Here is a 288,358-nt window from a genome sequence, read left to right on the forward strand (position 1 = left end):
TCTCAGGACACAACACTGGGTAGATCGGTGGTGGCTCCTCAAACTGACGCACATCGGAATCCGCCGAAGCGACTTTTCAACATCCATCAGCCCTCTCCCCCCACTTCCTGATGCAGGTCTGGGGTGTGGCCATGGCATCTCTGCTTTGAAAAAGCTCCTCAGTTGGTTTTCTGAAACGTAGACATCTGAGAATCAATCACCTTAAGAAGCTAAAGATAGCTGTTAAAGAGTTTCTTCCTCCGGGGTCTTTTCAGCCTATTTCTGGCCGGCCTCCAGTTAAAAAAAAAAAGCGCCCCGTTTCGCGGCTCCCCTGAGACACGATCACCCAAAGGAACGCAGCTGGTTAAGGCACCGAGCCCGAGGAGGACCGCATCTCAGAGCCAGCAGACCCTGGTGTGCGACATGTACGGCAAGTGAGGTTTGCGCCGAGACGCGCCCGCCTCTGGGGACGGCGCCGCCCGGGAGACGCTAGCTGCGAAGGGACTGGTGCCGGCCTCCTAGCCACCCTTTCCCGCTTTTCTCCCCGCACCAGCGCCGCGTCCGAGCTCATAACCCGCGCCGGCCAAAGGCGGTTCTGCGTCCACCGCCACTGGCTTTAAACGCTCGCAGCTAGCCGAGCTGCCGCGGCGCAGACATACACGCTGCGGCCGGAGGTCAGGCGGAGGGGCGGGGACGACTCCCCGCCCGCGGCCCAAGTTCCCGCCTCCCTCAGGAGGACGTCCGTGCGTACGTGCGCGCGCCGCGCCCGCCCTCCTTCAGCCGCGCGACGCGAGGGCGGGGGCGCCGCGTGCGCGCGCGCTCTCGTTCGTTCGCTTGCCTGCTCGCTCTCGGCGGCCGCTCTCGCTGCGGCTGCGGCTGGGGCTGGGGGCGGCGGCGGCGGCGGCGGCGGCGCGGGCGGCGGGCGGCGCGGGGCGGTCCGGCGGGTTCAAAGAGGAAAACATGGCGGAAAACAAAGGCGGCGGCGAGGCTGAGAGCGGCGGCGGGGGCAGCGGTAGCGCGCCGGTAACTGCCGGGGCCGCCGGGCCCGCGGCGCAGGAGGCGGAGCCGCCTCTCGCCGCGGTGCTGGTGGAGGAGGAGGAGGAGGAAGGCGGCAGGGCGGGCGCGGAGAGCGGCGCGGCCGGGCCCGACGACGGGGGGGTGTCCGCGGCCTCCTCGGGCTCGGCCCCGGCTGCCTCAGCCCCTGCGGCCTCAGTGGGCCCTGGAGTTCCCGGGGGGGCGGCATCGACGCCGGCCCCAGCTCCAGCCTCGGCTCCCGCTCCGGGTCCGTCGGCGGGGCCGCCTCCTGGACCGCCAGCCTCGCTCCTGGACACCTGCGCCGTGTGTCAGCAGAGCTTGCAGAGCCGGCGTGAGGCGGAGCCCAAGCTGCTGCCCTGCCTTCACTCCTTCTGCCTGCGTTGCCTGCCGGAGCCGGAGCGCCAGCTCAGCGTGCCCATCCCGGGGGGCAGCAACGGCGACATCCAGCAAGGTGAGCGGGAGGCCCTGCCCGAGGTCTGGGCCGAAGGGGATTTGCGGGCCCGAGGAGGATCTGGGGACGGAGGTGCCCGGGCCCGGGGTTGCTCGGACCGGCGCGATCCTGAGGGGTCTGAGAGGTGGAAGACACGGCCCCGGGACAGTTTTCCAGAGAAGGTGGGCCGCCGGAGATAAGGGAGGGTGCAGGGAGGGGTGCCGGCAGCGAGAGGCTGGGGGAGGGGATACCGGCTGCAAGGGAGGTTTGGGGTGTGAGGATACGGGCCGGGAAGGCGTGGACTCCGGCCGAGCGCAGGTTCGGGGAGCTGGTGGACTCGGATAGAGAAAGGGGACCGGGTCCGGGAAGCCTCCTGCGAGGAGTGTTTTGGGAGGGAAGGCCTGTAGCGGGAGAGGTGTTGAGTAGGTAAGCGGTAAGGGCTGTGAGAACGAATTACCTTGGAGGGAAGGACTTGCCCTGTTCGAGGCTAGGGGAAAGCTGGACTAGGGACTAAAATAGAGGACGATAAAGGGTATTGGAGAGTTTAGAGCTGAGAGAAGCTGTCTGGTGGAGAGTAATTTTAGGATGACATTGGGAAGGAGGAACTCTGCAAAAGAAAATAGCCGCGAAGGGCCTGCATGTTTAGGGGAATATCCTAAGGTTTAGGGGTGAAGGAGAAATGAACTTGGAAGGGAATTGGGAGTTAGAGACAGCTGGGTTTCATTGTACGTTAATGAGCCCCTAGTGTTCCAGACAGTGTGCTAGGATTAAATAAAATACTCAGTGAGGAGCCCATTGATAGTCATATAGGGAAAACAAATATACTGCCTATAGCAGTGGAGGTGGGTGCTTGATACAGTAGTTGTGGCACATCAAGAGAAGGTCAGGGGAACTTCACTGAAAAGGAAACCCTGGAACAGGTTTCTTGAAGGGTGAGTGGTTCACTGGATTGGGGAGTTTTCACAGCACAAGGTACTTTACACATCTCTGGAGCTAAGAGTTAACTAGTCATTATCAAACACATTAATGCTTCTGCAGTGAAACATACAAATGTTTCACCAATGGGATAGAAATAACCACCGTTCAGGGTGGGTTTTGTTGCACGGTTTGGAAAACTTTGAAATTTCAAAGCTCTTGAAATTCAGGACTGTGGGAAAGGTATTGCTGACCTGTACAAAAGGGTTTGGGATTCATACTGAAAAGCCTGTCTTGTGCAGTGTAGACTAAAAGTCCCTGAAGGGCTTTTCTGTCAAGTGGATAAAAGGAATCATGTTTGTGATCCAGAAAGATCACTTGGGGGCACATTGGAGAGTAAGGGGAGGCAAGGTTGGCCAAAGATAATTTTGACAGTAATCTGAGAAATGAGCATTTGGAATTAATAAATGACTGATAACAGGTATTAAAGAAGGAAGCATTTTGGAATGGGGGACAGGTATGGATTTCGTGACACATTTGAGTACGGAGGTCTACTTTGTTACTTCCTCCTTGTGACTTGGACGGATAAATTTTTCTTAGCCTTAGCTTTTTCAGTTATGAAACAAGGACAAAATTGCCAACCTCATAGAATTATTGATAGAATGAATGAAGTATGTAAAGTGAGTAGTATGTGATAGTAACTAATGAAATGGCAGCTATTTAATTATTATTTAGTTCTTTTTTTTCTTAAGTTTATTTATTTATTTTGAAAGAGACAGAGAGAGGGAGAATCCCAAGCAGGTGGGCAGTGCAGAAAGCCTGACATGGAGTTTGAACCCATGAAACCTTGAGATCATGACCTGAACCAAAATCAGGAGCCTGAAGCTTAACTGATTGAGCCACCCAGGTGCCCTAGTAGTAACTAATTCTAAGTGGCCTTGGGAATGGAGGTTGGGCAGAGGGAATTGACATTGGTATAGGGGAGGCAAATGTGTCTAGGCTGAGTTCCAGGTTTCTTGTTTGGTGGGTGGCAGTGCTATTAATGCGAATAAAAGAATTCAGGAACAGAAGCAGAGGGGTGTGTGTGTGTGTATGTGTATGTGGTGGAAGGGGGATATGATGATTTCACTTATGATTCGGGTTTGATTACTGAGACCTACAGCTAAAAATGTTAAGAATAAGGATTTGATTGACGTTGAAGATACTAAGCGATAATGGGTGTATAACTAACACCCATGTACATGGCCTCATGAGTATAAGTAAGACATGTGGGGTTCAGTGCTCTTGTGGGAGCCTGGATTAGGTGAGAGATTTACAGGGAACATAAGATGAAAATTGTGTTTGAGTGATGTGGCTGAGAGACTGAGGTTATGGAATTGGCACTCTGATATTTATGCGGGAGAGATAGGGTAATAGTGTGAATTCTCTCTTCATTCTCTATCCTTTGTTTTTGAACTTGGAGCAATAAGTAGATGGAACTAAATATTGTCATTTTTAAGGCACTGTTGCTTTCTAACCAGTATCTAAAACAAATTAAGTCTGGGAGCCACCATCTTTTTAGACAAGGAGTCTAGAAAATAGTTTTTCAGTATTAACTCCTGTATGTATCCTTTGCTTTGCTCTTTAAAAAAACAAGCATGTTGTTCTAGAAGGCATACTGGGTTTGGGGTCAGGGTACATAGTTATGCCACTTAATTCTTTTCTGCAAAGAAGGTTTATCATGTTTCTGCCCCTTAGTTTCTTTATCTCTAAAATGTAGTTAATAGTCCTTTACTTACATCTCACTAAGTTAAGTGAAATAATAAATGTGAAAATGCTTTTATAAACAGTGAAATGCTGGGGCGCCTGGGTGGCTCAGTTGCTTAAGCATCCGACTTCAACTCAGGTCACGATCTCGCGGTCTGTGAGTTCGAGCCCCGTGTCGGGCTCTGGGCTGATGGCTCAGAGCCTGGAGCCTGCTTCGGATTCTGTCTCTCCCTCTCTCTCTGCCCCTCCCCCGTTCATGCTCTGTCTCTCTCTGTCTCAAAAATAAATAAACGTTAAAAAAAAATTAAAAAAAAAAACAACCACAGTGAAATGCTTTACAAATGTAAGTATTCTCCAACAACGATTCCTTTTCTGGTCTAGGGAGCCATAACTGGTAGCTTAAGTCAACATGTTAAGTGGTTTTGAAACAGTGACAAGTGCATTACCCTTCCTAATAACTGGCCTTTTTTCTGTTCCTCTAACATACCAAAGTTCTTCACACTTTTTAACTGTTCCTTCTAGATCAGTGATTCTCCAAATGCGGTTTCTGGACCAGCAGCATCAACATCATCTTCAGTCTTGTTAGGAATGCAAATTCTTGGGCCCCACTCCAGACCTCTGACCAGCCAGCCATCTGTTTTAACAAGTCCTTTAGGTGATTTTGATGCACACTAAGTTTAAGTACCACTTGTTTTTAGTGAAGGGTTCCTCACTTCAGATGTTGCCTCATTAGAAAGGCCTTCTCTGCTCTTTTTTTAATTTAAGGCTTTATTTTTTATTATTCTTAAAGCTTATTTATATTGAGAGAGAGAGAGCACATGAGCAGGGGAGGGGCAGAGAGAGAGGGAGAGAGAGAATTCAAGCAGGCTCCACACTCAGTGCAGAGCCCCATGTGGGGCTACAACTCACCAACTGTGAGACCATGACCTGAACTGAGATCAAGAGTGGGACGTTTAACCGACTGAGCCACCCAGGCACCCCTAAGGCTTTATTTTTTAGAATAGTTTTAGGTTTATAGCAAAATTAAGAGGAAGATACGGAGATGTCCCATATATCCCAGCTCCCATGCATGCATAGCTTCCCCGTTTGCAATATCCCCCACCAGACTAGTACATTTGTCACAGTTGATGGACCTACACTGGTAGATCATAATCATCCAAAGTCCATAGTTTACATTAGTGCTCACTTTTAGTGTTTGTACATTCTGTAGGTTTGAACAAATATATAATGATCTATACCCATCATTATAATACCATGCAGAGTATTTTCATCACCCTAAAGATCCTGTGTCTGATGACTCTTTTTAAAGTGGTCCTCTAGGTCACCCTCTTACATGTTACCTTTTTTCTTTCATAGCACAGCTAAAATCTAAAATGTTTTCTTGTTTTTGTTTACTCCTTTATCTTTGCCCACTAGAATATTGTAGAGTGAATGTTCATTAAATATCTTTTGAATGAGTAAGAATCATCTGGAGAACTTTTTAAAAATTAAAAAAAATGTTTATTTGAGAGAGAAAAAGACAGAACATGCATGAGGGAGGGGCCCAGAGAGAGGGCCCAAGCAGAATCCCAAGCAGAATCCTGTCAACTCAGAGCCTGACTTAGGGCTCGATCCCACGAACCATGAGATCATGACTTGAGCTGAAATCAAGAGTTGGACATTTAACTGACTGAGCCACCCAGGTGCCTCACCTGGCGAACTTTTTAAAATGCCACTTTGGGAGTTTTAGAAACTCTATTGATTTGGGGAATGATATGGGTACCTCATGTGATTCTGATTCTGGTACCGCCCACACTCTGAGAAACATGGATTTAGATATTTTTAAGAGAAAGGTTGATCTATTTACTCTTGAAATATTTGGAAAATCAAAACAGATAAATTAGTTAATATTTGTTGAATCTCAATTAAAAGTGCTTTGTGGGGGTGCCTGGGTGGCTCAGTTGGTTAACCATCCCAAGATCCGCTCAGGTCATGACCTCACATGAGTTTGAGCCCCACATTTGGTTCTGTGCTGACAGTGTGGAGCCTGCTTGGGAGTCTCTCTCTACCTCTCTCTCTCTGCCCCTCATACTTTCTCTCTCAAAAATAAATAAAAGTGCCTTGTGATTTTTTTTTTTTAATTATTTCAGGTTGAGTTGGAATAACTGTCAGTAGTGGGTGTGTATAGATCTGTAATGTATCAATAAAAATACAGATTTGTATTGATTCATCTGAACAAACTCTTGAATGAACTCTTGAAGGAGATGAGACTTGTGTAGTAGGCACTTCTGAGACAGCATGGTGATATGGATGAAGAACTGGACTGAGAGTAACTTGCATTGTGTTCTGCTGTTAGTTAGCTGTGTAGCTTTGGGTAAGGCACCAGACAGCTTCTTCAGGTCTTTTGCAGTATGAACAGGTTGCATTCCTATCCTGGGAAATCCCATGATTGTATTGTTTTTTTCTGCCAACTTTTTATATCTACATAATTTTAATATTCTTACCATTTGTGGGGAATGATGGAAAAATCAACATGGAAAAATGTTTCAGAATCTTCAACTTACTGTGAAAAGTCTGAGATGGCAATATTCATGTGGTAAGTGGGAGGGAATACCTGGGTCTGGTATGAAGAGCACCTTCTTGCTGTGTTTCTGGCTGTTTTCTCACTGGGTATGGTAAGCCACTCTGAGGAGTCTTCTATTTAAGCCCCAGGAAATTCTTGCGTCAGGAGTGTATATATTGTTTGGCAGTTTGCTAGTTCTGTGGCTTAATCTATTTGGGATTTTTTTAGGTCCTACTTTCTCTAATGCCCTATTTATATAAACAAGCTTGAGTTTTTGAATGATAATATAGTCAGCAGCAAGCATTCAAAGCTGTGTCAAAGAAAACTGAAATACTTCTGTGGTTGGTTAAGTGCACACAATTCAAGACTTGAGTACCTGAATTCATTTTTGAACTCCACCATTTACTACCTGAATGTCTGTGGATAAGTTACTTAACATCCGTAAATTGAGAGTAGTAATTACATCTACTTCATAGTGTTATTGTGAGGATTCAATGAGTTAATACATTGTAAAGTGCTTCATATAGCGCCTCACACATGGTAAGACCCCCAAAACTATTATTTCTGTTGTCTTCCAGTTGTCCTTCATTGTCTTTATGACTACCTCTATACGGTGAGCAGAAAAAAGAGGAAGGAAGGTAAATTGTTGATGTTCTTCTAGGCTTTTCTGACATACAGTGATGTACAGCATCACTGTAAAGATGTAAAGATGTAAAGATCTTTGCATTCCAGATCTCTCCAGCTACTTAAAATTGATAATGTGAAAACTTGTAAACCAATGGTCTAAGACCTAATTATTCACAAGGTCTACTATCTGTACATCAAAAATTTTAGAAGAATCTTGACTGCTTTTTATTTCCTTATCAATATTCTTAGCAGACCCTAAATGAGAATGCCTTAAAGTAGTGATTCTCAAAGATGGTCCTTAAAACCTTGGGGAGATGTCTCTGATGCACTTTCAGACATTGGCAGTTAAAACTGTTTTCATAGTAACATTTATTCATTATTTGCCTCATTCCTGTTCTGATGTTTATATTAGTGATGCAAAAGCAGTGATGTGTAAAACTGCTGGCACCTTAGCAGGAACAAACCACACTAAAAGTCCTTTTGTCTTTACCACCACACACTTAGAGTAAAAGCAAAAACAACAATAGCAAAAAACATACTAGTTTCATTTTGTCTTTAATGAAGCATTAGGACGTTATTTTATTAAATCTTGGTTTTTAATGTTTTTTAAGTTTATTTATTTTGACAGAGTGAGCAGGTGAGGGGCAGAGAGAGGGAGAGAGAATCCTAAGCAGGCTTAGTTCAAACTCAAAGTGTGTGATCATGACCTGAGCTGAAACCAAGAGTTGGACGCTTACCCGACTGAGCCACCCAGGCAGGCCCCCCCAAATCTTGGTTTTTAATAAATGTGATGAAACAGGAACTGTGCATAAAATGCTTCTGCTGCAGACTCAAGTGTAAGAAGGAAAGTACTTGTGCAGTTGTTTGAATTCAAAGCTGAATTAGCTTCTTTATTTTCATGGAAAATAATTTTTACTTGAAAGAATGATTGACAAACTATGGTTTTCATACAGGGTGTTGGCAGCCATTTTCTCAAAAATGAATGAATTGAGCCTGTCAATTGAAGGAAAACAAGTGACATTATATGATGCCAATGATAAAGATTGAGATTTTAAATGAAAATTAGAATTTTGGAAAAAACTTGTATCTTCCATCATGAACTTGATAACTTCTCAATATTTAAAAGCTTTTCTGATGAGATTGGTAGTGTATTAAAGTGTCAAAAATTTTTTGATAGTATGCAATGAAATGTCAATGTTTGGAATATCTACATGGTGAACCAGTATTCTCCAAATGACCAGTGCATCATGTTACAAAATCTTGTAGAGGAAAGAGATTTAAAGTGTAAAATAGGCCAGTAGATTTTAATGTAAGGGAGTAGTAAAAATTCATCAGTATGGTTTGAAATTCCACATTGCTACTGACGTTTAAGAAATACACTTGGGGGAGCCTGGGTGTCTCAGTCGGTTGAGAATCTGACTCTTGATTTCAGCTCAGGTCATGATCCTAGGGTTGTAGGATTGAGCCTGGTGTCAGGTTCGGGGCTGAACATGGAGCCTGCTTAAGATTCTGTCTCTCTCCCTCTGCCCCTCCCCTCCACTCATGCTAGCACTGGCTCGCGTGTGCTCTCTCTCTCTCTCTCTCTCTCTCTCTCTCTCTCAAAGTACATAAATAGCTGAGCATGGAGCCTGCTTAAGATTCTGATTCTCCCTTTGCCCCTCTCCTCCACTCATGCTTGCGTGCTCGCTCTCTTTCTCTCTCAAAATAAATAAATAAACAGTGTGGATATGATATACTACAGAAATATAAAAAAATGGGGGGTGCCTGGCTGGCTCAGTTGGTAGAGTATGCAACTGGATGTCAGGTTCATGAGTTTGAGCCCTGTGCTGGGTGTGGAGACTACTTAAAAAAAAATATATATATATATATACACACACACACACACACACACACACACACATACACATATATGTATGTATATATAGTGTATTTTTTATTTTAAGATTTTTTTCTTTTTTAAAGTAGACTTCATGCTTCATGCCCAGGGCAGAGCCCAATGCGGGGCTAGAACTCATGACCCCTGAGGTCATGACCTGAGCTGAGATCAAGAGTCAGATGCTTAACTGACTAAGCCACCCAGATGCACCAAATGTATTTCTTTTTCTTCTTAAGCCTTTTTTTTTTTTTAAATTGGAGACAGAGTGAGCAGGCAGGGGAGAGGGGGAGAGAGAGAGAGAGAGAGAGATTGAATCTCAATCCCACAACCCTGGAATCATGACTGAGCCAGAATCTACAGTCGGACACTCAACCGATTGAACCATCCAGGTGCCCCCTCCCGCCGCCCCCACTGTTGTTTGAGAGGCCATTAAAATAGTCTTCCCTTTTTTTAAATCCATAGCTGTATAAGACCAGGTTTCTTCATATTCTTTAACAAAACAATCTGTCACAACAGATTAAATGCAAAAGCATGTATTCAGCCATCTAATATTAAACCAGACATTAAAGAGATTTAAAAAATGTTAAAACAATGCCACCCTTCACTAAAGCCTTTTTGTTTTGGAAAATGCAGTTCTTTCTTTTCGTTTTTGAAGTAGGCTCCACACCCAACATGGGGCTTGAATTAACAATGCTGAGATCAAGAGTTGGGTGCTCTACCAAAGCCAAAGTCGGACGCTTAACTGACTGAGCCACACAGGTGCCCCTATTTTAATTTTTTTAGATGAAGAATATAATTTAAAAATTTTTTTTAATTAAAAAAATTGTTTTTTTAAATACTTTTTTAAAATGTTTGTTTATTTTTGAGAGAGGCAGAGACAGAATGCGAGTAGGTTAGGGGCAGAGAGAGAGGGAAACACAGAATCTCAAGCAGGCTCCAGGCTCCGAGCTGTCAGCAGAGAGCCCAACCTGGAGCTCGAACTCATGAGCCATGAGATCATGACCTGAGCTGAAGTCAGACGCTCAACCGACTGAGCCACCCAGGCGCCCCTGTTCTTTTTTTTTTTTTTAGAGAGAGAGTGCGAGAGCAGTAGAGGGAGAGAGAGAATCTTAAGCAGACTCCATGCCTGGCCACCGAGCCCAACACGGGACTCGATCTCAAAACCCTGAGATTATGACTTGAGCCTAAATCAGGAGTCAGAAGCTTAACTGAGCCACCCACACACTAAAATGGGTTTATTGTTTTAAAAAAAATGTTTTTTTTAAAAGTTTATTTATTTTTGAGAGAGAGACAGAGACAGAGAGACAGACAGTGTGAGCAGGGGAGGAACAGAGAGAGAGGGAGACAGAATCCAAAGTAGGCTCGAGGCTCTGAGCTTTCGGCACAGAGCCTGATGCAGAGCTCGAACTCATGAACTGCGGGATCATGACCTAAGCTGAAGTTGGACACTTAACCAACTGAGCCACTGAGGCGCCCTCACAATAGGTTTATTTTTAAAATGAACTAATAGAATATTTAATTTTAATGAAAGAAAGAGAAGTGTTTAATTTATTACAATATTAATAAAAATTTTTGAAAATTCTGTTTTTATTTTTAATATTGTACATATTGATGCATAAAACCTGTCTAAACAAAACTCTCTGAGGTCCTCATTAATTAAGAGTGTAAGAGGGATTCTGAGACTAAAAAGGGACAAATATAATGTAGAGTCTGGGCAGAATGTCAGATTATAGAATAGTAGAAGGTGGCAAATTCATGCATTTAAACTGAGTAACCAAAGTTGACATTTGACATTTTGTAAATAGCTCACTGTAGGTCTACTCTTTTTTTTTTTTTTTTTTATGACTGGTTGAGTTCTGTCACTTTCCTGAGGTCAAGTTCAGAGTTTGAGCTCATGGTGTTGGATACATTAACCTATGTCTCTTTTATGGCCACAAACTGAACCTCTGTCCCTAGCCAGCTGCTAGAATGGATATTGTTCCCAAGGGGAAGTGGGGGAAAAAATAAGGATTGAATGAACATAAATATATCATTTTTAGAAAAATATTTAAAGCCTATGCCTTAATGGTAGGTAAACAGCATGAAGTATGTGGTGCTAATGAATAATACTTTTTGAATGCTTCTTATATGTAATTTATGTTGCTGCTTTTGTGAATTATTTGTCTATATGGCTTCTAGTTTTCTTTAGCTGAACGCTCACATTTAAAAATTTTTTGATTTATAAGAATCTTGATAAGTTCCACATACTGGTCCTTTGTTGGTTATGTAAGTTGAAGATTTATTCTGAGCTTACTATGGCTTGGTGTGGTAGCCAGCCTCCAAGATGGCCCCAGTGTTCCTTTCTCCTGGTATTCACATTCTTCTGTAGTCTCAGCCTACAGTGACTCAGAACTCGTCTGGGTTACCAAGAAAATACAGGAGAATTAAACAGTGAGTTCTGAAGCTAGGTCATTAAAAACATACAGCTTTTTCCTTACTCTTTGGATCTCTTGTTCCAGATGAAAACAACTGCCATTGTAGCAGTCCTGTAAAGAGGCCCATGTAGAGAAGAACTGAGGCCTTCTGCCAACATCCAGCACCAACTTGCCAGTCATGTGAATGAGCCACTTTGGAGGTGGATTCTCTAGCATGGTCAGGTTTTCAGATGACTGCAGTTTTGGCTGACATATTACTGCAGCCTTTTTAGAGGCACTGAGCCAAAACTACTTGCCAAGTCATTCCCAAATTCCTGACTCAAAGAAACTGAGCGATAATGTATTGTTATTGTTGTTTTAAGCTATTAAGTTTGAGGGTAATTTGTTATGCAGCAATAGATAACTACTACACTTGACTTTTCCCCCCTAGTATTTCTCTTTTGCTTTAGCTTTATAATAACCAATAAACTTTGTTATTCATTTAGGTAATTTCACTCTCCTCCACATATACCTTGTTTATCTTCAAGATGAGATCTTCATTGATGTTGACTTTTTGCTCTTACACATTTAGAGTCATGTAAAAGTTCATTTAAAAAACTTGTCAGGGGTGCCTATGTGGTTCTGTTGGTTGAGCATCTGACCCTTCTTGATTTTGGCTCAGATTGTGATCTCACGGTTCATGGGATCAAGCCCTGTGAGGGGCTCCATGCTGACTGCACGAAGCCTGCTTGGGGTTTATTCTACTTCTCTCTGCACCCTCCCCCACATGTCCCACATGTGTACATGTGCTCTCTCTCAAAAATAAATAAATATACACACAAAAAACTTCAGCATTCTGGTTGGAAGTGCTCTCAATATACAGATCTTTCTTGATCTATGATGGGATTATGTCCCAGTAAACCTGTTGTAAATTGAAAACATCCTAAGTTGAAAATGCATTCATAACACCTAACTTACATTACAACTTAGCCTAGCTTATCTTAATTAAACATGCTCTGAACTCTTACCGTAGTCTTGAGTTGGGCAAAATTGTCTAACACAAAACCTAATTTATAATAAAATATTGAATGTATCATGTAATTTATTGAAAACTGTGCTGAAAGTGAAAAATCAGAATAGTTATATGGGTACAGAATGATTTTAAGTGTATTGTTGTTTTCCCTCATAATCATGTGGCTCATAGGGGGTTGTGGCTCGCTGCTGTTCCCATCATCATGAATTAGTGTGTACTGCATATCACCTGCCTGGGAAAAGATCAAAAGTCAGAATTTGAAGTATGGTTTTTTTCCTGAATGCATATCACTTTCACACCATCGTAAAGCCGTAAAATTGGAAGTCGAACTGTTGTAAGTCAGAGACCATCTGTATAAATTAATTAGGGAAAAAATTGCTATCTTTATAATATGGTATCTGCCCATTCATAAACCCTGTATGCCTTTCCATTAGCTATAATCTTCAGTGTTTTTGAAAATTATATAGGTTTTTAGGGCATCTGGGTGGCTCAGTCGGTTAAGCATCCGACTTTTGATTTCGGCACAGGTCATGATTGTATGTTTCATGAGATTGAGCCCCATGTTGGGCTCTGTGCTGACAGTGTAGAGCCTGCTTGGGATCCTCTTTTCCTCCCCCCAGCCCCAAACATTAAAAAAAAAAAATTATATAGGTTTTTTTCCCCCCGAAGATATTTTACACATCTTATTCCTATGTACTTTATAAACTTTATTCCTATATGCTTTATAACCTTTATTCTTATATACTTTATACATATATTTAGTTTATCTTAAATTACATTTAGGTGTTGGCTTTGTTTTGTTTTTATTTTACCATTTATTTATTTATTTATTTATTACCTTTTATTTTTAAAATACCAAAAATATTCTGATTTCATATTTGATAATTCCATTCTGTGAAGTTCTTGAGGTATTATTTTTACTATTCTTCCTACTCTTTTTTTAAGAAATTTATTTATTTATTTATTAAAAAAAAATTTTTTTTTCAAAGTTTATTTATTTTTGGGACAGAGAGAGACGGAGCATGAACGGGGGAGGAGCAGAGAGAGGGAGACACAGAATCGGAAACAGGCTCCAGGCTCTGAGCCATCAGCCCAGAGCCTGACGCGGGGCTCGAACTCACGGACCGCGAGATCGTGACCTGGCTGAAGTCGGACGCTTAACCGACTGTGCCACCCAGGCGCCCCAAGAAATTTATTTATTTTTTAAAGTTTATTTTGAGAGAGAGCAAGGGCGAGTGGGGGAGGGACAGAGAGAGAGAGAGAGAGAGAGAGAGAGAATCTCAAGCAGAGAGAGAGAGAGAGAGAGAGAGAGAGAGAGAGAGAGAGAATCTCAAGCAGGCTCCACGCTGTGAATGCAAGGCCGATGTGGGGCTCAGTCCCACAAACCATGAGATCATGACCTGAGCTGAAACCAAGAGTTCCATACTCAACTGACTGTACCACCCAGGTACCCCACTTCTTCCTACTCTTTTTTTTTTTTTTTCAACTTGTCTTATTTTTTTAAATTTACATCCAAATTAGCACATAGTGCAACAGTGATTTCAGGAGTAGATTCCTTAGTGCCCCTTACCCATTTAGCCCATCCCCCCTCCACATCCCCTCCAGTAACCCTCAGTTTGTTCTCCATATTTATGAGTCTCTTCTGTTTTGTCCCCTTCCCCGTTTTTGTATTATTTTTGTTTCCCTTCCCTTATGTTCATCTGTTTTGTCTCTTAAAGTCCTCATATGAGTGGAGTCATATGATTTTTGCCTTTCTCTGACTAATTTCACTTAGCATAATACTCTCCAGTTCCATCCGTGTAGTTGCAAATGGCAAGATTTCACTCTTTGATTGCCAAGTGATACTCCATTGTATATATATATATACCACATCTTCTTTATCCATTCATCCATCGATGGACATCTGGGCTCTTTCCATACTTTGGCTATTGTTGATAGCGCTGCTATAAACATGGGGATGCATGTGTCCCTTCAAAACAGCACACCCGTATCCCTTGGATAAATACTTAGTAGTGCAATTGCTGGGTTGTAGGGTAGTTCTATTTTTTAGTTTTTTGAAGAACCTCTGTACTGTTTTCCAGAGTGGCTGCACCAGCTTGCATTCCCATTCCTACTCTTGATCATAGTAGGTAGTGTCTTCCAGTGTTTTATAGTTTGGGATTGTGAGCATGTTCATCAGGGCTTTGTTTATGAAAGTTTCCAGACCTGGTTTGTCGGAACAAACCTCCAAAGAGTATTTTGCCTTTGTTTCTGTGAGGTGCCACCAATGCAAAATCACTGAAGTTAATTATTTTTTATATTAAAAAATTTTTTTTTGTAATATTTACTTTTGAGAGAGAGCATGAATGGAGGAGGGGCAGAGAGAGAAATGGAGACAGAATCTGAGGCAGGCTGCAGGCTCTGAGCTGTTGGCACAGAGTCCAACGTAGGGCTCGAACCACGAACCGTGAGATCGTGACCTGAGCTGGAGTCAGATGCTTAACTGACTGAGCCACCCGGGTGCCCCTCAAAGTGTTTGAAGTAATCTCTATACCCAACATAGGGCTTGAACTTAGGACCCCAAGATCAAGAGTTGCATGCTCCACTGACTGAGCCACCCTCTGAAACCTCTTATTTCTTTTTAAATTAAATTAAATTAAAATTTTTAAAAAGTTTGTTTAGTTTTTGAGAGAGAGAGGGGGAGAGTGTGAGCAGGGGAGGGGCAGAGAGAGATCGGGGGAGAGAGAATCTCAAGCAGGCTCCGTACTGGCAGTGCAGAGCCTGACACCAGGCTCCAACTCACAGACCATGATTTGTGTGACCTGAGCAGAAAGCAGTAGTCAGACTCTTAGTCAGCTGAGCAACCCAGGCACCCCTGGAACCTTTACTATCCCTTTGTCCATGTTCTTAAATACAGTCATGTGCCTCTCGATTTTTTTTCATTTTCGTTGTTTTTAAAAGCTTACTGTACTTTTTCTATTATTTTTGTAATCTTTATAGTAACAATTTTCCTTTTCATCTCTCCCTATTTTTGTAATGGTTACTGTTTGGATGTAAATACTCGTGGGGTCACACTCTCTCCTATGTTTTTCCTTAGGTTTTCCCTTTGCTTATTCAACTGAAGTTCTGAAAGACCTCCTTAACTTTATTTTCTAACTTTTTTCCTTTATATCTTGATCTTTTTCTCTTGGAGACTTCTTCAAGCAGTGGCTAATCCTTGATTCTCTTCCTCTTTGAGTGAGACAATACAATTTTTTTTTTTTTCCAACGTTTATTTATTTTTTGGGACAGAGAGAGACAGAGCATGAACGGGGGAGGGACAGAGAGAGAGGGAGACACAGAATCGGAAACAGGCTCCAGGCTCTGAGCCATCAGCCCAGAGCCTGACGCGGGGCTCGAACTCACGGACCGCGAGAACGTGACCTGGCTGAAGTCGGACGCTTAACCGACTGCGCCACCCAAGCGGCCCTACAATTTTTTTTTTTTAAGATTTTAATTTTAAGTAATCTGTATACCCAGCATGGGGCTTGAACTGAACGATTTGAGGTCAAGAGTCACATTCTCTACTGACGGAGCCAGTCAGGCAATACAATTCCTTTTTTTTTTTTTTAATGTTTTATTTACTTTTGAGAGAGAGAGTATGAGTGAGGGAGGGGCAGAGAGAGGGGGGACAGAGGGTCTGCAGTGGGCTCTGCACTGACTGATAGCAGTGAGCCCGAGGTAGGGCTCGAATTCATGAACTGTGAGATCATGACCTGAGCCAAAGTTAGATGCTCAATTGACTGACCCACCCAGGCACCCCCCAGTCAATACAATTCTGATTGAGGGTTCTGTGCACGTTAATTGTTGGACTTCACTTTAGACAAACTAAAGTTTGACGTAGTTGGCAAACTGTGGGCCATGGGCCAAATCTAGCCTGCTGCCTAGTTTTATATGACTCATGAGCAAAGAATGATTTTTACATTATCAAATGGTTGGAAAAAATCAAAAGATTATTTTGTGACATGTGAAAACTTTCACATAAGAAATTCAAATTTGTGTTTATAAATAAAATTTTTGGAACATAGCAGTGCCCATTTGTTTATGTATTGTCTGTGACTGCTTTCATGCTACAGTGGCAGATGACTAGTATGACAAAGACTATGTGGACTTATTGCTTTGTGCTTCTTTTTGGTGTACTACAAATTGTGGTTATGCAGCTACAGCTTGCTAGGCATATGTGTGGCTATCGCACGACATTTATAAAAATATTTTAATTACCAGTGTGTACCTATCATTTCAAAGAAGAGAAAAGTAGATTTCAATTGTCACACTTTTAAGATAGTAGAGTGTGGGTTAATTCAAGTTGGATGGTGAAGTCTTTATTGTGTATTTTTACTCTGGCTCAGCTAAAGGAGTACATATGTGGACAATAGCAGACCAAGCACTGGTCATGATATCCCTAACTCGCAGGGAAAGCAAAGGATGGAGAAATCAGAGAATTTAAAATGGAATATCTCATCATAGAATTTCTTTAAAATAAAAAAAAATGAAACCAACGTAAGTTTGTGAATGGTTTATTCATTAACCAGGCAAGGAAACCTCTTTACTGATGGCAAGTTAATTAGGTCCTCCCAGTTAGGCAGAATGTTAACGCCCAAAAAGTTTTATAATTCTTTAGACCTATATTACAAAAAACTTTACTGAGTTTACCTTACGAAAGTAATACTAAGTTTACTAAATTTCTTTATTATTATATTTTGAATTTCTTGAATAAAAATTGTGGAAATTTGTTTTCTTTTGTTACCATAGTATTTATATAGTATGTCTGATGTTGTGTCTTTGCAAAGCTTTACTATGCCTTCTGATGTCACGTCCCATGTTTAGATTTGGTGAGAAGTATTAGGCATTGCTTATGAATCGGGTTTGAAGGAGTGTGGCATGTACATCTTGACCTGTTGCCCACAATGGGTTTGGAAGAATGAGAATTCCAGGGGCACCTGGGTGGCTCAGTCGGTTGAGCGTCTGACTTTGGCTTAGGTCATGATCTCGCGGTCTGTCTGGGCTGACAGCTCAGAGCCTGGAGCCTGCTTCATTCTGGGTCTCCCTCTCTCTCTATCTGCCCTCTCCTGCTCATACTGTCTCTCTCTGTCTCTCAAAAATAAATAAACACTAAAAAAAATAAAAAAAGAATGAGAATTAATTCCATATTTCTTTTTCTAACATCACAAATAACTGCCAGAATAAGAATTTTGGAACAGTTTGACCTGTTATCCGACTAGGGTTTATTGATAGAATGCTAATATCCAAATTATACGCTGATTTCTTTTCCAGTCACTGGGGAATAACTTCAAAACTAATCTTCACATAGCAAATACTTTTGCAAAAAACTAATGTCACTCAAAAGATCTATACCAGTTTTTCATCAGGAATAGAGCAGACATGAGAGTAGGGCACTTAGAATCACGTAACTGTATTAGTTTGTTGATGAACCTGAAGTGAGTCTGAAGAATTGACAGTAATGATTAGGAGAGCGTTTCAGCTATCCTCTTAAAATATGAAATACTGCTTTCTGGTGAGAATCACCTTGTGTTGTGAGGTATATAATAAAATAGATATGTGAAATGAACCTTGGTAGCAGGGAGAATTAGATGTGAACAAGTTTATTTGAATCTGACTAGACTTCATGTTCCTTATCTATAAAAGAATGTCAGCCTCAAGTTAAAACTTCTCATGTTATCTTATTTATTCATAAAAATTCTCTCAGGTAATACCCTCAATTTTTTGAAAAAAAAAAAAAACAACAAAAAACAAATGAGGTCACTGAGGCAGAAATATAAGATTTACGTAAATGCATACTTTCCCATGTGGAGAAAAATAGCATAGGCTTAGACAGATGATTTTAGGGGCCAGGTAGATAATTAGTATAAGACATGTAATATCAAAGCTTGCTAGCCTAAAAACAGTAAAATTTGAATTTAAAACATACTCCATCCTGGCCAAATACTACCAGATAGGCAGTCTTCTGCCTTTGTCCTAACTTAGAATCTGATTGGTCATTTCTATTTGAGGTGGATATAATTAATATACAATTAGTTTGACTTTATAATTTTAAAAGCTAAAGTCTTAGGTGAAAGTTTTGCCTTTAGGGTATTTCAGTAAGCTATGTTGTAATATTTTAATAAGAATCAAGTATCATTAGAATGATCAATATTGTTTTTACCATCTTCTTAGATAAGAAATGCGAGAGAATTTTCAAATTATGAATTGTGTGGTCACGTTTGCTAAGTTTATTGAAATGCTGAATAAATGGTGGCTTGCAACTTCACAAATGCCTGTTTAATTTGTGACATAGGTACCTTCAGCATTTTAATAATTCTGTACCAAACTTACATAATATACTTCTGAAATTTACCTACCTCTTCTTTCCACAAACACCAAAGGTTTCCAAACACACAAACCTTCCCAAACACTCAAGGTTTTACATGTTAAAGATGGAGTTGGATGACTGGAGCTCATAGCACGTTATACATGAGCTCTTCACAGGTCTGCTGCCAAATTTTTTTTTTTAATGTTTTATTTTATTTTTGAGATAGAGACAGAGTGTGAGCAGGGGACGGGCAGAGAGAGAGGGAGACACAGAATCCGAAGCAGGCTCCAGACTGTCAACACAGAGCTCATCGTGGGGCTCGAACTCACAGACCGTGAGATCATTACTTGAGCTGAAGTTTGGCCCCCAACTGACTGAGCCACCCAGACGCCCCTCTACTGCCAGATTTTGAACTGTGTGAAGTTTATTTTTGTTACATTTGCACATTTGATGCCTGTTAGATGTATTGTTGATTCCAGCGGGTCATTTAATGTAGTGTGAAACTTGGCGCAACATGCTTAGACTGCTTATCCTTGCAGGAGCTTGGGATAAAGTCAGTTTGATGCCAGAGAAAATTCTCCAAAGATCTGGTCTTTTCAGTAGAGAGCATGGCCAAGGTAGTAAACAGATTTACTCATACAGAGTAGTTCTGTGATAGGAGACCAATGTAATTTTAACGATATATGTAATTTTAATTTTATTATTTTTTAAAGTTTATTTTTTGAGAGAGACAGCACAAGTTGGGGAGGGGCAGAGTGAGGGAGAGAGAGAATCCCAAGCAGGCTCCACACTATCCGTGCAGAGCCCAACATGGGGCTTGAACCCACAAACCGTGAGATCATGACCGGAACTGAAGTGGATGCTTAACCGACTGAGCCACCAGTCGCCCCCTGATGTATGTATCTTTTAAAGTAACTATTTTATTGAAATATACATAAACTAAAGGTATAAAACTCTATATAGTTTAGGTAATACACATAAAGTAAACCCACTTGTATAAATCCAGCAGCCAGAATGAGAAATAGTACATTGCTAGCACCCTATAAGCCCTCTGTGTCCCCTTCCAGTCACTACCTATGGTCCTGCCTTTTTTTTCTTTTTTTAAAGATTTTATTTTTAATCTCCACACCCAACATGGGGCTCGAACTCACAACCCTGAGATCAAGAGTCCCATGGTCTGTCGACTGAACCAGCCGTGCGCCCCCGATGCTACCTTTTAACACCAGATTAATTTTGCCTGTTTTAAAACTTTAAGTGGTACTAGCAGTATGTACCAGTTTTTAACTGTTTTTGCTCAACATTATGAGATTATTCATGTTGCTTGTGAATGTACTTTATTCAGTTATCTTCACAGCATTTGTTGTATGAATATGCTAAAAATTTTCTTACCCACTCAAGTGTTGATGGACATTTGAGTTGTTTATGTATTTTTTTAAATTAAAGCATAGTTGATACAATATGTTATAGATTCTTACTATGAACGTGTTCATGAAGCTCTGCCTCTGTCTCTTGGTGAATATATGGACACATTTCTCTTGGTTATATATCTTACAGTGGACAACATAGGTTGCACATAAGTGTAGCTTTACTAGATAATTGCCAAACGGTTTTCTGAAGTGATTTTATCAGTTTATACTTTTACTAGCACTGTTCTGAGATTTTTAATTGCTATATATCCTTACTGATGCCTGGTATTATCTGTTTTTGACATTTTAGCCATTCTGATGGTATAACGTTGTAGTTTAATTTGCATTTCCCTGTTGATTAGTAAAATTGAGCATCTTTTTGTATGTTTATTGTCCTTGGGATATCTTTTATTGTGATTTGTCTGTTGAAGTTGTTACCTGTGTTTTGTCCTGTGGGTTGTCTTTTTCCCAATGCTTTTGTAGAATTCTTTTTTTTTTTTTTAATTTTTTAAATGTTTATTTAGTTTTGAGAGAGAGAGAGACAGACAAAGACAGACAGACAGACAGTGTATGAGCGGGCAAGGGGTAGAGATAGAGGGAGACACAGAATCCGAAGCAGGCTCCAGGCTCCGAGCTGTCAGCACAGTGCCTGACTTGGGTCTCAAACTCACGAACCACAGGATCATGCCCTGAGCTGAAGTCGGACACTTAACCAACTGAACCACCCAGGCGTCCCCGTAGAATTCACTATATATTCTAAGCATGAGTCCTTTGTCAGATATACATCCTATTCTGTGGCTTGCCAAATAATTGTATTTTTAAAACCTGAATTTATTTTGGTGTTTGATTAAGTAGTACTTTCACATGGCTCACAAGTTAAAGTGTACAAAATTTAATAGTGAGAAGTCTCCCTCCCACTCCTTGTCCTCATTCAGTGCCTATCTCCTTCAACATATAACATATGTTAATAGTTTATTTCTTTTTCCAGTATATCCAAATGATTTTTGACAAAGGTGCCAAATCCATTCAGTGGGGGAAGGAAGAATATTTCAACAAACGATGTTGGGACAATGGGATTTCCACATGCAAAAGAGCAAAGGTGGATCCCTACCACACAACAAATAAAAACATTAATTGCAAATTGATTAAAAACCTAAATATAAAAGCTAAACGCACAAAACTCTTAAAAGAAAACATGAGTAAATTTTCATGATTTTGGATTTGGCAGATTTTTAGATCTGATACTTAAAGTATGAGCAACAAAAGAAAAAATTGGTAAACTGTACTGCATCCAGAATTAAAATTTTGTACATCAAAGGACATTTTCAGGAAGGTGAAGAAACAACTTATAAATGGCATAAAGTATTTGTTGGTCATATATCAGATAAGAGTTTAGTACCTAGAATCTAAAAAGAATGCTTACGGGGGCGCCTGGGTGGCTTAGTCTGTTGGGTGGCTCAGGTCATGATCTTGTGGTGAGTTGGAGCCTGGAGCCTGCTTCGAATTTTGTGTCTCCCTCTCTCTCTGCCCCTCCTGACTAGCACTCTGTCTCTCTCTGTCTTTCAAAAATGAATAGATGTTAAAATTTTTGGGGGCGCCTGGGTGGCTCAGTCGGTTAAGCGGCCGACTTCGGCTCGGGTCATGATCTCACTTCCCGTGAGTTCGAGCCCCGCGTCGGGCTCTGTGCTGACAGCTCAGAGCCTGGAGCCTGTTTCAGATTCTGTGTCTCCCTCTCTCTGACCCTCCCCCGTTCATGCTATGTCTCTCTCTGTCTTAAAAATAAATAAACGTTAAAAAAAAATTTTTTTTTAAAAGAATGCTTACAACCTAATAATAAAGACAAAGTCCAGTAGTGACCCAAAGATCTGAATAGTTTCTCCAGAGAAGCTGTACATGTGGCTAATAAGCAGATGAAAAGATGTTCAAGGTCATTTGTTGTTAGAGATGTGAATCAAAACTACAAAATACGACTTCACATCTACCGAGATGTAGGCTCTAATAAAAAAACCAGAAAGTGTTGGCAAGGATTTGGAGAAATTAGAACCCTTGTATATTGTTGGTATGAATGTAAAATGTCACTCACTGTGAAAAACATTTTGGTGGTGATGGTTGCACAACATTGTGAATGTAATTAGTGCTACAGAACTGGATACATGAACATGGTTAAAATGGCGAATTCTGTATTTATATATTTTACCACAGCTGAGGGTAGAACAAGGTGATGCTCTGTCCTTTCGGCTTTCATAATGGAAACTAATATCCTTCTGGTGTTCTGTTTTATGCTGTTTTTCTCATTTTAGTGCTTTTTTGTTGGTGATTTCACTTAAAAAAATTTTTTTTAGTATTTTTGAGAGAGAGAGTGAGCAAAAGCGGGGGAGGGACAGAGAGAGAGGGAGATACAGAATCCGAAGCAGGCTCCAGGCTCCGAGCTGTCAGCACAGAGCCTGATGGGGGCTTGAACTCACAAACCACGTGATCATGACCTGAGCCGAAGTCAGATGCTCAACCAACTGTATCACCTGGGTGCCCCTGGTGGTTTCACTGTTTAAAATGACCCCCAAGCATAAAGCTGAAGTGCTCTAGTTTTCCTAAATACAAGAGGCTATGTGTGCTTTATGGAGAAAATACATCTTAGATAAGCCTCACTTAGGCATTTATAGTGTGATTGGAGTTACACTGCTGTTAGCTTGAATTCAGTGTTAATGAACCAAGAATATATATTAAAGTGTGTTTAAACAGAAATACACATAAGACAAGCTTATATGTTAATTGGCTGATGAAAATCTTGTGACCAGAGGCTTGTAGGAACCTAACCCTGTATGTCCCCCAGTGATAATTCAGTATCTGGTAATTCATTTTTTGTAGCGACTTGATAGAACATAACTACTGTGAATAATGAGACCTGATCCTATGCAAATATGAATAAAAATGTTGTGTAAGTGGCAAGATTTAATTTTTCATTTTAAAGTGTATCTTGGAGATACTGTTTTGTTTTTTGTTCTGAAATCTGTTTGATCTGATATTAATATAACCTCTCTTTAAAAAATATATAAGGGCTTTATTGAGATAAAATTCACACATTTGAAATGTAGAGTTTAGCTCTTTTCAGTATATTCACAGAGCTTTGCAACCACAGTCAATTTTAGAGAACATTTTTATTGCCCCCCAAAGAAATGTACCCATTAGTGGTCATTTTGTATTTACCCACAGTATCATCTCCCAGACAGCCACTGATCTACTTTCTGTCTCTACAGATTTGCTTAGTCTGGGCATTTTATATACGCGGGATCATAGAAGGAATATATGGTCTCTTGTGGCTGGCTTCTTTCATTTAGCAAAAAGTTTGTGAAATTCATACATGGCTGTAATGTATGTCAGTACATTTCTTCTTAGGCTTGAATAGTATTCCATTATTTATGACTGTAACACATTTTGTTTACCTGTTCATCAGTTGATGGATATTTGAATTGTTTTTTTTTTTGATTCTTATGAATAATGCTGTTACATTTTTTTTTACGACTTTTTACATGAACATGTTTTCATCTGTGTGTGTGTGTGTGTGTGTGTGTGTGTGTACACATACATACATACACATATCTAAGAGTAGAATTTCTGGGTTGTATTCTAGCTATATTTAATATTTTGAGGAAGTGTCATACTGTTTCCAACATGGCTATACATTTTACATTCCCATCAGCAATGTGTATGAGGGTTCCAGTTTATCCATAGCCTTGACAACAGTTATTATGTCTTATTTTTTAATTTGAGTATAGTTGACACACAGTGTTACATTAGTTTGAGGTGTATTACCTAGTGATTCAACAAGTTTATAGGTTATGCTGTGCTCATCAAAAGTGTAGCTGCCATCTGTCATCATACAATGCTATTACAATGCCATTGACTATTCCCTGTTCTGTGCCTTTTATTCTCAAGGTTTATTCATTCTATAATGTGATTTATTCCTGTGATTTACTGATTCCATAATGGGAAAGCTGTATCTTTTGCTTCCCTTCACACATTTTGCCCATCTCTCCATCCTCCTCCCTTTTGGCAGCCATCACTTTGTTCTCTGTAGGTTTGATTCTGCTTTTTTGTTTGTTCATTTTTTAGATTTCACATAGAAGTGTAATCATGAAATTGGTTTTTCTCTGCCTGACTTACTTCAATTAGCATAATGCCCTCTAGGTCCATTCATGTTGTAAATGGCAAGACCTTATCCTTTCTTATGGATGAGTAATATTTCATTGTATGTATGTATGTATGTATGTGCCTGTATATACACATATGTATGTATATACATATGTATATATGTGCCATACACACATATACACACACACACATATGTGCCATGTCTTCTTTATCCATTCATCTATCAATGGATGGACACTTGGGTTGCTTCCATATTTTGACTGTTATAAATAACACTGCAGGAAACGTAGCGGCACATGTATCTTTTCAAATTAGTGTTTTTATTTTCTTTGGGTAAATACCTAATAGTGGAATTACTGGATCATATGATATGTCAATTTTTTAATTTTTTGAGGAACCTTACACTGTTTTCCATAGTGGCTGTACTAGTAGTATGTCCTTTTTAATTAGAGTCATCCTGGTGTTTTGTATTTTCCTGATAGCTAGTGATTTTGAACATTTTTTCATGTGTGTACTGTATTTGTATATTGTCTTTGAAGAAATGTTTGAAGAAAGGACTTTTATTATTTATTTGGCTTACTTGACATTATTGTCAGTTTTTGTATGCTCTGGATAGTAGACCCTTACTTCTGATTTGCATGTATCTTCTACTTGTAGGTTATTTTTCAGGCTTTTGGTGGTATCATTTGCTACAGAAACTTTTTTTTTTAATTTTATATTTTTAAAATGTGCATGTATGTTGAGAGTATGCACGCATGAGTGGGAGAGGGGCAGAGAAAGAGAAAAATTCCCATGCGGGCCCCATGCTGCCAGCAGAGAGCCCAGCGCCAGGCTTGATCCCATGAACTACGAGATCATGACATGAGCCAAAAGCAAGAGTTGGAGGCTTAACCGACTGAGCCACCCAGGGACCCCACACTTAACTTTTATTGTTGAAAAAATATATAACATTCTGCTGTTTTACCCATTATTATTATTTTTTTTAATTTAAAAAAATTATTTTTTTTAACGTTTATTTATTTTTGAGACAGAGACAGAGCATGAACAGGGGAGGGGCAGAGAGAGAGGGAGACACAGAATCAGAAGCAGGCTCCAGGCTCTGAGCCATCAGCCCAGAGCCCGACGCGGGGCTCGAACTCACGGACTGAGATCGTGACCTGAGCTGAAGTCGGACGCTTAACCGACTGAGCCACCCAGGCGCCCCTGTTTTACCTATTATTAAGTGCACTACTCATTGGCATTAATTACATTCATAGTGTTGGCAGCACTAAAGTTTTTGTGCTGAAGCTCAATTTTGATGAAGTCCAGTGTATTTATTCTTTTGTGCTCTTGTGTTTGATGCCATATCTAGAAACAACACTGCCTAACCCTGGATCATGAAGATGTACTCTTAGGCTTTCTTTTAAGAGCTTTACAGTTTGAGCGTTTAGATTTGGAGCCACAATATAGTTGATTTGTGTTTGTAAAATTTGTGTAGGAAGGAAGGATCCAGCTTTTTTCTTTTTTTCTTTTTTGCACATAGATATCCATTGTCCCAGCACCATTTATTGAAGATTGTTCTTTATCCATTCAATTGTCTTAGCAACCTAAGTGCTAAAATAAGTTGACTGTAAAAGTGAGTTTTTATTTCTGGACTCTCAATTCTATTCCATTGATTTCTCTCTATATATCCTTCTGCCTATAGCATTGTTTATTGTAGCTTTGGAGTAAGGGTTTTGTGTGTGTGTGTGTGTGTGTTTTGTTTTTTGGTTTTTTTTTGTTGTTTTTTTGGTAGTATTTTGAAATTAATAAGTCCCCCATCTTTGTTCTTTTTAAGATTGTTTTAGCTCTTCTAGGTCCCTTGAGTTTTCATATAAATTTTAGCATCAATTTGGCAATTTCTATAAAAAAGCCAGCCAGGAGTTTGATAGAGATTATATTGAATTTGTAGGCCAATTTTGGGGAGTAAAGCCATGTTAACAATATTAAAGTCTTCTAATCCATGAATATAGGGTATTTTTACATTTATTTAGGTTGCCTTTTAAACATTTTTTAAGTTCATTTATTCTGAGTGATAGCTAGCATGAACTGGGGAGAGGCAGAGAGAGAGAGAGAGGGAGAGAGAGAGAGAGAGGGAGAGAGAGCATCCTAAGTGGGTTCCACGTTCACAGCTTGGAGCCCAGTGCAGGGCTTGAACCCATGAACCTTGAGATCATGACCTGCGCTGAAGTCAGGAGTCAGTCACTTAACTGAATGAGCCACCCAGGAGCCCCTTTAGGTTGTCTTTAATGTCTTTTTTTTTTTTTTTTAATGTTCACTTATTTTTGAGAGAGAGAGAAAGAGAGCGCCATCAGGCGAAGGGCAGAGAGAGAGGGGCATACAGAATCAGAAGCAGGCTTCAGGCTCTGAGCTGTCAGCATAGAGCCCGACATGGAGCCTGAACTCATGAAGATCATGACCTGAGCTAAAATCTGATGCTTAAGCCTGAGCCACCCAGGTGATCCTGGGTCATCGTCTTTTAATAGTGTTTCAAAAATGTTTTGTGGTCTTTTTTCAAAATTTATTATTTAATTTTTTTAAAGAGTTTATTTTTATTTATTTTTTTTTAATTTTTTTTTTCAACGTTTATTTATTTTTGGGACAGAGAGAGACAGAGCATGAACGGGGGAGGGGCAGAGAGAGAGGGAGACACAGAATCGGAAACAGGCTCCAGGCTCTGAGCCATCAGCCCAGAGCCCGACGCGGGGCTCGAACTCACGGACCGCGAGATCGTGACCTGGCTGAAGTCGGACGCTTAACCGACTGCGCCACCCAGGCGCCCCTTTAAAGAGTTTATTTTAATTCCAGTTAGTATGTAGTGTTACAGTAGTTTCAGGTCTTCAGTGTAGTGATTCAAAAGTCCGTATATGGGGGTGCCTGGGTGGCTTAGTCGGTTAAGTGTCTGACTTGCTTAGTCGGTTAAGTGTGCTGATAGCTCAGAGCTTGGAGCCTGCTTCAGATTTTGTGTCTCCTGCTCTGTCCTTCTCTCTCTCTCAGAAATAGACATTAAACAAACAAACAAAAAAGTCCATATATCACCCAGTGCCCATCATGACAAGTGGATTCCTTAATCCCTATCACCTATTTAACCCATCCCTCCCCCCCCCCCGCCCCCCTTCTCTGATAACCATAAGTTTGTTCTCTCAAGTTAAGAGTCTTCTGGGGCTCCTAGCTGGCTCAGTCAGTAGAACATGTGACTCTTGATCTCAGGGTTATGAGTTTGAGCCCCATGTTGTGTGTGAAGCCTACCTAAAATAAACAGTTAAAAAAAAAGCTTGCTTCTTGGTTTGTCTCTGGTTTTTAGAATATGGGTTTTGACACTTAAAAATTTATTTCTAAATACAGTATTCTGTTTGTTTTCTAATGCTGTTGTCAGTTACATTGTTTTCTTTCACTTTTTTTGATTTTCCTTTACTTCAAATCCAGTATTCATTCAACGCACAAAAATATAATTGAGTTTTGTACATTGATCTTTCATTCTCCCAACAGATTCTGGGGATTAGGAGATAAATCTTGTTGGAGGGCCTTTATTCTGCCTAGTATAATTAGTATAGCTTTCTTATGTTTGCTGTTTGCATAATATGTCTTTTCCTGTCCTTCTGCTTTGAACTTATTTATATATTTGATTTTTTTTTTTCCATGTAGGCTTCATGCCCAGGATGGTGCTTGAACTCATGACCCTGAGATCGAGTTGCCATCCTCTACTGACTGAGCCAGGTGCTCTGATTTTTTTTTTCTTCTCTTTTTTTAGTAATCTCTACAGCCATAGGGACCCCTCTATATTTAAATTTAAAATGTGTCTTTTGTAGACCCTTGTAGTTGGGTTGTACTATGTTGTCCTTTTGCTTTTTTTTTTTTTTTAATTTATTTTTGAGACAGAGAGAGACAGAGCATGAGCAGTGGAGGGGTAGAGAGAGAGAGAGAGGGAGACACAGAATCCTAAACAGACTCCTGGCTCTGAGCTGGCAGCACAGAGCCCGATGTGGGGCTCAAATTCACGAGCTGTGAGAACATGACCTGAGCCGAAGTCGGACGCTGAAACCGACTGAGCCACCCAGGTGCCCCACTTTTGTGGTTTTTTAAATTGAGCCTTGTAATCTCTGTGTCTTAGTTGGGTTATTTAATCCATTCACATTTAATGTTACTGTTGGTATAGTTGGGATTTGTACCTGACATTTTGCGTCTTTTTCTATATGTCTTATATCCTTTGTTTTTCCATTTCTGTGTTCTTTTGTGAAACTGATCTTCCCCACCCCCAGGGCTAACAATTGTTGTGTTATTGTATGTATAGTGACTTGACTGGATCAATTTAGTAAAATAAAGTCTTTTCTACTGCAGTGTGATGCCTCTGATGTTTCTTGTCAGAGGGCATAATCTTGGGCATATCTATCTATCTATTTATCAGTCAGTCAATCATGATTTTAGGAGAGCTCTTTATAACAATTTCCTTGATCTCTGTTAAACTGTCTGCCTCTGTTAGTGTATCAAACTGTTAGGCTCTACTAATTGGGATCTGGTTCCTCTGTTTTTGACAGTGGCTTGGGATATAACTTTTTTCACAGTTCATTGTAATTAAATTCAGACTGCTTTCTGAGGTAGTTTTTGAGGTTAGTCTTTGAGATTTTGTTATGACCCCAGGAGCACTTCGTTTTAGGTTCCTTGGGTCTCTCATAAACTAGCTGGCCTGTGGTTTAGGTTGTTCTCATAGGGGCACCTGGGTGGCTCAGTCGGTTAAGGTCCAACTTTGGCTCAGGTCATGATCTCACGGTTGATGAATTCAAGCCCTCCATCGGGCTCCATGCTGACAGCTCAGAGCCTGGAGCCTGCTTCAGATTCTGTGTCTCCTTCTCTGTCTGCCCCTCCCCTGCTTGCACTCTGTCTCTCTGTCTCCCTCAAAGATAAACATTAAAAAAATTTTTTTAGATTGTTGTTCTCATAGAGATATTACCTTCCTCTTAATTGCCACCAAAATTTTCTGTTTTTAAGAGTGCCTTTAGGTTTGAACTTTTGTATACTCTTCTCGAATAAAGTCATTCCTGTTGGGAAGAACATGAGGGCTGTCTTATTATAGCCTGTCTTTCCTGTTGGGCAAATTCTCTGAGCCCCGTTGCTCTGGAACTGTAGGTAGGCCAGTGGCTCACTTCTAGGGGTGAAATCCCTACTATATGAACAGGGTGCTGGTGGTTCTATTCTTTTGCTTTCAGTGTACTTAACGTGTTTTTATTTGAAGTGAGTTTCTTTTAAGCAGTATGTTGTTGGATCATGTTTTTATTTTATCCATTCTGCCAGTCTTTGTCTTTAATTCATGTATTTAAACTGTTCAAGGGATGCCTGGGTGACTCAGTCGGTTAAACACCCAACTTCAGCTCAGGTCATGATCTCATGGTTCATGGGTTTGAGCCCCGCATCGGGCTCTGTGCTGATAGCTCGGAGTCTGGAGCCTGCTTAGGATTCTGTGTCTCCCTCTCACTCTGTCCCTCCCCTGCTCATGCTCTGTCTCTCCTTTGTCTCTCTCTCTCTCTCTCTCTGTCTCTCTCTCTCTCTCTCAAAAATGAATACACATTAAAAAAATAAATAAACTGTTCACATTTAAGTTAATTACTGATACATCAGGGCCTAAATCTGCCCTTATTTTATTTTTCTTTCTTGTTTGAGTCCTGTTTTTCTTTTCTTGCCTTCATTATTTTATTTTTCTTTCTTGTTTGAGTCCTGTTTTTCTTTTCTTGCCTTCATAGGATTACTTAAATATTTTTTGAAGATTTTATTTTTAATTATGATGCTTTTGTATAGTTTTTTTTTTTAATAGTTCTGTAAAGTGCTTGAATAGTTTCTTAGTGGTGGTTTTAGATAGTATAATACTCACTTGTAATTTATATGCTATGTATATTGACAAATTACCATTTGGAGTTAAATTTATTTAGATCCTTTTACCCTTTTTAGTTTTGTAATATGTTTGTCTTTTTTTTTTAATGTTTTTATTTATTTTTGAAGGAGAGAGAGACAGAGTGTGAGCAGTGGAGGGACAGAGAGAAAGGGAGACACAGAATTGAAGCAGGCTCCAGGTTCTGAACTGTCAGCACAGAGCCTGATGCAGGGCTCAAACCCATGAACCACAAGATCATGACCTGAACTGAAGTCAGACACTTAACCGACTGAGCCACCTAGGTACCCCAAATATGATTATCTTTTAAATATTTCCTCTATAGCACTATCAGATAGTGTTAATACTTTTTATATCAGCCATCACATAAGATTTATGACACCCGTGAAACCAAGTATTATGTTTACCCTCATTCTTAGCCATAATAATGTTCTTTCTTTTATGAAGATCAGAGTTTTTTCTGTTAACATTTCTTTTTCTGTTTAGCAAACTTCCTTTAGCTGTATATTAGGCATAGGTTTGCTAGTGACAAATTTTTGTAGTTTTCCTTCATTGAGAATGTTTTTCATTTGCCTTCATTCCTGAAGGATATCTTTTAATGCATGTAGGGTTTGTGGTTAAGAGTTCTTTTCTTTCAGCTCTTGAAAAATATTGTGCCATTTCCTTCTGGCCTCCATGGTTTTCTTGGGATATCCTCTGTCATGAATCCGTGTTCCCCTGTTATGCAGTCATTAGCTGCTTTTCAACATTTTTGTTTGTTTTTGGCTTTCAGAACTTAACCATGAGTCCTAGTGTGGATTTCTCTGGGTTTATCTTGCTTGGGATTTTTAAGGTTTTTGAATCTGTAGGTTTGTTTATGTCTTTTTGGCAAATCTGAGACATTTTGAGCCATTACTGTTGAAATGCTTTTTAAGTTCCACTCACCAAGATGAGAATATGAATGTTCACTGTTTTCTTATAGTTTCATAAGTCCTTGAGACTTGATTTTTCCTATCTGTTTTGAGTAAATTCTGTTGATATGGTCTGAAGTTCAGTGGTTCCATTCTCTGTTGTGTTCACTTTAGTATTCAGGCCATGTATCAAGTTCTTAATTTTTGTTATTTTTTATTTCTGTACTTCTATTTGGATTACTTATTTATTAATTTGTAGGCTTCATGCCCAACATGGGGCTTGAACTCACAACCCTGATGATCAAGAGTCACATGCTCTACTAAGACACCTAGGTGTCCTTCCATTGGCTTTTTAAAATAAGTTCTATTCTTTGATCTGTTTATTTGTTTCAGGAGAATTTGTAATTGCTTTGTGAAGCATTTTTATATTGATTTCTTGAAATTCTTTGTCAGTTCTAGCATCTGATTCTTCTTTTTTTTAAAAAAAATTTTTTTTTTAACATTTATTTATTTTTGAGACAGAGACAGAGCATGAACGGGGGAGGGTCAGAGAGAGAGAGAGGGAGACATAGAATCCGAAACAGGCTCCAGCCTCTGAGCCGTCAGCACAGAGCCTGACGCGGGGCTCGAACTCATGAACCCTGAGATCATGACCTGAGCTGAAGTCGGACGCTTAGCCGACTGAGCCACCTAGGCGCCCCCATCTGATTCTTCTTAATGTGAGCATATATCAATTGTCTTTGTCTTTTAAGTTATAATTTTTCTGGTTTTTGACTTGATAGTGATTTTAGGGTGTGTTATAGATATGTTGGACATTGTATTTTGATTCTCAAGACCCTATAGTATCTGTTTTAGCAACCAGTCTTGTTGGAGCCATGATGGCTGAAGGTGTGTATATGTTCAGCTTCTCGCTGGGCCCTGCTGAAATCATCCCAGGCACAAATGTAGTGCTGACTCTTACTGCCTTGTTGTACATGGCTGAGATGGAATTTCAGTTCCCTCTTGGTTCTTCCCAATGAAAGTGAGATACCAACTCATAAAACTTTTTGCCTTGTAAGCTCAATTCCATCGATCCCCTCTGATACCAGGGAAGGAGGAAGCATAAGAATGACTAAGACCACCTTTTTTGCAGGGTAGGGTTGGAATCTCAGTTCCCCCCTGGGACCTTAGTTAGCATACCGAGAACTGGAGTAATGGCTTGCCGTACCTCCCTCAAGCCTATTTCATCTAGTTATTGCCTGATAGGGGTAGATGTTCAGCTTTCTATTACTATCCATTGACACAGAGGGGCAGATTTTTTTTTTTAATAGTTTAAGAAATAATGTCAATTTCTTTTTTTTGTAAAGATTTTATTTTTTTATTTTTAAATGTTTTTATTTATTTTTTTTTTAATTTTTTTTTCAACATTTATTTATTTTTGGGACAGAGAGAGACAGAGCATGAACGGGGGAGGGGCAGAGAGAGAGGGAGACACAGAATCAGAAACAGGCTCCAGGCTCCGAGCCATCAGCCCAGAGCCCGACGTGGGGCTCGAACTCACGGACCGCGAGATCGTGACCTGGCTGAAGTCGGACGCTTAACCGACTGCGCCACCCAGGCGCCCCTATTTATTTTTGAGAGAGAGAGCGCAAGCAAGGGAGGGGCAGAGAGAGATGGAGACACACAATCTAAAACAGGCTCCAGCACAGGCCTGTCAGCACAGAGCCTGATGTGAGGCTTGAACCCATGAGTTGTGAGATTGTGACCTGAACTGATGTCAGACGCTTAACCAACTGAACTACGCAGGCACCCCTTTTAAAGATTTTATTTTAAGTAATCTCTTCACCCAACGTGGGACTGGAATTCACAACTCTGAGATCAAGAGTACTATGTTTTACTGACTGAGCTAGCCAGATGCCCCAAGAAATACTGTCAGTTTCAGTTAGAGTCTTCTCTATTTAAGATCAGGGGAGGGGAGGGGAGGGGTGCCTGGGTAGCTCGGTTGGGCGTCAGTCTTCGGCTGAGGTCATGATCTCGTGGTTCACGGGTTTGAGCCCCGCGTCAGGCTCTGTACTGACAGCTCAGAGCCTGGGGTCTGCTTTGTGGATTCTGTCTCTCTCTCTCTGCCCCTGCCCAGGTCATACTCTGTCTCTCTCTCAAAAATAAATAAAAAACATTTAAAAAAATTAAAAAAAAAAAAAGATCAAGGGAGTGGAGATGTTAAGAATTTTTTCCCTTTTTTTCAGCTTTATTGAAGTATAGTTGGCAAAATTGTAAGATATTTGAAGTGTACATCATGATTATTTGATAGACATATACATTGTGAAAGGATTCCTTCAACCTATTAAATTACCACATTTATCACCTCACGTATGTGTTTTTTTAAAATTTTTTTTTTCAACGTTTATTTATTTTTGGGACAGAGAGAGACAGAGCATGAACGGGGGAGGGGCAGAGAGAGAGGGAGACACAGAATCGGAAACAGGCTCCAGGCTCCGAGCCATCAGCCCAGAGCCCGACGCGGGGCTCGAACTCACGGACCGCGAGATCGTGACCTGGCTGAAGTCGGACGCTTAACCGACTGCGCCACCCAGGCGCCCCTCATACGTGTTTTTTAAAGTAGGCTTCACATCCTACATGGGGCTTGAACTCTTTTTAGTCCACTTCTTTTTTTACTTCAAGTTTTACTTAAGTTCCAGTTATTTAACATATAGTGTAATATTAGTTTCCAGAGTAGAATTTAGTGATTCATCGCTTACATACAGCACCCAGTACTCAACACAGCAAGTGCCCTCCTTAATACCCATCACCCATTTAACCAATCCCCCTGTCCTCCTCCCCTCCAGGAACCCCCAATTTATCTCTATAGTTACGAATCTGTTTTATGGTTTGCCCCTCTCTTTTGTTCTCTATGTTTATCAGTTTTGTTTCTTAAATTCCACCACCTATGAGTGAAATCAAATGGTATTTGTCTCTGACTTATTTTGCTTAGCATAATACACTCTAGCTCTAGCCACGTCCTTGCAAATGACAAGATTTCATTCTTTTTTATGGCTGAGTAATATTCCAGTGTGTGTGTGTGTGTGTGTGTGTGTGTGTGTGTGTGTGTGTACACACACACACACACACACACACCACAACTTCATTATCCATTTGTCAGTCGATGAACATTTGGGTTCTTTCCATTGTTGATAATGCTGCTATAACATTGGGGTTCACGTGTCCCTTTGAATCAGCATTTTTGTATACTTTGGGTAAATACCTAGTAGTGTGATTGCTGGATTGTAAGGTAGTTCTATTTTTAACTTCTTGAGGAATCTTCATACTGTTTTCTAGAGTGTCTTCACCAGTTTGCATTCCCAGGGGCTTGGACTCTTGACCCTGAGATTGAGTCATGAGATCTACCCACTGAATCAACTAGATGCCTCTCATATATTTAAGTTCAACTCTCTTAGCAAATCTCAAATATAATAACGTTGTAATTTCTGAATCACCATGTTGTACACTAGATTGTCAGACATTTATCAACATTCATCGAAGTAGAGATATTGAGGATTTCTTTAGGTCCTAACATTTTACAGTTTATAGGTGAGAAATTATGGAATCATGAGTCATTGAACTCATGCTTTCAACTGCTGTTCTGTGCAAGAAAGTATTAAATGATTTTTAGTCTAAGGAAAATGAGGTTGGAGTTTGGGAGACTTTAAACCACACTTAAAGATGGAAGGGACGATCTGTATAATTTAGTTTTGCAAATGAAAACATTTATGGGTCATAAAGTCTTTGGGACAAGGTTATTTATGATGTTCTTGACCAGTTCAGCTTTTAGAATTATTTTGAAAAAGTAGAACATGGACATGGTTAGAATTTCAAACAGTATAAATGGTTATATAAAGACCACTCATTTAAACCTTCAAATCTCTAAAGTATGAAATGCTATATATATATAATTTTTCTTAAAATTAAAACAACATATTGACTGGCAAGCTTTTAAGAGTACATGAACTTTTGTCAAGCCATTGGTTTATTTATTTAATGTTTATTTTTGGGAATATGCATGCATGTGTGCGGGCGGAGGAACGCCAGAGAGAGAGGGGGACAAAGGATCCCAAGCAGGTTCCATGCTGACAGCAGAGAGCTTGATGTGGGGCTCAAGCTCACAAACTGAAATCTTGACCTGAGCCAAAGTTAGATGCTTAGCCAACGGAGCCACCGAGGTGCCCCAGGCCATTAGTTTAGAATAAGCAATTATCCTTATGCAGTCTCACTCAACTAGTTATGTTTAACAGAACTGCTTCTTTAACATGTTTTCTTAAGTGATCCAGTTGCATTTTGAATTCACCATGTCTAAAATAGAACTCCTCTCAAGAGATTGCAAATCTCATAAGTACTATATGCTTGAGTAATTACCCTAATTTCCTAAACCAGAAATTTGGGAATGATCCTTGTCTCCTCTTCTAATATATCTATACTCTCCATTCTGTTATTTTCTGGTGATATTTTGTCTCTGATACCTTTGTCTCTTACGTCTTTGTAGCAGGTAATACTGGCTTTTTTTTTTTTTTTGGTAACGTTTATAATTTTCAGAGAGAGACAGAGTGCAAGTGGGGGAGGGGCAGAGCGAGAGGGAGACACAGAATCCAAGGCAGGCTCCAGGCTCTGAGCAGTCAGCACAGAGCCTGACACGGGGCTCGAACCCACGAACTGTGAGATCATGACCTGAGCTGAAGTCAGGCGCTTACCTGACTGAGCCACCCAGGCGCCCCAATACTAGCTTCTTTAAATGAGTTGCAAAGTGTTCTGTTTTCTAAAGGCTTTTTTTTTTTTTTTGCTGTAGTTTGTATTTCTTCTTGAGAAAATTCACCGTTGAAACCAACTGGGCCTGAACTTTATTTTGCAAAAGATTGATAGTTACTAATCTAATTTCTTTACTTGGTATTAGTATATTTAGTTTCTCTGTTTCTTCTTAAGTCAGTTTTGGTAATTTCTATTTGTGTAGCTCATTTAAGCAGTGCATCTTGTTAGCATAAGCACATTTATAATATTCCCTTATTTTTGATTTCTGTAGACTGCCTTGTTAAGTCCTCTGTTTCGCTCTTGCACTCTTGATTTTAGTAATCTTAGTTCTTTTTTTCTCTCTAAATCAATCTCTCTGTTTCATTCTTCTTTCCTCATCCACTTTCCCTTCCTTACCTGCACCTTCTCCTCCATCCACCTAATTGTTTATCAGTTTTGTTGGTCTTTCCAAAGAACCGTTTTTGTGTTTCATCCTCCCTCCCTCCATTGATATCTACTCTGATCTTTATTTCATGCTGCTTTGTTTCGTTTCGGTTTGCTCTTCGTTTTCTAGCTTATTAAAGGGATTTTCAGATTATTGGTTTTAGATGTGTGTCTATGTATGTGTGTGTGTTTTCTTTCTAGTGTAAGTCTTCAAAGGTATACATTTCTAAGCCTGTGCTATTATTAACTGTTGTAGCTAAGACCCATATGTAGTTTTATTAATATTAAAGTTAAATAAAATTGAAATTTTGAGTTCCTCAGTCACTGTAGTCACATTTCAAGTGTTTAGTAATCTCATATGTCCAGCGGCTACCATATTGGACAGTGCAGGTATGGAACATTTTTATCATGGCAGAAAGTTCTGTTGGACTCAGCCCTGCTTTAGCTGCATCCTATGAATTTACATATATTAGTTTTAACTTCTAATTCAGTTCAAATCTTTCTTTTTCTTTCTTTCTTTCTTTCTGTCTGTCTGTCTGTCTGTCTGTCTTCCTGTCTTTAGGTATCTTAATAGTTTAAACATTCTCTATACCCAATGTAAGGCTCAAACTCATCGCCATGAGATCAAGAGTCTCATGATATTTTCTAACTGAACCAGCCAGGCACCCCCTCACTTCAGTATTTTCTAATTGCTTTTGTGATTTCTCCTTTTACTCATGGGTTATTTAGAAATTTGTTTTTAAATTTCCACATATTTGGGGGCTTTCCAGATTTTTTTCTGTTTTTACTTCCTAATTAAATTTAATGATGGTAGGAGAACATACTGTGTATGATTTGAAGCCTTTTCAGGTTACTGAGATTTGTTGGTAAACTATTTCTTTAAAAAGCCAAATAATACATATTTTAAGCTTTGCAGACTATATAAAGTCTCTTTTGTGGCTCCCACCTTCCTTCCCCCATACAGTTTGAAATATGTATTTGGTCTTTGTCTTTGGTTCCTGACACAGAGTGATTGAGGTGATGGTATCTTGTTTTTCATAACAAGCCATTTTCAACCACACCTGACGTTATGCTAGGGGGATGACTCTTAGTAGGCCTCTAGATGGCTTCAGGATAGGGGCTTGGTAAGAGAAACTGGCCTTGTGATTAGAGGGTGGGCTGAAAGTTCCTGGACCTCTGGGCAGTGGAGAGGGGCTAGAGATTGAGTTATGTCACTAATGGCCAGTGTGTGCCTGTTCAATGGAACCTCTGTAAAAACCCCTAAACAATGGTGTTTGGAGTGCTTTGGGTTGGTGAAGACATGTTGAAAGCATGTTGAAGCAGGTGTTGGAACTAGGGTTCCTGGAAAAGATACGGAAACTCTGTGCTTCCCCATACCTTGCCCTGTGTAACTCTTCCATTTGAGTGTTCCTGAGTTCTATCCTTTATTTTTTATTTTTTTTTAAGATTTTATTTATTTTTTTTAAGTAATCTCTATACCAAATATGGGACTTGAACTTAAAACCCTGAAATCAGGGGCACCTGGGTGGCTCAGTTGGTCGAGCATCCGACTTCAGCTTGGGTCATGATCTCGCGGTTTGTGAGTTCGGGCCCTGCGTCGGGCTCTGTGCTGAGTGCTCAGAGCCTGCAGCCTGCTTCGAATTCTGTGTCTCCCTCTCTCTCTGCCCCTCCCCTGCTCATACTCTGCCTCTCTCTCTCAAAAATAAATAAATGTTAAAAAAAAACAAACAAACCTGAAATCAAGAGTCATATGCTGTACTGACTGAACCAAACAGGTGCCCCCCCTGAGTTCTATCCTTTATAATAAATTGGTAATAGTAAGTAAAAACTTTTCCTGAGTTCTGGGAGTCATTCTCATGAGTAATTCAACCTGAAAGAGGGAGTTTGGAAACCTGAATTTATCAGCAGTTGGCCATAAGTACCGATGATAACCTAGGACTTGTGATGGCATCTGGGGGCAGTCTTGTGACACTGAGTCCTTAATTTTTGGAGTCTAATGCTAACTCTGCAAGGTTGAATTGTAGGACATCCAGTCGGTATTAGAAAAGTAGTATTGGAAATGATACCAGATATTTGGTGTCAGGAGGAAAAAAACATCTCACAACTCTTTAAAAATGCAAACCAATTCTTACCTTGAAGACCATACAGAAACAGATTGGGCTTGATCTATCCCATGGGTCTTGGTGTGCCCATCTCTGGACTAATAAATGTTCTGTCCTTGAGGATGTTCCATTCGTGTGTGAATAGAATGTATATTGTACCGTTTTTTATGGAGTGCTCTGTATATGCCAGTTACATCATGTTGGTTAGTTACTAATATTATCAATTCTTGAGCAATGAGTACTGATGAGAATATTGATGACAGAGATGAGTATTGAAATCTCCAACTGAAGTTGTTGAATTGTCCATTCATTCATTCTATTACCTGTTGCTTTGTGCATTTGTTAGGTGCATATGCATTCATAATTGTTACATATTCCTGATATACTGATACTTTAGCATATAAAAATTTTACCGTTGTGTCTAATGATATTACTCATCTGAGTCTTTTTTCCTGATGTTAACATAGCCATTTTATCTCTCTTAAGATTACTATTTTCCAGGTCTTTTTCCCTCCTTTCACTTTAACCTATTTATTATGTCTTTGAATCTAAGAATGTTGGATTTAAATAGCAAATAGTTGGATTTTTTATTTTATCCAGTCTGGCACTCTCTGCTTGGAGTGCTTAGCTCATTTATATTTAATGTAAGTAATGATATGATTGGATTTAAGTTGGCCATTTTGCTGTTTGTTTTCTTATATCAAATTTTTTTACTTTACTAAATACTTTGTGTTCAGTAAATTTTTAAAAATGTTTATTTATTTTGAGAGAGAGAGTGGGGGTAGGGGCAGAGAGAAAGAGGGCAGAGAGAATCCCAAGCAGGCTTTGCACTGTCTGCCTGTAGCCTGACCATGACCTGAGCCAAGATCAGGAGTTGCACACTTGGGCGCCTGGGTGGCTCAGTTGGTTAAAGCATCGGACTTCAATTCAAGTCATGATCTCATGGTTTGTGAGTTCAAGTCCCGCTTCGGGTGAACATGAGCCTCGCTTCGGGTGAGCCCCACTTCTCTCTCTCTCTCTCTCTGTCCCTCTTTGGATTCTCTTTCTCTCTGTCCCTCGCTCACTTGCACCCCCCTTCTCTCTCTCTCTGTCTCTCTCTCTCTCTCTCAAAAAAAAAAAAAAAAAAAAAGGTTGCATGTTCGACTAACCAAGCCACTCAGATGCCCCTGGTCACCAATATATATGTATATTTTAAGTTTTATTTATTTTGAGAGAGGGGGATAGAGAGCAAGTCGGGAAGGGGCACAGAGAACAGAGATAGGATCCCAAGCAGGCTCTGTGTGATGAAGGGATTGAACTCATGAGCCTGGAGATATGACCTGAACCGAAGTCAAGAGTTGGTTGCTCAACCAGCTGAGTCACCCAGGTGCCCTGTTTACCATTATTTTTAATGCACTTTAAAATTTTCTCTGGGGCGCCTGGGTGGCTCAGTTGGTTAAGTGTCCTGCTTTAGCTCAGGTCATGATCTCATGGTTGGTGAGTTCCAGCCCTGCGTTGGTCTTTGAGCTGACAGCTTGGAGCCTAGCGCCTGCTTCAGATTCTGTGTCTACGTCTCTCTCTCTCTCTCTCTGACCTTCCCCTGCTTGTTTTTTCTCTCTTGAAGTAAATAAACGTAAAAAATTTTTTTTCTTTGATTTTGTTTTTGTTTTAGTTGTTGCTCTAGCAATTACAATATATGTCTTTATTGTAACCCTCTTCAGAATACTACTTTATTAATTTTGTTAAAATATAAAAACTTTGATTTACTATAGATCCATTCCTTTCCTTTGTACTGTTGCGGTTATACTATTCTATGTAAATGTTTAAAAAACCATCAGCGCACAGTTATGATTATTGTTTTAAACAGTCTTACATTTCTATTAAAGAAATTAAGCGGAAAAAAAAACTTTTATGTCTTTCACCATGTTTACTATTATTAGTGCTTTTTATTTCCTTCCTCTGGATTTGAATTATGGTCTCATTTCAATTCTTTTCAGCCTGACATACTTCCTTTATTATTTTTTGTGGTGGCTATGCTAATGACATTCTCTTAATTTTTATTTGTCTGAGGATGGCTTTATTTTGCTTTCATTTTGAAGAGTAATTTTGCTTGCTATTCAATTCTGGTTTTAGTCTTTCAATACTTTAAATATGTCAACTCATTGCTTTCTGGCCTCCCATTGTTTTTCATGAAAAGTCAGATGATAATGGAATACCAATATATGTTCCCTTATATGTGATGAATTGTTTTTCTCTTGCTCCTTTCAATATTTTATTTGAAAATGTTTGTCTTTCAGCAGGTTGGGTTTGAGATAATCTAGGGGTGATTCACTTTCTGTTTATCCTAATTGGAGTTCTTCCATCTTTTTGAATCTGCAGATAAATGTATTTCATCAAGTTTGGAATATTTTCAGCCATTATTTCTACAAATGTTTTTCCTACTTTTTATTTTTACTCCCATCTCCTTGGACTCCCATTATAAATTTTATGTTGGGATCTTGGCATTGTCTTGTTGATCTGTGAGGATCTGTTCCATTTTCTTTGGTCTTTTTTCCTTTTTTGGACTGAATATGTTTATCTGTCTACAGGTTCACTCAAGTTTGCTATTGAGCTCAGATATGTAATGATATTTTTATCTTGGGTATTATATTTTTCATCTTCGTGGGTTGTTATTATAGTTTCTAGTTTCTCTTGCAACTTCCTACATGTTGAGGCACTGTCATCTTATTTTTATTTATTCTTTGAAAGGTTCCTTTCATTCTTGGGAATATTTATAATAGCTGTTTCAGAATCTTTGTCTACTAACTCCACTGTCTGGGCTCACTTGATCAGTTGACTGATTTTCTTTCTTTTCCCCTGAGGTTAGGTTACCCTTTGCTTTTTCTTTGACTGTTTTCTCAATTTGACATCACAGATAATATATATGTACATATCTATATTGTAGTCACTCAGATTCTGCTTTATCTTTCTGTGAGTTGTTGATATTTTTTAGTAACTTTCCTAGATGTAAAGTGTGGAATCCGTCTTCTGTATAGTGTATAGCTGCTGATGCCTCTTTTCATTTTTTTAATTTTTATTATTTAGTCTGGCTTTCTAGGGGTTGCTCCTGTATTTGTATAGCTTGGTGGTCAGCCTGTGCTTTGGGCATTGGTTTTGGGCCTTAGTTATCAAATACCTTGAGCCTATTAGATGTACACCCACTAATGATTGATCTCTTTGGTTTGGGAAACATTTTCAAAACTGTGGCCAGTTTTTAGTTTCACAAGGCCTTTGGTTTTTGCTGGGATTTCTTGGGTCTCCCTTTTAGTTAGCCAGTTATGTATGGAGAGTTTTAGTCCATCTGTGACTCATTTTAAGTATACAGTAGACCCTAGAACAACATGGGGGATAGGGGTGCTGACTCTGGAGAACTTGAAGATAAATCCTTATATGACTTTTGACTCTCCCCTCCCGCCCAACTTTACTACTAATAGCTTGCTGTTGACAGGAAACCTTACCAATAACATAGTTGATTAACACATATTTTGTATATCATATACTGTAACTTACAATAAAGTAAGCTAGAGAAAAGAAAATGTTAAAATCATAAGAGAAAATACATGTACAGTAATATAGAAAATCTATAAGTGGACCTGCACAGTTCAAACCTGTATTGTTTAAGGATTAATTTTATGTTTGGACTGGTGTTTGCTCTGTGACTCTAACCTTGATATGTATATATATAGCAAAGCTGTTATTTCCTAACAGATTTTTAATTTTAGCTGGCAAATCTTCTGTTTTCACATTTGCTCTCCTCCCTTAATTGATTCTGCCTCATATTGCACTGAAGCCGCTGTTTTTATGGTCAGCCCCACTCAAATAAATCTGTTGATCTTGCAGGCTAGACTGTTGGGGTGGGAGTAGGGATCATGGGATCATTCTCAGGCAAGAAGGGCAGCGTCTCCCACAGTTTTACCTGAAATTCTAGCAGTTTTTGTAGAATAAGCACTTCTTGTTTGGTCTGATAATGGTTGTTTCCCAGTGCTCTGAAATAGATGGGTTTTTGTATGTGTGTCTGTCCATTTTGTTCACCATTATACTTGGGCTTTGAGGAGAGGATTTGCTTTTAATTTTACCATTAGTGAAAGTTGGTTAGCCGTTAATTTTTTCTTTGTACATTCATTTTGTTGTTAAATTATCATTTTAATTTTACTATTTAAAAAAATAGGTAACATCTAAGATACTTTACATTTTCTAGATCTGCATGTACTGTACCATTGCCACTAGTCAGTTGTGGCTATTTAAATTTTATGTTTTATTTTTATTACTATATTTTTGTTTACTTTGAGAGAGTTCATGGTGGGGGGGGGGGAGGGAAGGGCAGAGAGAGAGAAGGAGAGAGAATCCCAAACAGACTCAGAGCCTGATGTGGGGCTCCATCTCACGAACTGTGAGATCATGACCTGAGCCCAAATCAAGAGTTGGACACTTAACCAACTGAGCCACCCAGGCACCTCTGTAGTGGCTATTTAGATTTTGGTTAACTAAAAGTAACCTAAACGATTCATTTTGTTGGTTGCAATAAGCCCCTTTTCAGGTGCTCAGTTTCTACCTGTTGTATTGGCTATTACATTGGACAGCAGATACAGCACATTTCCATTTTTGCAGAGAATTCCATTACACAGTGGTACTCCAAAATCTTTGAGACAAATTGTAACTAATAATAATAGCTGACATTTTCTGAGTACTTACTGTGTGTCAGATTTTACATTTGTTAACATGCACAATCTATCAACACCCCTTTAGATATAGGTACTATTATTATCCCTATTTTACAAATGGGAAACTAAGAAGACTCTTAAGGTTAAGGAACTAACTCAAAGTCAGACAACTGAGAAAGGGATGGGCTTGGAATTTACACCTAATTAATCTAGTTCCAGAGTCTGTGCCATCAATTATTTTGTTGTATTGTGTCTTTGGTAAATGATGTGTGGTTTCTGACTTGAACAGTTTTAACGTTTTGCTACTGTTTTTGAATGCTGTTTGGTTGTCTGGCTAATGATCCTTTTGATATTTAAGTTGTTTCTATTTCTTAGAGTTTTTATTAATACCTGAATTTTATCGTGTGCCATTTTACCATCTGTTTATGTATCTGTATGGTTCTCTCCTTTAGTTGTTTTTTTGTTAGTATTTCTGCTGTTGAATAATCCTTGAATTTCCAATGTAAACGTTAGTTAATATCATTTTGACAGATCGCACTAATGATTACTTACATTTCATTTAGAAATATCATTTTTTTAAGTTTATTTATTTTGAGAGAGACAGTTGGGAGAGGGCCAGAGGTGGGGAGGGGGGACAGGGAGAGAAGAGAGAGAGAGGCACCCTTATTCTATTTAGAAATAGAATCAATGTTAGAATGGTTTGCAGTTTTCTTTTGCCTTGTCTTTATCATGTTTTAGTATTAAAGTAATGTTAGCCTTTATAAAATAGAGATTGTCCTTTTTTTCACTATACTTTTGGATTAGCTTAAATAATAATGGAATGCTGGTCTGTTATTTAAACATTATTCCTTTGGAAAACTATCTTTATTTGGAATTTTTAAAAATCACAGCTTTGGGTGCCTGGGTGGCTCAGTTTTGGCTCAGGTCATGATACCAGGGTTGTGGGATCAAGTACTGCATCAGGCTCCGCACTGAGCATGTAGCCTGCTTGGGATATTAATTAATTAATTAATTAATTAATTAATTAATTAATATTCTCCCTCTCTTTCCCTCTCCCTCCCTCTTCCTCCCTCTCCCTCCCTCTCCCTCCCTCCTCTCTCTCTCTCTCTCTCTCTCTCTCTCTCTCTCTCTCTCTCCACCCCCCCCTTCCCCTGCCCCGTACCCTGCCTGTCTTCCCTGCTCACTCCCATGCACTCTCTCTCAAAAAATATATAAATAAAAATCGCAGCTTTTTCCAATCTCTAAATGCTAATATGTCTCCTCAAGTTTTTTACTTCTTAGTTTGCTTTTGATAAATCATATTGTACTAGGAAATTATCCATTTAGTCTAGGTTTCAGAATTACTTGCCTTAGAGTTATATGTAGCATTTGCTGACATAGAGTTAGTAATGTTATTTATAATTCTTTTGTGGGGCGCCTGGGTGGCGCAGTCGGTTGAGCGTCCGACTTCAGCCAGGTCACGATCTCGCGGTCCGTGAGTTCGAGCCCCGCGTCGGGCTCTGGGCTGATGGCTCAGAGCCTGGAGCCTGTTTCCGATTCTGTGTCTCCCTCTCTCTCTGCCCCTCCCCCGTTCATGCTCTGTCTCTCTCTGTCCCAAAAATAAATAAACATTCAAAAAAAAAAAATAATTCTTTTGTATTTGTTTTCTTCTGTATATATCTTCTCCATTAGATTTTTGAAAGTTTATATTTTCCTCAAAGAAAAATCATTTCAATTCAATTTTTAAATTTTGTTTTCAGTAATATTTATTTCATCTTATATGCTTAATTCTGTTTTCATACATATTTTGGTTAGTTTTATTCTTTTTAAATTTTTTAGGGAAGGAGCTGAATTCTGTCATTTCTAGCCTGAAAGATAGATGTAATATCTTTGAGTATGAGCTGTTTTTGTGCACTCTTTTCTAGATAGCTTGTAATTATAGTTTGGATTTCCAGCTGGAGTCCGTTTTTCTTTTAGGTTGTATGTATGTGACCTTTTGATTTATTTTTACTTTGTAAAAAATTTTATTAGATCATAATTCAGATACAGACTGTAAAGACCAGTATCTTTTGAATTGGAAGTTTTTTTCTTGTTTGCTTTTGGTAACTAAATACAAGGTTAAATTTTCTTTATATTCTGTGGATTTAGCAAAAAATGTATGTTTTCTATTTCAGTTTTGTTTTACTTTTTATTTATTTTATTTTAATTTTTTAAAATGTTTATTTTTGAGACAGAGACAAAGCATGAACGGGAGAAGGTCAGAGAGAGAGGGAGACACAGAATCTGAAACAGGCTCCAGGCTCTGAGCTGTCACCACAGCCCAATGTGGGGTTCAAACTCACGGACCGCGAGATCATGACCTGAGCCGAAGTCGGACGCTTAACTGACTGAGCCACCCAGGCGCCCCTGTTTATTTTATTTTAGAGAGAGAGAATGCAAGTGGGGGAAGGGGCAAAGGGGGGGCCGGAGAGAATCCCAATCAAGCTCCACGCTCAGTGCACACCCTGACATGGGGCTTGATCTCATGATCATGAGATCTTGATCTGAGCCGAAATCACGAGTCAGACACTTAACTGAGCCACCCAGGTGCCCCCAACTTTTATAGTTTATATAGTTTTTGATGAGGGGGTCTCCTGTCATTATTATCTTCCTTTGTAATGTATCCCCCCCCCCCCCCGCCAAGATTCATTCTTTATTAGTGATTTTTAGCACTTCGATCTTACGAGGTGCTTGGCATGGTTTTATTATATAGAAGTTTTTTTTTCTCAGGGATTATTGAGATTCTTACATCTTTGTATAATGTTTTTGTTAAAGTTGGAAAAAATTGGCCATTTTATTTCTTAAAATATTTTTCCGATCCTTTTTTATCTTCTTTCCCCTCGGACTCCAATGTTTTAAGCCTCTTGATACTGCCTCACAGGTAGTGAACCTCTGTTTTTCCCCCCAGTTTTTGTTCATCGTTGTGATTTTTGTGTCTCCCTTCAGTTTTGCCAGGTTTTTCTTCATGTATTTTGAAGCTGTCATCTTAGGTTCACATATAGTTATAACATCTTGAGAACTGACATTTTTATCATTATGAAATAATCACTTTTGTCTCTAGTAACTTTTTTCTCTGAAACTATTTTATCTCATATTGGTATTGCTACTCTAGATCTTGTAATTACTATTTCCATGATTTGTGTTTGATCTTTTTCCTTTCATTGTATTTGTTTCTTTGACCTGCAAAATGTCTGTTACAAATAGCACATATTTGATCTTGTTTTTATCATATCTAGTCTGACAGTCTGCTTTGTTTTGGGGTGTTTACTTATCATTCACAATCATTGTTGATATGATCAGATTTGTGTTGTTTTGCCATTTTCTTTCAAACTTGTATTTTTGTTGTTGTTGTTGTTCCTTGGTTCTTATTTGCTGCCTTTCATATTAGATTTTTTTCCTACCATTCTCTTTTAATTATTTTTTTTTACAACTTGAGAGATAATTTCTTAGTGATTACTCTTGGGGTTCTAATATATGTCTTAATTTATCACTGTCTAGATTGCCACCAACTTGATTTCAGTAAAATATAGTCTTTCTCCAATATGACTCCTTTCCCTTCTCCTTCCTTTGTGTTACTGTTATATGTGTTACATCTATATGTTATAAATCCAGCAATACGTTTATGGTTACTGTTGGTACACTGTTAAAATTTTCAAAGAAGTTAGAATAAAAGAAAAATAATAGTGTTTTATATTAATCTGCATATATTTACTGTTTCTGGTACTTTAATTTCTGTGGTTTTGGGTTATGGTTTGGTGTCATGTTCTTGCTTCAGGATGACTCCCGTTTCCTCTCTCTTCCTTTATGCTGTTGTTTCGTGCAGTTTTCTTTTAAATTAGTTAAGGAAAGAGAAAAAGTAGGTTTATACTGTGTTATGCATTTACTTGTGTAATTAGCCTTATTTGTGTCTTTATTTCTTTTTTTAACTTTTTTAACTTTTTTAATTTTTTATTTTTTTTTGGTCTTTATTTCTTTATATATATTTGAGTTACTGTCTGATGTCCCTTTTAGCCTGAGGAACTTTCTTTAGTTCTTTTGTAAGGTACGTGGATTTACAGTGAATTTCTTCAATCCATGTTTATATGTGGTTTTCTTATTTCATTCCCACTTTTGCCAGTTAATTTTGATGAATGTAGAATTTTTAGATGATAAGTTTTTTCTTTCACTGCTTTGAATTATGTCATCCCACTGCTTCCTGGCATCTATTGTTTCTGCTAAGTTATCTGTTAATCTTACTGTTTCCTTGTACATCATTAGTCATTTTTTCTTAATGCTTTCAAGATTTTGTCTTTGATTTTCAGTAGTTTAACTGTATTACCTGTTTGTTGGTATATATTTGTTTATTGTTTTTCTCTTTCAACCTTCCTTTTGTTTTAGGTATGTTTCTTCCTTTTTTTTTTTTTTTTTTAAGTTTATTTATTTATTTTGAGAGAGAGAGCACCAGTTGGGGAGGGGCAGAGAGAGAGGGAGAGACAGACAATCCCAAGCAGACTTCGGGCTGTCAGCACGGACCCCGTTGTAGGGTTTGATCCCATGAACCTTGAAATTATGACCTAAGCTGAAACCAAGAGTTGGGCGCTTAATCAACTGAGCCACCCAGGTGCCCTCTTTTTAGGTATGTTTCTTAATGTGATCTTTCAAACTATCAATTTGCTTCTTAGGAGTTTCCATTCTTTTTTTCAGGTCTTCTATTTTTTTTTTTTTTAACTTTGAAATCATACTTATTTAAATTTATTTATTTATTTACTTGCTTTTTTATTTTTATTTTTTTAATATATGAAATTTATTGTCAAACTGGTTTCCATACAACACCCAGGGCTCATCCCAACAGGTGCCCCCCTCAATGCGGATCACCCACTTTCCCCTCCCCCCCACCCCCCCATCAACCCTCAGTTTATTCTCAGTATTTAAGAGTCTCTTATGGTTTGCTTCCTTCCCTCTCTAACTTTTTTTCCCCCCCCTTCTCCTCCCCTCTGGTCTTCTGTTGAGTTTCTTAGGATCCACATATGAGTGAAAACATGGTATCTGTCTTTCTCTGCCTGGCTTATTTCACTTAGCATAACACTCTCCAGTTCCATCCACGTTGCTACAGATGGCCAGATTTCATTCTTTCTCACTGCCAAGTAGTATTCCATTGTATATATAAACCACATCTTTATCCATTCGTCAGTTGATGGAGGCTCTTTCCATAATTTGGCTATTGTTGAAAGTTCTTTAAATTAAAAAAAATTTTTTTAACGTTTATTTACATTTGAGAGAAAGAGATAGAGCATGAGTGGGAGAGGGGCAGAGAGAGAGCGAGACACAGAATTGGAAGCAGGCTCCAGGCTCTAGGCTGTCAGCACGGAGCCTGACGCGGGGCTTGAACTCACTAGCTGTGAGATCATGGCCTTAGCCAAAGTCAGATGCTTAATCAACTGAGCCACCCAGGTGCCCCTGAAATCATACTTACTTAATTTAATTTAATTAATTTTACTTTTGTTATGTGTATTCTAATTCCATTTTTGTGAAAGTTCTCAGTACCTTTTTTTTTTTTTTTTTTAACTCAAGTTCTCTCTTGTTCCTTCCATTAGTTCTGCCTCAGTAGGAGCCAGCCAGCTGTTTCTGATTGTTCACTTTGGTCTCTGTCAAGTTACTGAACCTCCTCGAATGGGATATACTTGTTCTTTGCCTATTCATGAGGATGGCTTCATTTACAGGGTCATACTTGGCGGTGGTGTGGTTATTGGTGAGTGTGAAGCAGTAGACCATGGAAGACATGATAAACTTTGTTTCAGCTGCCCTTTACTGAATGCATTTTCAAACTAAATACCTTATTCCAAAAATATCATAGCCTTACTCTTTACCTGCTTATTAGCTTGTACAGCTGGTATAGGAGTTGTCCCTTTCATGATCCAGTGATTGATTGAGCCTCTCTGCAAAATTCAGGTGGTCTACTAAAGGAAGCAGTGAATAAACAGATACAGTGTACCCAGGCAGCCATCAAATCCTGGGTCTTCATGGTCATGGCTTGAGGCTTTGTTAGGTCTTTTTGGTTTCCTGCCTCCTTCCCCCAATACAAAGAGGGCAATAAATAGCTAGTTGCATGCAGGTTTATTCACACAAACATATGTGTGCATAGACTGAAACTTTTTCTTCTGTGAAGTATACCCACTAAGGAGACTCAATTTCTGTAGATTTGAATTTGAGTACTTGAACTGAAGACCTATCTTGAATTTTCTGTTATATGGCATTGTTTCTACCTGGCTTAGTGAAAATTCAGTCACTTAAGCTAGATATTCAGTACTTTTTGTATAATGAACTAGATAGTAAACACTTTAGGTTTTGTGTCCAAATACTATCTCTGTAGTTTTTACTTTCTTTCATTCTTCTTATTTAAAAGTATAAAATTCTCGAGGTGCCTGGGTGGCTCAGTTGATTAAGCCCTGGACTTCGCCCGGGTCATGATCTCACGGTTTGTGGGTGTGAGCCCTGCGTCAGGCTCTGTGGTGACAGCTCAGAGCCTGGAGCCTGTTTCAGATTCTGTGTCTCCCTCTCTCTCTGCCCCTTTTTGGCTCATGCTCTTTCTCTCCCTCTGAAAAATAAATAGACGTTAAAAAAAGTTTTTAAGTATAAAATTCATTTTTTTTAAAGTTTATTTATTTTGAGAGAGACAGAGTGCGCACACAAACAGGGTAGTGGCAGAGAGAAGGAGAGATAGAATCCCAAGCTGGATCTGCGCTATCAGCACAAAACCTGACATTGGGGTTGAACTCACAAACTGTGAGATCATGACCTGAACCAAGATCAAAAGTTGGATGCTTAACCAACTGTGCCACCTAGGCACCCCTAAAATTCATTCTTAAGTTACTGGCTAAACTGTCTTGTTATTTCATATTGCCTTTTTCTGATAGCTAGCAGACTATAACTTGCCCATTCACCAGTTAAAAAATGTTATTTTTACATAAGTTTCTGTTAATTTTGAAAATACTTAAAAAATAAAATAAAAACTTTGGTATTTTATTTCAGATAATGCTGAGTATTGTAATTACATTGATATATTTGTTAATGAAATTACTCAATTTTCTGATTATACAAGGTTTTTGGATTTAAAAAATATATATATTTTATTTTACTTTACTTTCAAGTAGGTTCCACATGCAATGTGGAGCTCAAATTCATGACCCCAAGATCAAGAGTTGCATACTGTACTGACTGAACCAACCAGGCGCCCCTACAAGGTTTTTAAGACAGTTTTAAAAATTATTTATTTATTTGTTTTGAGAGTGAAAGAGCAAGTGTGAGTGAAGGTGGGGCAGAAAGAGAAGGAGGAAAAGAGAATCCCAAGCAGGCTCTGCACTGACAGCGCGGATCGCTCCCACATGGGGCTCGATCCCGTAAACCCTGAGAAAATGACCTGAACTGAAATCAAGAGTCAGACGCTTAACCGACTTGCCACACAGGTGCCCCTACAAGGTTTTTGAATTTTAAAGACTCATATACTTAAGAATTAAGCTTAAATAATACCAAGAAGCTTTATAACATATATGCCTAATGCATTTCTTAAATGTATTATTATTTTTTTAAGTTTTGTTTATTTTGAGAGAGAGAGTGCACCTGTGCGAATGGGAGAGGGACAGAGAGAGAGGGAGAGTGAGAATCCCAAGCAGGCTTCATACTATCAGTGAGGAGCCTGACATGGGTCTCCAACTCATGAACTGTCATGATCTGAGCCAAAATCAAGAGTCAGACACTTAACGGACTGAGCCACCCAGATGCCCTATATTCCATTATGTTTGATAATCAGTGTCCAGTCTTATATGATCGAATGTGTACATACTAGCCATATATCCCCATGATTTCAGCTTAAGCCAGTCTTACATTTGGTTGTAAAATTGACTTGTGGAAATTGCCTGGATATTTACCAGCAAAATTTAAATACATATTACTGTATGGTATTATTTTGTATATGTTAAACCAATTTGTTTATAAATGAATTATTTCTGTTATTTTCTATATAATATCTCCAATTTCACCCTTTATTAAGCAGTTTTCTTCTGCCTTTTTTAGCAGCAAATCCTTGTCTTCTCTTCATTGCCAACTTTCTGTAAGAATGGGCAACAAAGTCAACATTCCACATCTCCAACTCCGTTATACTCATAATGAAATCTTTCTGCTATCTCCATTGTGCTAAAATTTTGTAGAAATTTTGTAGAAAAGATCAGTGATCTGTTTCTTCAGAATCTAGTCATTATTTTTTGCCTTCCTTTCAGCAAATATGTAGTATTTCCTAGGCTCCAATTATTGTGTACAGGGAAGGAATGGAGCTGAACAGGAGATAGGTTTAAGATGGAAAGAGGAATTAGCCTTAGGAATGGTTATACCTTTCAAACTTGGAGCTCTTGATGTTACCTGATAATATTCTTTCTAGCCTGTTTTTCCTGTTCCCTGGATTATTCTTTCAGCACTCAGCTCACAACACTCTCGCTCTCATCACTTGATCTGGCCTCCCACTTATGTAATTAGAGGCCGTAGGTGCAAATTCTCTTCTCCCTTCTTCACCTGAAAATATATCTGTGTTTTTTATTCATAATTATTTTCTAAGGGAAAGGAGAGGGGAGTTGATGATTAAAGGTTTGGACTAACCACTCTTGGGTATGGGAAGGAGAAGCTAGGGGTGAATAAAAAGAGTATTGGCTTGGGTGCCTGACTGGCTTAGCAGGTAGAGCATACAACTCTTGATCTCGAGGTAGTGAGTTTAAGCCCCACATTAGGTGTGGGACTTACATTAAAAAAAAAAAAAAAGTGGTCATTTTAGGAGTTAACTGACATTCAGAGATAGAATATAATTTCAAAAGTAAATTAGTACAGTGATGATAAGTTAATCATGAGTGGTTAATAGAAAAAGTAATTGACCCACCCCCCCCAAAAAAAAAGAAAAAAGAAAAAGTAGTTGACTCATGTTTGATTCTCATTTATTTCAGTTATACTTGTTTGATTTGTACTGGCTTCCTTTTTTTAGGATTTTATTAAAAATTTTTAAAAATGTTTATTTCTTTTGAGAGGGAGAAAGTGAGCAAGGGAAGGGCAGAGAGAGAATCCCAAGGAGGCTTTCTGCTAACACGGAGCTCGAACCCACAAACTGTGAGATCATGACTTGAACCTAAACCAAGAGTCTGATGCTTAACTGAGTCACCCGGTGCCCCCAAATTTTATTTTTAAGTAATCTCTACACTCAACGTGGGCCTTGAACTCACAACCCTGAAATCAAGAGTCTTCTGCTCTGCTGACTAAGCCAGCCAGGTGCCCCTTACTAGCCTTTAATGTAAAATGTGCTTCTTGGGATTTGCAGTTGTAAATGTTGAAATCTGTGTCCTAAATCTGTGAACTCCTTTTCTCGTACTTGACCATAAATATTGGTGTATTGAAGGCTACTGTACTCTTTTGATCCTGTTCTCCCTTGGTAATCATAACTGTGCTTCAGATTTTACCTAGTTGTATGCTGATAGTTCTTTCTACATGCTTCAACTACAGAACTGTGCTAGTTAACACAGTCTATCCTAAACTTATTCATTGCATTCTGGCTAAAATTACTTTTCCCTCATTTTGAGTAATTGTGTAATTATCCATGAATTACCCATGCTAGAAGCTTGTGAATCATCTAGAATTTCTAATTTTTCCTTTGCTGTGACTACTACCTCTTCATCATGCAGACATTCGTTAGGCAATTGATACTGCCTCTAATTTATCCTCTATAGTTCTATTATGACTGCCTTAGTTTAGCCTTAATTATTTTGTTACTAATGATCAGCCTTTTAGTTAGAGAGCTTCTTTAACATAGGTTTTAAGGGCATGGCTTATAGATTCATATGTTGGGGCTTCAGATCTTACCTTCCTCTGCCATTTACATTGTCCTGTGACCTTGAGAGCATTACCTGATTTCTCTGAAGCTCAATTTCCTCACCTTTGAAGTGGGGATAATAATTGATCCTATTTTACAGAAGTGTTATGAGCATTCACCGAACTAATATATAAGAATTTCACACTAAATACCAACTGGTCTTACAGTAAAACTTTGTATTAATGCAAATTTAGATATAATTTGATTATGCTTGTTTTCTGTCCTCAGCACAACCTTCATTCTCAAACGGTCAGATTAAAATTCTTGCTGGGGTGAGGGCAGAAGTACAGGGTAGAGCAAAGTTGGTCTGGGAAACGTAAGACAGGGGATATGTGGTAGCAAAGAGTCCCTATTTCCCCAGTAGTCTTTTTTTTGTGAATCAGTCAGTTTTTGTGAATCGAACAAAAAATGGGGGCAGCCAACAGAGGTACTTAGAATTCCTGCTGATATTTTAGAACAGTTGTTTTAAACAAAATGTCTTTAAACATTTAAACCTTTAAAAAGGTCTTTAGAACACACTTGAACATGGTATCAAACTGCAGTCTTCACTTCAGACACTTGTTATTGGCTAGCTAAGAAAGTGTACACAGTCATATCTGTTTTCAGCAACTGGACTGTATTTTATACATTTGAATTTTGATGCCCTCATTTATTTTTGTTAAGGCAAGATTTTACTTTATTTTTTAATTGACATTTTATCACTCAGTTTTCTCTTCATAGTGTATTTAGAATGATTTGTCAAACTGTCGTTTGATTATAATAGAATTTATTATTGTAGCTCAGTGTTTTAATTTTATGTTTTTTATCTCCCTAAATTAATATTTACAATTTTAACTCATGCATATTTAGATATCAAAATGTGTATTAATGATTTTGCTAATTATTTTTTGCATCTCACTTCTAAATAGTTTTCCATGGTCTTTTTTTTTTTTTTTCTTCCCTCTTCAAAGTAAGCTCTATGTCCAATGTGGGCCTCAAACCCCAAGATCAGGAGTTGCATGCTCTAGTGACTGAGCCAGCCAGGCACCCCTAAGTATTTTTCCATGTTCTTAAAGCCGGTAGTAGGTTAAACTGTATAAAATTACCATATTTGCAGGTCATAAGTGGTCTAAAATTGGCGGTTTTATATAGTTGAATTTAATGCTTTATTCTTGTAGCTGAGCAGTATTGTTATATGTCTGAAAATGTAATTTGCTTTTACTCTTGAATAGTTATCAGCATAGATTGTTGATTTATTTTCTCTAAAAGCTTTTAAGATACTATTCCTGTTATCTTTTTGTATTGTTTTTTACTAATTAAGTCTGCTGTTGGTCTGATTGTCTTGTAATATTAGCAATTATTAAGAGTTTTTCCTCCATCTTTGCAATGTTTAGGTGTGGATTTATTTTTATTTATCCTGTTCAGGACTTGTATTGTGGTATGAGGGCTCATTTCTTCAGTTCTGAAATTCTCAGTCATTATCTTCTTTAAATAGCATCTGTACCTCATTTCCTTCATGAACTTCTGGAACTTCAACACATACTGGAGTTTCTCATTCAGTTCTTTAGTTTTCTCAATTTACTCTCTTCTGTAGTTCCTTCTCTCTTTAGCTCTGTGCTGAATTCTGTGTGATTTTTTTTCATATCTGTCTTCTACTTGATTTTCTTTTCCATTCTCTCTTGCTTACTATTTAACTTGTGTTTTGAGTTTATTCGAGTGTATTTTATTTCTCTTTGATTCTTTTTTAGCTCTATTTTCATAGATTCTGTTTGACCCTTTATCGAGGTATTTTACACATATTTTTGAAGTCTTTTTCAGATTGTTTTATTTTCTGTGAGTTAGGTTGTTATTTATTGCTTTATTGTGTTGGTTGACTCACTCTAATAGTATTGGGTTTCTTCATGCATTGTAATTTTATGTATGAGGCTATCTTCACTTGGTGTCCTGTTCCACTTGTGCCTTGGGTTGGGAGGTGTTCTAATGAGATAGTTTTGTGTGTTTGTAAGGTTTCAGAGAAGCTTCATTTTGTTGTTGTTGTTCAGTGAATATGTGAATTCACCTAACTAGGAATCCCAGGGAGAGAAGTAGATACAAGGCAAAGATAATAACTTCTGTTTTATGTACATTTTGTTTAGAGTTGATTAAAGAAGAGGTTCTTTTTTTTTTTTAATTTTTTTAATGTTTATTTTTGAGAGAGTGCAAGCAGGGAAGGGGCAGAGAGAGAGGGGGGACACAGAATCTGAAGCAGGCTCCAGGCTCTGAACTGTCAGCACAGAGCCTGATGCGGGGCTCAAACTCAGGAACTGCAAGATCATGACCTGAGCTGAAGTTGGACGCTTAACCGACGCACCCAGGCACCACAAGAAGAGGTTCTAAATAAGAACTTGAACTTAGGGTAGAGAACAGAAGAGAAATGTTGACTTCAGCCCTGAGGAGAATGACCAGTATGTTGGACTGAATTCCTTGGGCTCCTTACTCATGGTGGATTTACCATTCAGTGTTTGTTTCCTTTCCTTTCCTTTCCTTTCCTTTCCTTTCCTTTCCTTTCCTTTCCTTTCCTTTCCTTTCCTTTCCTTTCCTTTCCTTTCTTTCCTTTCCTTTCCTTTCCTTTCCTTTCCTTTCCTTTCCTTTCCTTTCCTTTCCTCTCCTCTCCTCTCCTCTCCTCTCCTCTCCTCTCCTCTCCTCTCCTCTCCTCTCCTCCCCTCCCCTCCCCTCCCCTCCCCTCCCCTCCCCTCCCCTCCCCTCCCCTCCCCTCCCCTCCCCCTTTTTTCTCTTTTCCCTTTTCCCTTTTTTCTCTTTTCCCTTTTCCCTTTTCCCTTTTTTCTCTTTTCCCTTTTCCCTTTTTTCTCTTTTCCCTTTTCCCTTTTCCCTTTTTTCTCTTTTCCCTTTTCCCTTTTCCCTTTTTTCTCTTTTCCCTTTTCCCTTTTCCCTTTTTTCTCTTTTCCCTTTTCCCTTTTCCCTTCTCTTTCTTGGTTCATTTATTTATTTTGAGAGAGAGAGAGAGAGACAGGCAGAGAGGGAGAGACAGAATCCGAGGCCCAAACTCAGGAACTGCAAGATCATGACCTGCGTGAGATTAAGAGTCAGACGCTTAACCAACTGAGCCACCCAGTTGCCCCTTCCACTCAATGTTTCTGAAGTCCCAGGAAAACTGGGCCCAAGACATGAAGCAGGGCTGGAGGTTACATCATGAACTTCCCCATAGTCATCCAGCACTAGATAGATTTCCAGTTTAGGATAAAATGTTATAACACAGGAATGGCCAGAAGGAAGAGATGTGTAGGACCACGTATGTGGGAAGGGGTGCCGTGCTTCCCTCTGAGGAAGCTCTGTGCCTTTCCTTTAATCTCGATGAGTTTACTAGTTTCTTGACTTGGCCTTTCTGTGTACTGTGCAGATAGCACAAACTTTGCTTATGTATCTATGTATAAAGCTTATTTGGTATTCTGACTTCTTGTGGGTGACTTCAGAGCTGCGAAAGATTTTAGGGTGAGGGCACTCAAAGCCTGCCCCATGGCTTTTTTGAAGGAGTTCAGGTTCACCCCTTAATCATTGTCTTACCTCCTGTTCAAAGTAGTGGTACTTGTAACCCCTGTGTCCCACTTGCATCTGTTGATGCCTGACCACTTGAGCTTTGAGTTCCCTTTTGTTTCTGGCACTACAAAGTTTTGCCCTTTAGGTTGTGGACTCAGTCATACATTTTTCAAAGTACGTTTTAGTTTGTTATATTTTAGCTATTTCTGTGTTTAACCATTTCAGGTGGTGTTTCCATATCTGCCTAGTCATCCATCTTGGATGGAAGTCCACAACAATCAACTTATTAAAACTAAATTCCACCTAATACTGTGGAGATAAGTAATCCTCCTCTGTCTTCCCCATAATTATACATTTTAATAAATTGGCATTTAAAAATAATCTAATAGGCCTGAATGGGCCTCTCAGAACTTGAACTTTGGAGTCATGAAATCAGTTCTAGGGATACTGTGCAGAAAAGTGGTCAGCAACTTTGGCTTTGGATTTTGGGTTTTAGTTTTGTATAATGACCTAAACTCAGCATGACAGTTAGCACTCAGTGATTGAGTTAGGAGCAAGCACACTCATCTGATCTATACTAATTACAAGGGCATACTTATAAACTCAAATGGAAAATGGCTCTCATGTTCAAAGTAAACATTCATATACTTTTTAAGTTTATTGAATAAATAAAAAAACAGATAGCAGAAAGATTCCTGGAGAACCTTCAACTCTTGTGTTGGTGGTAAGACAGACACCTTGGCTGCTGGGTAATCGGTCAGGTGTAAGTAGTCAGCCTAGGAATGGGGTTTGCTGATGTCTGCAGACTTGAATTTACTCCCTTCTCTCTCATTGGAACTTCTTTCATGCCTCAAATTTCTTAATTCCAAGCTTGTCTGAAAATCTTTATGGCAAATGAGAGTCTTTCTGAGATTTATCTCTCTCCACTCCTTGTGTACTCTCGGTTGGGTTTCCTCTGCAGTGTTCATATCCTTTGGCTTCTACATTTCTTGAAATTGCATGTGTATTGATTTGTGTGCTTTGCTACTTCTATCCCCTTAATCTTTTTGGATATATATATTTTTTTTATTAAAATTTTTTTTAGGGGCGCCTGGGTGGCGCAGTCGGTTAAGCGTCCGACTTCAGCCAGGTCACGATCTCGCGGTCCGTGAGTTCGAGCCCCGCGTCAGGCTCTGGGCTGATGGCTCAGAGCCTGGAGCCTGTTTCTGATTCTGTGTCTCCCTCTCTCTCTGCCCCTCCCCCGTTCATGCTCTGTCTCTCTCTGTTCCAAAAATAAATAAAAACGTTGAAAAAAAAAATTAAAAAAAAATTTTTTTAATGTTTATTTCTTTTTATTTTTTGAGAGAGAGAAAGACGGAGCATGAGCAGGGGAGGGGCAGAGAGAGAGGGACACAGAGTCCCAAGTAGCTCCAGACTCTGAGCTGTCAGCACAGACCCTGATCTGGGGCTTGAACCCACGAACTGTGGAGATCATGAGCTGAAGTTGGACACTTAACCTACTGAGCCACCCAGGCGCCCCTATATTTTTTATTTTAGGGAGAGAGAGAATGAGTGGGGGAGAGGGGCAGAGGGAAGGAGGGAGAGAGAGAATCTTCAGCAGACTCCACAGTCAGCATGCAGCCCAAAGCGGGGCCCTGTCCCACAACCCTGGGTTCATGACTTAAGCCAAAAATCAAGAGTCAGATGCTTAACTGACTGAGCCACCCAAATGCCCCTGTATATTGTTTTTATCTTCCACATTCTTTCATATTATTTTAATGGAGGCTTGGGATGAGAAATAGATGAATTTTTGTTGTCATAAACTGTGATGTTAGCTTGCCAGATTAAAGTAAAACTTTTAAGAATCTGATAATTATTTTAGTGAGTTCAAAAAAACAGACTTCGGACAAAGTATTCATATACACAGGTATAAGAGATACTTTAATAATGAGTTTTTCTTGCTCAGAACAGAATGTCTCTTCATCATTTGTATCCTTCAACTATATGTATATGTGGACATTTTTCTTTTAAAGTCTCCCCCACCACCGCCATTTGTGAACTTTGCTCTTGCTGTTCTTAGTTTGCATACTGTTTCTTCCTTTCCTAGTTGAGTTTGAGGTCACCCTCAGACCTCACGGTTTACTGGAAGGACTCACAGGATTCAGAAAAACTGTTATTTTCATGGTTGCATTTTATTACAAGGAAAGAGGAAATAGATTAAATTTAGTAAAGGTGCATGGTGTGAAGTTCAGGAGAAAATAGGTACAGGCTTACACATCTCTCCTTTCAGTGGAGTTGTGTGGGAGAAGCTTAGTTTTAGAGTAACTGTGTGTGACAATATGCAGGAATATTGCCAATCTGGAAAGCTTACCTGAGCCCCCATGTCTAGAGTTTTTATTGGGGCATTGTCACAAAGGGGTGGATCCTCCATGGAACCCACATTACCTACTGAGACTCTTGTCACCCTCTGAGGTCATACTGAATATGGCCTCAGGCATACAAAAACAGTCTTATCAGGCACAATATTCCAAGAGTTAGAGGTCATCTCACAGGAGCCATTTGAGGGCCAGTATTAGAGATAGGCTTTCCTTAGGAATGTATAGGATTCGAGGAACCAGGGTCAGCAAAGTAAACTGTCCTGCACACTAGTAACAGAATGAATTTTTCAAGACCATGTATAAGTGTAACCTCTAAAGTGAAAACTTAATTTATTGTAAGTTAGTTGCTCACATATTTTTGCCCCTACAGTTACTTGTACTGTAGTACAAGATAAGTTATATACTCTGTTTGTTATATACTCTGTTTCTTGAAAGGTTTGTAATTTATGCTGTCTTAAATGTGGAAATATGTATATCCTTTCTCCCCCTTTCTTTTCACCATGCTGTTTCTTTCTTGGGTTTGAAAAATTGTTTTTATGTAGTTCCTCTGAGCAGGACCTTTGTATGCACTGTGTGTTACGAGAACTATGTTTTGGTTTCAAATCTATAACTTTGAATTTGTTTAAACAGTGTATATGTCTACTGGGAGACTGATACTCCTACTTTTAGAATGACACTATATTTGTTTCTGTTTTCCATTAGAACTACAATATAAGGTTCTGTAATTTGTGTCCTCCCAACTCTTGGGGACTCTTGTTTACATCCTAGTCTGTGTGTGGTGCTTCCTATAGTTGTGTGTGCTATAAGCTATAAAAATTACCTACTAGTCTTGCACCCTTTCTTGAAAGTGAGGATTGTGTTGTTGATGCTGTATCCTCAGTTTTATGGCTGACACATAATTAGTTTGTTGTGTTGACTGTGTTGCTATTTTTTAGTTTTTAACTTTAATTTCCATGTGTTAACCGAGCAGGTTTATTTTTTCTGATAGATGCTGGAACACTGGCACAGGCACATGTGATCTTTCTTCCCACATGAAAGTGAATGAATTCAAGTAGTTCTGAACCAAGCAGAATTTATAAGATGATGGATCGTGTATTTCTGTTGCTGCTGTAACAAAATTGCCATAAACTTGGTGACTTAAAATAACACACGTTTTAATTTCTTACTATTTTGGAGGCTAAAGTTTAAAATCAGCTTTACTGGGCTACAGTCAAAATATCTGCTGGAGTCAAAGTATCATCAGGTCTGGTTCCTTGCAGAGTCTCTGAGGAGGAGAAAATTCATTTCTTTGCCTTTTCCACTTACAGTGGCCACTTGTATTTCTTGACTTATTGCTTCATCCCTAAAGCACGTTACTCCGTTCTCTGCTTCTATTACTAGCTACCTTCCACTTGTCTGTACTCTAATCTTATTATTTTTTTTAACGTTTATTCATTTGTGTGTGTGTGTGTGTGTGTGTGTGTGTGAGAGAGAGAGAGAGAGAGAGAGAGAGAAGAGCGCGTGCAAGGAGAAGGAAAAAAAAAGAGAGAGAGGGAGACACAAAATCCATAGCAGGTTCCAGACTCTGAGCTGTTAGCACAGAGCCTGATGCAAGATTCGAACTCATGAACTGTGAGATCATGACCTGAGCCGAAGTCAGACACTCAACTGACTGAGCCACCCAGGTGCCCCTGTCTCCTTTTTATAAGATCACATTTAGAGTCCATCAAATACTCTGGGACAGCATATTCCCATCTCAAGAGTCTTAATTTAATCATATCTACAAAGTCGCCTTTGCTGTATAAAGTGATAGGACACATTCCAAGGATTAAGATCTGGATATCTTTGGGAGCCATTATTCGGCCAACACATATTATAATAAAGCACTTTAGATTTTTTTTTTTTGTATATTAATGTTTGTTTTCTCATCCTAAATAGTATGTCATTTTCCCCCAATGGAATAACTCAGTAGATTATTTTACTCAGCTCTTAATATTCATTTCTTTGGTCTTGTCTGTGACATACGTGAATGCTTTTCATATGGGCATCATGCACAATTTCTTTATTTTTTCCTGAAGAATATTTTCTAATGTTGTTGTCTTGTGTCGTAGTTGGTGTAATACGGTGCCCAGTATGCCGCCAAGAATGCAGACAGATAGACCTTGTGGATAATTATTTTGTGAAAGATACATCTGAAGCTCCTAGCAGTTCTGATGAGAAATCAGAACAGGTATGCTTCTTAATATTTCTTTATATTCTTACCTTGATACTGAAATGTAAATTGTGAGAAACATATGTTCGGATAGTTATGTGATTTAGGGTACTTCAGCTATAGTTAAATAAATGATCCTTATTCTGTTCTGTACCCTTCTACCTAATTAAATGAGATGAAAAGTCTTTACTTATATATATTTTTTGTGTTCTGAGACTTAAATTTACTCACATGAATGTTTGATATGGAAGGAAAAGGATTTTATTGGAGATAAATGGATAACAAAATATTTAGTGTATTTGAGAGCAAGTCACAGTTTTTATTTTGTGGATTTATATCTTGTAAATTTGATGTAGATTAGTATTTATTTCCACTTTTAGGTATGTACTAGTTGTGAAGACAATGCAAGTGCAGTTGGCTTTTGTGTAGAATGTGGAGAGTGGCTGTGTAAGACATGTATTGAAGCACATCAGAGAGTAAAATTCACTAAAGATCACTTGATCAGGAAGAAAGAAGATGTCTCAGGTAAGAATAGAAGCAGTTTTAATGATTGATCTACCATTAATCTTCCTCTTTTACCTCAGCATTTCTACTTATTCTTTATATGCTTTGGACATAAATATTAATAAGAATTTAGAACGTGATATACAATTTTTGTTTAGTTTAAAAATATATGTTTTATTTTACTACAGAGTCTGTTGGAGCATCTGGTCAGCGCCCTGTTTTCTGCCCTGTACATAAACAAGAACAGTTGAAACTTTTCTGTGAAACATGTGATAGATTGACATGTAGAGACTGTCAGCTTTTGGAACACAAAGAACATAGGTACAGAAGTCATCATTGTTTAACAAGAAATACTATAAAAATGTTTTATGAAATTATTACTCTTAAATATTTATTTTATAATTTTGTCAGCATTGTATTCTCAATTTCACACAATTTCTTAAAGCAGATATGTGTTTAATTATTTAATGGTTTCCACATTCATATCTAATTACCTTATGAATATCTGTTAAAAATGTATCATGACATTTGGGTTTGCAAGAAAGGAATTGCATTATTTCTTTTATTTGCTTTGCCTCTGGTTCAGATCAGCTTTCTTCAAGTAGACTGTGGTTTTTAGGCTCTGGGCTGTAATCTTAAAAGGTAATCTTCCTGTGGGTATGGCCAGCTGATACACATTTTAACATCAAAGGATAATTATACTGATTTCATGTTAGATATAAATCCCTTAGTTTTCTGCAAATTGCTTAAGTATCTAAGTAAGCATAGTTACTAATTCTTTAATACATAATTTTCTATTTCAACCCTGTTATACCCTCAGAATTCAATAGTATTCACTTACAACCAGTCTATTAGATTTGAACTATTCTAGAAATGTACTGAAATTCTAGCCAGGAGTATAACAGTCCTCCAGCAAATTTCCCAGTTTCTATTAAATTGTATTATCATTTAAAAGATGGTCTTGGGGCGCCTGGGTGGCGCAGTCGGTTAAGCGTCCGACTTCAACCAGGTCACGATCTCGTGGTCCGTGAGTTCGAGCGCCGCATCAGGCTCTGGGCTGATGGCGCAGAGCCTGGAGCCTGTTTCCGATTCTGTGTCTCCCTCTCTCTCTGCCCCTCCCCCGTTCATGCTCTCTCTCTCTCTCTGTCCCAAAAATAAATAAACGTTGAAAAAAAAAATTAAAAAAAAAAAAAAAAAAAAGATGGTCTTGATTACCATAGTCCAGCATTTTCTTTCTTTCTTCCCTTCCCCCCCCTTTTTTTTTAACTTTACTGATTTTGAGAGAGAGAGAGAGAGAGAGTATGAGTTGAGGAGGAACAGAGAGAGAGGGAGAGAGAGAAACCCAAGCAGACCCTACACTGTCAGCGCAAGCCCAATGTGGGGCTCTAACTCACAGACCATGAGATCATGACCTGAGCTAAAGTCAGACATTTAACCAACTGAGCTACCCAGGTGCCCTAGTCCAGCCTTTTCTAAAGTGTTCTTCTTATAACACTTCTGCTAATTTGATAGAAATAGGTTTTATGAATCTCCTGCCAAAAAAGGATAGCTTAAGTTGGATTAACCACATTGAAATGTGTTTCTTAACTGTAGGATATCTTAGTGCTTTTAATTCCTTGGGTTCATTGGAATTCATTAGAATCCTCTTACAGAGGGAATATATTAATCTTAATAGCTAACAATTACTGCATCTGTAGTTTGTGTGAGGCACTTTTCAAAATGCTGCATGTTTGTTTGTGTACCCATACCAACTACCCATGAAGTGTTGGTACTGGCATGGCAACTGTTTTAAAGGTGAGGGAGCCCGCTTACAGAAAGCTTCAGTAATCTGTACAGGGTGTCGCCATAGGGGATAGAGCCTGGGTTTGAACACAGGCAGTTGGATCTGTTTTCAGTCCATATGCTCATTTTCTTCCATATGGTATATAGAATATAGTCACAGTATATGGAATCTCTCACACTTGACCACAGGTAAAAAATAATGATCTTTCTTCTTTTTTAAGGCATCATTCATTGTTATACAGGACATTTGTGTAGAATTGCTTCTTTAAATCTTTGTATCCTTAATTTGTCCCCAAATTTCATCTTACCTGTAGGTTGGGTAATGCTTCACTTGGAGTGGCTAATCTTGTGGATGCCTTCACCTCAGGGCCAAATTTTACCATTGTTTGTTTTGTAATAATCTCAGTAAGACATTAGATTACCATTCTCACAGCTGCAGTCAGATCTTTGAGCTCTTGGGTTACTTAGGGCTTTTCAAATTGTTGGTGAGAAGAAAAAAGAGAAGGAAGATGGCATCCATTTTCACAAGAAAGAATAGCTTCAATGGTCTCTTCTTCAGAGTTTAACCCTGGCTGGTCCTTCTTTTTCCCTCATCATTTTCCTTTGCCACTTATTTTCAAGTGCTAATTATCTCTTGAATGTTTGCTCCCTTTTCTTTAGTTCACACTCTGTATGTTTTCCAGGATAGGCTATTACAGAACTCTTGTCATTGGACTTAAGACCCTAGGTTCCTGTTACTGCAACACACGTAGAGTTGGTCTCTCAGCTCTGAGTTTTACCTTGTCAAATTCACTGTGTCCACATTGCTGCCAGGATTATTTTGCAAAATAGAGTCCCTCCCTACCCTTCAACCCATTTTATTTTTTAATTTTTTTTAAAAGATTTTATTTTTATGTAATCTCTATACCCAACGTGGGGCTCGAACTCACAACCCCAAGATCAAGAGTCATTACCAACTGAGCCATTCACCCCACCTTTTTTTTTTTAAATGTTTGATGTTTATTTATTTTTGAAGGAGATAGAGGCACAGCATGAGTGGGGAAAGCAGAGAGAGAGAGAGAGAGAGAGACAGAGACAGAGAGAGAGAGAGAGAGACAGAGACAGAATCCGAGGCAGGCTTTAGGCCCCGAGCTGTCAGCCATGAACTGTGAGATCATGACCTGAGCTGAAGTCGGATGCTCAACTGACTGAGTCACCCAGGCACCCAACCCCCCCCCCCCCCCCACGCTCAGGCACTCTCTACTCTCTTATAGCACTCTCACCCCCTTTTTAAAAACACCCTTTAGTGGCCCCTCATAACTAAAGTTTCAAGTGTTCAATATAGCTTACAGTATTGAGTCATTCTAGAGTCTTTTCATCATCTGTACAAAGTTAGGAGACCTGCCTGTACAAAGTTAGGTAGCCCGCAAGACTACCTTTACTTTTGACATCAACTGCAGATTGCAGTAAGAACTCTAAAGGGAAAAGAGCGTGCAGTTCAGCTCATTGATAGGATTTGTCATTACCATCTTCAATTAGAGTTGTAGCCTTCTTTTTAAAAAAAAATTTCTTTTAAATGTTTTATTTATTTTTGAGACAGAGAGAGACAGAGCATGAGCAGGGGAGGGGCAGAGAGAGAGGGAGACACAGAATCTGAAGCAGGCTCCAGGCTCCAGGCTCCAGGCTCTGAGCTGTCAGCACAGAGCCTGATGCGGGGCTCGAACTCACAAACCGCGAGATCATGACCTGAACTGAAGTCGGAAGCCCAACTGACTGAGCCACCCAGATGCCCCTAGAGTGATAGCCTTCTAAACAAGATGCTGTCTGCTTACCTTGGAACTGCTATCCAGAAACCAAACAGTTTGCATGCTCTCTCCCTCTCTTTTAAATTTAAATTTATTATTTAGTTTTGAAGTGTAGTTGACAACTGAGCAGCTCTTTTTTGGTTATTAGAGAGCTGTTATAGGGGACCACCCATGTGATTCTGGGATTTAGCAACTCCTTGCATGGTTTCAAAGTCATACTTAGGGGAAAAGAGGCTTGCTCATAATCAATAAATACCTCTTTGCATCCTGCTGGTCGCATGTTTCTGTACAAACCATTTCTATTTTATACAAAACTCTTCTGGGCACTGCCTTCCTTAACTGGAGTGTTCTTCTGTCACCCAAGACATTATGGGTAGTTCAGGTTGCAGGGTTATTTTATGTCCTTCAATCATAGAGTCAGTCTCTGTTAATGTCCAACAGTAAGCTAGTAATTTTCTGTCAAATGGCATACATTTTACCATGGTATCCAGAAATTTTCTGGTCCAAAATCCCAATGGTTGCTGCTGAGTGGCACTCCCAGGCCTTTGCCATAAGCTCTAGTCTACATAAGTATGTGTTGCTGACAGTCCCCAAATCATGTCTAACTGGATCATAGGGACCCAAGAACATTGGGAGAGAGACTGTTTTTTGTAGTTCAGACATGGCCTGCCTTTGTTCAGGATCCCATTCAAATACAGCCGTTTCTGGTTAGTTGTATTTACTGGTGCTACTAACCATTACAGGGTGTGGAATATGTGTCCTTCAGAATTCAAATAGGGCAACCAAATGTTAGGTTTCTTGTTTAGTTCTAGGGCTAGGTGGCAAAAACTACTTTTCTTCTTCTATGGAATGTAAATGGTGGCACCTGCTTAGGTTATTCTTAAGAATTTCACCAGTTTGGGCAGGTCCTTGGACCTGTTGGATTTATCAACAGCTTCTTTTGGTCATGTGTGTCCTTATTGCATTAGGTCAGCCCTACCTTTATCTTTAGTTTGTTATATTGTCATGGTATCATCAAGATAGTGTATCCCTTCTAACTCCATCATACCAGTAAGCTGGTGAATTGAAATCACCTTGTGGCAATATAGTAAATGTAAATCGGGGTGCTTTCATGTGAAGGAAAATTGCTCTTGGCGCTTTTTTTTTTTTTTCTTAGATTAAAGCAGAGAAAAAAACATTTGCAGGATCAGTCACTGAGTAGCACTCTCTTACAGTCTGCTATATGTTTCTTTTTCTAGTATTTAAGTCATACCAGGGACTGCTGATGTTATGGGGGCACTACCTTATTCAAGCTTTAATAGTCTGCTGTTAGTCTTGATGAGCCATCCACTTTTGTCACAGGCTACCTACACATTGTTGTTCAGGGAATTCATTGGTACCAGCGTTCTAGCTTATAATTTGTCATTAGAGTGGTAATCTCTTTGTCCACCAGGTATCATATACTGTCTCAAATTTCTGTGGCCTCAGACAGTTTCAGTGGTTCCCATTTTAGCATGCCTAGTCAAGCCTGGTCTTAAGGTGATAAATTTATATGCCTTCTCTTTTATAATACCAGTCAGACACATTATCCATCCCAATAATACATTCATGTAAAGGAGATGTAACCACTTCACAGTCTGTTCAGATATTCCAATTTTCATCCAGTTTTTTTTTTACCTTAATTCTGTTAACTATTGCCACTCGACCCAGTCTAACTGTAGGTCCCCATTAGAACTTTGACAGGTTTTAGAACTAGAGCACATTGGGCTCTCATATTAAGGAGTCCCAGAAATGTCTCTTATCCATCCCCTGCCTCTGTCCACACAAGTGCAAATTGTTGTGGTTCTCTAGTTAGGGGCTGAGCCAGAAGAGCCTGGCCTCTCCTTAGGTCTTCAATTTGATTAGTTAATAGGACATTTGCTTGCCCTTGGCAATTCCAGGTCAGGGTTTTCATTGTCCTCTTTGTCCTCTGGCTTTTAAATTTTCTCAAAACTGGGGTAAATACAGCAGAGTTCTGTAGGGCTTTTTAATATTGAGGAGCAACAGCTCTCATTGGTCTATCCAACCTCTAGTCATGCTAAATTAAGATCTTTGTTTCAGCTCTATCAATGTCTGCTTTATTCATCCCATTTTTAAATAGCCATCTGAAGATTTCCATCCTACTGTGTTAAATCCCTTGACTCTCCCCTTTGTCTTTCTCTGTTTTTTTTTTTTTTTTTTTTTTTTTTTTTGTTTAATGAATCTCTAATTTTCTTACCATCTGTAAGATGCATAATGGGAATCTGAGACCATAAATCCATTAAGGCTTTTCAGATCATTGCTAGATTTTGCAGCAGTAAAGTTACACAGGGTGCCCATGTAAGAGTCCCCCTTAATCACAGTATTTACTATGACCTCAGTGAGAGGCATGCCCAATAGGTGAATATCCTGGTTTCATAATGCCAACCCAGCATGGCTTGCATAAGCAGCATATCGGCCACTTCTTCTGGGGAATTCCACTTGACATTTATAGTAGAAGGACAGTCCTCCATTTCAGGGTCAGCAAACATTATGGGGTCATTTATCTAGTCCACTGGGCTAGCCATGTCCTTGGGAATGACCTCCTGTGTGTCTGAATTATGTATAGCCATCTGTGGTTGTTCACTGTGATTGTGGTAGGGAGTTGCCGGTCCTGCATCAATTCAGACGTTGCTCTTCTATTCTGCACCATTCAAAACCAATGATGCTTCCTCTAGGTGATCACTCTCACAATATTTTAGTAGCTTCAGGAAGCATCAGTCTACAAAATGAGGCATTCCTTTGTATTATAATCTCTAGTTTCATTAGTTTCTTGGTTTTCTCTTTTTCTCAACCTGGACTACAGTCTTTTTTTTTTTTTTAATTTTTTTTTTTACATTTTATTTATTTTTGAGAGAGAGAGAGAGAGAGAGACAGAGCACAAGTGGGGGAGGGGCTGAGAGAGAGGGAGACACAGAATCTGAAGCAGGCTCCAGGCTCTGAGCTGTCAGCACAGAGCCCGATGTGGGGCTCGAACCCACAAACCGTGAGATCATGACCTGAGCTGAAGTCAGTTGCTTAACTGACTGAGCCACCCAGGCGCCCCTGGACTACATTCTTTGATCAGAAGTCATATTCTCTTCTCTGTTTTCCCAGCATACTTTTTCCCTTTGAAGTGGCCCTGAGGCTACTAGTGACCATAGTTCAGACTTGACTGAAACCTAAGCTTTGCCCAGTATCAGGATCTGTCCTAATACACTTTCATTTTAGTTACTACAAAATCAGTAACCAAGGGATTGTATAATTAGCTTGCTTATTAGTTTGCATTTTCTTATTTATCCAGTGAGTCAACTCCTAGGGAGTTGGGTCTGCCTTTCTAAATTCCATCGGTAACTTACCTCTAGTAACTTCAGCTGCAATTCCATACCATGAGTTACTAGGTAGTCATCTAGGAATCAAAGGCTCATAAACCCCTGTCCTCTCATCCTTCCTTTTCCCAAACCACATGTTTCAGTGAGTCAGGATCATTTTAGTGAATCCCATTTCTGATACCAACTGTGAAGTTAGAGAACAATCCATAAGTGCTCCCTCACTTTTGACATCAAATGCAGAATTTGAGGAGCCCCCCAGCCACCCTTCTGACACCCATTGCAAGTTCAGGATTTCCTGAGTCTACCATCAAATTCAGTAATTTACTGGAATTGTTAGGTAATTTGCTAGAACTCACTGAAAGTTGTTATACTGATGGTTACATTTATTGTAATGAAAGGCTACAGATTAAAATCATTCAAGGGAAAGACGTATGGTGCAGAGTCAGAGTCTAGGAGTGTTCCAAATGTGGAGCTTCCAGTTTTCTCCGAGTGGAATCTTGGACATAACTAACTCTTCTCAGCAATGATGTATGACAGTATGCATGGAATATTGCCCAATAAGGAGGCTTATCTGACCCTGGGTGCCTAGAATTTTTATTGGAGCTCTGTCATGTAGAATATGGTTCACTGTCAATGTGACTGACCTGTCTCTAGCCCCTCCTGAGGTTGAGCTGACACCATGTGACCTGAAGCCCCCTGTAAATCATATCTTTAGCGTATAGCCTAAGGCACCAGGTAAAGTTTTATCAGGTAGTACATTTCAGTACTCCTGGTAGTTGAAACAAAAGCCAGACCCCTTTTTGATAAGGGTGAACTCATTTTTACAGTTTGTTAATTCCCATTTGTGCTCTTAGACTAGTGTATCCCCTGTTTTAAACTAAATCTGCCTTTACAAATGCTATTTCTTAAATTGGAATGCATCTTCCTTATCTGTCAGAAATATTTAACCTTAAAACCAGTTCACTTTTGGTGTGTTTTCTTCACCAACACTTTTTGTTTCATCTTTCTCACTCCTTTTCCCTGCCTGGACATAAGGCCTTTTAGGACTAGTTCTTCAAGGGGCTCACTTTCCTGTATGCTCAGTAGGTTTTTAAAATATGATCAAGTCACTTGGTTACCCACCTCTTCTTGAGTCAGTTATGCATGCGATTGTGATAATTTATATTTTCTTAGAAAATCATCTGCTTAGTAGAAATTTTAAAAACATATTCACTTAGAATTAAACAGCATTAAGATTTTACAAAAATAAGGTTATATCTCTTGTTAATAATGTCGTATAGCTGAATTTATTTCCTTTTTCCTTATAAGCCTGGCCATAGGTTTGATTGTTAAAAAAAATTTTTTTTTAATGTTTATTTATTTTTGAGACAGAGAGAGACAGAGCATGAACAGGGGAAGGTCAGAGAGAGAGGAGACACAGATTCCGAAGCAGGCTCCAGGCTCTGAGCTGTCAGCACAGAGCCCGATGCGGGGCTCGAACTCATAGACTGTGAGATCATGACCTGAGCCGAAGTTGGAAGCTCAACCGACTGAGCCACCCAGGAGCCCCTAGGTTTGATTGTTTTATTGGTCATTTGAGTGACCAGTTCTTGAAGTCACTTATTCTGCTCTTTAAAAGCATTCTAGGGGCGTGCCTGGGTGGCTCAGTCGGTTGAGCAGACTCTTGATTTCAGCTCAGGTCATGATCTCTTCGGTTCATGAGATCGAGCCCCATGCCCTGCTGACAGCATAGAGGCTTCTTGGGGGTGTCTCTCTCTCTCTCTCTCTCTCCCTCCCTCCCTCCCTCCCCCCCCATCCCCGTGTCTCTGTCTCTCTCTCTCTCTCTCTCTCTCTCTCTCTCTCTCACACACACACACACACACACACACACACACACACAAAATAAATAAACTTTTAAAAAAGTGCTCTGATTCTCACAGTTCTCTTATATCTTCATTCTTTCCTTAGCTTAATTTTGTTTTACTTTTCTTAGATTCTTATGTTGAATCTTTAGTTTATCAAAAAAATTAGTCTCATTCCATAATCATTGACTTACACGTGTATAGTTTTGGGGCTCCCCCACCTCCTTTTAAAGATAATTGCTACATATTATAGGGATAAAGAGGATGAACTCTGATGTGTCTGTGTATCTTTTAAATGGAGATAATATAGTACCAACTGTATAAGCTGGCTTATAAGGATTGAGTGAGAATTGTACCTATAAAGTGCTTAGCACAATAAGTACTCAGTATCAGTTTAGCTATTATTACTAATATTGTGATGTGTACATTTTCTTTTTTCTCTCTTTTTAAAAACATTTTATAGAGGTCTTTGGTTTTCTTTATGCTTTATGGCCTTGGAAGTTGTTCTCAAAAAGGAAAATGGGCGCCTGGGTGGCTCAGATGGTTAAGTGTCTGACTCTTGATCTCAGCTCAGAGACTCTTGATCTCAGATAAAGCTATAGAACTTTATGAAATTTTGTACCTCAGAACATTACATGGTTTCTAGCTATATCATGTTGTTATCCCATCTCCTTCTTATAATTCTGCTCATGATACATGAATAAAATAAGTATACACTTAAAAAAATCAAGAATGAGAGAAGAGACACCAGTGGATATTTCAGTGAATTTTTCGAAAGCTGGGAAATGGATTGAATATTTGGTGGATCTGATAATTGACTTAGTAGAGTTGAATGAACTACAACCCAAGGGTATGCAAAGGAGATATACAAAGAAAGCCATGTGATTTAATTCCCAGAAATCTGTTAAGGGATCAGGATTTAGAGGCAGTAGGTATCACAAAAGTTGGGCTTATTGTCTTGGGGATATTAGGTCTAGATGACAAGTGGGGATGAGGTTTATGACTGACATCAGGGAAGGTAAGTGTAAATCTGCATTATACTGTGGGACCTTCACTTCCCCAGACTTGATTCCAGATTGCCAGAAGTGACATTTTTTTGTTCAACTTTCCCCCTTTATATCTTTTTCTGCCCGCCCCCCCCCCCCCCCGGAATTAGAGGCCTTTTCACTCTCTGGAGAAAATGATCAAAAGGGGTCTTCAAATGTTGACATTTGGGGTTCATTTCTAATTAAAAAGATGAAGCCCACCAGTTCATAAGTTCTGCTCTCACACAGACTCTAAGTAGTTTTTAAGTACAGTAAAACTTTGGATTGTGAGTAATTTTGTTCCACAAATGTTCTGCAAGACGAGCAAACATTTCTAATAAATTTTGACTTGATAAACGAGCGATGTCTTGCAATACAAGCAGTAGGTGATGCCGAGTACATGATCACAACTGACCCAGTGGTTCTTGAAATTTGCTTTGATATACAAGTGCTTTGGATTACAAGCATGTTGCCTGAACGAATTATGCTCACAAACTAAAAGGTTTTACTGTATATTTGAATGTGAACAGATGAAAGGATCATCCAGCATTTGAGGAGAGCCACCCTCATGTGCCATATGCCGTACATTGTGGGCTGTGGTGATAACTCTTCCCTCTTTTGTCTGGCTTCAAATATAGAGACTGGAAAAGCTAAATATTTCCTTTCTCAGCTTTCCTGGCATTTGGTTAGCTCTGGTCCACACTTTATGCCCATAAAATACAAATGGAATTCTGCTTAGTTTGTAATTTTTAAAAGGGACAAATGTTGCTGGTATCAGCCCTTTTCCAGCTTTTTCCTTCCTTGAATTAGGATGTGATGCCTGGAACTGTGGCACCATTATATGCTCATGAAGGTAAAGCCAAGATCATCTGAGAGATTCTAGCTTTGATGTTATTTAAGTAACATCATCAGCTACATTTGGTCTTGTTACACGAGTCTTTATTAGTCACTACAGGTGTACCCATTTCTGATTGACACAGCTACCTACATGAAAGAGACCAAGACACTGAAAAAAAGGTCATGAAAAGCATAAGATAATATAGGAATAAAAGGAAATATAAAATCAAAGTTATGACATCCTGAGAGATATGACAAGCTATTGGTCACAAAACAAGGATAGAATCTTTGTAAAAGAATTCATTAAAAGAAGAAATAGCTCCTGGAAGTATGATAGCCGAAACAAAAATTAATAGGTTTGGTAGATAAATTCTAGTTTGTCTCCTAGAAAATAGAGCAAAAAGAGAAAATAGAAAACAGGTAAGAAAATGACAAGGGGCACCTGGGTGGCTCAGTCGGTTAAGCCTCTGACTCTTGATTTCTGCTGAGGTCATGATCTGATCGTTTGTGAGTTCTAGCCCCACGTCAGGCTCTGCACTGTCAGTGCTTGGGATTCTCTGTCTCCCACCCTCTCTCTGTCCTTCCCCCACTTGCTCTCTGTCTCTCTCTCAAAAATAAACATTTTTAAAAAAAGAAAGAAAATGACAAGATACCCAACAGCCAACCAGTATGAATTACAGAAAAAGAAGTGATCAAATGAGTAATTCAAGAAGTTCTCCTAAGAACCTAGCATTGCCAGTCTGAAATGACCCATTTAGTGCCCAGTATGTTGATTAAAAAAAAGACCCACGAAAAAGTATATATCATTATAAAATGACAGTATGTTATGGATTAAAGTGGAGATCAGCAAAGTTTCCAAAGTAGGCAACATGTAATGAAATGGAAATCTAAATAGGATCTTTATTTAAAAAAAAAAAAAAAAATTTTTTTTTAACGTTTATTTATTTTTGAGACAGAGAGAGACAGAGCATGAACAGGGGAGGGTCAGAGAGAAGGAGACACAGAATCTGAAACAGGCTCCGGGCTCTGAGCTGTCAGCACACAGCCCGACGCGGGGCTCGAACTCACGGACCGTGAGATCATGACCTGAGCCGAAGTCGGACGCTTAACCAACCGAGCCACCCAGGCGCCCCTAAATAGGATCTTTAAATACAGTAATACCCGGAGATAGAAGATGCTGGAACAGTGATTTTAAAAGTTGGGAGTAGAGAGGGAAAGATTTTCAACTTTGATTTCTATAGCTAAATTTTTTTTTTTTTTTTTTTTTTAAGATTTTTTTAGGGGTGCCTGGGTGGCTTAGTCGGTTAAGTGCCCAACCTTGGCTCAAGTCATGATCTTATGGATTGTGAGTTTGAGCCCCACGTTGGGCTCTGTGCTGACAGTTCAGAGCCTGGAGCCTGCTTCAGCTTCCATGTCTCCCTCTCTCTCTCTGTCCCTCCCCCACTCATGCCCTGTCTCTCTCTGCCTCTCTCTCAAGAATAAATAAACATTAAAAAAAAGAAAATATTTTTTTATTTTTAAATAATCTGTATACCCAACATGGGGCTCAAACTCAAACCCCAAGATCAAGAGTTGCATGCTCCACTGACTGAGCCAGTCAGGTGCCCTTTCTATAGCTAAAATTATTAAGGTGGGTCAGCATGCAAGGATTCAGAAACTGCTTCCCATGCACCTTTTCCTGGAGAACTATTAGAGAATGTGATCCATAAAAATGTTAGTAAACCAAGAAAGTTAATGTTGAATTGTGGGTGCCAGAATGACAACTGTATAGTAGCTAGATTAACTGAAGCATAAAGACTGAGGATATCTCCAGGAAAAAAATGGAACCACTGTAATATACTTGATATTGTTAGGTCATTTGAAAAATAATATTGACAAATTTTTGACATATCTGGTGGAACATGAGATTTATTAGGGATTAGTAAATTGAAAGTTAAGCAAAGCAGAACAGAGGGCATTCTTTAATTTCCCCCTCTCCCAGAAATTCTATAAAAAACGAAATTATTCTGATTACATTCCTTGGCTTATCATTGGACACTATTTATATAGTCATTCATTAATTCAGTAAATGCATGCCTGCTGAGTGCTAGGCATGGTATATTTCAGTGACAAAACTATGTAGTCACTGTCAACGAGGACCTAATTTTTCATAGGGTCAAACAGTAAATATATCAGATGCTGATCGTTATAGAGTATTTTTCTCTATAAAGCTGGGAAATTGGGACAGTGTACGTGAACATGTGGATGTGTAGGTTTTTATTTTAAATAGGGTGGTTTCAAAAGACTTCCATGTTGAGGTGGGCTTTGAGTGGAGACTGAAGTAGGAATGGGAGCATCCCTGCTTAAACTTGACAAGTCAGGGGAGTGTGTTTCAGCTTCATTATTTTCCATAATTTTATCTTCTGTTTTATCTGTTCCCTCCCCTGCTTCTTCCATCCCCACTGTCACTGTGTCTAGTTTACTTTGTAGCTGTTACAGCATTTTAAAATTCATTGTGAGTTCTTAGGTCTTTGATCTTGTCGGCAAGAGTTTCTCTGGTGTCTTCTGTGCTTTTTTTCAAGCCCAGCTATTAGTCTTATGACCGTCATTCTAAATTCTTGTTCAGATATATTGTTTATATCTGTTTTGAGATATCTTGGCTGTGATTTCGTCTTCAACTTCCTTTTGGAAAGAATTCCTCCTGGTTTGTCATTTAGGCTGTTTCTGCCTTTTTTTGTGTTGTAAAAGCTTGCTATGTGTCCTGCACCTGTGAGAACTGTATTTAAAAGGGGTCATACACTGTCCAGGGCCTGGCACTTCAGGAGGTGTTTTTGGTGTATGTTGCATGCACTGTTGTTGTGTCTTGGCTGCTCTGTCCCACTGGTCAGACCTATACAGAGCTCCTCCTTGCTTGTAGTAGTGGAGGTGTGCTTTGATGTGTTAGCTGAAGTTATAACCCTGGGGGGGGGGGGGGAGGAGAAGGGGCGGCGAGAGCCTGATCCCATAAAAAGAGACAAATGAAAGGGGAGAAAAGAAGACCAAACAGAGAATCAAAAAACTATAAGGCTAAATCCAGAGAAAGGGAAGGGAAATTAAAGCAGACAGAGAAAAGGTGGAGAAAAAACAGAATAAAAATGCCAGATCAAACAAACAAAAAAGATGAATAAGAATTGACCAAAAATAAATGAGATCTATGAGCCTGATTCCAAAAGAAAAAAAGAAGAGGGTAGAAAGAAAAAGGAAAATAATGAAAGAAGAAAAACAAAACAAAACAGTTGTCTGTTGATGCCTGGGACCAGTGGCCATGCTGGTCTGGAGGAGAGGGCATCTGGTTTGCTCAGTGTCAGTCTCCCTCCAGTAGGTTGCTAGGCACGGAGGGTGGGGTTTGGTTACCGCCACTGGGGGTAATTCACATCCAACTGTGGAGATCCTTCTGCCACTTCACAGATCGATTTCCTGGGTGTTCCAAGTGATCTGACCTCAATACAGCTGTGTTTGAGGGACGAGGAAAATCCCGGTCTCCTTACTTCTCTGCCATCTTAACTTCCTCCTTGAGGGGAGCATGTTTCAGATAGAGGGAAAGCAACTGCCAGAGGCCAGAGATAGCAGCATACTTGACTTCTTTGAGGAGCTGCATGGTCTGAATGGAATGAACAAGGGGGAGATTGATATCACGTGAGGTCAGAGGGGCAGAAAGGGCCAACTTATTGAGTGTTTGTAGGCCATTGGAAGAATGCTGGCTTTTAGTCTGAGTAAGACACTCAAGTTTTGAGCAGTGGAGTGATTTGACTGATTATTGTTTTAAAATGATCTCACTGTAGTGAGGAGAGATTGAACTGGGGCAAAGATAGAATGATTTCAGGAGTAGATTCCTTAGTGTCCCTTACCCATTTAGCCCATCTCCCCTCCCACAATCCCTCCAGTAACCCTCAGTTCTCCATATTTATAAATCTCTTGTGTTTTGTCCCCCTCCCTGTTTTTATATTATTTTTGTTTCCCTTTCCTTAGGTTCATCTGTTTTGTCTCTTAAAGTCCTCATATGAGTGAAGTCATATGATTTTTGTCTTCCTCTGACTAATTTCACTTAGCAGAAAACCCTCCAGTTCCATCCACGTAGTTGCAAATGGCAAGATTCCATTCTTTTTGATTGCCAAGTAATACTCCAAGTAATACTTCTTCTTTATCCATTCATCCGTTGATGGACATCTGGGCTCTTTCCATACTTTGGCTATTGTTGATAGTGCTGCTATAAACATGGGGGTGCATGTGTCCCTTCGAAACAGCACACCCGTATCCCGTGGATAAATGCCTAGTAGTGCAATTACTGGGTTGTAGGGTAGTTCTATTTTTAGTTTTTTGAGGAACCTCCATACTGTTTTCCAGAGTGGCTGCACCAGCTTGCATTCCCATATAGATACTACTCTTGTCTTAATTCTTAGCAGTTTTAATATACAAAGATTTGATCATTCAGACACTCTAGTCTTTGTTCTTTGAACTCCTTTCTAAAGTTTGTGTCCTTTACATTACCACTCACATCCGTGATTGTACACTAGACCTTGGCATTTCCAATAATTGTATTCAAGTTGAAGCATTCCTCTCTCTGACTACATCTTCTGTCATTCCCAGCTCATTCTGCTTAGTATCAGACTTCCACAGTTATTTGCCACTCAGTAACTTATTTTAGTCCATTGATGCCACTACTCTACTCTTTCACTTTACCTCATTCCATTATGTTCTCAACCCTCTTCCAGTTTAATTTCAGGCTAATCATTCTTACTCTCTTGCATTTAGCCTTGACTCCTATATCCCACTTGGTATAACTCTCTTGGCAAAACCACAATCTCGATTAAACCCAGCTTCCCTTCTGTCATGCTTTGCTTATGCAGCTGACCATCATGAGAGAAAATACACATGATACCACCGGTCCTATTCTCAATTCATGACCATTTATCTCAAGTAGACTCTTAATGTTACCTGGCAGTCATACTGTGCATTAGCAGTGTTTCCTGTCTTAAATGTCCGACATTTCATCCTCCATCCTCACTCACAGACACTGGCACTGCTTCTTACTTCATTGAGAAAACTGAAGCACTACAAAGAACTTATGCAGTCTTTTTCTATCATATCTACTTGTCACCAAGCACTTGCACCCACATTTCTACATCTGTCTGTTATCTTAGTTGAAGTCTCTACTTCTATGAAGCCAGTTTCTCTCCTTATGCCTTAGATTCCATCTCATCTCAAGCAGTTGAGGAAATTGTCTCAGCGGTTTGACTTTCTCTGCCAGTGTCAGTTTTTCACTTTAGCAGTTTTCCCACCAGTATTTTAATATTCTGCTATTTTTTTTCTTCCATCCTTAAAAATGAAAGAAAATGTTAAAACCTTCTCATCAACCCATTTTCCCTGCTGGCAGCTATCCCTGTTCCTCATTGCAGCAAAATATTTTGAAAGGATTGCTTATCATCATGGTCTCCTAATGTCTCCTGTCCTATTCTCTCTGTCAGCATTTTATCAACATTGTTCTTTTCAAGGTCTCCAATAACCATTGAATTACTAAATCTAGAGGTCACCACTTGGTTATCATCTTAATACTTGACAGATCAGCAACATTTGACATGGTTGATCATTCCCTCAATACATATTACTTACTTGGCCACCAAGAGACCACATTCTTTTAGTTTTCCTCCTACCACACTGATTGCTTCTCAGTTTCATTTGCTCATTTTTCTTCATCTCTTAATGTTGGTTGTGCCAGGCATTACTTCATTATCTACAGCTACAGATTTATGGCTTTAAATACCATCCATATGCTGGCGATGTCCATATTTCTATTTCTAGCTCAGTACTCTCTCCTGAACTTTCAGATTTATCTATTCTATAAACTGTAACATGTCTTCTTGAGTGTCGGCTTTCTCAAATATAATATATCCAAAATAGAACTGATCACTTACTCCAGTTCTTTTTCACTGGCAGCCTTGCCCTATCTCAGTTTGTGGCGGTTGCAGTTTTTCCATTGCATAAGCCAGAAATCTTGGCACGATCTTTGATTCCGCTATTTTCTCCTACCCAAACTCAAACTTACCAGAACATCTTTTTGGCTCCCCCTTCAAAATACATCCCTGAATCTCACAATTTCTTATTACCTCATTGCTATTAGTTCCATTGCTACTAGGCTGGTCTCAGCCATCATCATTTCTTGCCTGGATTACTGCAGCAGTCTCCTCAGTCATCTCCATACTTCTAACACTGCTCTCCTTCAGTTTATTCTTAACTACTAGAACAGTCTCATGTCTGATTCGCTCCCTGCTCAAAACCTGCAGTGGCTCTCCACTTCAGAGTAAAAGTCAGATTCCTTACAGTGGTCTGTACGTTAATATTTCATCCACTACTACGTTTCCCCCTCACTCTGTACTTTCTTGTTTCTAAAACATGACAGAGATGCCGCTTCCTGCCTGTTTTCTCTGTCTGGGGCTCTGGGTCCACTTGTTTCCATGGCTCACTTCCATACATCCATGAAGTCTGTTGCAAGGTAGTTTTGCCAACGAGATCTACTCTGAGAAATGTATTTAAAATTGCAGTTTTCCCCTTTACTCCTAATCCTTCTTATCCTGTTTTGGTTTTCTTTCTTTCTTTCTTTCTTTCTTTCTTTCTTTCTTTCTTTCTTTCTTTCTTTCTTTCTCCCTCCTTCCTTCCTTCCTTCCTTCCTTCCTTCCTTCCTTCCTTCCTTCCTTCCTTCCTTCCTATGTTGTACTTATCACCTTCTAAACTTGTTCTGTAATTTACAACTTATTTTTTGTGTACTTCCCATTAGAATGTAAGCTCCTGAGGATAGGTGTCTTTGTTTTATTTATTGCATCCCAAGAGCCTAGAACAGTATTTGACACACATTTAGACATTTCATCTATCAGCAAATACTTATTAATTTAGATATAGGAAAAAAAAAAGGTATAATAGGCCTGCCTGAATATAGGATGTCAGTTCTATTTATTTTCATAGAAATCAATTTTTAATTAAATAATTGAAGGGTACTTGTTCTGTATCTTAATTGGGAGGCCCTCGCTCTTTTTAAAAAGTATGTATGTATGTATGTATGTATGTAATTTCTGCACCCAACGTGGGGCTCGAACTCATGACCCTGAGTTCAAGAGTTGCTTGTTTTTCCAACTGAGCCAGCCAGGTGCCCTGTAGAGGCCCCTATTCCTTTATTTGGCGTGTTTAATCCCATGACATTTAATGTAATTATTGATAGGGTTAAGTTTACCATTTAATTTTGTTTTTCATTTTTCTTTTCTGTGTGTGTGTGTGTGTGTTTTTTTTTTTTTTTTCCCTGCTGTGTTTCAACTTAATAAACTGTTTTTGGTATTTCATTTTATATCCACCTTCAGGTTTTTGTTTTTTTTTTTAAGTTTATTTTGAGAGAGAGCACTTGTGTGAGTGGGGGAGGGTCAGAGAGAGAGAGAGAATCCCAAGAGGCTCCACACTGTCAGCACAGAGCCTGACATGAGGTTCAAACTCACAAACTGTGAGATCATGACTAGAGCCAAAGTCAGGTGCTTAACTGAGCCACCCAGGAGCCCCACTTTCAGCTTTTTAAGCTCTAACTCTATTATTTTTAATGATTGCTCTAGGGCTCATGATACACAACTTTAACTTACAGCCTCCTTATCATCATTTCCTACTTTACGAATACAGTAACCTTACAAAAGGATAATTCAGTTTATCAGACCCTCTTCCTTTGTACTAATGCCATATCATTTAATCATACATACTTTATAAATCTTACCTTACGATGCCTTTTTAAAAGAATAGCTGTCTTTTAAGGAAATTATGAGAAGGGAAAATAAAATTATAGGTTTTATATTTTTCCATTTATTACCATTTCTATTTTTCTTTATATCTTCCTGTTTATATGAGTTACCATCTTTTATCATTTTCCCTTTCCTGATGAATATCCTTCAGGATATTTATTGTTTTGTAGGTCTGCTGCAGTGAATATTCTCAGCTTATGTTCATTAGAAAATCTTCAGTTTAGGTGGATGTTTATACTAGTTACAGAATTCTGGATTGACACTTTTTTTTCTTTAAAGATTCTAAAGCAGTCATTATTTGTATTCTGGCCTCCTTTGTTTTTAATGATACTATTCATATTCTTCCCTGAACACCCTGTTGTCTGGTGCATCTCTGGCTACTTTCAAGATTTTCTCTTTTTCTTTGGTTTTCCCCCATTTGACCATTATGTTCTAAGATACATATTTCATTCTGTTTATTCTTCGTGCGGTTCACTGACATTCTTTGTCTATAAGTTTATGGTTTTCATCAAATTTGGGATGTTGGCCATTATTTCCTTAAGCCCCCGCCCCACCCCCTCCCCATTATTGAAATCTTCTAGAACTCTCAATCTATAACTCTCGTATGTTAGGGTATTTGTTTTTCTCACATGGGTCCCTGAGGCTTTGATCATTTTCCTTTAATCTATTCTTTTTTAGACTTATAATTTTTCATTTGTATTCATTTTCACTAGTCCTTTAGCCATCTCTGTTTGCTGCTAAGCCCATGCAGTGAATTGTTTCAGTTACTGCACTTTTCTAGAATTTCCATTTCTCTTTTTATAGTTTATTTTCTCCACTCAGATTTTCTGTTAGTTCACTCACTAAAAGATGTTTTCATATAAATTGTGTTTTGTTTTGTTTTTTTAAGTTTATTTGTTTATTTTGAGAGGGCGAGAGAGAGAGAATCCCAATCAGGCTCTGTGCTGTCAGTGCAGAGCCCAACGCAGGGCTTGATTTCATGAGCTATAAAATCATGACCTGAACCAAAATCAAGAGTCGGACGCTTAACTGACTGAACCACCCAGGCACCCCTAAATTTTGAATAAATATAACTCACTTAAAGTCTTTGCTAAATATAACATCTACACCATTTTGGTGTCAGTTTCTATTGAGTACATTTTTCTTTATTTTGAGTTATATTTTACTGTTTCTTTGAATGCCTAGTGATTTTTTTAAATTGAAGTTTGGAAGTTGTGGATGTTCTATTATAGAAACTTTGGGTTCTTTTATTTTCCTTTGTAGACTGTTGATTATTGTTCTATCAGGGAGTTAAATTACTGGTTCATCACCTTGATATCTTGTATAAGCTTGGTTTTCTGTTTTTTAAGGGATGATCTAAGGAAAGCCCAAGGTATTTCCCAAGCCTCTCTAACTTGGTTGGACTCAACTTCTAAATTCTATTTCTTGGAAGATCTTGTGAGGGTTTTAGGCTTTGTGGGGGCAGGATAGGCCTAGGATAGAATTTATTCCAAACGCAGTTTTTTCTTTTAAGATATGGCCTTTCTGGTTTCTCAGGTAGATTGCCTGGGGAGGTAGACAAAGTCTTTTCCCCCACTAGCTTAGGTGGAATTCTGTCTCTTAGAACTGCTTGGCTCTAGTTTCTCTGTTCCACAGTCAGTTTCTTAGCAACTGCTTTCTTAATCACCAGCGCTTGGACTGGGGTGAAGCAAGGAAGGTGCTTAGAGCCAATGCATAAGGAGGGGCTCCTTTTCATGGCTCACCCTACACTTGCACTTGCTCCATCTGAAAGTCAGAGCCCCCTTATGTTCTGCACTCTGGGTCTCCTTTGTCAAACCCTAGACCCACCCCGGTACATCACCAACTACAGTGCATCACTTCCGGTGTGATGGAAAGAGCATTAGTCCCAGGGTGAGGGAAGCGGGAGGTGTAGGTTAATTACAGAGAAGATAACCCAGGACCTAACTAGGGGAAGTGAAGGAAGTCATTGCAGAAAAATGAGAGAACAAGATTTTGGTCTGGAGACAGGAAAAGAAGTGAAGGGTCAGATGCAGGTTGGGAAAAGCCCTGTGATCAGGATGAAGCTAAATGGCTTAGGGGCGCCTGGGTAGCTCAGCTGGTTAAGCATCTGACTCTTGATTTTGGCTTGGGTCATGATCTCACGAAGGGCTCTGCACTGACAGCACAGAGCCTGCCTGGGATTCCCTCTTTTTGCCCCTCCCCTACCGATTCCCCCTCCCCCCTTTTTTCACTCTGTCTCTCAAAATAAATAAACATAAAAAATAAATAAATGGCTTAGCATATGGAGAGTGAACAAAATTGGGTTGCCAGGAGCTTGCTTTTACTGGGAGCTAGTAAGGTCTCCTGTTAAGCCTTGCATAATCTCGTGTTGTGCATGTACAGCCCAGATATTGACCAGGGACTTGTGAGGAATTCATTTATTTTGTGTCTTTTTTCCCCCCTACTCCCCAACCTCACCCTGTATGGCTTCCTCCATTCCAGTGTCCTGTTCACGAATTCCAGCTGCTCAGTAGTCCCAAATTCTGACTTCTGCCTCTTGCCTCCTCAGCTCAGACTTCTGGGCTCTGTTTGGTCTCCAGTTCTCTGTGCCAAGTATCCTGAAATTTTCAATGCACAGGATGGTGGTGGGGCTCTCTAAAGGATTGCCTGTAGTCCTGTGACTGAATATAGTTGCCGCACATATTTCTTTCTTATTTATATGTATATATAACTATAGTTATAGTTTCACATATTACTTTTCTACCATTATCGTTTATAGGCCCTGGTGGCAGGCCAATCTGGTATCAGTTATTCTGTCATGGCTGAGAGTGGATGTCATGTATGTTCCACCTTAATATTTTTTATCCTCAATTGAAGTTTTGTGTATAGTTGGGTATTTGTAGATTGTTTTTTAGGATCATTATGGTTTAAGTGAATGTGTTGAAAATATGAGGCATTTTTGTTAAAGAACAGGATAGTTTATAATAGAAGTCACTTGAATAGAACTATATAAGTGAAATTTTTGTAAAAGATTTTCCTAAGAAAGAACTTTTCTTGTAATTAGGCTTTTATATTGAAAAATAGATAAATGGGTGGGTAGATAAGATGGATGAATCAGCTTTAGAGCAGATATCTTTCAGTCCTTGATGTAGACCTACGTGGAGAGCTTTAAAAAAATACTGATGCCATAGTCCTACTGCACACTGGTTAAATAAGAATCTTAAGTTACATTTTGGGTATAAAAAATTTTTATAGTATTTTAAAAATACTGGCAAATCACACCAGGTGATTTTTGTTATTCAGTGAAGGTCAATAACCTCTACCTTAAAGAACCTTTGCCAAACTCAGTTTTAAGTTTTTCTGTAAATTTTTGCAAAGTTCAAAAAGATTTCAGATAACATCCAAATTGATGGTAAAAATGACACCTAAATTCATATATATCCTCAATTTTCTCAGGGAGCTAGATTCAGAGCTGTGATGATAAATCAAGATTTCCTATCCAGATATATTGTTTTCATATAGTATATTGTTGGACAAAAGTAGCTTGTTTATTGAACTTCATTCCGTATCCATTCAGCTCTTTTGTGTAGTAAATATTTGAATCTTCACCATATACCAGGTATCATGCTAGGTGATGACTGTGTATAGTAATAAAAAATACTGAGATGGTCTTTGCTATCTTGGAGTCTTACAGTCTATGTGAGACTTGAGATTGAAAATATGGCTCAGTAGTAGTTCACTTTAGCAGTTAACTCCAAAATAAAATTCATTCCTTTTTGGTTTTGCAGAAAAAAAGTTAATTTTAGGAGCGTCTGGGTGGCTCGGTTGGCTAAGCATCTGATTTTGGCTCAGGTCATGATCTCACAGTTCATGAGATTGAGCCTGCATGGGATTCTCTCTCTCCCTATCTCTGTCCCACCCTTGCATGCACGTGTGTGTGTTCTCTCTCTCTCTCTCTCTCTCTCTCTCTCTCTCTCTGTCTCTGTCTCTGTCTCTCTCTGTCTCTCTTTGCATGTGCAGGGTAAAAAGGGTACTTTTAGTATTATAGTTTGTGTGCCTATCAAACAGCTAGGCCTCAGATTCACTTACCCAGCAGAATGAATGTTTATGACTAGAAAAGAAGAATTGAGTATGGCTAAGAGTTAGCTTAAGTGAGAGGAATATCAGGAGAGAAGATTTGAGAAATAAACCTATTCAGAGTAATTAGTTACCCATTTAGCAAAGTAATTAGTTACCCACACAAAGATGTGTGTTGGTAAAAATGTTAATTGGTAAATCATTACAAAAGTAAAAACTCCATTGCTTGGTCATTTTCCTTTGCAGTGGTGCACACATGATTCTGATCATTGATGGTTTTATCTATGATTTCTGCATGGCTGGTTCCTATCTTTTAAAAATTTATTTTATTTTAATTAATTAATTAAATTTTAATTTGAGAGAGAGAGAGAGCTGGGGAGAGGGGCAGAGGGGAAGAGAGAGAGAATTTTAAGCAGGCTCCGCATTCAGTGAGGAGCCTGATGTGGGGCTTGATCCAACCACCCTGGGATCATGACCTGAGCTAAAGTCAAGAGTCGGATGCTCAATCAGTTGAGTCACCCAGGTGCCCTTGGTTGCTATCTTTGAGATCTCAGTATAGACTCTTCAAGAACCCTTTTCTGTGTTCCTGTTCTAGAGTTTTTTGTCACTCATGTCATCTCTATCACAACTGTATTTAAATTTTTGTTTTCTCCTTACTCAGGATGTAAGGGAAGGAAGAAGAATACCATATGTTATCTTGTTTACTGCGGTATCCCTACCCTTTGAATGCTTTCTGGCAAATAGAAGAATTCAGTGCATATCACTAACGACTGCATACTTTTAAAAAGTTTTAAAGTCACAACATGATATCATATATACAGAGAAGTACTTAAAAATACAGTGTAAGGAGTGACTAAAATATCTTTACAAATCTGGATTTTTGGTGTATTTTTATATCTAACTACTTGATAAATGAAACTTTTATTTCTTTAAAAGAATTTTTTTAATGCTTACTTACAATTGAGAGAGAGAGAGCATGAGAGGCGGAAGGGCAGAGAGAGGGAGACAGAATCCAAAGCAGGTTCCAGGCTCTGAGATGTCAGCACAGAGCCTGATGCGGGGCTTGAACCCATGAACCCATGAGATCATTCCCTGAGCAGAAGTTGGATGCTTAAGTGACTCAGCCACCCAGGTGCCCCTTCTTTCTTTTTAAATTTTTTTTTTTCAACGTTTATTTATTTTTGGGATAGAGACAGACAGAGCATGAACGGGCGAGGGGCAGAGAGAGAGGGAAACACAGAATTGGAAACAGGCTCCAGGCTCTGAGCCATCAGCCCAGAGCCCGACGCGGGGCTCGAACTCGCGGACCGCGAGATCGTGACCTGGCTGAAGTCGGACGCCCAACCGGCTGCGCCACCCAGGCGCCCCCCCTTCTTTCTTTTTAAAATGTTTGTTTATTTATTTTTGAGAGAGCATAAATAGGGGAGGGGCAGAGAAAGAGACAGAAAATACAAGGCAGGCTCTGTGCTGTAGATTAGACATTGTAGAAGAAAAGATCCATGAATTTGAAGACAGCATTAGAAAGTAATAGCCTGTTGTCTTACTGAAGTCTTCCGTAACTGCAGTATCAGCTGATGTCACTGTGTGCCCTTTGAGATTTAATTAAAGTTGGCTTTCATTCCCTGTTCTCTTTATGTGAGAATCCTAATGTCTTCAAGTTTTCTTGAAATTTCTACCCTTTTAGGTTCCCATAGTTGCTCAGAGTTCCTACTCTCTGCAATTCTTCCTGAACTCTTAGGGCTTATCATCATTTCCCCTTCATATAGAGCCTTAAGTAAGGAACATAGTCTCATTTTAAAATTTTCTTAAAAACATGAAGTCTCGGGGCGCCTGGGTGGCTCAGTCGGTTAAGCGTCCGACTTCAGCTCAGGTCATGATCTCGCGGTTTGTGGGTTCGAGCCCCGCGTCAGGCTCTGTGCTGACGGCTCAGAGCCTGGACCCTGCTTTGGATTCTGTGTCTCCCTCTCTCTGCCCCTCCCCTGCTCACACACTGACTCTCTCTGTCTTTCAATAATAAACGTTAAATTTTTTTTAATAAAAAAAAAATGAGGTCTTTATGTGCATAGTAGACTTTTTGTTGTTGTTGAAGGATTGAGGTTTTACATTGTTACAATGCAAATCATTTAAAATTACTGGTAAAAATAGCAGTGATAACTAATTTTAAGCCCTTACGGTGCTTCAGTAAGCAAAGCACCATGCTTATTAAGAGCTTTGTGTATTTTGACCAATTTAATTCTTGAAATAGTCCTGTAAACTAAATATTAATTATAAATTTGTTTAAAGAAGAACCAACACACAGAGCGTTATCCAAATTATTCAACTGTTACTGTGAAGATGGAACATACATCGTTAAATTTTCTAAAGATTAAATGAGAGAATCCATGTAGGATACTTAGCACAAGACACCTGAAAACATAAGTAAGTTCTCAAAAGAGCTATTGCTATCTATACATTGATAAGTGCTTAGATAATATGATGTTTGGGACTTATTTCAAAGTAATCTTGAAGATAGAGTGGTGGGGGGTATCAACAAAATTATCTATAAATAGATACTCCAAAAATACTTATGTATTTATTTATTTATTTAGAGAGACAGCGTGAGTGGGGGAGGGGCAGGGTGGGGGAGAGAGAGAGAATCCCAAGCAGGCTTCACACTGTCAGTGCAGAGCCTGATGCGGGGCTCGAACCCATGAAACCACAAGATCATGACCTGATCTGAAACTGAGAGACGCTTACCCAACTGAGCCACCCAGGCACCCCACTTTTAAAAATATTTTTTTTAATGTTTGTTTATTTTTGAGAGAGAGACAGAGAGCCCAAGTGGGGAAGGGGCAGAGAGAGAGGGGAACAGAGGATTTCCAAAATGGGCTCAGAGCCCAATATGGGGGTGGAACTCATGAACTGTGAGATCATGACCTGAGCTGAAGTTGCACGCCTAACTGACTGAGCCACCCAGGCGCCCCTAAATAGATACTTTTGAAAATGGGTGGTAGGTTCAGTGGAATTGAACTGCTAATATATGTTTAAAATTTTATGTTATTTTTAAAATGGAGTACTGGGGGCGCCTGGGTGGCGCAGTCGGTTGGGCGTCCGACTTCAGCCAGGTCACGATCTCGCGGTCCGGGAGTTCGAGCCCCGCGTCGGGCTCTGGGCTGATGGCTCAGAGCCTGGAGCCTGTTTCCGATTCTGTGTCTCCCTCTCTCTCTGATCCTCCCCCGTTCATGCTCTGTCTCTCTCTGTCCCAAAAATAAATAAACGTTGAAAAAAAAAATTTTTAATAAAAAAAAAAAATAAATACAATGGAGTACTGAATTACAAAAGAAACTGAGTCAGAATTACTATGTGACAGGTTTAAAAAGTTTCCCTAGAGGGGCGCCTGGGTGGTGCAGTCGGTTAAACGTCCGACTTCAGCCAGGTCACGATCTCACGGTCCGGGAGTTCGAGCCCCGCGTCAGGCTCTGGGCTGATGGCTCAGAGCCTGGAGCCTGTTTCCGATTCTGTGTCTCCCTCTCTCTCTGCCCCTCCCCCGTTCATGCTCTGTCTCTCTCTGTCCCAAAAATAAATAAACGTTGAAAAAAAAAATTAAAAAAAAAAAAGTTTCCCTAGATACTAGTTTGGTTATAAACTAAGATGATACATTTTTCTAGAAGTGCCAGAGTAAAATCTTATCAATTGTTACATGCTGACAGTTATTAAATAATACTGTGATTACTTGGTGAGTAGCATCCCTGTACAGCTCAGGACCTAGTAAGACTAAATGTTATAGTTTGGGGGTGTCTGGGTGGCTTAGTTGGTTAAGTGTCTGACTCTTGATTTCAGCTCAGGTCATAATACCAGTGTTGTGGGATTGAGCTCTGAGTCAGTCTCCGTGCTGAGAGTGGAGCCTGCTTAGTATTCTCTCTCTCCTTCCTTCTCTCTCTCTCTGTCTCTGTCTCTCTCTCTCTTTGCCGCTTCCCTGCTTGCACTCTATTTCTCAAATAAATAAACATTTTGAAAAAAGTTATGGTTTGAAGTTAGTAGATAATTGACTTTCAGTCTTTTTACCTTTTTTAAAACATAGTTTTTACTTTTATTTTAGAGAGAGAGCATGAGTGACGTAGAGGGGGAGAGGGAGGAAGACAGGAAGAGAGAGAGAATCTCAAGCAGGCTCCACACCCAGTGCAGAGCCTGACGTGGGTCCCTGTCCCATGACCTTGGGATCAGGACCCGAGCCAAAATCAAGAGTTGGTTTCTCAACGCACTGAGCCACCCAGGAGCCCCCTCAGTCTTTTTAAAAAAAACTGTTCTTATTCATCTCCCAGTCTTTACTTATGAGAACCATGTTTTCAAGAACTTCTGAGCAAACTGCATTAAACAGTAATTTATTTCTCAATAATAAAAAACACATATAATCCATGATGATGATTTCTGTAGGTAACCAGTGGTATATTTAGTATACTCAGTTTCTATAATTCTAACCAAAACCACTGAAAGTCTTACCTAGCCTGTTCTAACTAAATCATGGGCACCTGTAATTTTTACCTACACATTTTGAAATGCTGAATATAGCTCATTGTGAGTAGAAGCCCAGGTTAAGAATCACTACTTCTGCTTCATATGCAAGATTAGCACCTAAGAAATGGCTTTCGTGTATTTACATGTTAATCAGAATTATACTTAATCTATTTATATGTTATTTTTTTTCCTCCCCATTTCTATAATTTTGATTGAAAATGCAGTGTTACTCTGGCTAAGAGAATCAGAAGTAACTTGTAGCCACAATTACTTCCATATTGCTTTTTTGTTGTTCAAGCTCCATTTTTTTCTTCTGAGTATATAATTGAAATTAAACAAGTGAACAGAGACAAATCTGATTATCACTATTCATTCAAGCTCTTAATTGTTCACTATTATTTATTATCTGAAGGCAGTTTAAGCAAAATGTGCAAGTCTTTTTTTTAGCATCTGGCATTTCTCTACTTTTCTAGTTTTGCTTTCTTTTCCTTAATCTTCAAAATGACAGCTTCAGAACTGTGTAGTTTTATACATTCTGATTTTTTTTTTCCCAGCGAGAGAGAGCTTACCTTCCTCCTAAAGTTTATCTCAAGCACTCTTAATTATCCTTAAAACATCCAGCTCAGATGTTAACTCCTGTATAAGTGGAGGAAAGGACACATACTTAAATGTAGGTATATCATAGTGTGTTTGCTTACTACTTGCTCACATGAATCAACAAGATACTTCTGTGCCTTTTTTTTTTTTTTTTTTAACATTTATTTATTTTGAAAGAGAGAATGTGAGCAGGGGAGGGGCAAAGAGACAGGGAGAGAGCTATTCCCAAACAGGCTCTGGGCTGTCAGTGTGGAGCCTGACACAGGGCTTGATCACATGAACTGTGAGATCATGACCTGAGCCGAAATTAAGAGTTGAACACTTAACCTTCTGAGCCACCCAGGTGCCCCAAGAAGATATTTCTAGAAGCAAGATTCTAAAACATTTATTTTTAGGTGAAAAGAGAAATACATTTGTACAGGGTTAAATTTTACAAATTAAAATTTTGTGAATTATGATACCAGTTGACCTTTCTACCAAACGCCTTTCTATTTATGACATAATCTAACTCAAAATCAAATTAGACAGAGTCACAAAGATCTTTCTTCCTCCCAATCTAAAGCTCACGGAGTTTAAAAGGTTAGCATGGTAATCTCATATTCCCACTTCATTTGTACAGGTTTAACAAAGTAAAATTTTATTTTGGATACGGAGAAATTATTATGGAATAAATCAAATGTTCTTCAATGAAAGAATGAAATGAAACAGGAATCTTTAGGTTACCTGTCTTATAGTAGATAGTTTTATTTTGAAATTAAAATACCCTTGTCCTTTTGTGCTACTTAATACCTTCAAAGGTATAAGACAAGGTATACAAGTGCTAGACTTTACATTATACATGGGTGGGGTTATTTTTGCTTTAAAGAAATTCTTAAAAATCATAAAGTGGTCAATTTTGTTATATATATTTTACTACAATAAAAAATTCTTCGAATCATTGCACAAAATAAAAACCTCACTTGCTCTGTAACACCAGTCCTTATATTGCTCTACATTTTGCTTTCTGCTGCCCTCCATTTTTCCTTTTCCTCTTGAACCTAGCACTGTGAAACTTTCCTTCATCTTACCAAACTTTCCTTAGTGGTCACAACTTCCATGGCCTTTTCTCCCTTAATTGAGATCTTCACTGAAGACACAAACATCTAGATGCTCATAGTCTTCCTATTAATACCAGTTCCTGCCTTTACTTAAGTGATTTTAGTAGCTACATAGACAGTTGTAACTTTGTCAGTATGTTGAACTCATTTCCAGTGGCATTTTGCATGTGCCTTAGGTAGGTATTTAATTTTAGGTAATCCTATGGACCTTACTTTAACTAGAGCCATGTAAACTCCCAAATCATCGTAGATGCTGGTATCTCCATTGTCTAAGCTGTTTGTGCAACTATGCTAGCTTGTATTATGTTTTGATACCTTATCTGAGTTATTGTCAAAGAGTTCTAGCTGATCATCCTGTTTTCCCTTTTCAGATTTACCTTTTCTATGTCTGATGAATTTCCTAGAACATAAATCTGATTATTACATCTTGGTTAGAATTTTTCAAGGGTTTCCCATTACTGGGAAGATAAAATCCAAATATTAGCATGGTATACCCAGCACTTCACAGTCTGATTCTGGATTTTATTAATTATTATCTCCTATTCTGACCTTTACATGGCTTTCATTGGTTAAATTGAAGTCTTTGTAGTTCCCCAAATATGCCTCTGCATTTAGCATAGGATATTATTTTGACTTCCCTGTGAAGCTTTCCTTGGTATCAAGGCTGACTTTAGCATTATGTTCTTTTTTCAGTCTGTATATATTTCCATTATAGCTCTTATCACCGTATGGTGTCATTTCATATGTGTGCCTATTTATTACAAGAATATGAAGAATAATGGATTTTTTTTTTTTTACTCATGTATCCCTAGCATACAGAAGAATCCCAAAAATATTTGTTGACTTAATGAGCAATTTACACAAAGGAAATAAAACCAGCAAAGAAAACCATTCTACCTTCCTAGTAATCAAAGAACTGTAGTCTTTACTATGGAGTCCAAATTTTCACTGTAATAATATTAGGAAATACTAACATACACCACTCATGTTAACAAAGTTATAAAACTGGTGTTGGTGATTTTTAATTGATACAACTCTTTTGGAAAATTTTGACTAATATAGTATGGGGAGCTGAAAAATTAAGTAATGAATGTAAAGACGATAAAAATTAGATGTAAAATTGTGTATACATTATGATTACACTTGTATTTTATTTTTTATTTATAAAATTTTTTAATGTTTTACTTATTTTTGAGAGAGATACAGAGCATGAAGTGGGGGTGAAGCAGAGTTAGAGAGCGACACAGAATCTGAAGCAGGCTCCAAGCTCTGAGCTGTCAGCACAGAGCCTGCCACGGGGCTCGAACTCATGAGCGATGAGATCATGACGTGAGCCGAAGGCAAAGCCCGGAGCCCGCTTTAGATTCTGTGTCTCCCTCTATCTCTGCTCCTCCCTTGCTTACACTCAGTGTCTGTCCCTCTCTCTCTCCCTCTCTCTCCCTCTGTGTCTCAAAAATAAATATTAAAAAATTAAAAATAAAATGCATAATAAAAAGACTAAGGAATATAACCGTGGTAGTTAGTAGTGGTTTTATGATGTTAAAACTATGGGTAGTTTTCCCACCTTTGAAAGTATTTTCTGTAATGTTACAGATTTTATGATATAAAATGTATACAAGCTTCTCCAGTATTTGAATTTGAAAAAAAAAATGTAATTCTGAATCAAAATTCTAATGTAAGAGCACTTGAACAGTTTTTAAGTAAATTTTTCTGGTCTTACAATAAATAGCTTCTTAGGCGTGGGTCAGAAGGGAAGGGATTGGTAGTTAAAAGTTGCTCATGGTAGGGTGTGTGAGGCCAGCATAGAATGCAGATAATTTAAGTTATGGTCTCAAGATTGAATCATGTAGCAATTCTTTATTTTAAGAATTTCAATAGTAAATATTCTGCTTTAAATGTGGTTTTGTTTTTGTTTTAAGGTATCAGTTTCTTGAAGAAGCTTTTCAAAACCAGAAAGGTGCAATTGAGAATCTACTGGCTAAGCTTCTTGAGAAGAAGAATTATGTTCATTTTGCAGCTACTCAGGTGCAGAACAGGTAAGTGTGTTGCCTTAAAACCATAATTTCACTTTAAAAATTATTATACACACTAGATCCAGTTTAAATTTGTTTCCCTTCTGTGTTAAGCATATATAGAAAACATTTTTAGAAGGGTAAATATATGTAGGAGTTTGGATTATAATATGTGTTAATTAAGATTTAATTCACCAAAATTTTGAATACTCTTAAAATACATCTTTAACTCTTTTCTAATCAGTAAAACTCTATTCTTTGTAAAGCCTTAGTTAACGATGGAAAAAGCAGTTACTATGTAGAGTTGAATTATAAAACTTTTAACTGTGTGGTTGACATAGTATAGAGGAGAGAATATGAAGAATGTCTCCTTAAAAGAAGCATTTTTAAAGACACTACTTCTCGCAGAATTATTATTATAACTCGTATGTAATAGCACACTTTATGGCACATAGTAAACTCAAATTTTGACCATTGCTATTATTTTCATCAGTAATCCCATCAGCATTTAAAAATTCTATTCAGGTTAATTTCTTAAAAAACTAAATTTATTGATAAGGCAAGTTGGAATAAGTTCCATAAGTGAGTACATTAACAAGATGAGGATTCTTGGGGTAGAAAGATGAACACTTGGAGCTGGCATAATTAAAATCAGTATATTCCTGGAGGTATGAATAGGATTAGTAAGTATTTTTCAGTTTCACAAATATTGAGACTTGGTATTTCTAGAATATTAAAATTAATTACTTTATTTAAAATGGCAATACTTAAAAATATTAAATGGATGAATCAATAGCGCATTATACATTAGACTATAAGGTGGCAGAACTTTCATCTTAAGAAGTGATACCAAAAGAAAATAAAGTGTACTCCAAGGTTGTAGGTAATATGTAACAATGCAGTTGACTCTTGAACAACATGGGTTTGAACTGTGTGGGTCTATTTATATGCAGATTTTTTCCCCCTGATAAATATAACATTTTTCCTTTCTCTAGCTGGCTTTATTTATTGTAAGGATACAGTGTATAATGCATGTAGCATACACAATATGTGTTGATCAGCTGTTTATGTTATTGGTAAGACTTCTGGTCAACAGTAGGTTATTAGCTAAGCTTTTGGGGTGTCAAAAGTTATACATGGATTTTTGACTATCTGGGGATAGGTGCTCCTAACCTCCACTTTGCTCAGGGTGAACTGTATGTACTTTACATGCACTAATTATGGATGGTTAATTCTTACGAAAATATCAGGATGTTTTAGTAATACTGCTGATATGTTGTGGGTGATATTGGAGAGGATAGCTAGCTGTCTTATAAATTACAGATGGATGTCCTTTTCAAAGAAAAGATACTTGATTCATATGGCAGTCCCATATTTTTGTACATATGTTTTGTACATATTTTGTATATATGTTCCTGAATCTATGTATAGAGAAGTAGAACAAGAAGTTTATGTGTTATAAAATTGCAAAGGGTTGGAGAAATTCATGATTTCATCTCCAGAAAGATTTTTTTTAAAGTACTGAAATCTCCAATGTTTCTTTCCCTTTAGACACATAATGACCTATATCTCCATTTTTTAATGTACATTGATTTCTTTCTTCACAATTGAACACGTAGACATGCTTAAACCAAAGGGAGTCTGACAGTGGCTAACTGTTCACTACTTTTAGCATGCTTAATGATTTCACTATTTGGCGGAGTCATTTTAAGTTAGAATCCTACATTATCATTAGCAATCAGCGCTCTTATTTTTAAAAAGACATTTTCCAATCACATTAATAAGGACAAAATTGAATAAAATTTTCAAATAAGTGCCCAAACAAGCACTGAGGTATAGACAAAGGAGGGAAAATTATATTATTATTACTCAAATTTGAAAAGACAATTTAGAAGTTGGAAGTGTGGGTAATAGTTTGTAAAGAAGTTAGAATGTATAAAAGTTGAAGGCTACGTTCTTTGGTTGTTTAACATTTTATACATTTATATCAGTAGGATTCTCCCCCACCCATGAAATAGGTATCAGCAGTTTCATTTTTGCAGCTGAAACCTTCCTATTCTAAAACATTGAACTCTTTTAAAACTGGATTGAAAATGTTTTATGCCCTTAATTCTATATAGTAGGAAAATTATTTTGAGAAGAACCTATGGAAGGAGGGGGCACATTTTAAGTGGTTAAGTTGTAAGTGAAAATAAATGCTTCTAAGCTTAATTCTTATTGTTTCAACAGATAATTACTGTTTGCAACATTGTTCTTTTGCACATTGTTTTTGAAAAGCATTAAGTAGATCCAGTGCGCCAGATTTGACACTAAATAGCAGTTGTTGATGTCAGATGTTTATATATCACATTCATGTCACAGGAGCTAAAGGAGATTGCCATCTAGATTAATAAACTACCTTTATGAATTTAATTTAAAATTACTAAATATTTAATCCATTCTTTGTCTGTATAAATAACTTGTTTAGACCAAACTGAGTGCTCAGGTCTACCGAAACATAAGTTGTACATTTTGACAAGGGTTTCATTTTAATTACTTGCTTAAGTGCCCAGTTGGATGAATTTCTGTAACAGTTGATGATTCAGAGACATAGGATAAGTTGATAACCTAATGATGCATTTCTCTTATTCAGGATAAAAGAAGTAAATGAGACTAACAAACGAGTAGAACAGGAAATTAAAGTGGCCATTTTCACCCTTATCAATGAAATTAATAAGAAAGGAAAATCTCTCTTACAGCAGCTAGAGGTATGGTTCAAAACCAAAATAAAACAACAACTGCTTCTCTTGCTCTTTAGCTGTTTTTAATGTTTATTGAAAGGTCTTTTAGATTGGTTGGGGGGTATGGAAATAAAGACAAATTAAAAACATTTTTCATTTCATTTTCTATTGGAAAATAGAGCTTTACTAAGTTAGTTAATTTGCAGCCCAATTCAGTAATACTGATTTTAGCTGTATAAATGAGGAGATAGTGTTGTCCTTTTAAGAATTAAAGAATTATTACTAAAATGTGATATAAACAAAGACAAAGCCAACCTACTACTCCCCCCTCCCCCACCCCCATCCCTGAATATAGGGCCTCAATTTAACTTTTACATGTGAATGTATACTGGGGTCTGCTTGAGTCATTTGTGTTTTACTTTATTTTAAAAATATTCCATAGTTTTGCTAAAAATGCTGCTCATTTTGAAATTTATAAACTTTAAACTTATTGCATTTTTTAAGATTAATATGCAGATATAAATTTCCAGATAAGAATCCAGTCAGTTTGAAATCCAAATTAAGTTTTAAACAGAGTTGTCTCTACTGACCACAGTTCATTGGTACTATTTAGTAGGTTCAGGTGATAAGGGGTTGTGTTTTCTGCATCATCAGTAGCAATTTAAGCTATGTATTTGATTTTTTAAATTTCTATTACTTGTAACCTCAACATTTCCACAGATTGTTTTCTGTTCTGTTCCCTCATAGATCATTGTAGAAATACTAGACACATAGTTACATACAAATGAAAGAAATTATGTTGGCAGTATTATTTCTGCATTTCTGTCTTTTGAAATACATCTTTTTATTGAGACACAATTGTGAGATTAAAAGTACTCTCACACATACCATTAAAGTTGGAGGTCTCTTTCCTCTTGTACATTCAGCTGATGCATTTAACTCTAATAGATTTTTGTTTTCGAAGACTGTACGTGGAGAACACTGAGCAGCAACTATTTCCGATAACCTTTTGATAACCTTTTACTGCAAATACACTGTAACTGTAGGTTGAAAATAATCGTAAACCATTTCAAGAACTTTTGAATGAAAAGATGCCTTTTAATGCTAAAATATACAAAAATACTGAATCATAAATCTGCCACACATGCCTAACATGCTGAATTTAAGGAATAGATGTTTTCTAGTGTAATATGTTCTTAAACTTTGTAAAATAAAGGTTTTCCTATGCTTGGTAGAAGGGATGATTTCCAGGGAACTTGTGAATCAAACTTCTATCAGTTGAATACTTTTATCCATCGTTTTGCATTATAAAATGGGCAGCTTGTTTTCTTAGGAAAAAATTGCCCAGTGAGTCAAGTTGAGGTGTTCAGAAAATGGTCAAGTGCGAAGCAGATAGGTTGTTTGGCATACCAAATGTCAGAGCATATAAAATATCACCTGTCCCTTCCGGGAGTTTTAGTTCCTAGGTAGTTTATTTTTCCTTTGCAGCATTTGCCCTCAAATTGGTCCTTCAATTCTTATTTATGCTCTTGTTCTTTGAGAACTTTTGTTATTTCAAAAGGTTCCTTAACTCTACTCTTAGAGTTTTAGAATTTACCTTTCTCATTTTGTCTTTTAAACGTATTTGAAGGAAGAGATTTTAACTTTAGCCTTCTGCTATACCAGTAGGTGGCACTGGTAACACAAAATTTTCTTTGGACCTAAAAGTGTGGAGTTGATTATATCAAACTTCTAAAGGTCAGCTCATTATGCCACAGATTCTGTATATTGGATTAGCCTAATAGATACTATTTTTATTTATTGGTTTTTAATTTATTATTTTTTAAAATTTATTTGTTTTAAAAGACAGAGAGGGAGGGAGAGAATCCCAGGCAGGCCCTGGGCTGTCAGCATGGAGCCGGATGGGGGGCTCAGACTCACAAACTTTGAGATCATGACCTGAGGCAAAACCAAGAGTCAGACGCTTAGCTGACTGAGCCACCCAGGAGCCCCTAGATACTATTTTTAACAAAGACATTTTATCTTCTGAAGGAAAAGGGAGACATCAACTAACAATTTTTATATGTGGAATGCCCCTTTGTTAGCTTTGAGAACTGAGTTTTAGTTCTGCCTTTGTTTGCCTAAGTTTAGTTTCCAACTTTTGTTTTGACCAGAGGCTCATTACATAATGAGATGACCGTTAACTTACCCCAATTTTAAAAAGCAACGTAGGTATTGTGTTCGTTTGCAACAGAAACGATGAGTTGGATTTTTCATACAGAATTCTTCATTGAACTCTTGTTCTGTTTCAGAATGTTACAAAAGAAAGACAGATGAAGTTATTACAGCAGCAGAATGACATCACAGGCCTTTCCCGGCAGGTGAAGCATGTGATGAACTTCACAAACTGGGCAATTGCGAGTGGCAGCAGCACAGCTCTACTGTACAGCAAGCGACTGGTGAGACACATAGTGTGTTTATCCACAGGTCTTTACATTGATTTTATTAAGACTTACATTCAGTGAACTGTAGCTGTTTCAAGTCTAGATTTTGTATTTTTGCCAGTGTAACCGCCACTGCATTAAGATACAGAAAATTTCCATCACCCACAAAAGTTTCTTTGTTCCCCTCTACTCCTGACCCTAGGCAACCATTAATCTCATTTCTGTTATTTTCTAGAATTTCATGTAAATGGATTCATACAGTATTTACTGTCCTGAAGATACATGATAAATCATTTCTGCCAGAAATGTGCACTTGATTGCTAATATAGGTAGTCTTTTAAACACAACTGTCTCATCTCAGATCGTGGGGCTACATGAGCTTTTTATGTCTTTACCATGTTTGTTTCCTCAGGTAATACTTAATTTTTAAGACTAATGTGAATTTTTTCCCTTCAAGATTACTTTTCAGTTGCGCCATATTTTGAAAGCACGGTGTGATCCTGTGCCTGCTGCTAATGGAGCAATCCGTTTCCATTGTGATCCCACTTTCTGGGCAAAGAATGTAGTCAATTTAGGTGAGAATTAATTAGTTTTTTCAGTGTGACTGGGAACACTAAATTAGGAGGAGAAAGAATCTAAAACAGATTTTAGATCCTTAAAGCTTTACTGTAACACATAAACTTCTTGGAAAATATGTTCCTCATTGGAAACTCACTTGTGCTCTGTTCGTGACATTTTGAAGAATGTTGAGCGTCTCCTATGTGTAGATTTTAAAAATGTGTATTATTGTTGACTTTTCCCCCACATATTTGAAAATTGGTAATGACTGTTTTATGTAAAAAACCTAGCATATGGGGCTTCATTCTCTGGAAGAATTTATTAGATGCCCTAATAGTTTGTATATTAATTGTACCGAATTGTCCACTAGAGGAGGCCCTCCAGGATGCTGATGTGTGTGAAAGTCACATTGAGGAATGTTTGAAAGATAAGAGTAGCGCTTTTCCACACAGAAGAGAAATGGGCTTCACTCTTGTCCACAGTGTGGACCTACAGACCATAGGTGAACGTTACAGAGAGACAGACAAACAGCTCAATTTAAAACAAAGACCCAAAACTTCCCAACAGTTAGAACTGTCTACAGATTGAGGAAACTCACTTTGAAAGTAGTTAAGTTCTCACCACTGGAAGTGGTAAAAGCAGAGGTGAATGAATTTCTGTAAAAAAGTGATCTTTGTGTATATTAAAATTTGGCTATAGCCTTAGAGAAGGCATTGGCAAACTGTATTTTGTGTGGCATGGTAGCTAAGTTTGTTTTTTACATTTTAAAGGCTTGTAAAAATAAATGAAAGTAGAAGAATATATGGCAGATCTTATGTGGTCTGCAAAGCCTAAACTATCCGACCCATTAAAGGAAAGGTTTGCCAACTCTGCCTTACATCCAACCTTCCTAAAATTTGCCTTCTATTCCTAGAAAATAAAGGGCTGTGTGAGAACCAAGGAAAATTGTCATTTCTAGGGACGTAAGTGGCTAAAACATTCCATGTTTCCATGGAAGACAGTTTTGTAGCAGTGTAGTACTCTGCCCTGAATAGTATGGCAATTCAAAGGAAAATGGAATCAGCATTAGCAGTCTTAGATATCCTTGAATCTTGTCCAGGAGAATTGATTTTGACTGACTAGATGCGCCTCCTCCAATAACATCTGTTTCAGATCTTTAATTTTCTGTACATTTGTGTAAATATAGAATAACACACAATACATTATTCTGAATAATCAAAAGTCAGTTATTTGGCTTTGGACTATGTTTCTGATCTTCATCATCTTTAAACCTATCTCCCACCTCTGCTGTCCTGTCAGAAGCTTTGAGTGCTGATAGTTGTGAAAGGAAAGAGGAAAAAATAGTGGCAATCAAAAGTGGATGATTTAATCCGTTTATATGCAAATTATTCTCATTTTTTAAATCCTTCAGGTAATCTAGTAATTGAGAGTAAACCAGCTCCTGGTTATACTCCTAATGTTGTAGTTGGGCAAGTTCCTCCAGGGACAAACCACATTAGTAAAACCCCTGGACAGATTAACTTAGCGCAGCTTCGACTCCAGCACATGCAACAGCAAGTATATGCACAGAAACATCAGCAGTTACAACAGATGAGGATGCAGCAGCCTCCTGCACCCGTATCCACAGCAACGACGACGACACAGCAGCACCCTCGACAAGCAGCCCCACAGATGTTACAGCAGCAGGTGAGTATTAGAGCATGGCACGATTGATAAAAATGATGAAAGCCTCAAGACTGCACTCCGTCCTATTGGGATGAATTGCACATTTCAAAGTGAATAGCAGAGACAAAGCTCAAAGGTCAGAGTTTAAATATTTGCTCTGGGTTTGGCAGGGGCCTGGGGGAGATGTGACAAAGGGCATTAAAGAACTATTTAACATGGGATATGAAACTAACTCATGGTACTATGGAAGAGCAAAAGTTTTTATCCCTCCATTCTAGGTATTTTTTGTTTTCCATGTGTGATTTGGGACCAGAAAGCCAGATATTTTTTACCTAAGATCAGATACATTCCTTAGGCATTTATTCAAACTATTCCCATCCGTGTATCTCTTTTGATCTCCCCTCCCCCATCCAAATCAAAACCACTGGTCCAGGTTTGGATAAGTTAATGTTGATAGGCTTTACACACACACACACACACACACACACACACACACACACACAGAGCAGAAGGGATTGGGGCTAGAGTTGGGGAGAATGACTTACGCTTTATACTTTATGCCATTCTGTCCTGTCGATTTTTACCATAACATTTTATCATTGAAAGATAAATTTATTAAAAATATTATTAAGCAAATGCAATTTCTACCTTTTGTAGCCTCCAAGATTGATCAGTGTGCAAACAATGCAAAGAAGCAACATGAACTGTGGAGCTTTCCAAGCCCATCAGATGAGATTGGCCCAGAACGCCGCCCGGATACCAGGGATACCCAGGCACAGCGGCCCTCAGTATTCCATGATGCAGCCACACCTCCAAAGACAAGTATGCCTAGAGTTACATTTGTAAGAATCATACAATTTTAAAATTAAAAGACATAGTTTTTCTTAAGCAGGTGGGGGCTCGGGGTTGGCCATTGATACCTTTGAAAATTTTATTAATGCTGTGTATCTTCTTGTTCCCCCAAATTACACATACACATGAATTCAATTTTAACAGCTTCTTTAATGGCATTAAACCCATTATATACTATGGGTTAAGAACCTCTGGTCTCGTCCAGCCAATTCATTTTACAGAAGTAAAAAACAAAGGTGCTTTTTATTTATCCACAATCACAAGAGGTAACGGTAAAGTCAAGATTAGAACCTTAGTTTCCTGAAATTGTTTCTCTGTTCTTTTCATGTGGTGGTGTGAACTTGATCTGTAAAAAGGACATTGAAAACAGTAGAGCTGTGCTATATGTAATTTATTTATTTGGGTATAGCTTCTCTCTGCTTGTTTTTCTTTTTAGGATATAGATAATGCCTGCTATGAAAAATAAGTGTATTTTAAAACATGTTTTCTGATTTTTGCCTGAATAGTAGGTTATAGTTGAATAGGAGTTAGGACTATAAAATCAGGCTACTTTTACATATGATCTCTAGTTATAAAATAATAAAGTTCATTGTGGAACTGTTATAGTGATATTTTTCAAAGAATGCTTTAATAACCCTCAGAATGAGTATGAGGTCCTTGTCAAAAATAGATTCTGAACCATAGCCATTGAGTCCAAATTTCTAGGAGGAGAGTACTCAGAAATAGTAAACTTTTACTAACTCTCAGATCAGTTTGCATACTAAACTTGGATAAATAGTCCCAGTGCAGTGGTTCTTCAACTTTTATACGCAAGTACATTTGGAAAGACTTTTGAAAAATAGGCACTCCCTCACATTTAAGACTGACATTTAAAAGTTCTATTATAGGGGCACCTATGTGTCTCAGTTGATTAAGTGTCCGACTTTAGCTCAGGTCATGATCTCATGGTTCGTGAGTTCGAGCCCCACTTAAGGCTCTGTGCTGACAGCTCACAGCCTGGAGCCTGCTGTGGATTCTGTGTCTCCCTCTCTCTCTGCCCCTTCCCTGCTTGTGCTCTGTCTCTCAAAAATAAATAAAACATTAAAAATTAAAAAAACAATAAAGGTTCTATTATCAATTTAAGTTTCATTGATTGCCAAGGACATATTTTCTGGCATATTGTAATTACTGACATTATAAAATCAAACCGTTTCATCATTCTTATAAACTAATCCAGTGGAATCCCAAATACTATAGCAAGCTCTTTTTTGGAAGTCCAAACTTTATTGTCTCTTTTATGCTTGGACCTGAATTTCTCTTCTACTTCATCTATAGAATTTTATCTTTATATACTTATGTTTGATAGGTATATAGATCAGTCAGTTGCAGTTTTCTGTGGGAAAAATGTCTATCTTAATTTAAAAATTCTTGTATTTCCAGTGACAGTAAGACTATTATTAAGCTTAGAAATATTATTTTGGACCAAATTTTCATTATAGTAATTTCTGTACAATTATACATAAATATACTTATATGGTTTAAGAATATTAGGAAACATAAAAAATAAAATTCTTCTGGGTACACATTTCTTTATGAGACAGATGGAGCCTTTTCCTTTTTCCTGTTCATTTGTGTGTGTGTGTATTTATTTATTTTAATGTTCATTTAATTTTTGAGAGAGAGAGAGAGAGACAGTGCCAGCAGGGGAGGGGCAGAGAGAGAGGGAGAGAGAGAATCCCAAGCAGGCTCCATGCTGTCAGCACAGAGCCCAGTGTGGGGCTCAATCCCATGAGCTGCGAGATCATGACCTGAGCCGAACCAAAATCAAGAGTTAGGTGCTTAACTGACTGAGCCACCCAGGCGCCTTATATATATATTTGTGTATGTTACTTGTTAGAGTTAGAATTCAACATCAGTTTTTATTACTGTTTTTTCTTGTTTCTGTTTTCTTATGATGCTTGGGAACCTGTTTACAAAAACATGTATCTGGGAATTAAAGTAATTTTTTCATTTTCCTGAATTGTTTGAACTTTTGCAGATTATAAACTAAAACTTATAATGAGCTATGAATACTACTTTATGTATCTTTTTATCAGTTGACAGTTTCTTCATGTCTTTTGTTTTTGTTGATCATCTTATATCAGAACCCACTCAGATTTATTAACTCAGGTTTTTGAGGTGGGCACTTTGTCATCAGCTGAACACTTGTATCTTTGCTTGTCTCAGAGTATTTTCTGCCCCAGGGTAGTGTGTTAGATAGGATTTGAAATGGGTCAGAGGTGTGCTGTTTTAGGGGAGAGGGAGAAGTGCAATTATAGAAGGAGAAGAGAACCTGTAGACTGGCACATTCCTAGGGAAATTGGGTTTTTTTTAGAAAAAAAGTACATATGAAGGTTGAAAATCTGGACATTAGTTTCCATAAAAGTGCTCACATGGCCATGTACCCAAAAGCCCACAAATATTACCAGGGAGCAACTACACCCTTTGGAAGAGTGCAGAAGCTGCAGAATCATCAGACTTTAAGGCCCTACAGAAATAAGTGAATGTTAGAATTTTCAGTGTTTAAAATTTCTAATTATTTATTTGTATATGTATAATTTGTTTCCCAAGGATTTTCATCTATATTTATCTTAAATGATCCTAACAGTCGCTTACAATGAGACAGGTGAGGTGTTACTCACATTTCTAAATTACTGAGATTATGTGATTTGCCTAGAGTCACAGATTATTACAATCAGGAATTGATGTCATATTTCCTTTTGTACATTCATTTTTTTCTACCGTATCAGTTATATAATAGACAACTATCCAATTGTTTTTATTTTTAAAAAGACGGAAGAGTCAAAGAGGAATATAAATAGAACAGTGACTTTCCCGGCCTGATGTTTAAAAACTTTGGGGGCTTCTAGATCATCTATTTATGTACATCTTTGTTTGTAATAATGCCATGTCACCAGGCTGGCAGGTTGAAAATAATGGCAAATCTGCTTTTCCTAAAAAGTAGACAAAAATGAGTAGGAAAACAAAAAGGCTAAGTTTGAGTTACTGTTACTTTTTTTGTATAAGTTGGAGAAGTCTTTTTCCCCCAGTTTTATTAATAATTGATGTACATCACGATAAATTTTAGGCTTACAGCATAATGGTTGATTTACATAGATTGTGAAATGATTACAATAGGTTCTGCTGATATCCATGATGTTATATAGATACAATAAAAAGAAAAGAAAGGAAGAAAATTCTTTTCCTCCTTGTAATAAGAACTCTTAGGATTTACTTTTTTTTTTTTAATGTTTATTTTTGAGAGAGAGAGACACACACACAGTCGAGCAGGGGAGGGGCAGAGAGATGGAGATACAGAATTAGGATTTACTTCTGTTCTATATATTTAAAACTATGGTCATACTGTATGTTACATCCCTGTTACTTCTTATCTTATTACTGGAAGTTTGTACCTTTTGCCTTTTGACCACCTGCCATTCCCTCTTCTTCCACCCTCCACCTCTAGAAACCACAAGTCTGAACTCATTTTATATGAATTTGTTTTTGTTTTAAGATTCCACATATAAATGCGATCATACAGTGTTTGTTTTTCTCTGTCTTATTTCACTTAGTATCTTCAAGGTCCATCCATGCTATGGCAAATGACAGAATTGTCTCATTTTTTATGGCTGAATAATACTGCATTCTAGACACCCACATACACATTTTAGATACACACATACATACAACTTCTTTGTTCATTCATCAATGCATGGACACTTAGGTTGCTTCTGTGGCTTGGCTATTGTAAGATAAGTCTTCCTTCTTTGTTCTTAGTCACAGGTATCAAACACTTGTATATCCTTCCTAAACTAAAACTTCTTGTAAAGGTGTAGTTCACATTAGGGTATCCTGGCAGATCAAGTAATGATAACATCTTTTTTCCTAACAGCACTCAAACCCAGGGCATGCTGGACCCTTTCCTGTTGTGTCGGTGCACAACACTACAATCAATCCAACCAGCCCTACTACAGCTACGATGGCAAATGCAAATCGAGGTCCCACCAGCCCGTCTGTTACAGCAATAGAGCTAATCCCCTCAGTTACCAATCCTGAAAACCTTCCATCGCTGCCAGATATTCCACCCATACAGGTTTGTATTTAAGTTGAATGACAGATTTAAAAGCTGTTAATTAGGAAGCATTCTTTCTTTTAAACTTAGGAACAACATTTTTTGAAATTTCCAAAGAGTAGAGTATTAAGTATTTGATTTTGAAGTTATGTGTGGTAAAAAAAGATAATAAAAATTATGTGTGCTGAAACTAGCATGCCTCAATATTTTAAAGTTCTAAGATATCAGTTTTGTTAATCTTTCTGCCACCTGCCAACAGACAAACCTTATGTTAGACAAAGCACTCCTGCTGTGAGCTTGGATCCAGAGAGGACACCAGGACCCCAAATGTGGTCACATCTTTGCCATTCTTCTGTTTGGTCCAAAAGGGATGAAGTACCCCTTGTGCAAACAGGGTGGACTGAGAAAGAAAGTGGTTGCAAGGCCTAGGTATCAAGCACTTGTGGAGAGGAGCAGGAGGCATCCTGAGAGAGGCAGTGATGGTGAAGAGTAGAAGGTAGAAGAGTAGAAGGGCCTCTGAGGCATCTGTCCCTTTCACCTCTAATATTTTCCTGAAGAAACATATCTTTCAGTGCCTTATGAAATTTCATTAATTCATTTGAATTAAAAGCCTTTTATTAAACTTTCTTAGTGCAACGTACAAGCTTTATTTAACATAGGCAACAAAGGCAAACAGCCACTTATATTAAAGGGAAAACAGACTAGAAGAGATTTTATCTTAAACACCTTAGAGAGGCGCCTGCGCCTGGCTGGCTCAGTCAGTGGGGCATGCAACTCTTTTTTTTCTTTTAAATAATATTTATTTATTTGTTTGTTTATTTATTTATTTATTGAGAGAGAGAGAGAGCACGTGCGCGCGCGAGCGAGCAGGGGAGGTGCAGGGAGAATCCCAAGCAGGCTCCGCACGGTCAGCACAGAGCCTGACTTGGGGCTCATACTCATGAGCCGTGAGATCATGGCCTGAACCGAAACCAAGAGTCGGATGCTTAACCGACTACTGAGCCACCCAGGTGCCCCAAGCGTGCAACTCTTTGATCTTGGAGTTGTTAGTTTAAGCCCCACATTGGTTGTAGAGATTACTTAAAAAAAAAAAAAAAAAACCATCATATAATAACTTATTTACAGTTGCACTTAACTGAGCTCTGTTGTAGTGAAGAATACAGCTCATGCACCATTATGGATGAATGATTTGTACGTTTTCAAGTACTCACTGAATACTACCTCACATATGTATACATTAAATTTGAAAAAGGTGTAATTAATGATCCCCAGATATACTTCATTTTCATTGATATTTTGGAAGAGGTTATTTAAGAGAAGAATATGTGATTCTGGCTCATGAATCATGTGATGAACCCAGCCTGGACTCTGTTGGACACCAGGTCTCCTCCGCTGGTCTTCAGACATCAGATGGGTTTTAGATACTGGTTAGGAAAGTTCTCTGGGTAACATGATACGCTGGTACTCGTAGTGCTTGTTGAAATACTTGTTCAAGTTGATAGATCTGCTTGTGGGCTTCCTGAGGGTGGGTGGGAGCAATGAGGCACCAAGAGTGGGCTCAGCAGACTGCATGTCCTCATTAAGCCAAGGCAACGACTTGACAAAAACATTTTATTTATACATTCTGTGTAGCCTTTGAAGGTTATATATACTGAGTCGTCCTCTCCTGCATTGTGCAAGTTACTCAGAGTCAGGTGTTACCATGGGAGCAAGGAACAGTGTAATTACTAAGATACTAAGACCCTTGATTGCATTTTAATATTTTTATGGGTTTTATGGATTTTATAAGAGTTTTAAAGGATGTTTCTTTAACTTCAAATTGTTTCACAATCACTAACACATTGTGAATTCTCTTAATCTTATTGCTTCCCAAATATTAGGAGAGGTCTTTTTTGGCTGAGTGAATGTTAGTTGTATTGGTGCTGAGAGGACTGGACGATACAGAATGGGAAATTTGGGAATGTGTCTGCAAAAAAGTAAAATTTCTGAGTCATAAACTTAGAGTTTACAAAGCACTTTCACAAGCAGTATTGTCAGTTTAATATGTGAAGTCCTCTTGTCATAATGGCACTCCTATTTTATGGATGACAGTAAGAGGGATTAGTGACTACTACATGGAAAAGTTTTAATTCAAAGCTCACGCTCCTAATTATAAGGCTGGTTCTCTCCCTGCTCTCCATAGAGAGATAGTAGGGAGATAGTTTGTGATTGTAGGCCTGGAAAGGTATAGTACTGAGAGGCTTTGGGCAACCAGAGAGAGGTATGTGCAGTGTTAAAAGAATCATTAAGCTAAACACTTAGCGTATGCTAAAGTCCTTGGGGATTCAGAATAAAAAGATTAATAAGACTTGGTTCCAGGTCTTAAACTTTGAAGAGGAAGAGGAAGTTTGCCAATGTCTTACTTACCATAGTTTGCTAGGGCTATTCTGATCTTGGTTTGGTGCTTTCTGACAGAGACCAGATGGAGGAAGTGTAGATGTTCCACAGCTTTGAAAAGCTTGGCATCATATTAGACTTTCCTTTTCATCACCTACTTTTTATTTTTATTTATTCATTTATTTTTAATTTTTTTTTTTTTTTAGTGTTTATTTTAATTTTTTTATTCTTTATTTTTGAGAGTGAGACAGAGTGTGAGTGGGGGAGGAACAGAGAGAAAGGGAGATACAGAATCTGAAGTGGGATCCACTGTCAGCACAGGGCCTGATGCGGGGCTTGAACTCACGAACTGCAGGATCATGACCTGAGCCGAAGTCGGACACTTAACCGACTGAGCCACCCAGGCACCCCTATGTTTGTTTATTTTTGAGAGCGAGAGAACAGAGCATGAGTGGGGTAGGGTAGGAGCAGAGAGAAAGGGCACACAGAGTCCTAAGCAGGCTTCAGGCTCGGAGCTGTCAGCACAGAGTCCGTTGTGGGGCTCGAACCCATGAACTGCAAGATCATGATCTGAGGCAAAGTCAGACGCTTAACTGACTGAGCCACCCAGGCGTCTCTCATCACCTACTTTTTAAAATTGAGATACAATTCACATACAAGAAAATCCAGTTTTTAAAAATGTACAGGACAGTAATTTTTAGTATATGCACAAGATTGTGAACCATCACCACTACTTGCAGGACATTTTTATCACACCAAAAGATACTATCCGTTGGCAATCACTCTCCATTTCCCTCTTATCCAGTCCCTGGAAACCACTAATTTGCTTTCTGTTTCTATGGGTTTGCCTATTCTAGACATTTTGTATGAGTGCAATTCTACAATATATGGCCTTTTGTGTTGGGCTGCTTTCATTTAGCATGTTTTCCAGGTCCATCCATGTTGTAGCATTTATCAGTACTTAATTCCTATTTATGGCTGAGTATTCCATTGTATGGATAGTCCACATTTGTTCATGGGTTCTTCAGTTGATGGACATTAGGTTGTCCACTTTGTGGTAGTAGAAATAATATAGCTATAGAAATATTTGTACAAGTTTTTGTGTGAATATGGGTGATTGGTTCTCTATCGTAAATTTCTAGTAGTGGAATTGCAGTGTCACATATTCTGTGTGTAAGTTATTGAGGAACTGCCCAACTGTTTTCTACAATGGATGCATCATTTTACGTTCCCATCCAACAGTGCGTGAGGACTTCAGGTTTTACACATTCTTGCCAACACTTGTTACTGTCACATTTTTTTTTTTAACTTAAAAAAAAATGTTTATTTTTGAGAAAGAGAGAGCATGTGTGCACATGTGGGAACAGGGTCAGAGAGAGAAGAGAGAGAGAATCCCAAGGAGGCTGTGCACTGTCAGCACAAAGCCTGATGCGGGGCCCATCTCACAAACCATGAGATCATGACCTGACCCAAAATCAAGAGTCAGACGCTTAACTGAGCTACCCAGGTGTCCTTGTCACCTACTTTTAAAAGTAATTACGGGTGGTTACCACAAAAACACAAATAAGAAGTAGGTAACCGTATGAACCAAGTGTAGAAAGAAAAAGGAAACCTGTCATCTCTTGAAGGGAGCTTATTATCCCTTACTTTCTCTCCTATCCTGTAGTTTCCATGGTATAGTAAGAAGAAACCTAGGGGAGACTACACGGGAAGTAGATAACTATGCAGTGTAAATCAGCAGTGAATTCAAAGTAATTTGTGGATATATGTTAATAGTAGTCATGATAGCCATTCAGTATGGAGTAGAAGTTGATCTAAATAGAATTCTTTCAACCTGAATTATATTTTATTTTGCTCTGCTGTCCATCTCCAGCATATTGATAGTGCATATTTGTAATTTAGACTTTGAGGTGATAATACATGATGAACCTGAATACTTTTTGAGTACATAAATGAATATTAGATTCTGTTTAGCATATAATTAATGGTATAATCTCATGATTTATTAAATTCTTTATAATTTTTCATATTTGGTGTACTTAGTAACTATCTGGGAACTATATTGGATATTATGAAGTCTTGGGAAAACTGTATTTCTGATATTCATATGTAAACTTAAATGTTACTGACTATCCATTTCTGTACTGTGCTGCTAGCACTGACTAAATGAATCCATCTTTTCTTCCCATTTTTACCAATCTGATAGGTAAAAAGGCACTGTTGATTTCATTTATGTTTCTTTTATTTGTGTGCTTAGTTGTGGTTCACTGATAATTTGTATTTCTTCTTTGGATTGCCTTTTTCCTTTTTTTTTTTTAATTTCTTTTGTTAAAAATTTCTTTTTAATATTTATTTTTGTGTGAGAGAGGGAGAGACAGAGCTTGAGCGGGGGAGGGGCAGAGAGAGAGGGAGACACAGAATCCGAAGCAGGCTCCAGGCTCTGAGCTGTCAGCACACAGCCCGACTTGGGGCTCGAACTCACGAACTGTGAGATCATGACCTGAGCCGAAGTCAGTCGCCTAACCAACTGAGCCACCCAGGCGCATCCTGTGTTTTCCCTTTTAATTCATGGAAGTTATTTATATAGCACATGTTCCATGCAGTTATTCAAGGATACTCAAAAACCATTGATTTAATGAATAAATGAATTAATGTTTTTCCATACTTACAACTTTATTAATGTATGTCACCTGAAACCTGGGGGTGAATGCTTCAACTAGCATTTCCCTGTTGGGGGCTGTAGTGACGTCATAGACGCCATTTTATGTACTTCCAGTTTGCCTCTTCCTAATCTGTCCCCTCTTCTAGCCTTAGGCCTGTCTTGCCAGAAGTATAAATTACAGGTGGGTGAGTACAGAAGGAGTGGGAGTAAAGGTTATAGGTAACCTGAGACTTTCATATCTGTTTTGAATCATCCCCCACCCCCTCCATTATGTTCAGGTGTGACATTGTTCACTTTTCATCTGTGGCCCATATTAGGAGCTCCCCCCCTCGTCCAAAATACTCCACTTAACTAGTTGCAGCTAAATATTCTCCTGCAGGTATGGCTTACAAGTGAATCCTTGGCCAGCAGCCGTGACCACTGGGCAGTTACAACTCCTAATACCCCTAGTGGCCCCCCCAGTGAGCCCTCTGCTTGCGATCACCCTTCATGTTTCTCGCCTTTAGCGAGAAAGGCGTGTACTTTTTAGGAATCCTCCCTTGCCTGTGATATGTTGGGAAATGCTTATTTGGTTTTTCTGTCAATCCAGTTCTACTTTGTTTTATTTCTATAATTTTCTTCAAAGTTTCTATGTCGTTGACATCCTTTCCTGTCACCGTGAAAATCAGTACAATTTTGAGAAGAAAGGAGAGCAAGAAGTAAATGTATGTGTTCAGTTTTCTGAACATTTGCATAAAAGGTATCTTGCCTCCAGTGGGAGAGATTAAAAGGGGCAAGTGTGGGCACAAGTAGACCAAAAAAGCAAGAAGATTGGCAGTTATTTAAGAATAGTTTGACCACCTCTTATGGCATAGTATACAGTTTTTCTTAAGGTAGTTTTCATAGTTAAATAGTATTTACTGTTTCTTACGTAAATAATTTCTATTTTGTCATCACAGTTCTTCAGTATAGTTGGGAGGTTTTAAAGAGAGGAAATTGATGTGTAAGTTGTCCAGTCATCTGGCTTTAACCTGCTGTCTTGTCTGAGTGAGAAAAGGGCTCAGTTCTCCTGTGGACTGCCCCCTTTTTTGGTGTAATAAGGGGCTTTATGCCCCAGGCTAAGGGTTTTCTTTTGAGTCTAAAATATTTTTAAAACTTTAAAATTAGGTATTGACTTGATTAAATTTCTATTCAGGTGAGTGATTCCAGCAGGACTATGAATGTTGAACTAAAGAGAGGAAGACGGGACAAGAATACTGATAGAGTTCTTTGTCAACTTTGAGAAAAAGCAGAAGAGTCAGATGATCAGAGCTATTTTCATAGTAGAACATAAGGATTTAATAGATTATTGTGTTCTCTCTTGAGCTGCCGGGTACTTGTTGAATAATACTAATTATAGCTTTGTTCACACAAACTTTAAACCATTGTGGGTCCTCAGGAGAAGCAACAAGGAAACAACAATTACACCAAGTTTGATACAGTAATCTGTTAGTAAATTGTGAACATAAAGGATTATACTAATGAAATTAATAGTTTCTCCTCTGCTTTAATCAAAGCAAATTTCTCATTTCATTCTTTTTCTTTAGTTGGAAGATGCTGGTTCAAGTAGTTTAGATAATCTACTAAGTAGATACATCTCAGGCAGTCACCTACCCCCGCAGCCTACAAGCACCATGAATCCCTCCCCAGGACCTTCTGCCCTGTCTCCAGGATCATCAGGTAAGCCATCAGAGGCCCTGCCTCATTTCTTTAACACTGTAAAAAGCTATCTGTCATTATAGTTGACCTTTGAAAACAAGTTTGAACTGCACGGGTCCACTTAATAATGTGGAGTTTTTTCAGTGAATGCGGTACTATAAATGTATTTTCTCTTCCTTATGATTTTTTTTCTTTAATCTTTATTTATTTTTGAGAGAGTGAGAGCAGGGGAGGAACAGAGAGAGAGGGAGACACAGAATCCGAAGCAGGCTCCAGGCTCTGAGCTGTCAGCACAGAGCCCAACATGGGTCTCGAACCCATGAACCATGAGATCATGACCTGAGTCGGACACTTAACCGACTGAGCCACCCAGGCGCTCCCCCTTATGATTTTCTTGATAACATCTTTTCTCTAGCTTACTTTATTGTAAGAAAACAGAATATAATATATGTAACATGCAAAATACGTGTTGACTGTTTATGTTATTGGTAAGGCTTCTGGTCAACAGTAGGGTGTTAGTAGTTAAGTTTTTAGGGAGTCAAAAGTTATATGCAATTTTTAACTGCACTGGGTGGGGGGGCGGTGTCAATGCCTATAACTCTCACATTGTTTTAAGCGTCAGCTGTGTATGTATTAGGATTTTCCAGGAAAACAGAACCAATAAGAGAGGTGTGTGTGTGTGTATGTGTATGTAGAGGGAGATTTTAAGGAATTGGCTCACATGACTGTAAGGACTGGCAAGCCATTGGACAGGTTGGCAGGCTGGAGACCCAAGGGAAAGTTGATGTTACAGTCTAGAGTTTGGAGGCAAAATTCCTTCTTCTCTGGGTACCCTAGTCTTTTCTCTTAGTTCTTCCAGTGATAGTATGAGACCCATCCAAATTGTGGAGGTTGATTTGCTGAGACAGAATCTACTGATTAAAATGTTAATCACATCTAAAAACACCTTTACAGCAACATCTAGACTGGTGTTTGGTCAAACAACTGGGTAGTTATATTCTAGCCAAGTTGACATAAAACTAACCATCATAGTATCATATCATATTTTTTCCCCTGATTGCTGTACTTATTTTTCTTCAAATTCTGTTGGTAGTTTTCAACTAAAGCAGTATATACCTGTAACATACACTGTTCAGAACTGTATTCACGTCCTCTGCTGGATTTGTAGATGCAGTTACTTGCCATGTCTTATATTTTATGATACAGATGGTCAGTTGGAGAGTTCTTTGGTTTCATCCTCAATTTAAAACTTGTAAGATAATGAATAATGGAAATTAAAAAACAAAACAAGGATTGAGGAAAGGCAAATGAATTTTCAAATTGCAATTTTAAAATAAAAACTTAAATTTATTGGAAACTGTTCACGTTGTGACTAATCAAGTCTATGAGGGTACAGATCTCTTCCAAAATCCCAGTTGTTTTATTAACCCTGTTTGTCATGAAGGAATGAATAATTAAAGCAAATCTAAATGGATTGACAGTGCGGAAGTGGTTACAGAGTATATTTTCTTGGTTTAAATTAAACATTACTTATTTCTTACTGAAATAGAAACAGACCACCTCATTATTTCTGGAGTAAAGATAGTTCAGGTTTAAATGTGAGTTTTTCATAAGATGCACCATTAATACAATTTCTGAGTGGTAGAATTTTTAAGGTGTAATATAATTATGCCAGGACTTATAAAGAAGGAGTAACTATTAGGAATCTAAGAAAGATATTTACCAGATGACTTGGAGTTGGATGGTAAATAGCTTTCTCTTGATGTGGTAGTTTTCATTGATTGGATAGACTTGCTCTGAGGGGAATTCTGAGAATCATGTCGGGGCTCAGCTGACAGAAATTGGTTGAAACACGTCAAGGGTTACACATGCCATCCCTGATTTTGAGGTTAAGGCTAGGCCTGATTTCTAAGAATTGCTAAATTGCATCATAGTAATCTTTAATTCTGTAACTAGTAGGTAGAATTCTGAGTATTCTTCCCTGCATTGATAATCATTTTATATATTATTTTCCAGGTTTATCCAATTCTCACACACCTGTGAGACCCCCTAGTACCTCTAGTACTGGCAGTCGAGGCAGGTGAGTTTTAACATTGTTAGTGGTGTTTTTTTCTCTTTTTTATTAAGAAAAATTTTAAACATGTATTTTAATAAGAAGAATATTACGTCGAAATCCTATGCTTATCACTCAGCTTCACCAGTTACCAAGTTATTTTTATTTCTTCTGTACTCCCATACATTTCCCCCTACTCTGAATTATTTTGAAACAAACCTCAGACATCTTATCATTTTACTTGGACTGTTTCAATGTATATCATTTGAAGAATTTAAAAAATTTATAACCACAGAACAATTGTTGCACCTAAGAAAAATTTATTAGCTAATTCTTTAACATCAGTAGAGATCGAGTTACAGATTTCCCAATTTTTCTCATCCCTTTTTAATAAATGGTTTCTTTAAATTGCATTAAAATAAGCTGTATGTACATTGCCATCTGCAGATACGTTGAGGTCAAAATCAGATTGTATGTTGAAGAAACATTGTTTCTCAAAACAGTTTTCCCCACCTTGTCATTTAAATATGCTACTTGCTGTTTTTTCCCCTCTGTATTAATAATTTCGATGAGATTTGATCAGATTTAGGTTTGATTTGGGGGAAGGTTGGGTAGGAAGAATACTTCATTGGTGGTGTCGAGTACTTCTGTCAGGGCACGTAATGTTTGGTTGATTCTGTGACAGCAACCATTAATGATCATTGCCTAGCTTTTTTTTTTTTTTTTTTTTTTACTGGTTGAAAATAATGATATTTTAATGTGTTCTTTCTTTTTGTTTACTGGTGTAATCTATTTCTGTAAAGGAAATTTTTGTGTCATAATAATGAGTTGGTTCCCAGCACCTTCCAACAGTGACCCAATGAGATTTTTTATCGTTACCTTTATGAGCTCATAAATTTAAACATTTTATATGTTCTAAACTATTATAGATGTTATTTTTATTGGGTTAAATTATTCCCTGTTTGGCTGTTTGGCTCCTTAGCTCCTTAGTCCTTTGGTATAACCCCAGTAGTCTTTGAAAACTTCCTTACTCCTGTTACGAGATGATGTTCCAGGTTTGTCTTATAGATTTCCTGCCTCAGGCCTACTGATCACCATATCTTTAAGAAATCTTGGTTGTGTTAATAAGGAAATAGTGCTTGGAGACAGTCTTCTGGGCATTAGGGGCACTCATTGCTACTTAAATTGTTTCTTATGCCTTTTTGGTGGACAGGTTTAAGAAATGGGGCTGGTGTGTGGAGTGTGTTAACATAAAATAGAATAAATGTTGGCTGATTTTTAGTTTGAATAATTTAGTGCAATGTAAGAAAGACTTAAGATACATGAATTACTTTCTTAAATAAACTTTTTAAAACATTTTTTTATTTTGAGAGAGACAGAGATAGCACAAGTGGGGGAGGGGCAGACAGGGAGGGAGGGCCTCCATGGGGCTCTAACTCAGGAATCTGTGAGATCATGACCTGAGCCTAAACCAAGAGTTGGCCGCTTAACCAACAGAGCCACCCAGGTACCCCTGAAGGTTTATCGTATTTGGATGTGCGTGTGTGTGTGTGTGTGTGTGTGCGCGCGTGCACGCATTCTGAAGACGGGTGCTATTAAAATACTTGCTTGACTTTTTAATTACGCTTTAAATAATCAGTACTTTTAGAGGAAAGTACAGATTGAAAAAGGTGTTCATTCTCAGTAGCAGTACGGTCTTACCAGTTTCTTCTCACTTCTCTTGCCAGTGGTTTTACTTTGTGGTTTAGATAGAACTGATTAGTCATATACCTGTCCTCTTAGCCTATCATTTTGTTGATTCAAAAAAGGGTATTCTGGGTTGTTGACTACTTGTTAAACCCTTCTCCCAATTTCCTGCCCTCAAAAGCTAAAATAGAGTTTCCTTTGAGGAGGCTTTATGAACCACTGTTATTAATGCTGTTTTCTACAGATGTTTGGGGGCAGAGAAGAATTGAAAATGCTTTTATTATTATTTTTTAATGTTTTATTTATTTTTGAGAGAGAGTGTGAGCAGGGGAGGGGCAGAGAGAGAGGAGGACGGAGGATCCGAAGTGGGCTCTGCACTGACAGACAGCCTGATATAGGGCTTGAACTTACAAACTGTGACCTGAGCTGAAGTCAGATGCTCAACCGACTCAGCCAACCAGGTGCCCCAAAACTGCTTTTATAAAGAAAAGCAATCACTGATATTCCATATTAACTAGCCTGGGAAAATTGTTATTTACTAGACTTCTTAAATGATTTAGCATAAGTGTCTCACACCATAAAATACATTTTTAGGGTCTTTTCATAGTTTGATCTATGTTTTTAAAGAATTTGAGGCTAACCTTGTATCATACTTCTCTTACTTGCATTATGAGTATCCTTCTAGAAATACATTGTCTATCATTTTCACTTTAATGAGCATTACTTTTCATAGAATTGGTTTTATATACATTATACAATCAAACATAGGTGACATTTTTTGTTTTTTATTAGCTGTGGGTCATCAGGAAGAACTGCAGAGAAGACAAGTCTTAGCTTCAAGTCTGATCAAGTAAAGGTCAAGCAGGAACCTGGGACTGAAGATGAAATATGTAGCTTTTCAGGAGCTGTGAAACAGGAAAAGACAGAGGATGGCAGGAGGAGTGCATGCATGGTAAGCTCCCATTGGGGTCCGTCAGGGATCTAAGGAGGCCACTGCACGGGTTCTTCCGTCTCTGCATTTTAGACTCTGCATGTTGTTTAGTTTTGAATATTTATGCTTGTAACCCAAGTTTTTAATCGCAGTGTCTGCTATAATGTGTCACAAAAGATTTAATTGTATTAAGGACTCATTTGAAATGATCTTTTAGTATGTAATTGGTTAGTATTTTTGCCATGATTCTAAATCGGGTTCTGTATTGTTCTGACTTTATTAATAATCATCTCAGTAGTCACACTGAGTCTCAGGCCACAAAAGATCCCTGACTGTTTTCCTGGATCTGTCAGCTCAGGATTAAGACTGCTGATGTGAAAGAAGTTTAATGATCAAAGAGTTTTGTGATGGGAAGATTGCTTTTGGTTTATGAATTTATTAGCTAGTGTAGAGTTTTTCAGATAGAACATTTTATTAAATGTATAATATAGAATGAAGGAAGGCCACCTCACAAACATACACGCGCCCAAATATTGGTCTTGGCTTTTTCTTCCTGCCCAGGCTTAAGTGTCATTTTCTACACAGTTGGCACATAGAAATTTCAAGTAGGAGGATTAGCATATTTATTTAACACAGTATTTGTATATTTAGAGAGCAAAGGGATTTAAAGTTGGCCTTCATCCAATACCTGGCTGGGAAAATGCCCCCAGAAAACCGGGTGCAAAAGGGTGGTGAAAGATTTCTTTTACAATTATCAGAATCTTCCAACTTTAGTAAAATGATAAGTAGGCAGAGTAACATTTCTTGGAAGATATGCAACAGAGTCTTATGTGAAAATAGGGTATCAAAGTCAGCTCTTTGTAGGAAAAGTATAATCCTATGCTCTCTTTCCAGTCAATGTGCTTAGCAGCTTAATTAATTTTCTTATTATCCACGTGAACCAATATTAGAAAGTATTCTATAAAATCATAAATTAACATGCCTAAATAATTTGGGGTTATTTTCATTCTTTTATGTCATAATGCCATTTCCAAATTCATTTTAAATTATGTCAGTGTATATGTATGTGTATTGCCATGACTTTTAAGTTACATGCACATACTGCATACAATAAGGATTAAATGATTCTTCAAGAGGGGCGCCTGGGTGGCTTATTCAGTTGAGCCTCCGGTCTTGGTCTCACGGTCATGAGTTCAAGCCCCATGTTGGACTCCACGCTGGACATGAAGCCAAGTTAAAAAAAAAAGAAAAAAAGATTCTTCAAGAATTTGTCCTTGTTTTGTTGTAGTTGAGCAGTCCCGAGAGTAGCTTGACACCACCTCTCTCAACCAACCTGCATCTAGAGAGTGAGTTGGATGCATTAGCAAGCCTGGAAAACCATGTGAAAACTGAACCTGCAGATACAAATGAAAGCTGCAAACAGTCAGGGCTCAGCAGCCTTGTTAATGGAAAGTCCCCGATTCGAAGCCTCGTACACAGGTCGGCAAGGATTGGAGGAGATGGCAACAGCAAAGACGATGACCCAAATGAAGACTGGTGTGCTGTCTGCCAAAATGGAGGGGATCTCTTGTGCTGTGAAAAATGTCCAAAGGTCTTTCATCTAACTTGTCATGTTCCAACACTTCTTAGCTTCCCAAGGTACCAGTGAAATACTTGACTTTTTTTGTTCTTGTTTATATAAGCTGAAAGCTAAAAACCAGAAAGTTCTTCATGCAGATGGGCTTCCTAAGCAATGCACAGTATTTCTGTAAAACAGGGGGCCTGTTACTCCTTTGGTATTACCTTCTAGAGAAACTAACAGCTGAATGGTAAAATGTCCAAGATGTAAATAGTGTGATAAAAAATAGACTGTTTCCTGGCCTTCAGTTTGTACTTGGCATAAGCGAAGTAGATAAAACTCTAAATTATGAGAGGTAGGGGTCTGGGATGTTGGAGAAGTTAGTTGATTTCCTGTTGAAGCTGAATTTTTTTATCTATTGGAATCAGTCTTAACAGGGTCTACAATAATTTCATTTAAGAATACTATTTAGTTAGAGGCAGCTCTATTGGATCTTTACCCAGAACTTCCTTTTCTAATGTTTGGAAGCTCTCAAAAGGCATTTGAAAGAAAAAACAAGTACTTTGTAAAAACACCTTCAAACCTTGAGTTTTTTAGTTCTGTCTTCCTCTTGACCACAGAAGCCGGTAGTTGGTAGTGCCAGCCCAAAGCATTATGTGCAGATTTCTCAGACTTTTCCTTCTGTCATTTAGCTGGAATGTCTTCCAGTCATGAACTTTGGAATGGAGAGTTACTGAATTCCTTATTTAGAAGAGAAGAACTTGGGATGAAGATAAATAAAGATTGGGGGAAATATGAGCATTGTCCTCATACTCTTTGACCCCCTGGCAGCTCTATATCTGGTTTCAAGCATTAAAACATTCATTGGTGAGCATTCAAGGCAGGCTGGTGTTACTAGCTAACACAGTGGGACAAACGTGCTGGGTTGGGTTACAAAATTTGTGGACTGGTCTTAATTCTGTAGTGAACTAATTTAGCTTGCAAGGTTCACACATTTTCATGGATTAGTTTCATTTCTTAAGTGGTAGAGTGGGGATTCGAAGAGCTCTTTTTCATCCCTTCCAGTTAACAAGTTGTGCTCAAGCCATTTTTGTCTCCAGCTGATTTCAGAGACCGCTTTCTCCCTTCCCAAACCTTTACCCCCAGATTTCCTTTTAAGTGACAATAATGTTCTTGAGAAAGCTCAGCTTTTTTTCTGCCTGTAGATACAACATTCACATTTCCTCTCAGATTCCTTAGAAGCAATGATTTTAGTTGAATAAATACTACCTGTTTTGAAAATTTCAACCTTTGGATTAGAAAAGTGGTGGATATGTATAAACAGTGCCGGAATATTTTTCTGAAGAATCTTAATTCTTACCTAAGTCTTAGGAGGTATAGTCATTTGCCAGAGATGTAATAAGGGCCTTCTTTCACTTTGCTCTTTTATAAAAGGAAAGCATTGGCATTTTGGTGTTATAATTAAGTCATTTTATATTTTTCTTCCCTTTGAGTAGTAACATCTACCGGAATGTTAGAATTTTGCCACTGGATGCTTTCTCTCAAAGGCTGATGCTTTGGAAAGAATTGGAACTGTTGGCACAGACCAGTACAATCTCTAGACTTAAAATTTATTTATGGTGGGGGAGAGAAGGGGAGAATTATTGGGAGTGAATCCTTTTGGAATTTATGGTTTGATGGAAATCCTGATGTAAACAAACTATAGACTGAGCAGGTTTTAAAAGGTAAGGGGTACATATACCTATGTGTGCTTGCACTTAGAGAGTTGTATGTGTATTCGTGGCTTTTGACTGGCCATGAAGAAGAAGAATTTTATTTTTGGCATATTTATTACATGCCAAAACAGTATTGGATACCCCAGGAATTCCGTAAACTGTATTCTTTCCTTATTCATGAGTTGGGGTCGTTGTGAGGTAATACTGGGGTTGACAGTCTTATGCTACAGGTACTGATCATCAGCTTTGTGCTAGGAAGAGGTCCCGTTTGAAATGCAGGGATACCAGTTTTATAAAGCTTTCTAGAAAGTAATTAGTTAAAGACTGGGGAACGTTTTGGGAAGCTTTTATCATACAACTTCCCTTTTTGAGGTCTGATAAGAATAGAGAGCCTCTCTTCCCCTCAAAAACCAGAAAGGAAAGAAAACAAGCTGGAGACTTAACTCTGGAGAACTGGTTTCTCTCTAGAGTGGGTTTTGTTAAAATTACATGAACTAATTGCCTGTTTCCCTCTTTAGTGGGGACTGGATATGCACATTTTGCAGAGATATTGGGAAACCAGAAGTTGAATATGATTGTGATAATTTGCAACATAGTAAGAAGGGGAAAACTGCACAAGGGTTAAGTCCCGTGGACCAAAGGGTAAGTGTCAAATAAGTTGGATATATTATTAGGGATTCTGTAGTTAATGTGGTTGTGCACCTCCAGATTACCTAGGTAATCTATAAAATTTTGTACAAAATATTGTATGTTGCTTTTATGACTCCTTTGCATTTGTATAGTCAGTAGTAAATAAATTACCTTAGTCTTCATCTAAGAATAAAACCACTGTATCTTCAATAAATTCATTTAAAGTAAAACAGATGAAGACAGCTTCAAAACTAAATTGGAAACAAGACAGTTTGCTTCAGTTATGTGTATTTAGTTAGATAAGTCAATAGGTAGGAGGCATATATGTGTTCAGCTTATTGTAATAATACTTTGTAGTGATAAAGTTCTTTTACTCAAGAATATCTATCTTATTAGGGGAAAAACTATTTCATGAGTTTTCCTTTCTTTTTTGGGACCAGAAATGTGAACGTCTTCTGCTTTACCTCTATTGCCATGAATTAAGTATTGAATTCCAGGAGCCAGTTCCTGCTTCGGTGAGTTGTTTACTTTAGGAAATCCTTGGTGAAGAAGCCCAGTGTAAGACTTAAGAATGAGGGCTCTGGCCCTAAAACTTCTTGTCTCAGGCTTCTTGAATAATTTCCTCAACACTTCCAAGGTTCAGGTTTTCTAATATTATTTCTTACCCCATTTGGATGTTCCAAGGACATGTATGATACCTTTATAGAATGATTTTAGCAAGTACCTGATAACGTTGTAAGTACTAACCTGAAATTTTGAGAGAGCGAGAGAGCACAAGTGGGAGAGAGGTGCAGAGGGAGAGAGAGCGAATCTTAAGCAGGCTCCATGCTCAGTGCAGAGCCTGACATGGAGTTCAGTCCCACGACCCTTCAATCACAGACCGAGCTAAAATCTAGAGTCGTTCGCTCAACTGACCGAGCCACCCAGGCACCCCCCAGTATGAAAATTTATTAGCACTAAATGGATATGAGACTTGTTAAAATTGCACTTTATTTATTAAAATTTCTGTGTGCTGTCGTGAAAACTTAATGAATTTAATTTCTGTGTCCTCTTTTACTTTTAAGATGGACGTAAAGGGATATAGGTATGATGGAAAGAATCTTAGATCAAGCGTCAGAAGACTTCTCCCAGTTCTGTCATCAAACTTGGGGGGAAATTACATAATTTTCTGCCTCAACCTTTTTAATTTTTTAGAGAGCAAGCACAAGCAGGGGGAAGGACAGAGAGAGGGAGAGGGAGACACAGAATCTGAAGCAGGCTCCAGGCTCTGAGCGGTCAGTGCAGAGCCTGATGTGGGACTTGAACCCAAGAACCGTGAGATCATGACCTCAGCCAGAGTCAGATGCTTAACTGACTGAACCGCCCTTGCCTCTACTTTTTTAAACATACAGTGGGAATATTGGACTAAATTTCTAAAACTCCAGTTCTGTGATTCTAGGCTCTGTACCTTGGGGAGAAAATAACCTCTGTATATTAGTTTGAATAAAACTATAAAATGGAATCTTTCACAGTGGCTCTTATCTTTTGAAGATAAGCCCTCTTTTATGAACAGTCAAGATTAGGAAGACTGGAAATTTTGCAAGTCAGTGCTCTTTATCTTAAAGGAGACTGTAAGGAATAAAAGCTCTAAAGGAATATCTGGGGTGGTCAGTGCTTCACAAATGGAATGAGAATATGCTACACACATTTTATTTGCTTACCATCTGTTGAATTAAGATACTATTGAATACCAGGTCTGTTATAGAATATTAAATACTAGACTTGTTAACTGGGTAGGCTCAGAAATGAATTTATTATTTAAAAAAATTTTTTTTAGGGTTTTTAAATTTATTTTTGAGAGAGGGAGAGACGGGGAGGGGCAGAGGGAGACACAGAATCCAAAGCAGGCTCCAGGCTCTGAGCTGTCAGCACAGAGCCGCACACGGGGCTCCAATTCAGGAACTGTGAGATCGTGACCTGAGCCAAAGTGGGACACGTAACCAACTGAGCCAGTCAGGTGCCCCTCAGAAATGAATTTTAAGGCACCAAAGTCCTAGACACAAGGAAGATATTTTGTGCAAATTGTATTCATCTGATACTAGGACGTTTGTCTTCAAGTTCAGGAACGTTACTGTAGAAAATAACTTTCAAACACTTATTTTCATGAACTGTTTAAATAGCTTCTCCAAATTCACTTGTTTCCCAAGGATACAAAGTTTTGGCCAAAAGTTGGGGCCAGAACTCTCCCTGGCATGATCACTAAAGGGTTAATAAAATTTTTATTGTGTTATTTACAGTTTTTCTCCTCTTGTTTTATGTTCAGAGTTCTTTGTGATAAAGTTATATCAAAGATGTTTAATAATAATAATATATTTTGTAATCTTTTTAATTTTCTTTCCTATTTAAAAAAAAAGCAAAAAACAAAAAAAACCTCTTCAGGTGTCCTAAAATTCTGATGAGCCAGATGTGTCCTTAATAGGAGTTGTTGGCTACCCTTACTGATTGCTTTCTTTCCAAATCTCCTTACTAAAGATAGAGCTTTGGGGCCTTCACTAACCATTAAGACTGCCACATATTCTGAATATGATTTGATTTTTATGATATATGATTGGGGCAAAAGATGTAAAAATACATTCACTGTACCCAAAATTTGCAAGCAGCTGGCTCAATAGTTAACATATTTTTCCCCTAAAATCAATAGGCTATGCATTTTTAAATAAAACTGTTTGGCGAATCCTCATCTATCCTTATTTATTTGTTTGTTTAGATACCAAACTACTATAAAATTATAAAGAAACCAATGGATTTATCCACCGTGAAAAAGAAGCTTCAGAAAAAACATTCCCAACACTACCAAAACCCAGATGACTTTGTGGCTGATGTCCGTTTGATCTTCAAGAACTGTGAAAGGTTTAATGAAGTATGTTAGCTTCCAAACTATAAAGTCTTGGATTATTAGGTTTTTTTTGGGGGGGGGGCAGGGGGTTGTTTTATTTTATTTTTCCTGGGAAGAGATTTTTCTAATTTGATTCAAAAATTTTTTTTCTGCTGCAATCAGAAGTAAAATTTGGTTGCATGCACAGCTCCAAAGAAGAAAGTTTACTGTGTATAATTAGATAAGTTAAGAATATTAGTGGATATTCCTTTTTGAACAAGTTGAGAATTGAGATATACAAGTATAGAAAGGAATATATACTTATAGTTAAGTGTATTTTATGGGAAATGATTATAAACAGCCTATATTTGGGGTACATTTAGGATGGGCATTTGTACTGGTTCCTCTGATTTTATTATTAATGTAGGTTAATAATGTTAATCTATTAGATGTAGAACCTTAAAATCATAAACTCATCTCTGGTGGCTCATCTTGAATAGTAGCCCAGAGTATATAATGTTGAGTTTTCTGATCTCAGCAATATGACTTTCATTAACTTTGGTCATACATTTTTTTGAAGAAACAGATGAACTGTCCTTGAGAAAAACTGTGATATGTGACTCTTTCAAAGAAACTGTTTTGTTTTCTTTGGGAAAAATCAGGTCTCTTATTGTTAAGGAAGATTTTCATTATTCTAGGAGAAAAAAATGGAATTGGATAAGAATCTACAAAATCTTTCAAAAGATTATAGAGTATCTTCTTTATTGCTGATGAAATTTGGGTGCCATATGACTATTACTAAAAGTACTTGAATCATTTAAAGTATACTCATAGCTGCCTCTGGAAATATCTAGGTGACCTTTTTAAAATTTGTAAAAAAAAAAAAAAATCCCTATAGGTCAAAAGTATAGTATAGCAATATACCACAGAGAGTATAGTAACACCTTACTCGAAGTTTAATTAATACAGTCCTAAGTTTTGTGTCTTACTTTCTAATCAGCTAGATTATTTTCAAGTAAATTGCTTTTGGGAATTGTAGGCAACCCTTTCGAGGAAGAAGATACATTTTATCTGCTTTAGTAATAGTTAAATAATTTATGATTAACAAATTGCCATACAGATAGAATTCTGATAGGTGGTTTGTTGATGGTTTGACAGTTTTTAAAAAGCAACATTTCTTATGTTACTTGTTTTTTGGTTTTAATTACATTGATGTATTTGGTCCAGGTCCATTTCAGATTGACTTTATTAATTCTGAATTTGAGACAGTTTTTACGGTTTCACAGTAGCTTTAGCACCAGAACTTTGTAAAGAAAGTGGTTCCATGTTCTGTAGTATTTTAGAAAGCACTTAATCTGGTTATAGCAATTTGTTCCCCCTAGTATGGCTGACTTTCGTCGCCAATCCTATGCAGTTTTATAACTTTAGAAAGGATTATAATTTCCCTTTTTTTTTTTGACTCTGGTATCCTTTTTAGATGATGAAAGTTGTTCAAGTTTATGCAGAAACACAAGAGATTAATTTGAAGGTAAGCTTTTCAGACCATGCAAACTTGGTGAAGGAATATGCATTACCAATAGGTGAATATTCCTATCTTTTGCTTGCAGGCTGATTCAGAAGTAGCTCAGGCAGGGAAAGCAGTTGCATTGTACTTTGAAGATAAACTCACAGAGATCTACTCAGACAGGACCTTCGCACCTTTGCCAGAGTTTGAGCAGGAAGAGGATGATGGTGAGGTAACTGAGGACTCTGATGAAGACTTTATACAGCCCCGCAGAAAACGCCTAAAGTCAGATGAGAGACCAGTACATATAAAGTAAAATGACATGAACTTAACTAATTGTTTTAAGGAAAAAAAAAAAAGAAAAAACCCTTTTATTTAAGTGTTGCTGGAATATCCTGCCTACAGTGGGCACCTCCTTGAAGAAGCTGATAGCTCTTACACAGTATTAGATTGAAGTAATGGACAGAAATCACTTCTTGTCAAGAAAGGGGGGAGACAACTCTATTTGCAATTTCAAAAGCAAAACAAAAAGGAAAAGCAAAATGATCTGAAGATTTCTGTTACTAAAGAGGGTGGTTCTTTAGAATGGTAGATACTGGTCATCATGTGCTATTGATTGGTGCAGGATACTGGGTGTACAAGTAAATACTTGATGGTCCTGTTGCTCGTGTCTGTTTGGACAAGAGCACACAGTTATTAAAAACAACTTTCATGCTCCCCTTCCACACACGTACATACTGGTTTGTTTTCTAATTAAAATCAAAGTTACTCAGATTCCACTTTGATGTCAGTGCAGATGTGCATTGAATCATGCCATTATATTTGTTCTCACTTTGATGCTGTTGGGCCTTAGTTTTTATATTGGTTTAAAGAACTCAACAGCAGTTTTATTTTCTATTTATACTTAGAGTCTAGGAAACATCATCGATCATCATTTAATCAGTTTTAATGGTCTGCTGAAATAAATATGGTAACTTTTCAGTGGCTGATCACGTGGTAGTCATTTCCAGAAAAACCCTTCCACAGAATTGCACTTCCTAGTCGGATCATCCGATCGTACAGTTACTCCCATCAAAGGTGGAATGTTTGTTTCAAAATTAATGTAGTTTTCATTTAAATTTGTTTGAGAAGGTGACAACTGGCTCTTACCCAGTCTTCCTTTGTATCAGTTTTCTGATAGACCACTATTGGCAAACAGTAATCTGTCAACTACCAAATGTGTAAAATTTTCTGTATTTCACTTTGTCTTATTTGTAAATAGTGAACTAAAACTTCTGGCAGATCAGCAACATTTGCTGAGCCTGTTTTTTAAGCTAATGTGTATTCTTACTAATGTTCCTATCAAGAATGGATTTGTAATATATGCTGTCTATTTCTAATGTTCACATTCATATTTTGAGGTTCTATCTTATTTTAATAGAGAACAGACTTCTCAGAAAATCTTCAGAAGCAGCTTATTATTAAATATCAAACTATTGAAATAAACCCGGTGGGGTTAGATTACTCATCTGTCCACCAAGTGGGACATTTGCATGGACTGGGGGCTTAACGGACTTAGAAGAGGCCTGTAAGTAAATCCTGAAAATGAGCCAATCCCCACTTGAATGGTTACTGGAGTAAACCCACCTTTACTACCCTGCGTTCAGCACCCGAGGCAGATAAACCACCTTGGCTCGGTTTTGTTTTTCTTCTCTTCATTTGTGATGCTCAGATCCAAGATGTGTGTTCTAGACTGTGTATGGGCTTCTCTTTTGTTGGATTAAAGAAGTTAGTCCTACTTTTGTATGGACACCTTAGAATATAAAGTGACCAAAATAGAAGACTTGCCATTAGATATTTTTCAGACGTCAGCAGATTTGTGGCAAATCATTTGCCTTTTTAAAAATTCAGCTTATGCAGTTCAGACAGTAGACTACTCAGTAAAAATTATTTGACATAACTGTCTAAGAGGTAAATATTTTTTAGTGCATATTGAATCAAATAAAGTGCTCTAAAGAAATTATTATACAAATTCCTTTGGGTTGTTTTTCTTTTCTTAACAAATGTTGGGGGTAAACATGGATATTATTCAGGCCTTCTGATGGTGTATTTAAGCAGTATTGATTTAATACTGCTGTTGATTTACTTCATTCTGTGGCTTCCTTTCAGCTTCTCTTTCAGTTTTGTTAGAAGTTAGGCTTTAGAACCTACACCGAACTGTTTTATCATTTTACTCAAATTTCAGGTTCTTAAGAATTGTCTTATAAGGGAGAATTGTTTAAAAATGCTTTATTTATGTGCATTTCCCTCTTTCCCACAGCATTTATGATTTCAGTTTATCAGGAGATGTATCTAAGGGCACAGTTTTGGAAAGTGATGAGTAGCAGTATAACTTCCTTTTGTCCATCCATTGATTTCTAGTATTTTATACTTGCTCTTCAGATGAATCCTTTTCATGATTCTTAGATAAGTCTTTTATATAGGTTCTACCAATGGAGGAGAAACTAAAGTTTAAATATTTATTTCTTGATATTTGGGGCCTTAAAAGATAACGTGTTCCCTTTGAAGTTTTTTCATGTTATGTGGAATTTTTGTTTTTTGTTTTTTTTAAGATTGGTTTTTAAAAAGCCACTTTATTGTCAGCATTTAATAGGCTCCATTTCTGTTAATGGAAGGCAATTCATACTACTGAGGATTTACTATTAAGTAAATAACTATCAGCAAACCACCGTTTAAATGAAGGTGTTCAGTTTAGATTTCACTGAAATTTTTTTCTTGTATGTTGATCTCTGTGTTCCTAACTGATTTGTTCAGCCACTAATATAACTGATAAAAAGTATAAAAACTTACATTGACATTCAGATATCTTACATGTTTTTCTATTAATTTATGTCTCAAAAAAGTAAACATTGACTATCAGTTCCTGAAGGCAGTTTGTTTTGATACTCTTTGCATTTGTTATCCTTTGTTAAAAAACAGTACTTTAGATTTGGAGATGTTAAATGTTTCCTTAAAAAAGATTGCAAAGTTTTGCAATACCTGAGTTCCCGTCTCCCATCAGAACACTAAGAATAAAGTGTTCCTCAGTCTGTTCTGCTGGCCTAAATTTGCATTATTTTTTATTTATTTTATTTTATTTTATTTTTTTTTTAGCATTTGGCTCAGTTGATTCACTGAGTAAAGGAATTGTTTTGCAAGGTGAAACATGTACGTGTTCCAAAGTATGGTTAAGTTGTAGGTCATGCTCTATATTACCACAGATCATTACCACAGAGATGATAAGGTATTGGATCCCCTGTTGAAATTATTCTTTTTGGAATCAACAAGGTACTTTCTGATTTCTATGTCTTATATAAGAGAATTTTAAATAATATTAAAGTCAGTTAATTCTTTTTGTTGTAACAGTTTTTGAGGTTTTTAGTTAATCCAAAGAAATAATGCTTTTAAATAGAAGCAAAAGGTTTATAGTGTGCAAATTGTAGATTTATCAATTACCTCAGCAGGTATCCTGCCATGTAATTATTAGTGATTAGTGTTAATAAGCCAGTAGATTTAGGTCTTCTGACTGTGCCCTTGGATTTTGGCCTACTATCTTTATTCAATAATCTCTTAGTATCCACAATGGGAGTAGATGCTGTGGCCCTCTCTCCCTTGGCCTTTTAAGTCCCTTACCCATTCCCCCTCATATAAAACACAGGAAGTATAAAAATCTCATTTCTTGTTGAAGTCAGCACTGCTTATTTGCATACTCCGCATTGGATCGGTGAGTAGTTTTATAAAATCCACCCACCCCAACTCTCCTAATCAAAACAATCAAATTCTTAATTCATACCGTCTGTATTAATAATCTGCTGAAGATGATCCAAGGTTTTCAAAGTGTATCAGTTTAATCTTGAACTGAACCTTGATGCTTTCTTTTTCTTTTTCTCTCAGTTCTCTCCTCCTCGATAAAGCAATAACACTGCTTTAAGTCTGTTGCCTGATAGGCATGTCATAGTCCTCTCCCGGATGGTGATTTTATAGGAAAGTTTGTATGCATATCACCCAGTCTATCTTTTAAAAAGTAAGAAATTTAAATGTATGCTGGAGCTTACGACAATATATTGTGGCATTTTATTTTAAAAATTGGGGAAAGTTGCATATTTTTTTAAAAGTAGGTATTTGAGTAAAAAAAAAAATTGAAGGTACTTTTTTAAGAAAAAAAAATTTATATGCCACAGTTTACATAGACATTTCAGATTTCAACATGTACTCTTGGATATAATGGTTTCTTTTACTTGGGCCAAAATGCATGTAAAGCATATCTTTCATCTTAGTTCCTTGTGTTTGCCTCCGTGGTCTTTTATATATTTTTTATTGTAGCTGAGAAAGTTATCTTCAAAAACAGTCAATTTGGATATATTTGTCACGATCATACTACAAAATGTACGAAATTAAGTTTGGCCCTTTTCTAGCAAGTAATCTTTAAAGTTAAAAATGCTGTTCTTTTAAGTTCACCAAATTCGTATGTGGGAAGGCACTGAGATGATTTTGTAAGTGCCACTGCAATATGCCCTTTCAGGTGTGGCCTAATTTCCAGTCTTAAGAAGGAAGTGCTTGTCTGCTCCTGGTCTGAAAAATGTAGGCATTTACTATGTTTTAAATCACAGTGAAACATGTATATAAGCCTATAAAAACGGTATGTGCAATCTGAAAGCCTGTTAATTTTCTATGTAGACATACACACGAAAGGGTTAAAATCACAGCCTTACTAGTTCCTTGCTTCCAGTATTTCAACTGGTCTCCTCCCCTCATTATTATTATTATTATTACTACTACTATAACTACTATTATTTTTGCACATAACTAACTACCCTTCAATATGATTCTTAAAGAAAAAGTGCTGTTTCTGTGGTATTGTATTCTCTAAATAATCATATTTAATTTTTTAAAACAAGGTTGCAGTTTCTAATTGTTCCGTTCCTGTGTTTTTTGCTGGTGTGTATTAAAAGCAAGATTTTCTTTTTCATGGTTATTTAATACATTAGCTGCCTGTAAATATTTCTTGTTATAATGCTCTGGAATGTGTTGTAGAAGTTGTATTAGATTAGTTTAAAGCCTTGTTTGAAAGCCACATTGTTTTGGTTATTTCTATTAAATTAGAAAATTGAAAAAGTTTGCAAATGAATTCCTTTTTTTCTTCCTCTTTGAGTTGAGATTTAGTCATTTAAATGTATTTGAAAAATGTATACTGTGTGCCAGGCACTGGAGTTATAGAAGTGAAAAAATCAAACACAGTCCCTGCCTTCACAAGCGCTTAGACTCTATATGAGACTGATGAGTGCTCTGATCGGGATCAACACAGAAAAGAGTAGGAACACATGGGACAGGATCTAACACCTAAGTTCATTGGTTGGTGTAGCGATCTCTTTCACTCATAAAAATGTGATGACAGTGGACCAGGCAAAGAGAGCGTGAAAAGAGAATAAAATATAGAGAAGTCTGAAAATGAAAGAGAATATGTATAGAAGTTCATTTGGAGCAGAGCGTAGGTTGGAGTAGTAAAATACTAAGCTGGAGAAATGAGCCAGAGTCTTTTTTCTTTTTTTGATGTTTGTTTATTTATTTTGAGAGAGGGCGTGTGTGCATGTGCAAGCAGGGGAGGGGTAGAGAGAATGGGAGAGAGAGGGAATCCCAACAGGTTCCACGTTGTCAGCACAGAGCCCAACATGGGGCTTACACTCACGAACCATGAGATCATGACCTGAGCCGAGATCAAGAGTCGGACACATAGCAGACTGAGCCACCCAGGTGCCCTGAGCCAGGGTCCTATTTAAGCAGTGCCTGGGAAGTCTTGTTAAAGGGTTTAAGTGCTTTCACTGAGGGCAACTAGGAGCCCCTGAAGAATTTTAAGCAGGATAGGGCTTGTGGAGTTGATATAATCAGACTTGCCTTCTTGAAAGTAAGTTTGTTTTCAACTATAAAGAATGGATTATGGAGAATGTTAGAAGTGGAGAGTGGTAGGCTGTGAATAATCCAGGTGAGCCCTAAACCAGCTATTAAACCAGCTATTTGGCAGTGGTGATGGAAAATCATCAAATTTTAGATTTAGAAAGTAAAACAGACCAATAATGGAGGCCAGGTGGTTACCTTAGGCATATTTTATATAACACCTATTAAAATAATAAGGAATGGAAGAAAGGATATGGGGATATGTTGAGTTTAAGGTACCTATAGAACATTAAGGTGCAGATGTCCATTGTTCTGGTGTTCATGAGAAATAACTAGGCTGCAGACCAAGCCTGTAAGATCATCCATCAGGAATCCTGTTTTATTTATCACTGAGTATGGCTAGCACATGATAGGCATTCAGCAAACAACTGTCAAAAGTTGAGCCATTAGCATAGTAATTGTTATATAAATGTAAGAATAAATAAATGTAAATATGTAAGAATAAATAAATGTAAGAATATGATATTGCCTAGGAAATTTATAGAATGAAAAGAGTAGAATACTTATGATAGCAGAGGAAACATTGAAGGGGAGCTATATAAAAAAAGATTTCACAAGAAAACTGGAATAGTCATGGAAGAAAGGCAGAGGAGCCATGATGGAAAATGAGAGAGAGGTTTCATAAGGGGTTTCAAAAGGAGCATCATTGATACCAAGTTTTAGAGCAAGAGATGAGGTAAAGGTAAGGTGGCCACTGAATTGAGCAATATAGAAGCCATTGATGACCTTGAGCTATTCCACTTTGAGCAGCAGTAAGAATATAGTGGGTTAGATGAATGATTGAGTGTAGATTGTTTTTCAAGAAATTTGACTTTGGCTTTTCTTTAGGTTATGCAGAACTACGGCCATGAATAAACAAGTGGAATATCAGAGTTGAACTTCCAAATTGTTACCTTTCTGAATGCAATTTGTGTACTGGAAAAATGATGAGTTTTGGCCAATGGGTCACTTGAACCCTTTGGTTTGAACTGGCAAACTAAAGCTTACCTGTATGAACTCTGAGTTTCACTTTATTTATTTGTGAAATGAGGATAGTTATATGTAGCTCATGGAATTAATACAGACAAGAGGTCATTTATAGCGCAAGGTTGGCACTGGTAAGTTATCAACCCTTAGTTCCTTTTTCCTATTTCTTCTTCCTGCTTTTGCCATGAAAAAGGGGCAGGTTAGAAATACAATTTCTCCTTTTTTACTAATGGGATGAGAAAAAAATATAGATGCAGGACCCCAAAATTTTTAGATCTGTCCTCAGCTCTTAAATATTTAGGTTGTCTTTCACTAATTTAAATGAGGCTTAGACTTGTAGACTCCAACAGACACTCAAGTTGGGCTCTAGATTTCTAATAAATGCAAAAATGAATTGGTAGGATACACATCTAATCCAAGGCTTTGTCTCAGGTTTCTCCCTTTTGTGGCCTCAGGTGGTGGTAAATATGTCACTATTCTTTCATTTATAAAACTTACTGTTGATGATCTATAAAGGCAGTATATAGGGACATCTGTTTCTGACAATATGGCAGACTACATCCCCTGAGGAACCCTTCTAATGGTAATAAAACATCTGAAATGTTGGATAAGATTCATTCAAAACAAAACAAAAACTTTAAATGTATTGCTGAGCCAGCAAAGAAGGAAGATACTCAAAGCTGTAGCTTAAGCCCAATTTTTCTCCTTCCTTCCCTTCCTTCCCTTCCTTCCCTTCCTTCCCTTCCTTCCCTTCCTTCCCTTCCTTTCCTTTCCTTTCCTTTCCTTTCCTTTCCTTTCCTTTCCTTTCCTTTCCTTTCCTTTCCTTTCCTTCCTTCCTTTTCTTTCCTTCCTTTTCTTTCTTTCAAAAAGCAAGTGCCAGTCTTAAGCTTTGATTGCCAAGGCATCCACTTCAAAGACAACTCTGACCAAACACATTGCCAACCACACAACTAGATAAAGAGCCAGGCTACCTTTTCCCACTGCGGCTCCTTTGATTTAGAAATCTTGGTTGATTTCTGTAAGGGACCATTTGACCCATTTGTCTTTTCTCCACACACTAAGTTCCTGCACCCATGTTTTAAATTCACCCGTAAAGAGTAAGCCCACAAAAGCCTAGACCCCCCCCACCCCCAACCCCAGTAAATGCAGAACCCCTGGTCTTGTTTGTACCCCCATCTCTCTCTGTCCCTAGCTTTTTGCAACCTTGATATGTGGGCCAAGGTATACTGTGTAATTTCCAGCTCTTGTAAGTAAATAAACATTTATTTCTTCAGTTTCCTGATGGTTGTTGCTGAAGTGTCTTGCAACCATAATAAGAACCACAAGGGCCAGTCCAGTCACAACATTAGTTATTGGTAGGTTGAGACCAGTACAAAACAAAGCTTCATTTTATCATCTGTAGCATTTTTACCAAAAATATTTGACAGTCTAATCATGTAAAATAATTAGACAAACGTGCAATGTAGTACATTTACAAAGATGCCTGGTGTGAATTTTTAAAGTAACTGTTGTATGAAACAGGTGGGGAGACTGTTAATCAAAAAATAGCATGTAATACAATAACTTAGATTTGATCTTGAATTAAATAACCCTTATAATTAAAGCCATTTTAGAGACATCTGTGGAAATTTGTAGATGAATTCTTAATGATATGGAATGTTTAATTTTCTTAGGTGACAATGATTTTGTGCTTATACAGGAGTAAGTCCTTTTTCTTAGGAAATGCATGCTGAAATATTGAGGAAGGAAGTGTCATTATACTACTTTCAAATGGTTAGGCAAAATGTGTGTGTATAAAATATATATGGAAGATAGTGTTGATGTGGTAGAATAACAACTGATGAATCTTCGTGAAAAGTAGATGGGGTGTTTATTGTATTGTTATTCCAAATTTGGGGAGACTTGAAAGTTGTCCAAATAAGGTTCAGTGGGTGTGGAACCAAAAGCATGAATCTCAAGAAGTGTTGAAGAGGACAGTTGCCCCACAGGCTCTGCCAGTCCTTGTGTCCTAAAGACTTTGGAATGGGCTAAGTAAGCTTTAAAGGAGACAAAGCATAGGGCTAACATAAGTTTGAACTGAGGCAGATACTCTTCCCAAACCTGGTACTTCAAAATATGACACACTTAGTGAAAGAATGAGCCAGGATACCCTATCTCAGGAGAGAAAGAAAACTGGGTGGAGGGAAGAAAAACAATCTCCCTTGAGATTTGGCGTCTACAAGCTGACATCTAAAATAGGTTTGGAACCAGACTTATACTGCCTATGTCAGAAAAATGCAAGAATTTAAAGTGATTTGTATTTGCTAATAATAGCATAAGGGAGGGCCGCCTGGGTGAAGCAGTTAAGCATCCAACTTCTGCTCGGGTCATCATCTCACGGTTTGTGGGTTTGAGGCCTGCTTCAGGCTCTGTGGGGACGACAGCTCAGAGCCTGGAGCCTGCTTCAGATTCTGTGTTTCTGTCTGCCTGTCTCTCTCCCTCTCTCTCTCTTTCTCTCAAAAATAAGTAAATGTTATTTTAAAAAGTAATAGCATAAAGGAGGTGGGTAGGAGTGAAGTTGCATAACAATATTGCAAAAAGGAGGTAACAAATAGAGCTACCTAAGAGTAGTGCTCCTATGTGGAGTTAGCCTAGTATAAATCTGTATCATTCTGATAAGATGTATGTGGTAAACAGAACAATTTTTAAAAATTAAGCAGTGAAAATTCATTAGAGAAAATAATTTGGAAAATACGTGAAGTAAAAGCATTAAAGTAGGAACAGAACAAAAAAAGGCATAGAAAGCAAAAAGTAAAAACGTAGACATCAATCCAACAGTATAATTATTACATATGAATGGATTAAACAACTCAATCAAATTATGGAGATTATCAGACTGGGTAAAAAGACTTGATTCAACTATATATACTGTTTTCAGGAGACACACTTTAGATTAAAAGATACAAATAGAGCAATCCCTATCAAAATAACACCAGCATTCTTCACAGAGCTACAACAAACAATCCTAAAATTTGTATGGAACCAGAAAAGACCCCAAATAGCCAAAGCAATCTTGAAACCAAGGCTGGAGGCATCACAATTTCAGACTTTAAGATGTATTACAAAGCTGTAATAATCATCAAGACAGTGTGGTCCTGGCACAAAAACAGTCACACGAATCAATGGAACAGAATAGAGAACCCAGAAATAGACCCACAAATGTATGGCCAACTAATCTTTGACAAAGCAGGAAAGAATATCCAGTGGAAAAAAGGGAGTCCCTTTAGCATACGGTGTTGGGAAAACTGGACAGTGACATGCAGAAGAATGAACCTGGACCACTGTCTTACACCATACACAAAAATAAACTCAAAATGGATGAAAGACCTAAATATAAGACAGGAAGCTGTTAAAATCCTAGAGGCGAAAACAGGCAAATGCTCTGACCTCGGCTGCAGCAGCTTCTTAACGTGTCTTTGGTGGCAAGGGAAACGAAAGCAAAAATGAACTATTGGGACCTCGTCAAGATAAAAACCTTCTGCAAAGTGAAGGAAACAATCAGCAAAACTAAAAGGCAACCGACAGAATGGGAGAAGATACTTACAAATGACATATCAGATAAAGGGTCAGTATCCAAAATCTATAAAGAACTTACCAAGCTCAACATCCAAAAAACAATCCAGTGAAGAAATGGGCAAAAGACATGAATAGATTTGCCAAAGAAGACATCTAGATGGCTAACAGACACATGAAAAGATGCTCAACATCAGTTCTCATCAGGGGAAAAAAATCAAAACCATAATGAGATACCACCTCGTATCTGTCAGAATGGTTAAAATTAACTCAGGCAATAACAGATGTTGGCGAGGATGTGGACAAAGAGGAACCCTTTTGCACTATTGATGGTAATGCAAGCTGGTGCAACCACTCTGGAAAACAGTACGGATGTTCCTCAAAAAGTTAAAAATAGAACTACCCTATGACCCAGCAACTGCACTACTAGGTATTTATCCAAAAGATACAGGTGTGCTATTTCAGAAGAGCACATGCACCCCAATGTTTATAGCAGTGCTATCGACAAAACCAAAGTATGGAAAGAGCCCAAATGTCCATCGACAAATGAATGGATAAAGAAGATGTGTACACACACACACACACACACACACACACACACACACAATGGAGTATTACTTGGCAATCAAAAAGAATGAAATCTTGCCATTTGCAACAACATGGATGGAAGTAGATAGGGTGTATTATGCTGAGTCAAATTAGAGAAAGACAAATATGGTTTCACTCATGGAATTTAAGATACAAAACAGATGAACATAAGGGAATGGAAGCACAAATATAAAAGTGGAGAGGGCCAAAACATAAGAGTCTCTTAAATATAGAGAACAAATGGAGGGTTACTGGAGGGGTTATGGGAAGGGGGATGAGTTAAATGGATAAGGGGCACTAAGGAAGACACTTGATGCAATGAGCACTGGGTGTTAAATGTAGGGGATGAATCACTGGAATCTACTCCTGAAATCTTTATTGCACTATATGCTAACTAACTTGGGTGTGAATTTAAAAAACAAAAACAAAAATTTTATATGCAATAAAAACTTGCACATTAAAAAAAATAAAAGATACAAATAGATTGAAAGTAATAGCAGGAAATAAGTCATATCCTGCAAACAGCAATCACAACAAAATCTTATGGGCATTTTATAATGATGTAAGTGTTAATTGACATCAGGGCGATTTTATAGTTCTAAACATATATACGCCTAATAACAAAGGACCAGAATACATGAAAACAAATACAGAGATGAAGGGAGAGTTAACTACAACCATAATGGTTGGAGACTTCAATATCCTACTTTTCAATAAGGGATAGAAAACTAGAACAACAAAACAAGATAACACTACAAACCAACTGATCTAATAATAGACATCTGTAGAACACTCCTCTCAACAGACAACAGATATACATTCTTCTCAAGTGTACATGGAACATTCTCCAGGATAGGTCATTTGCTAAGCCATAAACCTCAATAAATTTAAGAGAATAGAAATAGTACAAAGTATGTTCTCCAACAGTGGAATGAAATTAGGAAAAGCAGGAAAAAGGTTGAGAAAATCACAAATAGGTGGAATTATTAAACACAATACTCCTGCTAAATAACCAATGGGTCAATAAATCAAGAGAAATCAGAAGACATTTTGAGAAGAATGAAAATGGCACAATGTTAACAGAAGTTATTAAATTCAGGTAAAGCAGTGCATAGAGGGAATTTTATAATTGTAGATGTCACCTAACCTTAGAAATTATTCATTAGAAATAAAAGAATTAGAATACAATGAACAGTTGTATGACAACAAATGAGATAACCTAGATGAAACATAAATTCCTAGAAGGACACAAGCTAAAACAGACTAAAGGAAAAACAATCTCAATAGACCTGTAACAAGTGAAGAGTTTGAAGTAGTAAAAAAACAAACAAAAAAACAACTACCTACAAAGAAAAGCACAGGCACAGCTGGCTTTACAGCTTAATTCTATTAAACATTTAAAGAAGAATTAATACCAATTATCCACAAACTCTTCCTAAAAAGAGAAAAGAGAGGGGTGCTTGGGTAGCTCTGTTGATGAACCGTCCAACTTCAGCTCAGGTAATGATATCACGGCTCATGGCTTCCAGCCCCACATCAGGCTCTGCACTGATGGTGTGGAGTCTGCTTGAGATTCTCTCTCTCTCTCTCTCTCTCTCTCTCTCTCTCTCTCTCTCCCTCCCTCCCTCCCTCCCTCCCTCTTCCCCGTTTGCACTTTCTCTCTCAAAGATAAATAAAACTTAAAAAAAAAAGGAGAACATTTCCCAACTCATTTTATATGGCCTTTATTACCCTGATACCAAAACCAGACAAGATATCACAGGAAAAGACTACAGACCAGTATCTGTCATGAATATGGAGGCTCAGATCATCAACAAAACACTAGCAAACTGAATAAAGCAACATAAAAGAATTATACATGATGACTGGGATTTACTCCAGGGATGTACACAGTTCAACTTCTGAAAATTAATATAATATGTCCTATCAGTACAATAAAAACAAATTACATGATCATCTCAGTAGATTCAAGAAAAGCATTTGGCAGAATCCAATGCCCTTTTGATAAAAACACTCAACAAACTAGGAATAAAAGGGAGCTTCCTCCACATGATTAAAGTCCTTTATCAAAAATACACAGCTAACATCATACTTAATGGTTAAAAGATAGAGTGCTTTCTCCCAAACGTTAGGAAAAAGGCGAGGACATCTGTTCTTACTTCAACATTGTACTGGAGGACATTGTACTAGCTAGGACAATAAGGCAAGAAAAGAAATGAAAGCCATCCAAATCAGAAAGAAGCAAAATGATCTCTATTTACAGATGACTTGAACTTAGAAAAAATCAAAGGAACACACTAAAAATCTATTAGACTGATAATCATGTTAAGCAAGATTGCAGGATAAAAGATGATATACAAAAAAAATCTGTTGTGTTTCTACACACATGCAATGAATAATCTGAAAATGAAATTAGGAAAATAATTCCACTTATTATAGCATGAAAAACTTAGGAGTTAAAATAAGTGCAAAATTCATACTCTGAAAACTGAAACATTGACAGAAATTAAAGAACACATAACTACTTGGAAAAACATCTCATGTGCATGGATCAGAGAATTTGAAATTGCACTCTTCAAACTGATACATGGATTCATTATAATCCCTATCAAAATCCCAGTTGATTTATTTGTAGAAAATGACAAGCTTATTCTAAACTTAATTCAGAATTTCAGGGGACCCAGAATAGCTAAAGCAATATTAAAAAAGAATAAAGCAAGAGGTCTCAAATTCCCCCATTTCTAACCTATGTACAAAGCAATAATCAAGACACACTGGTACTAGCACAAGGACAAAAACAGTGGAATAGAATTGAAAGTCCAGAAATAAGCCCATATGTGTATGGTTATCTGATTTGTAAACAAATAGGTAGAAAAGGGGCACTCAGAACATTTTAAGGACCTTGAGTTATTTGACAGTAAGTAGAGTCAAGATTGGTCACTGTTGGACCTTGAATTAAACATGCACGCTGAAACTTCAAAGGCAAACTTTTAAAAAGAGTAAGAACAGAGTCTGTAATATACATGCAAGGAAACGGGAGAGAGGGAAAATCTAAACAAAGGCAGGGAAGGAAGAGGGGAAATAAAGAACAGAATGAATAGAAAACACAATAATGTGGAAATAAATCCAAATATTATTAATCAGTACATATCAACAAACCAAAATCCCTAGTAAAAAGAAACTTTGTCAAGTCCCTTTAAAAATCCATACTTAAATTCTTTACGAGAAATATCCCTAAAACAAGGCTCTCAGATAGGTTCAAAGAAAAGTTGGAAAGAAATACACCAGGTGAAAACTAACATTCACCACATAATGACAAACAATAAATACAAGTAGTAAACTTGTGAGCACCTGATAAATTCAAAACATATAGGAAGGATTGGCAGAACCACAAGAAGAAATGGAAAATTCCACCATTTTAGTGGTTGGTAACTGATAGGTCAAACAGACAAAATATTATCAAGTTCAGTGAGGATTTATAGAACACAGTACCTCGTAATAGGAAAGTATATGTTTCTTGTGTGTAGGCTAAACTAATGTAAGGTAATGGAAATTAGATTAGTGGTTGCTTCTGGTGGTGAAGGTAGATATACTGAAAAAGGTTGTAAGAGCATTTTCGGGTCATGAAAGTGTTTTCTATTTTGATTGGGGCAGTGGTTACAAAAATGTATAAATTTGCCAAAACTCATCTATGTGTTTTAAATGGATGCGTTAAAAATAAATCACATCTCCAGTTTATTTTAAAAGAATATTGTTTTAGGTTTTTTCCTCCCTTAATTAACTATTCCTCTAGAGATGTCATTATATACAAGCTGCTACTAATTCCTAGCTCATGATGTGGTCTTGAAATACTGTTCCCATCAAAATTAATCAGGTTTTCAGAGAAATGAATGATTCCAATTTTGGTGTGGGAAATGTGTAAGAGGATCCTGGGGGATCTTGTCACACAAGTGAGTAAGGGAAGCTAACCACTACTATTGTTGTGTCCTAAGTACTTAGAGGCCACTATGAAGAGGTTTTCTTTTCCAAAAATGATACAATTTGAATTTCAACAAGAATAATAATTGAAACTGATTGAAGCCCATATATATATGTATATATATATGTATATATATATATATATGTATGTATATATATACTTATATAATGGTATAAAAATTGATCACCCTTAGAAGATGATGGGAACCAATTCATTATCTTAAAAATGGTAAATATATGGAGAGAAACAAATACTTTATCCTGTCTCTCCCTATATGAACTGTATCACTGAGTAAATAAGTAGTAGATGAGGGAAGCATTCCTTTATAAAATTAGTGTAGTTAATGAATGAAAATGAAATTATAGAATTAAAGAATTATTTTACAACCCTCAGGGAATTAATGGATCTATGCAATGAGCTATCCATGGTTGCGGGGGGCAGGGGGAGCCTTCTATGCTTTCTGATGAAAGAACACAACCCGACCTATAGGCCAAGGGAAAAGAACCTGCATCTGATGGAAGTTTCTGAATCCAACTGCTAATGTGTAGAAATTACAGAGCTGAGAAGAACATGTTGAACTATACCATGAGTGTGCTGTCAACAAAATCCAGATTGTGTGAAACACTATAGGTTTAATGCCCTGTGTTCAATCAGCAGGTGTATTGTGAGGGAAAGAGGGATGGAAGCGGAGACCTGTGCATTAAAAAGAGCTTAAAAGACATGCCAGTTAAAAAAAAGAGGGGGGCAAGGTTTTGGGTGCCTGGGTGGCTCAGTTTAAGCATCCAACTCTTGATTTCAGCTCTGGGCATGATCTCGCAGACATGAGATCCAGCCCCACCTAGGGCTCTGCACTGGGTGTGGAGCCTGATTGAGATTCTCTTTGTCTTCGCTCCCTGCCCCTCCCCCGTGCTCGAGGTCTCTCTCTCTCTCTCTCTCTCTCTCAAAAAAGTGGGCAAAGCTAAATCATATTGTTTCAGGATATACTCTTGGGTTATAAAAACTTAAAGAAACTTGAAGAAATGAATCTCATAGCTTGGGATAAGAGCTGCCTTTGGAGGGTGGAAGTGGGCTGTGATAGGAACAAGGCCCAGGCATGGGGAGGGTATTCTGTGGTGGCTGCCAGAGTTCTACTTATTGTTCTGATTGGTTAGTTACAAGGGTGTTAACCTTATCAAAATCCACTATTCACTACACTATATACTTGTGTGATTTTTCTGTATCTGCATTTTATTTGACAATTAAAAAATTAAAGGGAGTTTTAAAAATGGATATTATGGGCAACTTTGTGCCAATAAGGTAGGAAATTTAGACGAAATTAACAAATCTCTAGAAAAATAAAAGCTGATGCAAATTCTTGCAACTTTTAAAGAAGTTGGGTCTATCATAAAAAACATTAAAAGAAACTCCAAGGACAAATGGTTTTATAAACTAATTTTAATCATATGAGGAAGAAATTATACTTAATTTAGTTAATTTCTTCTAAGAAATAGGGATTACTCACCAACTCATTTTCATTTTTTAAAAATGTTTATTTATTTATTTTGAGAGAGAAAGAGACAGCATGGGAGGGGCAGAGAGAGAGAGGGAGAGTGAAGGAATCCCAAGCAGGCCGTGTGCTTGAGAGCACAGAGTCCAATGTGGGACTCAATCTCACAAACCATGAGATCATGACCTGAGCCAAAATCAAGAGTCAGACACTTAACCAACTGAGACCCCTGGGTGCCCTGCCAACTCATTTTCTGTTCACTTTTTATTCCAAGACAGGAAAACCCAACTGAAGGGAATATATTACAGTTTTTCTTTCTTCTAAAGTTCTTATTTTAATTCCATTATAGTTAACAACTGTGTTATATTCGTTTCAGGTGTACAAAATAGTGATTCAACTATGTCATACATCACCCTGTGCCCATCACAAGTGCACTCCTCCTCTATCCCCATCACATATTTAACCCATCTCTCCATCCCCTCCCATCTGGTAACGATCAGATTGTTCTCTTATAGTTAAGAGTGTTTCTTGGTTTGTCTCCTTTTTTCCTTTGTTTTCTTAGTTCCGCATATGAGTGAAATCATATGGTACTTGTCTTTTCTGACTTATTTCACTTAGCATTATACCCTCTAGGCCCATCCATGCCACTGCAAATGACAAAATTTCATTCTTTTTTATTGCTGAATAATATTCCATTGTCTATATATACCACCTTCTTTATCCATCAATCGATGGACACTTGGGCTGCTTCCGTATCTTGGCTATTGTAAATAATGCTGCTATAAACACAGGGATGCATGTATCCCTTTTAATTAGTGTTTTTGTTTCTTTGGGTAAATACCCAGTAGTGCAATTGCTGGATCATACGGTAGTTTTATTTTTAACTTTTTGAGGAAACTCTGCACTGTTTTCCAAGGTGGCTACAGCAGTTTGCATTCTCTCCAACAGTGCACAACGTTTCCTTTTTCTCCACATCCTCATCAACACCCTTGTTTCCTGTGTTTTTGATTTTAGTCGTTCTGACAGGTGTGAGGTGATATCTCTTTGTAGTTTTGATTTGTATTTCCCTGATGGTAAGTGATGAGGAGCATCTTTTCGTGTGTCTATTGGCCATCTGGATGTCTTCTTTGGAGAAAGACTTGTTCATGTCTTCTGCCTATGTTTTAATTGGGTTATTTGTCTTTTGGGTGTTGAGTTTTGTAAGTTCTTTATACATTTTGGATACTAGGCCTTTATCAGATATGTCATTTACAAATATATCCTCTGATTCCATAGGTTGCATTTTAGTTTGTTGATTATTTTCTTGGATGTGCAGAAGCTTTTTATTCTGATGTAGTCCCAATAGTTTATTTTTTATTTTATTTCCCTTGCCTCAGGAGACATATCTAGAAAAATGTTGCTATGGCTGGTCTCACAGTTATGTTTTTAATCTCCGTTTTGAATTTATTTTTGTGTATGGTATAAGAAAGTCCAGGTTCATTCTTTTTCATGTAGCTATCCAGTTTTCCCAACACCATTTGTTGAAGAGACTGTCTTTTTCCCACTGGATATTCTTTCCTGCTTTGTCAAAGATAAATTGACCATATAATTGTGGGTTTATTTCTGGATTTTCTATCAACATGTTTCTTTCAAAAGACGTTTTCTTTCTAGTCATGACTATTCACGTGCTAATCTGTACAAGATGTCAGCTGATTGCTGAGCCCCAGTCCTACATGATACCCATTTTGGGTGGGGATGGACAGAGCGAAATTCCAGACTTACCTATTACGCCTGAAAGACTGAATCCCTTTTGTTCCACCCAATAAACTGCTACCAACATTTAAATAAACAGCAGCATCTGGTCTCTGAAGATGAATTTCTGCCTCTTGACATCTTCCTTTCTCCTGGGCATCAGTGGTCTCTATGGCTTGGGTGATCCTTAATCTCTTTAGCTTGTCCACTATACTCCTGTTCAACTGGCTCCTATCAGGAGGACTTCATGAAGGGCTTAAGCCAGCCATTTCCTGGAGGAATGTTTCATCCCATCAGGAGTCCAGAAAACTGTCAGAGAGATGTGTGCGAGGGTTAAAAAGCAAAGGATAAGAGCCTGTAAGTGAGAGAGTAGATTTAGTGGGGTGGAAGTAACAGCCAGGGCGTTGGGGGGGGGTGTGCAAAAGGAGAGGGTTCTCCACGACCAGTCTGTGATATACTTTATGAGAGCTGCCTCATTCTTGTAGGAGTCTGGCCATGCTTATGATGCCATTGAAGGTTACAGTAGAATCTGGTTGATTGGTGGATGGATTCACCAATGCTGAATTTTTCCTACCTGGCAGGAAGATTCACTGTGATGCTTAAAGAACTGCTGTCATCTCTTCTCCTGGATTTATAAAGGGAACACTAGCTCCTGAGTGATTTCAGAGAGATACAATATCCTGTAGGTAGTGAAGGGGAAATTCAGTTTCTGGATGACAGATCCAGAACAGAGCCAAGGCTTTTGCTGGAAGGCCCCACCAACCCACCCATCCATCCATCTATCCATCCATCCACCCATGCATCCATCCATCCATCCATGCATCCATTCGAGATATATATATATATATATATATATATATATATATATATATGGCAGTCTCCCAGGTATAAGCCTTCTTAGCACTGTCATTTCAACATACTGGCACATGGGGAGAATAACCTTCATAAGCCAACACCTTCACTGCCAGCACTGGTTCTACTGAAGACCAGACCCAGAATTACATGAAGGAACTCAAGAGAAAGGGAGAAAAGGCATGGTAAGGTGAGATGGCCAGGAAAGTAGAACCCAATGACAGCCAAAGGGGGATGCCCCAAAGACACCCTCGACACCCTCAGCTCAGGAAGGGCACTAGTCCTGCCACCTGGAACTGTGCCAGGCAGCTTGCAGGTGATAGTCTTGGGTTTCTAGGTGTGTTTTTCCCTGCATCTAGTCGGGAGCAGACCAAAGGTGAGCGCATGCCTGTGAGGCCTGTGGCCCTGCAAAGAGAACCACAGCCTCTAGGGAGTGGGGGAGAGACAGACAGAGGAGGGGAGAGAAGGAGCCCTCCGCCACTGTGCAGATGTCCGGGCTGTTCTCCGGAGTGGAGCATAAGCAGACAGCAACAAGGCCCCTCTTGGATTTTGTCTGGATGTTCGCTGGGGAAGCCCCTGTGTACCTAAGACCGCCCTTGTGTGTGGACTCGCCCCTCTTGACTTTCTCCCCTCCCCCCCTACAATTGTCCTGCTTAGCAAGTTTCTCTGGGCATTATTTAGCTCTTAACTCATATTGTGACTCTCAGATGTTTTCCTTTTTTTGACAGGTCTTCGGAAGTATAGCCTGGTAGTTAGCATGGGCTCAGAGCCAGATTGCTGGGGCTGAATCCTAGCTCTGTGGCCTTGGGCAAGTCTGCCTTAGTTTTTCTCTGCCTTGATCTCCTCATCTGTAAAGTGGGAATAATAGTTATAATACCTGCCTCACAGGGTCCTTGTGAGGATTTCATGAGTTAAAAACAGTGGATGGCACATGGGGAATGTTTAGTCCCATTCTTACATAAAGTGTACTCATTTTGTATCTTCTTTGTAGAGAGGTCCCTAAAAACGCAATTTCTTTTTATTATTGAGGTAGAGTTGACCCACAACATTATGTTAGCTCTAGGTGTACAACATAATGATTCGGCATTTTTATGTATTTCGAAGTGATCACCACAATAAGTCTAGATGGCATTTGTCACTATACATAGTTACAGACTTTTTTTTCCCTTTGATGAGAACTTTCAAGCTCTTTTTTCTTAGCAACTTTCAAATATACAATTAACAATATTATTAACTATAGTCACCATGCTCTACGTTATATCCCCAGGACTTATTTATTTTATAAGTGGAAATTTGTACCTTTTGATCCCTTTCACTTGTTTTGCCCACTTCCCCCTCCCCATCTCTGACAACCACCAATTTGTCCCCCTTCCTTTCTTCCTTCCTTCCTTCCTTCCTTCCTTCCTTCCTTCCTTCCTTCTTTCCTATTCCACATACAAGTGATATCATGTAGTATTTGTCTTCCTCTGTCGGTCTTACCTCACTTAGCCTAATACCCTCAAGGTCCATCCATGTTGTCACAAATGGCAAGATTTCCATCTTATTTATTGATGAATAATATTCCACTTCTTCTTCTTTATCCATCTTCTTTATCCATCCACCCATCAATGAACTCTTAGGTTGTTTCCATATCTTGGCTATCATAAATGATGCTGCAGTGAACATGGGGGTGCAGATATCTTTTTGGGTTAGTGTTTTTGTTTTCTTTGGGTAAATACCAAGAAGTGGGGTTGCTAGATCGTATGGTAATTCTAGGTTTACGTTTTTGAGGAAACTCCATGACATTTTCCACAGTGGCTGCACCAACTTGCATTCCCACCAACAGCGCACGAGGGTTTCCTTTTCTCCTCGTCCTCGCCAACACTTGTTTCCTTTGGTCTTTTGGATAAAAGCCATTTTAACAGGGGTGAGATGATACCTCGTTGTGGTTTTGATTTGCATTTCCCTGATGATTAAGGATGTTGAGCATCCCGAAAGCGATTTCTTTTCAGATAAAGCACATATTATAATACTGAGGGCTAAAGGGAAACGCCATCTGGTTTTGTGTGCGGAGGGCAGTTCTGCAGACTTGTGTGTGCCCTTTAGACTGAACCTGGCGCAGCCTCTTGGACAAAGGTGGCACTCGGGGTCCCTCTCGGGGTGGACCTGGGAGAGGAGGAGACGGGCAGCTTCCTCTGGCTTCCTGGACTTGGAGTGAGGAGCAAGTCTGAAGGTTCCTGGCTGTGTAGCCTCAGACCTGCGTAACTTCATGAGTCAGAGAATCCTCACATGTGAGGCACACAGTGGGCACAGTCTCAGAGTCTTAATTGGTTCATAGGAGGAAGTGCTGAGGACAAAGAGAGAGAAAAGTATATAAAATTCTTTGAGAGACCAGAAATTAAAAGCTTGGCATGGTGTAATCTCAGCGGCGGCCTTTCAAGCTTACTAGCTTCCCGGGCTGCCGAGGGTCAGGCTGTGAGTCATGAGGCTGTCGACCACTGACTGGGGAGCGGGGAAGGTTTTGGCCTTGCCTATGACGGGCTTCCTGGAGAATGTGGAGCAAGCCTGGGGGCTGAGGCACCACAAAGGAAGACACTCTCGGCCAGGGCAGGACAGGGGTGTGAGGCTGGACGTTGTTGGCAGCGTCAGCACCTGCTGCCTCGGGCCAGTTGGGCCCCAGGGCTGAGCTGAGGGCAGGGACAGCCTGCTCCTTTGCTCTGCAGCCCCTTCTGGAAAAATGACAGCCACACAAATCCCCATTTGGCCAGGCTCCCTGTCTGTGGTCAGTTTGTCCTGGCATACCCTGGTGGGGACACTCCGTGCCCAGCCCACCAAATGGGCCACCCCCTCAGGGTGATTGGGCATGGCCCGGGGGCACCAGAACCTTTCCCTCAGGAGCCCCTGGGAACCTTGCCTAGGACTTCATGGCCGGAGAACTGGCCGTGGGGCTGTCACCAGCCCAGTCACTGGCCCCTCAGGCTCCAGTCCTCCTCCTCAACGTCCACCTTCCTCCTGAGTTTCCAAGAGAGACACATGCTAGCTATGGGTGATGCAAAGATGAGCCCTTGCTTGAGGATACAAAGAACCAAATCAACTTTGACACAGAGCCCTTAGGAAGCTGGGAAGGAAGACCTGGGAGGGGGCGCCATGAAAGGTGCTATGGAAGTGCAGCCCATTAGAGCAATTGGACTCGTCAGAAAAAAAAAAAATAAAGGAGCAAAGTTTTTTGAAAGCCACTTGATTTCAGGCTTTGAACCACCTTCACATGTTCCAGCAAAAGGCCAATCGCTTTGGTTCTTGGAATACGTGAGCTTTCCTTTACCTGTGAGTCTCTTGTTAGGCAAGGCTTCCCCGGAAACCCCAGAGTCTTCTCTCTTCCTTTAGTAAAAAGACAACTTTTGTAATTAAGCATTCATTACAATGCACTCATTTATTGTATCTCAAAGTTCTCAGGGGTGGCGTCTGGGGAGAAATAAAACAAAGGAAGCTGGGAGCTGCCCCACAGCAAACGAGGATCGAGTCCTCCCAGCTCTGTGAGGTGTGGGGTTGATGTCATGAAATGCAGAGGCAGAGATGTGGGGAAGGATCTGGAACGTGGTTGACTGAGGCTTCCGCAGCATGGGGATACCCTGACTTGGGTCTGGACCGTAAGGTGTTTAGCTCTTAAGAGTCGTCGTCAGACTAAACCACTCAGTTTCCTGCCTGGAGAATCTGGCTCCTGAGAAGGGGGTTGCTGGAGGCGAGGGGGCGAGGGATGAGACGGAGCTCAGGGCTGGCTTTGGTGAGAAGCGCGGTGCTCAGCGTTGACTAATCGGTGGAAACACACTCGGTTTACCCCAACACAACACACCGTACTTTCTCCTCACTGGTGGGCTTTTGCTTTCCAAACCATCACGGTCCAGAGAAGTCAGAGCTGTGTGGGACCTCCTCAGAGACTGCACAGCCAGATCACCTCCTCAGTATAGGGTGGCTGCGGTGCCCAGGGCGACACCGGTGCAGGCAAGATGGCAACCAGAACCTACGTCTGCACTCTTCTGAAGAGCTTGCTGGCCTTTCTACACCTGCTCTGGCCCCCTGCTGTGGGGAGAGGGTCTGGTGCTCCCAGCCACGTCCATCCACGTGTAAATGTACATGTGACAGAGATGCCCCAAAACAGAAGTGCTAATATTGGGCTGTTAAGCATCAGCAAGGGGGTAAGCAAAGAATTTGGGGATGGATGTGGAGAACCCCCGTGTAGGTGTGGTTGCTGGCTGAGCATACCTTTCCATCGACAGCAGTGCGACTTCTGCAGACCTGTTGGTTCATCTTTATTTTTTTTTAGCTTTATTATTTTTTTATTGGAGAGAGAAAGAGATAGCGCAAATGGGGGAGGGGTAGAGAAAGAGGAAGGGAGAGAGAATCCCAAGCAGGCTCCACACTCAACATGGAAACTGACTTGGGGCTCGGTGCCACGACCCTGGGATCCTGACCAAAGCCAAAATCCAGAGTTGGATGCTCAACCGAACCCAGGCGCTTCCCTCCCCATCCTTTTTTTTGTTGGTTCCTCTTTAAAGAAGGAAACAAAAGGTTTTTGGGAAGTCCAAATGAAAGGTTTTTGGAGATCACTTTAAAAGCTTAGAAGAGGAAGCAAATACAAGCTATTATTGATTAAATTTTTCACATATTTGAGAGGTAATAGTGTAGCACCCCCCCCCCCCCAAGGTAATCCCTTATCAGGAGAAGCCCAGGTAAGACTATTCTGTGCTAGAAAATCTTCTGGGGAAAGGGGCCATTGCAAATACAGCATTACTATTATTATTATATATATTTGTTTTTTCTGGGAGGAGCTGCCACAGGGGGTGTAGAATGCTTTCAGTCTAAAAAAAAATCCTTGGGCCGAATATTCAGACAAACGCATGATCTTGAAACAAGGCTCCACTGTGGACGACACGGCCTTCTGCGTCTGCGTTACAACTCCCAGCTGCATCTGAGAACGCCTCGGCGTCCCTCTTCCGAGGAGCGCTGGCGCCCTCTGGTGGGCACTGCTGAGCAGGACGCCGCGGCGCCGCAGAGGCGCGATGCCTGGGAGAGGCCGCAGGGGGCGCTACACACGGGCCAGACTGGTGGAACTAAGAGATGGGCTCCCAGACATTTGCACAGATGAAAGGCAGTTAGGTTTCTTTCCACCTGTTACATGTTTAGAATGGGACCCAGAGGTTTTATACAAACAGGAAACTCTTATTGGTTTAGTCCTAATAATTTAAAACATGCAATAATCCCTAATTATCAAGGCAGAAGCGTCTCTGTTCCATGAGTAGCAAAAACATTTGCTAAACAAATTAAGTCTATTGTCCCTTCACACTCAAGTCCCTATCAGTTCTTAAAGTCCCTGAATGCCGTCAGAGGAATTTGGAAGCCGCAGGTGGAGTGGGAAGGAAGGTCACGGAAGGTAAAGAAGTCCCATGTCCTCATGAGGCTCACACGGCCCAACCAATGCCCAAGGTTGGCTCTGGACACCGTAGAGAGGTGGGCCTCACAGGGAAGATCTGTCTGTGTGTCCTTCCTGCAGGACAGGTGATTTCTGAGGGGTAGGTCGAATGGAGGTAGCTCTGCAGGCTGGACCCACAGTGTGCATGGGGAGTGGGGGCAAAGATGGGTCTCTTTGGGGACAAGCCTGGCCCATTTCTGTCTGGCCCACCAAGCCTCCTGGCACTCACAGAGAGATCTTTCTCTTGATCTGCTCATTTGGCCTTGCAAGAAAGGGGGGCACTTTCTTAGACAACTTTTCAAGGGGGTCCCCATCCAGGAGTCTGATCCTGTGCAAGGGCCTCACCCAGTCAGCTGCCCTGTGCATCCAGCCCTTCCTTAGTTCCCTCCCTCATCCCTGCACCTGGACCTCCCACAGAGAGCTTGGTTCTTCTTCCACAACAGGCCTTGGCCCAGAAAACCAGAGCTTAAATCTATGGTATCCAAAAATTGGTCCCCTCTTCCTTGGGCAAGGGGAGGGCGGGGTCATTCCTTCCAGCTGCTAGACTAGGCTGAATCCTAAGGCATTCTGGAAAAGAAGTGAACAGAAGGCAGTTGATTTGCAAATTAAACCAGACTGAAATTCATATTAAGCTACACTACGAATCAAAAAGGGCTTTTATTTATTGTCTACTATACGCCAGGCACTTTAAATTCAATATTTCTAATCCTTATAACCGCTCAGCAAGTTGTTTTATCGTTTAGAATCGGAGAGGGTAAGCGACTTGCCAAAAGCCACGCCGCTCTGGGTATCAATTCAAATGGGCAGGTTATGTTGTAATAAGTAACCCCCACATTCCAGAGGCATTTGCGAAGCCAGTAGCAGTTTAATTCCTACAAACATGCCAAGTTCACCAGTCTCCCCTGCATTGTCGTGGATCTGGGAACTAGACGGATAGGCCACCAGCCTTGGGACACTGCTGGGTGCTGGGTCAGAGTCAGCTCTGCAAGCTCTGGATGGGGTGAGGGCAGCTCAGGGCTTCCTGCCCCAACAAGTGACTCAGCGGGCCAACCGCAAGGGGCCCGGAGGTGCACCTGTGCAGCCGTTCAGAAGTCAGAGGCAGGAGATGCTGGGGATCCACACTAAAGACAGGGCGTCTGGTGTGTGGGTGTCTCCCTCCCAGTTTCTGGGTCTCATCTGCTTTCCCCCTTTTCTCTCTCCCCTCCTTCCATCCTCAGTGTCTCTGCTTCTTCTGCATCATAAAACTGCTCGCAGGGTGCCTGGGGGGCTCAGTCATTAAGCATCTGACTTCAGCTCAGGTCATGATCTCACGGTTAGTGAGCTCGAGCCCCGCTTCCGGTGAACACGAACTCTGCTTCGGGTAAAAAACACGAGCCCCACTTTGGGTGAGCCCTGCTTCTCTCTCTCCGTCTCTCTGTCTCTCTCTCCCTCTGCTTCTCCTGGGATCCTCTCTCTCTGCCCCCTCACTCACTTGCGCCCCCCTCCCACCAAAAAACCCCAGAAGACAAAAACAAAAATAAAAACTGCTCATAGTATCCTCATGGATTAACCAAGAAATAAGTACATATTCTCATGTTTTCAATTCATTCTAAATATTACAAGGGGAACTGACCATGGCTGGAAGTACAGTTGATAACATTGATCACTGACTGAGAGCTAACACAATAAGTCGGCTTGACCAATTCACAAGATTTGGTTAGGAAAAAACGGCTGCGAAAGAAAATTCTCTGCTGCAGATGCAGGAATTGGAAGAATATATGGATCAGAGGCTGATGATGAATCAACTTCATGATGTGAAATTTAAGTGGAAAAGAACTGCTTCCCAGAAAAATAATTTCAAGAAGATAAAAATGAAAAATGGAAAAAATTGGAAACTGTTTAACTGTCCAATAGAGAGAATGCATTAGGGAATTAAATTGGATGAAGAGAGTGTGCACTGAAAAATGTGAAAATTCATCAAGGTTTCCGTCTTCTACGACCCTCGTGTCCACGTCAATGACCCTTACTGCCTTACAGCCCTGAGCAGCTTCTGTGCATGTCGCTGACCTGCTTGTACCTTATCTACACGCACAACTCCGGTTCCAAATATCGAACTCAGAACTCCATTTCTCTGTACACAATCTCTTAATCTTCCGCTTGTCTCCGTTCTCTACCGATTCCCTTTTCTGGATCATGTTCTTTTCCTGCCTTCAATGTTTCTGTTCCCATGGGTTCTGTGCCCCGCTTCCTTCTCTTTCTGCGTGCCCTCCCTGGGTGATTTCCAACCATCTCGGGTGTTTTGAGCTGATGGCTACAAAATTGATGTCCTTAACCGTAGGAGTCATGCTTCAAATAATAACGACAAGAAGACTGATTACCTCAAGCAGGAAAAGGAATTTATTGGAAAGCTAATCTGTTTCTCAAGAACTGACCAGAAAGCTGAAGAGACTAGGCTGAGGACGTGATCAAGGGCAGAGAGGGCAGAGCCCCGGCCAGGGTCACGGCAGGGGCCACACGCACAAACACCACTGAGGTGCCCGAGGGAATTGTAAGTGCCCGGTTTCTGTGTGTCCTCGCCCAGGTCTTGGGCTTCCCTGAGGCCATCCGCCCTCACCCTGGCTGCCAGGGTGAGGGGAGGACAAGTATCTGGTCCTGGTGGGAGGCGGGCCCCTTCCCACTACGGTTTACACAGTGGCAGAGTCTGTAAACACAGGAAGTGTGTTCAGGGCCACTGAACCCACAGAGCCTAAAATATTTACCAGATGGCCTTTTATGTCAAAGGAGCACCAGTCCCTGATTTAGAGGTTGAACGGTCACAGACTTGAAGGTCGACTGGTCACAACATTTTTCAGGCCAGGCTTATGTTATCTTTGGTGTTCTATTTGCTTCTGGGGTTCCAGGTGCAAGTACCAATGGCCAACTGTCTTGTCTAGATACAGATTTTCAACCTGAAGCCTCTGGCCATTTGCTTACTGACCCTGGTACTGAATTCGTTCCTTATCCCACGCCGACTTAATGGCACTTATCTGAGGCCATCTGAAACTACAGCCTTGTAGGGGGAATCAATGCCTTTAAACCATCCTGGGCCCCTGGAGTGGTTCTCTTGTCTCGGAGGGAGATCTTAAAGCAACATGCTTGAGAAAGATTAGGGCCACACTGCAGACTTACTTCCTGCTACAAGGTTATCTCCTAATTTATAAATGCTTCAGTTCAGTGACTGGAATCAGTTAACGTAGCTTTTTTGACCCACAAAAATTTTTTTTAGTTTTGTTTCATGCTTTATTTACTTTTGAGAGAGAGAGAGAGAGAGCACAAGTTGGAAGGGGGAAAAAAGACAGGGAGACAGAGAATACAAAAAGCAGGCTCTGTGTTGTCAGCACAAAGCCTGAAGTGGGGCTTGAATCCACAAACCCATGAGATCATGACCTGAGCCAAAGTTGGACACCCAGCTGACTGAGCCCCCCAGGCGCCCAGATTCTTGAGCCATGAGGCAGCTTGGGTTGCATGCTGCCGGCAGAGAAAGCAACGTCTTCAACAGAGTTGTGCTCCCCTCCCCCACCCCCCACCATTGCAGACTGGTTAGGTTTCCCCGGGGTTATTCTAAAGGGGCCAAGAGTACCCCGAATATGCCAATATTCTGATTTTTTCCCCTCAACTATCTTCTCCAGAGACGCAGGCTTGGTTCCTACCTCCCGGTGTGTTGTGAGTGACAATGTCCCCAAATGTTTTGCCATGGCATAACATGCAATGATTCAGTTTTTGGAGTACAAGAGACACCCCAAATAACAATGACTTTGATAGAAATGACCCATCTCTGAAGGTAGGTAGTCTAGGCCTGGTATGGCAGCTCTCTTTTTAAGAGGCTGTCCAGGGTCCCAGACCCGTTCTGTCTGGTGGCTCTGCCATGCCTGAGGTGAAGATGATGTCCCCTCCCTGAAGATGATGTCCCCCTGCCCCTATTCCATGCAGCAGGATGGAGGGAGTAAGCGCGACATCGTCCCTGCCCCCTTTAAAGTCATGACCCAGAAATGGTCTACCTCCCTTCCTCCCACATCTCACCGGCCAGAAGCTAGTCATAAAACCACAGACAGCCGAGAGGAGGCTGGAGACACCATCTTTACTAGAAAGCACAAAGAGGTTCCATGTTGGCGGACAATTCTTATCTCTACCCAGACTCCATAATCACTTAGTCCCCACCAAATCAGGTCACACCATTTTGATTGTGACTCTAGCCCTGCCGTCTATTATAACCACCATGATTATCCTGCTTTTGGCAGTCAGATGCCTGAAATCAGCTTCTTTCATTCTGGTGTCTTTCCTTTTCCATGAAAATCAAGGATCCCATTTCATCATTGGTTTATGGAAACCAGTCCTGAAATTGCTTTTGCAGGGGTGCTGGTGCATTTGGTCTTCTGGGCCCTCTTGAGGAAAGAATTAATCGATGTATGGGCAGGTCACACATGATAAATCCTCTACGACATTTTCCATCTCTACATTTTGGATTCTTTCCTCCCATGATTCCCTGGAATTTCATTTCGCATGAGTCACCGTTGAGTCCCAGTTTCAAATCAACAACTGACACGACAATTAGGGCCACTTGCAGCGGCTGGAGCTAGCACACCGACTCCTGATTTCTGGGGAGCGTGCTCCTGATTGAATAGTGATGTAAAATTATGTACTCTTGGCAAACCCTGTAACGTGCCACCCAACCCCTCCCCCACCTCCCCCGTCACCGCTGCTCGGGGTGTTGCTGGCAGTGGGGCTTCAGGTGAAAAAAACTGCATTGCCCAAGGTCATGCCCTTTCCTGGAGCAGCCACATCCAGTGGCTGGTCAAAGTTGGGTTATAAAGGCCTGGACCCTTGGCCCCAACTTGGTCAACTCTGAAGGGCCGTCCCACCTCCGAAGCTCACAGTAGGGTCAGCTGAAGCCTTGGCTGCTGGGGCACACAACTAACTGTACCCAGTTTCCTTCTGCTCAATGTTGCCTCTGTCCCTTCTATTCCGCAGGCATGGTCCCAAGATCACTTCCCAATAAAGATTTGGCATGCTAACCTCCACCTCTGAGGCTGCTTCTCGAAATTCTTGTGATGAGGATTTAATTTGGTCAGTGGTTATGCCCCATTCCTCTGCTCCCTGCTTTCCCGGTCAATCTGGGGTCTGACTCTAGTTATAGATCTATCAACAGTGAGCAGTGGAGTGGGGGAAGGAGGCAGGAGTAGGACCGGCTTCCTTCTGCAAGGAAATGTGTGAAGAGAGTTCCAGCATCTGCAGACTAGGCATCAGACAAGGGTGGGGAATGTGTTTCAGCTGGCAAGGAAGATCTGGTGGGGGTTCAACATTCAGTGTTATTGTAAGTCCTCCAGATCTTCCCAAGTATCTTTATTACAATTTGGGGGGTTACAGTGTTTCCTGAAAAATGCCTTAACCTTTACGTAGCACACCTAGGAAGTTTGTCAATTCATTAGATGTTGAAATTTGGCAATGCAACTCTGTGCTTGGTTTTCAGCTATTTTAGCCTGTAAATGATAAGACATTGTTTTAACACATTGTTAGAAAGTATTTGGGTTGAGGGACGCCCAGGTGGCTCAGTCTGTTAAATGTCTGACTTTGGCTCAGGTTGCGATCTCATGGTTCGTGAGTTAGAGCCCTGCATTGGGCTCTCTGCTGTCAGTGCAGAGCCTGCCTCGGATCCTCTGTTCCCTTCTCTCTCTGCCCCTCCCCTGCTCACACTCTCTCTCTCAAAAATAAAAATAAACATTAAAAAAAAAAAAAGAAAGTCTTTGGGTGGAAAGTTTAGAGATTTAGGCTTGTCATTTTCTTTTTTAAAATGGTCTAGTGCTCTTAGGAAAAGCCATACCTCCAATGGTCCTTATGACTCATGCTTTTCGTTTTGTTCTATGTAACTAGCAATATGGTCTTCAAAGTTTTGCTTTAATGAGTTTGTCATTTCCAGGTGATGGTAAGTGATCATTTAATTTTAGCAGTTTATCACTGGGGGCCAGTGGCTGCCATCTTCCCTTCCCTCAACATTAACTGGAGTTTACTGCTCTCACCCCTGACCAGCCAGAGAAACAACTCTTCCTTGCACCCTTATCTTGTTGATTTCTTTACTAGTTGGATTCTTGACTGTAAACAACAGAAATCAACCCTGGTTGACTTAATCAGAAATAGAATTAATTTAGGGAGCCTATTGGGTAGTTCACGGAGTCTGCAAGAGTTCTGGAGAACCCAGTTTAGAGAATAAGCAAGAGTCAGGGTCAGGCGGAGTGGAGAGCATAATGGCCACCAACATGACCTTGCATGTTACTCCTGGAGCCATCTGAATAAATATTCAACTATCCCCTGCCCTTTGTTTCACTAATGAAACAAAGTGTTGAGTAAAATTAGTTGATTGGTTGCCCTTGGGTCATGTGACCATGACCCCAGTAAGTATCTGGCCCTGGACTTTTGAAGGATGAGTGGGATGTTGCCTCCCACCAAGCTCATACAAGGGCAGATTTTCCAACATAGAAAGTGGGTTCAGATGTTGGGCAGCAAAACTCAAAACAAACTACAAAACCCAGCTCATTACATGAACCCCTTCTCCCTCTTCTTTGTCTCCACTTGGACCCCCCACAGGCTGCTCAGGGTCCCCATATCTAAACTGAAGTTCCCATTCTCTCTGCTACACATACTCCTTCTCCTGCATTCTCCAGCTCAGTTGGTAACATTTTCTCCATCTGCTGAGTTCTCTAAACTAGAATCCCATGAGGCTTCCTTAGTTCTCAATTACGCCATCATTTAGATTCTGCCTCCTAGGGATTTCATGAATTCATCTCTTTCTTGTCTTTACTGCCATTGCCCTATTTCAAGACTTATTTTCTCCTCATTGAATTATTTTAATAGCTTCTTAACTCATACATCAATTAGCTTTGAAGCAATAATTCTTGTAGCAAACCACCCAAAAACTCAATGGCTTGCAGCAATAAACATTCATTTCTCAGTCACGTGCCTGTAAGTTGGCTGTGGTTCAGTGATATAGAATGGGTTCGACTGGGTTTGCCTTAGCCGCAGGTTGGGTTTAGGTCTATTTCACTTGTCTGTCATCCTTCTAGCAACTGGTGGCTACCAGAAGAATGCAGGGGCAAGCTCTTTGCATGGTGGAAGGCAGGAGCACAAATGAGGTAGTTCAATCACTCCAGCACATTTCCAGTCTCTACTCCTGCCATGTCTACTAACATCCCATTGGCCAAATCAAGTCCAAGGTCAAAAAGTGCACTGCACCTACCATGAAAGGCATGGGTGCATGATGCTACCCAAGTGAATTCAGCCTATCGCAGATTGTCCCCCACAGATTCATCTTTCAAACTGCTTCCACAGGAATCTACCCAGAATGGCAATCTGACTTTGTAATTTTCCTGCTTAAAACTTTGGTTTTTATAAGAAAAGTGCAAGGATGTATTAATAGGTCCCTCATAGTTTGGCCACTGGCAGCCTCATCAGTTTCACCTCTTTCCACTTCCGCATCACTGTCCACTCCATGACTTGATCTTTCAGGTTCAGAAATACAAATCTTCCATGGTTTTGCCTTCATGTCTTTGCTCATACCTTTGCTCTAATGCTTACCTCGCCTTCTGCTCTTAGGGAGGCATTACTTCTTCCAGGTTGCTTTCTCTGCAGCCCAGCTGCCCTTTCCCCTAGCTTTTGTGAGCTAGCCCCTGAGCCCCTGTCATGGACTGAATATTTATCTTACCTTAAAATTCATGTGTTGAAATCTAACTCCCAATGTGATGGTATTTGGAGGTGTGGCATTGGTAATCTGGTAATTAGGTTATGACGGCGGAGCCCTCATGAATACAACTAGAGCTCCTATAAGGCGATGAGGGGACCAGAGCTCTCTTCCTACCGTGGGAAGACACATCAAGAAGTTGGCAGTCTGCAGGCTAGAAGAGGGCCCTCACCAGAACCCAACCACGCTGGCACCCTGATCTTGGACTTCCAGCCCCCAGAACGGAAAGAAATAAATGTTTCTTGTTGAAGCCACCTGGCCTAGGGTAATTTGTTATAGCAGACTGAAATGACTAAGACCCGCCACAATGTCACCCCAGACATATTGTTGGTTTACTTGCCATTTTCTCCCACGGTGCCATAAGTTCTTTTGTCTTCCAGCTCAGGATGGTGTTTGGCTCATGGAAGGTGTTCAGTAACTGTTGATCTGAGCTGAACTGCCTCACCCTTATTCACTTCTTATCGGCCAGACTGCCTGTGTTGTTATTATTATTTGGGGCCACCAGACCTAGACAGGAAGGAATGAAGATCTGTGACTTCTTCAGTGAGGAAGAATGGGAGGAGACCTAGAGTGGCTGGAGAATAGCTCATTGGACAAATCAGGGCTGGTTGGATGGAAGTGTGATAATGAATTTTGATTTGGAAAGGTGTGTTTCAGCTAGTCAAAGACTAGTGGAAATGGCCATCTAGGAACCAGAGGTGAGAAGTGTAGCTAGAGGTGGGAAATAGGTCAGGGCTGGGCATGTATATTTGGCATCATCTCTTTGGGGGTGATAATAGAAGAAGCCCTTAGGGTTACCTAGAGAGAGGAACAAAGCTCTGAAGAGAGGGCTTTGCAGGTGAGAATTCTCTGCAGTGTGATGGCGATCGAAGTGAAGTAAATCACCAACTGAACAGATGAATAAATATGTTCCGCTGTGTTGGTAAATCTTAATGTTACCTATGCAGAGGTAGCAAGTGAGCTGTAACATGAACCTTCTGAAGAAAATATCTCACTCAAAGGAGTGAGTGAGGTATCCACTGATGGTGGATAATCTGTTCCTGTGATAGGGTTTTTGGGGCCCTCTCAAATCCCATCATCTAGGTAGCTGCCAGCCATAAGCATCCGTGGGGGTTCCTACAATAGTAGGATATGATTTCTGAAGCCCATGGATATGGAGAGGAGCTTTGATTTATTTTTAATGAGCTTAGAGATCCAGTATGGGCATCGGAGGCTTCTAAGGAGACTGAAAACAATCTAAGACAAGCAAGAGATTCCTTCAGTAACCGGATCATAACAATTTACTGAAAACATAAAACGCTAAAACTTTTTATTAACATGTATATTTAGGGGAAACCCTGTGAACCCTTAGTGCTAGTGTCTACAGCTCTGTATTGCTAGTTATTTCCCATAACGGGAATAGAAGACGTTCTGAAAAGTTCAAATGAAGAAAAATCACAGTTAACCTTGTACTTGATTTCCTCAGAGTGCCAGACAATTCTCCTCTGAATCTATACTAGACCGAAACACTTGTTAAAGTTGCATCGATTGTGTTCGTAGTTAGATGCTCTGGTCAAAAAGTTTGTCTGCTAACCCTGCTTTATTAGCCATGAAATGATTTTTCTTTTCATGCATTATTGAAAACCCCAGGTTTAATAATGTCAATGGCATAAAAATGTTAGAAATGGGTAGAGCTGCTTTGCATGATTCACAAGGAAACTTTCAGAGCAAACCGTGGGAGCAGAGAGAGGCTGAACTGTTACACCAGGGAGGAAAGTTGGGGATGGGCTGGCCTTGGCTACAGCTCTCTTTCTGCATTAGAGGAAATTAGCTTTTTGGTCCATGCCACTTTTCTAATTTGGTTCAGCTCAGCACTGAGATTGGAGAATAAGAGAGAGGCGAAAACGTAAAAAAGTTGGAGTTTAAATGGTACTTCAGTTTAAGAGGGAGACCCTTACCAGATAAAACAGACTTCAAGATAAAAAGTATCACCAGGAATAAAGGAGGGGCATTCATAATGACAAGGAGATCAACTTGCCAGGAAAATGTAACAATTGTAAGTGTTTATGTGCCTAATAGCAGAGCTTCAAAATACCTGAAGTATAAACCCCCCTTTCAACAATTGATGGAACTACTAGACCAACAACAAAAAAAAAAATCAGTAAAGATACACATGATACAAATGAATGGCACCATCACCCACCTTGGACTAATTGATATTACAGACCACTATACCTTATAATTCTTTTCAAGCGTGTATGCTACATTCACCAAGACAGACTGTATACGGGCCATAAAACAGGTCTCAGTAAATGTCAAAGGATTGAAATCATATGTTCTCTGACCACCATGTGATCAAATCGTATTAGAAATCAATAACAATATGATATTTAGGAAAACTCGAGAAATTTGAAATTAAACCACGTAGTTAAAAAGATTTTTTTTTTAGAAAGAGAGTGTGTGTGTGGCAGAGGGGCAGAGGGAGAGAGAGAGAATCTTAAGGAGGCTCCACATTCAGTGCAGAGCCCAATGTGGGGTTTGATCCCATGACCCTGAGATCATGACCTGAGCTGAATTCAAAAGTTGGAAGCCCAACTGACTGAACCACCCAGGTACCCTTAGACCACATACTTCTAAATAATCTATGTGTCATGGAAGAAGTCAAGAAATGAAGTTAGAAGATATTTAAACTGAAATGATACTGCAAATGCAACATATCCAGATTTGTGGGATGCAGCTAAAGCAGTACTTAAAGGGATATTTATAGCTTCCCATGATTACATTAAAAAAGAGAGATCCACGGGGCGCCTGGGTGGGGCAGTCGGTTAAGCGTCCGACTTCAGCCAGGTCACCATCTCGCGGTCCGTGAGTTCGAGCCCCGCGTTGGGCTCTGGGCTGATGGCTCAGAGCCTGGAGCCTGCTTCCGATTCTGTGTCTCCCTCTCTCTCTGCCCCTCCCCCGTTCATGCTCTGTCTCTCTCTGTCCCAAAAAAAATAAATAAACGTTGGAAAAAAAATTAAAAAAAAAAAAAGAGAGAGAGATCCAAACAAGTAATAGGTATAGTTCTATCTTCATTAATTTATTTAGTAAATTTCTATCGGGCACTTAATTGTTGGGTGAACAGTACTGGGCAGAGCAGACATGGTTCCTGCCTCCTGCTGGCCACATTGTACTGAGAGAGACAGATGATAAATAAGCAAGCACAGACAAATATAAGATTAAAATGATGATAAATGCTATGAAGGGAAAAGAACAGGGTACTATGGGAGGAGGGACTCTAATTCAGATCAAAACATAAAAGAGAACCTCTCTGAGAAAGCAACATTTGCACTCAGTGGGACTTGAGTTCAAAAGAGGAGAGAGTGGAGCTTTGAAAAGGAGGAATGTTCCAGGTAGAAGGGGCTGTGTGTGGAATAGGCAGCTGGTTATATGGGTCAGGGCCTCAGAGGAGAGACCATAAGCCATCTTGGTCTTATGGACAGTCAGGATTCTGACCTGCAAGAGTAGCTAAGAATTATGTGCAAATAGCAATCTACGTTCTGTGCATTTCTGTATCCTCCTGCCTTGGGTACCCTGGGGGGCGTTGTCTCTTCCTCTAGCCCACCCCAAGGACAAACGAAGACTCAGCTATGCAGCAGGGCTAAGGGCCAGACAAAAATGTCTGATGAGTGCTTGCAGTGTGAAGTTGTTGGCTTCAGAGACTAGTTAAGGACGGGGCTGGAGGAAGGGTGAGCAGAGGATAAAAAGTCAATTTGGATGGGAGAAGACGGAGTGACGGGACCAAGGGTCTTTGTTAGAGGGAGAAAGCTCTTGTCTTATCTTGCAAGGCCTGGGGAGTGAAAATACGAAGCTGTCTAGCGTGTGGGCTCTTGACGTATCCAGGGGACCACCCATGATCCACTGTAGTAGATACTTGTTAACTCTGTGAACAGAAGGTGGGGGCCTTGGACAGAATGTAAGAGAGCAGCCTTCACACTTTTTGGTCTTCAGACGTCTTTACACTCTTAAAAAGTACTGAGAATCCCAAAGAGCTTTTGTGTATTAATTATATCCATAGTGGGGTTGCCAGATAAAATATAGAATGCCTAGCTAAATTTGAATTTCAGAGAAATACTTTTAGTATAGCCATGTATTCTCATGCAATATTAGTATTTTTATTTACTAAACCTGGCAACCCAGATCTATAGATGTTTACTGAATTAGAAATTAAAACTGAGGGGCGCCTGGCTCAGTTGGTTAAGCACCCTACTTTGGCTCAGGTCATGATCTCACGGTTGGTGATTTCAAGCCCCGTGTTCAGCTCTGTGCTGACAGCTCAGAGCCTGGAGCCTGCTTCGGATTCTGTGTCTCCCTCTCTCTCTGCCCCATCCCTGCTTGCACTCTGTCTCCCTGTCTCTCAAAAATGAATAAATACTTAAAAGGTTTTCAAAAATAATCTGGCAAACAGGTTTTCTATAAAAGAAGAAATTAAAGGGGCGCCTGGGTGGCGCAGTCGGTTAAGTGTACGACTTCAGCCAGGTCACGATCTCGCGGTCCGTGAGTTCGAGCCCCGCGTTGGGCTCTGGGCTGATGGCTCAGAGCCTGGAGCCTGTTTCCGATTCTGTGCCTCCCTCTCTCTCTGCCCCTCCCCCGTTCATGCTCTGTCTCTCTCTGTCCCAAAAATAAATAAACGTTGACAAAAAAAAATTAAAAAAAAAAAATAAAAAAAAGAAGAAATTAAAACAGAAATTAAAAAATATATTTATGTGTTAATTAAAAGTGACAATAGTAAATCCATTACAGGTTAACATAAATAACATTTTTATTAAAAAAAAAACCTATATTTCCTGAACAAAAAGGTATTGAAAAGGGCAGCATTATTTTATATTTTTGCAAATCTTTTTCATATCTAGCTTGACAGAAGACTTGGATGTTTGCTTTTGCATTCAATCTGTTGTGACGTGTCGTTTTGATTGAAGTATGTGAAGAGAATCTCCTTTGCTCAGGAAAAAGAAGGAGATAATTGTGGATTATATATTAAATATAATATATATAAAATATATAATATATATACTATATATAAAATATATGTATTAAAATTCTCTAAGGGGTTCGTTTGTTAATAGTTAGCTGCAATATGAAATCTGAATCTATATCAATGAACTTTTCATACTCACAGTAAAATATATTGATCTATCTTACACTTTGAATAGATCTTCTACTCATGTATAATTTTATAACATGCATTGGTCATTGGGAAGATACTGGTTTATACATATTGAATTATGCAGAATTTCTAAGTGTTGGCACATTTCATTTTATTATAAAAAATCATATTTGTTAATATTACCACTAATTTCATTAGAAAAGTCTTAAGTACCAGGAAGCTATCAAACTCAAGGGGGAGGAAAATGTTTTCTAAAATTCTAATTTTTTGGTTAAGAGCTCAAATTTTGTCATTGGCTACAAATATTGTTTTCAACTAAAGGACAGGTTCACTTGTTCATTTTCAACAGTTTGATTTCCAGATACCCAATTCTGAATAACTACGGCTTGTTAATCATTCTTTGAAGTAGAAATGATATTACATGAAAAAAAGTGGCTAGTTCAGCTTGAAACTCAAATAACCACACAAGTGCTTTGCCTATAGACAATCATCGTACCTTGGGATGCAGCAGAAGTATTTTCTGGGTACTTCCAATTTTGACATACAGAATTTTTAAAAAATGTGTATTTAAGGGTCAGCAACATTTTACGGAGCATTGCAATGCTTGTGCTTACCAAACTCTGTTAAGAATTGGGTGTTTCACAGAGGATAAAACAATAATAATATGAGAGAACACAGACATAAACTTAAAAGTGCGAAGAAAAATAAAAAGAGGCACAGATTATTATAGTCCCACCTCCTCCCTGGTGCTTGTTTCAGTTCAGTCTGGAGCCCCTAGGGCCTCTCTGCATGGGACACTTCCTGCCACAGCACCTCCGCTCCACTGCCTTGCAACTGCCTAATGCAAACCTTTCAGGTTTCAGTTCACACACCGAACTGAAAACTGACTCAAAAGTCTTCCTAGGAATCGTCCTGTGTGTCCCTATGACATCTCGACTTCTTTATCTTGTTACTTATGTACCAGTTTACTGATCTTCCTGACAAACGGAGTCTTAAACATCAAGAACCTTAAGCACTGAGAAGCCACAGCCTAGAGGAATAACCTGGGCTGTGTGGAAGGGCCAGAAATGCCTGTTGGAAGGTGAAGGTCTGTGCAAGCTTATGAAGGCAGAAGGCTCCAGGGCCTGGGATGCCAGATTGGACAGTTGATACCTTTCAGTGGGATGTGGAAGGATTTGCGCTGCTGGAGGGAGGTATCTATTCTGGGTAGTAACTGGTTTCCTAAATATTCCAGGTGCTTCTTCCAAGCCCATGCCATCACGTATTGTGGTAAATGTAGGAGCAGAACAAGCCTCTGCCCTTCTCTGCCACCATGTCTGTCTCGAGGCTGCAGTCCTGTGTGGCAGTGGTGGTGGCTGGAGTGGATTGCAGGTGCCCTACGAGCCGGGCCTCCATTGGCTGATGTGAGGGATACAGCCAACCCTTGGCCATGTGACAGGAGCACCATCTGTACCCCGGGTGCTTCAATTTTGCAGCTGCCACAGCCTACTCAGGCAGATCTGACACAGCTTAGCAAATAGCTTTTCCAGGAGGTTCATAAATTTCCAATCTGCTGTGCTACGTTTTCCCCTACAACTGCCACCAACCAAATGTTAATTTGGATTCAAGACCTGAAGGGTAATCAGCAAATGTATGTATGGGCTCATCATAGAATTGGAAAGGAGAGTGGGGCTCAGGTGGCCCTCTGAATGGACCATTCCTGGAAGAAACACACACACACACACACACATGCACACACACGCGCGCACACACACACACACACACATACACTTGTCAAAGCTTTGCTAGTGTGTCTGTCTTTACACATGGATGTATTCCCCAGACATTGAATGTAAATTGAACTTTGTTATTTTCAATTTAATATTTAGTACAAAATTAATGGAATATTTAACATTATTTTAAGGAATTCTGCCATGACTATTCCTTTGGTCCAAGTAAAAATATGACCCTCAATGTGTCTTTTATATGCATTGTATACAAATGTGCATATACTTATATTTGTGTGTTTGTATCTTCTGTTGAAAATCAGATCTCTTTTTTTTAATGTTTATTTATTTTTGAGACAGACAGAGACAGAGCATGAATGGGGAACGGTTAGAGAAAGGGAGACACAGAATCTGAAGCAGGCTCCAGGCTCCAAGCCATCAGCACAGAGCCCGACGCAGGGCTCAAACTCACGGACTGTGAGATCATGACCTGAGCTGAAGTCAGATGCTTAACCGATTGAGCCACCCAGGCGCCCCAGATCTCTTTTTGAAAATGCAGAAAATGTTGGCTCCAACTAGCTTTAAGGTTTCCATGCCTTATTTAAAAGATAGGGGAAAAGGTTGAGTTGTATACACAAAGTAGCTGGCACTAAGATTTTATTTTCATTGTTATCCATGAACACAACAACAAAAGACGAAAAGCAAAATTGTATAGCATGATGGGATGAAGCTGCATTTTAAATACAGTTTTTTTATATTTTTTTTTTTTTAGTTTTTTGATATCTTAATACCCATGGAGGTTAAAAATATTTATTGGGGAACCTGGCTGCCTCAGTTGGAAGTGTCTGACTCTTCATGTCAGGGTTATGAGTTCAAGCCCCACACTGGGTGTACAGATTACTTAAGAAAATAAAACTTAAACTTAAAAAAATTTTAATAATTAAAAATTTTTTAAGTTTATTTATTTATTTTGAGAGAGAGAGAGAGCAGGGGAGAGGCAGAGAGAGAGGGAGAGAGAATCCCAAGCAGGCTCCACGGACAGTGTGGAGCCTGATCCAGAGCTCAATCTCATGACCATAAGATCGTGACCTGAGCCAAAATCAAGAATCAGAAGCCTAACTGACTGAGCTATCCAGGAACCCCTAAAAACATTTACTAAATGAAGAACTAGGGGACTTTGTTTCTCCTCCTGAACAGAGTCTAATTATAGAAAAGACAAATTTATGATTATACAATAGAAATTACCCAGGATGATTGGAATGACCCCAATTCCTGCTCTGTTGGACTGAAATGACCATTCCTCCTCATCTTTCCATATTAGTTAAGCAACTTTTGCTGGAACTAGTTTTTCAAATGGCACTGTGTGTAACTTTGGGTGGTAATACTACCTTAGAATAAGTAACTAAACATCCAAGTTCACACAATGGGGTGGAGGTAGACACCATTTAATCTGGGCTTTAGAGAATCTGGGTGTTCCCCTATAATCGTGAGTCAGGACAACAGCGACTGCATTTTGAAGTTCTTGGAGGCATCTGTACAAATATTTTTTCTCCGAGACTCATCTCCACACTGGGACTCCTGCTGGAAGACCCACTAATGGTAGACGTTCCTTTAACTGGATCAGGATTCTCTAGTTCAGCAGCTGATGGCACGTGCTGTATCTAATCTTGAATCCTCAGTTCCTAGTACAGAAAAGGCGCAGTGCAGGCCGCTTGTTGGACAAATGAATGAAAGAACAAATGACTATAAGAAGACTGGTTTAAGCTGTGACAGCGCCATGCCACCTTCTCTAAGGAGGGAGATGCAATAAGCATACAAATTCTCTTTAACTAACATGAGGAGATTACACCGGTGATCGGTATTTTTTCACATTCCTGGTAGCGGACGGGGGTCAAGGCACTTGACTGTAGCAGGACCAATCATAAATCTTTCTTGCCCTGAGATGCAAATTTTGGGAAAGGTGCTTGCCTTTTTACTCTCGAGTTGCTAAATGAAAAGATGTGACTTCTGGGTGGCTGTTCTGCCTGGTTGCCTGGAGAAAACAGTGGGTAGTAGGTAAAAATGTAGCTCACCCACACAATGAAGGATGGAGAGCTGATAGTGGACAGAGATGACAGTTGAACTTTGGATCCAGCCTTTCTTTCTTTCTTTCTTTCTTTCTTTCTTTCTTTCTTTCTTTCTTCTTTCTTTCTTTCTTTCTTTCTTTCTTTCTTTCTTTCTTTCTCTTTCTGTCTTTCTTTCTTTCTTTCTTTCGGAGAGAGAGAGAGAGAGAGAGAGAGAGAATCTTAAGCAGCTTCCAGGCTCAGCACAGAGACTGATGCAGGGGCTCAGTCTCATGACACTGGGATCATGACCTGAGCTGAAATCAAGAGTTGGACACTCAACTGACTGAGCCTCCCAGGCGCCCCTGGATCCAGCTGTTCTTAAAGTTTCAGAAGAAGCTGGTTAGGTGGCCCAACAATCTTCTGATTAAGCTATTTGAACTGAGTTTCTGTCACTTGCAAGCAATCAGCTCTGGATAACTAATTTGCATTTTTGATTATATTAAATCATGAACATACACTGATTTTATAAAATAAGAAAAAACCTACAAAAATGAGCATACGCATATCCACAGACCCATGCTTTGGTCAAGGACTCCATTTCTATGATTTCTGTAATGAGCAAAGTGAGTTTAGGGATCATCCCCACTTGGCTTCATTATCCAGCTGTGTAAATTCCAGTCTGGGGAGTGGGCAGGAACCAAATCACTGGCTGAATGCCGTTATACTTTTGTAGAGAAATGGCGACCAGTCTTCAGTAAAATCCAAATTGAACAAAGTCAGAGACAAAGAAACCAGGAAGTTGCCATCTGGAATCTTCTTCCCTTGGATGGGAAAGCTCCCTGACTCCTTGGCCTTACCTTAGCTTTGGAATCTTCCCTCTCAAGACAGTGCTTGTCTTGTCTTTTTTCTTTTCTTTTCTTTTCTTTTCTTTTCTTTTCTTTTCTTTTCTTTCCTTTCCTTTCCTTTCCTTTCCTTTCCTTTTCTTTTCTTTTTCTTTTCCTTCCCTTTCCCTTCCCTTTCCTTTTCTTCCCTTTCCCCTTTCCCTTCCCCCTTTCTTTTCCTCTCCTCTCTTGTCCTCTCCTCTCCTCCTTTTTCTTTTCTTTCTTTTTAAAATGTTGGCATTTATTTTGAGAGAGAGAGAGAGAGAGAGTGGGGTAAGGGGCAGAGAGAGAGGAGAGACAGAATCCCAAGCAGGCTCCCCTCTGTCAGCAAGGAGCCTGACATTGGGCTTGATCCCATGAACTGTGAGATCATGACCTGAGCTGGAATCAAGAGTTGGATGCTTAACCGGCTGATCCACCCCCACATGCCCCTGTTTTTTATTTTCTTAATGAAATATTTTGAGGAATAGAAGTTCTAAATTTGATCAAGTCTTTGTCCATTATTTTTTCTTTATAATTAGTGTTTTTTGTGTGTGTCCTAGGAAATCTTTGCTTCCCTAAGGTCAAGATTTTTCTCCATGTTTATCTTTAGACATTTCATTGTTTAAGTTTTTACATTTAGGACTATGATCTATTTCAAGTTAATCTTTTCTGTATGGTGTGACATAAGAATTGGGTCTATTATTATTTTTTTCCCATATGGATATCCATTAGTTTCAACACCATTTGTTGTAAACACTTGTCTTTCCTCCCATTGAATTATCCTGCCAACTTTGTTGCAATTCTATTTCTAGAGTCTATTATATTCCATCATTCTATATATTTACCCTAATGCCAATAGCATGGTTTCTTGATCACTGTGAGTCTAGAAATTACATAGTGCATGTCCCCCAACTTTGTTCCTTTTCTTCAAAATTTCTTTGGCTCTTATAGGCCTTTGCATTCCTTTTTTTAGAGAGAGAGAGAGAGAGAGGGAGGGAGACAGGCAGAGGGAGAGAGAGAAAGAAACTTAAGTAGGTCCATGCTCAGTGTGGAGCCCAACGCAGGGTTCATGACCAGAGCCAAAATCAAGAATTAGATGCTCATCTGACTGATCCACCCAGATGCCCCTTTTTACATTTCTTTTTTTTTTAATGTTTTTATTTATTTTTGAGACAGAGAGAGATAGAGCATGAGCAGGGGAGGGGCAGAGAGAGAGGGAGACACAGAATCCGAAGCAGGCTCCAGGCTCTGAGCTGTCAGCACAGAGCCTGACACGGGGCTTGAACTCATGGACTGTGAGATCATCACCTGAGCTGAAGTCAGATGCTTAACCGACTGAGCCACCCAGGTGCCCCATCCCCTTTTACATTTCTACGTAAACTTTAGAATCACCTTGTCAACTTGTACCAAAAAAGTTCTCTTTTTAAAAAAATTCAGGGGCGCCTGGGTGGCTCAGTCGGGTAAGTGTCCAGCTTTGGCTCAGGTCATGATACCACGGCTTGTGAGTTCAAGCCCCGTGTAGGGCTCTGTGCTGACAGCTCAGAGCCTGGAGCCTGCTTCGGAATCTGTGTCTCCCTCTTTCTCTGCTCCTCCCCTGTTCATGCTCTGTCTCTCTCTCTCAAAAATAAATAAAAACATTTAAAAAATTAAAAAAAAATTTCAGATTGCATTGAATCTAGGATCAATTTGAGAAGACATGGCATCTTAACAATGGTCAGTCTTCTGATCCATGGACATGGTATTTCTTTTGATTTATTTAGATCTTTCACTTTTTTTCAGCAATGTTATATAGTTTTCAGTGTACAGGCCTTACACAAATTTTGTTGAATTTATCCATTGGTATCTTATACTCTTGATACCATTATAAGTTGTATTTTAAAATTCCAATTCTCAGTTATTCATTTTTATTTTTAGAAACATAATTATTTTTGAATATTTATCTCATATCCTGCAACATTGCTAAAGTCACTTATTAGCTGTGGAAACTTTGAAGGTAGATTTCTTAGGATTTTCTATATAATGAACATGTCATCTGTGAATAAAGGTAATTTATTTCTTCCATTCTAATCTATATGCTTCTTCGTTATTTTTCTTTCTTTATTTCATTAGTTTGGAATTCTAGCACAATGATGAATAGAAGAGTGGACATCTTTGTTTTGTTTCTGATATTTGAGAGAAAGCCTTCAGTCCTTCACCCTTGAGTATGAGCTAGCTGTAAATTTTTCATAGATGCACTTTATCAGGTTGAGGAAGTTTTCTTCTATTCCTAGTTTGTTATTTTTTTAAATCATGTATGGGTATTGGATTTTGCCAAATGCTTTTTCTGTATCTATTGAGATGATCATATAGTTTTCTCTTTAATTCTGTCAACATGGTAAATTATGTTTGATTTTTGAATGCTAAACCAATTTTGCATTTCTGGGATAAACTCCATTGGTCATAGGGTATTATCTTTTTAAAATTGTTATTGGATTAAATTTGCTAATATTTTATTAAGAATTTTTACCTTGGGGGCCTGCCTGGCTCAGTTGGTAGAGCACGTGGCTCTTGATCTCAGGGTTGTGAGTTCGAGCTCCATGTTAAGTGTAGAGATTACTTTTTTTAAAAAAGAGAATTTTTACTTTTATGTTCATGAGGGATATTGGTCTCTCTCTAGTTCAATTTTCTCTTTTTCTGTTTTTGATATCAAGGTGATATTGGCCTCATAAAATAAGATGGGAATTGATCCCCCCCACTTTTTTCCCCCTGAAAGAGTGTGTAGGATTGGCATTCTTTCTTTCTTAAATGTTTGAAAGAATTCACCGTTTGACCTGGAGTTTTCATTAAGAGAAGGATTTCAATTATACATTACTTTTCTTTGATACAGATATTTTCATGTGTTCTATTTTTCTTGTGCCATTTTTATAATATGTATTTCTCAAAATTTTTCTGGTGTGGTTTTGGAGTGGTGGTGGGGGTCCGGAGCTGATGGCCAAGAAAGAATTCTTGAGATGTCTTTGGTGCAAAAAGGTAGTTTTATTAAAGCAGGGGGACAGGACCCGTGGGGAGAAAGAGCTGCCCTGGGGTTGTGGAGAATGGTTATAAACTATGGAGTTGGGGGAGGTGAAGGCACGGGGAAGGTCTCCAGAAGGACTTTCATAAGCTAAAGGGGACTCCTAAGATACCTGAGGCCTTGCTATTGTCAAGCTAAGGTTGTTTTTCCTCTAGTCAGGCATTAACTTTAGGATGGTAGGGGGTCCCTGGAGAAATGTTCTACTCTGTATTTGCCTCAAGTATTTGTCAATGGGCTTCAGTCTATAAGGAAATTTAGTTATACCTGCCATTTCCTTCTTGCCTTTGTTCCTCACATCACTATGGAGGGGAGGGTGATGTTAGGGGCTCTGGGAAACTGAGTCTATAGGTTTCTGGAGACCAGGCTATTGATAAGATTGCTTTTTCCTTGTAACTTACTAACACATTTGTAAACTGATGGAGACTCCTGTCCCGTATGACTGTGATCTCTATCAGTTAACCATTTGTTTTCCCCTTTCCTTTGTTCTTAGGCAGCCAAGAGTGCCTGGGGAATGTCACGCATATCCTACCAGGGGTGGGAGGGGTAATGCTAGCTTGTGCTTGGACCTCAGCTTGCCTTATGGTCCCTCATCAGTTGAAAGGGGCTTATTATGAATAGCAAAAGACACCTTATCACTTAGGAAATTCCAAGGGTTTTAGGAGTTCTGTGCTAGGGGAGGGGACAAAGACCAAATATATATTTCTTATTATAAATCACAGTATCACAGGCCATGAACTGAGATGTATGATTAAATCAAACATCTGCATGTAAGAACTGAAAGAGAACACCACCAAAGAAACCTCCAAATGCAGGTCTTAACTCCATTCTCTGCAAAGTGCTTGTCCTCAAGCATTGATGCATATTCCAGAGCTCACTAGGTAAACCAGTGGTTCTAGCTGCATTCCCAGAACACTAAGGTTAGGTTAAGTTCCTTTCCTGCAGGGCTCCTCAGGGTCTTTGGTATAGTGGGCATCTCCAGGAAGGCCACATAATATAAAGCATTTCTGAAACATACCTTTTTGGAAGGCTTTATTTTTGTGTAAGTCTAGCATTCTGTGAATCCCAGTTTGAAGACTAGTGTGCTAATATGATAGGGAAAAGATAGGATAAAATGGGCAGAGAAGGAAAGGTTAGGACCTGAGGTCCTTGGGTGGGGAAAAACACATAGTTTGGAACAATGCTGGGAGCATCTGACCACAGCAAACCCGTTGGGGTGTCAGTTTCCTCTTAAGAATGTAACAGACACGGGGCGCCTGGGTGGCTCAGTTGGTTGAGTGTCCGACTTCGGCTCAGGTCATGATCTTGCTCTTTGTGAGTTCGAGACCCACGTCAGGCTCTGTGCTGACAGCTCAGAACCTGGAGCCTGCTTCAGACTCTGTCTCCTTCTCTCTCTGTCCTTCCCCTACTCATGCTCTGTTTCTCTCGGTCTCTTAAAAATAAATAAACATAAAAAAAAAAAAGAGTGTAACAGACATCACCTTCTCCCCTTCAGGTTCCCCTCAGGAATCTGACAATCAAAATACCTAAGTAAAAAAGTAAACCATATGGGACTCCTGGGTGGCTCAGTCAGTTAAATGCCGGGCTTCGGCTCAGGTTATGATCCTGAGGTTCCTGAGTTTGAGGACCGCATTAGGCTCTTGGCTGACAGCTCGGAGCCTGGAGCCTGCTTTGGATTCTGTGTCTCCCTCTTTCTGCCCTTACCCCACTCATGGTCTGTCTGTCTGTCTGTATCTCTCTCAAAAATAAATAAACATTAAAAAAATGAAAAAAAAAACCATAAAGCTTACCTTATATAAAGGACAGTATGACCATTGTCTGACTCCTCAAGCAATGAATCGAGCCAATCAGGAATGGACAACCCAGCACCTACAGTTATCCAACCAATAAGAGTAGAACCTGAGAAAGAATGAGGGGGAGTGTAAGGGGGTGAGGCTGACAGGAACCTTATGAAACAAAGACCCTTGCCTATTGTCCGGGGCAATGCCCCCTCTCCGTAAAGAGAGCTTTCATACTATTCTTCCTTTCTGTTCTTATACTCTAATGAACTTTTGACTGACGCTAATTTTGTGTCCACCTCTTCATTCTTAGGAATGGGGAGACAACAAACCCTGGGTATTGAGGTAAAAAATCCTGCAACACTAGAGGAGGGTATACTGATGCATGAAATGATCTCACACTGCAGGGTCCTCAGGAGTTCATCTGGCAGTCCTCAACCTTCCTTAAGGGGATTGTTGTAACACACACCTTGACACAACTAAAGATACATACAAAACTGGAAAGCCCAAACTAGGACCTTGGCCTTCTATCACGCAGGATAGCATCCTATTACACAATAGCATTCTATCATATTTTTCCTAAGCGTTTAAGTACGTATATGATCTGTAGCATTGCATTTTATGGTATGTGACAAAACTTCTGATTTTTTGATACAATAAATACAAACTAGTTAGCTCATGTGGTTGGAAGTTGGCCTGTTTTTATGTAAATTTCCCAAACTATAAGCTCGATCAGAGTTAAATATTTTCGTCTTTGGACACTTTCTTATTTGTCATTTCTCCACTGATAATGATCCCCAAACCATATTTTGGAGGTTAATTTTCTATTTTTCTATTTTTCTTCATTTCTATCTGCTTGGGATAATCCTAAAGGACAAAGATACTTAAACTGAAATATTAGTCCTATCCACAGCAATAACTCACTGTTTTCTTAAGTTTGGGGAGAAAGAAGAAATTATCAGGAAAATCCTATGAGAGTATCAGGATTAGTGGAATTAATACATATAAGGTGCTTGGAACAGTACTTAGCACAAAGTGAACGCTATATTAAAATGTTTGTGGGACCCCTGGGTGGCTCAGTTGGTTGAGCGTTCAACTCGTGATTTCAGTTCAGGTTATGATTCCAGGGTCGTGGGATAGAGCCTCGTGTCGGGCTCCACACTGAGCCTGGAACCTGCTTAAGATTCTCTCTCTAACTCTGTCCCTCTCCCCGACTCACGCACACACCCTCTCTCTCTCTCTAAAATAAAAATAAATACACAAATAATAAAACGTGTAAAAAATGTTTGCTACATGGATGAAATAAAAAAAATCAAAAAACAAGTCAGGTTATCTAGTCTCCAGTGAATACAAATTTCACAGAGGATGCTGAGAGAATAGGCAGCTTTCTCCTTTTTATAGTAAAAAAAGAAGTAAGAATCATTCAATGCTGAGTTTTACTTTTTTTTCCAGCTATGGAAAAAACTCCCAACAATCTCAAAGCTTTAAATAAAACTAGGTTTTTTTTAAACAAAACTGGTTATTACTTGGATAGAAAAATCAAATGGTTTTCATTACTCACCGCAAGAGAAACCACATGATTCAAGGGTATAAATATTGCCTATTAATAGTGCATTCTGTCTTATTTTGAAGATGTTGGCTTACCCAGCTTTACAAACCACATCTTCCAAAGAATTTACTTTTTTTTTTCATTTGTCTGAATTGACATTGGGTGGGGAGTTTCTGGAATTTACCTTATAAACTCTTATAAGCTATGTCCTGAATATCTTCTCCAGTGAATTATAGCCCAAGACTCAACAGTTCTTGATGATTGTATGTTTATGGCATAACTAGTGATTGAGAGGGAAGAAAACACACCAGAGGTCATGTTCTGTACAAACATAGAGATTTATGGAATATTGAAAAACTGGACTGGGAATATAAAAATCATAATGTAAATCAGTTATTTCAGTTATTTTTCCCTTCACCTGGGGAACTTTTTTGTCACCATGACTTTTGATGACAAGTTTTAATAAATAGATGTTGGGAGATTGGGAGGCAATGTTTGATGAATATTTTATTCTGTACCCAAAAAAAGGGCATTTTTGAACCACCAATTCTTTCAGCGAGAAAAAATTCTGCTCCACCAAAGGAAACTTATTTCAGAGAGAATAATTTAGGGATTCCATGGACCTCAGAAACCATGAAAAGAAGGAAAACAGAGTTGTATAGTGACCACAAAGCCCCTCATTGCCTCGGAGAGAAAACAGCAAATGCATTTTATAAGGAAAATTAATTTTAATGCGTCAAGTTTTACCTCTGTGCATCTTGCTTATTTTTTCATGTTTAATGTTTTATGGAGCTAGTCCTATAAAAAAAGCTTTTCTTATGTGCAGATTTCAAAAGACTGTAAGGAAAGACATGTCTTCTGGCCCACAAATCTAGGACTAACATTCCATTTCTCATATAATACCCAATGTGCTTTGTAATTTAAAGAAGTTTCTAGAACCTGGAAAAGTTGACAAGAGCTAAAAAGGTAAAGAATTTGATAGCTCTTCTTAAACACAAATGAAATATAGTCTTAAAAATAGGGATTCTCAGGGCACCTGGGTGGCTCAGTCGGTTAAGTGTCTGACTTCGGCTGGGGTCATGATCTCACGATTCATGAGTTCAAGCTCCATGTCAGGCTCTGTGCTGACAGCACAGAGCCTGCTTGGGATTATCTTTCCCTTTCTCTCTGCCCCTCCCCCGCTAGCTCCCTCCCTCTCTCTCAAAAATAAGTAAACATTTTTTAAAAAAATAGGGATTCTCAATCTTTTTGGAGATGGTACACCCAGTTGATTGGGTGAATTTGTCTCCTGTCTTGCCACTGAAAGCCTTCAGTTTTTCCAAGTTTAGTTTGGATGGTCCCCCTTGATGGGCCACTAAAAAAAAACTTTATTGCAATTGTTGGCTGTATCCTGAGTAGTTCCCAAGATTAACTCTGGATAGGACTCAAGCACTTAAAATCAAGACTTACCCTACTTGTTTGCATTGGGGATCTGATTGTCAGTTGTTCTTTTTTTTTTTGAGAGAGAGAGTAGGGAAAGGTCAAAGAATCTTAAGCAGACTCTATGCCCAAAGCTGGGCTCAATCTCATCAAGACCTGAGCTGAAATCAAGAGTTGGACACTTAATCGACTGAGCCACCCAGGCACCTCTGATTGTCAGTATTATGCCTCTTCATTAGCAAAACTATTTCAACTGGAACTTCAAGTGAAGAGCTGTCTTGTCTGAACATTTCTGCTGCATGGAGACTTTTCCTTTTCTTTAAAATCTTGTGGTACTATTTTGATTTTTAACAGCAGCAATACATTGGCATTGTTTTTTAAAGCCCTAGAAAGTAAGATTTGTCCTTGATTCTAAGACACCCTTAATCATTTAATGGAAACTTCCTGGGGAACTGTCCTTCTCAAATATGAGATATCTCCCAATTTCAGAAAAGTTAAATTGTGGGGGGAATAGTATGTGTTCTAAAAAGTGCAGTATATGTGCTGACATGGAAAAATGTCTGAGATATATTTTTAAGTGAAAGAAGCAAGCTGCAGGGCAGTGTGTTAGCTAAGATAATCAACAGGCCCTGAATGTACACAGCGGAAGTATATTTCTTGTTCACACGACAATCCTGAGCAGGTGAATAGCTTCTTGGGGTGACTCTCCTCCAAGCAGCCATACAGCGTTCAGACTGAAAAAAGCCCCATCATCTTTAACATGTGGTTGTCTCCATGCCAACCAGATAGAAGGAGAAAAGACCTTGGAGCAGCTCAAATGGGAGGGTCTCACGGCCAGGCTTGAGTAAGTACACATCCCTTCTGCTCATGTTCCATTGGCTAGCCTTAGGCATATGACCACATCTAACTGTAAAGCATGCTGGGAAATGTATTCTATATGTGTTCTCAAGAGGAAGAGGAGAGCACGAATTTTACTCTGGCAGTCTTTAATATATGTGTGTATGCATGCATGTGTGCATGTGTGTGTATGTCTTATCTTATTAAAAAACATAGAAATACTAGCTATATTAGTCAAGGTTCTTTTTTTTTTTTAATTTTTTTCAACGTTTTTTATTTATTTTTGGGACAGAGAGAGACAGAGCACGGACAGGGGAGGGGCAGAGAGAGAGAGGGAGACACAGAATCGGAAACAGGCTCCAGGCTCCGAGCCATCAGCCCAGAGCCTGATGCGGGGCTCGAACTCACGGACCGCGAGATCGTGACCTGGCTGAAGTCGGACGCTTAACCGACTGTGCCACCCAGGCACCCCGATATTAGTCAAGGTTCTAAAAAGAAACAGAACTAATAGGATGGAGTTTATATATATATATATATATATATATAAAATATATATAAGAATATATATTATATATATTTTATTTATATATTATATATTACATATTATTATATTATATATAATATATAATATTTTATATAATTATATATCTTATAAATATATAATAAATAATATTATATTATATATTTTATAATAATATAATATATAATAAAATAATATATTATATTATATATTTATAAGATATATAAATATATTATTTATATATTTATATAAAATATATTATAAAATATATAAATATATTATTTATATATTTATATATTATTTATATAAAATATATTGTGTATTTTTTATAAAAAATATATCATTATATTATACATATATCTTATATATAATTTCTTGTGAGGAATTGGCTCATGCAATTATGAAGGGTGAGGAGTCCTATGATCTGTCATCTACAAGCTGGAGACCTAGGAGCCTGTGGTATAATTCTGTCTGAGTCTTAAGGCCAGAGAACCAGTGGAGCTAGAGATGTGGTGTAAATGCTAGTCTCGGGGCAGGAGAAGGTGAAATGAGACATCTCAGCTCAACAGTGAGGCAGAGAGGAAAAGGAGGCAAATTTGTCCTTCCTCTACTTTTTGTGCTACTCAGACCCTCAGTGGATAGGATGTGCCCATCCACATTTAGAAGGACAATTTATTGAGCCCATGGATTCAAATGCTAATCTCATCTGGAAATATCCTCACATATAAATATGGGAAAATATGAATAGAATTAGCTACCATGCCTTCCTCAAGCTGATGGACTTTAAGAAACTTTTTACTTTTTAGTGATGTCTTTAAAAAAGATATGTACTTTGGAAGGAGAAAAAATTGGTTGCTTTTTTGATAACGTAGAAAGCTGCAAGGATCCAGCAGTGAAATGGAAAAACTTTGTATCTGCAGTTTCTTAAGGATTAGCATCTGGTTACGGCTGCAAACATGTTCATTTATTTTCGAGCACTTATTTTGTGGTCACTGTTGACTCAGTAGGAAATACCAGTGTTAGTCTTCCTTAAAACTTATTAAGATATATATTATTATATTTTATACACACACACACACACACACACACACACACACGTGTGTGTGTGTGTGTATAATTTCTCAACTTGATTCTTTTTGGCCACAGGAGTGAACCTCCCTCTCAAACTTGTGTGAAGAAGTGACATGGGGGTACCTGGCCCCATAACAGGGCAACTCATCCACAAGTTTCCAGGTAAAGGGACAACCTGATACTGAGAAGGAACTGAGACTCTGAGCCACCTACTTCTAGTTCAGTGATCCTGAACAAATCACTTAGCCTAGGGTTTTTCAACCTCGACACCATCACCATTCGGGGACAGCTAATTCTTTGTTGTGGGGCCGTCCAGTGCACCAGGATATGTGCCCCCCCCCCGCCCGGCCCCGGCCTCCTCATGCTGAGTGCCAGTGGCACCCCCCAGTGGCCTCCTTCCCCAGATGTGACAACTAACATGTCTCTAGGCATTCCTAAATGTCTCCTGGGGGTCAAAAGCACTGCTGCTTAAGAACTGCAGACTTAACTCCTGTGAATTTCAATGTCCTCATTTGTAGTTTGGGGATAATAATACTTTTATGGTATAATAGGAAAGGTAAGCAGCCCTGCCTTGTATAATAAACAATCGCGAAATCTCTGTGGCTTAGCACAAGGTTTATTTTTTGCTTGTATTCCACCAACGTGTGTATTTGTGGTCTGGTGCCTTGCTTTGTGGAAAAATTCAGGCACTGGGCTCTTGTGAGTCACATTGTGTGCCCTCCTCTATCCAAGTTTTTGGAGTCCTGTCCATTCAGCTGAGAGATGGAAAAAGAGACAGGTCACAACAGGTGGGGGATTATTATGGGCCAGGCCTGGAAGCGGCAATATTTTGTCTGCTTACACTCCATTTGCCAGATTGTGGTCATTTAGAGACTCCTGACCTCAAGGGGGGCTGGGACCTGCAGTCTAGCTGTGCTCCCAGGAGTCAGCCAGTCTCTGCAAACAGGTTTGGACAATTTACGTACTGATTGCAGAGTGAAGCGTATCTAAATGCCTCCGGTTTCACTTGGCGGATGGAACAAAAGAGGCAACGTTGACGTTGACATTGGAACTTCTCTGGAGGAAGGAAGAATTTCATTCCACCAGACATTCAGTCTCCCCCCAGTGTTTCTGTGAGTCTCCAGGGATAGCTCATAAGGACTCAAGAAGAGTCTCCTCAAACTCTTTTGCTCGATCTTCTCATGGAAGCCTCTGGTATACAAGGCCTCAAGGGAGGCTACCGACCTCTATCATTGCTGGTGACCCTCGAGAGACCAAGTCTTCTGCCCCCGTGACAGAAGTTGCCACCACAGTGTTCCCGCAGCTTTATATCCCCTGCTGGGCCCCGTTGCCATGTTGTGGTAGAACGGGGGCCGTGACCCCCTCTCCCCCCACTTGGTGTGCTTGGGTGCCTCTCCCTCCACTGTGCCCAGAGTTTGCCAGAACTTTCATTAAAGCAGTTCCCTTGGCTTTCTGTCCTAACCCCTCTCTCCACAGGAGATCAAATCTAGCCTGTTAGCCAACACAGTTGGCAGGAGCCAGCCGGGGTGAGGAGACTGGGCAGGGACAGAAACCACTCGTTCCTTTCCTCTTCTCTGCACCTCTGCGGCTACTAGCACCTCTGGCCCCCAAATGCCTCCCACACCAGCTTGGGCAAATAGACACCACAGGGGTGCTACCCACCAGTCCTGCAATAGCAACCTGGTCGGCTCAGCCAGTATCACACATACTCGATGGAGCAGCCTTCTTCCTGAGATTCCCGGGGCGCACGCCAAACAGATGACACTGCCATAAAAAGTATCTAAATGAAGTGGAAGACATTACAGGGGTAAGAAGGCAACGTCTGTTGTGTCTGCCCAGTGACGCAGACTTACTGCTGATGTGGTTCCTGGGAATTTAAAGGCTCTCCGGGCGTAACGATACTTTGGTTATAGCATATTAGGCACATGTGATAAATCAGCTGCTATTCACACTAATTGAACATGCAAGTTTCTAAAATAAATCACCTCCGGCAGCTGGTCTCAGGGAAATGAAGCCACCTACCCCCCTGGCCTGCTCACTCAGCCGTCCAACAACCTAGAATGGGTTCCGAGCTCAGTCACCTGGTTAGGTTAACAAGTAATTTCAGTGAACTCAGCTTCTACTACCTGGGATAAGTATGATCATGTCTGAGCTTTACAAAACTCAGCTAGAAAATTCAGGGTTTGGTTTTGTTAGGATTCAAGTATTTTTAGTGGACTGTAAATTTAGTCATTGGTAAGAAACGATAAATGCAGTCAGTTGTTCTTCTGTTCTCACCCATGCTGGGTTTTTTCGTTTGTTTTGTTTTGTTTTGACCCCTGGAGTTGGCCGTCCCTGCATTTTAATTGAGTTGGCTGCTTTCCAGGCCGCTGTGATAACAAATCGGATAACATTGCACAGTCCTTCTGTGACTGAGAACATATTGTTTCCTGATGTCTAAGAGCAGGAGAGATTTTTTTTCTCTTAAAAGGGCAAAGAGTTTAACAAAATGTGTGTATGAGTGAGTGGGGGTGTGCATGTGTGTGTAGATGAGTGTGTCTGCATATATGTGAAAGCGTGGACATGTACGTCTCTGTATGTGTGAGAGCTTGTATGTGCATTTGGGTGTGAACGTGCGCATATGTGTAAACATATGTGCGTGTGGATGTGTGTATGACTGAGCGAGAGAAAGAGAGAAGGTGGTTGGAGAACTTAAAAAACACCAGGGAGCCGACTTGCCACAGCTGGATCCATCAATGCTGTTTGGAATTACCCCGGTGAAGGCTTTTCCTTATCTTTCACATGCCTTTGACTCAGTTGCTGCATTTTCTTGGCAGGAGAATGGAGTGTGCTCAGTCTAGGAGGGCTCTGAGAGATGTGTGACTCTCAGGGCTCTTTAAGGGGCAGGAAACCAGAGGCTGGTCCTTTGCCCATGGATTAACCTGGATTGACATCAGTCCTTACACTCACCCCTATGTCCCTTGTCCCCAAAACAAACAGCAGATCTGGCTTTCACCACCCCTGTGTCTGGCCAGTCCTGGCACTGAGAAAAGCTAGAAGAAAAAAAGGACGCGGGAAAGGGACTAACATCTTCTGAGCCTTTATTATTGGACAGACACCATGTCAGCCCCTTTATAGGGAGAGAAGTGAAGGTTGAATGAGTTCAGTGCCCTGCCCTAAGTCACACAGCCAGAAGAGAAAGGGCTAGGCTTCAAATCCTTTCCACTAACCACACTGCTTTGCAAAACCTTGGGGGAGACTCAGGGGCTTTTTACTTTGATTGTGCCCCCAAATCTTGGCCAACACTTTGATTAGACCAAATGTAGCTCAGATGGTCACAAAGATCTTCCCAAAAAAGGAAGGAGAGAGAAAAAAAAAAAAGCAAGATCGTAAACTTCCTCTGCAAAAATTAGATGTAAAAATCATTGGAAAGTATAATAACAAAACAACTCACCGACACCAACTGAACAATGAAAGTTTACAAATTCGCACCACCAACACCCAAATTAGATGGTCAAAGAAATGGAACATTCTGATGCAGCACCGTGAAGCTCTGTCCCAACGGGCCAGAATTGTCACTGGGGAAAGAATGGGAGTCAAAGCAACTCTGAGAGTTGTCTACCCGCCCCTCGTTGTGGACAGATGTGGTCTGAGGAAGTGAAGAGGAGAAGCAGGGAAGCATCCAGAAAGGGTGGATGGAAGAGAGTCTCCAGCCTGAGAGACCAATGAAGAGGGGAGTTGGAGTAATCACAACCACACGAAGCTAGAGAGGAACCTGACATTCTTGAAGACAAAAAAGGAGGTAAATAAGGCAAGACGCTGGGTGGGTAGGTGGGAGGAATGAGGAAGCCAGTCAGAAAAGCAAAGGGACGCTCCAGGCAAAGTTCCTCACCTGGTGTTGACACAGGGCGACTTCCTGGAGAACTTCCCTTTTCTTCATCCAGCTTCTCACTTGCTGGGGTGCAAAGGGATGTTGCGTAGACATGAGGGTAAAATGGGGACTGAACACTTTGGGGCTGGCATTGAAACACAGGCTCTAGGACTCCCCATCACAGAGGAGAGGATACCCCCACTGGGCGGAGCAAAGCCATGGAACAGATTTTTAACAAATTCTTTAAAAAAAGAGTTAAGAGTCTCAATTCTTTAAAAGGATAAAGAAAAGTTTTCTCTAAGGGCCAAGTTTCATGTATCACAGACTTAATTGTGCCACATTCAAGTGCCATCTGTTCTATATGGTATAGTTAATATTTTCTTTAAATCACTTTTTTAACCTAAGAAATTTATTTGAAAAGGAAGCCTTATATCACCACAGTAGGTGGAAACCCAATAAAACTCATGAAAAATAGAATAAAATAGATCTAATGAAAATACATTAATACGATTAAATTCTAGCTCTACATTGTTACTTGTTAAAGGTGTTGAACCTTGACCTTGCTCTTTGTTAAAAAGGAAAGTTACATACATTTGGAAAGATGTTGAACATACCCTAGTGCCAAATTGAGACTCTTTTATTTTTTTAAGGTTTTTATTTTTTAACTAATCTCTATACCCAACATGGGACTCGAACTTACAACCCCAAGATCAAGAGTTGTAGCCTCTACCAACTGAGTCAGCCAGGTATCCCTCAAGACTCCTTGATTTAAAGGGAACTGAAGGAGAGTGAAAAGGCAATAACTTTCCCACCTTGTGATTCAATATTTAATTCTAACTCTATGTAGCAATTGGGAAAAGTTGGCAGAAAGGAAAGGCTTCAGATAACAGTAAATACAAAGCAAAAGGACAGGGAGAACAGAGCAGTTAGGGAAACGATATTTGATAGTACTCATAAACTCTTTCTTGGAGGTGGGGGCATTTGAGGTTAAAATCCATCAACCAAGTGATTGAACCAAATAATAGAAATTAGGAAGTGAGAGGCTGTGATGAGAAATCTCATGGTAGACACTTCACTATTTAAATATGGAACTAAGACTAACATATGATATGGAACTAGATATGAAATAGTTTTTCAATAGCTAGACTCAATTTAGACTTTCTTTAAAAAAATTTTTTTTAATGTTTACTTATTTTTGAGAGAGAGAGAGAGAGAGACAGAGCATGAGTGAGGAAGGGGCAGAGAGAGAGGGAGACACAGAATCCAAAGCAGGCTCCAGGCCCTGAGCTGTCAGCACAGAGCCCGAGGTGGGTCTCAAACTCACAAACCACGAGATTATGATCTGAGCTGAAGTTGGATGCTCAACTGACTGAGCCACCCAGGTACCCCTCAGTTGAGACTTCCTATAGTGAAATACATAACTGAGAAACTCCAACTCTTCAATTTTTTGTCTTTTTGTCTTAACTACACAAGGATTTTGTTTCAGTTATACAGTATGGTATAACAAGCTATCTCAAAATTTCGTGGCTTGAAACAACAACAGTCATGTATTTGATCACAATTTGACAATTTGGGCAGAGCTCAGAGTAGAAGCAATTCATCTCTCTGATATCCTGTGTCACCTGGGGCTGGAGGAGTCACTTCCAAGATGGTGCACTCAGAGGCCTGGCAACGTTGATGCTGGCTGTTGGCTGGGTGCTCAGTTATGGCTATTGGCCAGGGGCCTCAATTTCCCTTCTTGTTGGCCTTTCTGTGGAGCTGCTTGGGCAGATTCAAAGCCATGGAGAAAGAGATTCCATCTCTCAGGGGAGGGAAAAGTGACAAAAATTTTGTGACCATTTGTCACTATATATTTCTTGTGATAGAGCATTTTCAATTTTATTTCGAAGTCTTTTTCATGTTAAATTACAAAATAAGGTTAAATTTGATAATTTTACCAAAACGATCATGTAGCCTATAATCCCATTTTTGAAAAATTATTTCCATCCATCTATGCATGCTTCTCTCTGATTGCATGCACAAAGAGCTGTCTAGAACGTTTAACAATGTTAGTGATGTTTATATATAGATAATTGTATTTACGATGATTTTTTTTAAAAACTTTCTTCTGGGGGCCCCTGGGTGGCTCGGTCGGTTAAGCGTCCGACTTCGGCTCAGGTCACGATCTCACGGTCCATGAGTTCGAGCCCCGCGTCGGGCTCTGTGCTGACCGCTCAAAGCCTGGAGCCTGTTTCAGATTCTGTGTCTCCCTCTCTCTGACCCTCCCCTGTTCATGCTCTGTCTCTCTCTGTCTCAAAAATAAATAAACGTTAAAAAAAATAAAATAAAAATAAAAAACTTTCTTCTGTGTACTGTTTTATTTGTTTGAATTTCTCATATGTATCTTTTCATATTTTTGTGTTTTTAAGACTTTATTTTTTAGAAAAATTTTGGGTAGCTTCACAGCAACATTGAGAGGAAGGCCGAGATTTTTTATAAACCCAATAAAGTCATTATCTTAATGAAGCCCAGAAGGAAGAAAGGTGTTGGAAAATAAATTTGCTCCTAGTCAGATATGCAACACGTACAGCGTCAGTGAGTTCAAAGTGTCCCTGTGGACCATAAAGTGCCACTTCTTTATTGTACGATGAGGTCCAGAAAGTGACTTGTTCAGGCTCACACATCTGACGTTCAGGGTGTTCGTGGTAGGCTAACTGTTACGCAGCTATGTGTCACATCCTTTCCCAAAATGGGAAAGAGTGAATTGGGTTGGATTTTATCTGCTATGAATCTGTGCATTTGGATGTAACATGTGAAGCCATAAACATGTATTTGAGACAAGGACAGAGGAAGGATTCAGTTTCCAGCTTGATTTCTGGGCACCTTAGCAAAGTCTTGAGAAGGTTTCCCTGGATCCTTTCAATCTCAACTTTATTTTATTATTATTTTTATTTTAGAGGGAATGTGAGCGGAGGAGGACAACAGAAGGAGAGAGAAAGGACACCAAGTAACTCCATGGTAGGCATTGGGCATGGAGCCTGATGTGGGACTCGATGCCACAACCGTGAGATCATGACCTGAGCTGAAATCAAGAGTCAGACACTCGACAGACTGAGCCACCCAGGCGCCCCTGGATCCTTTCAATTTAAGTTCCTCTCCTGGATGAACTGTCCAGAGCGGTGGTCCACCTGTGGCCTGAAGACCTCTGTGACACATGGGAGAGCTTAAAAGTCCCTTTGCAAATGGAAAGCATGGGGGTGGGAAGTCTGGCGAGGCCCTACTGTCCATTCCAGACCAGGGCACGGTATATTTCAGGGACATTGCTTAAGAAGAGCAGAGTGTATTTTAGATCAGGCTCCATGTTGCAGACTGCTACCGTTCCTCTTCTGTCGTCTGTCATTGAACGAATCGCTGGGTCTTACGGGTACTTTCTGCAAATCAATGCCAAACAGGAATGTCTGGGCTCCAGCTATAGCTGGGTTGCTGGCTGTAGGGATGATTATGATGGACTCTCCTTCTCGAAGTCCTCTTTCACCTGCTGGAGCTCCTGGGGAGTCTAATACTGTGCCCGACAGGACCTGGTCTCCCAGGCCTGGTCCGGCCGGTCCTTGCCTTTGTGAGGCAGCCCCAGGCTCCACGTGTGTGCTCTTGGCCAGCTCGACTCCTTACCAAGGGGCACAACTCAGAGTCCATTTTCACTAAATCTTCCTGACGTTTTGCTGAAGTTACTATTTCCCCACATTCAGCAGCCCTCTGGTGACCTCAATGGGAGAGGAGCCAGCCTCCAGCAAATCTCTTTTTGAGGGAGAGGAACATGACCATGGAACAGGCAATAAATAAAGGCCCCGAGCAGTGAGTGTGGGGAGGATGGAAACCTGCTGCTTTGTCCGCTTGCATCAGGCAAGAAAAATGTGATCAGGAATCTGTCTTGTCTGATTTGGTTGCCATTTCTTTTAGAGGACATTTCCCTGGAGAGGCTTACTTACTCTCCTGTTTTCATTCGTGCTTCTTTCTACCGCCGCAAGAGGGCTGGAGAGGTTCACTGTGTAATCTTTCCACCTTTCCTCTGCTCCTTCAATGAATGACAGAGATTGCTCCAGGAGCTAATGTGCAGTCTTTTGAAAAGCTGTGCCTCATTCAGAACATTTTTGAGAAGGATGACAAGGAAACACAAGTAGCCGGGGGGGCGGGGAGGGGGGGTGGGGGGTGCAGGGGAGAAGGGGATTGTGTAGTTCAGGAAAAAACCCATCCTTCCAACAACCAACATCCCAGACACTGTAATTGAGCACATTCTATGTACCAGGTATTGTGTTTGGCACAGGACCACACCACGGAAGAGAACAAGGAGGTGTGGGGAGCTTTTTGCATTTGGGGAATTATAAGTAGTTCTGAATAGTGAGGGCGAAGGCTGCATATGGTTTTGTTTTGTTTTGTTTTAATTTACATCCAAGTTAGTTAGCATATACTGCAATAACGCTTTCAGGAGTAGGATTCAGTGATTCATCCTCTACATATAACACCCAGTGTTCATTCCAACAAGTATCCTCCTTAATGCCCCTTGCCCATTTAGCCCATCCCCCCACACCAAACCCTTCCAGTAACCTTCATTTTGTTCTCTGTATTTAAGTCTCTTACATTTTGTCCCCCTCCCTTTTTGCTTCCCTTCTCTTGTTTTCATGTTTTGTATCTTAAATTCCACATATGAGTGAAGTCATGTGATATTTGTCTTTCTCTCACTAATTTTGCTTAATATAATACCTTCTAGTTCCATCCACATAGTTGCAAATGGCAAGATTTCAGTCTTTTTGATTGCCGAGTAATACTCCATTGTGTGTGTGTGTGTGTGTGTGTGTGTGTGTGTATACCACATCTTCTTTATCCATTCATCTGTCGATGGACATTTGGGCTCTTTCCATACTTTGGCTATTGTCGATAGTTTATATTGTCGATATAAACATTGGGGTGCATGTGTCCCTTCAGAACAGCATACCTTATCCCTTGGATAAATACCTAGTAGTGCAATTGCTGGGTCATAGGGTAGTTCTAGTTTTAATTTTTTGAGGAACCTGCATACTGTTTTCCAGAGTGGCTGCACCAGTTTGCATTCCCACCAGCAGGGCAAAAGGGTTCTTCATTCTCCGCATCCTCGCCGACATCTGCTGTTGCCTGAGTTGTTAATGTTAGCCATTCTGACAGGTGTGAGGTGGTTGCATATGATTTTACCTTGTTTTCAAAGATAAGAGAGACAAAAACATTTTTCCTTATGGAATTTCCATTTTAAGGAGAAGGACAGAGAAGAAAACACCCAGGGTGCTGTGCTCTTTAATGAAAGTATGTGCGAGATGGAACAGGAACTGAGAAGAAGGAAGGGAGTGAGTAAAATCAGGGGTGGGGCGTACCCAGGGAATGGGAGGTTGGGAGCAGGGCGGGGCAGGTTCCAGGGCATAGAGGAAGCTTGAACTGAATATTGAAGGTGAGTAGATTTTTCTCAAGTCAACAGTATCTGAGGGAGGACTCCAGGCAGCGGAAACAGACCGAGTGAATGGTTAAATGCACATGGAAACGCACTTCGGGGGGAAGACAGCAGACCATAAGGAAGTGGTTCTGAACAGCCAGCATATAGTGTGGATACCCAACAATCTTGTGTGTCAGGGTTCTGGGGACAGCCTGACTTCCCACCTGACCCAACAGCTGAGTCCTCTGGGCAAGTGGATTTCTCTGAACCTCAGTTTCATCCTTTAGAAAATGGGGACAATAACATCTACATCACAGGCATCGTAGGAAGTAGGTGGTTGCTGCAAAGTGATTGGCAGTATGTCGAACCCCAAAGTGTGCCTTCCCTCCTCCCATTTCTCTTCCCTGGTAGGCAGGCGGCCTGCCCTGGTGGTGTGGGGTCTCGGCTGCCCCTGCTGAAGGGCCAGGTTCATGGCAGCTGTCCCCCCATGGTCAGGCTGGGTCCAAGGCAGGGTCTGCAGTGGGGAGTCCAGGGAAGCAGAAAGGAGGCTGGACTGACACCTTCCACGTTGGGCTTCCACCAAAACCTACGGCCACTCCCAGCACTGACATCTCAGTGTACCAAATTCCTGTTTGTTTGGGTGATATTCAGGCAATGCCACGTTTTGAGGGGCACGGGGTTTTCTGAAAATCTAGGGAAGCCACGTACCCCTCCCCAGACAACTGTACGCTCACGCCAAAGCTTGCAGAGAATTTCAGGGAGTTTGCAGACCCCTCTGAGACCCAAACCCAGATTAAGACCAGGTCTCTGGTAACCTCACAAGGAAGCAAAGAACCATCCCCCCACTGGGAAGGCAGGCGTGTTTCTTTGACGGCTCACCACCTTCCTGGGTGCCCTTCCAATCTCATATTTTCCTGGACTCGTCCTCCTGGGTCTCCCTGCTGCCACTTCTTCACCTCCTTACTCAGTTTCCTGAGTGGCAGAAGCACACATTAGGTCATTTGCAGCGATTTCGCTTGTGCGTGGCAAGCAACGGGCAGGAATTCGCTGAGCCGGCCACAGCAGCCCTGCGCGGATCGATCTAGAAGCGCTGGGCAGAACTGACCTCCCTTCATGGGCCGCGGCACTGTACTGGCAGGAGTTTTCATTATAACACCGAAGTGTATTTGTCTTAGAAAGCACATCAGCGATAAAATATTAAAAGGGCAAGTAGCCTTTTCCAAGAGGTTTTCTACCAGTGTGTTTTATTGGAACAATAATCCTGATGAAATCAAAGTAACACCGGAGCCCCTGCCAGGGAAGTTGATGACAGGAGAGGCGGCTCTGTCATAACAGCAAATACCCCTATTCAGCACCGACTCTCACCATGTGTGTTCTACATTCGATGGTTTATCTAACCTCTGACGACCCTGCCAGCACCTGTCTTATAGATGGGGAGACTGCAGCTCAGAGAGATTTGTCCAAGGTCACACAGCCAGTAAGTGGCACAGGAGGAATGAGACCAGGGCCACCTGATTAGAAAGCATACCATCTTTTTCTTCTTAACTATTTTCAAAGTTAATCCTTTCCCCCCAGGTAACAATAGATACAGCCTACAAGATCAAAAATGTCTACCAGATACAGAAAAGAAAACCAGCCGTCTTCTGCCTAGCGCTTCACCTCTGTCCCCACTCCAGGTGACTTCCACTGTATTACTCAGGGTTCTCCAGACAAGCAGGACAAATAGGATGTGTCTATATAGAGATTTATTTCATGGAATCAGCTCACGCAATTAGGAAGGTTGCTATGTCAAAAATTCGCAGCTTGGGGGGCGCCTGGGTGGCGCAGTCGGTTAAGCGTCCGACTTCGGTTCAGGTCACGATCTCGCGGTCCATGAGTTTGAGCCCCGCGTCGGGCTCTGTGCTGACAGCTCAGAGCCTGGAGCCTGTTTCAGATTCTGTGTCTCCCTCTCTCTCTGACCCTCCCCCGTTCATGCTCTGTCTCTCTCTGTCTCAAAAATAAATAAACGTTAAAAAAAAAATTAAAAAAAAAAATTCGCAGCTTGGGCTGGCTGGCTAGAGACCCAGGGACGAGCAGACAATGCAGTTCAAGTTTGAAGATTGCCTACTGGCAGAATTCTTTGCTTGGGGGAGGTCAGAGGACCTTCAACTGATTGGATGGGGCCCACCCACATTATAGAGGGCAATCTGCTTTATTCAAAGTCCACCGATTTAAATGTTAATCTTATTCCCTACACTCTCACAGAAATAATCTTTGACTAAATATCTGGGCACCATGGCTCATCAAGTTGAAACTTTAAATTAACTGTCACACCCACTTTCAATTCTATTAGGGGTTTAATCCAGTATTTATAGCCGTATGTCTTAAAACATGCCTTGTTTTTCTGCTTTAAAGATCCTCTACTGGCTTTTTACTATGGCCCCTATAGACAGCGCTCTCATGGTCTTCCCCACAAGGCCTGTCTTTTTGTCATCTTCTCAACACTCTTAAAATACCCATTTAAAAAAGTGTTGTTGTTTTTTTAAGTTTATTTATGTATTTTGAGGGAGACAGAGCATGAGCAGCGGAGGGGCAGAGAGAGAGGGAGAATCCTGAGCAGGCCCTGTGTGGCCAGCACAGAGCCCTATGAGGGGCTCAAACTCATGAAACTGTGAAATCATGACCTGAGTTGAAACCAAGAGTCAGACATTCAACTGACTGAGCCACCTAGGAGCCCCTAAACTATCCTTTAAATCAATATTCAGAGTTTGTTAGTCACTGTTAGTGACTGTTAGTCACAGCCGAACCACATGGTATAATCCAATTAAATGTCCTTCCTCTGGGTTAAAATTGTTCTTTTCTGGAGTTAAAAATCACCTCATGTTTAGTTGACTTAGTTTACTGCTTAGTACCTACCACTGATTAATTCCCACACTCTGTCAAAACTGAGAAATCTCTCAGTATCCTGACCAACGTTGAGGGTTATTCTAGCCATTCTTCCCTCCCTCCTTTTTTTCTCCCTTCCTTCCTCTTGAGTCCTGCAGGCAGGCTTTTCATCTCTGGATTGGCTTTTTTTTCCTAGGTCTGCACAGCTGTGGCCCTGAAAATACCCAGCATTCCATCCGGGGAGTCCCCTTTGCTCGCTTTCTATGTGTTCATCCCCTCCTTCCTGGATCCCGTGTCTTCTTATTTCTTGATTTCTTTCTTTATTTTGGCGGAGCACGTTTTCCAACAGCTTCTTGAGAGGGTGCAAGGAAGTACATTTTTTGAGACCTTGCATGTCTGAAAATGCCTTCCACCTCACACTTCATGGATAACTTGGATAGGCATAGAATCCCTCTTGAAAATCATTTTCCTTCAGAATTTTGAAATCCATGATCCATTTCCATTGTCTTCTAGCTCCTTCTGAGGGGATTACTGCCATTCATATTCTTTATCAGCTTCAGAAATGTGTATGGGATCTCTTCCTGAATCTCCGGTCTCTGGAAGCCTTAAAATCTTTTCTTTTTCCTTAGTGTGCCGAAATTTCAAAATTCTGAACCTCGCTGTGGGCTTTGTTTTCATTCATTAGACGCGTGAGGGGCCCTTTTGGACTGGAAGCCTATATTCTTCTGTTTTGTGAAATTTTCTTGTATTGTTTCTTTAGTAATTTCTTCCCTTTTACTGCCTTTGCTTTCCTTCTCTGGGATGTCTAATATTCAAATGTTGTGCCTCTGATGGATTCTCTCATTTTCTCACCTTTCCCTTTCCATTTATTTTTCTTTTGATTCTGCTTTCCAGGACATTTTTTCAACTTTACCTTCCAATCTTCTCATTGACTTTAAGTATTTTAAAAATCATATTTTTAACTTCCAAGAGCTCTTTATTGTTTTTCAAGTATTGATTTTTTAGAGTCTCTTATTCTCCAGTTAATGGATGCAATTATCTTACCTTACCTTGAAGATAATATTTACAGATTTTAGAATGTTTTCTTCTGTTCTTGGTACTGTCTCTTCTTCCTCTAAGTTTCTTTTATCTAGTGGTTTATTTTTATCTCTTTCACATTATAGGAATTCTCCATATGTCAGGTCTCCTTGATTGTCCATTTTTAAGATGCTAAGGCATTATCAGTGTTTTAAGGCCCTAACATGCTGATAGGAAGCCCTGTCCAGTGGCTCTTGTCCAGTGGGTGTTACTATGTGGTGGTAATAGATGAGGACCAGGTGGGTTTATTGGAGATTTCCCAAAGTCAGTATCTGCAGGCATTTTTTCTTGGAGAGGAAGTCAATATCCCTGGAGAGGAAGTCTTACCTGAATACTATAACCCTGCTTTGGGCATTCTGGAGCAGAACAGGGGACAGGGGCTGGGAGCTGGCAAAGTAGGAGACAGGATGGGTGGATCCCATTGCTTCTTTCCATTTTTTCATCACTGTCCTTTTCCCAGCCCTGACACCTGGTGTCTCCCATTCCTGAGCTTTTCTAAGATTTGCAGTACAGATAAGCTTGCTTCTTCCTCACTTCCGCCCTCTCACTGGCTTTGTTCCCAGTTACCTCTGGTTCATCTGCTTCTCAGCTTCTGAAATTTTATATACATTTATTATCTGCTGAATTTCCTCCCTTATTCTCTTTGTTTTTGTAGGTTAAAAAAAAACTTTCTAAATATTATCATCTTAGTGGCTTTTTGGTGGGAAACAGAGGTGAAAGCATGTGTATGCCCAGCCATGTTTAACCAGAAGTTCCCCAAAGCAGCTACTCTTAACCTCTGGGTTTGGAAGAGGCTGGTGTGGAGAACGTCTCTTGGTTGTAGAACCTGAGCCCATCTTATCCCCAGACTAGACAGCACGGCTTTGTTTCACAGTACACATGAGATTTGTTTTATTTACCAATCTTTTAGCAATGCTCTTTGTGGCTCTCTCCCTGGAGGGTTCAAGAAGCCAGATTTTAAGCACCAGGTAGGGCATCCTTCATGGAATAGGAGTCACTTGGTCAAGTTGGTTGTGAAGTAAATCCCTTTCCCCATTATTCTGTTGCCAGATGGCTTTGCTTACCAAGTATGTGGGTAAACAGGTGAAGTGACTGGTCTGCTATGAATGGCAGTCAGAGATCTAGAACTTCTTGGCAGGTCTCAGAACTAGTGTGTTGTTTTAGTTACAGGGGAAATCCAGGTTTTAGATTGGCCAAGCACAGTTCTATCCCTGATAATGTAAAGGCATCTTGGATGGCTGTTTAAATACCACTCTTTCCTTTTCCCTTGTTGTTTGGCAAGCTTCCCATTTTTTAAGGCTCAGATGAAATGCCAACGACTCTGTAGCACGTCCTCTAGTCCTCATTTCCGTGTTCTCAGGGTGCTTTTTATGGGGCTCTGGGATACCCTTGTCTACAGGATTGCATTCACTTGTCTGTCAGTTACTCTCTCTTGTTGGACAGTAAGCTTATTGAGGCCAGACACTCTTGCCTTCCCTCAACCCCAGTGCCTGACTTCCACAAGGTGGCACTCAGTGCATACTTGTTGACTGACTGAGTGAAGGGTCCTTTAGCAGCACAGCCTGTGTGTCCTTTTGCTGGTGATGGTGATGGGTTTCTGTGCACCTCCCTTCTTGTTCCACATTGTAACATTTATACTCAACTTGGAAGCATCTCCTCTCTCAATCCCCTGCCAGGAGAAGGGAATTGGGTATGAGTCAAGAACAAAATAGAATACCAAGACACAAGTAGTCTCTGCATTGGGGGTACACTTATGGAGGAAGGATTGGAGATGGGTCCACACCCTTGGCTCTCTTTTTTGGATTCCTTTGGAATGTGGCCTGCTCCTTTGCAGCTGGTGTGATGAGAAGGTCCCAGGTCCCTCAGTTCATGTTCTGTTCCTTCCTATGATCAGCAGTAATAAATAGACTGTGACCTACAAACATCCTATGCCCACATGTAGGTACTCCAGCCCTATGTGTCTGCTCCACTTGGATCATTTCTTTATTTCAAGGCATTAGGTATGAAAAGTGGTGACTTCCCTACTTTAGCATTTGGATTTACCTCTAACGAGGTATGCCCGTGTACAGGATCATAATGGACTCTTAGAGGTTATGTTGGAAGAGGCTGTATTTTCACAGGCACCCCGCAGAATGTGTTGCAAGGGGTTCTGTGCTCTTATTGCAAAGGAGAATTTCTGGTAAGGATTAACAAAGAATGTCTTCAGAGGAATGGGATCAGCCTCCTTTACTTGGAACATTTTAAAAACAATCTAGGGGCGCCTGGGTGGCACAGTCGGTTAAGCGTCCGACTTCAGCCAGGTCACGATCTCGCGGTCCGTGAGTTCGAGCCCCGCGTCGGGCTCTGGGCTGATGGCTCAGAGCCTGGAGCCTGTTTCCGATTCTGTGTCTCCCTCTCTCTCTGCCCATCCCCCGTTCATGCTCTGTCTCTCTCTGTCCCAAAAATAAATAAACGTTGAAAAAAAAATTAAAAAAAAAATAAAAACAATCTGAATGTCCTCAGCTGGTGGATGGGTAAACAAAATGAGGTTTATCCATATAATCAGACACTACTTAGCGATAAGAAGGAATAACTGCCGACACACACAACACCATGGATGAACCTCAAACATTATCTGAGTGAAAGGAGCCGGAAACAAAAGACTGCATAGTGTATGATTCCATTTTTATGAAATTTCTACAAAAGGCCAGTCGATGGAGACAGCGAGCAGATGAGCGGTTGCCTGGGGCTGGATGAGAGTGAGCACTGGCCGAACAGGGGCACAGCATTTCTATCTGGAGTAACAAAACCATTCTAAAACTGGATTACAGTGAAGGCTGGGCAACTGTCTAACGTAACTAGAATCATGAAACCATATACTCATAATGGAGGATTGTATAATACCTAAATTATATCTCAATGAAGCTGCTAAGTGTGACAAAAAAGAAGCCAGACCAAAGAATAATTATGGAAGAACTCTTTTTCCAACTTGGGAAATGGATGGAAAAGAATAGAGGGGTTCTACAGCTCTCTGTTGATCTAGATTTTAAGTGTGCCTCCGGCTTAAGATCTTTCTCCTTTTCACTTAACTACTCTGTCTTCTTGTCCTTGGAGAGAAGGAAATGGCCCAGAATCCTCCTTGTGCTAATGACAGTGGAAGTGGAACAGTGACGTGAGAGGAACACGTTTGGCCCTGAGCTGCCTCCCCCACACATAACCTCTTCTTCTCTTTTCGCTGTTATTTTAGTCATCTAAGCACAGAGCACGAAGACCTAAATTATCAGTGTGAGCAAGTTCAACCTACACACTTCAGCTTCAGTGTCTTAAAGACCCTGTACTTCCTGGTGGGATGGTCTTGAAGGGGCAGCTGTGAAGGAGGACATGAGGGACAGGGCCAGCGGCCCTGAAGCAAGCGCTCTGCTGACCAGTCTCAGACGTAGGTGGCTGGGCGGTGGGTCAAGGACCCAGGTCCGTGCAATCCAGACCACCAAGAAAAAGTCAGACCCACCAGGAAGCAGAGGCCAATAGTGATCAAGGAAGGGCAGAATAAGCAAATATCCTCATGATAATAGTCCACATCTGTCCATACTTTTTTGGCCTTTTGCAGAATTCTTTCACATTATCCTACTTTACCCTCACAAGCTCCAGGCACTAATATTCCCAGGAAACTGAGGGAAAGAGGTAAGATAATCAGTGACAGAGGCAGGGACTCAAAGGCAGTCTTTTTGACTTAAATTATATATACTATACCATATATCTACATATTGTTTTTATAGCATATGTTCTACATAAGTGTATATATATCTATATGTAGTATGTATACTATATAGGTATATACTTGTATGTGTATATGGGTGTGTATACATATGTATGTGTGTATATTTGTATAGACGGATCTATGTATCTCTAACTCTAGATACGTATCTCTATAGATACATATATACTACCAAGTACCAATTGTGCATTTGACCTTATTTTAAACTCCTTACCTTGAGTCTTCACTACAACTCCCTCAAGCCAATACTTTTTAACAGAAGAGGAAACTGAGGCACAGAGAGACTCCCTTGTCTTGGTCACACGGTGTGGCAGTGGCAGAGCTGGGATTTGAACCTACTCCCTCTAGTGTGCTTCTCATGACATCTCGCTGCCTGCCTGCAGGCCCGCCACGTGGGTGACTTTGGATTTCGGGGCCCTGGCCACTGTGGCTCCAGCCTGTCAGGCCTGTGCTGCTTCACCTCGCGGACTTCATTTCTGGCTACCATGGCGGGTCTCCATGTACCCAGAAAGCTTAGCAGTTTCTGTCAAGCCCAGGCTCAGCTTCTGTTTCCACCTTGGCCAGCCTCATGGTACACTCCCAGGAGGCAGTGGAAAAGCATGCAGACTTTACGGGTCTATGGATTTTTGAAGAGACTCGAGTGTTGATTTATTATCTTCTCTGCATGTTGAAAGTGGTCTTCTAAAAATTTTATGGATATACTTACATGGAAATCTTCCAACTGAAGAATGTACAGTCATACAAAGAAATTTGCTGCCAATATTTTTTCATTTCAAAGTGACATTGAATCAGGTCTGAGTAAATATTTATGATTTCTCTTGAAATGTGACAGACTCATGACATGGTAATTAATTTTACTGTAGGCTGAATTCAGAATGACTTTGGTAATATATGAGTAGGTGTGTAAAATGTTTATGGGGCTTTTGAAAATAAGCCCAAGGCTTAAATGAAACCTTAATCAGACAACTGAAGAAGAGTAAAATTGCAATTCTAATTTTGCTGATAGAATTTCTGTGGGAAGCAACGAATTTTAGAGACTGATATTCATTACAGAGATTCAGCACACATCATATATTTTATGTACTGTTAGACTATTTGGAAACTTCAAATACACTTACTTTTCAAGAAATGCACGCCTTGAGCAATGGTTAAAAAAGAAAGGCCAAATTTAGAAAATTGGCTTTGGTTTGGGGCACAAGCTTCAAGGAACACATATTTCATAACTGTCTACCAGAGGCTAAGGGGTAGTACCTCATGCGAGGCCTCCATTTTCGGGTGCTACTTCCTCTCTCCTCCACATTTAATCTGTCAGCAAATCCTCCATTTTCTACCTTAAAAATACATCCAGAATGTAGCTACTTTTCACCACCTCCTCCATTACCACATGGTCCACGCCCCATCATCTGTCACCTGGCTTACCCTGACACGCCCCACCTCCTCTCCCTCCTTCCCATCATCTCCCCCACCCCCTAGTCTATGACTGACATGGCCGCCAGCATGATCCAGGTTAGGATATAAGCGAGTTCATGCCCCCATTTGCTTCTCTTCTCACTCAGACTCGAAGCCAGATAAATTCAGAGCCTACAGCCCCCGCCCCATCCAGCTCTGATGGCATCTCCTGGTCTGCTCCCCCCAGCTCACTGCTCTGGAGCACAGACACCCTCCCGTCTCAGATCTCTGAGTGTATTCTTCCCTCTGACCCCCAAGCTCTTCCTCCAGGAGGCTCCTGGCTGAATCCTCTCCTGCGGGTCTTCATGCACGTGTCCCTTCTCAGTGGAACCTCACCTGACCACTCCGTTCTTTTATTTTTAAAATTTTACTTATTAAAAAATTTTTAATTCCAATACAGTTAACATACAATGTTATATGAGTTTCAGGCGTATAAGATAATGATTCAACAATTCAAAAATTACTCAGTGTTCATTGTGATGAGTGGACTCCTAATCTCCCTCACCTATTTTACCCCATCCCTCCACCCACTGGCAATCACCAGTTTGTTCTCTATAGTTAAGAATCTGGGTTTTTTTGTTTGTTTGTTTCTTTTTTCTTCGTTTGTTTTGTTCCCTAAATTCCACATGCGAGTGAAATCATCTGGTATTTGTCTTTCTCTGTATGACTTAATTCACTTAGCATAAAACTCTCTAGCCCCAACCATGTCATTGCAAATGGCAAGATTTCATTCTTTTTAATGATCAAATAATATTCCACTGTCTCTATATAATCCACATCTTCTTTATCCATTCATCTACTGACGGACACTTGGGCTGTTTCCATATCTTGGCTATTGTAAATAATGCTGCAGTTAACATAGGAATGCATGTATCTCTTTGAATTCAAGTTTCTACATTCTTTGGGTATATATCCAGTAGTGGGATTACAGGATCATATGGTAGTTCTATTTTTAACTTTTTGAGAAACTCCATACCGTTTCCACGGTGGCTGCAAGACTTTGCATTCTCACCAACAGTGCAAGAGGGTTCCTGTTTCTCCACATCTTCGCCCACACTTGTTGTTTCTTATGTTTTTGATTTTAGCCATTCTGACAGGTGTGAGGTGATAGTTCATCATGGTTTTGATTTGTGTTTCCCTGATGAGGAGTGATGTTGGGCATCTTTTCATGTGTCTGTTGGCCATGATGTTGGCCTGTATGTCTTCTTTGGGGAATGTCTATTCATGTCTTGTGACTTTTTTTTTAATGTTTGTTTATTTATTTTTTTTATTTTTTTAATTTTTTATTTTTTTAATTTTTTTTATTAAAAAAATTTTTTTTTTCAACGTTTATTTATTTTTGGGACAGAGAGAGACAGAGCATGAACGGGGGAGGGGCAGAGAGAGAGGGAGACACAGAATCGGAAACAGGCTCCAGGCTCTGAGCCATCAGCCCAGAGCCTGACGCAGGGCTCGAACTCCCGGACTGCGAGATCGTGACCTGGCTGAAGTCGGACGCTTAACTGACTGCGCCACCCAGGCACCCCTATTTATTTCTTTTTGAGGTGGGGGGAGAGGCTGAGAGAGAGTAGGGGACAGGGGATCTGAAGCAGGCTCTGTTCTGACAGTAGAGAGTCTAATGCGCAGCGCCAACAAGCAAAGCTGAGATCATGACCTGACGCAAAGTCAGACACTTAACTGACTGAGCCACCCAGGCACCTCATCTTGTACCTATTTTTTAATTGGGTTTTTTTTTTTTTTTTGGTGTTGAGTTGTATAAGTTCTTTTTTTTTATTAAAAAAAAATTTTTTTTTCAACGTTTTTTATTTATTTTTGGGACAGAGAGAGACAGAGCATGAACGGGGGAGGGGCAGAGAGAGAGGGAGACACAGAATCGGAAACAGGCTCCAGGCTCCGAGCCATCAGCCCAGAGCCTGACGCGGGGCTCGAACTCCCGGACCGCGAGATCGTGACCTGGCTGAAGTCGGACGCTTAACCGACTGCGCCACCCAGGCGCCCCTGGTTGTATAAGTTCTTTAAATATTTTGGGTACTAATCCTTTATCAGATATATCACTTGCAAATATCTTCTGCCATTCAGTAGGCTGCTTTTTAGTTTTGTTGATTGTTTCCTTTGCTGTGCAGAAGCTTTTTATTTTGATGTAGTCCCAATAGTTTATTTTTTGCTTTTGTTTTCTTTGCCTCAGGAGACACATCTAGAAAAATGTTGCTATAGCCAATGTTAGAGAAATGACTCCCCGTGCTCTTTTCTAGGATTTTTTTGGTTTCAAGTCTTACATTTAGGTCTTTAATCCATTTTGAGTTTATTTTTGTGTATGGTGTGAGAAAATGGTCCTGTTTCATTCTTTTGTATGTTGTTGTCCCGTTTTTCTAACGTTATTTGTTGAAGAAACTGTTTTTTTCCCATTGCATTCTTTTGCCTTTGTCAAAGGTTAGTTGACCATACGCTCATCGATTTATTTCTGGGCTCTCTGTTCTGTTGATCTAGGTGTCTATTTTTATGGCAATACTGTACTGTTTTGATTACTACAGTTTTGTAATTTTTCCTGAAATCTGGGACTGTGATACCTCCAGTTTTGTTCTTTTCCAAGATCGCTTTGGTTTTTCATGGTCTTTTGTGGTTCCATGCAATTTTTAAGATTGTTCTAGTTCTGGGGCACCTGGGTGGCTCAGTCGGTTGAGCGTCCGACTTCGGCTCAGGTTGTGATCTCACAGTCTGTGAGTTCGAGCCCCGTGTGGGGCTCTGTGCTGACAGCTCAGAGCCTGGAGCCTGCTTTGGATTCTGTGTCTCCCTCTCTCCCTGACCCTCCCCTGTTCATGCTCTGTCTCTCTCTGTCTCAAAAATAAATAAATATTAAAAAAAATTTTTAAAGATTGTTCTAGTTCTGTGAAAAATGCTGTTGGTATTTTGATAAGGATTGCGTTCAATCTGTAGATTGCTTTGGGTAGTATAAACATTTTAATACTTGTTCTTCCAATCCACGAGCATGGAATATCTTGCCATTTCTTTGTGTCATCTTCAATTTCTTCTTTTTTTTTTTAAGTTTATTTACTTATTTTGAGAGAGAGAGAGCAGGAGCTTGAGCGGGGGAGGGGCAGTGAGAGAGGGAGACAGAGAATCTCAAACAGAATCTGCACTGCCAGCACTCCAACGCAGGAACTGTGAGCTCATGACCTGAGCCAAAATCGGGAGTCAGATGCTTAGGGGCGCTTGGGTGACTCAGTCGGTTAAGCGCTAACTTCGGCTCAGGGCATGATCTCACGGTTTGTGGGTTCAAGCCCCGCATCGGGCTCTGTGCTGAGAGCTCAGAGCCTACAGCCTGCTTTGGATTCTGTGTTTCCTTCTCTCTTGGCCCCTCCCCCACTCACACTCTGTCCTCTCTCTCAAAAATTAAAAAAAAAAAAATTTTTTTTTTTAATTAAAAGAAAAAAGAGCCAGATGCTTAATCGACTGAGCCACCTGGGAGCTCCATCTTCGATTTCTTTCATCCCTGTTTTATAGATTTCAGAGCACAGCCGACCACCCTTTTAATATGTGTAACCTGTCCTCCCACCCACAAACTCCCTGTTCCCCTTGTCTGCTTGGCTTTTTTTTTTTTTTCAGTACTTATCACTGTCTGACACTATATATTTTACTTATTTATTTTATTTAGAATGTAAGCTCCATGAGGTCAGGAGGTTTTGTCTATTTTGTTCACTGCCATATTCTTGGTACCTATAATAACACCAAGTGTACAGTAGGAGTAAGAGAAACACATTATTTATTGGATGGATGGGTGGATGGATGGATGGATGGAAAGGGATTTGTGTCTCTGCTGTGTGAGGGATAGGCGTTCTGAAAGAAGAGTGCTTAGCGGATGCTCTAGAAGGGAACTTTGAAGGGGTGTAGAGCCCTCCAGAAGGAATATCAATGAATGAGGGGGCCACTGGTTAGACTATTACTATAGAACAGCAGCAGATGTAGCAGCACCAAATGGGCTGGAAGGATGCTGTAAATAAAGTCGATGCCAGATCGGGTGGGCAAGGGTAGAGGGAATAAAACTGTACATCTTACACCTCACCTGAATAATATGCATTCTACTTAAAAGTGACTTTCTAAGTACAGAGCCAGGGCCCCGGGCTCAGTGACTTCCTCATCCCACAGGGTGGCAACAGGGCCTGTGCATGGTCGGGATTCTTGATATTTCTCAGGAGACTAGTTTCACGATAGAAACTGGGAGTTCAAAACCATGAATTAATGTACTGTCTTGCAGTTACAAAGTATTGTTGAGAATTATCATCATAAAATTGCTCACTGGTTGAGCAATTATCTTATGCAATGGTATGTGTATTTACTGAGCAATTGGCCTGTGCTAAGTGCTTTACTTATAGTATCTTCTCTGTTCCTCGCAGGTTATTATCCCCAGGAGTGTATTCATTTAAAAACATTTACTGAGCACCTACTATGCCAGATACCCTACTAGGCATCAGGTTGCTAGACTGTATTGACACCTGCCTCAGGGGGCTCACATTGTAATGAAGGCGACAAACACAAAAACATCAACAATTGCTGCCCCTGGTGATATGTGTCATGCAGCAGGACGAGGCATAACTATTATCACAAGACCCGAGAGAAAAATAAACAGCAGCTTAAAAAAATCCCATTATCCCTTCCTCAATGAAATAGGGCTCTTTGTTAATTTCCTCCTTTGCCCAAATGAATGGACTTTTCCAGGGAAGTAATTTCATCTACAACCACTATCTCCATTCACAGTAACCAGGAACTGGGTCAGAGGCTGTCACGGGGCTGCCTAAAGGCAGGGGAGATGGAAAGTTTTGTGCATCACCTCTTTTCCCTTCTAGAACCTTTCCAAAGGAGGCTTTGTTGCTGTGAGGTTTGAGGTCTATTTGCAGGTGGCCTCACTCAGAGTGGGATCAAAACCCTGCTAATCTATCCACAGTCGTGATCCCCAAGAGTACCTGAGTCTATGAGGTCGTAGCCTCTGATACCCCAGAGTGGAGAGAGGAAAGCGTAGGGACTGCAGCATGATTTGTTGGGGATACAAGAAGAATATTGGAATGTCTGCTAATATCTAAAAATGAGAAAGGAGTTGAGTTTTACTTAAATTTAACATATGGATTTATCCATACATGCTTGTTTGGTTTGTATGTCTGTTGGTCCCATGTGACAATCAGACCTTAAGGGGTGTACTGAGGCACAGAATGTCTCACACACACACACACACACACACACACACACACAGTGTGGCCATCGTACCTTCCTTCACTCACCTGCTTTCAGAATATTATAGCTCATTTGTGCTACTTGATAGGATGAACAGATTACATTATTTCATTTTAACGGAATTCTCACAAAATGGGGGAGTGGCTTAAGAAGAACCCTGCAAAGAAAGAATAACTGTGTTGAAGATAACACCAATACTGCATATGCAAGTAAACAACAAGAAATGGCACTGCCCTTAATCCGATACATGCTCATTGTCAGACATATTATGAGGTTAGAAACAATGGCCATCTAATCAGATCAGAAAGAAATTGGCAAAAACAGGTTTGGAAATTATCAAGGGGATGGTGCCTTTTTATCTCTACGGGCATTATGATAAACCTCACCCTAAGTGTATATTCAGCCTTGAGATATTAGCTAATGGGAGAGATATATTTATCTATAATTCATAGATAAATAACTATACTCATATTGGGTACATGTCCAAAAATTATTACTGTAGGGTTGTGTGATTGAAAAAAATGGAAGGCCACTGTATTAGGGAACTGGACCTCCTTTAGTAAGTCCTGGCCCTTTGAGATAACACCTTCTACCATTTGGGCAGAACCAGATGGCTAGTCTGTGTAGACCTGAGATCAAAGACTTGTTGTTTATTCATTTACAAGCCGAATTTCTTGAATAATGCCATCTGCATGCTGGTGTTCCCAGAAGGGCCTTCCTGTGAGCCTTTGGGAAAATAATTCCATATTTTATAACAGATAACCATTTTACACTGCACAGTAATAAGAAATACTGAAGTGTAGTCTTATGTAATTTTTTCTTCATCTCATGAAATTTAATTTATATTTTTAAAGTCTCCTGTCTCCTCTATGTATTATTTTTGTTTGTGTCTTTTCTTAGTCTGACAATGATTTTTCTTTTTGGGGAAGAAAATTTGCATAACCGTTCCACATGTATAACAGTGTTGCTCGGTGACTCATGGTCACGAAAGTTCCTTTAGAGCATGTGAATAAATCTCCGTCTCAGCCAATTTTTTTCTTTCTTTCTTTCTTTTTTTTTGTAACCCCGTTTGATACCCTAAGCTCAGGGGCTCCCCCTGGGCTGGCCCTGCTCTTTCTCGAAGGCCAGGCCAAAGGGCTGGGCTCCTCCTCCTGGGACTGGGGCTTTCCCAGAGGCCTCCGGGCCCTACAGGGTGAGAACAGAGAACAGACCTCTGGGGACGGGGCAAAAGGTCATCCTCTGAACCATCCCTGGATCTTGTGAAGCAAGCTGGTGTGCTTAACTGTCGGAGTTGGGAGGGAGAGCTGTTCTGCGGGCTGGCCAGTGTCTGTGCTTTGGGCTGTGGAATCCTGGCCTGTGGGCTCTCGTCCAGGGCTCAGTGCTTTGCTACCAGTCTGCTCAAGATGATCTTTTCCTGAGAGGTGGGTAGTTCTGCGGTGAGTCACTGGGATCAGGCTCTGCTGATCTGGACACATTACTTAAGGCTCACTGCATGTCAGTTTTCTTACCTGTTAAATGGGCATGATAATGCCTATTTCATGGACTTGTGAAAATGAAATGAGAATCTCTATAATGCACTTAGCCCAGTGTATGGCAAGTTGTCAGAACCCATGAGCCACTGTTATTATTGTCATGTATTGTACAGCCGGGCTCAGTCCCCACCTGAAAAATTGGGCAACTTTGCACCTGACATAAAACTGGACTTTGATCACACCTATTAGAGGGATGACTGTCCCCTACCTCCACCCTCCCCGCAGAATCGCATATTATATCTCCCACCTAAAACAACCTAAATAAATACAGTTTGCAGAAATGGGCTTGGGCAGAAGGTAGACTTGGATTCAAACATCAGCTCTGCCACTAACACGATCTTGGGCAAGTCTCTTAGCCTCTGTGGGCCTCATCTGTACCATGGGCTTTTCACACAGTAATACTGAGTTGTGAGAACATGGTATAAGCAAAGCTTCCAGAAGAGTGTCTGGCACTTAGTGGGATCTCAATATATTGTTCCTCCCCCCACTTCCACTTTCTTCATAGCCACTAAATAAATCAAGTAATAAATATTTAGGCTATGAGAAACTAGGATAACTTAATTTTTCAGGATCTTGAGGCCCATCGTGATTTTGTGATATAATAAGAAATATATATTTCATTTTTGTCTCTGGTAAAGTGTCTCACGGAGTCCGGCAAGCCACTGTAGCAAATCACTGGACCTGATAAGGGAGCTGTGGGGACCCTTGATTTGTAGCCAAGTTGGACAGAAGTGTGGGTGGCCTGGGGACCCCCTACTTGTGACTCGTGTCTGGTATAGGGGACAGTCTTGTGGGACCGTGTCTTTAAACTGCTCGAACTCTGGCTGGTTAGTGTCGGAATGAAATGAAATTGCAGGTGTTTGCAGACAACTGGAGGATGGCTTGGTGTGGAAAACCCTTAGCAGTTTGGTGAGTAGAGAAACAGTTTTCATTTTCCTCTGTGGGAAGGCCCGGTCATTTGGAGACATCCATAGGCATCGATAGAAGAATCAATATTTTTTTTGCATCCCTACTATGAGCCATGCACTGGTTGGGCATTTCGATATCTCAGGCAATTCTTTGAAATTGTGTGAACTATGACCTGATAACACAACTTTATGGATGAGAGGACTGATGTTTGGAGAGTTTAAGACCTTGCCCCTCGTCAACCTGATTGTGAAATCCACGCTCTTTCTACTTCCTGCTATCAGGCGCCACCCCAGATCTCTGGACTAGCAGAAACTGTATTTCTAAAGGAAACACTTGATTTTCCCACTAGTTACAAGCATTGGTAATTAAACCATACCCAGTATGACGAAGCAGTTGCCTGGAACCTTATATTAAGCCTGGAGGACCTTCAGGGTCACCAGCACAGCCCTGGGCACGTTGGTTCAGGGGAGTATGCCTCAGTTTCCCCAAGGCACACTTCCATGGCACCCTCACCCAGCTAAGGCTTCAATCTAGCTCTCTTAGTACCACACCAGAGACGGCCCTGGCTGTTTGATCTTTTAGGGGGTGAAGTTTGGGGCCAGTTCTCTACTAGGGCACAGAATCTTGCTGTCAGGACCTGAGACATCTTGTTCTTAGGGATTTCACTGATGAACGTTCCATTGGCAATTCAAGGCAGACTTTGCCAAGAAGAAAGATGGAGAGAGAAATCTCTGTAATGACCACTGGCTATTAAATTTGACCACCATCTGAAATCAATACCCCCTCAAGTTAATCCCAGGCTGGCTGGATCAGTCATAGTCAACTGTAATTTATGTCACACAAGAGTCACTGGGGAGTCCAGAGAAGCAGGGAGGGGGAAGGTGATGAGCACAGAAGTACAGTCAGGACCTGGGCAGATTATCTCCATAGTCCCAGATTGAATCCCCAGACAGCTTCTTTCAAAGAAGGAAAATGCTTTTTTTTTAATTTAAAAAAATGCATGCATATTATTGTTATTGTTTTAAAATCAGACACTATGAAAAAGTTGAAAGAAGGAAATTAAAATTCCACCCTTAATCCTGCCACCTGGTAATAATGTTCTATGTGAATCCTTCCAGACATTTTTCTGTTCATGTACCTCTAGCTCCGCCCCTCACCCTGACCATTAATTGTTTGAAAAATGGGACTACATTGGGGTGCTTGGGTGGCTCAGTAGGTTAAGCATCTGACTCTTGGTTTTGGCTCAGGACATGATCTCATGGTTTTGTGAGTCTGAGCCCCACATCAGGCTCTGTGCTGGCAATGTGGAGCCTGCTTGGGATTCTCTGTCTCCCTCTCTCTCTGACCCTCCCCCGCTCTACTGTCTCTGTCTCTCTCAGGATAAAAAAAAAAATCTTAAAAAAATGGGACTATATTTTATGATTTTATTTTATCACTTCCAAAATATACCATATCTTCCCCAAAGAATGTAGATCTATGTTGCTATTTTAATGGATTTATGATGTTGCATTATAGATGCTTACCATAATTTGTTTGGTCATTTGCCTCTTTTAAACAGCTTCCAATTTGCCATGATTATAAACAAAGCTGCAGCAAACTCCCCCGTACACTTTTGGTAAGTATTTTATCCTGTGGTCCTTAACCCTGAGTTTGAAATTCCTCAAGACTCCAGGAACCTCAATTTCACCTATATATATCCCCTTGATAAATTATGGTTAAACATTCATTTATTCCTTCATTCATCCAATGAATACCTATTGGGTGGCCATAATGTTCCAGACACAAGCCTGCACCCTGTGGGTATGGAGCGAATGAAATACAAAATCTCTGCTCTCAGAAAGCTCCCATTTAGAGGGGGCACATAAGCAATAAAAAAATGAATGATAATATGGTAGAAGGTGGCAAGTATTAAAGAGAAAAATAAGGCAGCAAAGGGGGTTTTCGTTATAGTCATTCAACATTTATTCTATCATCATGCTATTCAGTTTAATTCCCTAAACATCTGCTGAGCTCTTACATCATGCAAAAAACTGCACACACTGACGAGTGGGAATGGGGTTGTGAGCTGAATGAAGTATGAGTCGTGGTGTAGATAAGCTCACACTTAATTATTTTCTTGCTTTAACGAAACCATTTCATGTATGTGTTTGTCTTCACAACAGATCAGAAAATCTGCAAGGGCAGAGACCCATGCATTATAATTCTCTCACGTTCTCCTGAGCTTTCCTGGCATCACGTTTTAACACAGAGTTAATGGTCAATAAATGCTTGTGTGTACTTGTGACATAGAAAGGAAGCTGTGGTTTGGAGAGATGGCAAGTTGAGTTCTTATTAGCTAAGAAAGATTCGGGGTGAGTTAGTTCTATGTAAGCTTTGGGTGAAAAAAAGCACTGATGAACATCCCAGCTTAAGGAGAAAGCTACTTATTTAGATAAGGCTGTTGGCATTAAAAAAAAACACACCTCGTTCTAAATCATGTATCCTCTAATTAAATATAGTAATATATAAACATTAAATATAGTAATTGTAGCCAATGTTGTGCAAAGCTGGTTGAATAAGTAATACTACTTTTTTTTTTTTTAATAGAAAAACAAAACCAAGTGTAGAAGCACCCAGGGTTTTTACTGGCTCTGTGAGTTCAGGCTGCCCCACTTGGGGCTGACCCTCACCAAACTCTGCCTGAAGGGGGAGCCCGAGCACTCATTTGAAGTTCAAGGCTAGTTCTGCTCACTCCTCAAACCCTTCCCAACAGACCATGGTTGTGCCCTCTTTCCCACCTTCCTGGATACCAACTGGCTGTTTTGTGGCCCATTAAAAAAAAAAATCCTTGCTCTACAAACGTAGGTAACTTTCAAAGTACAAAGCAGTGCAGGATAAGACTACCTTTACATCTGTCACGATCGAAGGCCTAGTATTTGTCAGGAACTGTGTCCTGCGTGCTACATGTATTATTTCTGATTTTTGAAGCAACCTTGCAGGAGGAGTAGTATTATCCCCACTTTCAGACAAGGTCTCTGAGGCTGACGAGGTCGTGGTGGAAGTGCTCTCTGTAGCTGCCTTTATTGTCTGCTTATTGTCAGTGCCACCCTATGATTGTCCTAGTTGATGTCATCCTGCAACATGTTGTATAATTTTCAATTATTTTCCTTCAAGTTTAACGTTCAGTTCTTTCCCTCCTCCCCTCTGTGGCTCCTGTCAACAAAGACTCTGCCCATCAGGCTTGGAAGGTTTTGGTGAGGACCTGTAGGCTTTGTGTGTGTGTGTGTGTGTGTGTGTGTTTTCTGGCCCAGGATGCTTTGAGCTAAGTGGGACCCGGCACAGGGAGCGATCCTACCAGGCAGACCCCCACCTGCCCACAGGAACAAGCAGCACTCTTCACCCAATTAATTCTTACCTAAGCTGAGCCCTCCTTTTAATTTTTTAAAGTTTATTTATTTTTGAGAGAGAGAGAGAGCACACATGTGTATGCATGCACGCGCACATGGGGGAGGGACAGAGTGAGAGGGGGAGAGAGAGAGAGAGAGAGAGAGAGAGAGAATCCCAAGCAGGCTCCTCGCTATCAGTGCAGAGCCCCATTCAGGGCTTGAACTCAGGAACCGTGAGATTATGACCTGAGCCAAAATCAAGAGACAGATGCTTAAACGACTGAGCCACCCAGGATCCCTTTTTTTTTTAACAAAAATTTTTCCCAACTTTATTGAGATATAATTGACACATAACACTGTGTAAGCTTAAGGCATACAATGTGATGATTTGATACACATATATACTGCACAATGATTACTGCAGTGAGATTAGTGTTTCCATCCCCGTGTGTGTGTGTGTGTGTGTGTGTGTGTGGCGAGACCATTTAGGGTCTTAGCAACATTCAAGTATGTAATACGGCGTTGTTGACTAGAATCACTATGTATTAGATCCCAAGAACTTATTCATCTTATAACTAGAAGTTTGTACCCTTTTGCCAACCTCTCCCCACTTCTTCCACCCTCCTGCCTTGGCAACAACCACCAATCTACTCTCATTATCTGTGAGTTTGGCTTTTTTAGATTCCACACATAAGTAGGATCATACAGTATTTGTCTTTCTCTGTCTGGCTGATTTCACTTAGCGTAACGCCCTTGAGGTCCATCCATGTTGTCACACGTGGCAGGATCTCTTCTGTTGTTGAGCTTTCCTTCTGGATTGCAGTTCTGCCGGCACACTCCCAAACTGTGGGGGCACCTGGGAAGAAATAAACAGCTATCCATTTAGGCCTCCTGCTATAGACTGATGTGAAGACCTCTCCTAACAGCAGTGTTTTCCAGAAGTGTTGACTGTTGAAGCCTTTCCTATAGCGGGCAAAGAGAAGATTCAGAGCCACAACTGCCAAGGCTAACACGGGAAACTATAAGACAAAAATTATGGGGGCGCCTGGGTGGCTCGGTCGGTTGAGCGTCCGACTTCGGCTCAGGTCATGATCTCACGGTCTGTGAGTTCAAGCCCCGCGTCGGGCTCTGTGCTGACGGCTCAGAGCCTGGAGCCTGTTTCAGATTCTGTGTCTCCCTCTCTCTCTGCCCCTCCCGCATTCATGCTCTGTCTCTCTCTGTCTCAAAAATAAATAAACATTAAAAAAAAATTATGGAGTCAAATGGACACAGTGGCTGACTATGCCGACCATAGGCCTAATTGAGGGGAGAATCCCTAAAAAGCTTTTTTAGCAAAAAGAGTTCTCTTTGGCATAAACATTTCTGCCATTTCCCTTGAACAGATTGTGGCACCAGGGGAAAGACTCCATATTTTTATCTCTCCAGTTCTATTATGAAATCCCTTTCTTAAAAAAAAAACCTTAAAAATTATGTAAATAAAGGGTGCCTGGGTGGCTCAGTTGGTTAAGCATCCAACTTCGGCTCAGGTCATGATCTTGCAGTTGGTGAGTTCGAGCCCCATGTCGGGCTCTTTGCTGACACCCTGGAGCCCGGAGCCTGCTTTGGATTCTGTGTCTCCCTCTCTCTCTCTCTCGCTCCTCCCCTGCTTGTGCTCTGTGTCTCAAAAATAAACATTAAAAAAATTTTTTTTAATTACGTAAATAATGCACATGTATTACAAAAACAATAGAAAAGACAAGTATGAAGAAACATCACTAATAATTCTACTACTCAGAAACAATCACAGCTAACATTTTGGTGTATTTCCTTCTAGCATTTTCCTGTGCTAATGTATATACATTATAACAGTGAAAACACACACACAGTTTTGCGTCTTGCTTTTTCCACTTAAAATTATGTGGTATTTCCCCAAGTCATTAGATATCCTTAAAATTTTGAGTTCAGTGGTTGTAGAATATCCTCTTGTATGAATGTCCACAATTTATTATAGTCATCTCCAGTCATTGTTTCTACTTTTTGACTACATAAATACCCCACAATGGCTAGATCTGTACATAGCTATTGTATACATCTATGATTATTTTATGATCTTACTCTCATTTTTAAACTTCAGAGTTGGCTACTTCCAAAGCAGGAATTTTCTGCCAGTGAGGCGTGTGCCCGTAGGGGGACAACAAACAGCAGGATATGTATCTGAAAAATGTTGCTCAAAATGTCTTTTATTTTTTAAATGTTTATTTATTTTTGAGAGAGAGAGAGAGAGAGATACAGAGACAGAACACGAGTGGGGGAGGGGCAGAGAGAGGGAGACACAGAATCTGAAGAAGGCTCCAGTCTCCGAGATGTCAGCACAGAGCCCGATGGAGGGCTGGAACCCACGAACAGTGAGATCGTGACCTGAGCTGAAGTCGGATGCTGAACCAACTGAGCCACCCAGGTGCCTCGCTCAAAATTTCTATTGGGTTAATTGTTTTATTAAGATATTTAACTATTTGAAAATCATATAACAAAATGTTGAGTTTTGTTTTTCTGAAGGGGGAATGGGTTTAAAATGTGCATGCATTCAAACATTATCAAGCACCTACTCCACGTGAGGCCCGTGCTAGGCTCTGGGGGTCCAGCCATGAGCAAGACAGGTTGAGAGTCACATACTAAGGTTTGGATGTAACACTTCTAAAGCCTCAGATGGCCCATACAGATCATTTTTTCCTTTGTCACGCTTGTCTGGAGCAAATCATATTTTTGCTGAGATTAAGAGGGGTTACGTATGTTCACTGCCCAGCACAGTGCCAGAAATACAGTAGGTCCTTCAATAAGAGCAAATGCCCTTCACCTCACCTCCTGAAGGTGAAGTTTTCAACGTCCTCATGGTTGTGCTCCGCCACAAAAGTCACCCTCAGGGACAGCATGCGTGAGATCTGCTGGCCAGAGTTCCCCTCTATGAACATAGAATCTTGGCACCATGAACACCAGACTCTCTCTAAGCTAAAACCAGTATGACGTGATTTGAAAGGTCAATAATGTAAGACTTCGGGGTTCAATACTGCCCTGTGAACCTGGATGATAGGCCTTATGTGAAATGTTTCCTTCGAAATTTTGATGGACATTTTGGGGTCATTCAATGTTACTTTTGCATCTTACATGACTATTAATTGTCCCTCTAAACCTCAGAGTTGCTAAGGCTCAGTTCTTAAGAATGGCTTCTTGCTTATTTATTGTTGAGAGATAGAGAGCTCAAGTGGGGAAGGGACAGAGAGAGTCCCAAGCAGACTCCTTGCTGTCAGCTCAGAGCTTGATGTGGGCCTCGAACTCCCAAACCGCGAGATCATGCTTTGGGGACTTCTTATAACCTTGAAAGAGATTTGGTCATCCAGGGAAAAATGTAAAGGTGGCTGATATGATGGGAACGTGGAAGGATACAACCGTCTTTTGCTCCCCCCACTCCCTATTGAATCCCAAGGAACAAACATAAGATTATTTGGAAGAGTAAAGTTCTTGTGAATTTTTTTTCTTTTCTGTAAGCACAAAACCCATCAATTTTCTCTAAAGGAAGCTTGTTTTGGTGTACGTTGTATTTCAGCATGGGGTTGCTGCAAATCCAGTTGGATAGCCTGACATCCTTGTAGAAGTTCACGTAGCAGGTCAGTGGCTTATTTTGTTCTTAAAGTTCTTAAAAGCTCTTAAAGACATTGTCCTCAGAGATTTTCTGGGGGCACCTGGGTGGCTCAGTCAGTTGAGCATCTGACTCTTGATTTCAGCTCAGGTCATGATCCCAGGGGTTGTAGGACTGAGCTCCGTGTTGGATTCCATGCTGAACGTGGAGACTGTGTGGAATTCTGTCTGTCTCTCTCTCTCTCTCTCCATATGCCCCCCTCTCCCAATAACTCCCTTTCTTTCTCTCCCTCTCTCAAATAAAAAAAAAAATCATTTTCTGGCCTTAATGAAACAAATCAAAGACATATGTTTAGAGATGCTGGGAAGAACTCCGAGCTGGTTTGTAGGTCAAGGAATAATGCTATCTTCCTCTTGTTACCTCCTATACTATCCTTAGTATCTTTTCTTAGATGATCTTTTCTCTCTCTCCAGGGCATTTAAAATAAAACAAAACCAAAAACATTTTCAGACATTTTCAAACCATTATCGTGCTGTGTTTCACAAATGTAAATCTAACCTAAAGTGAAGAAATTATTAGCCAAGTTCCTTTTATCCACATTAAAGAGTATATGAAACATAGATCTTGACCAGTCTTGATAGATCCTGGCCATCTGATAAGTCTCCCAGGGCTGGTTTACTACTAGTCAAATACACGATAAACTCTGTTCTTCAGTCGAGCCTGGTTGGACACACACATAGCTGTAACAGAAAATCAAGTAGAGGGATTTATATGCCTAATTAAAAGTAACAAACTCTCAAACGCAGACCCAAAAATTGACTGTTAGAGTTCTGATTGCTGAAAGAGTTGCAGATAAAACCAATTTGAGATGAGAGTTCATTTTTCCTGAAGCAGGTGAGCCCAGTGCTTTAAAAATTAAAAGCTTTCACTCGATATTAATTTTACTTACAATAAGAATATAAATGTAATCTGAATCATATGCTATATATAACTCTGATTTATGAAAATCTGTCAAAGAAATCATAGACTCTAAAAATCAGTAGCAGATATAACTCGAGATGGAAAATCGTAGGATTATCTAGCTAATAAGCCTTAGAGCGTATAAACCATATAATTTTAAATTTGTTGTGTTTGGATAAAGTTATATGTAAATTAAAAAAGGAATCTGGAGAAATTCAGGCGAGAATAAGAAGGTGAATTCACTGGTGTCATCCACACAAGGCCGTAATAAATTTTTCTCTACCATTTTGTAGTTCTGAGTCCATTTTTCCAAATTGATGGCTGGTTATCGTGTCCTTGTGTTGCTGCATTTTACTATCCTTCTGAACCTTTCAAAGGACATAAAATTGCTTTTTAATCACATCGGTGACATAAACCATAATGACATAGTTTTTGTTCTTCACAAATGCTCTAAGACTGTGCATACCTTAATAAACTGTGAGTTCCTTGGGGACAGGACCATGCCACCTTGAGAACCCAGCTCCCAGCTCCATGCTGGAGTGGAGGAGGGGCTCTGTAAGTACGAGTTCACACAAATTAGGGGACCCAACACATTCAGCCGTTGCCCCTCCCTGAGCCTGAGGGATGCAATTGACTGGGCCATTCCATTAGCTAGGAAATACCAGAACTCATACTAGGGATAGTTGGGGAATTTGCGGGTTTGGCATCTTTACAAGGGCCTCATTTTGGGGGGACTTGCAGAGGTAGAGATCTGGAAGCAGGGAACCTGAATTGGCCACACTGTAGAACCCAGGAAAGATTCCTAGAGAGCCACTTCGCTGCAGAAAAGAAAGGTAATCTTGCTCACGCCGAGCTGCAAGCCTTCAGCTGGTCTCCTTCAAGGCTGAGTGATCTTCTGCCCGCCAGAGGCAAGAAGAACGACTAGGGGGAGCTAATGGGCTCCCTAGTATCAGCTGTAAACTAAGTGCTGCATTCGCTTCTATAAATATTTGGCACGTGAGTGGTAAGCAGGGAATAATAATCAGGTCCGAATTACTCATTTGTTACTCTGTAAATGGCAAATGTAGTGTCAGCTGATGCAGTTAGCTAGAATCAAGTCTGATACGATCAGCAGGGGAGAAACCCTCAGTGACAGCCACAAAAGGTTCAACGCAGCCCGTTTGGGGTGAGAAGAATCTAGCTAAGGTTGCCCTCTTGCCCTTCAGCACTGTCCCCCACCGCCTGCCCCCGCCCCGCCCCCCACCGCCCTCGTAGCTACCCGTCAAACCAGTTCCAAGCCTGTGTAGGGCTTCATAGTTATTTCTCACCATCCTAAGTAATTACACCAGCGACCACTTGCTGGGGTTCCCCAGAGCCTTTCCCAGAGTGCCCTGGACAAACCCACTTTCTTTCTCTCCAATGCTCCAGTCTACCCTCTTCATACACTAGTTCCCTACCCTAGACACACCTGAATTTGAATTTGGAAGACAAGCTGGAGAAGGGAACATCTCTCTGAGAATCAGCAGCCTCATCCTTAAAGCATAGGGTAACCATCGCGGGTTTGCCTGGGGTGTAGGACTTTTAGTGTTAAAACCAAGAACGTCCCAAGCAAACCAGGATAAGTGGGTCACCTGACTAAAACAGGAATAACACCTCCTTTCTTGTGTGGATGAAACGGAATATTGTTTGTAGAGTATCTGACAGGGAGTACATATTCAGTCAATGCTAACTCTCACCCTCCTTAATCAATTAAAAGTATTCATGAAATAAAAGTTTGTGGAACATCTGTCAGGTACCCCTCTAGGTGTTGGGGGCTGTGATGGAAGGAAGTCAAAAACACAATTCCTGATCTCAAGGTGCATCCAGTTGCGGATATAATGTTAATACACATGAAACTGACATTTTAGGGGCGCCTGGATGGTTCGGTTGGTTAAATGTCTGCCTCTTGATTTTGGCTCAGGTCATGATGTCACAGTCGTGGGATCGAGCCCCATATCGAGCTCCATGCTGAGAATGGAGCCTGCTTAAGATTCTCTCTCCCTCTCTCTCTATGCCCCTCACCCCGCTGGCATACACACACACACACACACACACACACACACATACACACACACACAGTCTCTCTCAATATAAATAAATAAACATTTAAAAAAAGGAACTGATATTTTTTTTACCTATACATTTATATTTCATTTCTTTCTCCAAAATGATTGGAAAAGCTCAGAATAAATGATACAGATACATTTGTATTCATTTTCAAATGAAAATAAAAATGGAAAGAAAACAGCCACGTAATTAAGGAGGCAGTGGTGGAATAATTACACTAGAAACCCAAGGCCAAAGAAAGCTCCTCCAATTGAACACAAAAGTCAAGAACAAAACAAGAATAACACAGGGCAGACCAAAGTGAAAGACTAAATTATATGGTGTCAGTTTCAGAAGTTCAAGGCAGTGCTCTAGAAGTTCAAGGTGGGATCCAGTGATGATTTCCCGCAAACCAGATGCCTGACCATGGGCGGGTCGCCCGCGGCATGCCTCAGTTTCTTCTTCTAGAAAGCAGGGAGGATAGTTCTGGTGACAAGACATCAACTACTAATGCATGCATATGTTCAAACTCTCCTCATCTCCTGCCCATTCAGGAGGTTATGTTGCCCAAATGTCTCCCTCCCTCCCTCCCTCCCTCCCCCAAGAGTCCGACCTGGGGGAGGAGTTGAGGAGAAAATTTTTCTCAAGAAGTTGGGAGGACAGAGAGGCCAGGGTGGACTGTGGTGGGTGAGGGAAATGGATGAGAGAGGAATGAAGGATTTTGAGGAAGCGCTGTCTGGAGTCAGACATTCCCTTTGTGGCGCTTGCGAAGTGCAAGTCAAGACCTTGAGTAATTTCAGGAATTTCTTCTTAGCCGCCAGACTGTGTTTCTTAGTCTCCAAGCTCCCTCTGAGACAGGGGCCAGTGACTTAATGTAGGACAAAGCACTTTGCAAAGGCCGCGTCTGGATCTGGATCTGGATCTTCTCCCAGCAACTCAGACCTGCTGCTTCTGCTCTTTGTCAAAATGGAAAAATGCAAGAGGCTTGGACACTGGGATTATGACTCATTCGCTTCAGGGTTGTGTGTCCTTAGGCAAGTTCTTATCCTGTCAAATACTCAAGTTCCTCATCCACAGGTTGAATCCTTTGAAGAGAAATGAGGAAATGCGTTTGTATTTTGAACATTTAGCACAATGCAGGGCACGTACGGAGCCCTCAGGAAATGTTGGTTCCCATCCTTCACCTTTTGCAATCCCAACTTTTTCATGATGCGTAACCACCAGTAGGCAGAAAATTCATTCCTCCTGGACCGAACCCATGCAAAGGTGAAAGTACCATGACTGTCCTTCACTTAACTCTCCATCCAGCTATACTCCACACCCCTTGGGTGCATATGCCTAAGAATTTACCTACCCAGAGATCTACCTTTCCTTTGTCTTCCCCTTGGCTTTGTGATTATTCCTCTAGGACACTGACTGCAGCTTTCTAACCCAGTGTGTATTATAAAGCACAGAGGGTAGACAGATGTGTAACAGAAGAAACCCCTCCAATGCTCCCCCCATTATTTTAGGACTCTCACCTTTGCTTTACTTCATTTCCATGCCTGGATCTAACATCTACAACTGCTCCAATTCTGAAGTTTCATATCCAAATTTCTTTCTGATAGCAACATCCCACCCTTGATCATTCACTCCCTTAACACATGCTTTCAACCCCAGCGTGACCTCTGGTTCCAGAACTGCTCATTTGGCTGCCAACTTTTTGCCCTCTTTGGCTTGACTTCTTTGTCTACCATGGTCACTTCTGTTGCTCTCTTACCATTTCCCTTTGCCTTCTTACCCCTTGAGTGCCAAAGGGAACCAAAGAAAATCTCATCACCATGCAAATTCATGCTTTCCAGCCTCCCAGGGTTGGTGCTGCTAGAAATCCTTCCATGTGTCCCAGTCTTTCTTTTATCCCCTGAGCAACTAGTTCATATTTCCATCTCTCTCCTTAAATCTAGCCTTCTTCCTTTCTCTGTTCCTTCAATGACCTTGCCTCCTCGTTCTATAGGGGGAACCTATAGAGGCTTCATTCAATGGCTTCCTTGGGTCCCTTGGCTGCCCAGAGATTTCAGCCTGTACCATCCTTTTTCCTCTTCTTTACCCACCTCAGGAGAAGATGGAGCTTTTGGTTCTTCTTAAATTTCCCCTACCTATGAGATGGAAATGCCCCACACCTCTGCCAGAGACATCACCCTCCCCCATCACCCATCATCTCAATGACCTCATTCCATCAATCATCCCAGATTTCCTTATTACATTTCACATGGTTCTACTCCACTGGCCCTGTTCCTTCAGTGTATAAATATGCTCAAATTTTTATCCTCAAAAAATTCCTGTCACCACATTACCTATCCCTATCCCCAATTACTATATTATGGGAAAGGAGCAGAAACACTAACAAGTGAATATCCACAGACTCTTCCCTTAATCCACCCTTTAATGAGAATTCCATCGTTGCCATCTTAGCCTTTCTTCTCTCCTTTCATAGGGGAAGGATTTTTCTTATCTTCCATATTGTGCAGGATCTGGACAATGAGGCAAGAGGAAAACAGAAAGAATAGCTCAGTGGATCTACATGATAAAGAGCAGTACCAAAGATGAGAAGGAAGAGAGCTTGCCTGAATGGGATTTCCATAAGTACCTCAGGGGTAGTTGTTGGGCGGGGAGGGGGGGTGGAATGGAGGTTTTAAAAATTTACACTCTCAGGTATCACAGTAGACTTACTGAACCAGAATATGCACTTCTTTTTTTTTTTTAGAATATGGATTTAACAAGATCTCTAGGTGATTTGTACATTAAGGTTTGAGAAGCATATAAAAATTACCTAAAAATGGATTATAGATATAACTATGAAAACCTAGGACTATAACACTTCTAGAAGAAAATATAGGAGAAAAATCTTAAGACCTTGGTATGGGCAAAGGGTTCTTACATATAACAAACAAGCATTATGATCCATAAAAGAAAAAAAAACTGGGTGTCATCATTATTAATAACTTTTACACTTCAAAAACATGATTAAGAAATGAAAAGAGAAGCCACAGATTGGGAGAAAATATTTGCAAATAAGATATCTGATAAAGGACATGTATCCAGAATATATAAAACTCAAAACTCAAGAAGAAAAAGGTAAACAATCCAGTTTTAAATAGGCAAAAGATTTGAATATGAATTTCATTAAAGGAGATACATGAATGGCTAATAAGTGCATGGAGACATGCTCAACATCATTAGTCATCAGGAAAAATGCAAATTAAGCTACAATGACATACCACTAACTACCCTCTAGAGTGGCTACAATCAAAACAATGATGATACCAAGTTTGGTGCTGGTGGGAATATAAAATGGTTCAGCCATCTTGGAATATAGTTTGGCAAATTTCTTTCCTTTCTTCCTTCCTTCCTTCCTTCCTTCCTTCCTTCCTTCCTTCCTTCCTCTCTCTCTTTTCTTTCTTTCTTTCTTTCTTTCTTTCTTTCTTTCTTCTTTCTTTCTTTCTTTCTTTCAGTAGGCTTCACACCCTGTGCAGACCCCAACACAGGGCTTGAACTCAAGACCCTGAGATCAACACTTGAACTGAGATCAAGAGTCAGATGCCTAACCAACTGAGCCACCCGGGCACCCCAGTTTGGCAATTTCTTTAAAAAGTTAAATACAAACTTACCATAGAACCCAGAAATTATGCTCCTGGGATTCTGCCCAAGAGAAACAAAAACATATATACCTACCCAACGATATGTATGTGATTGTTCATAGCATCATTATTCATGATAGCTAAAAACATGAAGCAATTCAATCATTTAATAGGTGCCCAGCAGCTTCCTACATGCCCTGGCCCTCCTCCTCTCTGTGTCCAACTCTTCTTCCCAGCTGCTAACCCTAATGACCAATAGTGGCCCCAAGCCCATCATCAGATACTTGACTGGACCATAGACGCACTAGCTACCCTAAAGCCAAAGCTTCCCATCGACCTATCCACTAGTCTCTCCCTTCGTAGGTGGATGGATGTGTCTGGCTTCGCCGACAGATTGAGGGACTCCTCCCCTGATCCTCCAATACAACTTCTACCCTTTTCTTTCCCAGCTCCTCCCACAACTGTGAAAGGTCTTATTCCTATAATAAGCCCCTCATCTCATAACACCCATAGTAACTGGTCCCCTGGCAGAACTCTAACTGATACAGTTATTGCCAACAAAAGTGGTTCCAGGAGAGCAGAGCCTTAACAATGAGAATATGGAATTGGTTCGCTGATCCGACCGGATTTAGAGGTATTAAAGACTCTGCTAATGGTACATTGGACCCTGGCAGTCTATGGCATTTGAGTAAAGTGGCAAACTTACTTAAATGACCGCCTGTAGTCGGTCACCCGCAATCATGCTCTTAGAGAAAGCAAGGCATAGAGTACCAAGTGGCTGCCGCCACATAAGATTTTAGTACAAGTAAAAATTACGAAGGATTTGGGGTGCCTGGGTGGCTCAGTCAGTTAAGCACCCGATTCTTGATTTCAGCTCAGGTCATGATCTCGCGGTTCGTGAGATGGAGTCCACTCAGCCTCTGCGCTGACAGTGTGGAGCCTGCTTGGGAGTCTCTGTCTCCCTCTCTCTCTGCCCCTCCCCCGACTCGTTCTCTCTTAAAAATAAATAAACATTTAAAAAACATCTTTAACAAAATTACAAAGGATTTGACTGCTTCTAAGTGCTCCGGAGAGTGTGTGTAAAGATGATGGTGAGCTCGATGCTCTATATGCCCAGATCAAGGGCCAAGTGATAGACCAGAAACTTCTATGACCTCCCTGAAAAAAACCCCTTACTTTTCTATAGGTGCAGAGCCAAGATTTCTGAAGTCCAGACCCAAAATGTAATCTTGCAGATGGCTAAATTGCCATGCAAGCAGAGTTTACATCTGTGAATGTACTGAAAACCATTGAATTGTATACTTTAAATGGATAAATTGTACAGTATGTGGGTTACACCCCCCCGCCCCCCACCAATCACAACTCCACAGTGTTTTTTGCTGGTTAGGGCATGACTGGAAAGAAAGGGATCCTGAAAATTGGAATGGAGATATATGGACAGTTTCTTTAAATTTTTTTTTTAATGATTATTTGTTTTTGAGAGAGAGAAAGACAGAGAGAGAGAGAGAGAGAGCGAGTGGGGGAGGCGCAGAGAGAGAGGGAGACATAGAATCGGAAGCAGGCTCCAGGCTCTGAGCTGTCAGCACAGAGCCTGATGCAGGGCTTGAACTCCAGAATGGTGAGATCATGACCTGAGCCGAAGGCGGACACTTAACCGACTGGGCCACCCAGGCGCCCCAGCATATGGGCAGTTTCTGATGAGGACTTCCAACTCTAAATTCTACAAAGTCTCCTTTGTCAGCAAAAGCACTCCTTTCTTCCCCCATCTGAGGAGGTTAGTTTCCCCTGGTCTCTCCCAATGTGGGTGACCTTTAAGGGACTGTTGATTTCCCTTAGGACCCACCCCTACCATAGACCCTTTCTCAGTTCCATCTAGAGTCATTGATGACTTCATCCAAGCTCATAGCTTTAAGTGTCATCTCCATGCTGATGACACAAATTTATAGCTTCAGTTCAGGCCTCCCTCCCGAACTCCAGACTCATAGAGTCAATTGCTGCTTTTCAACGTCTACTTGGATGCCTAGCAGGCATCTCAAAATTAACTTGTCACAAATGAGCCCTTCTAGTTTCTCTCCCCCAACTTGCTTCTCCATGGCTAAAATTCCTGCTGTCATCCTTATCCCTTCTCTTCCCCTTATATCCACATCTAAAACATTAGCCGACCCTTCAAAAGTATATCCAGAATTTATGACTTCTCCCGGCCTCCACTGCCATCATCCTGGTCTAAGATCTTATTATCTGTCACCTGTGGTGGAGTCGCCTCCTAACTGGTCTTGTGCTTCTAGCTTTGCTTCTCTTCAGTCTGTCTCCAATACGGAGCCACAGGGGTCCTGTCAAAATGCAAGTCAGATCACCGTATTACTTTGCTCAAACCTTGCAATGGCTTCCTGTTTCCTTTAGGGTAAAAACTAGGGTCAGTGCAAGGGCCTGCACAACCCCAGCTGATCTGCACCCCCTCCACCTCTCTGACCTCATCTTTCTCTGTGCACCCCCCTCATCACTGCACTCAGCCACACAGTTGCAGGTGTGATGGACGTGCTGGGTTTACTCCACCTCACGGCCTCTGCTCAGAGTGCTCGTCCCCCAGAGGGCCTCCTGCCTCGCTTCTCAGTGCTTCTCAGACACTTTGGCGGTGAGACATTCCCCCGCCACCCCACCTGAAACATGCAAAACTCCAAACTCTCTCCACCCTTCATGTTCCTTTCACGTCCCCTGCTTCATGTTTCTTCCCTGTTACTTATCGTTCTCCTACATACTCTGTATGGGCAGGGATTTTTGTCTCCCCCCTTCTACTGCTGTATCCCCAGTGTTCAAAAATTGTGCCTAGCCCATTGTAGGCGCCTGATAAAAATTGTAGAATGAAAGAATACAAGTATGCAAGCGCTTAACACGGTGTATAGTAGGTGCTCAATTAAGTTAGCTGTTATTATGTAGCCGGTCCTTTCAACCACAAAGTTAGGAGGTATTTATTCTTCCTTCCTTCCTTGTTTTCCTCCTACTCCTATATTTAAATAGTCACAAAACTCTATAGGATCCATCGTATCTTAACCCCTCGTCATTCTTCACCTGGATGATTGCTACAGCCTCCACTCTGAATCCAGTCTTTTTCTTCCTTCTTTTTCTAAACATTGCTGCTAGAATTTTGAAATCACAAATCTGACCATGTCAGCCTCCTGTTTAAAATTCTTCAGTGGCTCCCCAGACCTGACGGGATGTAGTTTATACTGTTTCACTCAGTACACAAATCCTTTCCTGATCCGGCCGTCTGACATCCCCCCGCTTTCTGGCCTCTTTTCCTGAGATTCTTCCTCACACCCTTTGGTCCAACCAAGCAGAGCCACTTGGCCCCCCCAAAGGGTAACACTCTTGTACATCTCCTTGTTTCTGCATATGTGGTCCCTGCTGCTGCCCGTGACCTCCTTCCTTTTTCTTTCTTTAAAAAAAATTTTAAAAATGTTTTATTTATTTTTGAGAGAGAGACAGAGTGCAAGCGAGGGCAGGGGGAGGGCAGAGAGAGAGGGAGATACAGAATCCGAAGCAGGCTCCAGGCTCTGAGCCGTCAGCACAGAGCCCGATGCAGGGCTCGAACCCACCAACCGTGAGATCACGACCTAAGCCAAAGTCGGACGCTCAACCGACTGAGCCACCCAGATGCCCCCTTCCTTTTTCTTTTTAAAATCCAGCAAATCTCACTCACCTTTCGCATCTCATCTCAAGCCCGCGGGACTCCAGAAATTCTTCCCGGACCTCTGAGTCTGACGCAGATAGCACTTCTCTGAGCTACACGACTATGATCCTGCAGTGGAACCGGTGATGTGCCAGTGGGCCTCCCGCACCGGTGAGTACAAGCCTGGGGGGCAGGAGTGGGGCCACACTGCACTTCCATTTCTGTGTCAGCACGGATAGGAGGGGGCGAGGTGTCTGCTGGGCCAGTGATGGTTGTGAGCTAGCAGGTTAAGACTCTGCTACCTTCCCGAGGCTGCCTCGTCTGGAAGAGGTGAGACAGTGTGGATGTTGGGAAGCAAGACATTCACGCAAGGGGCCTTTAGCGCCGGTCTTCCCTTGGGGCTGCAGAGTAACCACTTCAGAGAGAAGAGGGACCGGGCTAGGCTCTTAAAACAGCAACAATAAGATACGCACTCCTTTTCCCCTCCCTCTGGATTTGAAAAAAAAAAAAAAAAATGTTTCTGATATTTTCTTTGTGCATTTCCTTTCTATTATCCCTTAGTATTTAACAAAGCCTAATGGAAAATTCCAGCCTGCCTTAGCCGTGCTGAAGTAATCCACGAGAAACAGTGTGGGTTCATGATTGAGCTGTAGTATTAAATGGGTAGCCCTGTCCCTCCCGGGGACGGCAGCAATAATCTTTTCCAAACAGAGAAGAATTTTAAGTGCTCCATCACTTTGGAGGGCTTAAGATTTCCCTCTCTTCTTTCACCAAAGAGAAGATAAAATTTACGGTGTGCCGTCCTCCCCACCTACAGATTCGTTCCTGAGCTGAAACCCTGAAGCTTCTTCTGCCTTTTCTTTTATGAGAGGGGCTTCCCCCCCCCCCCTCACCTGGAACAGAAACTCAGTAAATGCTTGGAATGAGGACGTCTTCTGATTGGTTGTCCAGACATAAAGAGGCATTCTGATTGGTCGGTGCCGAGGAGGATGGCGTGGGTGAGGAGTGGAGTGGGAGAGTGGAGACACAAAGGTGATGGAGGGCCTGGAAAGCTCCCTCCCCTCCCAGCCCCGCACAAAGGCACGACCGGTGGGGGGCACACGAACACATTACCCAACGGTGCGAATCACATTCTTTTGAAATTAGTTGTTGTAGGAAAGGGGCAAATATTTAAGCAACAGTTGGAGTGTTTGCAATTACAACTCCCACTGATGAATTTAAGATGGTAAGAGGGTGACAGAGGACATTGGCTCAGAACAGAATGTGAAGACTCTAGTAATAGAGAGAGAGAGAGATCTGTTGCAGGCGAGGGCTTGGAGGGCATGGAAAACAAAAATAAAACCAAGCAAGCGAAGTGGATAAATGATGGAGAGAGGTAATAACAACCACCTTATAGGGGCTGAGAAAATACCCACATTAATAAATCGTGCAAGACAGATACAGGATGCTGAAAATGAAGGAGAGGGCTGTCTCAGAACAGCCAGTGATGATAGGAAAAGTGAAGATGTTCGAGGCGGGGTGCAAGTGGCAAAAATAAAGTATGATAGAAAAACTAACAGGTCAGAACTTGCCGTTGGTTTTATGTGAGTATGGAGCACGTCTATATAGTTTCCTTCCTTTAAAAGTAGCAGGCACTCCTATAAATATTCATCTTCACGTAGCTAGAGGAGAGTGATTTTAAACTCATAAAATTTTAGTGCTGAGGCTTAGAGGCCATCTCTTCCAACCCCCATCAGATTACAGATGAGGATCCTGGGGTCCAGGGAAAGAACGTGATTTGTGCAGGATGGCACTCCCAGACACCATATCCGACCTCTCCTCCAGCATTTTCCCTGTGACATCAGGAGTTTCCAGGTTTTTAAAGTAAAAAGACTCCACTCTTAACGTTGGATACGTAGAACATTCTCATATGGTCAAAGCTGTACTCTTAGTATCTACTGATTACAAAACGTATATCCAGTAGTGATAAAAGGCTACCATAATTCAATAAAACTTATAAAGTACACTGCATTGTATTAGTCACAACAACATCCACATCCATTTGAAAACGCGTAGTGTATCTATAGTTTTCTCTCTAGGCAGCTTGGTGTTCAAATTGTCCATAACCTGAGGCCTCCCAGAGATGGCAGCTTCTGGGTTGGGATCAGGACCCTGCACCAGGGTGAGGTGGCTCTTCCCAAGCCAAGAACAGAATGAAATAATCCTATCCTCTTAAGAATAAAGAAGGTATTAAGTGAAACCAATTACCTTATTTTGAAAAGAATTTTCAAAGGACCTTGGGTACTTTCAGACCACAGAAGAAGAGGGTCTTATTATGGAAGCCTGGCCCAGGGCTTTGGTCTTGGCAGGATCATCACCAGGAGCTTCATCGGCGAGTGAATTGAGACAAAAGCAGAGCGGAGGGGCAAGGTCTGCCTTTCTATCTCTAGAGGTGGGAAGGAGAGTCATTCTGAAGTCGGAGAAACTCAAAGTGCTACAGCTCAGTCCTGGGAACAGGAGGAAGGTTGGTGGGGGTGGGGTGGATGGGGTGGGGGAAGACTGCAGGCCACCGTGATCTGCAGACCAGGAGATTGCTGAGTCTGGGGAATCTGTGGGTCACACAGGTGGAGATACCCCCGGCAGAGACCTGACCGCACGGCTTGATTCAAAAAGTGCCTGTTCCTAGCCACAACCCTAGCAAGCAAGAACGTAGCAAGCCATCAGAAACCTCAACAGGGATAATCCATGTGAAGTGCTCAACACTGTGTCTGGGCCTCATAAAAGAGGTTTATTACATGGTGACGATGATTATCGATATTTTCAACATTATTACTTTGGAAGTGCAAATCACACAAAAGGCTGAAAACATTGGGGTGTCGTAGGAAAATTAATTAGAGTGTGAAATCTCCCAAGATGGCGTCTAAAACAATTAGAATCATGCCACTGGTTTAGAGAGAGAAGCCTCCTCCCACCTCAGTGTAGTGACTGAGCCTGGAGCCGTGGCCAGGGCACAGAGGATGAATGTGGACATTGACATCTGCCAGGGGTGACCAGGCTGCCTCTACTAGGGTGACAACAATTGCCACCAACACAGGGGGGCAAGCCCTGAGACAGGCAAAATGTGGCCTGGGACCCTGTGTGGAGAAGAGGGAGGAAGAGCTCCTGGGATTTGGCTGTGGGGGAGTCAGGAGATTATTTTGTCACCATTTAGTCTCATTTATTATTACCCCATTTCCTTGCCTTCAGGTGCCAGTGAGGGGGACATTTACCAGCAAATGACATTGACGTCATAATAGAAAAATATAGATATGACCGTGATCCAAAAGAACTAAGCTTCACTGGTAGAAAGAAGGCATGGTTTGGTAGTTTGAATTTTCTAAAATTGTCAGTTTCATTTTAGAGAATTAAAATTGCATGTACGTAGCAAAAAAAAAAAAAAATAATAATAACCCTCTTTAAAATTTCAAGGGGAGCTTTAAAAACCTCACACCCGATTGAGTTTATTCATTCTCTGGGGTGGGGAAAGCTCTTTTTCCGAGAACGGTTTAATCCATGAAACTGGCTGTTACAGTCCCGGTTGGAGGATACAATTTTCTACTTAATTTGACCAAATGATAGAACAGGTTTCATGGAATTTGGCAAATTTTCCTCTGGAGGTTGTCATTTTTAATTTTTGTGATCTGAAAACAAGGAAGTATAAATGACAATATCCACCAGTGAGAACGCATTGTTTGCAGAAATTGGTTAATTTGAGGAGTCTCAGACGATATGTTCTTCCAGAAATTGCTCAGAATGGAGGCTGGTCCATCTTTGAAAAGCTTGGTGACGTGGGAAATGTAGCATTTTGAAGGCCTTTTTGATGCACTGTGTCCAAGGTTTATTACGAGAGGAAGAAAGTGTGTTAACACATTGGTATTTTCAGGTGACATCAACACCAATTGTCTAGAGAATGACAAGGCTCAGCACATCGTATAAAGACATGGGTCTTCCGATGGCAAGACTCTCAAGTAGAAATGCATCCTAATGGGGACAAATGGGTGTTAATAAATAGTCTGAGACAGGTGCTTCACAATAAATAGGGCTATTAGAAAGCCTGATCAGGATGCCAGACCGGTGAGGACAGAAAATGTTTCTAATCCTTCCACATCACACCCAGGGAGGGAAGCTGGCCCAGGAGGGATTTGCTGTGGAAAATAATTTGTACATTTTTCTCATCTACCAAAATTCTCAAAACTTTGTCATTCTGGGGTCTATTCTTTGGACAAACAGCTTCTCCCATGACTCAGCCTGTCCTTAGCCATGATGTCACTGCAGACTTCAAGGGCTCTGTGTCACCTGGAAGGCCCGGTTGGTGTCCCAGACCTGTCAGTAGCTCTGATGAGCCACTTCTGTCCTCTTGAAGAATCTTAACAGACATTGGGATTACTGCCTGTTATAATTAATCATACATGTTAACTTGACTGTGCCATGGAGTGCCCAGATACTTGGTCAGATATTATTCTAGGTGTCTCTGTGAGGGTGTCTTCGGGTAAGATTAACATTTGAATTGTTAGAATGAATAAAGCAGATTGCCCTCCCTAAAGTCAGCGGGCTTCATCTAATCAGTTGAAGGACCACATAGACCTAAAAGATTGACCCTCTATTGAGCAAGAAAGAATTCTTCCTGCCTGCCTGCCTTCAAATTGGGATATCAACTTTTTTTTTTTGGCCTTTGGACTTGAACTGAAACATCCACTCTTCCTGAGTCTTGAGGCTGTGGCCTCCAGATTGGAATTTACACGATTGGCTCTCCTCGATTTCCGACTTGCCGACTCACTCCATAGGTCTTGGAACTTGTTGGCCTCCATGACTGCACGATCCAATTCCTTGTAATGAATTGCTTTCTCTACATACGTGTACGTGCACATCCTATTGGTTCTGTTTCTTGGAAGGACTCCGACGAATAAAGTGTCCGCCATCCAATTCTCCTCTCTGGTTTTGGGAGGTTCCCAGTACATTAGTCAGAGTCTTTTGGAGAAACAGAACCAATAGCACATATATATACAGGAAGAGATTTATTATGAGGAATGGAATTGGCTCACATAATCGCTGGGGTTGAGAAGTCCCATGATGTGCTGTCTGCAAGCTGGAGACCCAGGAGAGCTGATGGTGTAATTCAATCTGACTCTGAAGGCTGAGCCAGGGTTGCTGAAGGTATAGATTCCACTCTAAGTGTGAAGGCCTGAGAGAGACCCAGGAGGACTGAGAACAGAAGACTGATGTCCCCGCTCAAGCAACCAGGCAGGATGGGCTGAGTTCTTCCTTCCTCATCCTGTTGCCCTATTCAGGCCCTTGGTGATGCCCACCCATGTAGGGAGGGCAAATTGCTTTACTGAGTTCCACTGATTTTAATACTAATTTCATCTAGAAACATCCTCAGAGACACACCCAGAAATAACGTTTAGCCAAATATCTGGGCATCTCGTGATCCAGTCAAGTTGACACATAAAATTAACCATCACGCCCAGCGAGTATCATCTTGGTGGGAGCAATGCCCCATTTTCTGCTGCAGAAAACCCATAACTGGGTGCTGTCTCTCCCCTCACCTTGGCTGCAAGTTCAGGCACAGGGCAGTGCTGGGCCAGTTAGGTGCTCCTGCCTGCCACTTTGGATCTGGGGAAGGTGAGTTAAGAGGAAGGGACAGCTGAAGCTCACTTCCAGTAGCATCAGAGAGTAGCTGATAGAGGATGCTTGTCCTGGCTGTCTGGATGTGCTTAATGTCTTCTCATTTTTAAAGCCCGGTTCTCCAATCACCAGTGGGTTCTAAAAGCTCCCTGTATCTTTCCAGCAAACGTCCTTCCCAACTGAAGATTGAAAGTCGGTCTCTGTGACTTTTGTAACCAAGAACTCCGACTGGTACAGAGTTGAGGCATGTCTGCCTTTTAGCCTGGACACTTGGCACCAAGATAACTCTTATTTCTGTTCTGTGTCATGTATAAAATTACAGGCAGATGCCTCCAACTGTAATTGAATGAGTGATCCAGGGGCGGGGGGGCTGACGCCAAAGGTAATAATAACACCAACGACGGTGACTGAGCCCTTCTCACGTGCAAGTACTCTGCCATGAGCTTCTCTTGCATTGTCTCTCCTGGCTATCGCTACAACTGCCCGTGGTTGATAGTGTTATGACCTTCACTTTGCAAATATGGAATCTGAAAAGAAAAGATGAAGGAATTTGCATAAGTTTGTACTGTCTGAAGCAGCAGAACTGGAATTCAAACTCAGAACAGTCAGGAGTATCGGAGTCTGGAGTCTGTGCCTGCAAAGGTGTAACTAGTGTGGTGGGTGTAGTGAGACTCTGTGAGTCCCATCTGGAGGGACTGGAGGAGGAATGCAGAGGGAGGAGGTAGGGAGGCAGCCAAGAAGGATAAGGGCCAGGCATGTTGATAAGGGCCATCTTAGAGTCTGCTCTGGTGTTTCTTGGCCACCGTATTCAGGCAACACAATCGAGGGCAGATTAAGCAGAAAGGGCTTCACTACAGGGTATTACTTAGCTTGTAGATTCCCAGAAGGGGCTCAAGTCATGCTTAGAGGCTACAAATCCACGAATTATGCTGCTAAGGGAAATAACCAAACAGAACTCTGGACTGTTCTGGGAAACCTATTGCTGCCCTTGCTGGCCACCCAGCAGCACCTCTGATGCTAGCCACAGGAACCATCATCCCTGCTGCTCCAGAAAAGCCCAGCCCAATCCCTCTGCCACCACCCTCACTGGGAGATCCGTTCTCCTAGAATGTGGCTACTGACCCCCGTTGTCCCCTTTGCCTTCCGAGTCTCCTGTAGGTGTCCTGGCTTGGAGGACCTGGGGTGCATATGGAATGCTAGCTGCAAAGAATCTGCAAAATGTAGTTTTTAGGTTTTTGGTCTCTTTGGTTCAGCAAGGCACCTTACAAGAAGGTTGGAGTGGGGGTGCCTGGGTGGCTTGGTCGGTTAAAGGACTTCAGCTCAAGGTCATGATCTTGTAGTTTGTGGGTTCGAGCCCCGCGTCGAACTCTGTGCTGACAGCTCGGAGCCTAGAGTCTGCTTCGGATTCTGTCTCCCTCTCTCTGCCCCTCCCCCACTCATGCTCTGTCTCTCTCAAAAATAAATAAACTTAAAAAAAACAAACAAGGAGGTTGGAGTGGCTGCCGAATGGTATTGTTATTGATAACAGAATGTTCTCAGACCTACTGCCCTCCATACACAAAATGGGTGGGAGGTCCTTACTCCCAGTTAATGTCCTACAACTTCGCATCTGGAAGGGATCTCAGAAATCACCTAGAGTAGAAGTTTTCAAACTCTGGTTTGCAGATCCTGGGGTTCCTGGCGGGATGTTACCGGCACCATGATCAAAGGAGGAGGTAGGAGAGGGGCAGAGCAAACGGCAAGATTTTATAACTGCCCAGCTCTGTGTTCCAGGTTTGTGTTAAAAAAAAAAAAAAAATCACAAGTCATCGGCTAATCTAACTTCTTTTTCCTGATGAGAAAACAGGGATTCAGAGATGCAAATACCTTATCCGTGGTCACAGATGCCAGCCAATGCTAAAACTGAGACCCAAACAAGTACTTCTCCTTCCTCTCCAGCGCCATGATATCTGAAGGTGTGTTCCTTCAAAACTGCTGAGGATTCAAGGCTTTCCGGGTCCAGCACAGGTGGTGATACTGACCTTATCTCAGGCTGAATGTCACTGCCCCGGAGAAGTCGGCCTGGATCCACCATCCCAAGCCCGCTCTCTCTGCGTCATTCTCGAGTCACAGGGCAAATGGAGACTGCGGAGTGAGATCACCTGAGTTCAGCCCCACCTGGGTCTCTGTCTCCTTATCTGTTTGTTAAGTGGGCCTATTAATTCCATTCTCCCATACTGTGTGAAGGGGAAAGGAGAGAATGACTAAAATTTGGACCTAAACTTGAGCTCTCCCATGGCCAAACTACTGTAGAACTTGTAATCCTTGCCTTGGTATTTTGAAGCTTCTGGAAAGAACAGCCATGAATGTGAGGTCTGAAGCTCTTCCTGAGATCCTTAAACTGAGCTCCTTTTTTTAAAAAAAATAGTGCTTTCATTCTGTATTCTGAAGGAAATAATAATAAATGTAAATTGCAGAAAAAGTAGGAAATACGGATAATCGCAAAGAAGAAAATGGAAAAAAACACCACGATCTCATGATCCAGGTATTAATATTACTAATATCTTGGCATGCATTATGCCAGACTTCTTAATATTCAAATTTATATATTATAATTTATGCTGCTTGCAACCTGCATATTTTCACTATAAATATTTTATGAACATTTTCATATTTTAAGTGTTGTTATATAAGATGATTTTTTGCCATATGTTCTCTTTTAATTTTGATTTGAGACCTTTTCTTTCCTAATGTAAGCGTTTAGGGCTATAAATTCCCTCTTAGCACTGCTTTTGCCGCATCCCACAAATTCTGGTATGCTGTATTTTAATTTTCATTCGGTTCTATATATTTCTTACTTCCTTTTTTGAGATCTTTTAATTTTGCTAACTAGTCTTTTTAATTACAACATGAATTTATTCACGCGGTAAGACCATTCAGACAGCATACGACTGTTCAATAAAAAATCTTTCGGGGCGCCTGGGTGGCTCAGTCGGTTGAGAGTAGGACTCTCGATTCCGGCTCAGGTCATGATCTCATGGTACCTGAGACGGAGCCGTCAGCCAGGCTCTGCGCTGGCAGTGTGGAGCCTGCTTGGGATTCTCTCTCTCCCTTATTCTCTGCCCTTCTCCCCTCCAAATAAATAAATAAACTTAAAAAAAAAAAAAAAAGTCTCTCATCCCATATCCCAGCTCTTTTCACCAAGGTAACCGTAATGAACGGTAATTTTGTGCACGTGACAGCAATCCTCCACTTACACACGTGTCTGTTTGCGTATGTGTGTGAGACAACGCATTTCACGTCTTATCTTTTGTTGGACAGACAGGAGCACAACACACACACTGTTGTGTACCTCGGCAATGTGGTAGAATGCTTACAAAGATGGTCCCAATTATTCTCTTCCTTCTCATATTTCCTCTTGCAACTAGACTTTGAAGCTATTCCCATCAAGGGAGGGGGGCTATTTCCCTACCCCTTGAATTAGGGTTTGCTTTGGCCATTAGAATGTGATGGAAGTTTTGGTGTGTTAGTTCTCACTCCAAGCCTTGAGAAGCCTTGCTGGCCTCTCCTGTCTTGTGAAATTCTGCCAGTGCCATGTGAGCAAGCTCGGGCTAGCCTGTTGAAAGTCCACGCGGGCGGTTATTGTCCCAGCCATGTCAATCCTAACCCAGCCTACACTGGCTGACCACCAAACATGTGAGCGAATGCCCCCAAGATCAGCAGAACTGCCTACCCAACCCACGTCTGACTACAGGGTCAACCGGAAGTCAGCCTAACAAAAACAAATGCTCACTGCTTTAGGCCACTGCGTTTTGGAGCAGTTTCTTATAAGCAATAGCTAACATTACAGAGATGCCTTCCTATCGGTGCATTAAATAAACTAACATGTGCAAAGCACAGTGCCTGGCTCAGAGTAAGCTCTAAAAAATGTCAGCTATAATTAGCACTATAAACGATAATGCCTGTGAAGTATTCTTTTGTATGGAATGGAGCACCTTTATTTATTTAGTGAGTCTTCATTTGTCAACATTTATATTATTTCCACTTCTTTTCCCTGCTAGATACACCGAAATCAATCTAGTATATCCATTTTGTCTATTAATAGAAAGAATTCTTAAAATTTTAATTCCTGGATCAAAGTACAGTTGACCCTCGAGCAACATGGGGATCAGGGGCACTGACCCCCATGCAGTCAAATGTCTATGTGTAGCTTTGACTCTACGAGAACTTAACTACTAACAGCCTACCGTTGACTGGGAGCCTTCCCGATAACACAACCAGTCAATTAACACACCCTTTGTATGTTATATGTATTATAGACTGTGTTCTTACAATAAAGCAACCTAGAGAAAAGAAAATGTTATTAAGAGAATCGTAAGGAAGAGAAAATACGTTTACAGTGTGGCACTGTTTATACTGGGAAATAAAAATCCTCTTATAAGGGGACCCGTGCAATTCAGACCTATATTGTTCAAGGGTCAACCGTATATGCACATTTTAAATGATGAGGGATAGTAAGGATTTGCCTTCCAAAGAAGTTACTCAATTTGTTTCCACTGACAGTGTATGAAATCACTATCTCTCCTCACCATCACCAGCCCCAGTATTATTTTAATGACTGCATAATAGTGTCTCATAATATGTGCTGTAATGTATTTAACCAGTCTCCATTGTTGAACGTTAGATTGTTTCCTTCTCCTCCCACTGTTATAAACAAGACTGTGGTGAATATTCCAGTAGATAAATCCTTTCACACATTCATGATTATTCCCTAAGGATAAATTCCTCGAAGTAGATTTCTGAGTCACAGGATTTACACATTTTAAAGAGTTTTGAATATATAATACCAAATTATTCCTCAGAAAAATTGTACCAGATTACTCAAATGCAGCGTTTACAAAAAAAAAACTTCATTACAGAAAATTTCCAAAATATACAAAAGATTAGAGAATACTACAGTGGCTCCCCACGTATAGCTATCACTCAGACTGAGGAATGATCGATTTATGGCCAATCTCTTTCAGCTGCTACTCCCCAGTTTGGCTAATTATTTTGGATCAGATCCAAGAGCCATTTTCCATGTACCTGTATTTGAGCCCTTGAGGATTCAGAAGACACATGAAAGGGTCTCTTTTCAGAGGGGGTCCTGGTGGGATTCTTGTGTGATCACAGCCCAAAGCCCCGGATCGGGGAAGGGTCTTGCTGAGGTGCACCGGGATCTTCTCGGATGTATTGTGCTTATTCCCTGTCCCCGTGGACCCTGGTCCCGCAAGAAAAGACTAACCCAGCTCACTCCTGAGGATTCCCAGGGTTTCCGGAGTCTCTAGTTCCCAGTCACGTTATTCTTCATTTGAAAAAAACAGAGGGAGATAATGTAATCCGTCAGTGGCTCATGTAAGAGCAAATATTGTGATTTGTGTTTACACTGATTGCAGCTGAGTAAGAGGCCCTTGCTTGGCCTGTGCTGAAAATTTCCAGGCTGATTGAATTTTGTAATACTAGCTGGTCACATTGCATCAACAAGTCAGGACAATCTTGGGACAGAAATACAAGCGATTTCCTTTAATAAGAAAGTACAGCAATGGCCCAGTTTCTTCCCAGCTCTCGGTGCACATTACCGAGATGGCACCAGGAGGCAAGCTGCACTATCACTGAGGCGTTGCTCTGAGGGGAAGGAGAGAGGGAACTTGAAGAATCAGCCAATTTGCAGATAAAGAGCAGGACGAGACCCGTCTCCCGGACCAGAATAGTAAGTGGAAAGAAGAGGAATTCTCAAAGCTGATTTCAAAAGGTCAGATTCAAAGCACCCTCAAGTGTTCACGGCCGTCATTCCTAAGATACTGTCTCAGTTCCAGAGGTCATCTAGCCTTGCTTTAAATAAGCCATATGATGACTCTGTGTCATCAGAGTGTAAAGGAAAGGTCACATGGGCTTTGAGGCAAACAGGACTGGGTTTGAATCAAACTCCACCATCTAATTGCCGAGCAACTTGGGCAAGTTCGTCGTTCATTTGTTCATTCCCTCACTCAGCAGAAATGTCTCGAGCACCTGCTGGGTCCCAGATGTTGTGCCTGGCACTAAGAATCCATGGTGAGCAAGACATTGTTTTTGTCTTTCAGGAGTTTATAGTCTAGTGGGGGACAGTGCTATGCTGTGCTAAGGTTAAAAGCAGAGTGAGCGGGAGCATGTAGGAAAGAGGTCAGAGAATCAGAGAACCAGTGGGTGTCAGCCAATGATGTGAGGGTGGGGTAAATAGGGGACCCACATTTGTGGGGAAGAGGCTTCCAGACAGAAGGAACAGCTTCCAAAGGTTTGGAGCAGGAAATAACAAGCAGACTCCTGGAATTAAAACTGTCAAGTGTAGGGGCGCCTGGGTGGCTCAATCGGTTAAGCATCCAACTTTGGCTCAGGTCATGATCTCACCGTTCATGAGTTTGAGCCCCGCATCGGGCTCTGTGCTGACAGATCAGAGCCTGGAGCCTGCTTCCGATTCTGTGCCTCCCTCTCTCTCTCTGCCCCTTCCCCGCTTGCACTCTCTCTGTCTCTTAAAAATAAACAAACCTTTAAAAAAATAAAAAAAAATTTAAAAAATGAAAAAACTCGTCAAGTGTAGCTGTGTGCCAGGACAGGAGTGACAGGGTGATACTGAGGAAGTAGCAGGAGGCAGATCTTGAAGGGACATCCAAGGCAAATTCAAGACAAGCCAGGAACTGTAGAACTTCAAGCTAGGCATCAGGATCAGATGGCTGAGAAAGCCCCCTGACTGCGGTGCAGAATGGATTCGAGGGGGTGATGGGTCAGGAAGTGGTTGTCACATGCTTTGGAGACCTGCGATGGCCGGGGCTGGTGAGTCACGGGTGGTGCTGAGAGCTCTTTCACAGCCGAATGACTGGACTTGGTGATTATCAGATATGGTAGGTAAAGGGAGGAGGGACCCCGGGGTGATTCCCATTCACCAGAGATAGGCACTGTCACAGGGGGTGGCACAGGGGAAGATGGGGAATTTGTGCTGAGTTTCAGGCTGAAGACTTTCCGTGGGCAATTGTGTGAATGTGCTGGGGACTTGGAAGGGTGACAGGACTGACACATGGAGGATTGTTGAAAGCACATGAGCAGAGGTGATCTCCAGGAAGAGCACTTTACTCAGTGAAGAGAAAAAGTGCCTTCATCAGGGGCACCTAGTGGCTCAGTCGGTTGAGCGTCCAACTTCGGGTTCAGGTCATGATCTCGCGGTTTGTGAGTTCGAGCCCCGCGTCGGGCTCTGTGCTGACAGCTCAGATCAGAGCCTGGATGGAGCCTGCTTTGGATTCTCTGTCTCTGTCTCTGTCTGCCCCTCCCCTACTTGTGCTCTGTCTCTCCCTCTCTTAAAAATAAACATTAAAAAAAAAGTGACCTCATCGGTGAGATGGCTAAGGTCTGAGATGCAAGAAATAAGCAAGATATCACATGTAGCGTGTCTAGGAGGGTGCCTGGGACAAGGTACGGTGGCCGTTGATGGCAGGCCCCTCTCTTCATCTCCCTGCGGTGCTGTGGGGCAGACTTGTCCCACATCAGTGCCATTTTCACACTCTTACCTGCTCTCATCCTTCTTAACTGCCTCTCTCTTTGATTTAATACAAGCTATGAAAACCCAAGCCTGCCCTCCCCGCCCCCCCATCTATGTCCCAGAAAATGAAAATGGGCCGCTTAATACGCAAGCCCCGACCTACATCTTACAGTGTTCAGACTGTTCCCAGCCAAGCAGGATTTGAGTCAGAGACTGAGACTTGTGCCACTCAGGACGGATCTTAAAGCCATGGTTTGCTTCATGATACATAGGAGAGAAATCTGGTCAGGAAACTCCAGAAAATCATTTCTCGGCCATCTGTCTTCCCCTGACTGGCAGCCAGAGACCGCTCACCAAGTCGTGTATGGGAGCTCGGCAGCTCAGTTGGAAAGGAACCCGAGCCAAGGTGCCAGGGTGCGTGTGCTGTGGCTTTGGTGATGGCAGCCGGCTGACAGGCTACCCCCGGGGTTCAGCAGGACCAGATTATCCAAGGACAGGAGAGCTAGCTGCCTAAGCCTTCCCAGATAGTTCGTTATCGGAATGAACTTTCCATCTGATGGAATGTTGGTCGTGCTGTACTGACAGCCAAGCCCTGACTCCGCTGGTTCTTCCTTTTCAACTTAGTCCTGCTTTGAAAGGAAATGTGAACCAAACAGACTCTTCCCCAGTGCTGGAGGAGCCCCAGAGAGATGACCCCCCCCCTCCCGCCTTGCCCAGTTGCCCCCAGGGCCTCAAAGCAGGAGTTAACTACTCTTCCCGGGAGTCTATTGAAAGTGAGCTGACTCAATGGAAAGCTTGAATCAATGAACTGTGCTTTCAAGTGAGTAAAAGGAAAGAAAAGAACAGACAGGTGGTGCTCTCCAGGAGAGGCAAAATGTTTGTATTTATAAGAAAAAAAGCCTTCCTGACTTCTTCCTTACCACTCTCCCCACCACACCATCCAAGCTGCATCATTGCAGAGTCTATTCTTGGCATAGCACAAGACTTCGATTTAGAGCAACATGGAGAAAGGCAGGCGTCCTCCATTTATCCAACCAGACCATTTGTCATTATGTGCATCAAGGGGCAATTTTGGCTGAGGCAGAACCCAGCTATTGGGTTGTCATCCCTCTCCATCTATTTGTGTCCATTCATATTCATGGGGCTCGTATTTTGTAATTGGAGGAGGAAGAGAGCAGGGGTTTCATGAATCTGTCTTCCACCTGCCCCTCTTGGCCTGGGTTTGATCTCTAGAGGGATAAGAATCTGAAACTGATGGAATTATTTTCATAGAAGATTCTGCTCGATTCTGGGCACAAGCTGGGATGCGCAGGACCCAGGTGACAAAGTGTGGTCTGGGAGTGGGAAGAGGCTCCCCCCTCTGCCCAGATCACATTGCCATGCTGAGGACTGGTGGCCTTGGAAGGCTTCTTCCAGTGGGTGAGTGACAGCTGGCAGAGGAGATCACATAGGGCAGTCCTGAGTGATTGCTGCAGTTGGAAGCCTGGCCTGTCATCTCCTTGAGGCTCTCCTGCAGGGGTTCCTAGAATTTACCGGGGGCCTCTGGAAAAGGGCTAGGTTGTGCATGGGCAAGAAAGGGATTGCTCAGGATCACTGCATTTGGGGTATAGACATAAATATGACCCTGTGTTATAGTCCTAAACCTGGAGACTGTGGGTCACTGGGGAGCATTTGTGATGGCAGAACATCAACGTTACTCTTTCTGGCCACTTCTCTGGCTCCAACTGAACTCAGCCCTGACTGTCCAGGACCTCCTCTGGAAGAGCAGGTGGTATTTCCCCCAGCCACTCAGAGGAGGGATTCTTAGCCAAGGAGAGGACCCAGAACCCCTGCTGCCTCTAGGGGAGGTCTGAGGATGTGGGGTGAGCAGCAGAGAGGCTGGTGCTGGGAGTGGTGTCAGTCTGGAGCAGATGGAAAAGAGGAGGGAAGTATACAATGGTCTCAGGTGGTTACGTTGAACCACACTGTCGGCCCTGACAGAATCCTATTTGCTTTACAACGGGGCTAATTGACAAGGACAAATGTGTGAGCTTCCAAGGAGAACTCAGCAGAGCCAGAAATTCTACCTCTAGGAAGTGTTTCTTTTATTCCAGAATTTCTATCCTGTGGGAGTCAATACAACAGGTCTAGCTTAGGGACCAAAACATTCTAAGAAGAAGGAAAAAAAAAAAAAAACACACAAGACCTAAGATCAACAAGACCAAACCCAAGACCAAGATACCCTGAGGCCCCTTTAATAGTAATTCCCTGTATGTGGTCCAGATGCCAACCTGTATGATGAGAAGTTCTTGGGGTACTGGTTAACAATGAAATTCCTTGGTCCCACCCAAGCCCCACCTCCCTTGGGGAGGGCCTGGTAATCTACTTTTATGACAAGAACCCAGAAAATTGCTATGCACACTAAAATTTAACAAAACCTTGTCTATACCTCGGGGTGCCTGGTGGCTCAGTCGGTTGAGCATCTGACTTCGGCTCAGGTCATGATCTAACGGCTCGTGGGTTCCAGCCCCATGTCGGGCTCTGCGCTGACAGCTCGGAGCCTGAAACCTGCTTTGGATTCTGTGTCTCCCTTTCTCTCTTCCCCTCTGCTGCTCACACTCTGTCTTTTTTTCTGTCTCTCAAAAATAAAAATAAACATTAAAAAAATTAAAAAAAATTTTTTTTAATGTTTATTTATTTCTGAGACAGAGAGAGACAAAGCATGAGTGGGGGAGGGGCAGAGAGAGAGGGAGACACAGAACCGGAAGCAGGCTCCAGGCTCTGAGCTGTCAGCACAGAGCCCAACGCAGAACTCAAACCCACGAACCGTGAGATCATGACCTGAGCTGAAGTCAGTCGCTCAACCGACTGAGCCACCCAGGCGCCCCCAAAAAATTTTTTTAAAGAAAACTCTGTCTATACCTATGCTGTTCAATACAGTAGCCACTAACCGCTTGTGACTATTTATATGAATTAAAATGAAATAAAATGTAAAAATTCACTTTCTCAATTATGCTAGCCATATTTCAAGTGCCCAATGGTCTCGTGGCTAGTGGCTACTGTATTGGACAGTGCAGAGCATTTCCACCATCATGGAGAATTCTATTGGACAGAGCTGGCTGTAAGGAACCCTGTAAATGTGATGTAGAAGATTACAAATATTTTTGTACTGATAGGTGAACTTTAATCAATTTTTCTACAGAAACATTTGCTCCTAAAGAGTGAGCTCTGCATTGGTTGGCATTGATCTGTGAGGTCCATGGCTGTCTCTGTGGGTCACATCTTTCCTGCCTTTTGGTTGGGCCATACGGAGCCTCTACAGGAATTAGGGGAGTAGAGCCAAATACGGCGGCCTGATACACCTCTAGATAGGTATGCTCTCATGACCACCCCTCAGTGGGGCAGTGGAGTCTTTGTGCAAAGCAGAAGTCTCTCAGTGCTCTGGGCTGATGCAAACCTGGGCCTGCACAGTGCATAACATATAAAACCTTACGCAGTGGCCCTGAGTGGGGAGTAGATTTAGCTGAGGTTGCAGATGCCTTTGTCCAGAAAAGACAAAGCTTTAGCGTCCTATTTTTCTATATGAAACTTATTGCCAAATTGGTTTCCATACAACACCCAGTGCTCATCCCAACAGGTGCCCTCTGCAATGTTTAGGGTCCTATTTTAAAGCACTTGCTAAGGCTGGGCCCCATGCTGGTTCAGGGGACCCAAGAGCCCCTGACAGGAGGTCGGTGCCTTCAAGTTGTTCACAGTTGGGCTGGGAAGGGGCGCTAAAGAGAAGATCCAATGCAGTATGGGAAGTGCAGTGGTGAGGGATGGCTTTCCTACAGGGAAGTTAACCTGCGGGAAGGGCAGGGACGTCTTCCTGGATGCCTGAGACCATATGGAAGGAAGACCAGGAGGCAGCCAAGTGACCGGGGCTGAGAAAGGCAGTGTGACAGAAGGGCAGCAGGACTGAAGGTAAGGGGAGACGCGGCGTGGTGTTTGGGGAGCCACACGTCTAAGCTGGGGCTGCGGGAGCTGAGGGTCCAAGTCAAAGAATTGGAGATGAGGGAGAGTCAGGCGGAGGCTGGGCTGGAGCCACACAGCTGGGGCTCCATCCTGCTTCCAACGGGGAGGCATGGGAAGGCCTTCAGCTGCTCTGATTGCCGCTTTAAATAGATTGCTTTGAAAAACATATCAGAAGTAATAATATATTTGTAGATTGCATTTTATCTAATTGCATTTGAGCCTCACAACACTCCCTAGAGAAGCAAGTTAGGCATTATTTTCCATTTTGTAGTGGAAAGCGAGGCTCAAAGAGGTGGCATCATTTTCCCAAGGGTCACATGACCCCAGTCAAAAATTTAGAAAAAAATTAAAGATTGTTTTAATATTAAGATTTCCTAATTATGAAAGTAGTATGCATTCATGAGAAAAATTGGGAAACTATATAAAACTATAGAGAAAATAAAATTCACCCATAGATCCACATTCAACTGTTACCATTTTATTGTGTTGACTTTCAGTCACAACCACACACACAATACTATTTATACCACAGATATAAACTTCATAATTACATATAATATGTGTAGATATTGTACATTCTATATGTATTACATATATATTTTCATGTATTAGGATTTTGTATCCTGCTTTTTTTTACTTTACAGTTTATTATAAGCAATTTTACATGTTTTTAGATAGTTTTAGAAGATTTTTAATGGCCGCATGTACTGATAATTAATTTCTTGCTCTTAGAGATTTTTAAATTGCTTCTGATGTTTTCTGCTCGTACAAATATCGTTTAAGGAATCTTACCATTACCTTTGGATAAATGTCTTAAAAAATTACTGTGTCAAGAAGTATGACCCCTACTAAAGCTTTTTAAAAAATTTTTTTAAATGTTTATTTATTTTTGAGAGAAAGAAAAAAAGTATGAGTGGGGCAGGGGCAGAGAGAGAGGGGGACAGAGGATCTGAAGCAGGCTCCACACTAACAGCACAGAACCTGATGTGGGGCTTGAACTCACAAACCAAGAGATCATGACCTGAGCTGAACTTGGACGCTTAACTGACTGAGCCACCTGGGCACCCATAAAGCTCTTGATACTTTTTGCCAAACCGTCCTTCAGGAAGGTTATGCCAATTTGCTCTCCTGCCAGCTGGGTGTGACGGTGTTCTCTTTACTGAAGCGTTGCCACACTGAAGCCTCTGTGACATAGCTCAGGGTAGGGACTTGCATTGTCATTGCGGTGATGCAATGAGGACCCCGGACACATTGCCTTTTCCTTCGGGCATTCAATGACAAGTTAGACTTGCTGCTCAACAAGTTCCCAAAGCCAGGGTTCCTTACCTCGTGGTGTTTCATGATGGGGGTTTTAAAGCTTTGGATAAACATAGGAAACAGAGATTTGTGTACAGAGCTAGAGGAAAGCTCTTTTAACCAATAAATCCTGTGAAATGAAATCCATCCATCTGATCCTCAATCCCACTTAAAGGGGTTTTAATAGACTTGAGGGTGTGTTTGATCACTGCATCTTACTTTGAATGAAGGAAAAAGCGTTTCCCAGGGAGAAGGAAAAAACCTCGTACTCAAGGGGCGCCTGGGTGGCTCAGTCGGGTAAGCATCTGACTTCGACTCAGGTCGTGATCTCACCGTTCTTGAGTTCGAGCCCCGCGTCGGGCTCTGTGCTGACAGCTCAGAGCCTAGAGCCTGTTTCAGATTCTGTGTCTCCCTCTCTCTCTGCCCCTCCCCCACTCGCACTCTGTCTCCCTCTGTCTCAAAAATAAATAAACATTGAAAAAAAAAAAAACAAAAACCTCCTACTCCAATGTGGAGAAGACACTCTCAGGCCTCTTGAGGCATGCTGTGGGCGGGGTCTGATTTGCTCCAAAGCAAATAGAGTGTGGGTCAATGAAATGTCAGTTGTGCAGCTCCTTTTCCTGGCTCTAGTTCATGGGTGGAAATGCAAACCAGAAAGAGAACAAGTGTCCCTCCAGAGTTGATGGGAGCACAAGCAGAGTGAGTCTTAGAGAGGTCCTGAGACGCTTAGAGTTGCAAGGAGCTGAGAGGTGGCCCCACTAGAAGGTGGCAGAGGTAACTGTAGGCACAGCCTGGGCCACCTCAGGGATGTTGGAGGATGGAAAGGAGGTAGTTGGATCTCAAGGGGAGTGCAGAGTCAAGACCCTAGGCCTTCTTCTCTGTCTCCCAGTGGCCACTTCATTTTCTTTGCTCTCCCTCTCTGTTTCTTTCCACCCATCTCTGGTTAATCACCTGTCATGTGGCCGCAAAGCAGCCATCTTGGCCCCTAAGTCAGTGTGAGCTTTCAGCTCTGGGACTCTCCATCAACCTGACAATACTCTCCATGTCTCTCAAATCGGATTCCTGAAGAAAGATGTCTTGGCCCAGCACATCTACAGGTGGTCTCAGTCTCTAGGTCAAGTGACCACCCCTATCCCCTCAGTCACAGGCAGTCATTAAGAGGACAGATGAGTCATCAGGCATAGCATAGAGGGCCGCAGGTTGCGGGCAGAGTGCTGTGGTCAACTACAGAATGTTTGAAGTGTGAAAAGAAGTTCAGTTTTCCTCTCTCTCTTTTTTTAAAACGTTTATGTATTTATTTTGAGAGAGAGAGACAGAACATGAGAAGAACATGAGACAGAACACGAGAAGGGAGGGGCAGAGACAGACAGAGAGGGAGAGAGAGAATCCCAAGCAGGCTCCGCGCTGTCAGCGCAGATCCCAGGGTGGGGCTCCATCCCATGAACCATGAGATCATGACCTGAGCCAAATCCAGAGCCAAACGCTCAACCTACTGAGCCACCCAGGCACCCCCAGTTTTTCTCTTTTAAGACAGGCTCACAATATCCATGAGACCAAACCAGAGGAAAGGTCAGAAAGGAAGAGACTGGGGACAAGGCTTGTCTGGGCACAGAGGGAAGGTATACAGGAGCCCAAAGAGCTTTGGCCTTGGAGTCAGAGGACCTGGGTTCAAATCCTGGCTGGTGTGCCTGGAAGCGAGGTCTGCCTGGGGCCAGGGACTCTACAGGTTGCATTCCAGCTCTTCATCCCAGATCCTGCTACGGTGCCTGAGAAGAAAATTATACTGTATACATGAACGTGATTTTCAAATTGCAAATCATAACCTTTACAGTAGAAGTTAATGGCTCTTAGTGGCTGTGATCTTTCTGGGCTCTCCGGAAAAGCAGAGTAAGACAGGTATGACCGGTTCTAGAGCAAAGGAGAACTCAAAATTCACAATCACATGACCCTTTGACTCTTTTAAAAATCATTGAAGACCCCAAAGAGTTATTTGTGTGGGTCCAAAGCACTATGTTCAAAGTTAAAGCTAAGGATTAAAAAAAAGCACTTGACAATCCATTGTGAGAAAACACTAAACGTTAACATAAATTCATATTGTTATTTTAAAATAGTGATATTTTTCAAAACCAAAAAAATCAAGTGAGAAGATTGGCATTGTTTCACATTTTTGCAATGTCTTTAAAATTTTTTTAATGTTTATTTATTTTGGGGAGAGAGAGAGAGAGAGAGAGAGAGTGGGGGAGGGGCAGAGAAAGAGGGAGACACAGAATCCGAAGCAGGTTCCAGGTTCTGAGCTGTTAGCACAGAGCCCAACGTGGGGCTCGACCTCATGAACCGCAAGATCACGACCTGAGCTGAAGTTGAACGCTTAACGGACTGAGCCACCCAGGCACCCCATTTCTGCAATATCTTTAATATCTGGCCTGCCACAATCTGTTGGGATATGCGGTTTTGACTGAGGTATATGAAGAAAATCTGTCCTCCGTGCATGTATAGTTGGAAATGAGGGAATTATCTTAATAGCCTTTTCAGATCATTATGGATGTTCTTTGATATCATACTCCCTCAATAAGCAGTAGTTGAAGTTGCAATGTGGAATCTGAAATCATATCAACGAATTTTTCATTCTTTGTTCTGTTGCCACCCATTGGCCTCTCTTGCACTCTGAGTACATCTTTTACCAGTGCAGGATTTTGTAAAAGCGTGCATCGGTCATTTGGAAAATACCGTTTCAGCGAGTTCTGCAGAGCTTCTAAATGTTGACATATTTCCTTACATGGTATTAAAAAATTCCATTCATTAATTTTACCACCAGTCTCATCAGAAAAGTCTTAGGATATTGGGAAGCTGTCAAGCTTACAGTGGTAGATGCAGAGTGTTCCAAAAATTGAAAATTTTTGTTTAAAAGCTCAAATTCTATCGCTGGCAACAAATACTGTCAGTCGGTTTCTTTGACGTGACAGGCTCACTTTGTTCATTTTAGAAAATTTCTGCCAGATCCCCGGTCTGAATAACCACATTTTGTCTGTCAGTGATTCTTTTAAGCAAAAACGGTGTTCCGTTTTCTTAAAAAGGCTAGTTCAGCTCCCAGCGCAGACCTATCACATAGTGCCTTTCGTCAGCCACTGTGCCTCAGCATCCAAACTGCTTAATGTGTACTTCCCGACCTGTCGCACAGAACATTAAAGCACATATACTCAAGGGTTAAGAGTAATACAATTAATAATAAAATTAATAATGTTTACCACCTCATCGAGAACATTCTTTTTTTAAAAAAATGTTTATTTATTTTTAAATTTTTTTAACGTTTATTTATTTTTGAGACAGAGAGAGACAGAGCATGAACAGGGGAGGGGCAGAGAGAGAGGGAGACACAGAATCCGAAACGGGCTCCAGGCTCTGAGCTGTCAGCACAGAGCCCGACGCGGGGCTCGACCAAGCCACCCAGGCGCCCCCCAAAAATGTTTATTTTTGATAGAGAAAGACAGAGCGCAGGTCAGGGACGGACAGAGAGAGAGAGGGAGACACAGAATCAGAAGCAGGCCCCAGTCTCTGAGCTGTCAGCACAGAGCCCGACACGGGGCTCAAACCCACGGACCTGAGATCGTGACCTGAGCCAATGTTGGATGATGAATTGACTGAGCCAGCCAGGTACCCTGCATTTCTTTATTTTCTAAATGAAACTAACCCTGGCTTGAGGAAGTCTGCTGTACTTTCTTCTGGGATTCCTTCCTCCTCTCTCGGGTCAGGCACAGACAAAAGGCGAGGGCCTTGGTTCCTTGGGGCTGATGCTGACCAGCTCCTTGCCCAGGCCTTCTGGGTCCCTGCAGATGCTGGTGTCTCCGAAGGCGGCTCCACCACCCAGAGCCCTGCTCCGTGGTGGGATCCTCCACAGAGCCTCCGGGCTCTGGAACGTGGTGGCCTGCCTGTCCTCACAGACCCTCGTGCCAAGATTCTGCCTCCTCAAGGTGCATTGGCTCAGGTCCCTTCACCCTGCAGCCTGCAACCCTCCTTCTCTTTAGGAAGATCCTACATTTCTCCGCTGGATCAGGCCTCCCCCTTGGCAATCCCTGAAGTCCCAAGCCTTCAAAATTCTCTTCTCTAGCATTCTGGTATAATTCACCGAATAGACCTAATAAGCCAAAGGTCCATGGCCCCCAGACTCTGCATGAGTTTGACTGCAAATGGTTTTTTGTTTTTTTTTTTTTTGAATTTGAATTAATTGCCCATATTTAAAAATCGAGATCTTCACAGACAACTGTGATAGTCTTCTCTAGAAGCATTAGAGGGTCTGGAAACCTTAGGCCTGCATTGTTACATGGTGGCAGTGGCTAAAGGCGAGAAAAATGTGTCCTCTGTGTTGCCCGAGACCTACCGTTCCCTGTCACTTCACAGCAGCCTTCTCTGCTCATTCACTTACTCGCCTGACGTCATTGAAGCCTTGAGCTTGTCATCTTTGTCCAGCCCTTTGAAGAACACAGGCTTTTTCGAGGTTTATCTTCTCCCACCTGGCAAACCACACACAAATTAGTTTTTTAATCGCCCTGTTATGGCCAAGAAGACAGAGATAAGCCAGCCCGACAACTTTTTATAAAAGGATCGCTATGTTGCCTTAAGCCCGGTTTAAAACTGGGGGCTTCTCAGGGCGCCTGGATGGCTCAGTCCGTTGAGTGTCTGACTCTTGGTTTCTGCTCAGGTCATGATCTCACGGTTGGTGAGCTTGAGCCCTGCACTGGGCTCTGCGCTGACAGCGAGGACCCTGCTTGGGATTCTTTCACGCCCTTTCTCTCTGCTTCTCCCCCACTCGCGCTGTCTCTGTCTCTCTCAAAATAAATAAACTTAAAAAAAAAAATAAGTGGGGCTTCTCCCCAGCCATGCTGCCAGTGTTTCCCACGGGCATGTGTCTGTGTAGACGCCACTCGCTCCTGGACCCCATGCAGACCAAGAAGGCACCTGGACCTCCGCAGCCACCATTTCCACCTCCCCTGAATGAAGTAGATGAAATGAGGGTGACATCAACCCACGTCACAGGGGCTGCTGGGCAGAAGCATTTGCATAAGGAAACTGAAGTCCAACAAGGCCTAAAACAGCGTCAGTCAGCAGCTTCTCTCACCTTCATTTCATCCTACCGACCTCTTGCAATGACCCTGGGAGATAGAAGACTGAATAAGAGGGACCCGTGGGAACTTTGATGCTGACTTTTAAAACAGTGCATGTTTAGGTGTTTCAGGCTGGTGAGCCGTCAGGTGACAGGGGAAGGGGACGGGAGCGTACAGGGCATGCAGGTTGGATTTTTCATTTCCTGGTTCCTTCTGAAGAAATATATTGACGGAGGGTTGGTGGGGGGGGGCACCTGGGTGGCTCAGTCGGTTAAGCGTCCGACTCTTAATTTGGGCTCAGGTCAAGATCTCACCGTTCATGAGACTGAACCCTGTGTTGGGCTCTGCTCCGATAGCACAGAGCCTGCTTGGGATTTTCTGTCTCTCTCTCTCTCTCTCTCTCTGCTTCTCCCCTGCCTATGTGCATTCTTTCTCTTTCTCTCTCCCTCTCAAAATAAATAAATAAACTTAAATTAAAAAAAAAAGAAACATATTGATAACCAGGGACAGAACTTTCCAAGTCGTGCATAGTGTTGACACTTCAATATCGCAAACCAAATGGGAATACAATCTTTGAAACCCAAACAACAAGGTGAAGCTTCTCCAACTGAAGTTTGTAGAGGACTTGGAGTATTGCCTACTAAAGGGCTCTTGGGACCCCTTCACACAATCCCTGGGGTCCTACGGAGCACTGTTGAACAGCTACAGATCTAACTTATGCTCATAAGAGGAAACACGGGAAGTTCTTGACTGAGTCCAGCCAAACATGAGGATGTTAGGTAGTTGACAATATGCTGTTGAGGAAGACCATAGCTTGATGAATGTAGGACATGGGTTGGAAATAATCGCTGACTTACCAGCTGGGTGTCCAGGGTAGATCACCCCATCCCTGGCTGAGCATGTCATATTTTGAGCCTCCTCAACACCAGCCGTCATTCACAGTGTCAGTGGTTCTGATTATTCAGATGAGACTGGGGGAGCCATTTTGGCCAGCTCCTCTCTGTGTACTATGTTCATCGTCATGTGAAATCACGGGGCTTTTGTGGCCACTGGCTCCTGCCACAGGCTGCTCCTGGGTCAGGGCCAGAGATCAGGCCCGAGGGAGGCTAGGAGATGAGGCAGTTTAGGGAAACTGGAGGCGGGAGGATGCGGGGAGTAGTTCAGAGTCAGCCTCACTGTTGCTTTTCTCTCTTCTTTTGTATAAAAAGATCAATCTCATGTCTAATTCATTTGAAAATTCCCCACTTCTCTGTGTGTGTTTTTGGTAAAAATAGAAGTCTCTGAGGATTGCGGGCTCCTGCTGAATTTTATGAGCAACTTTCAAAGCTTGCTAACCAGGTTCTTCTGATCTTTCCTTGAGTGAATTAAGCACCAGTGGGAGGCTTGCTTTCCGGGTGACTGGTTTGAGTAAAAGGCTTCCAGGGTTGGGGGTAGAAGACTTTTAAGGTCGTTTGATCAATTTGCAGACCCTGGAAAACACAACAGAGTGCACAGGTTGGCAGGAAGTTGGCCCCGTCACCCCTGTGCCCACCCTTCCCTGCCCCTCCCTCCCTCTCTCCTCCCTTCTCCTTTCTCCCTCTGTCTCCTCTTTCCCTCCTCCCTCCCACTTTCTTCCCCCTTCCCACCTTCATCCTTCTTCCTCTCCTTCTTTTCTTCCCTTCCTCTTTCCTTCCTCACTGTCCCTTGTTGGGACAGTGTCCCAACCATCACTCTCTCTGCAGCAGACTGCCAGCTCACCTCCCGGCTTGCAGCCTTGCCCCCGTCCAAGCCAGGGAGTGCTTTCCAAAGGCCAAATGTGATCGTATTTCCTCCCAGCTTTAAACCTTTAGTGCTTCTCTGGTTCAAAAATTTCTTCAGTGTTAGAAGTCAGGATACACGTTTACCTTTGAGGAGGAAAGTGGGATTGGTGGTGGAGAAGGCAGGTTTCTGGAGGGTTGGCAATGCTTGATTTCTTACCTTGTGTGGTCGTTACACGATAGTCCTATTGTGATAATTTATTGAGCTCTGCCACGACAATGTGTGAACTTTTCTTTACACATGTTATACTACCATAAATTTTTTAAAAAACTGGTTCAGTGTTTAATATCACCCTCCTGTGCTTTCCAAGGTGGGGGTGAAGAATGGCTTTGAATACCAGGGAAGGGGGCTATGGGGATTGCTGCAGGGAAGGGGGAGTCACTGAATCTTGTGACAGCTTTGAAGCTGGAGTATCAAAATAATGAGCTAATTTCAGTAGCTGCTGGTGTGACAGATTTGTAGACTGTCTGATAAATGGTGCTATGGACCTGCAGTGTTCTGAGATGAGGATGATTCAAAGAAGCCTCTAGAATCCTTTACAAAAGGTTATGGTTTGGGAGAGGAGAGCAGGGAGAATTAGTCCTGGCCCAGTTCCCATCCAAGAAAGGATTTGTTTCGGATGAAGGTTGATGAGGCACCAGCTTGGTGTTGCTCTTAGCAGGGCCGTGAGGTTTCTCCATAGGAAAGCTTTCCTGAAGTGATCAGGGCTCCAACAGGATAGAAAACCACAGGGCCTGGGAGGGATGCGAGGTCTTCCTCAGAGGCAGGCTGTAAAACTGTTCCTGAGAGGTGACCCTAACGGGTGGGCCAAGAAAGGGTTCCCGGAGGAAGCCTAAGGGTGCTGAGACCCCCCCTGATGGTCCCATGGAGTTGAGGGAATAGGGGCAGCTATAGGTCTCAGAGTAATGGAAGAATGAATGTGTGGTGAGTGATGGGGAACAGGCAGAGAGGCTCCCTTGCCTCTCAACCGGGTCACCAACTTGCTGAGCTTTTGCAGTCATTGGACTTTTTTTTTTTTTTAATTTTTTTTTCAACGTTTATTTATTTATTTTTGGGACAGAGAGAGACAGAGCATGAACGGGGGAGGGGCAGAGAGAGAGGGAGACACAGAATCGGAAACAGGCTCCAGGCTCTGAGTCATCAGCCCAGAGCCCGACGCGGGGCTCGAACTCACGGACCGCGAGATCGTGACCTGGCTGAAGTCGGACGCTTAACCGACTGCGCCACCCAGGCGCCCCACAGTCATTGGACTTTTTGTTCACTGCATTAAAAACAACAACAACAACACTCTTCATAAACGGTGTCTGTCTCCACTTAGCACTTTGCACACGCCATTGATGTTTACCTTCTCACGCCTTGGCCTCCCTGTTGGCCATGGCCATGATGGCAGCCCTGGCCCTTTATAACATTGTAGTCATCTCCAGCACCGCATCTGACACCTTGCAGGTGCTCGGTGAGCATTTGTAGAGCAGTCGGAGGTGTGCGGATCTTCAGAGGGAGAGCTTGCTTCCATTCTGCAACCTCCCTGAAGGGTGGGACTTACGATCTCCCGGAAAACTGAGGCTCAGAGAAGATCATTCAGAGCATATGGCTTATAAGTGGTGGGACTGTGATTCACACTCTGTATTAGGAAAGCCCTTGCCCTGAATCTCTATGCAGCGCTCACCCCATCGACTCCACCCTAGTGTTCCCCATCAGCAATCCTACTGGTTGCTAGGACTCCTACGAATACCCTGTGAATACCCTAAGTTATTCAGGATGACTTAGCCCTCCCGTCAATGAATGGATCCCAGATATCCCAAAGATCAGGTTTCCTAGCCAAATGGACAAGTCCTCCTGAGAGCTGGCCCCTGGCTTCGCCTCTGGTTCCATCTCCAGCCACATGGTGTCCTGCATTAATCATACTGAAATACCCATAGTTGTGTGCCTATGTCATCCCCCTTTGATGGGTTTCTCTTTCTAGAATAATACTTCGCCATCTCTACTGGGCTGGGTAAATATAAATATATTATAAATTATAATATAATTATAATTATAACTAAGATGCTCTTGACTACAGACAGCACAAAACCCACCCCTAAATGGTGTAAGCAACAAGAGGACTTAGCATCTCACGTGGTAAGAGATCCTGCGGGAGGGGAGGCCGCTGGTGCAGAGTGTCAGGTCTCTGCCCCTCTCTCTGCTCTGCCCCTCTTTGCATTGACTTCAGCCTCAGGCTGGTGGCAAGATGGCTGGGGTGGTTCCAGGGCTCACATCCAGACACATCAACATCGTGCACAAGGAAACATGGATGGCTTCTTCCTGTGTCTGCCTTCCCGGGCACCCCCGCACATCCCCTGCATGGCTCCTGGCCAGGCCTGATCGCAGACCTTCCCTGAGTCAAGGAGAACAGCATTAAAATCCATCAGGATATACCCCTGGAGCTGGGGATTGAGTGGATCATGCTGGGGAGAGGAGAGCACCCAAAAGAGTGAACTCTGTCTGCAAGGAAGGTCTCAGGATTGAAGTGGCTCTAAAAGGTATCCAGCCTAACCTTTCTAGGGAAGCCTCCTCCAGCTGGCATTTTAGCCTCCTCACACCGCCAATTCTTTCTTCACCAGCCCCTTCCCCACTGCCAGTGTCCTTGGCCTGGCCCTTTGCTCTTTGGCACAGTGCCCCTCTTTTGTGGCCCCACCTGGCCACATCCCCCTGCTGTGCTTCCCACACGCCTTGTTAGCTCGCTGGACTCTATGTGCCGCCTACCCACAACCCTGTGCCTTCTCCCTGGTCAGTGCACGCTTCTCATGGAGGGGGCTCAGCCAGATTAACCCTGCCCACCCGTGTCGCTGTCCTCCCACAACCCTCTAGACTTGGGGATCCTCTCCATGGATTTACCTGCTGATGCTTTGCTTGAAAACCTTCTCAGTTCCAAAGTCATTTCTCATGCATTTCACAGGCATGTTTTTTGTTCCTTGATAAGAATGATGTCTTCTAATTCTTTGGCAACACCAGAGACAATGAACCTCATGCATGCACACACACACACACACACACACACACACTCACACACGCCCTCTTCCTACTTGAAAGCCACACTGGGAAGGGAGGCAGCCAATCAGTGCCGCTAAGTAGCCAGCGTGCCCTCAGCCTGGCGTCTCGCCCTTGCCCTCGCCCCTCTGTTTGCAGAGATGGCAGCTGCCTCTGTATGTCTGGAAGGTTGCAAAAGGTGCAGCTCCAGCAGCTAGGGCCAGAAAACCCTAGGACCAATTTGCTTTTTGGGGCTAGAGTGTTAGTCTTGGGGAATAACTGAAGCTCTATGGTGAACAAGCTGCCTGAGCCACTGCTAGGGGGTGATCGCGGGAAACCGGAACCCGTGGAGCACCTGCGATGTGCTCTGTACCTGTTCCTCTTTCAGCCAGTGCTGCTTCTCTGCCAGTCTGTCTCTGCGTCAGTCTGTCTGGAGGGTTCCACATACTCTGCTAAGCTCAAATAGCATCCGGTGGTAAAGTCCCCAGGAAAAGTTTCTTCTCTTTTTTTTTCTGTTGTTGTTATACTTTGTTGCAAAACCTTTTGCTTGGCCTCAGCTCAGCCCATAAGAGAGTGCATTGCCCACCTGCTTGCCTCTCTACTGGGGGATGAGCTCCTGAAGGCCAGGAATCATAATTTTTCTAGATCTTTGGGTCCTCTGAGGACAGATCCATGCCTGCCAGGTAATAATAAATAAATTCTTGTGGAATTAAATTAAATTAATTGTTGCTGAGGGCAATAGAAATCAAGATTCAGAAGGAGTGAATGAACCCAGAACTTAAATACAGAGACTCTTAAATATGTATTTCTCCCCTTTATTATGGTGCATGGAAAGAGAAAGGAGAAAAAGGGAAGGAAATAGAAGAAGTGAAGATTGACCAGGGCTCTCCCTCTCTCGATGAGCTTCTTTTATTTTTTAAAAAATGTTTATCTATTTATCTTGAGAGAAAGTGTATGTGCGTGGTGAAGGGGCAGAAAGAGAAGGAGAAAATCCCAAGCAGGCTCTGTGCTGTCAGCACGGAGCCCGGTGTGGGGTTCCATCCATCATATGAACCGCAAGATCATGACCTGAGCCCACATCAAGACTCGAGGCTTAACCGACTGAGCCACGCAGGTGCCCCTCCCTCTCTAAATGAGCTTCTTAAGAGCAAGAACTATTCTATATCCTGTGGCCCTTCTCAGTGCCTAGAATATGGGAAATGATCCATAAATACTTGTTGAGTAAATACATGGGATATGGGTCAGGTTGTGCTTTGGGGCTGGATTCTGAGCACTGATTGAGGTAGGGCACGAGGACCTTGGAATCTAAGATGGGATAGGGCAGCCCTTATGAAGGATAATCAGTTTGGCCTCTGTTGCCAAGACCTGTGGTTGACCAACTAGCTTCTCTGTCTTCAGCCTCCCCCAACCCCTACTCCCTACCCTCAGCTCCAGCACCTGCAAGGTCACATTTCAGACTCTAAACTGAGGCCTTTGAGACCAAACCTGTCCCTCACGTATGCCAGACCCCCTGGAAAAACGGTAAGTGGAGGCCCAGGGGCCATATGTCCAAACATAATCAAGTTATAAACCAAGTGAAGCACCTGTTCAATAAAATATATGCTAGCCTCCCATTTTGACAAATATATCTTCAAAACAACAACAAAAAAGGTGTATAAAGCTATAGCTTTTATATGATGGAAATTTAGCCAAATATGAAAGATGACTGACTTAAATTATAATTAAAATCTAGGCATTCTGTTGATGAACCAGTGATAACAGGGCGAATTATAAAACAAAAGCACATCTAATTCATAAATGACTATGCATTTACACCATAATTTTAGTGTTTATGTTTTTGTTTCAGGAAAATCACTAGTTGTGTTATTATACAACCAAGATATTCACATCACGTGTTCTATTGATGGTAATGATCTGGATTAAAAAAACAAAATAATTAACAATAATATCTTTAAAAAAGGGATCATATTCAAAGGATTCAAAGTCTTAGCATATTTTATCATAAAGTGTAGCTCAAACTAAATGGAAACTATTTGAACATAAAATTTTCATGTGCATTTCAGAAAAGTAATATTTCTTTTACTATGATAAAATTAAGGGTAAAATACAAATTTAATGAATATAAAAATGGTTCACCAAAGTTATTTCAATCAAGCTAAATAAAACTATTCCTACAATTGTAGTATGTAATAGCCACACATTACCAGTGTAAAAAACCAGTATCATCCCTTATGCACATTGTGTCTAGACCACTGGTTCTCACCGGGGGGTGGTTTTGTCCCCCAGAAGCGTTTGGAGATGTCTGCAGACATCTGTGGTTGATACAGCTTGCTATGGTATCCAGCCAGGAGGGGCCTGGGATGCTGCTAAATATTCTACAATGCATACAAAAAAGACTTCACCACTCTAAGATGTCAGTAGTGCTGAGGTTGAGAAACCCTGGTAACACACACACACACACACACACACACAGAAGCGACTCATGAACTGTTGGATACTGCCAAATGTTCTTTCACTGCTATGTGCAGTTGTTGTGGATACTACGCTAATTATGGGTAACTCCAGAATCACGAATTGGAACATGAAGAGAAGCAAGAAAATGGACAGGCGACACAGACTGCATTCTGCAAGAATCTGTGGCCCTCTTGCTAGGTGAGAGGAAGAATTTGACGTTTTGATTAATTGTCTTTTCTTTTACCTAAGCGCTTCTGCCTATCAGTTACCCTCCCCCCCCCGCCACCCCCCCCCTTAGCTAATGCACATCCTGAAATAATGTCCATCTCCAACGTCAGAAACAACACAGCCCACAGATCTTGACGTTCGGACGCAGTCACCTTTTGTTTCAAGGTCGTAAGACAAGAGATGTGGAGAAGGGCTGTCCTGGGGCCTGAATGGTGTCATTCCAAGAGTGGGTGTTTAAGGTTACGGATCATGCTGTACCAGAGTCAGGCAGCAGATCCCGAGTGACAGAGGTGCCCATGTTTTCCTTCATAAATGTAGTTTCTGTGTGTTTGTGACATGGTGATGGGGGTGGGGGGGAGCTCTGAAGCCTGAGGCCCAGGGCAGGGGCTAGGAGCTGCCATGTCCCATTATCAACCTTGGGCTCGGAGCAGGAGCAGGGAGGAGCTGAGAGGCTGTTAACATCAGATCATCTGCAGTTTTCCAACTCTTTTGCAGAACAGCATGCTGTTTAGCTGCCAAAATATTAGGACTGAAAGCAGCTGGCAAAACTGTTCATGGAGGAAGTGAGCCTGCTCGGAGAGGCCAAAGGAAAATTCTCCTTGACTGTGACCCCAGAAGGACCCCCGGGCCTCAGGACCTCTTTTGGAAGCCTCTGCTCAGTCAGCTTGGGGCTCCCTCAGACCCCAGGGCCCCGGGGGCTCCTTTGAAGAGGTATGTTCTGAGACCAGTGCTTATTGCTGGTCCTTTCTGGGGCAGTGGGACTGAGGAGACCCTTGTCATTGCTCAAAGAAATTCTCAGCCTCATACTGAACTTATTCTCAGCTTATGTTTAGTGAAACCGGAAAACAAAAAGAAGTAGACAGAAAAAGCTACCTCCATATATAACTCAGCTAATACTTCTAAAGAGACAGGCCCAACGGGGAACAAATGACAGCCGCCTGTGCAAGTGAGTATTGAGAAGACAGAGGGGACCCATGGCTTTACTGAGACTCATCCCTGCAGCCGTTTACAAGTCTCTTTCCAAACGGCTATCACTTGGTCCTCACTGCGACCTCAGGACAGGTAGCCAGGCAGGTTTCTTTTCATTTTACAGGATACTGACTTTGAAAGATAGAGTCACTCACTCACTCAGGAAGGCACATCCAGGAGGCAGCAGAACCAAGAGTAAGACTTGGTCTTTTGGCTCTAAAATCGTGCTCTTTCCAGTGACATCAGTGTTTCAGTCTGTGGACCCTAGAAGTTTCCATTTTTATGAGGGGTTTGTGAATCCAAATGTATAGTAGTTTCCACCTGTAGCCTCAGCTGATAGATTTATAACCACCGTCATGTGAAGAGGGTCTAGACTCTATTGACACTGATAAGAGCTCTTATGGAAGAGTCTGGCAACCGACACATTACCCCCTGCTGTATCAAGTCTCCTGGCAGAGAGGTGACATTCTTTATCACTAGCGACACAGGGCACAAAAATTCCTACAAGTGGACAGAGCTAGGATTGAGACACAAATCTTGGCTTTATGTTTTGTGGTATGCAATGGACTCGTGATTCAGATAGAGAACACTGCCCAGAGGACGTGGGAGGTGCTCAAAAATTTTATCAACTGACCAAGTGACTAAATTGGAGACGAGGAGACGTCAAATGCCAAAGGGAAAAGCAGCCTCCGGGTGGCAAGTAAGGTGGGGAAATCAGCAAGGGAATCCCCTCACCCATGAGGGAAAAGGAATGGAAACAAACAGCAAAAGCAGTTAGCAGATTGTTAAAAACTGGAAAGCTTTTGGAATAATGACATAACCGTGCAGTCTCATTAGACGTTCTAATGGGAACAGAAAAGAAATACTCGCCGCTAATTTCCTTTCTGTTCCTGTAATCAGTAGTACATTTTTAAAGTATCTAGTAGGGTGTTAAGTCCTTTTCAATCACTACGAGTTCATCCATTCATTCAACAAATGTTCATGGCGTGGCTATTAATATGCCAGGCACTGATCTGGTGTTGGGGATATAACAGTAAACAAAACAGACAAGAGATTACCCTCATGGAGCTCACATTCTAGACAATGAAGAAATGAAAACTTAAACTACAATAGTATATCAGGTGGTGACAAGGGCTATAGAGATGATGGCAGGGGAGAGACCTAGAAATTGGCAATTTTAAATACGATGATCAGGGACAGCCTCATTGAGAAAGTGATGCTTGAACCAAAGCCTGAGGATACGAGGGAGCAAATCAAGCAGATATCTGAGGGAGGAACATACCTGGTGTTCAGGAGCAACAAGGAAGCCATTGCAGGGGAACAGAGTGAGATAGAGAAGCAGGACGAGACTGGAGTCTGGGTTACACAGGACCGTACAGGCTATTGAAGGGTTAGGAGCTCTTACCCTGAGTAACATGGGAAGAGGTGATGTGATCTGACCTGCATCTTAGCAGGTTTCTCTGGCTACTGTGCTGAGAATAAAAGTAGGGAATCAAGGGTGGGATTAAGGACATCAGCTAGAAGGTTCTGGAAAAAGTCAAGAAAAGAGATGATGGTCATCTGGACCAAGGTGGTAGCAGTGGAGGTGGTGACAAGTGACTGGACTCTGGATGTTTTATGAAGGTGGGAAAGGCAAGATTTACTAATAAATTAGATGCAGAGTGGGAGGGAAAGATTTATCAAGGGTGATGCCAGGGTTTTGAACCTGAACAATGACAAGAATACAGTTGCCATTTAACTAACGCAAGGAAAGCAGTGGAGGGAGCATGGGTTTGGAGGAGAAAATCAGAAGTTTGGTTTTGATTGTGTTGCGTTTGAGATATATTTGTGTGTGTGTGTGTGTGTGTGTGTGTGTGTGTGTATCTCAAAGGAGAGGTTCATATTTGAAGTATGAATTTGGAAGCCATATCACAAAAAGAGTACTGAGAACATTTACCAAGAGAGTATTGGAGAGGAAAAAGGGTCAGAGAACTGAAGCCTGGAGATTTGAGCAGGTTGTAATCAACCAAAGCCTGGGAATGGGTGGCTAGTGAAGTAGGAGGAAACCAGGGAAGTGTAGACCACCAGGAATCAAGAGAAGAAACTGTTTCAAGAAGCGTTGCTATCTCACCTGGGGCAAAGGCTGGGAGACAGTAGGCAAGATGAGCATTGAGAATTAATTGCCCATTAAACTTAGTAACATGGAAGTCAACACTGAACTGGACAAGAACAGTTTCTGTGAGGCAAATGACAGCTTGACTATTGAGGGTTAAGAGAAAACAGGAAGAAATGTAACCGGTGAATATAAACAACTCTTTTTAAGAGCTGGATGCCAAAGAGGGTGGAGAAAGGAGAGCGTGTGACTTGAGGGGGCCGTCAGTCAAGAGAGGCTTCTTTTTGTTTTTTGTTAATTTTTCTGGTTTTGTTGTATTTATTGGGGTGGGGGAGGGTGAGAGAGAGAGAAAAAAAAGAGAGAGAGAATCCCAAGCAGAGATTCAGTGCAGAGCCGAATGTAGGACTCCAACTCATGAACCCTAAGATCATGACTTGAGCTGAAATCAACAGTTGGATGCTTAACCTACAGAGCCACCCAGGTGCCCCTCCCCCCCACCAGGAAGCCAGGTCATGGGCTGAAGGGCAGGAGGGAGGAGCGGTGCTGGAGGTATTTGAAGAGATCTTCCTCCCAAGTCTGTCGTGGGGATTACCTGGCCCATAGGAGAGGCTTATAAACTGAAAGGAATTCCTGTGTCTTTGTGATTGTTGTTCAGAGCAATTTTTTTGAACATTACATATATTGTTTTTATTATTATAGTAATATTTCATGTTTGATATAGAAAATTATGGAAAAGGCAGAAAAGTATAAAGAAAAAAGTCATGATAATTATTCTCCAAAGAAAATAGCTATTAACAGTTGGACGTGTATCCTTCCAGCCCCTTCTATGAATATACATTATGGATATCCTGTTTTGTATGTTGCTTTCTTTGCTTCACATTGTATTTCACTGTCTTCTCATGTCCTTTGGTAATGCCCCCAAGTATGATTTTTTTTTAATTTTTTAATGTTTATTCATTTTTTGATAGACAGACATGAGTGGGGGAGGGGCAGAGAGAGAGGGAGACACAGAATCTGAAGCAGGCTCTAGGCTCTGAACTGACAGCACAGAGCCCGACGCGGGGCTCGAACTCACGGACCGTGAGGTCATGACCTGAGCCGAAGTCGGATGCTTAACCGATTGAGCCACCCAGGTGCCCCCAAATATGATTTTTAATGGCTATGAATTCCATAAATGGCCGTAATCATTCCATCAGGTGGCTGTTCTACCATTTACCTTGAAATTTCCCTATTTTGGACGTTAAAGTTAATACCAGTGTTTCACATGTGTAATTAATGCTATAATGGACATCCTCGCAGAGAAATCTTTATGCTCTGGTGAATTCTTTACACTAACCTCTTAGAAATGGAATTAGTAAGTCAAAGGGTAGGAACAGTTTAAAAACTCTTGATAGATATTGCCAAGCAGCCTTCCAGAAAGGTTACACTAATTTTCATTTCTTCCAGCAGCATAGGAGAATGCCCCGACACGATCCTTTTAAAAACCTTTGCAGGTCAGTATTGATTTATTGGTTTAATTTGTACTTTCTTGATGACTTGTGAAGTCCAACTTCTTTTCATTTATTTACTTCATTTGCATTTCTTTGGAAGGCCTCTGTACAGGGGAGTTTGGCTTGAGGAAAAGCTTCTCAGTGGAAATACTGTTGAAGCTGCCGACAGTTATCTGGGCTGATCCCTTTCCATGATGCTTCTCTGGACGACAGGGACCCTCAGCTCCAGGAAGCTAGTGTGCAGCCGTGACCCAGCCAGCTATCATTGCTCTGTCCCGGTTCTCGGGGAAGGCCCCTCCAGCCCCTTCCTGCCCCTAGATGGCACCTCCACAAAGAGCGAATTTTCTCCCATCCCTGACCTGGCAAACTGGAGCCATCACAGGAGTGAAGATACATCAACGGAGGGCAGCAGGCACTTGTTTCATCTCCCTGTTGGTGTAGTGCCTGAGACTTGACTTGTTTTAAAATTAAATATTCTAAAACATTTAATTTTAAAATATTTAATTTTAAAACAAACCAAAGGAAACTGAAACCGCCGCATTGTTAGCATGGGTTTTTAAGAAGTTCTCCCGGGGCCGCCTGGGTGGCTGAGTTGGTTGAGTGTCCAACTCTAAATTTTGGCTCGGGTCCTGATCCCAGAGTTGTGGGATCAAGCCCCGTATCAGACTCTGTGCTGAGCATGAGGTCTGCTTAAAAGTCTCTCTCCCGGGGCGCCTGGGTGGCTCAGTCAGTTGAGCATCCGACTCTTGATTTCGGCTCAGGTCATGATCTCATGGTTTGTGGGTTCAAGCCCCACGTGGGGTTATTCGCTGTCAATACAAAGCCTGCTTGGGATTCTCTGTCTCCCTGTCTCTCTGCCCCTACCTCTGCTCGTGCTGTCCCTCTCTCAAAATAAATCGATAAACATTAAAAAAAAAAAAAAAAAGATTCTCTCTCTTTCTCCTTTTGCCCCTCTTCCCCACTCGTGCTCTTTCTCTAAAAAAAAATTAGTGAGTGAGTTATTTGTGAGGCAGTAGCTTTAGTCCAGAGCAAGCCTTGGACTGAGACCTTCTCCCTGCCTGCTCATTACTATGGCTCATGGGACTTGCAATCTGGAATAAATCGAGTCTAAGGCAGATGGTCAGGCCAAGACAAAAGAACCTTGAAGCATCTATCCTTCTAATTTCCCTCCACTTTCCTCATTTAAAGATTAAGAATTTTTTTTTTTCAACAAAGTCTCAGTGGTATGGAGGAGCTACAACCATACAGCTCTCCTAATTAGAAAGAGCAAATCTAATCAACTTTGATGATCAGCTTTGCGGATTATGTGGGATAAAATTTTCATGCCACAGCAGTTCCTCATTTTTGTCCCCCCCCCCACCCCCTTCAGAGTCATTGCCTCTTCCACTCAGAGTATTCTCAGAGACCAGGGGCTATTTTTAATACTTGCCATGTAAAAACATCATTCAGAAGCAAATCTGCTATAAACTATCCCAGTTAGGTGGTCCGGAGCCAAATCTCAATGACTTCCTGCATAGTCAGGGTTACCACCCCTGTCCTTTCCATCAGTTTGGATGATTGCAAGTTATTCCCTTCTGACTAGAGGTGAACATTTCCGCTGAAAATTTCCCAACTTGCAGTAGAGGTAGTAGATCATAGTGGTTGAGACCTTGGGCTCCGGGTTCAAGTACAAGACTATTTGAATCCCAACTACACTGGACCTAGACCCCGAGCCTCAGTCCACAAGTCTCAAGGATAATGCAGGATTTACTTCTTGGGGTGGGTGGGGAGGATTGCGTGAGCTGTTGGTTGCACCGTGCCTGACACTTAGCCTGGTGTATTTCTTTCCCAAGTACACGCTATTATTATGAACGTGCTCTGAGTTTCTGCAGCTAAAATATGTAATAGATGGGCACATCACAACAGAGCTTTACTTGCCCTCATAATGCCCTGCAACAGGAGATAAGGAAGGGAGAGTTTAGCTGCACATTTTCCAAAATGGACTGTAATGTCTTAGCTGCAGTGAGAGACCAGGGGGGTGTAGCCAGTGTTTTATCCTACCTGTTCCCGGTGTCAGTGGCGTGGGGTCACCATAGTGAGTGGCCAGGTGTTAACCGTGTCCCTGCCCTTGCCATAGTTCCCCTAATGAGAGCCTCCTTGAGTTTGCTCACCCCTTTGGAAAGAGGTCTCCCTTCTCCTTTGTACTAAGTTGGCAAGTCATTATTATAGTAATAATACCTGTTATTACCAGTCAATCTCTCTTTCGATACTAAATTATTATTATGTACTTGGCCAAAAAGGTCTGTGCTATTGTAATTTGTAAAGCCCAGACTAAGCAGGACAATAAAACTTGAATAACGACATCTTGCATTTATTTCCATGGTGTTTATTTTTCTAGTACATAGTGTGTCAGCAGGCTGCTCCCTGACCTCCCTTGGCCAAGGAATCCTGGCGTTTGCCTTTTGTACTGTTCAGAACCCCAAGTTTCCGGGCCACACGTCCCTTTGGAAATCTCCAGGCAGTGCATCTTCGGGCCGTGGCGATAGATGCATCAGGCAGGGCCGGACCTGGTGGGTGGCTGTTTTTCTGCAAACATGTGCTCCTGACCTCGAAGAGGCAGCGTCTTTATTATGGCCATTTATTATTTACAAAGCACTGCAGGTATACACAGCATTTTATGAGACACAAAGACAAGGTCCTGCCCTGTGCACTGAGAGGTTTTATCCAGCACTTCATCTGTCTGAGCTGAGCTGTGGGGACGCAAGGCAAGCAGGGCTGAAGGGCTGAGAGCTGCGTCTGGGATGTCAGGGTGGAAGGAAGGACTTCTGATGAGGAATTTTAAATGCGGGACGTCACGTGTGTGATACTTGAAGCGTCACTCTGGGGTCCAGGAGAGGTTTTGTCATGACCTGTGTTGCAACACCACGAAGAGAAATTCTGTCCGTGTGCCTGGGAACAGTTTGTGGGTGGGGGGAATAACCGAAAGACTCAGAAGAGACAAAGGCCTTGTCGGTCCCAACAATGTCTTATACCAGCCTGTACCTCCCCGCCCCAACTTTCCAGCAAGTTGTCTTGTTTTCTTCTGTTTTGGGGAGTGATCACTGCAGGCAGGAGGATTAGTCAGCCTTTAACAAAATGTATTGTTCTTAATTCACTGTGTAGCTTTAAGGAGATTCAGTTTCCTCCTCAAGAAGGGTAGATTTCTGGGTATTTGGACCCCTAATCTTCAGCCATCTGTCCATTACTTTTCTTCTGTCTGCATCTGTCTGTCAGGGCAGCCCCAGTGGCATCTCCCAGTCTGTGTGGGTTACCATCACCTGCCTGTGTCGTCCTTCTGTCTGACTAAGCAGATAGATACTCACTGAGTGCTCCCAGGAACGGATGCTGGGGTGAAGAGCTGAACAAGACCTCGTCCCTGCCCCCCAGAAGCCATGGACTATCAGGACCGAGATGTGAAAAAGCAGTGAGGTTGGGACCAAAGCTGCCTCTCCTTCGGGAGGAGACAGAGGCTTGGCCACAAGAACACAGTCACTCATCTGGAGATGTTCCTGGTCTCCTACCCTCTAAAGTAAGGGCTCACATTCGAAGAAGGTGCAGAAATACAGACTTGCTCTGGGCTCGGGACGAACCGATCACGTCCTTGGCATGGGATTCTTCCTGCTCAGAGCTCAGGGCTTAGTCTAATACCAGGCAAGTTTTGCAGCCAGAAACAGATATAAATTTGGCTGAGTAGCACTAGTGAAAGCAAAACAGATTCTGTAATGTACCGACTATGCACCAGATGGCTCTGCTTCCTACCAGCCCTGTAAGGCTGGTTAACAAAGCCTACTGCCCTCCATTATCGCCATCATCATCATCATCACCACCACCACCGGCTTCACCAAATCCGATTAAAAGCCCTGTGGTACATGGCACTCTACAGAGCCCTCTGAGTCTGGATGTTTAGTTGAGAATATTTCCTGCCTTCCCTCCCTCCAACCCCTCCCTCCGCCTCCACATCCCAGTGTGTCTGTGGTCTGGGTTATCATTTCCTCCACAATCCTCCCTCCCCATTCCCCGTCACTCACTCTGCCACTGCCTGGATTCAAGTTAGCATCCCTCCTTCACATTCCCTTCCATTTTCCCAGCCGATGTCAGAGTAGGGACCTCCTGCATAAGAATCGTCTGGGGAGTGTGTTAACAGCGCAGGTTTCGGGGCACCTGGGTGGCTCAGTCGGTTAAGCGTCCGACTTCAGCTCAGGTCATGATCTCAGGGTCCGTGAGTTTGAGCCCCGCGTCGGGCTCTGGGCTGTTGGCTCAGAGCCTGGAGCCTGCTTCCGATTCTGTGTCTCCCTCTCTCTCTGCCCCTCCCCCGTTCATGCTCTGTCTCTCTCTGTCTCAAAAATAAATAAACATTAAAAAAAATAAAAAAAAAACAGTGCAGGTTCCTGGGAGCCCCTCTGCCCCTTCCAATTAATTCAGAGTGTCTGATGGTGGCCTATGGGCATTTGCATTGTAACAAGCTCCTTAGGTGATTCTGAGTTTGAGAATGCTGCCTTACACTTTCTCCTTTCAGCAAAAGCCAGATACTTAGCCTATCAGCTTCCTAGTTTAGAGGGGCACATACCAGAAGCCAGCTGTGGAAGGGACACCAACAGCCATATGCCAGAGCCAGCCTGTACCTGATGTCAAAAACAACATTTCCAGGAAATTTGCAAGCTGATTGTTAAACCATAGGTTGAAATCGACCATGGGGCAAGTATTTACATCACAGAAATCACCAAGCACTTGTGTGTGTGTTTGTGTGTGTGTTTGGAGAATCAGGTCACCAGCACACCCTGGACACCAAGTGTCAACCCAGCACCGTGATTTGCACATAAGGGCACCAAGGAGCAGAGAGGAAAGGGACCCATCCAAGGTCTTTACAGTAAATAAGGTGGAATCACAGCTAGAATCGGAGTGTCCTGTCCCCTGTTCTGGTTTGCATGAGAGCCCTATTCCTTTTTCGTAATGACTTTGCGTCTGTGGGGAGAGTGGTTTGTAAGGATTCTTACATAGAGTTCCCATGAGTGTTTATCACTCTGTGAGTTGGTTGGGGTTCTTCGATTACAAGCCGCAGATTCTAGCTGTCCTAAGCAGAAGAGAAATTCGATTGAAGAGTCTCATTGAGTTCACAGAACTGGAAAGCAGGCTCGCAGAAGGACTCAGCAAGGGCAGCTGAGGACTCCACACATCAGGGACTGATGGACCGTCTCCTGAGGGAGATGTTGCTGGATTGAATCAACTCCAAACTCTTCTTTCCAACCTAGCTTTACTTTGTTCAAGATACAAACTCCTTAAAGAGAGCGATATTGCCCTGGGGCCCCATGCCCCACCCTTAGCTCAGGCTGGACTGGACACCTTGATTGTTCACTCCCATGACTGCATACAATGGGTGAGAGATAATTCCCCCAAAAGAAATCAGGCACCTTTCCAGTGAGAAGAGGAAACTGATGTCAAGTAACCAAAAACCCACATCCCTTCTCTGCACTTCAACCAGACAAACAGCACTAGGAAGCTTGGATCTATATCTCCCTCTTTCCATTGATACCCTGTGCGGCGCCTTATGCCCTGGGTACATCCTGCCTTTTGGCCGGGTGCTAGGATTGGGAACCAGACTTGGGCATTCTAATGCTTAAATGTGCGAGTTTCCCGTCATCCTCTGCTCACCCCCTGTGCCCTCTCTTATTGTACTGGCTACCATCTAAATGCTAATGATTCCCGACTCTGTGTCTCTAGACCCATAGTTTGGGTTTCCATTGGACATATCCACTGTAGACGTATTTCCCAGCTCCAACTTCCCCTTCATTCCTGCTGCCGCTGCCTGGATTCAGGTTAGCATCGTGCTCATGTATCATTTGCACCACCTCTGATCTCTTTCTCTATCGTGTTCTTTCCTATCCAATCTACGCTGCATGTTGTACTGTTTACTTCTTAAAAGCAAGAGGATCTTACCACCCCCATCCTTACATGACAGGCAATGACTTTTTTATGCAAAGTCCCCACATCCTACCTTGCATACAAAGCCTTTTGTGACCTGCTCTTCACCTGTCCCTCTCAGCCCCTCTCCTGCTCACTGCTGACACACAGCCTTCACCTTCACCACGTGGACCCTTTCAGCAGACATGCCAGGGCTTTCCACTCCTGGGACTTTGCACCTGCCTGCTTCTCTGTGCAGTGCGCCTCCTCAGGATCTTTCCCCAGAAAGTTCTTACTCGTCCTTTATGACTCAGAGGACAAGATGGAAAATGTGGGCAGAATGATTGCGGTAGATGGATGGGAGAGGCAGGGATTCCCTGGTGATTCTCAGTGAATCTTGGTGAAGATTAGCCTTTGCTGACCAGCCTTATTAAGTTTTATTTCTCTGTCCGCTGTATCTCTACAACTCTTTGTTCATATAGTTCATAAAGCACTTACTCCTTTAGTGTATGAATTCAAATGCATGTTTTTCACCTCGTCATGAACATTTATGAGTTTTGTGGCCACCCAGGACCTTTCACATCCTTCCTGCGTCCGGAAAATTCTCTGTTTTACAAACCCCCACATCCTATCGCGGGAGGGATGGCCTCGCTGTCCCCGGCTCCCTTGCAGCTAGGGCACAGCACGTGACCCAGACCACCAACCACACATGAGCATTCAGAAGCTAGTGCTGCAAAGCCATGAGCACTGGGGGAATCCATTCTGGCAAAGGTGGCTTGTATCTTCCGGAGTCTCAGAGGGAGTGGCAGCCAAAGATCCTGATGGGAGCCTCTGAGGTCGTCAGTTAAAGCTGCATGTCTGTGTAGACAGGAGAACCAGTTCTGCAAAGCGTTTTGGGGTGTGATTTCTAGCTGTGTAGCTTCCCAGAAATTTTGTGATTTCACGAATATTCTTTAATAAGTCTATTTTCTGCTTAAAGTAGCCAGACTTGGCTTCTGATTTTTGCAACTAGGAAATTTGACCTTTTAGTCTGAAAAACCTTCAAGAGCAGGGTCCACTGTTTGTTTATTTCTTCATTCCTCCCCCGCAGCACCCAGCACCGAGTAGCTTTCATGTACGTGTTTCTTGAACAAACACTTGCTTTCCCTGGGAGGAGGTTGCTTTTCCACAGTGCATGACTTTAATAGCTACAGGCTGGAGTTTCAGAGCTGAGAGCTTATGTTACTGGCCTCAAATACCTGGGTTCTGTAACCTTTTTCAAGGAGCTCAGAACTTCTCAAAGTGGAATGTTAAGATGACACTGACTTTCTTTTTCTTTTATCTTTTTTAAATGTTTATTTATTTTTGAGAGACAGAGGGTGAGCAGGGGAGGGACAGAGAGAGAGGGAGACACAGAATCCAAAGCAGGCTCCAGGCTCTGAGCTGTCAGCACAGAGCCCGACCTGGGGCTCGAGCCCATGAACCGTGAGATCATGACTTGAGCTGAAGTCAGACGCTTAACCGACTGAGCCACCCAGGCGCCCCAAGATGACTTTGATTTTCATGTTGAATTTCCTTTTCTCTTGACTCTCCCACAAAGCTCCTTGTCTTGGAATTTAATGTGATTTCATTCTTTCAACTCCAATGTGTTCCTGCATTCTCTTTATTTCTTCCCCACACAGATCAAAGGAAGAATGGAATGAATTTCCCTGCCCCAAACGCGGAACCATTTTTCAGGGATAATGTGTGTCATCTTCTTACAAGGCCCTGGAAATAAGTTTATGTGTGTGATAGGGTTCCTAGGCCAGCAGGAGAGCAGAACGCTGGAGGCCTTCACTTTCATAAGGCATTGGGTAGCGTCTCATTTTATTTCCTTGGGGACAAGATACAAAATGTGGACTGAATGACAATGCATTTGGTGCATGGTGGAGGCGGAGCTTGCTAGCTGTCCACCAAATTCCCATCTTCGCCATGGGAACAGGAGCAGAGTGGGTCATGGGTGCCCAGCTGCCCTGAATTTCCCACCTTCCTTACTGTATGGTGTACCGTGCATCTACATTTTCTCCACTGGCATGTGAGCAGATGTGACGCCTGCCCCTTCCAGGCCCGGCCCATAAACCTCTCCCACGTGCTCATCCAAGCTCGTCCCCTCCCCGCTGGCTGGAATGGTGACGAGCACAGCAACAGAAGTCACATGCTGAAGACAGGAGAGCTTCCCTCAGCCTAGGTCCCTGACTAATGGCAGGAGGATGGCCTCCTGCCAAAGTGGAGCCTCTCCATACCATTACATGAGAGAGAAATAAACTGTGTATCTGTGAAGCCGCTGAGTTGTTGTGTGGTCTCTGAATACTGAATGCACTTTCTTCCAGTGCCCTGGGATAGCTGGTTGAACAGCCATATCCAAAGAATAGTAGCCAATGCATCAACATCAGCTTGGAAGGAGAACACCGGTGATGTGCCACAGGGCTCTGTCCCGGATGCTGACGCGGGTTATTTTAGGTAACAATTCAGATAAAGCTGTGGAAGCCACACTTACCATATTTAAAGATGACACAATACGAAGAGGGATAGCTGGTCAAATTAAAAAAAGATCTCAAGAAAGCTAAAAATAACAGGTGATATTTTCTGAACACTTAATGTAAGCCAAGCTCTGGGTTTAATGCTCTCCACACATGATCTTATTTAATGCCTATGATAATCCTACAATGTAGGAACATTATCTCCCTTTCCAAGATGGGAAAACAAACTTTGAGAGATTAAGTACAGAGCTGGTAAATGGGACCGCTGGGATTTGAAACTGGACTCTGTAGCCCTGACCACTATGCTGAGGCAGCCTTGTGTCCAGGCTTGTCGGGGACAGCCCCGGGTATGCCTGCTGTCTCAGTGTGATTATTAATAACAATGGCAGCTCACGTTCACTCCCAAAAGTGCCCGGATTTGGATGGTAAATTATAGGGTCACCTTAGTGATTCTGCCCGGTCTGAAACTGACAAGGTAAGGTTTAAAGAAATCAGTGTAGAGCTCCATCCATCCAATGTTCAAATATCAAAAATGCAATGGGTCTTTGAAATTATGTTCCATTGAGCCAGGAGTGTGACGGGGCTGTACCAATGGCGCTGGAGACTTACAGGTCTTCATTAGTAGGGGTGCTGAGTCCGGAACAAGGTGCAGATGGTTCTATGGTACTTGGTGCTGGACAGGCCGCATTTAGACTGTTTGAGATGTCTCCGAGGAGCCCTGCTTGCAGAGGGACCACCACAAACTGGAGCACATCCAGAAGATGATGTACTAGGACAATATCGGGAGACTAAATTATGAGGATTGGGTGGGGACCATCCCAAGGCAGGCTTTGCCTGGAGTCAAGCAGAATTTAGGGACGTGTATGCTGTCCTCATATGTCCCAGTGGCTGCCATGTGGGGGAGGGATCAGGCTGATGCCAGGGACTCCAGATGGCAGATCCAGGACTAGGTGGAATGACAAGGAAACAGATTCCAGCTCAATTTCAGGAAGAACTTTCTAACAATCTGAGCTGTCTGACAATATGCCTGCTTCACAGAGGATGGAGCAGCCGGTCCCTGGTCACGTTCAAGCCAAGTCAGAGACATAGTGGTAGCACGTGCCCTGGGAGTGGGGTCAAGTTAGATGACCTCTATGCTTCCTTCTCAGATTCTGTGCTCCCAAAAACAGGAATAGAAACAGATTGCGGACAGAGACAGGGCATAAGATTTATTCAGGGCGTGAGTAAAGAACCCATCACAGCACAATTTTTTTTTTTTTTTTTTTTTTTTTTTTTTTTTAACGTTTATTTTTGGGACAGAGAGAGACAGAGCATGAACGGGGGGAGGGGCAGAGAGAGAAGGAGACACAGAATCGGAAACAGGCTCCAGGCTCTGAGCCATCAGCCCAGAGCCTGACGCGGGGCTCGAACTCACAGACCGCGAGATCGTGACCTGGCTGAAGTCGGACGCTTAACCGACTGCGCCACCCAGGCGCCCCGACAATTTTTTTTTTTAAGGCAAGTAGACAGTGACTTAATCTGTGTTTTGAGTGGCCCCATGGTCCTAACCAGCTCTGAGTTGATAGACCTGCTAAGGCAGACTAGGGGCTGGGATGAAGCTGGTCAGGAACGATACTCTTAGTGGGACCAGGAGTTGGGGATTGTGCCTTAGCCAGACAGAAGAGCTCCTACGTCTGTAGGGCCCAGAGGAGTTGCAGGGAGGATGTCTGACCAGCACTTGAGTAGAATAGGGGAGAAAGAAGTAGACCCAGCCTCTTCATATACTAGATTAGAGGGAGCTGAGTGCTTTCTAGTCCCTGCTCTATGCCCACCTCCATACTTACTGGTCCATAGATTTCTTTTTAATTATTTTAATGTCTATTCACTTCTGAGAGACAGAGAGAGACAGAGCGTGAGCAGCAGTGGGGCAGAGAGAGAGGGAGACACAGAATCTGAAGCAGGCAGCGTAGAGCCTCATGTGGGGCTCAAACCCACAATCTGCGAGATCATGACCTGAGCCGAAGTTGGACACTTAACCAACCGAGCCATCCAGGCTCCCCCCACCCCCCCACCTCCCCGTCCCTAGATTTCTTACCCAGAGCAAAGAAACTTCTTCATTCGACCACAACTAAGTTCAAGGCACTGTGCTGAGGGCTGAAGGTACAGTGGTGATAGGCCGAATTTGAAATTAGGGTGTTTCTTAGTTGCAAGTAATAACACCACCACCAACACCAAACTTTCAAACTGGCTTCAATATAAAGTGGATTTTTATTGTCCACATAACTGACAGGTCTCCAGGTAGCTCTGGTTTCAGGCAATGCTGATCTAGGGGCTCAAATAATTGGGACCAGGAGACTGTTACTTTCTCCCCATTTCTTCTTCAATGGCTCCATTGCTGGCCAGGCTCTCCCACCATAAACCTCACCCCACTGGTCCTGGGTGGCTTCCAGTATCCCAGGAGGCTACAGGTCCACTAGGGGAGAAAGGCCAGGATGCATCATTTCCAGCCAGAGCCCCAAGGTTGAGTCGGCCTAAGTCACATGTCAGCCCTGAGCCAATCACTGTGACTGGGAGAATGGAGGGAGAGGGTGCCGGTTAGTTTAGGCTCCACAGCTGAAGCTGGGCACTGGTCAGCCCCACACAAATCACCTGGCTGAAACAGGGAGGGAGGTTTCCCCCAGGAAATCTGATAAACTGTCGCTCAGAGGAGGGGCTATAAATGCTGGGCTGCAAACAACAGATGCTCCGCAGCCATGGTCCTTAATCTCAGGTGACATGTGAATCCAAGGTGGTATTCCCCATTACAGAGGAGATCCTGGGCTCCAGGAGAGCAATCACCTACCCCAGACAGGAAATGAGGTGGTTAAGGAAGTCTTCCCGGAGGAAGCGGCATTTACAAAGACCCCCCCCCCCAGTGCAAATAGGCTTTAACTAGGTGGTAAGAGGGAAAGACTGCTGTAGGTAGAGGCCACAAGCATGACGTAAGCCCGTGGGTGAGAGAGCACCACAAGTTCAGGGACTGGGCTCAGTGTGGGGGAGGGAGTGAGGGGTACCGGGAGGCAGGGTGCTTGCCGGGTGCTGTTGCTGTCCAATGTACCCCAGAAAGGAGGCAAGGCTAAACTGAGGGCTGGGAGCTCCATAAGGCTGCAACCAGCAGCGGCACTGGAGGCTGGGCATTCTCTGCACTGGGGGGCAGGCCTGGCTTGTCCTCTCACCGTCCCCGAGGGACAGCCCAGAACCCCGAGGGAGGAGGCCACAGCGTGGGTAAGTGTGGGGGGAGGAGGGCGGAGGCCCATGGCCGTCCAAGCCTTAACTCAGTCTCTGGGTGGCTCCAAGCTAAGTGTCACAGTTTTGTCTAAAGTTGCCTTGAGATGAAATAAACGTTCTATTACAGACTGAGGGAGGCGCTGCACTAATATTTTTCATTGGATCTTGAGGTGTGAAAGAGGATTCTTTGGAGAAAAGGCTTTGATCCCAGCCTGCATGTCAGGATTACCCAGGGAGCAGTGTTAGCAACAGTCCCATGGTATCAGCCTGTGGTGGCAGGGCCCCACCCCTGTGGGTACATACCTCGGTGGTGACAGAGTGGGCTGTGGAGGCAGACAGCCCTGGGTTTAGATCTCAGCTCTTCCTTTTACCGTGTGATCTCCAGTAAGTTTCCTGACTTTGCCAAACCCTCCTCTGTAAATTGAGAGTGATAGTACCTACCTCATGGGATATTCGTAAGAATTAAACGAAATTATGTTTCTAAATTGCCTAGGATATCATAAACCCCCAAAAGGAAAATATTATTCTCACTGTGTTAGAGATGATTTCATCTTTACATACATTCAAATGCCATTCATTCATTCATTCATTCTGGCAATATTTACTGACAATCTCCTAAATCCCAGGCACTGGGAATATAGCTGTGGACAAAACAGACAAAAATCCCTGCCCTCATGGATCTTACTTTCTAGTCAGGAAGATGGACAGGAAAATAAAGTAAAATAAAGGGGAGAGGAGGAGGTATAGGAGAATGTTTTATTTTATTTATCTATTTTTTAAGTTTATTTGTTTACTTTGAGAGAGAAGGAGCACACGCTCATGCAAGCGAATGGGGGAGGGACAGAGAGAGAGGGAGAGAGAGAATCCCAAGCAGGCTCTGTGCTGTCAGCGCAGAGCCCGACGTGGGGCTCGAACTCATGAACCGTGAGATCATGACCTGAGCCGAAACCAAGAGTTGGATGCTTAACTGACTGAGCCACCCAGGCACCCCTAGGAGGATGTTTTAGATGGGGGTGGTCAGAAAAAGCCCCACTGAGAAGGTGACAGCTGAGCAGAGACCCGAGGGATGAGAAGGAAGAGGACCATTGTGGGAAGCGCTCGAGGCAGGAGGAACAACAAATGCAAAGGGCAGGAATGCGTTCGGTATGTTCAAGAGAGAGCAAGAAAGCTCCTGTGGCCAGCACAGCATGGGTCAGGTGCGTACAGGAATAAGGGCAGGAGAACCAGGCAGAGGCCAGGACTTGAAATGCAGATGCTAGTCTGAGACATGATGGGGGGTTTCCTAGCAGAGGCTAGTAAGATACTCTCGCCTACATTTTATAAGGATCATTCGGTGGCTATGGGGACAATTGACTGGGAGGTGTGGTCCAGGTGACTACCAAAGGGTGTTCTTGCGTGGCTTTGTTCTATTCTTGGGGTGGCAGGCAACCTCTGAGATGCCCCCAATGATCCCTGCCTCCTGGTATTCACACCCTTGTGTCATCCCCTCGCCTTGAATGTAGCTGGGCCTAATGATTCCCTTCCATCGAATAGAATATGGCAAAAATGACAACATACTACTTATAAGATTAGGGTATAAGAAGACTGTGACTTCTGTCTTGTTCACGCTCTTGTTGGCTTGCTATGCAGTGAGCTCCAAGTGGCAGGGAGCTGAAATCCCCAGATGACAGCCAGGGAGGACCTGAGAGCTGCCAACACCACGTGAGTGATCTTGGAGGTGGGTCCTCTTCCAGCTGAGCCAGGGGGTGACTGCAGCCCTGCCCAGCATCTTCAGTGCCGCCTTGTAGGGACCCCAAGCCAGCCATATGCGGGTGCCCGCCCTACAGTAACTATGAGGCAATAAAAAGATGTTGCGTCTTGGGGTGAGTTGTTACACAGCAACCTATAACTAATACGCTTGGTATGAGTTAGTAAAATACAAACCCAGTGTAGCCAACCCGGAGTGTGAGAATGACAAAGAATCCCTGTGAGTTCTTCCCTCGGATCTGTCATGACTCACCGACCCCCTTCCGATCTTTAATCAATGTCATCATCTCCTTGAGGGCCTTCTTGGCCACTCTGTAGGAGATGGCAGCCCCCCACCTCCACACTGTCCTGTCACCATCGGACACGCTGTGTACAGTTACTTTGTTTATGCCTGTCTCCCCACCGCCCCCCTCCCTGCTGACCTCTAGAATGTAGGGGGCACAAGAGCAGGGCGTTTGGGCTGTTTTGATGACCACTGTATTCCCAGTGCCTAGAATCCCGTATCACGCCGGGAATGTAGTTTGTGCCCAGAAGGACTTGCTCCCACATGTACTGCTGTGCTCGAGCAGTGAAGGCAAGAACCCAGGACTAAGTTGGCTAGAGACTGTATTATTCTGTCAGCAGCACTCCACTGACACACAGAACAAAGAGCATCAATCAAAGCCAACCGCAGTGTCTGGGAGGCAGTGAGCATTCCAGAACACAGAACACGAGCAGCAAGAGAGGATGTGCAATAGACGAGGGGATGAAAGGAAAGCAGGACCGGAGGGCAGACATCGCTGCGCTGAACAAAGCCCTCTTCTGCTGTGCGCCGGCCTGGCACATTGGGGCCCTGGCCGCCTTCCCTGTGGCTGAGTGTAGTCAGTCCTAAGAGTCACTCCACTGGCTAAGTAGGTGTTACGTGGGGCTGTGGTATCTAGAGCATCTTTGGACCAGCTACTGTGTTCTGTGGTATTTGTTGCCTTACCTAAGCCCTCTTTCTCCCAATGTCACATAAGAAAAATTGGCTCTTACTTTTTTTTTTTTTTTTTTTGGAAACAATGTAGGGGGAGAGGAAAAGAAAGAAGTCAGGTTGGGCAAGTGGGGCATGTCCCCGTGGAGAGCCCACCAGGGACCAGAGCTTTAGACTCTTAATCTTTGGCCTTTTGACTGCACGCTGTTAGCTTCCGTTAGGGAATGATCGTGCTGACTTTTCTTCCATTCACAACCGTGGTAAACTTCTCTGTACGCTCCTTAAAAACCCAGTTTCCCCATCCCACAGCATCTGTTTCAGGGAAGGCTGCTGCCAGCCTATAAAGTGTGTAAATTCTAGAAGGATACTCCTTCTGTGTGGACACACTCCACTAGCAGATGGCTTAGTGGAAAGCTGTTGTTTTTGTGCAAAGAAAAGGCATCCCTTCCTGCAGGACTGGAATTCAGCCCTACCTGCTTCCTTGGCTGGGCGTCTTTACACAGTGTATAAACTCGTGTCCATACACACCGGCTGTCTTCAAGCCCTTCCTTGCCCTCATCTACACGGGTGAAGTGTATAGAGGGTAAAACCCTAAACCATCTGAAGGCAGAGGAGGACGTTGAATGGGGTTGTTCACGACGTGCCCTAGAATTTGCATGTCTTTCCAAAGAGAGAGAGCACATTCAGTCTGGAAGTAATTCTTGATACCAAGAATTCCACTTCCCACCCCAGCCCGCCATAAAGTCAGCCGAGCAGAGGCAGACAGATGCTGACGATGGAAGAGAAGAGCATGTAGCAAGTAGCGAAAGGAGCCATTTGTGGGTTATAAATAACCAGCAGTAGGCATTTTGCAGAACACATTGGAAAAGGCAGGCTCCCTAGACATCGATTGATATAACCTTTGTTATTTAAAAGCGGAACTTTGAAACACGACTAGCAAGGTGTCGATTACAATTATAAATGAGGGAAAAAAATCTGAACTTTGAGTGATGACAGATACAGAGATTGAGAATTCCCTGCAATTGGTAACAAGAGGCTTGATAGGAGAAACGATCACCTGAACCTGATCCAATAGGAGCCAAGAATTCGGTGGAACGGAAGAAGCAAATCAGCTCCCCGGACCTGGAGAACATAAAATCCGTGGACTCCTCAGTTCCTCACTTCGGATCAAGGGGGAGGTCAGCATCGGAGCCCGGCTACAGTTTCCCCTGCTAACTCTACAGTGAATTGTAGATGGCTCTCATTACATAATGTGAGACTCAGCCATTCTCAATTAACCTTGGTCTTATCTTTATTGAAATCTAAATTAAAGAACACTTCCAAGGACTTGCACAAATGGAATCCGACTGGGAGAAGAGCCTTACCTAACCACTGCTGACGGGATCCCGGTGTCCGGAGTGGGCAGATCAAGTGATACAGCCTCGCTCGGGGAATGCTGCCTTCACTAGGCTTCTCCCAGTCCGGAAGGGCTCCACGTCAAAATGACACGGCGTGTGGCTGCTGGCCACGCTGCCTTTCATGCAGCCATGTGTGTGACGGGGCTTCCACTAAGCTGTCGTGGTGCGTACCACCTCATGGCATCAGTAACCCCGCACCTTCCTGCGTGTGCCTTGTGGCTAGCCTCGGGTGTGGAACCAACTTCCCGTGGCAAGTCTGTCTTTGCCTTGTCTCAACCCTCTAGTGTCTGTAGGGATTAGGCGGGGAAGAAGGCAGGGACTGTGAAAATTTAAGTAAAAACCCTGTATTTCTAAAAAGGAGAAGGCAGAACCAACTTCCAACAACTTCTCTTCCTACTGATAAAACTTCCTTCCAGTGCCTTGCTGCTACCTCACCCAGTCTGTCAATAATGCCCCCTTCACTCCTATCCCACAAACCATCCTTGACCACCCAAACCCCTGGCTTCGGCCTGTTTATCTTCAGAGGGTTATATGCCTTCAAATTGTTCTTCTTTAATTAAAAAAATTTTTTAATGTTTATTTATTTTTGAGAGAGAGAAAGGGAGAGACAGAGCACAAGTCAGGGAGGGGCAGAGAGGGAGGGAGACACGGAATCCCAAGCAGGCTCCAGGCTTTGAGCTGTTAGCACAGAGCCCAGTGCAGGGCTTGAACTCATGAACCACGAGATCATGACCTGAACTGAAGTCAGACGCTTAACTGACTGAGCCACCCAGGTGCCCCTCAAATTGTTCTTTATCTCTATTCCATTTTCTTATGCTTAAGTGTGGGGAAAGCAATCTGATTAAATTCCAAAACTCTCACCATGGTGATGGGTGAGATTTTATTTCAGTTAGCCATAAGCACTCTTGTGGCCAGCAGCATGAAACATTTTTATACCTTGTACAATGCTGGGTATGGTATGGCTGCATTATTTTTGTTATTTTACATATTATTGCAAATAATTCCTTTTTTAGACTATAGCTTCTCGGGGTCGTGCTTCTCACTGTCCCTTCCTCCCTTCCTCTCCTCTCTTCTCCCTTCTGAGTGTTTCTTTTTTGAAATAAATTACTCCATACGGTTTTTTTTTTCTTGTGACATTTATTCTGCCAGAGAGGGGGTCACTATCACTTTTGACTTCCAGAGGTTCCTAGAATTCCTGCCTCCCCCTACTTTTTTGTTTGTGTTGTTTCAAAGAATGGAATAGCTCAGCCCTAGTTTTCTGATTGTACCTTTTTTTAATATTAATATTAAAATTAATTAATATTGGGGCGCCTGGGTGGCGCAGTCGGTTAAGCCTCCGACTTCAGCCAGGTCACGATCTCACGGTCCGTGAGTTCGAGCCCCGTGTCGGGCTCTGGGCTGATGGCTCAGAGCCTGGAGCCTGTTTCCGATTCTGTGTCTCCCTCTCTCTCTGCCCCTCTCCCGTTCATGCTCTGTCTCTCTCTGTCCCAAAAATAAATAAACGTTGAAAAAAAAAATCTTAAAAAAAATTAATTAATATTAAAATATTAATATTAAAAAATGTGTAGAAAGCACATACCATAAAATTTATCATTGTAATTATCTTTAAATGTACAGCTCAGTCATAGCAACTGCATTGCATTCACAAAGTTGTGCAACAGATCCCCAGAACTGCATTGCATTCACAAAGTTGTGCAACAGATCCCCAGAACTTTGAAAATCCATACCTGTTAAATAGCAACTCCCCATCCTCCCCCTCCCTCTAGCCTGTGGTGACCACATTCTACTGCTTTAAATACCTCATAGAAGTGGAATCCTATAGGGACGCCTGGGTGGCTGGTCAGTCAAGCATCTGACTTCAGCTCAGGTCATGATCTCGTGGTTCGTGAGTTCGAGCCCCACGTTGGGCTCTGTGCTGACAGCTTAGAACCTGGAGCCTGCTTTGGATTCTGTGTCTCCCTCCCTCCCTCCCTCCCTCCCTCCCTCTCTCTCTCTCTCTCTCTGCCTCTCTGCCCCTCCCCCACTCATGCTCTGTCTCTCTCTGTCTCAAAAGTAAGTAAACATTAAAATAAAAAAAAGAAGTGAAATCCTATGGTATCTGTCTTTCAGTGCCTGGCTTATTTCACTTAGTACAATGTCTGCAAGTTTCATCCATGTTGTAGCCTGTGTCAGAATTTTCTTCCCTTTTAAGGCTGAATAATATTCCATTGTAAACACACACCACCTTTTTATCCATTGATGGACATTGGGGTTGCTTCCCCTCTTAGCTATTGTGACTAATGCCGCAATGAACATGGATGGGCATCTGGCTGTCTCTTCTACTACAAGTACATTAGAATTATTTAAAAAAATTTTTTTAATGTTTTATTCATTTTTGAGACAGAGAGAGACAGAGCGTGAGCGGGGGAGGGACACAGAGAGAGCGAGACACAGAATCCGAAGCAGCTCCAGGCTCTGAGCTGTCAGCACAGAGCCCGATGCGGGGCTCGAACTCACTAACCATGAGATCATGACCTGAGCTGAAGTCGGACACTCAGCCGACTGAACCACCCAGGAGCCCCAGGAGTACATTAGAATTATTATCCAGAAAGCAAAAAGAGCCGAAAGCATAAAGCTCCACCTTGCCACAATGGCAAAAAATCTGCTGCCTACTCTGTCGCTCACTCTGGAAGCTGCTTGCTAGTGTGAAAGTTATTTTGCATAAAATTATCTATTAACTCAAAGCTTTCAACTTCTATTTAAAGCTCCACTTTAAAGTTTGATTTTTTTTTTTTTTTTTTAGTCCTTCAGAAGTTTTTATTATCTGAAGGTACTCAGAAATGTCTCCATTCATCTGGGATCTCTAGAATACTTTATTCTTGAACAAGGGTATCCTATAATTCACACTAATATGCAACCGACTGTTGAACACTGTCCCTACCCAGCCTTTGCTTTTAAAGCCAATACATCTCTACTTGGTGGGATTGAAAGTAGGTATTAAAAGGAAATCTGTGGGCAGAGGTCCTTCCTTAAATCAGTAATTCCCAGCCCCTTTTCCAGTAGGGCAGACAAGTAAGAAAATCACCATGCCAATCCCAGTTAATGACAAATGTCTGCTTGCTTTCACTTCTCTCTCCCACTCAAGAACGCATACAATACAAGTGGATACAATGGGCGTTGTTATAGGGATAACCTTGAATTTTCTCCGCTCTATTTTTTTCAAAAAGGTAAATCGTTTGCAAACTCCAGTATTTTAACTATTACTAAAACAAATCACCCACAAACCACCTTACAAATGATTCACTCCACCAGTATGAACACGCTGTGGTTGAGAACTTTTGCCTTAAATGGTGATACTGCTGTTCTGGGTATTGTGTGTTCAGCCTTGGAAGGGGTAATGAGAGGTGAGTTTGTGGTTCCCCAATTCCTACTTTCCAACTGGGGAAAGGCAGAGAAAGAGCAACGGAGAAGAGCAACAGTTCCTTGAGACATCAGGGGTCTTGGATTTACTGTCAGGCTCCCTACAAGTTCGGTTATTTGGGGAGCCCTGAATGACAAGCCCCAAGTATCTGGAGCAGGAATAATGGAACTCCTGGCGATTCTGGAACAGTTTAGATAGAAGAGTCTAGGGGTTAAAACATGCACTTTGGAGGCAGACAAATGTGGCTTCAAGTCCAAGCTCTGCTACTTCTGAAGTTTGTGAACTTAGGTAAGTTAGTTAACCGGTCTGATCTTCAATTTTCTCATCTGTAAAATGGGCTTCAAAACAATCGACTTGAGGAAATCTGATGTTCTCATCTGTGTAGAATTCCTTCTTTAGTCCCTTCTTTCCTGTGGGCAACCCATGCTATGGGGTTTGAGTGGGGTGCACCTCCTCCCAGCTGGGTGCATCCACTCAAAGAATTTCATCCCCCGCAGGATGGAGTCTGATTCAGGGAGAACCAAGTGACTCCAACTGGCCAATCAGATCTTTCTGATGGGGCTACTGAGGAAGACAGATTTTTCTTGTCTGCTTTAGCTACTGTGTAGATAGGAGTATGGGGAGGGGGGTGGTAGCCATTATCCTACCATGTGGGAATAAGCTGTCCAAAGCATGGAGCCTAGTAGAAATAAGCAGAGGTTAAAAAGGAGAATGCCCCAATGAAATTGTTTGATTCCTGGTTCCAGCCATGTCTGGTACCTCAGTTGCTTGAGTCCATAAACTCCCCTGTTTGTTTAAAACTAGTCTGAGTTGGCTTTCTGACATTCGTAATCGGAAGTCTTGACTAGTAGGCTACCTCAGGCTGTTGTGGGACTAGTGCCTGCAAAGGGACCTGAGGCTGGGTCATGGTGTCACCTCTTCATCTGGGCCTCAGTCATCACGAGTCCTAAGGCCCGTAGAAGCCAGAGAGCCCCTCTTTTTGTGTGCGTGGGGTGGGGGGCAGGGCAGCAAATAAGAGCCTATATGACTTTCCTTTCTCCTCTCTCCTTGCTCCATCAATGTGCACATGACTCTTGTTCTGGAGCGAAAAGTACCGCCAGGTACAGCTCTTTGAATGAACTGCTGACTGTTTATACAGTTTTCAGGAACTGCTATGAGCATCGCATGTCTGTACAGGGTTGATAAGGTTGTAGGTTTTACATGATTTTTTTCATTAAATTCCATTTATGGAACCATAGAATATTAGAGCAGGGAGGCACCCAACAAGAGGAGGTGTCTGGATGGACCCTCAGGACTGCCCCCTGGCGACCACCCATGGCTGGTTTGGCCACCAACCCCAGGCCCCACGGCCAACTGGCTGAAGCGGGTCTGTACCTAGTGTCCTGATTCCCAGTTCTCTAGGGGGTTCCACCCTCAAAATTGATCTGGGCCTCTTCTCAGCTGGATATCGAGGCCCCTCTTCCCTCTTGCCGAGCACCCACCTGGGGTGCAGCCTCCAAGGGGCCTGCCTTACTCACATATTAGGTGGGGAGCTGACCCCGGCCAGGTGTTCTGAGTAGCATGGCCGAGCCCTTACCTGCTCTAGCAGTGGACTCCCCCCCCGCCCCCCCCTCCCATTCCTCTCCTCGCTTTCTGTTCTCTACCTGTCCCTTTCTCCCCATTGTTCTGTAACTCCATCCCTCTCTACCCCCCTTCATCTCCTTGCCTTCCCCCTCACTTCTTTTTTTCTCCGTTTGGACTCCCACCTCCTTCTCTCGGCCCCTCTTCTCCTCCTTACCTGGTCTGGTTGGCCCGCTGCTCCTGGGAGCTTAAGTTCTAGATGGGGGGGCTCATGTTCTGAAGCCAGAATTTCCCAAAATGTGATCCAATGACCAACAATTCCAATAGCTGTTAACCGAGACATTATGTGTTTAAAAAAGATTTGTTATCAAGTTTCATGCGTAAGAACTTAAATTCAAACTTGGGTGTATAAGAACTGTCATATTACCTTACTTAAAGTCAGTTTGACTCTGAACCTTAGCCTCCAACCCGACAGGCTAATGGGAAATTCTCCTTGTTGTCACTGAGAGTTCTTCCTGATCCTGCCCTCCCCCTCCAGGGTTATGACAATGTCCTGAGGTATGGCCTAGAGCAGGACCCTTAGTGTAGGCACCCATGGGCACATGATGGAAAGTAGTTTTGTGTGCCTGTGCCCGACTTGGGCATGGAGAGCTTAGCTGGGGCCAGAGTCTCAGTATCTAGAGCACCCCTCAGGTCCTGACAGTTTCTATTGGGCCCTGGTGTCAGCTTCTCCAAGAAGTCTCTACCCTTGCTCCCCTTTCACTCGGGAGAATTTCCACCTGTTCCCTGTTTTGGCCTCCTCCATTTCCACCAGGCAAAAACACTCACCTTTTCCCTCCGCTTCTGAGAGGATCAGGCAGAATTTCTCCCAAAGTCAGGAAAGGCTGTGTCAACACCTAGCTCCTGAGATTCATTCCACAAAATAACTTTCCCCTCAGTGAAGAGGGAATGGAAGGCTGGTTACTTTCTCAGGGAGAAGGGGTTGGGGGAGGAAAACTAGGGTAAGAACAAAACGCAAAAATGTTGTCTCGGGAACTTGCTCTATCCTCGAAGAGAGACAAGTCCCTTCTCGGAGAACTTTGCAAGGCCGCTGCACATTGTGAACCTCCAGGAGGCCGAGAGAAGACCTCTCCTATTGTGTTTGACCTGGGAATTTCTCTGTCAGCATCTCAAAGGCTCGCTCCCCAGAACACACCTTGGGAAATTCTGCATTAGCAGTTCGCTAAGGCTTCCTAACTCTGGCCTTGCTCTCAGCATGGACCAGTTTGTGACACTGCCTGGTGGACACGTGGAAAGAGAGAGACATTGAAGTGTGGTGGCAAGGCATGGGCTGAGGGTTCAAGTCCTGGCTCTGCTACTTTCACACCATCCCCTAGGGGAACTTAGCTTCTCTGAGGCTCAGTTTTCTCATCTGTAAAGCAGGGTCAGTGATAATACCTACCTAGTAGGATGGGGTGAAGGTTACGCGAGGTAAGGCCCAGAAGCGTCTAGAGCAGCTCCTAGAATACAGCAGACAGCCAACATCGGGAGGGACATTGTCCTTGTAAGCACTGTTGTAAGTCAGCCTGAATCCGGAGGGTCTGTGGGTAGCGAAGTGACCATCCAAGTGGGCTTTGGAGAGGTTCACTGGAACCAGACCCTGCCGGCCCCAGCTGGAGGAACAGGGCTCGGGGGAGTGTCATTCCTCCCCAGCATAGTTTGTTAGCATGGCGCCTTTTCCTAGCTCGTCAGCATGGCGCCTTTTCCTCAGCCCGAAGAAGTGTATTAACAAGGCTGCTTCCAAGACTGTGATAACAAACAAACTAACAGAAGCAAAAACAGAGATCAGAGACACTGACCCGTCAACTTAGAGCACAGGCCCCAATCCCCATCTTTTCTCCTGCATTAGAACATGGTGTCCCTGCTGTGAGGAGGCCCTTGTGACCAGAGGACTCGTCGGGACCTGAATTAGGGCAGTGTCAGGAGAGACGGGAGAGCGAGGAGAGCTATCCCCGATAATGTGGAACGAGAGCCTCTCCACCAGCTTGCCCTGCTTGCTGCCTGCGCTGCTTTTCTTCATGGGGCATGGGGGTGTCCATCAGTCTCGCATCCTCCAGCTGCGCCTGACAGGTAGTTCCTGGAGGCAGGGATTGGGCAGAGAAGTGGTTCAAAGCTGGTGTTCAGAGGGATGGGGAACCTCATTCATTTCTGCATCCCTTACGCTCAGCACAGGGCTTGAGTCAGTCTTCCACGGCCCCTCAGGAAGGGGTGCTAAATGAACAGAAGCATCCCCTGCTTCCTCATGGCCTCTGTCCCCAGGGCTGCAGGGCTGACAGGCAGGGATGTGGGCGCCTGACACAACACAGCTCCCACCGTCCCCTCCACCCCGTCCACGGCTGGTTAAGGAGCCTGAGAAGGGGGGTGGAGACCCTGAAGCGAGGTGACAGGGCTGTCCCCACCCCCTTCCCCCCCTCCCCTCTCTCCCTGCGCTGCCTGTGACCCCTTAGCTTCTTTGCAGCCCAGATTAACAGCATACGAAAGGAAGCTTGCTTCCAACACGAAGCCATTTGCACAGGCACAGCTGGTGTTGTGTTTGGCCCCTCCTAACATCGCTTCGGGAACGAAGTGATTTCGGCGGCAGTATTAGGAACAGACTGTCGAATAGTAACGGCACATTAATTTTGAGCCTGTGCAGAGGTACAAGTGGCAGTTCTGGGCTTAGACATTTTGTTTGTGTAGAATGGAGGCTATGACAGCTTCCTCCCTCCGTCAGTCTTCACTCACCTTTGGTTTGTGGAGCAGCGCCGGGCTGTCTTCAACAGCTTGGTTCCCCGTGACAGGATCTACAAGACACAGGGTTCTGCAGGGTGGGAATCGTGGCCTCACAATCATCAAATCGTAGACGGGCCTTGAGTATCAGTCTAATACCAGAGCCTTATTTTATGATGTCACTGGACCCGAAACCCAAAGATGTAAAGGAACTCAGGAAAGGACGGAGTTCATGCCAGAGTAAGGACAAGCAAAACCCAGGGCTTCTGACTCCCACCTAAGTGCTTCCCCTGCATAGAATCTCTTCCCAGGGCCTGTGTGGTCTAGAATCCTCTTACCTGAACTCTGCAGAAGGGCTGTCCCCCGTGAGTCAGATCTCCCTTGGGCTGGGCTGCACTGAGCCTCCAGGAATCCAGTTCTGGTGAATCACTGCTCTGACACGTTTGGTGCAGCCCTGTTCATACACGGGGCCTTGCTCACTGGATGGCAGGCCCACATCTGCCCTCTGACCCTCCTCCCCTTCATCTGCTTCTCCAGCCTCTTCTTCCTTCTCTTCCTTTAAGAAAGCCATAGCTCCACTCCTGGGGGGCTGGGCTGGGGCCTGCCTCAGAAGCCCACTCTTGAAGCTGGAGAGAGCCCCAGTGATCATCTTGTCCAGTGCCCTGGGAGGAAACTGAGGCTAGAAACACCAGCCTGAGGCCACACAGCTAGGGAGCAGCTGGCTGAGGTTAGAACCCAGGACTCTGGACCCGGTCTTAGTACCCTTCCTTCCTGAGCCCACCACTTGAGAGAGAAGACCCGCATAACCTAGGCGGGGTTCCTCAGAGTGGGGCCTGTGGACAAAATGGCCTCAGACTCACCCGGGAAATCTGCCTACAATGCAGGTTTCTGAGAGCCACCCAGAGGGGGAAGATGAGGAGATCAGAACCCTTGGGCTGGGGGCCAGGAATCTGCTTCTGAAACGCCACATCCTTTGAGAGCCACTGAGGCATATGTTACAATCGGTTGTGAAGGGTGTTGCAAGTAATTTGCTACTAATAATACTTGAAGCTTTGAATAGAACGGATACAATAGCAGTGCTCTCACGTACTTGCATAATGATTAGCTTCCTTGACCAGCAGAGAAAGTTACTGAGCTGCAGCCAACCCTCAGGGAAGAGGCAGGCCCTGGAGTCTGCATTTTTCTGCACCCCAGGCACCAGACCTCTGTGTTCTGGCCTCCCCTAAATGGATATCTGAGGGAAAGAGATGAGCACACAGCTTTGGAGACAAGACAGGCAGAATGAGGTTTGATTCCAAGCTGCACGGCTCACTAGCTGTTCATCAACCCCCTTGACTTCGCTGGGTTTCAGTTTCTTCATGTGTAAATTGGGAATAATAGTTCCTACCCCTGAGGGGTGTTGTGAAGATTAAATGAAAACATCCTAATGTCTGTGAGTTGGAGCAAAATGAAAGTGCAGGGGTCCACAGCTCCCCCCAGCCTGCAGCTGGGCACCTGGGTGTGGCCCCTGGCTTGTTCCTCTTCCCCACTCTCAGGACAAAGGACCCTCAGGGTTGGGATTCCAAAAGAACTGCATTCCCGGGGGCACCTGAGTGGCTCAGTCAGTTAAGTGTCCGACTTCTGATCAGGTCATGATCAGGCTCAGGTCTATGGGTTTGAGCCCCACATCGGGCTCTGTGCTGACAGCTCAGAGCCTGGAGCATGATTTGGAGTCTGTGTCTCCTTCTCTCTCTGCCCCTCTCCCACTTACGTCTCTCTCTCAAAAATAAACATTAAAAAAATTAAAAAAGAAGAAGAAAGAGAACTGCATTCCCAAGGGGGCGTTGCTTAACACAGTGCCTACCCCCGAGAAAGGGCTCACTAAATGGAAGTGACAGCGTTAGTCCCTGTCACTGTCATCTTTACTGCCTCCCACCTTGCCTCTTAGGCCTTTGGGGACTGTGGCCAGAGCTGGGATCCCCTTCCTCTCTCCCCCCTCCTCCATTGCAGAAGCTTGTGCCCCAGCCCTGAATCCACTTGAGAGAGAACAGACAGACGCAGGGCTGGGCGTCCAGCAGGGGACTAGCTTTGTAATAAATAAAAGTCACGCCCCTGGCTCTTGAGAAGCTTCCGCCAAAGGAGAGATGGAATGCTAAGCCCAGGGGATTTTTTTTTTTTTTTTTTTTTTGGATTCTTTGTACCCAATTCCACCCTGCTCTTATACACTGCCTGCCCCCTTCTAGGATGGACGGGAAGGACAAAACACAGAAGCAGCATGCTTGGGGATCCCAGCGGGCTGTCTTATTCCCACACAACCCCCTTGATCTTACTCTAGACTGTGGTTACCTCCAGATCTGAGCACTCAGTGGGCTGCTTGGGTGCAGTTTCAATGTATCAATAGGCAACCTTTCACCGATAATGACACCCGGCAAGGAACTAATTTTCTTATTCACTGCACACCAGCCTCATTAAGGCCTGGAGTACATGAAACATCTCAGGAGGACAAGCTCCAGGGCGGGAGAGCTTTCTCAGAGTGTCACCTCCTCAGGGTGTCACCCCAGTAGGGGCCAGGAGCCTGGTCGGCCCACTTCCTGCACCACAAACAAATTCTAAACAAGCCTCAAAATGGAAATAATGAGAGATCTCGATGCCAGATCGATACCCTTCAGAGCACACTTGTGAACAGAGGATATGACAGCCGCCGAGGTGCCCAGGATTCGGGTGTGACCGGGTCCTGGGTGAGCGCCAGCTTCGGTTTCTGGTTGCAGACCCCAGAGAAAGGCTTTGAAAGAGCCTTTGCCCCTTCTCCCCCTATTTTGCAGACGGTGCCTGACTCCCCTGCCGGTGACCTTCTCCCCACTCGTCCGGCAAAGGCAAAGGCGCTCATTAGTGCTGGCCAGGCTCACATCAAAGGTGGCTGAAGATACAATTTGTAGGAATCTGGTTACCTTTAATTATCCATACCCTCGGGGTGGGGGCCTTGGGGACAGGATCATTTTTTTAACTGCACTTTACCCAGAAAGGACCATGTGACTGCAGACAGTCTGAGATGATTAAAGATAAGATTGGTGGTGGGAGGTGAGGTTGGGATAGGGTTAAAGAAGGGGTGGATTTCTAATCTGTTTTAGCTTGTTTGTTCTTAAAAATCCCTTGGATGCAGACAAGCTCAGAGGCAGAGGCAACTCTCAGACAGGCCCTTGCTATCCATAGGTAACTGGACTTACAGTAAAACCTTGCAACCGACCTGTGCGTGCACAGGAGAGAGGTCCATCCCACTTGGGGGCATTTAGAAGGCTTTACACCTGGCTCAGATCGGGCTTCCCCTTTCCTGGTGACATTTTCCCTTGCAGGGATGACTGTGGCTCAGCCAGGCTAGCCTTCTCTCCGTGACCGAAGGAAGAGTAGAAGACATGATCCAGAGGAATCAAACCCCCTGCCCCATCATCCCCACACCCCCTCTAACGACATACCACATATGCCCCTGGAGAACCCTGGCGTTTTGTCCTCCTCAGCAGCTTCCATTCAATTACAACCACACGACTCTAGGAAGCCTTGACTGTCCCTTCAGCTTCTGAGTGGGTGTCTCTCCTCTGTGTGTCCTTGGCACTCTGGGATCACTTTTGATAGTTTTATTTAACAAACACACACAGTGCTCGCTAGCACTTTAGGAATACCTACTCATTGAATCCTCATAATAACGAATAAGGTAGTTACTGTTATTGTGCCTATATTATAGATGAGAAAACAAAGGCATCGAGAGACTGGGCAACTTGCTCAAGGTCACACAGCGTGTAAGTGGCAAGGCCAGAACTCAGATGCAGTGTGGTTGCAGATTCTGGGCTTCTAACTGATATAAGGTGTTGGGGTCTAGGAGCGAATGGTAAAGAAAAAATTCTTGAGCCATCTTCAGTGCAAAAAAAGGTGGTTTTATTAAAACATGGGGACAGGACCTGGCATTGTGAGGAGTCACTGATTATATATACTTTCAAGTAGGGAGGGGGTCAGGGATAGTGAAAGTCTCTAAGGAATTTGGGGGCAAGGTTTCCAGGACCTTAAGGGCTAGCTGTTGTTAGGATAAGGTCATCTATTACTGCCTAGTAAACCCTTAGTCATGAGACCCTTCAGATGTATATCAGGGGACCATATGCTTGGAGGATGATTGCTAACATATATCCTGGGGGGTGGGGGGTGGGGGGTGATAAAGGAAGTTTCCAAAGGGATTTTTATATATTAGAGAAGACTTACGGGATCCTGGAGGTCAGGCTAATGTCAAGCCAAAGTTGCCTTTTGTCTCTAACAAAGTGTTAACATCAAGGCAGTTGAATTCCTGGAGGAAGGTCACCCTGCCTGTCTTAAGTACTTGTCAATGGGCTGCAGAGGGAATTTAATTTTTTCTATATTTCTTTTGCTTTGTTCTCCGCATCACTAAGCACTTTGCTAAACTGCATTTACACATCTGCAAATGCCTTGTTGAATGGTCCATTTATAGATCTTTGCCCTTCACCAGCCTGTGAGTTCTGAGGGGCTAGAATTCACTGCTGGGCATAATTGATGTTCTAGACCCTTCTAGGATACCATGCCCTGTGTAGAGTCCTATCTCAAATCGAGGTGGAGCACCCAACAACCAGGAATTTTCTCCTGGATCCAAGAAAGGAGCTGTTATGAGTTGAATTGTGTCCCGCCATCCTTCCACCAATTTTTATGTTGAGATCCTACCCCCCAGTACCCAGGAATGTGACTTCATTTGAAAATAAGGTCTTTGTAGAGGTAACCAAGTTAAAATGAAGTGATTAGGGTAAGCCCTAATCCAAAATGTCCTTATAAAGAGGGGAAGTTTGGACATGGAAACACTGATAGGGGGAGACAATGTGGAGATTCAGGGAGAAGACGGCCGTCTGGAAGCTGAGAGGAGAACCCTGGGACAGGTCCTTTCCTCACAGCCCATAGAAGGAACCAACTGTACAGACACCTTAATTTTGGACTTCAGCCTCCAGAACTGTAAGACAATAAATTTCTGGTTTTCAAGTGGCCCAGTCTGTGATACTTTGTTATGGGAGCCCTGGGAATCTAATACAGGCACTTAAATGAGGGTCAAAGACAGCAGCCCCTAGGATCAGCAGCATTGCCCGGTGCTAAGGATCGTCCGCCTACCTTATGCTGCCTTGTCTGGCTCCTCTCTGCTGCCCTCACTCGGGCACCTGATGTATGTAGGCTTAGCCAGGACCATGTCCTGGCACAGGACCAAGCCACCCCTTAGTCACCCCCATCCTTGGCCCCGATGCTGGTCTTACCCTTCCCACGCACCTCAGTCCCAGGCACTAGACTCTTGCTGGACCACATGCTGTCCCACAGAGACAGTACCAGCTTCTGCAAGGTACCTCCCTGGGTTCAAACCCCACGGCCGGCACTTATTATCTCTGCAGTCAAGGGGCAAGTTTTCTAACCAACCTGAATCTTTCTTATCCAAAAACGGAGATAGTGCTACCTGCCCATAATTGACATACGCTGGTTTTGACTGCTCATTTCTATCAGCATTTGGATTTCCTCTGGGAAATTCTTTATTTCTTGCTGGGTAAAATGTTGACAGGGTTGTGAATGGAGGTGATCTGTCTTCCCCCAGCCAGCGAGGGCGTGGACCCCAAGTTAGGCCAATCAAACTCTTTTCCTGGGCTTTGAATCTGGAATAGTCTGGCGCATGAACGGAAACAAGCCTGCCTGTTCCCTCTTGCCTGGTCTGTGTCCTGTCTGGATGTTTGTCCGTTAAGCTTGACACTTTAGACTCCAATGAACTCGCACTGCCTTTTATATGTACAACTGCCCCTGAGAAGTGATACTTGTTGTGGGTGACACCACCTCCTTGCCTGCTCTTGCCCTGGGCCTTCCATACCCAGCATCCTACCTAGACCCTCCCCATCCTCTCTTCTAGCAAGTTTCCTCTTTTCTCTGAGCTCCAGGGTGCTACCCATGGAGAGAGAGACCCCAGAGGCCAGGGGAGAGGCTGAGCCAGGGAAAGCTATTGGTGCCACTTTGTCTGTTTTATATACTCAAGTTCCACATGAGACTTCAGTTAAGAGAAAAAAAGGTCATCTCCTGAAAAACAAAAAAAAAGGCATCATCTTAGATCTTTCTATGGCTCTAACGTTGAAGCTTTCTGTTTGTTCAGAACTCAGTTATTCATTCACTTACTATTTATGTAGTGCCTGCTCTGCGCGAGGCACTGTGCTGGATGGTTGGGATGCCAGGCGAGGAGACTCGGCTTCCGTCCTCCAAGGGCTCATGAGCTAAAGTAGTGTCCCTCAAATGCAGTATTCTCACAGGGCACTCGGGGAGCTTGTTAAAATAGATCTGATTCGGTAAATCTGAGTTAGGGCCTGAAGGTTTGCATTTCTAACCAGTTCTCAGATGATGGAATCAGGAACACAGTGCTCCTTCATGCCTTCTGGATGCTTCTAAAAATCTTAATGCATGAGCCATGATGAGATCAAGCATCTATAGTTTTTTTAATTTTTTACGTTTATTTATTTTTGAGAGAGAAAGATAGAGACAGAGCATGAGTAGGGGAGGGGCAGAGAGAGAGAGAGAGGGAGACACAGAATCTGAAGCAGGCTCCAGGCTTTGAGCTGTCAGCACAGAGCCCGACGTGAGGCTCGAACTCACAGACTATGAGATCATGACCTGAGCCGAAGTCGGACGCTTAACCGACTGAGCCACCCAGGTGCCCCTCGTATCTATAATTTTTAAATAGTCTCAGTGAATCCAGTGTATAGCCAAGGTTGAGAACCATTGACCTATAGAGAGAGGCAGACTGTATTAGTTTTTTATGGCTGCCATAACAAATTGGCATAAATTTAAGTATCTAAAACAACCCAAATTTAGTATCTCACAGTTCTGGAGGTCAGAAATTCAAAATAAGTCTCACTGTATCAATCTCACTAAAATCAGGGTATAGGTGGGGCTGCGTTCCTTTCTGGAGACTTCAAGTAAAAACCTTTTTTCTTGCCTTTTCCAGTTTCTAGAAGCTGCCACATTTCATGGCTTGTGGCCCCTTCCATGACTTTGATCTTTCTCACATTGCATCACTCTGGCTTGCTGCCCCTCTCTTTGATTTGTAAGGACCCTTGTGATTATACTCAACTCACCCAGATAATCCAGGATAATCTTCCCATCTGAAGGTCAGCTGATTAGTAAGGTAGCATAACATATTTATGAATCCTGGGGATTAGAACATGGACATCTTTGAGGGGACCATTATTCTGCCCACCACACAGAACGAAATAAGATTAAGTCGTACAATGTGGTTCTGCCTTGAAGGGGATAATGAACAGGTGGGGCGGTTCTTACCCAGGCTTGGAAACGGGAGAGGAGACATGGTCTGGAACGATTTTCTGGGGGAAAGCACTGCAAAGATCTGTACTGGTTCTAGAGAGCTGATTGTCAAATGGCCAGGAATACCACCCAAAACAACTATCAGTGGCTTGAAATTAGCCATGGGAGGAATATTTACACCACGGAAAACAACGAATGCTACAAATTAGCCATGTTTTTCCCTTCTCCAGAGAATCTGTTGTTAAACATTTACCAGCATACCACTGACGAGGTGCCCCAGAGTTGAGTCTAAAAGAGTAGACATGAACAGATAGGTAAGACACTTAACCTTTGAAGTACGTCTGCTCTTATCAAACACAATATAAATTCCCACTGGACAAGACCCAAATTTCAGTGCCTCTAGAGCAAGGCTTCTTAGACCTTGAAATGCACACAGATCACCTGAGGATCCTGTTAAAATGCAGATCTGATTTAGGAGTTCTAGGCGAGGCCAGAAAAGAAAAGTCTGCTTTTCTAACAAATTCCTGGGTGATGGCTGGAATGCTCGTCCAAAAAGCATATGCGTAGCCAGATTCTAGAGCAGTGGTGTCTGAAAGTGATCACAAAGCAATCCACTGGTAGAGAGAAGATGATTCTAGAATTTCTATTCACACACCTTACCTAATGATGATGCCACTGATCATTATTTTATGTACATTAGGGAAAACTTGTAAAAACTACCAATTAAACTATGACATGCTATTAATTGTAAGATGCATCCTAACTCCAGAGATATTACAATGTGACAAAAATGCATGTTTTTGAATCGATAAAATGCAGTATCTGTACTTAAAATTTTTTTAAATAAGAAATTACACTTAGCAATATTCACTACATGGACTGATGTCAGAACTCCTCCTGGCCCACATGGACGGTTCTGAACGTGTATAGTCCAGAGAGACCCAGAAGCAAAAGTAGGGGTCCCACACCCAAAGGGAGTGGTACCCTCGCTTGTCAATGCACTTTTGTTGTTTACCCATTATTTTTAGTTTTTATTGAGTCAGAGATTATGTCTTCTCGTTTTAACTAAAATAGCCTTCATAAAATAGACGAATGGTTTAAAAGGATTCCCGTGGTTTGAAGTTAACACCAATAATATAAGCCTCAGTAAGCAATAAAAAAGGCAGAACTGACATTTCTCCTCTTCGTGCGAGTTCTGCATCTGCCAGATTATGCAATAAAAACAGTGATGGTCTAATCAGACCTGACAAGACATTGGGGGGAATAAAAGAGAAATGATCAGAAACACTTTTTGAAATGTGGGTTTACCTCCATTTTTATGATGGATGCATGTCCCCCTTGGGACCATGAGTATTAGTTATTATGGTGGGACTTGTATATAATTCACACACACACTTAGGGAGAGCGGTCTGCTTACTGCAAGTACCCAGGGACCCTTGCTGATGGAGCTTCCACCAGCTTGAATGCCCTGGGGGTGCTCACACCAGCAATTAAATGCTCTGGTCTGAAAGTGGCACATGGGGTTTTTTCTGTTTGTTTACAATTCATTGGCCTAAGCCAACCATATGGGCCCAAATACAAGGAGACCCAGAAGTGCCACCTGGCAAACAGGACCCATGACAGCCCTGAGTATTTTTTCTTCACGAGTTGTGTGTCTCCTGCTCATCTGGGGTCATGATCATTGCCAAATACAGACAGCGTGTGATGCCCTATGTTAGAAGCAGCTGCCCTCATAAGCCTGTTTAGCCCAGAAAAATCCTGTCTGGGCTTTGCATGGCATTTGACTATGAAGATGTCTAATATTTGGAGGAATTGTCCAGTTTATGAACAGATGATAAAGCCAAATCATGAAGAAATCACCTTGAAAATTTGTCCAACCCTCTTCTGTTCTGGAAAGTGACAAGATTCCCTCCCAGCCTTGTGCCAAGAACAGAGTTAAGGAGATCTCTCCTCCTGGCTGCAGTGGGCGCGAAGACAAAACAAATTTGGACTTTATCACCTTGAAGAATGGATTTAGTCAGTGAGGAGGATCATGC

The 288,358-nt window shown here is 41.7% G+C and overlaps 1 protein-coding gene across 2 annotated transcripts; it reads left to right on the plus strand.

Moving 5' to 3' along the window:
• The first annotated feature begins 939 nt into the window (after positions 1 to 939).
• TRIM33 (tripartite motif containing 33) lies at positions 940 to 129,446 on the plus strand. Of its 2 annotated transcripts, XM_047082561.1 has the most exons (20): positions 940 to 1,465; positions 61,087 to 61,205; positions 61,568 to 61,712; positions 61,880 to 62,012; positions 92,258 to 92,374; positions 94,983 to 95,097; positions 97,362 to 97,508; positions 97,951 to 98,068; positions 99,463 to 99,737; positions 100,374 to 100,538; positions 104,479 to 104,679; positions 111,262 to 111,394; positions 113,390 to 113,453; positions 115,905 to 116,064; positions 117,332 to 117,681; positions 119,835 to 119,958; positions 120,387 to 120,461; positions 122,693 to 122,845; positions 124,278 to 124,328; positions 124,408 to 129,446. In XM_047082561.1, exons 1-20 carry the CDS (start codon positions 940 to 942, stop codon positions 124,618 to 124,620), a joined length of 3,384 nt encoding a protein of 1,127 aa, XP_046938517.1. In that variant the 3' UTR covers positions 124,621 to 129,446. The 2 variants fall into 2 exon arrangements, with proteins under 2 accessions (XP_046938517.1, XP_046938518.1); XM_047082562.1 differs by lacking the exon at positions 124,278 to 124,328.
• The last annotated feature ends 158,912 nt before the right edge of the window (positions 129,447 to 288,358 follow it).

The sequence above is a fragment of the Lynx rufus genome, unplaced genomic scaffold, assembly GCF_022079265.1.
Source record: "Lynx rufus isolate CCGP_SWC_20201006 ecotype Redwood Valley unplaced genomic scaffold, mLynRuf1.p SCAF_2, whole genome shotgun sequence".
Lineage (NCBI taxonomy): Eukaryota > Metazoa > Chordata > Mammalia > Carnivora > Felidae > Lynx > Lynx rufus.

Coding starts and splice junctions, on each gene's coding strand:
- TRIM33 (XM_047082561.1), top strand. CDS start 940: ATGGCGGAAAACAAAGGCGGCGGCGAGGCTGAGAGCGGCGGCGGGGGC. Junction 98,069..99,462: donor AAAGAATGTAGTCAATTTAG/GTGAGAATTAAT, acceptor TAAATCCTTCAG/GTAATCTAGTAATTGAGAGT. Junction 122,846..124,277: donor ACTGTGAAAGGTTTAATGAA/GTATGTTAGCTT, acceptor TATCCTTTTTAG/ATGATGAAAGTTGTTCAAGT.